Source organism: Aotus nancymaae, unplaced genomic scaffold (assembly GCF_030222135.1).
Source record: "Aotus nancymaae isolate 86718 unplaced genomic scaffold, 86718_ANA_hifiasm-v0.15.2.pri h1tg000018l, whole genome shotgun sequence".
In the NCBI taxonomy this organism is placed as follows: domain Eukaryota; kingdom Metazoa; phylum Chordata; class Mammalia; order Primates; family Aotidae; genus Aotus; species Aotus nancymaae.
The window spans coordinates 23,767,970-24,011,762 of NW_026988430.1; the positions used below are offsets into that span (position 1 = coordinate 23,767,970).

At 46.1% G+C, this 243,793-nt stretch overlaps 2 protein-coding genes and 1 long non-coding RNA gene across 6 annotated transcripts; 2 read left to right on the forward strand and 1 right to left on the reverse strand.

Moving 5' to 3' along the window:
* Window positions 1–79,793: 79,793 nt before the first annotated feature.
* LOC110569078 (uncharacterized) lies at window positions 79,794–108,056 on the reverse strand. Its single transcript, XR_010343349.1, has 4 exons — window positions 107,959–108,056; window positions 104,592–104,784; window positions 99,290–99,395; window positions 79,794–80,339 (listed from the first exon to the last, which is right to left on the reverse strand). It is a non-coding gene; the product is annotated as an uncharacterized LOC110569078 (long non-coding RNA).
* Window positions 108,057–108,736: 680 nt separating this feature from the next.
* Window positions 108,737–116,466, forward strand: LHX1 (LIM homeobox 1). Its single transcript, XM_012445576.2, has 5 exons — window positions 108,737–109,755; window positions 111,688–111,914; window positions 112,010–112,287; window positions 113,609–113,774; window positions 114,141–116,466. Exons 1-5 carry the CDS (start codon window positions 109,586–109,588, stop codon window positions 114,518–114,520), a joined length of 1,221 nt encoding a protein of 406 aa, XP_012300999.1. The 5' UTR covers window positions 108,737–109,585; the 3' UTR covers window positions 114,521–116,466.
* A 3,822-nt stretch (window positions 116,467–120,288) lies between these two features.
* AATF (apoptosis antagonizing transcription factor) lies at window positions 120,289–240,148 on the forward strand. 4 transcript variants are annotated; one of them, XM_064378443.1, is made up of 14 exons: window positions 120,330–120,551; window positions 121,549–121,740; window positions 124,311–124,733; window positions 125,203–125,340; window positions 161,824–161,938; window positions 163,744–163,945; window positions 164,460–164,624; window positions 165,933–166,016; window positions 194,106–194,173; window positions 196,048–196,128; window positions 205,732–205,803; window positions 232,113–232,213; window positions 233,834–233,929; window positions 240,005–240,148. In XM_064378443.1, the coding sequence occupies exons 1-14, from the start codon at window positions 120,461–120,463 to the stop codon at window positions 240,112–240,114; spliced, it is 1,938 nt and encodes a 645-aa protein (XP_064234513.1). In that variant the 5' UTR covers window positions 120,330–120,460; the 3' UTR covers window positions 240,115–240,148. The 4 variants fall into 4 exon arrangements, with proteins under 4 accessions (XP_012300897.2, XP_012300899.2, XP_064234513.1 ...); XM_064378444.1 differs by lacking the exon at window positions 205,732–205,803; XM_012445474.2 differs by lacking the exons at window positions 233,834–233,929; window positions 240,005–240,148 and having other exon boundaries at window positions 120,289–120,551; window positions 232,113–232,385.
* The last annotated feature ends 3,645 nt before the right edge of the window (window positions 240,149–243,793 follow it).

Genomic DNA, 243,793 nt, shown 5'->3' on the forward strand with positions numbered 1-243,793 from the left:
GCATGCAGCCCACTAATTTTCATACATTCATCTGATAGAATATAAGCAGCCATCAGCGAGACATCACAACGTGGGGACATGTCCGTGATGCCGTGTTAAGGGGAAAACCAAGGTGGAAACAGTATGAGCCCAGCTTGGAATATGTGTATGTGTATATATGTGTGTGTGTATATGTGTGCATATGTGTGCATATGTGTGTATATGTGTGTTTGTGTGTGTGTGTGTTTGTGTGTGTGTATGTGTGTGTATGTGTGTATGTGTGTATTGTGTGTATGTGTGTATGTCTACGTGTGTGTATGTGTATTATGTGTGTGTATGTGTGTATGTATGTGTGTATATGTATGTGTGTATATGTGTGTGTATGTGTGTATATGTATGTGTGTGTGTATGTGTGTATGTGTGTATATGCATGTGTGTGTGTGTATGTGTGTGTATATGTGTGTGTGTGTGTGAGGCCCTGTGCTGAGCAGTAGCCACACATAATCTCGTATACTCCTCTTGGTAATCCTGTGGGGTAATAGCATAACAATCCTCTTTTTATAAATGGCGAAACTGAGGCTCAGAGAGTTAGTTCCCTCACCCAGCACCGCTAATACCTGGTGAAGGCAGGATTCACCTGTGCTCTTAATCATTGCCTTCTAATGATCCCATATCATTGGCCAATCCTTTTCATCTTACAAAGGACGTTTGTGTTTATGATTTCATATAAAAATATTCACAGCCACTCTAAGAAGCATCTAATAATGAGCCCATTTTAGAGATTAAGAAACTGAGACTCAAAGAAGCTAAGAGAGTTGTCCAAAGCCGCAGAGCTAATCACCTGCGGCAGAAGAAGGACTCTGACTCAGGTCTGCGCAGATGCAAAGCCCTGCACTATTTCAAGGGAAAAACAGCAACAGAGATAAGAGAAACCAACATGGACAGACATGAAAACAGACGCGGCAGAGACAGAGTGGAGCACAGCCCTGAAAAAGGGAAGAAAAAGCATTTCCCTCCCTCTGCCTGTCTCTACTCAAATGTAGAAGGGGAATGGATCATTTTAAGCAGGTGCCTTGCAGCCTTGCGTTTAAGAAAAATGCATGGAATTAAGTTCCTACAAAGCTGGGAAAGCTGAACCAAACCATCATTGGGGCTTGAAATGAGATTTTATGTTTTCCCCATTCTGGGCACTGAGCCATCAATGGTGCCACGTGCCAGGCTGGTGAGGACCACTTGTTTGTTAGGGGTGCCAGGGGATGGTGGCTGTCTGCCCAGCCTGACCCAGCATGACCCTACCCTGGTGGGTGCCAGCTGCTTGCAGCCCCACGAGAGGGTTGGGCTCAGAGAACATCCATGCGGGTGTTCTACCTCCTTGCTGCCAAAAGTGTGGCCCACAGGCTGGCAGTTCAGCACCCCGGGGAGCCTGCTAGGGATGCAGATTTTCAGGCCCTGCCTTCTGAATCAGAATTTGTTTGAACAGGAGCTGGGAGTGATGTATCTACCCATCACAGTTTGAGAAACCCTGTTCCAGTCGAAATCTGAACAGAGGAAGGACGGGCCCAGGTCTCAAAGGCCCCTTTCTCCCCCTGCCTGGGGCCCCCAAATCTGAGCAGTGCACACAGCTTCTGGGAGAGCTGAGGCCTGACAGGTTGTAGCTGTGGGTACAGGGGAAGGCAGGAGGGAGGGGCCCTCCCCGACCTGAACTGCTTGAGGTGCCTGCCAGCCTCAGCCAGAGAGGGTGGGGGTGGGGAAGTTTGTCTCTGTCAGCAGATCTTTCTGGAAGGAGAGTCAAGGTGCCCCTAGTTCCCTCCCCTCCCACGTGAGTGTGAGAACACTGTGTGCAGGGACAGAGGGCAGGTGACCAAGGGCACTAGGTTCACCTTCCCCAGAGGCACCATGGCCTTGACTCCTGTCCCTGCCCCTGCTAGCCCCAAAGGGTCAGACCAAGGAGCTGCTTCTCTCCAGAATAGCGAGGACCTCAGTCCCTCTGCTCCCTGTCCCAGGCCTGGAAGTTTCCCTTTCTCCTTCCTCCCCCGACACCTACTAAAGCACCTTCTCCCCTCAGCCTCCTCCAGGCCACCTGGCCCGCAAGGCCGGTCCCTGTGACCCTCAGACCCCAGCAGGTGTGGCCCTCAGCTGGATCTCAGCACTTAACTCCTTAAAGAGACCCTGAGAACAGAGACTCAGAGGCCATGAGTAGCTGTGATGGCGAAGAGTTGTGCCCCAGTCTCAAGCCTGGGGAAGGGGCTGGACTGCCACTTTTAGCTCACAGAAGTAGACGTCATCTAGTTCTAGAGGTTCTCAGTTCTGGCTGCACACTTAACTCACTTGGAGAACTTTCAAAAAACGCAGAGGCACATGGCCCAGCCCAGGCCAATGAAATCAGAATTTCTCGGGATAGGTGGGAGTGGTGGGGGAAGAGGCATTAGTATTTTTTAAATACTCAAGTGCAGCCAGGGTCAAAAGCACCACCTAGCCAGTCTACCCGCCTAACTGCCAGCGAGGATGTGGTCCAGATGACAACGACACAGCTGCGTCCCATAGGAAGGGCTCACTCAGTGTCTCGTAGCACAGCCCAGACTAGCACCCGCCAGGCAGCACCACAGGCTCCAGGCAGTAACGGGTCTGCCAGCCTCAGCTGGAGGTGCAGCGGGAGCACAAGGCCCCCTTCGCAGCTGGGCTGGGACAGCCCTCCTCCCTCACCCTCCAGCTGGGAGTTGGTGGGGCAGGGGCAAACCCCGTGCAGAGAGCCCTGCCCCTCAGCCACCGTGTGACCTCAGGCAGGTTGTTCAACCTCCCGGACTCTCCATTTTCTCACATATTTAAAAATGCCTATGTCAGGTGCGGCGACTCACGCCTGTCATCCCATCGCTTTGGGAGGCTGAGGCAGATGGATTGCTTGAGCCTCAAGAGTTCAAGACAAGCCTGGCCACCGTGGTGAGACCCCATTTTAAAAAAGGTCAAAATTTTAAAAATTCCTAAATTGCAGACTTTTGGTAACGATGCCTAACACATGGAGGTTCAGTAAAATGCTGTTGCATGAATGAACGAATGAGGGAATGAATTTACACCTGGTGCTCCACTTAGAAAACTAAGATCTGGAAACCAAACCCAAGAGTCCTGGTCATCCAAGGTTCCTGAGCTTTTCAAACTTCTGCGAAGGCTGGAGGCAGGTGAGGCAGTGAAGGCTTTCCTTCAAGGGGCAGAGTTTATCCATGTGGTGGAGGCCCCAGGACTGCAGGGCGTGGGCAACTTGACAAGAATAAGTGCATCATTCATCTTCCAGCAGCCTCCTGCCCCGGCCTGTTCCACTGGAGCAGCTCTGGCTCCACTGTGGGAAGGGCTGGGCTACTTCCCTTCCCTTCACCCCTCTTCCCTGCCAGGGCCCAGCTAGGACACAGGGGCAGGGGGTGGGGCACGGAGATGCTGTGCTGAGCTGTGCTGAGATCACAGAGATGCTGGCGCAGTTGACCCCTGAGGTGGAGGAGCTGGCAGGACCCCCCATCCTCGGCCAGCAGGGGTGAGTCTAGCCAGCAGAAGGAGGTGGGACCCTCTCAGACTGGTGACAGGTAAGCGGCCTATTCTGACAGCTGGAGGAGGGAAGAGGGTGAGGGAGTCCCTCTCAGCCTCCCCACTGCCTGCAGGCCCCAGCAGCACCCGCGGCCACGCCCACACCACAGTCCCAGCCAATTTCCTGAACCTCAAACTTCTCCCGCGCCCGCTCTGCTTCACCGCCACTGCCACTGCCCTTTCCCTGAAAGCTGCCCCTTCTGGACTTCCTCCTCTCATTCCTCACCCCACCCCACGTCACCGTAACCTCCGGTGCCGGCTCCCCACCGCGGGGTGCCCCGGGCCACAGGTGAGACCAGGCAGGGCCCACTGCAATCAGCTCCTTTATCACTGCTTTGATGAGACACAAACCCTGCAGATGGAGAGATCAAACTAACCTTCCTGGGGCAGGAAGGCAGGGAAGGGAGTATTTCCCGGGATCTGAGCTGCCATCCTGGGGCAGGAGGGGGGCACTGGTTTGTTTTCCTTCCTTGAGCAGGTACAAAAGAAGCCACATTCACATAGCCCTGCCTTTGAAGCTTGCCTGTGAAACCTGGAGTCCTGGGTCTGTGCCAATCAGGCCCAGACGCCAGTGCCCCCACCCGCCCGGCCCACTCGGCCCTCCACTGATGCTGCTGTCGGGGCTTCGGAGCTGGGAGATCAAAGGGTCCTGGCCCCCTCCTCACCATGAAGTCTGGGACCCAGGGCTGGGGACAAGCATCAAGGCCAGGGCACAAACTCGGCTTCCAGAGGACTCCCTAACATGCATCGGCGTCTATTATCTGCCAGGTGTCCTCACACATAGGGATGGCCTCATTCTTCCTCACAGTCGTCACTGTGTCCTGGGTCCCCTTTTACAGACAAGGACACTGAGGCTTTGAGAAGTTCAATAACGTATCCCAGCAGTTAGGATTCGAAACCTTCTGATCCCATATCCAGGTCTATCTCCCCCTTGGAAAGTCCTACCACTCTAAAGAGAGAAGATAATTCCCAATTCTTGGCTGCCAATCCAGGGATATGCTTCAGTCTGCAAAGCCAGCATCTCATAAAAGGCTTCCCTTTTTTGTTTCCAAGTGCGCTAATTTCAGTGGGTCCCTTCCTTCCTGCCCTCCCCTTCACGGGTGGGATGGACAGGCAGCCAGGCATCTGCCAGGGAACCCAGTTTTTCTTCTCTTCTAGGTGCATCAACCCTCCCTTTGTCTTTGAATTTCTGGCAGCAAGGACTGGAGAACCCGTGGAGCAGGAGCAGGAATACCCCTGTCTCAACATTCAGCTCCTCCTTAGAATGAGGGAGGGGTGGCAGGGGCCAGTCCTCCTGCGCGGGGAGTCAGCTCCTTCCCAGGTGGAGAGAGACAGAACGGAAGACCTCCCCCGTTCCAGTGCCGGCCAGCCGATGCCTCTCTCACCTGACCCCTCACCTGGCCCTCTGCTTCCTCCCAGAACCCCATCTCCTGGCTGCTTACCTCGCTCCAGACAACCTGATCAAAGGCAAGAAGCTGGGAGCCATTAATGATCTCCTCCTCTCCTCCTCTCCTCCTCCTCCGCCTCTCTCCCCTCTCCACCCCTTCCTCTGCTCTTCCTGCCAGGACATAAATAAGCAATTCTCCCGGGCGGAACAGGTTGGGCAGAGGCGGAAGGGCCCTTCTACATCAGTTCCCTCATTTTATAGATGAGCAAGCTGAGGCCCAGAGAGATGGTGACTTTCTTATGGTCACGCCACACATTAGTGGCTGAGCTGGGACCAGGAAGATATTTAGACCTTTGGAAGCCTGAACAATGAAGAAATAGTATTTTCTCACCCCGGTATGAGTGTTTCAAAATAGAAACAATATGAAGCTGTGAGACAAAGCTAACAAATATCAGCTCTGTCCAACAGAACTTTCTGATTTGTTCCTCTGTGTGTGTGTGTGTGTGTGTGTAGACAGGGTTTCACCATGTTGCCCAGGCTGGTCTCAAACTCCTGGCCTCCTGAGTAGCTGGGACTACAGGCATGAGCCACTGTGCCTGGCCCAATAGAACGCTCTGCAGTGATGGAACTATTCTCTATTTGCACTGTCCAATATAATAGCCGCCAGTCACGTGTGGCTATGGAGCACTTGAATCGTGGCCAGTGTGACTCAGGAGATAAACTTTTAATCTCATTTCATTGTAATTGACATTTATGTAGCTGCATGTGGCTAGTAGCTGTCGTGTTGGACAGCTCCGAGTGATATGCTAAGCGGACATCAATTCTTGCTAGATTTTCTGCTTGTAAAATTCTGGTTAAGTTTATTAAAACTGAACTTTTTGGTTTGGGTTTTGTTTCTGTTTTAGGGGGACCCTAAACCACTAAGTCTGTCTATTTAGAAAACGTGTCCCGTCTAGAACCCAAATATGGGTCTGTAAAAAGTAACAAATACAAAGAAAAATCATGTGAGGTGATGTCAAAAGAGAGAGAGATGACACCAGGGTGAGCATGGGAGGGCCACCGAAGGGGGACTTCCCTGGAGAGGGTGTGGGGAAGTAGGCTTTGGAGGGTCCGTGCAGGGGAGGTGAGTGAGGAGTAGGGGCATCCAGGCAGTGGGAACAGCATAAGCAAAGGCACAGAGGCAGGAAATGCAGGGTATGCTCAGGGCCAGTGTGTAGTGCACAGGATATATGTAGGCTCAGCAGGACATAAAGATTTCCCAGTTTTCTTTCACCTGGTGCTGAGACCATTGTCCAGTTTTCCCAGGGCACCAATGGTGGCCATCTCTGCTGGAGGAAGAGGAGGCCCATCTGAAGCCATGGGAAGGGAGGGGAGCAAGCGAGGAAGGCAGGCAGTGTCTATGGGCCATGGTGATGGAGGGGCCCTGGGCCTTCCCATCTGCATTCTGAGACTGGCAGAGACACACAGAGAGTGTCATCTATAAAATGAGGGACAGATGCTGAGACCAGGTAGAATCAGAACCCGAAGGACCTCAGAGTCCCAAACTCCCCACCTAAGTGTGTGCCCCAAGTCCTCAGTAACAGCATCCTGTCCCAAGTGGTTGAGAGTCAGAAGACATCCCCTCCATGGTCACGTTAAACATGTATAAATTATGATCCAAAAAACACAAAACTATAAATTAATATGAGAAAGAAAAATGGTGACTGCAATATGGGCAAAAGATAAGAACAGGCAATTCAAAACAGAGGAAACCCAAATAAATGATCAACAAATAGAAACAGATGATCAACCCCATTAGTTCAGGACAGTGCAATGAAAACCACAGTGTGAGGCCAGGCACAGCGGCTCATGCTTGTAATCCCAGCACTTTGGGAGGTTGAGGCAGGAGGATCACTTGAATGCAGCGGTTTGAGACCAGCCTGGGCAACAAAGGGAGATTCCATCTCTACAAAAACTCAAATAATTAGCTGGGCATGGTGGCATGCACCTGTGGTCCCAGCTACACAGGAGGCTGAAGCAGAAGGTTGAGCCCAGAAGGTTGAGGCTGCAGTGAGTCATGGTGGCATCACTGTATTCCTTTCTGGGTGACAGAGTAAAATCCTGGCTCAAAAAAACCCCCCAAGAAACAGACAACAACACAAGAACAACAAACAACAGTGTGATATCATTTCAGATCCGTTAGACTGGCAAAAATGAAAGTCTGATAATGTCCATGCACTGGTGTGGATATAGAGCAACCTAACACTGCTGGGAGGAGATTATTCAAGAGTTGGGAGATTTGGCCAGGTGAGGTGGCTCACGCCTGTAATCCCAGCACTTTGGGAGGCCAACACGGGTGGATCACCTGAGGTCAGGAGTTCGAGACCTGCCTGGCCAACATGGTAAAACCCCGTTTCTACTAAAAAATTAGCCAGGCTTGGTGGCGAGTGCCTGTTAATTCCAGCTACTTGGAAGGCTGAGGCAGGAGAATTGCTTGAACCTGGGAAGTGGAGGTTGCAGTGAGCCAAGATTGTGCCATTGCACTCCAACCTGGGTGACAGGGCTATACTTCATCTCAAAAAAAAAAAAAAAAAAAGAGTTGGGAAATTATAAATAGATACTCACTCTTTGGAGAGCCAATTTGGCAATATCTCAGAAACTGCTAATGTCTGTACCTATTGTTGTATTGATGGTTGCCAGTGACTCACATCTTCCAGTATCCACATCCTCACACACTGACCTGCTTTGGTCAGTGGGTTATTGGCAAGAGCAAGGCAAGCAGAGGCTTAATAAGCATTTGCACAGGGCGGCTTGTTCTCTGGAACACTCCCTCTTAGAATCCTGAGGCCACTGTGCTCTGAGAAAGCCCAAGCTAGCCACATGGAGTGGCTACGGGAAAGAAAACTGAGAAACGCGTCTGACAGCTAGAAAAGGGCCCACGCGTGGGGTCCCAGCTGAGCTGTCCCAGACGTTTAAGTCACCCAGGATGCAACCCCAGACATTGTGGAAGGAGACAAGCTGTCCCCACTGTGCCCTGCCTGAATTCCTAACACACAGAATTGTGAGCAAATAAAAGGGATGTTGTTTTAAGCCACTAAGTTTGGGGGAGGTTTATGGTGCAGCAATAGATAACTGATAGACCTGTCACCCAGCAATTTCATTCCTAGTTATATGCCCCAGAGAAACTTGTATGTGTGCACAAGGAGAAATATACAAGGATGCTTATTATAGCCTATCAATAAACGAAGGACAAATTGAAGCATATTTCTTCATTCAATAAATATGGCACAGAGCTACATGTAGGAACAAGGATAAAACCCACAAACATACTGAACAAAACACCCAAAGTGCAGAAGTTTATATATGGGATGCCACTTATATAAAGTTTAGAAGTATGCGAACTCATACAATATAATGCTTATGTATTTATAATCTGTAGTTAAAATTTGCACTGAAAGAATAAATCCTAAATTCAGGAGGGTGATTACCTCTGGGAAGGGAGGGAGGACAATGAGTCTTGGGGGAAACATATGGGGGTTTCCATTATACTTATAATGTTTTATTTCTTTAAAAAGGTATCTATCTGAAGCAAATATAGCAAAATGCTAAGATTTAACAAAGCCGAGTAGAAGATACGTGAGTGATCATTACATTATTGTTTATAGTTTCCTTTGTGTGAGATATATTTCATAATAAAAAAGCTAATTTAGAAAATAAGAATGGGGTGAGAGGCTCTGAATGGTGACAGACAATTGAAGAAGATCTAGAGGCCGGCCGTGGTGGCTCATGCCTGTAATCCCAGTGCTTTAGGAGGTCAAGGCAGGAGGATCGCTTGAGGCCAGGAGTTTGAGAGCAGCCTGGGCAACATAGCAAGACCCCATCTTTACAAAAAATAATAAATATTTGCCGGATGCAGTGCTGTACACCTGTAGTCCCAGCTACTCAGGAGGCTGAGGCAGGAGGATCCCTTGAGCCTGGAAGGTCAAGGCTGCAGTGAGCTATGATTGCACCACTGCACTCCCGCCTGGGCAACAGAAATATTTCATAATAAAAAAGTTAATTTAGAGAACAGAGCCAGACCATGTCCCTGCTGCAAAAAAATAAAAAAAAAAGAGAGAGAGAGAGAGAAAGAGAGAGAAATGAAGAGAAGTTTCTAATTCCTCCTAGGCCTGGACCCAGGCACCTCCTCCCCATGCCAGCTGCATTCCTGCCCGTGGTTTATTAAGTCTTCTGTGTATCCTTTTCATAGGTACTCCCTTTTTATTAAAAAAAATTTTTTTTTAAATTTTTTAAGGCTGGGCTCAGGTGGCTCATGCCTGTAGTCCCAGCACTTTGAGAGGCAGAGACTGAAGGACCATTTGAACTCAGGAGTTCCAGACCAGTCTGGATGACATAGTAAGACCCCATCTTAACAAAAAAGAAAAGAAAAGAGAAGAGAAAAAAAGAAAGAAGAAAAGAAAAAATTGGCTGGGCGTGGTGGTGCACAGCTGTAGTCCGAGCTACTCGGGAGGCTGAGGTGAGAAGATTGCTTGAGTCAGGGAGTTCGAGGCTGCAGTGAGCTATGATCATGCCACTGCACTCCAGCCTGGGCAGCAAAGCGAGGCTCCATCTCTAAATAAATGATTTTTAAAAAGACTATACGTAGTCGAGTTGCTTCAGCCTGGTGGAGAGGGCGCAGAGAAGCCGAGTGGTACTAGAGCACGCAATCAGGACTTAGAAGACCTGAGCACGAGTCAACGCCTTCACAGCTCCCTGTAGGACCTTTTGCAAATTGCAGTCTCTCTCTGACCCTGTTTTCTCCTCTGAAATGTGAGGCTGGTGAATTAGATGAAGGAGAGTTGACAGACAGAGCTACGAAAGCCAACAAGCAGCCCCTCCACACCCAGCCAAGGTGACTTATCTCCATAAGGGAAGGGAGAGCAGGCATTTGAAGAAGCCCCTGGGGACTGTGCTCCTCACACCTGTCAGATGGTCTCTCAGGACTCTCCACTCCCAGGATTCTAGGACTCTATGATATGGCAGGGTCTACCTAAATTCTGTTAAGATTGTTAGAAAAATTAATGGAACACATATGAGGGGTCTGATGGACACACTCTCCTTGTGTCTTGGGCTAGCCAGTCCATCCATCCATCCATCCATCCATCCATCCATCCATCCACCCACCCACCTATTCATGCATCCATCCATGCATCTATCCATCCATCCATCCATCCATCCATCCATCCATGCATCCATCCATCCACCCATCCATCCATGCATCCATGCATCCATCCATCCATGCAGGAAACATTTATTGAGTGCCTACTCTAGGCAGGTACTGTGCAAAGTACTGGAAATTTACCAGTGAACAAAACAGACGTAATAATACTTTACACATTAATCTCAGGCTCACTTCTAAGCACTTTACTTATTTATTCTGAAAACAGTAAAGTAACCACTCTAAGCCTGGATGTGGTGGCTCATGCCTATAATCCCAGCACTTGGGGAGTCCAAGGGGGCAAATCGTCTAAGCTCAGGAGTCCAAGACCAGCCTGAGCAACATGGTGAAACCCTGTCTCTACCAAAATTACAAAAAATTAGCTGGGTGTGGTGGTGCACACCTGTAATACCAGCTACTCATGAGGCTGAGGAACGAGAATTGCTTGAACTCAGGAGAGGGAGGCTGCAGTGAGCCAAGATTGTGCCACTGCACTCCAGCCTGACTGACAGAGTAAGACCCGTCTCAAATAAATAAATAAATAAATAATAAAGTAGCCACTCTATAAGTAACCATCTGTGTTACAGATGGGGAAACTGAGGCACAGATTTGTTAAACATCTTGTTCAAGACCACCAGAGTAAGTGGCAGAGCCAGACTAGGAGCCCCAAGTCCCCACGCAGCTACGCCCTCTGCAGGCAGCTGTCTTTCCTTCGGGTCTCTCTTCCGGGGCCTTCTCCCCCACAGCTATGTGCGCAGATGTGGCCCTTTCTCTCATCTCCGACCTCCACCTCCCACCAAGCCAAGGCCTTTTCTTGTGGCGAGGAGGAGGAACTGTGAGCCACACAGGAGCCAGGTGGGCCTGCCACGTGCTGGAGGGGAAGAACATGCCATGTGCTGGAGGGGAAGAACGTGGTCCCTCGTGTTTGTGAAGTTAGAGAGGGCCACTCAGCTCCTGCACAGAGATGGGAAGGCCAGAGCCGTGATTTCCAATTGGCAGAGCCCAGTGGGAGGAGCAGGGAGAGGTGTCTTCCTGGACGGTGGGTAGGATGCGACCACATAAGACCTGGAAGTTATCAGTCGTAGTAACTACTGCTTATTGAGTGTTCAGCACTGATTCAAGGGCGTTCTTGACAAATATTTAATCTTCACAAAACTCCCTTAAGTAAGGGTAAACATTACTACTCCCATTTTATAGACTAGGAAACTGAGTTTAGAGAGGCTAGGTAACTTGACCATGTTGCTAAGCTGAAATGTGAACCCAAGTTTTTTAACTTATTTCATCACTCAACTAATATTAATACTTGCGGGAGCCAGGTGCTGTTGTAGGTGCTGAGACAGCAGTGAGCATGGGGTCCTGCCCTCATGCAGCTTCCATTCCAGCTGCAGGAGGCAGGGAGTAAACACGTAAACAAATGACAATCATCTTCTCAAGTATGACAAGTGTTACGAAGACAATAGCAGTGAGGCTTATGATTGAGAATGCCTGAGAGACCTCTATTCCTTAACAACACAATGAACCGGACACCCTGCAAACAACTTACCCAGCATTCCAACACCTAGAAATGCTGGGTAAAATATAACAAATGTCTTATCACAGGTACAGTTAAGGTGGCAAAAAAAACTGAGGGAAATCATCAGGAGTCAAAACCAAAGACTGTTCCTGTCTTCACCTGGACTCGAGTGAAAATGAAAAAGCCACTGGGCGTGGTGGCACGTGCCTGTAGTTCCAGATACTCAGGAGGCTGAGGCCGGAGGAGCTCTCTTTCTTTTTCTTTTTATTAAAAAAAAAAAAGTTGTAGAGATGAGATCTCACTATGTTTCTCAGGCTGGTCTCCAACTCCTACACTCAAGCAGTCCTCCTACCTTGGCCTCCCAAGGCGTTGAGATTACAAGCGTGAGCCAGTGCGCCTGGCAAGGAGGATCTTTGGATCCCAGGTCAAGGCTGCAGTGAGTTAAGATTGCCTCACTGCACTCCAGCCTGGATGACAAAGCAAGACCACATCCCTAAAATAAAAACTTTTTAAAGAAAATGTAAAAGCCTTCCCTGGGAATTCTATAACCATCGGTCTGTCTTCATATGGAGCGGGGCTCAGCTGTACACCACCCACGGAGAGCAGAAAACCCAAGACAATAAATGAACTAAAACAGATCTACGCTGGTAACAGCCTTAGGATTGAGATAAATACGTACACTCTCTGGAGAGACAAACCTTCAAGCCAGGCCTCTATGACTCTCCTAAGTAAAGCTCTTCAAGCCTGAGCCCGCATTCCCAAACCACGCCTCAGCCGAGGAAACACGCGACCATGAGTGAGTGTCTGCCAAAACAGTGCTCGCCCGATGGGGAGCCCTGTGGATTTCATACCGTGGAGTCACCAAACAGAGAACCCCAAAACTGTGTCTATCTCCCAGGTTTAAAAAGGAAGTGACATGAGATTGGTGGTGAGGGAAGAGGTTTTGAGGAAGAGTCTTGAGACAAGATTTGAATGAGGCGACGGAGGCAGCCACGCAGAGAGAAGAGGGGCATCCCAGGGGAGGCGGCCACGCAGGGAGAAGAGGGGCATCCCAGGGGAGGCGGCCACGCAGGGAGAAGAGGGGCATCCCAGGGGAGGCAGCCACGCAGAGAGAAGAGGAGCATCCCAGGCAGGGGACACGGCAGGTGCAGAGGCCCAAGGCTGGACTGAACTTGGCCTGTTGTTGAACAGAAGGAAAGCAGTGTTCCCAGCAGTGCAGGTGACTTTAAGGGAGTGCAATACAGGACGAGATGTGAGCAATAGGAAGGGGCCTGACCGTGGAGATGGACCCTGTAGGCCCCTTGAGAAGCTTTTATGGGAAGTGGCATGGGGGACTTTAATCAGGAACTTGACATGAGTTGATATGCATTTTTATTTATATATTTTAAAAATTATTTTGAGACAGAGTCTCTCTCTCTCTGTCGCCCAGGCTGGAATGCAGTGGTGCAATCTCTGCTCATTGCAACCTTCACTTCCTGGGTTCAAGTGATTCTTGTGCCTCAGCCTCCCAAGTAGCTGGGATTACAGGTGCCTGCCACCACACCCAACCTACTTTTGTATTTTCAGTTGAGATGGGGTTTCACTGCATTGGCCAGGCTGTTCTCAAACTCCTGCCTGCCTCAGCCTCCCAAAGTGCTGGGATTACAGGCATGAGCCACTGCACCCGGCCCTTGATCTGCATTTTTTAAAGGGTCCCATGTGGGGACAGATTGTAGAGAGGAAGCATGGTGGCAGGGTCCCTGTTAGGACCTAAGATTCCAACTCTTCCAGTCTTCTCTGGAAGAAGACCCTCTTCGCCCAGAGAGGGGTCCCTGGGAAGTGTGTGTATTGAGGTGGGGGTTGGGGGTAGATGGGAAGAAACTGTTGATCAGCAGACTCAGCCAGAGAGGAAGAAATAAGAAGCCGAGCCTGGATAGCCCATTCTGACCCAGACCCAGTGCCCAAATTAATGATTCACTGATTCATTCAGTAAAATGCTATTGAGGGTCTCCCAAGGTGCCGGGTTCTAGGGATGCACCAGGGCTTGGGGGTGACCGTGACTTGCGTGAAGGGATTTGCAGTCACAGACAATGACAACCCATGGAGAAAGTTCTGGGCCAGTGGGAGAGGAAAGGCCAGTGCCCGTTCTCAGGGAGGGAGCAGTGTCAGGAACAGCTTCTCAGACAGTGACAGGAACTGTTCCTCCCCCCGGATCTCAGGGACCCAGCCCATCTCCAGCTGAACCTCCTTGTGCCCCTTGCTGTAGAAGGGCAGCATGTGGGCGGTCACGTCCCTCACTCACAGCTCCCAGCTGGAAGAACTTCTCTGTGGTGCCCTGGGGAAGGAAGAGCAGAGACAGCAGCTGATTAAAGCAGCCACGAGCCTGACAGCCCACCCTCCCTTCACTTCCGTTCTCTCGTTTGATCATCATGGCAATCTGAGGATGTTAGTAGGGTGGGGACTACCACTCCATGTCACAGATGAAGACACTGAGGCTCAGTGAAGCTCAGGGCCTTACTCACAGCCTCACGGATAAGGTGTGGTTGGGCCCACACCAGAAATGTCCTCTGTTCCAGCGCTGTTGAGAGGAACATGCGTATGTGGCCTTCCTCCCGAGCCCATTGCCCTCAATCCCACTCCTGCGCAGGCCCAGCTGCCCTTGGCCATCAGGGCTCTGGCAGCCGAGGGAGTAACAGCCAAGACACGGCCAGAAGCAGAGAAGCTCAGGGCAGCCACGCCAGCTTCCCAGGCTGGGCTTCCCAACTTCTCCCGAAGTTTCCCGGGAAGAGTCCGCTGGAATGGGGCACCCGGAACGAACTTTATAAAATTCTCCACAACCAGCCAAGCAGAACCTATTTTCCCTCACAATGCAATTAACGGCACCAACATTTACAAAATATGATTACAAGCGCTTTGGTTAAGTAGAGGAAAGTATATTAGATAGCAGCGAGGGGTTGATCTTAATGTGCATTTTTTCGAGAGACTTGCATTTTCTTTGTGCAAATAAAGAGGCCCTAAATTCTCCGTAGGCACTAAAATCAATGCAGCGGAACCATGATAACAAACACAGGCTCCACTTTTTGCTACATCCCCCAATTAATTAAGCCTTTCACGGGCATGTAATTAGGAACATTAGCAAGTCATAAAATTGCCGTGAGTCTTTAAATTATGTGCTGGCCCTCAGCAATTTGTTTTTAATTCCTTCTGAAGACAATGGCACTGCGGGGCCCAATAGATCTTCATAGCGCCTACTGCGCTCTGTAACAGCCTTGCCCGGGCTCCCCTCCTGGCAGCTCCGGTGCCCGCATTTCAGCTCCCAGGGTCCAGGAAGCGCCTGGCGGCTCTGCTTCTCCCTTCTCTCTCTCTCCTGCTTCATTCCTCCTCTTTCTCTTTCCTTGTGCTTTTCTCTGTCTCCTTTCATCTTTATTTTGATTCTCCTTTCCCTCAGCCTCTTCCTCCTCCTTTAATTTGTCCTCCACTCTTTTTTTCCTTCCCTCCTTTTCTCATCCTCCTCCTCCCCACCACACTCTCCCCCCTCCCTTCTTTTCTTGACCCTCGACCTGCTCGTCTTTGTGTTTGCTTCCTCTTCTTTTTCTATCTTCCCTTTATTTATCCTTTTTCCTCCCCTATCTTTTTCCTTCTCCTCCACGGTTTTCTTTTCTTTGTTTGAGGCAGGGTCTCACTCTGTTGCCCAGGCTGGAGTGCAGTGGTGCAACCACGGCTCACTGCAGCCTCGAACTCCTAGGTCCTCCTGCCTCAGCCTCCTGATAGGACCACAGGTGTGCTCCACCACACCTGGCCAATTTTTAAAAATTATCTTGTAGGCCAGGCACAGTGGCTCACGCCTGTAATCCCGGCACTTTGGGAGGCTGAGGGGGGTGGATCATCTGAGGCCAGAAGTTGGAGACCAGCCTGACCAACATGGCGAAACCCTGTCTCTACTAAAACTACAAAAATTAGGCCAGGTGCAGTGGCTCATGCCTGTAATCCTAGCACTTTGGGAGACGGAGGTGGGTGGATCACGAGGTCTGGGGTTTGAGACCAGCCTGGCTAATACGGTGAAAAATAACAAAAATTAGCCAGGCATGGTGGCGTGTGCCTGTAATCGCAGCTACTTGGGAGGCTGAAGTGGGAGGATCGCTTGAACCTGGGAGGCAGAGGTTGCAGTGAGCAGAGATCGTGCCTCTGCCACTCCAGCCTGGGCAACAGAGCGAGACTCTGTCTCAAAGATAAACAGACTACAAAAATTAGCCAGGCGTGGTGGCAGGTGCCTATAGTTCCAGCTCATCAAGAGGCTAAGGCACGAGAATTGCTTGAACCTGAGAGATAGAAGTTGCATTGAGCCGAGATCACGTCACTACACTCCAGCCTGGGCAGCAGAACAAGAACTCTGTCCCAAAAAAAGTAAGTAAATATAAACATTATTTTGTAGAGATGGGGTCTCACTGTGTTGCGCAGCTGTGTTGCTTGAACTCCTGGCCTCCCAAAGCCCTGGGATGACAGGCATGAACCATGGCACCTGGCCTTCCTCCACGGCTTCCTTGTCTCTCTTCCTCCTCCATCCCCTCTTTCCCTGCTTCCCCCACCCCCACCCACCCCCCAGCACAAGACTCCTCCCTGCCCTCCCTGTGACCCCTCAGGAGTGAGCCGGGCACGGGGGCCACTCCCCTCCCTCACCCTCCCACTGGACCCCGCTCCTGGCTCCTCAATTCCCATCCACGTTGTAAAGCACGTCAGAGGCCACCTAGCCTGACCTGCCAGCCCATGATTTGTAGCATCAGTTATACCCCTAGGGAGCCAAACCCTGAAGCAATCTGGAGGTGTCTAAGGGGATGAGGGGCCCGGGTGATGACCCCTGTTCCCACCACCCTTCCTCCTCTGCAGGCCATGCGGAGGACTGTGGTGTTTGCCTTGCTGGCCAAAGGCTCTAGTAAGGATCTGTGTCTGCCTTGCACTCATCTGCCCGGGCCCCGGCACCCACTGCAATCTGTGGCCCTGCCAAGCCTATTGCCGCCAGCTTCAGGCCTCAGCAGAATTCAGTCTTTGGGCTCAGGCTTTCTAAACCCAGCCCTGCCCTTACATCTTTCACCCACACCTCCCTTTTCTATCATCCAGAGGTTTCTAGCATGAATCAAGATCTACTGGAAGATGTTGACCTGAGCCCAGAATAGCACCCCTGTCCCCCCCTTCCAGCCCCATTAACCAATCAAACCCTTTTCCAAGGTGTACAGAAATTTTGGTTAGAGAAGGACCCACTTCTGTCTGGGCCCCTGTCCCCTTCCTCTGTACCACCAGTATTCCACCCCACTCCTGGAGGTCACAAGACTTCTGTGAAATCTTAGAATCTCCAAGCTTTAGCACCGGGAGGAACATTACAGAAGAGCACAGTGGTGCAATCACAGCTCACTGCAGCCTCCAACTCCTGGGTCAGGCCATCCTCCTGCCTCAGCCTCCTGAATAGTTCCTGTGGAAGCTCTCCTCAGTCTCTTCTCAGCTTCTCCTTCCAGTGAAAACCATCTCTTTCTGTCCTTCCCAAGGGTGATAGGCATTACAAGCGCTGGATGGCATTTTTCATTCTACTTGCCTTCTGGGCACACAGCAAGATTGTCTTCTCCACCCCACTGAGGTTAGGCACGGCCTTTGTGTTTTGTGTGGACGAATGAAATGTGAGCAGAAGTAGTATGTGTCATTCTGGTAGAAGCACTGAAGAGCCCAGGCACAATTCTCCATGTCATTTCCTGGCCACCATGGAAGCACGTGTTGATATGAAGACGCCATGGTGGAAATGGCCTGGAACCTCTGTCATCACATGGTGGTGGCTTCCCTGGAGAGCTGCCCAGACTCACAGAAGATTTTTTGATAAGTAAAAAATAGATTTTTGTTGCATTAAGCCGCTGAGACTTTGGTGATGTTTGTTACCACAACGTAACCCGTCCTGTTCTGACGAATCCACCAAGAAAGAGCCTCTGATTGGTCCAGCTTATCTTTTTGCCCAGACTTATCATGTGAACTTGTTTGTTTATTTTCTCCTTGACCATTCACCCAGCCAGTGTGCGGCTTAGGCCTTTGGGTCAGAGGCTTGCGCTATCCCAATCAGGGAAAACAGTTCATTGTGTAAGCTTCCCATACTCACCAGAATAAATGTAACTTAACTTCTTCTTTATTTTTATTTATTTTTTTGAGACCAAGTCTTGCTCTGTCACCCAGGCTGGAGTGCAGTGGTGCAATCTCAGCTCACTGCAACCTCCGCCTCCTGGGTTCAAGCGATTCTCCTGCCTCAGCCTCCCGAGTAGCTGGGATTACAGGCACACGCAACCACATTCAGCTAATTTTTGTATTTTAGTAGAGATGGGGTTTCACCATATTGGCCAGGCTGGTCTCGAACTCCTGACCTCGTGATCTTCCCGCCTTGGCCTTCCAAAGTGCTGGGATTATAGGCGTGAGCCACCGCGCCTGGCCAACTGTTTCTTAAATGCAACATAGCTTCTTGTGTTGGCCTACAAGGCCCTCAGTGAGTTCACATTCTCTGTCTACCTCTCTCCAACCACGTTTTCTTCTTCTCCCAACCTTCTTTCACATCTCAGGCCCCAGAGACACTGAGCTTCTCTTCATTCCTTCATCACATCAGCTCTGTCACAAGCCATCTCTTTATACATACTGTTCCCTTTGTCTAAAATGCTGTTCCGCTCACATCTCCACCTGAAGAGATACTGATTTTAAAATGTTTTAAAATGTTATTGTGTATATTTAAGACTTACATCATGATGTTATAGGATACATTATTTGGCTGGGCATGGTGGCTCATGCCTGTAATCCCAGCACTTTGGGAGGCCGAGGCAGGTACATCACCTGAGGTTGGGAGTTCAAGACCAGCCTGGCCAACATGGTGAAACCCCATCTCTACTAATAATACAAAAATTAGCTGGGTGTGGTGGCGCATGCCTATAATCCCAGCTACTTGGGAGGCTGAGGCAGGAGGAGGTGGAGGTTGCAGTGAGCTGCATTCCAGCCTGGGTAACAAAGCCAGACTTTGTCTCAAAAAAAAAAAAAAAAAAAAAAGATACATTATCTATCTATCTAGATATAGTTATAGTAAAATGGTTACTACAGTAGACCACATATGTTGATATGTATCATCTTACATAGTTACCCATTCCTCCTCTCCCAGCAGTGGTAAGCCCAGCTATAATCTACTCATTAACAAAATTCCTGAATACACTATTATTAGTCCTCATGTTGTTCATTAGCGCTTTCAGCTCGTTCCTTCTACATATTTGCTACTTCCTCTCCTTTGACTTACATCTCCCATTTCCCTCCCCCATCCCGACCTGGTAACCCGTATTTTATTCTGTTTGTATGTATTTGACTTTTTTTTTATTTTTTTAGATTCCACATATAGATGAGATCATGCAATTGTCTTTCTGTGTCTGGCTTATTTCACTTACAGAATGTCCTCCGGGTCTATCCATGTTGAGACAAATGGCAGGATCTCTTCCTTTTTTAAGGCTGAATGAGGTTCCAATTGTGTGTGTGTGTGTGTATATACACATATATCTATATATATACACACAATTGGAACCTATATATACATATATATGTGTATATATATGTGTGTGTGTGTATATATATATATACACACACACAGTGGCTTAATGTGACAAAATCTACTTTTTGCTTTTGTATATATATATGTTCATATACATATGTACACACACACACATATATATACACACCATGGTTTCGTTCATCCATTTATTGAAGGACACTGGTTATTTCCAAATCTTGACTATTATGAATAGTGCCGCTGCAGTGAGCATGAGTGTGCAGATGCCTTTACAAGGTGGTGATCTCATTTCCTTTAAGTTATATGCTTGTCCTAGGTTTCATTTCTTTAGGAACTTCCATACTGTTTTCCGTAATGGCTGCACCCGTCTACTCTTCTGTTTTTAAAAAGCCCAGGTCAAAACACTGCCTGTTCTCACTTAGAAGGGACACATGGGGGTGAATAACACACACTGAGGCCTGTCAGGGAGGTGGGCGGAGGGAGGGCATCAGGGAGAACAGCTAAGGGGTGCTGGGTGATGGGTTGATCTGTGCAGCAAACCACCATGGCACAGGTTTACCTATGTCACATCCTGCACATGTGCCCCAGAACTTAAAATAAAAGTTGATTAAATTAAAAAAGTCCCAAGTCAAATATTACCTGCTCTTTCTAGCCGTCCTGGTCAACCCTGATCCACGCCCACAGTGCTCTGCACATACGCGAGTGTAGACTCACCACGTGCACTTGCGCTTCTTTGCTTATCTGTCTGCCCACCTGGTCTTTCGGAGACGGCAAGGATCTCACGAGGTGAGCAGCATCTCTGCCACCTTTCCACCTCTCCTCACTCCGACACGTTGCTAACAACAAGGACGAGAAGGCCAGCATTTACTGACTGCCCACCACTGCCCTGCACTGGGCGAAACGCCGCACAGAGCTGATCTCTGTGAACAATCACTGTTTCTGTCCTATTCCACAGCCTCCAGAACCTCTGCACTCGATTGCCTGCCTATGGTCCTGCAGACGGTCTTAGTAATACTCTGTCGAATGAATGAACGTTGCCTTCATGAAATTACTAAATGAATAAATGAATTCTGACTTATCCACAAAGAAGAGACCAGGAATTCATGAAACACATCCACAAAAAAGCTAAAGACGACCTCCTCCCTCGTTCACAGAGGCCTGCTTTGTAAACTGCCTAGGCAGCTGTGAGCCTGTCTTCAGGGAGTCTGGACGGTCAAGGTGTCCCCAGCGAAAAAAGCACACATTCCCCCTCTTGCTGGCACATGCAGGCATTCCCTGACCCTGGCCCACAGCCTCCTTCCAGCCCCAACCAGGACCCACTTTCATTCTCAGCCCCAAGGCAGGCGAGTGCCCCAGGAACCCAGCCTGAAGGCAGCCCCATTCCCTCAGGACAGAGAGCTGTGGTTAGAAGCCTGGCGAATGGAGTCTAACCTTGAGTAAGCGTTTTCTTGTTGTCATCCGCAGACCTAACGCAAAGCCTGCAGAGAATGCGCGCTGGAGACATACATTATACCCAGAGCTTTTTATCTCGCTCATGTGACCCTGCCCATCATGAGCTGTGCGTTTTATTTTTGCTGGTGGGACAAAAACCACCTCCCACTGCAGCATATATCAAGGGAAAGAATGTTGAACTTTCTTTGCATTAATATAAATAGCTGTTTAGGCCTCATTCCCCAGCCTGGGACCCTCCGTGCACCTGTCCTTCATCTACTCTATTTGGCATCTGGTTCAAGTTTGGTTTATTTAGAGCCCAGGTCGGCGGGCTTTTACATATTAAAGGGGCATTTTAAAAAAGCATTTTCTATTCTAATTTGGGGGAGCCAAGCTCTTTAGGGCTTTCGGGAGCGGTGTCCACCTGATTTACATTTTCCCCATTGGAGCCGAGCCACAGACGCACATTAGAATGTAAATAATAGTGATGGATACATGTATCTTTAAAGATCCATTTTCTCTCATTTTTTCTTTTTTTGAGGGGAGGGGACAGGCCAGGGAGGAACTGAAGTATTCAGGCTGTGAGGGCAGAGGAAAGAGGAGGGAGGATGTGCTGGGTTTTCTGGGAGGTCTGCAATTCAGAGGGCTGGGGTGCCAGGGTCTCTGCAGGATGCAAAGCCAGTGAAGCTGCGATTGAGCCGGTGTTCAAATATTGGCTCCAGGCAGGGTGCGGTGGCTCACGCCTGTACTCCTAGCACTTTGGGAGGGGAAGGCAGAGGCGGTTGGATCACTTGAGGTCAGGAGTTCGAAACTAGCCTGGCTAACATGGTGAAACCCGGTCTCTACTAAAAATATTTTTAAATTAGCCAGGCATGGTGGCAGGAGCCTATAATCCCAGCTACTCCAGAGGCCGAGACAGGAGAATCACTTGAACCCAGGAGGCGGAGTTTGCAGTGAGCCAAGACGCTGCCATTGCACTCCAGCCTAGGCAACAAGAGAAAAACTCCATCTCAAAAAAAAAAAAAATGGCTCCAGTGTGGCTTTGGGAAGTTCCCTTCACCTCTCTGAGCCCATCAGGCCATGGGGTCATAGAAATCATCCCACACAGGGTCGCCGTGAGGAATAAGTGAGGTGACACCTATGAAACTCTGGCACAGTGCTTGACGCACAGCCCGTGAGCAGCAGCTTTATTCATGTTGGCTTTTGTTTGTTACTGTCCTTGTAAATTTCTTGTCTTGTAGCCCAAGCTCTGGTGCCCCACACATGGCAGGCACTTGATTAGTGTGTATTAGCTGGACTCCGTTCATTCAATGGCAAGAAATTTACCTGAGCCTGGTGCAGTGGCACATGCCTATAATCCCAGCTATTTGGAGGCTGAGGTGCGAAGATTGCTTGAGCCCAGGAGTTTAAGGCTGCAGTGAGCTGTGATGATGCTGCTGCGCTCAGCCTGGATGTCAGAGGTAGACTATCTCTGAAAAAGGAAGAGAGAAAGACACTAACCTAGCTCCTGCTGTGGGCTGGAGGAAGACGATGATTGAGATGTGGTTCCTCACCCCTACCCACCTGCCACTCCTGCCAAAGGCTCCTGTCTTACCCGCCTCCTGGTGGCCTCCATCTAAGCCATGCCCTCTCATTCTTTCAGTGCCCTAAGCCCAGGACCGCCTCTCCTCTCTGCTTCACCTGAATAGATCCCATTCAGCCCCATTCCAGGAAGCCTCTCCGATCCTCCCAGCTGGGTCAGGTGTGACCCATTACTTCCTCCCACCATACTGCTTACCATCCTACATGGTAACTGGTATGTCTGTATCTCCTACTAGAGTCCAAGCCCCAGGAGAAGAGGAATTTTGTCTGCTTTGGTCACCTTTATATCCCCAGCCTGGCAGATATTAGGTGCTCAATACATGGTTGTTGAATGAATGAATCTCTGTATAACCAAACCAACACCTAGCACACACTAGGGCACTCAATACATGTTTGTTAAATTAAATGATGAAGTTGATGATTTCAAGAATTCACAATCTCATCAGGATCAACACACATGCTGCTATTTTGTACAAATGAAGCTCAGAAGGAGCAGCTGGGAGAGTCAGGAGGGCTTCCCAGAGGAAGCGGTAGGTCAGTAGGGTCTTGAAGAATGAGTAGGGGTTGTTCCAGAGGGAGAGGGAGAGATGTTGAACAGAGTGGAGATGATGATGGGAAGAGACCCTGAATGGAAATACCAAGAGACTTCATTCCTTCCTGGATCTTGGGCCGGGATGCTGTTGTTAGCAACTTGGGATGGGATTCATCTGGGATGTGTTTCCAAGTGCGGGCACAGGTATAGCTCATTGTGGGGAGCAGGAAGAGGCTGGAGCAGTGGCAGGGCGGGGGAAGTGTCTGTTCTCAGCTGTAGCTGGGAAGTGGGAGGGAGAGTAAGGAGAGAATGCCCACCCCTTATCCCTGAAAGGACACTCGGCTTAGGTGCACAAGACCAGGCAGGAAACAGGCCTGGTTCCCAGAGCCTCTGAGGGGCCAGGACAGTAAGGATGGAGGAGGAGATGAGAAGAAGGTGCCCTCCTGGCCTCGATTTCCCCAGTCGAGAAGCTTGGGCTGATATGATTGCTTCAGAAATCCAAGGGAGAAAGCCTAGAGCTGTCATTCAGGGAGCAGTGGTGGTGTCAGAAGCAATGACAGTGTCTTGGGGAAAACAGAGCGGGGAGAAGGAAAGAGAATCAGGGGTCAGAGGACCCCGTGACCCAGAGAAACACGAAGTTACAGTGAGGGGAGTGGGAAATGGGTGTTGGGACAGCAGGGGTATAAGGGGTGCAGAATGGTGGGGGGCAGGGGAGCACCTCCCAGGGAAGGAGGTTCAGAGGCTCGGCTGTAGTGGTGCTGGGAGGAGAGGAAGGTGGCGGGGACTGGAAGCGGAGAGCAGATGAAGACGTTCTTTCATCTTCTTCCTGGCAAGAAGGGGCCTGGCTGTGATAGGGAGAATGACGGAAAGTCTCATTGGAGCTGTTGGTTTGAAAGAATTTGTCTTTGGAACAAGCTTTTTATCAGTCAGCTTTAAAGATCAGCATTCCTTAGAGGCCGCTCCGTCTTCCTCTCTGTTTCTCTCTCGCATCCCCTCCTTCTCCTGGTCCCTTTGTCTCCCTTCACATCTCACGGTCCCTTTTTTGGCCCGGTATTTGTCTGGGTGGTTTTTCTGCTCCTGGGAATTCCTCGCCCTCTTCTTCTGCCTCACAGCTCTCTGACAACAGGCCAGGCCCTGCTCTGTCTCTCCAGGTGGCTGTGGGGATGGAGAGGAGAGAGGGCAGGGGCAAGACTGGCAGAGCCACCAGTCTGTGATCTGGGCTGGGCCCCAGGGAGGAAAAGGGGTGGGGAGAGCTGCAGGCCATGGGGTCCCTTGTCCCTGCCACAGCCCCCCTCTCCTAGCCAAAGTACTTTTGCTCATCACGGCCAACTGCCCAGGTATGGCTGTCATCTGTCCTGTGTCCACAGCAGAGGCAGATTCACGGAGCCAAGGGAGAGGGGCTGGTGTTTACAGGGTGTCAGACGCTCTTCCACGTTAGCCAGAGAGGAGTCTGGACCTCATTTTCCCCATGGGAAACTGAGGCATCTCACTCTCATGAGGCAAATGAGGGAAGTCCAGATGGAACTCATGGCAAGGAGGGGGCTGGCTCGAGGGTCAGAAGGAAGCCGAGTCAGAAAAAGTGGGGGGCTGGGCCACCCTCCTTTTCCAGTCCCTGTCCTTTCTCATTAGCATTTTATGTTCCCCACCATCAACCAAGATCGCCTGGGCCTTATCTGATCTCCTGCCCTGGCTGGGATGGCTGAGGACTCTCATTTCCCCCAGGTGTTCAAGCTGGGTGTTGAAGCTGAAAAGTTAATGATTTGTTTTTCTTGGAGGGGATAGGGCTTGGGGGTGGGCAAGGGGTCACAGGTTTCCTTGGAGTCACCAGGAGCTTCCTTCTTTCTTTTTAGTCCAGGAGGGGCTGCGAGCTGGGGAGGAGGGAAGGGAGTCAATTGGTGGCCTGGGTGTCAGGCCTGAGCTGCAGCTCCAAGAAACCCCAACTCAGGGCCAGCAACTCTAAGCCATTTCTGAGGTGCCTCATCAGCACCCAACCCTCCAGAGCTTGGGGGTGACCCTCTGGGGCACCAGGCGCCCTCGCCACATCCGGGTCCTGCTATCCCCATGTCTGGAATGGGAGGGGTCTGTGCTCCGTGAGAAGCAGGGAGCGAGCCAGGCCATGTGTACAGAGAGGCATCAATTTCACAGGGCTTGCTCCTGAGTGGGTTTCACATAAAAGGATTAAAGCGAGAGGAAGTGCAGAGGAAATGGGATGTTGGACACCTTGTTAAACGGGCTGTCAGGGCTCCCAGAGCGTGGGTGCTAACTCTATTCCCTGCCTCCACAGAGAGCAGGCCAGGCCATTACCTGAGCCATCAAAGATAGGGCGTGTGAGTCCGGAGAGTTTGACAGCTCCTGGAGGACCAAGAGCAGAGCCGGGCAGGAAGAGGAGGCCTGGACTAGCCCCACTGCCACCTCTCAGGCCTCATTCCTGCGGGAATTCCTGAGGACTCAGGGGAAATGGAGGCACAAAGCTTCTGCCTACCTGTGCCCAGGGAGCTCCTGGCCCTGGGATTAAATCACAGCACTATTTGGGCGTGGGGAGAGAGGTGGGAGGGCATTTGACCTAATGATGTGTAGATTACCATTTCCTTCCTTATCTTAACACCAAGGGACATTTTTTTTCCTGAGCCCGGAATTGGCTCAGTTTGTGAATGAGTCTGATGGGATCAGCACTTTTCCTGGAGAGATAAGGGGGTTATCACGGTGGAGGGAGGTCTTCCTCTGGGAGGACCAGCAGAGAGAAGAAGGACCTGGGGGTGGGGGCCATGCTGTGGGGAGGGGCTGAGTGGCCTATCAGCCATGTAGCTCACCCATCTATACGAGGACCCCTGGCCGTTCTCCCTGGCTATCCCTCTTCTGTCTGGACTGCTTCTTGGCCGCTTCACCCAGCCAGTTCTTGCTCATTCTATTTATTTATTTATTTGTTTGTTTTGAGACAGTCTTGCTCTGTCACCCAGGCTGGAGTGCAGTGGTGCAATCTCAGCTCATTGCAACCTCCACCTCCTGGGTTCAATTGATTCTCTTGCCTCAGCCTCCTGAGTAGCTGGGATTACAGGTGTGTGCCACCACGCCCTGCTAAATTTTGTATTTTTAGTAGACAGGTGGCCAGAGTGGTCTAGGACTTCTGACCTCAGGTGATCTGCCTGCCTCGGCTTCCCAAAGTGCTGGGATGACCAGTGTGAACCACCATGCCTGGCCAATTCCTGCTGACTTTTTAGATGGTTCACAGCCCTGGTTGAACCTTCGGATCCCCTGGGAAACTCTACACGCTTTCCCAAGCCAAGCCCCACTGCAGACCATGCAGCCAGAATCTCTGAGGCTCTGGGCAGGGTCTTCAAAGCCCTCTTGCAGGTGCCCTGGGAGGCTTTCCCTAATGCATCAGGCTGTTAGGGACCCGCCCCCTCTGTCGACTCAGCTCCTCAGGCAGATCTCCATGGGTCACACCTACCACAGGACAGGGCAGTTTTCTGTTTACCTTTCTGTCTAGACCTCCCACCCCAGACACTTAATCCTGTACTTGGTGGGCTGTGGGAGGCTTGCAATGAGAGCAGGTCTTAAGTCATCTTCCCATCTCCTCTGCCTGCAGCAGGAGCTGCGTAGAGCTGGTGCTGGTGTGCACACAGAATGTGTGATGATGGCAAGTCATTACCTCCTCTGAGGTGCAGGGGCGGGAGGAGAGTTAGCAGAGGTCCCCTCATCCTGCCTAGTCGGGGTGCAGATGGGGTTTCAGGACAACTCCTCTCCTGTCCCCACGCCACTGCCTTTGATTTTTTAATGTAAAAAATTTTTTAGAGACAGGGTCTCACTCTATCACCGAGACTGCAGTGGGGTGACACAATATAGCTCACTGCAGCCTCGGAACTCCGGGCTCAGCCTCCCAAAGCTCTGGAAATACAGGCGTGAGCCACCACATTCAGCCACGCACTGATTTTTTTTTTTTTTTTTTTGAGATGGTGTCTCGCTCTGTCACCCAGGCTGGAATGCAGTGGTGCAATCTTGGCTTACTGCAGCCTCCAACTCCCAGGTTCTCTTCTCGTGCCTCAGGCTCCCTAGTAGCTGGGATTACAAGTGAGCAACATCGCACCCAGTTAATTTTTGTATTTGTAATAGAGACAGGGTTTCACCATGTTGGCCAGGCAGGTCTCAAGTGATCCTCCCGCCTCGGCCTCCCAAAGTGCCGAGATTACAGACATGAGCCACTGCCCCCGGCCCACTCGGCCCACCCACTGATTTTTACATTTTCAACATAGGGAGATGAGAGTTTAGATCAGAGATCAGCAAACTTTTTCTGCAAAGAGCCAGGGTAGGCTGGGCACAGTGCTTCATGCCTGTAATCCCAGCACTTTGGGAGGCCAAGGCAGGAGGATTACCTGAGATCAGGAGTTCGAGACCAGCCTGGCCAACATGGTGAAACCCCATCTGTACAAAAAATACAAAAATTAACTGAGCATGATGGCTCACACCTATAATCCCAGCTACTCGGGGGGCTGAGACAGGAGAATCGCTTGAACCCGGGAGGCAGAGGTTGTGGTGAGCCAAGATCATGCCACTGCACTCCAGCCTGGTGACGAAGTGAGACTACGTCTCGAAAAAAGAGCCAGGGTAGTAAATATTTTAGGATTGATGGGCCATAGCTCTTTGTCTCAGCTACTCACCTCTGCTGTGGTTGTTCGAAAACAGCCAGAGACATACCATAAATGAGTGGGCGTGGCTGTGCTCCATAAACGCTTTATTTGTGGATGCTGAAATCTGGATTTCATATAAGTTTCACATGTCACAACATTTCTCCTGTTGATTTTTTTCAACCTTTAATAAACTCATCCCTCACTCCTGGCCATATACAAACAGGGGCAGGCCACCTGGAATAGGCCAATGGGCCATCATGTAGGGATTCCTGGTTTAGGTGAAATTGTTCACCGAAGTTCCCAATTCCAAGCTTGCAGCCCAGCTCCGCCCTCCTCCCTCCCGCCAACCCCCACTCACTCCTGAGGTTACCAGGGACCTGGGCCACACCAGCTGCCCCTCGATAAGATAGAGGTATGTGTGTGAAGGGACTGGAGCAGTGAGCGGAAACCCTGATCCCTCCAGGGAGGAGGGCGGGAGCGTGAAGGCTGAGAATCTGAGAGACGTGCTGATAAGTAATGTGGTTTCACTTCAGGTCATTTCCTGAAAGTCAGATCCACTTTGCACATGAGGACAAGAGTGGGAGCTTCCGAATTCACTCTTGGGGCCTCCAAATTAAAAGCCAAATAGGATGTAGCTTTTGCCTGGGCTGCGTCTTCATCTGTCAAGAGCAGTTATCTTCAGCCTGCCACCGGGGCCTGCTACTGTCTATCACTAACCCCCACTCACTGCCTGTATTGTTGCTGTGGGGGCATGCACACCCCAGCAGGCAGAGGTGTCCAGTAACGGGTCCAAGATGCCACTGGTTATTCCAATGAGCAGGGAGGCGAGATTAGGGGCCCCAGAGGGAAGACTGACCTGGCCAGGTCTTTAGAGGAACCTGCCACTGCTGGCCCAAACTTCTAGCCACGGTCTTGCCACTTAGGGCCTAGGCTAGACTCTTCCAGGTTCTCTCTAGAAAAGGGTTGGGAATGTTCTACAAAGGCCCAGTTATCTCGAGAGGAAGGAAAATAGCAAGAGTTTGATGCTCAGAAACTGCCGGCTTCAGGCCTTGCACGGTGGCTCACATCTGTAATCCCAGCACTCTGGGAGGCCGAGGCGGGAGGATTGCTTGAAGCCAGGAGTTTGAGACCTGCCTGGGCAATACAGTGAGACCGCATCTCTACAAAAAAACTTAAAAAATTAGCCGATGTGGTAGCGTATGCCTGTAGTCCCTGCTACTCAGGAGGCTAAAGAAGAAGCATCACTTGAGCCCAGGAAGTCAAGGCTGCAGGAAGCTTAGATTGCACCACTGCACTCCATCCCAGGCTAGAGAGAGACCCCATCTCTAAAGAAAATTTAAAAAGCAACAAAACTGCCACCCCCAGCCCCCGCAGGGAGAGATGGGAGGGCAGGCGGGAAGATGGATGGTGACTCAGAGACGACCCAGAAAGGAGGGGCCTCTGAGTCACATACTCAGATTCCTAATCCCAGCCCAACCTTGACTTGCTGTTGACCTTGGGCCAATTGCTTTGTCTCTCTGAATTTAAATGTCCTCAACATGGAGGGTCTTACCAGCTTGGCCCCATCTCAGGCCTCTACAGTTTAAGGCCCACAGGAAGCCCAAGAGAGCACCTTGTAGGCTCCAAAATGTCATTCCTGCGCAAGGCTGGAGTCAGCGTGTCTCGGAAGACAGCCTGGGCCAGTGGGCTCTGCAGCAGGACCGCCGACCTGACGGCACCCTGTTCTCTGCTTGCTCTCCCGCCAGCAGCTGTCTGGGGCCTAGAAGCTGAGTTGAGCTGCTGCTTTGTCCTCCGTACCCCCAAAAACTCCATAGAAAAAGACACGCTTTATAATCAGAAGACTTTGGTTAAGACTCAGCTCATCACCAGTCGCATGATCGCTGGCAAATGACTGCTCTGAACTTCTGGATTCTCATCTATAAAATGAGTATAACAGTATCTCATCAGGCTGTGGTGACGAGTTGTCTTAGGACTGTGAAAGTGCTTTGTAAACATAACACGCCACACCTGATACATACTTACATCTTTCCCTCTACCCCCAGCCAGTGACGGGGGTGGCCACTCATCATGCCCTACTGCCATCCCCAGCCATGCTGCAGAGATAGAACCAGAGGGGACAAGGACTCTGTTGACACCTCCCACCACATCCCCAACCCCTGATTTGTCAATGCTGGAGCCTGCAATGCTGGACTCCTAGACTTGATTTATTGGAGAATGGGGCTTTCATTCCCATTTGCTTCAACCAGCCCTGGGTGGGTCCCCACATGCTGGGTAGCTGAACCAGGCTGGGATGTGGCCTCCAAGCCCTGCTCTCTGGGCCCCATGGCCCTGGCCTGTCACCTCTGCTGCCACCCAAATAATCCAAGGCCTTGAACCTGGCCTTCCTGCCTTGCTGTCTGAGACCCAATAGTCCCACACCTCCCAAGATAAGTGAGAAGGGAACGCTTCCACCCCACCTTCTCACAGCCCTCCTGTGGATGGTTCTCTGTAAAAACGATCCAGTATTGTTTGAAAAATTACAAGAGCAAAGTATGCCCCTTAGAAAAACACTTAAATACAGGAATATACAGGAAAAAGAAAAGAAAGAAATGCGGTCTAATATCCAGAATCTACAAGGAAATTAAACAAGTTTACAAGAAAAATACAGCCCCATCAAAAAGTGGGCAAAGGATATGAACAGACGCTGCTCAAAAGAAGACATTTATGTGGCCAACAAACAGATGAAAAAAAAGTTCAACACTGATCATTAGAGAAATGCAAATCAGTACCACAGTGAGGTACCATCTCACACCAGTCAGAATGGCTATTATGAAGAAGTCAGGAAACAACAGATGCTGGCAAGGCTGTGGAGAACTAGGAATGCTTTTACACCATCGGTGGGAGTGTAAATTAGTCCAACCATTGTGGAAGAGAGTATGGGGATTCCTCAAGGATCTAGAACCAGAAATACCATTTGACTCAGCAATCCCATTACCGGATACATACCCAAAGGAATATAAATCATTCTACTATAAAGACACATGCAGGCTGGGCATGGTGGCTCACACCTGTAATCCCAGCACTTCAGGAGGCTGAGGCGGGCGGATCACAAAGTCAGGAGTTCGAGACCAGCCTGGCCAACATAGTGAAACCCTGTCTCTACTAAAAATATAAAAAATTAGCCAGGCATGGTGGCAAGCACCTGTTATCCCAGCTACTCAGGAGGCTGAGGCAGGAGAATCACTTGAACCCAGGAGGCGGAGGTTGCAGTGAGCCAAGATCATGCCATTGCACTCCAGCCCGGGTGATAGTTTGAGACTGCATCTCAAAAAAAAAAAAAAAGAAAAAGAAAAAAAGACATGCACACCTATGTTTACTGTAGCACTATTTACAATAGAAAAGACGTGGAACGAACCCAAATCCCCATCAATGATAGACTGAATAACGAAAATGTGGTGCATATATCCCATTCTCAAGCAATTCTCCCACCTCGGCTTCCCAAAGTTTTGGGATTGCAGGTGTGAGCCACCACACCCAGCTGCCAGTTCTACTTTCTAGCTGTGTAACTTTGGGCAGTCTGCTTAACCTCTCTGTGCCTCCCTTTCCTCATCTGTTAACAGGTGCTAATAATAGTTGTGGTTATCACTAATGCTCTTTGCCAAACACATTTGGCTATATCCCCTTCCAGGCACTGAAAGAAGAGCATTTTCTGACCCGCTGTGGGTGGGTGGGGTCACATTACTAGTCCAGGCCAATGAGTGGTGAACAGAAGTGTCATTTCCAGGCCTGGACATTTAATGGTCAGCGTGAGAGCCTCTGGAGCTCTCCTTTCTCTTTCTGGAACAGTGCAGTGCCCACCAATGTTTACGATGTGACCTCTCCATCAGTCCAAGTCCCTGAGTCTTTCCAGTGAGCAGAGTCCCTAACAATGCGCAACAGACTCATAGCTTTAATGAGACATGAAGTTGCTTGATTTCACTCACTGAGATCTGGGAATTGCTTGTTACCACAGCATAACTTAGCCCATGCTGACTGATACAATAGAACCTATCTCAGAGGTTGCCATGGGAATACCATGAGTTGATATAGTCATGCGCCACATAATGACATGTCAGTCAATGACAGGCCGCATATACAAATACAACAGTGGTCCCGTAAGATTAATATTGTACTTTTATTGTACCTTTTCTAGTGTAGCTATCTTTAGATACACAGATACTTACTATTGTATTACAACTGCCTACAGTATTCAGTACGGTAATGTGCTGTACGGTTTTGTAGCCTAGGCACATAGGCTATGCCTTACGGCCAAGGTGTGTCGTAGGTTCTGCCATATGGGTTCATGTAAACACACTTTATGAGGCTCACAGAGTGATGAAATCACCTAACAATCCATTTCGGAGAACATATTCTCATCGTTAATCAACACATGACTGTACATCATAAAGCGCCTAGAGCAGTTCCTGGCACATAGTGAGCGTTTGATCAATGTTAGCTGCGACCATTATTATTATCATCAGAGAGGTGGAGGGGAGTGGTCACAAAACAAGCTAGAAAGGGAGACGGAAGCCTGCTTAGGAAGGGCCTTGAACGCCGGGCTCAGAAGCTTGGGGTTGATACTGAAAGCAGCAGGGAAACGTGAAACATTTTTTAAATAGAAGAATGATAGGCTTTACAGACAGTTTACTCCAGGACCTGGCAAACAGCAGGCATTTAATAAATACCTCTCGAATGAATGAATGAATCGACACTGGAAGAGGTGAGGCCAATGAGGACGTCACTTCAGCGACCCAGGTATCTCATCATGAGGGCTGAACCCAGGGCAGCTGCCATGGAGTTTCAGGGGGACCCACAGCCAGGCACTGGGCTTCCCTGCCCACCCCCTGCCTAACCCGGACAGGCAGCTTCGTGGTCCCCGCTGCTCGTGTGCAGCGCGCAACGCCACCTCATAACTCACTGTGCTTATGATGAAGCGGAGCGGTTGTTTGGGAAGACAGCCACTCTGATACCCAGCAGCCCCCAGGGCCGTTCCTGATGTTTCTCTTCCACCACATGCCAACTCTCCCTCCCACACCCTGCTCCCCACGCCCCTCCAATGGCAACGATCTCTTCCTGTACACACACACCCCTCCGCCTGCCTCTCAGTGCCGCAGCCTGGAGGAAATTTATTGCAGCCCCAGACTGCTATGGGCAAATACTAATAAAATGCTGTTTTGCTGCAATTTGTTTAATTGGCCACAGAAGAGACGTCGTGAGCATGTGCAGCCTCTGCCCGCGCCTGCCTGCCTGCCCGCCTGCCCGGCTCACAGATGCTCTCTCCTCCCTCCGCCCTGTCTCCCTGGCTGTGACCTCCGAGAATGGGATGATGTGGAGAGTGGAGACAAGAGCGGAGGCCGAATGAGCCCATCTCCATCGATTCTCACAGCACTTTACCACGTGAAACTTTCACCCGTGAAGCTTGAGATCCTGTGAACAGCCAGACTGCCTGGGTTCAAATCCCACCATTTCTTTCCTCCTCTTACCCCTGTGACCTCAGACAAGTCATGCAACCCCTCTGTGCCCCAGTTTCCTCATCTGTAAAATGGGAACAATCGCAACACTGTTGTGAGGATTAAATGAGCGACTTCGTGGAAAACACGCAGGACAATGCTTCGTCCATAGGAAGCACAAAATCTATGTGAAGAACTTGGACTGCTTGGGTTCTAACCCCAGCTCTGCCACTTAGCAGCTGTGTGCATCAGGCAAGTTCGTTAAGCACATTGTAGCTCCGTTTTCCCATCTGTGAAATGGGGATAGTGATGACATCTATCTCAGAGTTGGGTGAAGATTAAAGGAGTCAATCGGCGGAAAGGGATGAGAACAGAGCCTGCCACGAAGTGAAGAGCTGCAGAAGCACGAACCTTGTTGCTACACAGACAGTGGCAGTGCCAGGAGCTAAGTGCTCCAGGTGGGGGGCGCTTGGGAAGACGTTGCACCCTGTGTTCCTTCACTGGTGTGAGTTGTGGGGCAAGTGTGAGTCCCCAGAGATGGAAATTCCCAATGGTAAACAGTTGGAGCTGGTTCCTTGTGTCTTGCGGCCAGCGGGCATGACTGGAAGGGTAGCGAAAGACCCTGGCAGTGTGTCCCTCGTGGGTTAGGAGGTGCAGTGACCCTGCTGCAGCTCCCCAGACAGAGCCTGGGGCTGTGCTGCTGCTCATGGGGTCAGCTCAGCCTCCCAGCTGCTCCCCTCTTGGCCCCTGGCACCCACTCCCCAGGGGTGGGCACCTTGCCACCCGCCAGATGGCACTAGCAGAGGCTGGGGCATGGGGGTGGATGGGGAGCATTAGGCCAGGCTGCAGGAGCTGGGCACAGGGGTCTTGGGACAGATGGGCTTGTGTCTGTCCCGAGAACAGCATGCCTGGGGCAGGGCGGGGGCTGCCCCACGAAGCTTTGGGAGCTGGCTATCTGAGGCCTATAAGACACAGTGCACATGAGCATCGTACGTGTCCACGCACCCGGGGACAAAAATGTGCGACGTGTTTCCGGCAACCTGGACTCAGCTGGCCAGGCACCTTTGTCCAAAGAAAACACCGCTCCTGAAGAAACCTTCCGCCGTGACCTCTAGGTCGTGAACACGACGGCCTGCTGCAGGTTCCGGGAAGCGCTCCCACCACTCCCACTCCGAGCTTTGCTTCCCTTATCCGCTCAGTGTAGAGACAGCTTCCCTGCCGCCTGGGGAGGAGGTCAGCGACGTAGGTCTGGGAAGAGCACCCTGGAGCCAGCTGGCCAAGTTTGGATTTCGGCTTTTCTCCTGGGGATTCAGCTGTGTGCCCTTGGGCAAGTAACTTCACCTCTCTGTGCCTCACTTTCCTTATCCATAAAATGAGGATGATGACAATAGCGCATACCTCTGAGGGGTGTCGTGAGGGTTAGAAAGGAGTTAATGCCATGAAAAGGGACGTGGAAACAGGGCCTGGCACCGCAGGCATGCCCTCTCCCTGGGCCTTTCATGACTGCTGCCCAGCAGCAGTTCCTGAGGCTGTGCCGGACTCTCTGATGGCCAAGGGTGGGGACATGCCTCTTCCCTGGCTCACAGTGGGCATTCGGCACATGCTTCTTGGCTTGTTGGCAGGATGGGTGGTCTGCGCAGGGGTCTTGGCCTGCTAGGGTGGGCAGGTTGCTGGGCAGCTCCCCCAGCCAACCCTCAGAGGCCCTCGGCCCTGCTGCTTCATCTCAATTGGTGCCGTCTGCAGCCACAGGCTGCCCCAGTAGCCCTGCCCTTGCGGGGAGGGATCCTCTGCCCTGGAGCCCTGGGCAGGTGCTCTGAGCCTCCCTCCCCTACACTCTCCCCACACACTGAAGCCTGCCCTGCCTCTGACTGCCCCTTCCCAATTCAGGTTCAATCTCCCCAAAGCAGGGCCCTGATCCCACCTCCCTTACCTGAAGCCTCTCCCACAACTCAGTGAAGTGCACACATCCTTGCTGTACTTTCTACGCTCTTCCCCGCAAGGTGAGGGCCTTCCCAAAGCAGCCTATCTTCCGCTGTACAGAAGAGAAAACCGAGGCCCCAGAAGGGTGGATGGTGCCGCCTCTCACAGTCCTTGGGGAGCAGCCAGGAGAGCCGGAGCTCGGGATGTCCAAAAGGGAGGGACCAGGTAAGCTGGGGCCTGGCACTGATCACCTGCGTCCTGTCCCCAGCCATGAATGGCCCCACATCCTTTAACGCTCTTCCAATCTTGGGCATTCAATGGAGCAGGTGGGTCGGGGGTCTGGTAGTGGGTTGGGGGTGGAGAAGTGAGGGAGCTGGGATGGTGGGGGGCAGAGTGTGCCCTTCCTGGCTCTGCTGAGGCCGATGCAGCCAGCTGTGGCGAGCAGCAGCTGGATACACACACCAGGACGCATGGTCCCACGCCCTCTGCCAGGGCCCAGCAGTCAGAGGAGAGGGAGGCCAGGGAAAGCAGTGAAGTGGCTGGTGAGGTTCCCAGGAGGAGGGTGGGAAGAAGGGGAGGCCTGGGAATGCTCAGCCAGTCCTGGGGTTCCAGGTTTCCCCCAGGAGGCCTCTGGGGCTCCTCACCCTGACTCCACCGGGAGGTGAAGTGACTTTAGGCTTTCTGTAGGGCAGACCCAAGCAGCAGCCTTGTCCCCAACTCCATCTCTGGGGAGTGGGTGACACTGTGGTCATAGAGGGCAGTAGGAGTGACCAAGGTAGCCACAGGCCCCAGGACTGGGAGGGGAAGATAATCAAGAACAACCCAGGAAACCCAAGGGCAGAGTGGTGGGCTCCATGCCCTCCGTTCCCCATCACCAAGGACTCTCTGCCTGCGTTCCTTTGAGGGGTTAAAGGAATCAGGAAAGAGAGGCAGGCGATGTCCAGCACTTGCTCCTTCCCACACACTAACTGAGAAGTAGCCTCAGCGAACAGGAGCTCAGCCCTCACCTGCATGAAACGGGGAGTTTAATGGAAGGGCCAGAGGACAAGTTCACAAGCACTTCTCCGTCCATGTTGTCAGGCCTATAATAGGTGTGCGCAAAAGCTGGCTTGGACAAGGGGGCGCCTAACTCAGTAGGGGATAGGGGAGGCTTCCTGGAGGAAGTGACACAAAGCGAGGCCTGGAAGAGGAGGAGGAGCTGGCCAGTGAAGGGAGCCTGGGCAGGGAGGACTGTAGAGAGGACTGCAGGGAGGACTGCAGAGAGGACTGCAGGGAGGACTATTCCTCCCTGCTGACAGAACAGAATGTGCCATGGAAGGCCCAGGGCAAGGTGTGGGGTTCATTTTGAAGAACCCAGAGCTCAGAGTGGCCAAGAGCACCAGCGATACGGCTGGAGAGGTGGGCCAGGACCAGGTCATAGGAGAGTTATGACCCAGGAGCTTTTTGTTTTGTTTTGTTTTTCCGAAACACTCTCACTCTGTCACCCAGGCTGGGGTGCAGTGATGTAATCTCAGCGAACTGCAACCTCTGCCTTCCAGGTTCAAGTGATTCTTGTGCCTCAGCCTCCAGGGTAACTGGGAATACATGCATGCACCACTACACCCAGCTAATTTTTTTTTTTTTTCTGTATTTTTAGTAGAGACAGGGTTTTGCCAAGTTACCCAGGCTGGAGCTCCTAGCCTCAAGTGATCCACCAACCTCGGCCTCACCCCACCGTACCTGGCCAACCCAGGAGTATTTACGTAGGGGAGGGGCAAACTGAAGTTTGCATTTTCAGATCACTCTTATTGCAACTGGAGAGCAGACTGGAGGCAGGGAGGCCAACCAGGAGGCTGGTGCAGTAGTCCAGGCTGTGTGCCTGGTGGCCTGACCAAAAACAAGTATTTCAGATGCAGAACGGATGGGAGCTGGAAATGACTGGTTGGTGAAGTGAGAGAGGAGGAGGGGCCAAGTGGCTGTGGTGCCAGTCACCAACATATAGGCTGCCAGGGTTGACTAGTGGGGCTGGGCCAGGTCTTGGGTTTAACCTTGGTGCTTTAGAGTGCGAGAAGCAGCTTCTCCCATGTCTCTGCCCCTGTGGCTCCTCCCTGGCCAGTGTGCCCAGCAGCGCCCCAGTGGGTGCATTCGCTTGCCCAACCCCTCAGATGGCAGCAGCGCAGGGAAAACACAGAGACCTCCAGACACCTGGTTCTCACCCTCTGGGCCATTCCAGTCAGTAGGGGAGGCGGGCTGCGTGCACAAATAGCAGCCTGCTTGGAGGCACCGAAGAGAATTCTGGTCAGGGCTTGGGGGTAGAGAGGGACAGGGCTGCATGCAGACTGGGAGCCGGGAGACTGGGTTCAAAGTCCCAGCTCTGCTCCAACCTGGGTGCCTGTGGCCAAGGACTGTATCTCTCCGGGCCTCTGTGTCCTCATCTGTAAAATTGGGAAAAAGATAAAGCTTAAACTCCCGAACTCCCTGTCTGGCGTGGGATCATAGAGTGAATTGACCCAGTCTCTGAGAACGTTATATGCCACTCCTTTGAAAGGGACAGGGGTCCACTCTGCCAAAGTCATCGGATTTGGTTCAGAAGGCCAGTGTTTTTGGAATTATGCAGACCAGAGTTCAAATCCTGGCTCTGCCATTTGCTGGCTGGGTGCCTTTGGCCAAGTAGCATGACCTGTCCTGGACTCGGTATCTGTAGAATGGGATGGCTACCCCCGCCCACTGGGTGAATGAGATTACTGACCCCCATTGCCATGGGCATGACATCGAATCTCTGGGGCAAGTTCACACCAGCCCCAAGTGCCCCAGGGTAAGGAAGCCTGGGCCTGAGGCCTATGGGAACCTTGGCCATTCTTCACCACAAATCTTCCCAGCTGCACAAGAGGGTCCTCATTGACCACCTCCCTCCCCATCCTAAAGCTTCCCACTAACTCTGCCCAAATCTCCAGCCGCTCCCCCTCTGGCCCAGATAACACGCACACCAGTGGGGACCCTGGCCTGCGGAAACTGCCCAGATAAACACCGCCTGCCCCAGATAACAGAGGCCGTATCAGCTCGGCATCTTGTTCTCCACACCACAGGCGCCGGAGATAAGGGGTTGTGTGGAGGCTGCATCTGCTGGGGCCCAGGTGGGAGCTTTTTGCAGGTTTTTTCATTTTTGTTTTTCTTCCTCTCACTATTATTAACAACAAATGTTTGGCCCCCTCAGGGACAAGCCAATCCTTTAGCAGCCAGGGTCTCCCAACTAGCCTCCCCCTCCCTCTCTCATCAAAGCCAGACGGCCATTTGTCCCCCCTGATGGATTTCCAGGGGCAGGAGAGGAAGGCATTGAAGATGGGATTAGAGGGTGGCAGACAGGCGAATTCTCTTCAGGGTTTTTGGTGATTATAAAAAGCTTGGGAGGGAGGGTTGCTCCTTCAGGGATGCCTGATACTAACCAACATTTATTGAGCACTTACTATGTATGAGGTGCAGCTTATTTGAGCACTAAGCGTCTCCTTCCTTTCCATTTTACAGGTAAGACAACCGAGGTTCAGAAGGTCACGATACAACTGGTAAGAAAGACTAGAATCAAACACCAGGTTTGAAGCAAACCCTCTGCTCTGGCCCTCTGCACCCTGTTCCCAGGGACTGCCCCTGCTTCTGGCCCTTTCTGGAGCATGGAAAGGAAACAGGTGGCTGCTCTCCTAGGCACAGAAAAGTCTGAGCCACACCTGCAAGCTGGCTTTGGGCCAGGGCTTGGATGCTGGGCAGGGAACCTGGGCCCGGAGGGGTCTTGCTGGGTCCCCGGCTATAGGATTGTCACATGCTGGGTGGCCATGAAGGTCATCTAGGGCAAAGCTGTCCTGGGACAGACAGGGAAACTGAGATGAAATAGATGTGTGATAGACCTGGGATCAGCCAGTGAGTGAGTGCTGCTTGAAGACCTTGGCTCCATGAGATCCCAGCTCATTGATTGTACAGATGAGGAAACTGAGGCTCAGAGCGGGGAAACAATTTGCCAAAAGGCTACATAGCTAATTAAAGTCAGTAGAGCTGGCACTCAGAAGGCTGAGCCCAGAGGTTCGAGGCCAGCATGGGAGGCTCTATTTGAAAAAATTAAAGTTGAGCTAGGAATCAAACCCAGGTGTCTTGACTTGCAGTGCAGGATGATTTTCACTTTCCCATATTGGACATGCACCACCAGATACAGACACACAAAACCACAGCCACAGACGCTTAGGCAGGAGGGGCCACCCGAGGGGCACAAGACGTGCACACTTCCAAGTGTACATGCTCACACCTGGCACTCCCACGACACTGTGTGGGACCCGCTGTCCACTCCCCCTCACCCAGGACCTGAAGGAGACCCAGCTGGACTTGCTCTCTCTCCCCTCCCCCTCACCCCCCACCTCTAGAACAGCACCAAGCCAGGGAGCTCCACGCTGTGCTTAAAAAGGGCACTTAATTTTTCATTCTTAAATGCTGGGATGCTCTTGTCTTCCAGCTTCACCCAAACCCCTTGGTGGAGATGGATGGAGGCGCGAAACACAGTTATCAGAAAGATTAAGCCAGGACTTGTCATTTTTTTATATCACAGAGCAGTCAGCCCGACGAGTGATGTCCTCCACTCCGCCAGGATGAGTCCAGAACCTTTAGTGCCAGTAGTAAAAAAGACTATAAAAAACACCATCGGAGAAAGGGTAATGATGAAATTTAACTGCTCCGGATCACACACCTGGGGTCTGCTCGCCATGGAACCGGGGTTCAGCCACATCATCCTTTACTGCTGCGTCCTTGTCTGTGTGCATTGAAGGTCCTTCCACTGAACCAGAACATGTGTCCATGGTGTGGAGCCTGGGGCTGTCTGCCCCACCCCGCCCTTCGAGGCGCAGAGCACACAGAGCAGGCGGGAGCAGGGCAGACTCGGTCCTAGGAGCCTTGAGGCCTGTTGGGTCTGGAAAAGGGGCCGCGGGGCTGAATACCCCAGGAGTCTAGCTGAGCTGCAGGGTTACAGAGGAGCTCCAGCCACAGGGCTACTGAAAACAGCGTGGGGCTAAACTGTAGTTGGCTAAAATTTTCCTTCCTTCCTTCCATCTTTTCTTCCTCCTTCCCTTCCATCTTTCCCTCATCCTTCCTTCCTCCCTCCTTCTCTCCTTCCTTCTTTCCTTCCCTCCCTCCATCTCACTTTATGTGCCAGGTACTGTGTTACCTACATGATTGTCACCTGAGTCTCCTCACTGCTCCTAGAATACAGCACTCTGCTTACCTAATCTCTAGCCATGTCTCCCCAACCCAGCCCCTCCTGTCCCATGACCCCATACCATTCTGCCCGCTCAACTCCCCCGATGCTCTGTTCCAGCTGTATTGAAACCTTCAAAATAATTTGCTCTCTCCAGCCTCTAGGCTTTCACACATGCTGTGCTCTCTGCCTGGAACCCTCATCTGGCGAACTCCTACTCATCAGCAGGCCACAGCCGCAGCGTCCTGCAGGAAGCCCTCTCGGACATTCTCCAATCTGCTCCCTTGCCAAGAGCTCCCTTCATCTCCCCTTTGATGTACATTTCATCACAGTATATTGTCACTGTTGGTTTAATTGTAAGGCATGTGAAGGCCCCTGTTAAGGACACTATTCTGGGTCTGGGGATTGAGCAATGAACAAAACAGACAAAATCCCTGGCCCTCATGAAGCTTATATTCCAGCGAAGGTGGCCAGACAAGGACCATCTGCCTTGTTCAACTTTTGTGGGCATGTCACTAAAGGTATGGCTGAGTTTAAACCTGAAAAGGGGCCAGGTGCAGTGGCTTATACCTGTAATCCCAGCACTGTAGGAAGCCAAGGCAGATGGATCACTTGAACCAGACCAGCCTGGGCAACATGGTGAAACCCCATCTCTCCAAAAATATACAAAAGAAAATTAGCTGGGCATGGTGGCATGAACCCACAGTCTCAGCTACTCAGGAGGCTGAGTGGGGAGGATCTCAAGCCTGGCAGGATTAAACTACAGTGAGCTGAGATAGTGCCACTGCCCTGCAGCACTGCAGCCTACACGACAGAGCAAGACCCTTTCAAAAAAAAGAAGCTAAGCACAATGTCTCACGCCTGTAATTCCAACACTTTGGGAGGCCAAGGCAGGTGATCACTTGAGCTCAGGAGTTCAAGGCCAGTCTGGGCAACATGGCAAAATCCCATCTCTAACAAAAACTAGCCAGGCATGGTGGTGCATGCCTGTGGGCCCCGGTACTCGGGAGGCTGAGGTGGGAGGGTGGCTGGAGCCTGGAAAGCGGAGCTTGCAGTGAGCCGTGATTGCGCCACTGTCACCCTGAGTGACAGAGGAAGACCCAGTCTCAAAAAAAGCCTGAAAAGGACTTTCGAAGTAGGTGGGATTATCCTCCCTGTACCTCAGAGAGCCCTCAGGTCACTGGTTAGGAAATAGCAGGACCCGGGTTCAAACCAAGGCCAGATGGGCCCCCGAGCTTGGACCTCCTCCTTGCTCAGCCTGCCCGGCCTCGCTGGCCCCTTTGCTGTTCCCAGCATGCCAGGCGTACTCTGTCATCCAAGCCTTTGAACATGCTGTTCCTTCTGCCTGGAATACTCTTCCTGCTGACAACCTTAGGCTCTCCTCAGTCTCCTTCAAGTCTTTGCTCAAATGTCATTTTCTTTTCTTTTTCTTTTTTTAAGACAGTCTCACTCTGTCACCCAGGCTAGAGAGCAGTGGCACAATCTCGGCTCACTGCAACCTCCACCTCCCGGCTTCAAGTGATTCTCCTGCCTCAGCCTCTCGAGTAGCTGGGACCACAGGTGTGCACCACCACACCCAGCTAATTTTTGTATTTTTAGTAGAGACGAGGTATCACCAAGTTGGCCAGGATGGACTCAATCTCTTGACCTCGTGCTGGGATTACAGCATGAGCCACTGTGCCTGGCTCAAGTCTTCCCTGACACAACTGCACACACACTCACTCCTATGCACCTGATATTCTATATGTTACCTATTTTATTTACCTACCTTTCCTAGAGCATGAGTGCCCTACAGGCAGGGCTTTCGTCTTTTCTGTTCATTGTCATATCTCCAGTCCCCATCATAGGTGCTCAGTAAATATTTGCTGGTGAACTGATGGACACAAGAGACAGAGCTGAATCCGGCCCGGTCCCTGCCTTGAAGGGCCTGAGTCCGGCCAAGGGAGACAGACATTGCCATCTGAGTGCAACTCATGTTCTAACACAGCAGACCCCCTCCAATTCTTATCCCCTTACCACCTCAGGACACAGCCCTCTCCCAAGACTCAGCCTTTCTGACATTCAGACTGTCTGTCTGTGGGCAGAGAGTGCCCCAACCAGTCCCAGGGAAGGTGAGCTGGGAAGGGCTGGGTGAGTGGGACCCACAGTGGCTGACCTGGCACAGCCAGCATGGTCTCAGTTCTGGAGAAGTTCTGGGGGCAGCTGGGGAGGGAGGGGCAAGCGGAGTGCAAGAAACGGAGCCCCAGCTCAAGCCCCAGCCTGCTGATGGCATCAGCTTCCGTCCCCACAGTGCCTGTAAAGAGCTATTCCTCAGGACCCAGGAGTCCCAAATACCAGTCCAAAACCCTACCCCTGACCCACCAAGGGACCTTGAGCAAATCACCTTCCCTCCCTGAGTCCCAATGTTTTCTCCCCTATAGATTAGAACTGTCTGGGCGCAGTCATTCACGCCTGTAATCCCAGCACTCCTGAGGTCAGGAGTTCAAGACCAGCCTGGCCAACATGGTGAAATCCCATCTCTACAAATACAAAAATTAGCCAGGCATGATGGCGGGTGCCTGTAATTCCAGCTCCTTGGGATGCTGAGGCAGGAGAATCACTTGAACCCAAGAGGTGAATGGAGGTTGCAGTGCGCCAAGATCATTCCAGCTTGGGCGACAGAGTGCAACAAACCTTTCCAAGCATGAGGACCCCTCTTTAAAATTTTTTTTTATTGAAGCATCATAAATATACATAACACACGCAGTGATTTTTCACAAAGTTCATCAGCATCCTGGCCAAGAAATGAAACATTACTGACTCCCCAGAAGACCCCTTATGGCCTTCCCAGTCCCTACCTCCCCAAAAGGTAAAGATTGTCCTGACTGTTAACACTAGATTGCTTCCCCTGTTTTCGGAACCTTGAGGCTCCTTTTGCAAACTCTACGAAATGCTCTTTTGATTTTAGTATCTGTGGGAGCCTGCCCCCAAGACGATCTCACCAGCTGGAGTTCACGCCCTTGTTAATTCCCTCCCGCATTGAATCGGGGTAATCTTTGTGACCAATAAAGTATGGCAGAGTTGACAGCGTGTGGCTTCCAAGGCTAAGTCATCAACAGCGGGTGGCTTCTGCTTGCTCTATTGGATCACGGCTCTTGGGGAGCTGGCCGCCCTGCTGTGAGCCGTCCTATGGAGCGCGCCAAGTTAAAAGGCCTCCCACCAGCGGCAGGCGGCACCATGGCAACCATGTGAGTGCGCCATCTTGGAAGCAGATCTCCAGCCCCAGTCAAGCCTTCAGATGGCTGCAATTTCCACCAACTTATGACTGTAATGTCACAGGAGACCCTGAGCCAGAGCCGCTGGCCAAGCTACTCCTGAATTCCTGACCTGTGGAAACTGAGAAATAATGAATATTTATTGTTGTTTTAAGCGACTATGTTTTGGGATAATTCGCCTCCCAGTAATAGTTAAGTAATACAGGATTCATTGATTGAGCAAACACTCAATGAGCCAAACCCCTAAGGCATTCTGTCAGCCTTTAAAGGAATTCATTTTTAAAATGATCTTCATGGTATCAACTCACACTTCCATTTTGGTCCTTTTGACAAAGACTGGGTTCAGCCTAAGGACTGGTGAGAACGTCAAGGTCCCTGCAGGATCTGAGGCCCCAAGTTTGGGCCAGAGTGTGGAACTGATGTTGACTCAGTTGACCTCTAAGGCTCTTTTCATACAAAAATCCCAGAATCAGAGACTTTCAGGAGCCTGCCTACCAGTCCCCGCCTCCTTCCATGTGGTTGGGCCATAGAATGTGATAGTGAGGAACCCAGGCTCCGGCATCAAGCAGGTCTGCATTCGAAGAGCAGCTCCTCCTCTTCCAAATCCGTGTGACCTCCCCAAACAAGCAGCTATACTTCTCTGAATCTCAGTTTCCTCATCAGAGAAACTGGAGAACGGACGCCTGGCTCCTGGGCTGTCATCTGAAGAGGAAATAACACATAGCTTGTGCTTGTGATGAGGCAGCTGTGATGATCATCAGACCACAGACTGGCTGGGTGCTCTCGGGGTGTCAGGGGACTGTTCCTCTCTCACCCAGCCTGCCCCGCGGGTGGCCGCACCCCTCCCCCGTGAGTTTGAAGGGCCAGGTGAGCATATGGCTACATGGCAAGACTTGGATGGAGTGGGGCCGTCTTCCTCTCCCTCGTTAGTGTCGCCCGGGGGCCTGCTCTCTCCTTAGCAAAGGCCTGGATGACGAAGGCCACAGCCTATTAATTGCGGTGACAGTGATAAAGGAAGAGGGGGAGGCTGCTATTTGTCTTGCCCGTAACCTCTCGCATCATTCCAAGATGAATGAAAACTCATTTTCTGCTTTGATTCAGTCTAATTTCTCTGGGCCCCCTGGGCCTCATGGGGGGAAGGGACTCACATCCCCTGCTGAGGAGGAATGGAGGGGAGGAGGAGAAGGGGTCAGAAGTCACAGAGGGAGGAAGATGGGCTCCACTAGGGAACCAAGATCTTGGTGGGGGGAGTGATTAGGGCGTTCATTCATTAAGCGGACGGTGGGCCGGGGCTTACACAGGTGCTGGCTGAGTGTATTCACAAACTCATCTGGTGAAGAGGGAATCTGCTATCCACTTCACAGATGAGACGATGGTGGCAGTTGGGAGAAAATGGCTGGCACAAGGTCACACAGTCAGTGAGGGCCAATGCCTGGCTTCAGCAGGGAGGGGAGTCTGGCCAGGGACCTTGCTGGCTCTTTCCCGGTCAGTCAGTCAGTCAGTCACTCACAGCATGGCGTCCCACCTGGATGAATGACTTTATCAGCACGGAAGTCCCATGGACGGGAAAGGACCGTCCAGGTAGGGAAGCTGCCAGCCTACCTGTCCTTTCTCCCTCAGGGGACGGGGGAAGGAGAGGGGCGAGGGGATGGGGAATGGACCATTGTGTCCGTCAAGGAAAAAGACTGGCCAAGAAGGGGCTTGTTGGAATCACCGTTTTCTCTGCTGCAAGATGGAGCCAGCAGTCCCTGCCCCCCAGGACCACAGGGTGGCTGCAGAGGGGGTGATGGGCATGTGTGTGAGGGTGTTTCACCCCCACTACTTCCTCTCTGTCAAAACGGAGAGGCAAAGCGGTCATCCCAGATATTTGACCTGCTTTGTCCTAGGTTAACCATTTCCAGGGGTCCATTCGCCCCTGAGTCTCTGCACCTGCGTCCTGATCTATCACCTGGGTCCCCTTTGATGGTCCAGAGGTCTCCTTACCACCTCAGGACACAGCCCTCTCCCAAGACTCAGCCTTTCTCTGACACCCGGGACATCAGTCTGTGGGCAGAGAGTGCCCCGATCTGCCCCAGGGAGGGCAAGATGAGCGGGACCCACAGTGGCTGACCTGGCACAGCCAGCGCAGTCTCAGTTCTGGAGCAGCCCCAGGGGAGCTGAGGAGAGGAGGAGCAACAGACTCAGAGAGTGGGAGGGGCCTGGGTCTGTGACTTTCCTGCGAAGGTGGCCTAGCAGCCCCAGGGGAGCTGCAGGGACTGTGAAGACAGTGGGGAGACCCCAGGCCAGCTGCCGGCTCATAGGAGAAACTCAGCTCACTGTGTCCAACAAGCGTCACACAACATCCTCCCAAGGCTTTAGGTCACGAGGTGGAGGCGCTGCAACTGGGAGTTATTTTCTGATGGTGCAATGCAGGAGGCAGCATGGGCTCTGAAGCCGGCAGCCTGATGTGAGCCACAGCTCTGCTGTGTGACCTTGGGTAAGTTGCTTTGCCTCTCTGGACTTCACTTTCTCTATCTGTAAAATAATCTTCCTCGTATGGTTATCAGTTCACTTACATAAAGCACGGAGAGCATGTGTCTAAGTGGGTTGGTACCGGCCTGAGCCTGGGTTGTGCTGAGGGGCTGCAGCCAGGCTTGGAAGGGCTGGTAGAGGCGTGCGTGAGAAGTGAGACAGCTGACTTGTGTCCCACTCACCCCCCACCAAACTATGCCATCCTCCCATCTGCCCCAGATCTGAATTGCAAATGACCTTCCTTTCCCCACCACTCCAGCTGGAGACAGCTGAGTCCAGAGAAGATGTGTCCCTCCCCCTGTAGGGCGCCCTAGCCTTGCTCTGTCTCAAAGGGTCTGCAGGCGGAGCCCTCAGACCACGGCCCCTTTCCAGGATCCTGAGAGAGGAAGCAAGGCCCAGTTAGAGCCACCTAGCCTGGCATTCGAGGCCTTCACAGCCTGGCCCCACCTTCTCTCTCTGCTCCTGCAGGAAACCTGCTCCATCTCCATCCCCATCCTCACCTCCCACCCTTCTCCATAGGCTCAGCCTAAGCCCTATGCTAATGAAGGGAAGGTAGAGGACCTTTGTTGAGTGCTTACAGGTACTGAAACAGCACTGACAGGTGCCAGGCTCTGGGGGCTGTATTATAAGCATCAGCTTGGATACATCTCCTACAACCCATGAGATATGCACTGTTGAGAATCCCATTCTACAGATAGAGGGACTGAGATTCAGAGAGGTTACATCCCTCTAGCAGGTGGCAGAGCAGGGACACAACCACGTCTTGCTCCCTCCAGAGCCCAGCTCTTAAACCATTCCTCTGTCCGGCCATGAAGCAGACCCTGCATAAAATAGATAGGAGAAATGAAGTCAGGGAGCCAGGACCTGTAATGAAGGAATAAAAGTGCTTCTAGAGGTAGTCACTCATTCACTGATTTGATATTTACCAAGCATCTACTAGATGCTGGGCACTCAGAGATCATTATAATAACGAGAATAACATCAATGGTAATAACATTAGTGATAGCGGTAACGCAAAAACTATTGCTGACATCTTCTGAGCTCCTGCGATGTGTTTGGCACTGTGCTAGGTCTTCTGTTTGCAGAACTCTAATCCTTACAGCAGCCCTGCAAGGCAGTTATTATTATTATTATCGCCACTCTATAGACGAGTTCACTGAGGCTCAGAGAGCCTGTGTCTAAAGTCACTTCAATTTCAAGCATCTGAGCGAGAATTTGAATCCCAGCCTGGCTTTGAATAACAACAACAACACTCATGAGACTGCCTAGCACTTATTGAGTACTTTCTCTGGGCCATACATTCTGCTAAGCACTCAAAATGATCACGTAAGCCAGGTGTCTTATCATCTCCATCTTAGTGATGAGGAAACTGTGGCTTGGAAGTCAAGTAAACTGCTCAAGGTAATGGACTGAGTGCACAGCACAGCCAGGATTTGGAGCCAGGTCCACCAACCCGTGTGCCTCTGTTTCCCCACAATACCCCTCAAGGAGAGGGCTGTCTAGAGGAAGCTAGTGGCTCTTGAATCAGCATGTGGAAGAAGTGACCCAATCTGGAGCACCCATATTGGACGGCTGTGTATGTGACAAAGACACTTTTTAGGAGAAGCCACTGAAATTTGGGGGTTTACTTATTACAGCAGCCAGGCTTACTTAAAGAACAATATATTCACTCCTGGTTCATACTTTTTTTTTTTTTTTTTGAGACAGAGTCTTGCTCTATTGCCCAGGATGAAATGCAGTGATGATCTTGGCTCACTACAACCTCCGTGTTCTGGGTTCAAGCAATTCTTATGCCTCAGCCTCCCGAGTTGCTGGGACTAACAGTCATGCATCATCACACCCAGCTAATTTTTTGTATTTTTGGTAGAGACAGGGTTTCGACATGTTGGCCAGGCTTGTCTCAAACTCCTGACCTCAGGTAATCTGCCCACCTCAGCCTCCCAAAGTGCTGGGACTACAGGCGTGAGACACTGCACCTGGCCCTGGTTCAAACTTCTCAGTGGTTTCCTCCATCTGAAGAATAAAGCCCGAACTCCTGGCCATGGGCTATAAGACCTTTCACAACCTGGGTTCCACCACCTTTCCGGTCCCACCTCCCACCCCGACCTTTAAAACTGTGTTCCATCACAGAGCTGCTCTATTCCCTGACAGCGTGGTCTTCATACTTGTGGGTGTTTACACATGCTGACCCTCTGTCTCAAACACTATCCTGCTCTTCTTTTTAGAAAATGTTTATTCACCTTTCAAGACCCATTTTCCATATGACCTCCTCACTGAAATCTTCCCTTTCTGTAGCAGAAGATGTTGCACCCACAGAAACCTCCACAGACATGATTATCAGAGTGCATTGTAATTATTTGTTCCTATATCTAATTCTCTGACCAGACTGTGGACTCCTCCAGGACTGGACTTGTGCCCCATCGGTTTTTTTTTTTTTTATCACCCGTGCGTTCCAAGATGCTTACAACATAGAAGGTGCTCAGCAAAGACATGGATGTATGGATAATCTGGTAAACAACCAGAAAGTCTAAAGTGTATGCGCCAAGTTCTGCAGGGCTTAGCCTCAGGCATAACTTCCTCCACGGAGATGAAACTAGAAAGTCTGTTTCCTGCCCTTCAAAGACAAAGTGAGTCCTGGCGCGGGGGCTCACGCCTGTAATCCCAACACTTTGGGAGGCCAAAATAGGTGGATCACTTGAGGCCAGGAGTTCAAGACCAGCCTGGCCAACATGGTGAAACTCTGTCTCTACTTTAAAAAAATATAAAAATTAGCCAGGCATGGTGGTGTGTGCCTGTAATCCCAGCTACTTGGGAGGCTTAGGCACAAGAATCTCTTGAACCGAGGAAGGGGAAGTTGCAGTGAGCCAAGATTGAGCCACTGCACTACAGCCTGGGTGACAGAGCAAGATTTTGTCTCAAAACAAAAACAAAGTAATACAAGCCCAGGGCCCCAGAGGGAGAAGGAATCCTGTGTCCTCTCTTGTCTAAAGTCCCTAAAAATTCCTCCCATGGCCTGAACCCAGATGACCTCTGAGGGCTCATTCTTGGGACAGGGGAAAGGACTGAGGAGAAATGACAGCTTCTAGACTTAAGCTGACTCATTCACCTGCTTCAAGTCCTACTGGGAGCAGAAGGCCTGGCCTCAGCCTCCTCCTGGATAATCGTGGGCTGTCTCCAGAGTAAAACAGGCTGGGGTTCAAATCCTGGTCCTGCCATTACTCAAGGGACTTGGATATGTTGATCATATCCCTGTTTGTAAAATAGGAAAATACCACTCACACGGTTTTTGTGGAGACCTACAACATTTCTTATTGGTTAGGTCTGACATTTTCTAACCTGAGGATGGGCGTCCCAGCCAGGACCTGGGAACCAGAGCATCACAGCCCCAGGACATCCTCTCCTCCTCCCTCCTACCGCCACTTCCACCCCTGCTGAGACCCTCCATCTTCCCAAGAATCTCAGCTGCTTCTGCAATGAATTTGTGCTGGCTTTTTTTTTCTTTCACCAAGTTGTGAGTGGGGACACAGCTGAGACCCTTGGGCTTTCAAGTAAAGAGAGAGTCTGAGACTTGGAGAGATAGGGAAGGGAGGGGATGACCAAGAAAGAAAGGAAACAGGTAAGACAGGTACATTTTAAAAACAGAGCTGGCCAGGCAGGGTGGCTCACGCCTGTAATCCAGGAACTTTGGCAGGACAAGGAGGGCAGACTGCTTGAGCCCAGGAGTTTGAGACCAGCCTGGGCAATATGGTGAAACCCCGTCTGGCCAAAAAGCACAGAAATTTAGCCGGATGTGGTGGCACACCCTGTAATTCCAGCTACTCCCAGCTGAGAGGGGAGGATTGCTTGAGCCCAGGAGGTTGAGGCTACAGTGAGTTATGATCATGTCACTGCACTCTAGCCTGGGCGACAGAGCAAGACCCTGTCTCAAGAAAACAACAACAACAAAAACCAGAACCAAAGACCAAGACACTCAGGAACACAACAGAGACTGAAAGACGAAGACAAAACGGAGAAAGAGCAAGAAGGAGAGAAGCAGAAGTGGAAAGGTGCAGCGCGGCGGAAGTGGGTGGGTCAGAGGGGAAGCGGAAGGGGCCGCTGACCAGCTGGGCGAGGACAGGGCCAAAGTGAACGCCCCGGGGCCCCCAGCTGAGCCCGGCTTTTGGCCTCAGAGGGTTCTGCTGCTGGGAAAGCAAACCTCTTCTCCCACATTCGAATGAATTTGATATTCAATCAATGAAGATTAACTCGCCCAAGGTAAGGGGGTTTTTACATCTGTAAGGAAGTCAAAGACGATTATGCAGATGAGAACATTACCCAGAGATGAGGAGCGTCTCATATATGATAATTATGTGAAGGGTAGACTCCCATGCTGATTAGCATATCTCCAAGACCAGACCCAGATGGAGGAGGCAGGGGGAACAGAGGTCACCAGGAATCCCCCTCGGAGCGGTGAGTTGGAGATGTCCCAGCCCCTGATGGTCCTCTCTGGAGAAGAGGACACATCGCCACGGTAAGTAAAGCCTAACTGGAGCCTTGATCCTGCAGTGTCCATCGAAGCTGCCTGGGCCAGAGCAGGGCCACTCAAGCTTTTATGAGTATGAAGCCCCTGGAGATCCTCCTCGGATGGACACAGGCTCTGATCTGGGGAGTCTGGGTGAGATTCTGCCCTTTTTTTTTCTTTTTTTTTTTTTTTTTTTCTGAGACAGAGTTTCTCTCTTGTTGCCCAGCTGAGTGCAATGGCATAATCTCAGCTCACTACAACCTCCGCCTCCTGGGTTCAAGTGATTCTTGTGCCTCAGCCTTTCAAATAGCTGGAATTACAGGCGCTCGCCACCATACTTGGCTAATTTTTGTATTTCTAGTAGAGACAGAGTTTCACTGTGTTGGACAGGCTAGTCTTGAACTCCTGACCTCAGATCATCCTCCCGCCTTGGCCTTCCAAAGTGTGGGGACTACAGGCATGAGCCACTGTGCCCAGCTTTTTTTTTTTTTTTTTTTTTTGAGATGCTCTCACTGTTGCCCAGGCTGGAGTGCAGTGGTGCGATCTCAGCTCACTGCAGCCCTGACCTCCTGGGCTCACGTGATCCCCCCATTCCATCCTCCCAAGTATTATAGCTGGGACCACAGGCACACACCACTGTGTCTGGCTGAATTTTTGTACCTTTTGGAAAGACAGGGTTTTGCCAGGCTGGTCTCGAACTCCTGGGCTCAACCTTGGCCTCCCAAAGTACTGGGATTACAGGTGAGAGCCACCGTGCCTGGCCAGGTTCTGCGTTTCTAAGAAGCTCCAGCTGATGTCAATGCTGCTAGTCCCCAGGCCACAGCAGCTCTGTGGTTCTCAGCCCTGGTTGCACCCTACTCAGCTGGGGAACATAAAACGTGGATTAATGCCTGGGACTCACCCCAGACCAACTCAGTTAGAACCTTTGCAAGAAGAGCGTGAACGCTGGAATTAAAAAAAAAAAACAAACTCAGTGATTCTGATGCACAGCCAGGATTGAGAACCAGGCCTGGAACCCTGAGAAGTCCATGAATCTATTCCAAGTCTCCAGGGACATCCAGGCCCCAAGACCCTCAGAAGCCAGAGGCCTGTGCTGGGACCAGGGCAGTGGCTATGGAAGAGACAGGGAAGAGCAGAAAATGGGTGAGTAACATAGCATGGGAATGGGCTGAAGATACCTCACTAGATGTGCTGGGGAGCCTTGAGCCACAAAAACCAGCTCTGGCGTATGAAATACCTGCTGTGGACTAAGCCCTACTCATGTGTTCTCTCTGACTCTTAAATGGAGTTATTTTTATCCCAATTTGTCAGATGAGGAAGTTAGGCTCAAAGAGGCAAAGTGATTTCCCCAAGGTTGTAGAGTTGGGATTTGAATCCAGCTGGGTCTGACCCCCTCCCCGCAAACTCAGGCCATTGCCTCCTACCCACTGGGGAGGAGCCCTGGGGTTAAGCTTCTCCAGAAAAATGAGTGGCTGGCCCTGGACCCTAAGGCCTGACTGAGCTAGGGGGTCCCTCCTGGCTGCTATGCCAGAGGAAGGCCAGCCTCAGGTGATGGAGGGGAGTGAGCAAGGACTTGGAAGTCAAATAGCCCTGGGTTCAAATCCTGGCTCTTCTGAGCTGTGTAACCTCAAACAAGTCATTACCCTCTCTGAGCATCTGACAGGCTCCTCCGTGGCCAATAGGGATGAGAGGACCAACCTCACAGGGTTGCTGAGAGAAGGGGATGAGGCCAGGTGTCTCATGTGTGTGCCATGGAGTGTGGGCAGGATTTTCCTCTTTTGAGGGAATGAAGGTTGGCCGCGCCAAGGCTCACAGGCTCTAGGACTCATTAGAGCCCATCTCTTCGGGGCTTTGGCAGGGCTGCCACGGGCTCCTTCTCTCCTCTGGTGCGACGCCAACAGTAACCTAGTGCTTTCCAAACGATGCACCGCGCCTGGCCCAAGCCTGTGTGAGTCTGGTCTTTGCTCATCACCACTATCCCGCCACACAGACAGCATCGGGTCTGTTCCCTCTGCCTGGGAGACCTTGGGGTGCAGGCCCCAGCCTTCTCCCATAGCAGATGCCCCATTATCTATTGGTGGGCAGGGGTGGGGAGCTCTACAAAGAGAGGCAGTGGGCTGGAACCTTCCAGCACTAGCCAGCCTTCCTGTCCTCTCCCAGGAATTCCCCTCCGAGAACCATCCTGTGTCCATGGCAGCTGAGTGTGCAGCTCTTGTCCACTCATCAAAGTGTGCACTCGGCCCAGAAGGAGCTTCTTTAGTTAATTGCTATGAAAGCACCCTGTGTGTTGTCAGGGAGGAACTTGCCTTCTGAGGGCCTCAGTCTCTAGCTCTGTAAAACGGGGACAGTAATGGGTGCTCAGTGAAGGTTCAAGCCCTTCCCCCTCTGAACACACAACACCCCACCACCACCAACCCCACCCCCAGCACCAGAAACCAGGGGCTGGGCTATACTGACTCAGAGGTCGGGGGTGCCCCAGTCCTCACCTGTGTTTCTATTTCCATATAGTTCCCCAGGATCTCTCCCTCCCAGCCAGGCAAGTGGAGGATGAGGATGAAGGGAGAAAGAAGGGAAAAGAAAAGGGGGCTTCAGGGGTGGAAGCTGGGAGCCGCACCCATGTCCCCAGGTCTCTGTGAATGCGTTCCTCTGTTTTATGGATCTGCGACTCTGCCTCATCACCCTGTCTCCCTGCCGTCCTCCCTCCCTCTCTCTCCGTCCATGGATGTGTTGATGTATTTGTTGGGCATCTGGGTCTGTGTAGAAGTGTATCCCTCTAACTTCGCGCCTGTGCATCTGTGCATGCTGTAGCTGTGTGTGTCTCCTGCTCTGCGTGAGTGTGGGTGTGTGCACCCTGTCTCTGCATGGATGTGTGTATAGGTCTGAATGTGTGTATGTGAAGCTGGGGATTGTGTCTGTGTACATGTGCATCTGGACTGGAGTCTGTCGAGGTGTGTATGTTTGAATGTGTGTATGTCAGCATCTATGGGTGTATCTGAGTGTGTCTGCATGGGTGCACATCCATGGTGTATGCAGATCTGAGTGTGTCTAGGTGAGTGTGTATTAGTGTGGAGGGGTGAGTGGGAAGGGATGAGTCAGCAATGTGTCTGTGTATCTGCATACACCTGTGTGGGTGTGCAACAGTGTGTGTGGGTGTCTAGGTGTATCAGCATCTGGAAGGGTGGGGTTAGCATGGAGGGTGAGTGTGTGCATATGACTGTGTGTATCTTCTCAGTACATGGGATGTAGGGTGTGTGTGTGGGTGTGTCTGGGAGGAGTGTACTGGCGCAGGGGGATGTGAGACTGGTGAGTGTATAGTAGTGTGCTAGGTATGAGTACGTGTGTGTATGGGGGTGTCAGTGTGTGGAGTGTGTGTGTTTCTGTGTGGGTCTGAATGGGCGTGTTTCAGCATGTGAGGAGTGTGCGTATCTGTGCGTGAATCACTGTGAGTGTGTCTATCAGTATCTTAAAGCAGGGCCGATGTGCGTCTGCAGGGTGTAGGGGAGTGTGTGGCTGTGTCTGTGTGTGTGTCTCTGTCTGTGTATCTGTGTAAGTCTGCACTTCTCCGGCTTGGCTGGGCCCCGGCACTGTAAATCCATCAACTCTGCATGATTTTGTCAATTCTGACAGCTAACTTCAACATGACGACAAATCTGGCCCCAGAGGATATTAAGCAAAGACACATGAGCCTATAATTTTCTGCTTCCACGTGTGAGATGCTATAATAATCAAAAGAAAATGAGTTTCTAACTACCCCAGCTCTTTGTGCTGTTGCCTTCATGCCGGCTGCACTAATTGAATCACCCGGCACCACTGTATCAATGGTAACTTGGGTATTGGGGAGTAATCAGGCGTGTGGGGGGGACCAGCTTGGAGAGGTGCGGGGGCTTTTGTGAAGGTCCCATCTGCCTCATGCACCAAAGCCACCAGCCGTCCGCCTGCATTTGGCTGGACAAGGGAGTGACTGAAGGGCAGCCCCTCACCCAGGGAAAGGCCTGGGAGGGGATGCCTGGGGGATGGGACACCTGTACCCAGATGCTGCAGCTCAGGCCCGGAAGGAGAATTGTACAAAATAATAAAGCTCCAGGCTTTGGAGATTGGCCTACCTGGGCTCAACCCTGGCTGACGGCCTGTATGTCATGTGATTTCTGGGGCTTGGTGTCCTCATGTAGAAAGTGGAGCATCTCATCTAACTCACAGGGGCATAAACACAGGTTAAGCGCCCTCAGTTGCCTTGCGGAGAGGAGGCACTTGGAAGTTGTCATTATTTTTACTGTTACTGAGTGTTGACAGTGCTTTCCCATGCTTTATCTGTTTGTCTCTTCATAGTGTGAGATAAGGCTCATTATCCCATTTTATTTCTGAAGAAACAGAGGCTCAGAGAAATAAGTAACTTGGCCACTTGGGAGAAACACATCTCTCTCTACACACAATTGCAGGGGCTCGATCAGGATATATATGTGTTTTCAAAGAAGGAGGAACAGTCCCTTATGACTTCTAGAAGTCCCCCCCGGCAGTCCTGTGACTCACTAAAAGTCATAATCACTCACCCTAAGATAGCAGTTGCCATGGGGGCACTTACTGTGTATTAACCCATGTAACCCACACGATGAGTTTATGAGGTAGAAACACAATTATCCCTGTTTTATAGATGAGAAGACTAAAGCACAGAGAGTCTAAGTAACTCTCCCAAGGTCACATGGTTCGTCGGTGGTAGAATTGGGCTTCAACCCTGGGAAGTCGGTCTCCACAGTCCTCATTTTGATCTATCATTTCTCTTTCCTCTTAAAAATCCAGTTGTGCCCCACACCCACTTTTGCCCCTCAAAGTCTTCTAAACCGAATCCTGCATTTATCTCTAAGAGCTGTCCTCTCTGTCCCTAAGGGATCATTCCTCCTGAAGTCAGGCTGCAGAGTGGAATGGAAATCCCTCCATCCCCAACCTCACTGTGCACCCCCACCCACGTCAAGGCAGGAAATTACCCCATGTGGCTCTCTAGCTAATGCCTTCCACTCTAGCTCACCACTTCCAACCAAATAGCAAGTATTCGCCAAGCAGCTGTTTATGTTCCTGGACCTGGGTGGAGAACTGAGGGCTTCAGAGAGGAAATTAGTATAATTCCATGCTTTTGTACAACAAAGCTTGAAGCAGTAGAAAGGGCACAGGCATTGGAGACAGGCAGATCAGGGCTCTGATTTTGGCACTGCCAACTGACTAGCTGGGGTCCCTTGGGCTTGTGGCTGAACATCTCTGTGGCTCAATTTTCTCAACTATAAAATGGAGACATTTTCCCCCCTAAGATCAAGAAAAAGGGCAAATGTGTCTGCTGTTATCACTCCTATTTCACACTGCCCTGGCGATCCTGGCCAGTGCAATAAGACAGGAAAAAGAAATAAAAGACATACAGATTGGAAAGAAAAAATAGAAACCATCTTTATTCACAGACAACATGATTGTCTTCATGGAAAACTCTAAGAATCAACCAAAAACTAGAACTATTAAGTTTAGCAAAATTTCATAATAGGTCAATATACAAGAATCAATTGTATCTCTACATGCCAACAATAAACAATTGGAAGTTGACATAAAAGAACATTAATCCTGCCTCATAAGATTCCTAGAAGGAGTCAAAGGAAGTAATATTTATCTAGAAGTATTTAGCTTGTGTGCTTCTTGATAAGTTTTCTTGAGAGGGGAAGAAAGAAAGGCTGAACGAGAATCACATCCAACACCATCCCCTCCTGTCTGCACCAAAACCACAAAGAGGGAGTATTTCTGAAGCATCCTTAGTGGTTGTGCCTATTACAAATCTTAGGGCTTTATCCACAATTTGGGAGAGGCGGGACCTGGGGAGATAACTCATCAAAATCCGGGGCTCCCGGGGAAACATGTTGTCATAAATGCATGAATGTCGTCCATCGTGGTGGTCTGCCCAGAGAGGGAACAGAGAGCCACAGCCTGTATGCACTCCTCCTCCTGTCCCTCCACCTGTTCTTTTGTCTCATCTTTATATTATTCTGCATACCTGCTGAGCTGGGCCCAAAATGTACAATGCAACCTGAACAAATCTTAGGCCAGTTGAAGCCTGGGTCACATCCCAAAGAAACTCTAATAGTCTCCAAAAGCACCGATTAGCAATGAAGGCTTTGCAAAATTCTTGAACAAGCGGCAAGGTGGGGAGAGAAACTCTGTCATACAACAGACAGCAAAACTCTCTCCAAAGCCTCTTGAGGCCTGTCTTTCCCCAAAGTGTCATAGGTCACACACTCCTCCACCCCTTTTTTCCTTTTTCCTTTGTCTCTCCTGAAACTCCAGCTCTGCTCTCTCTTGCCTTTACCTCTCGCTGACTGGATCAATTCTGTTCTGCTCCAGCTTTTGCTGCTAACTTTATGCTCTTTCTTCAGTGAAGCATCTTCCACTTTGTATCTGTATCTGTCACCTTGATCAGCTCAGATGTGGGAACATGGCAGAAGAAAGGCTGTAAATATTCACATCTTAATATTTTGGTTCCTGCCTCATCAGAAGCCTTCAAGTGCTTCACAGCCTTGTGGCGGTAGGACAAGTATATATGGCTACACCACATCACAGTGACATTCTCTTCGAGGCTGGTCTGAAGCACTACAGATGCAAAGTGGAGATTCAATTCCTTCAACAGGCAGGCGTCAGGAGGAGGTGACATTGAATTGGCACTTGAAGGATGAGTAGGCATTCCCCTGATGGGGGAAAAGGGAAGAGGAGGGAACAGCTAGACTTCACCTCCTCACTTTGCATCCAGTGTCTTCTTCCTCTTCTCCCTCTCCTCCTCCTCCTTCCTCCTTCCTCTTCTTTCTTCTTTCTTCCTCTTCCTCTTCTTCTCCTTCTTTCTCCTCCTCCTCCTCCTCCTCCTTCTCCTTCTCCTTCTTCTTCTTCTTCTTTTCTTCTTCATGGAGTTTTGCTCTTGTTGCCCAGGTTGGAGTGCAATGGTGCAATCTTGGCTCACCACAACCTCTGCTTCCCGGGTTCAAACAATTCTCCTGCCTCAGCCTCCCAAGTAGCTAGGATTATAGGCATGCATCACCACGCCTGGCTAATTTTGTATTTTTAGTAGAGATGGGGTTTCTCTATGTTGGCCAGGCTGGTCTTGAACTCCTGACCTCAGGCGATCCACCCGCCTCACCCTCCCAAAGTGCTAGGATTACAGACGTGAGCCACCTCACCCGGCCCAGTATCTTCTTTACTACCCACCCTCCCACCAATAGTCTTGTGAGGTGGATGTACATGAATATTCCCATTTTACTGAATTGGAGGCTGAGGTCCAAGAGGAAATGAACTTGTCATTTCCAGAGAATAGTTGGAGCTGGTAGGACTTGAATTCTGGACTCTGTGGCTTCAAAGCCCTTTTGGTGGGCAGGTGGAGGGAGAGGAGCGAGAACTAGCCCCTGTGGTGGGAGGGGTGGGGGTGGAGTGAGGAGGCTCTGGCCACCAGGACATATGGGTGAGACCAGTGAGGTGCAGTGTGTACAGCACATCACTATTTGTGGCAGAGGTGGGAAAGAGTATACATATTTGCTTATTTTTGGATAAAAGTTCTCTGGAAGGACACCCAAGAATCTGGGGACACTGGTTCCCCTTGGGATAGAAATTGGGAATTGAAAGGGAGAACCAGGACACTGGGGTAGATGTGGAAGGAGACATTCCGCCCTCTCTTTTGTGCTTTTTGAAATTTGTTGTTGTTGTTGTTGTTGTTTTGAGATGGGGTCTTGCTCTGTTGCCCAGGCCGGAGTGCCGTGGCTCCATCTCGGTTTGCTTCAACCTCCACCTCCCGGGTTCAAGCGATTCTCCTGCCTCAACCTCCTGAGAAGCTGGGATTACAGGTGCCTGCCACCACACCCAGCTAATTTTTGTATTTTTAGTAGAGATGGGGATTCACCGTGTTGGCCAAGCTGGTCTCGAACTCCTGACCTTAGGTGATCTGGCCCCCTCAGCCTCCCAAAGTGCTGGGATTACAGGCGTGAGCCACCGCACTCGGCCTGTTTGTTTGTTTGTTTGTTTGTTTTTGAGACTGAGTCTCACTCTATTGCCCAGGTTGGAGTGCAGTGGCACAATCTAGGCTCACCGCAACTTCTGCCTCCTGGGTTCAAGCAATTCTCCTGCCTCAGCCTCCCGAGTAGCCAGGATTACAGGGATGTGCCACTACGCCCGGCTAATTTTGCATTTTTAGTAGAGATCACTTGAACTCTGCCTCCGGAGTTCAAGCAATTCTCCTGCCTCAGCCTCCTGAATAGCTGAGATTGCAGGCATGTGCCACCATGCCCAACTAATTTTTTTGTATTTTTAGTAGAGGTGGAGTTTCACCATGTTGGCCAGGCTGGTCTTGAACTCTTGACCTCAAGTGATTCACCCGCCTCAGCCTCCCAAAGTTCTGGGATTACAGGTGTGAGCCACCTCGCCTGACCACTTTTTGAAATTTGAATCATGTGAATGTGCTACTTATTAAAAAAAAAAACTAAATTGTTCTTAAAGTACATTTAAAAGTAAACATTACACAGTCACATTAAAATCCAAACTCAAACAAACAATCCCCGGCCGCTGACCGTGCACTTGAGGGTCACCTGGGGTCTTGGCTGTAGCCCCCGTTGGGGCCTGGCTCCGCTGCAGAAGGGATGTGTGTGGGGTCTAAGTCAGTGGCACGGCCCTCGGCTGGCTGCCACCATGGCCGCTCCCCTCCAGTCTGATGGGTGAGGAGCTGTCAGACAGAGGAGGTGGGTACTGCAGGAGACACGTCCGAGATGGGACGGGACATTTGGGCAGTTGGGGCCGATTTGTTGCCATTTTCACGGGCAGACTTGTGAATTAAGTGGCATGAAATTGAGCACAGACCAGGTTCCCCCCGAGAGACAAGGCAGCCCCCGCCCAGGAGGGGAGAAGGCAAGGGGGCGGGAGTGGGAGGGGTGGCCCCGCTCCACGCTCAGCTGCTTCAGGGTGCAGATGGAGAGAGAATGGAAGGGGGCTGGGCTCAGCTCCTCCTCCCTGGCCCCTCCTCACCCTCAGCTCTCCTCCAACAAGCAGAGGGTCTGCCCGACCCCAGCGATGGGCTGAGCCTGGACTGGCTCCCTTGTGCCCGAGCACCCCTGGGAGTCGAGGCTGTGGTGGCAGCCCAACCAGACACCCATTCAGGGGACCCCTCTGCACATCTCTGCTTATCTCAGCGCATCTCTGCTGCCATTTTTGCTCAGTATGAGGATGAGGAATAAAGGGAGGCAGAGCCTGCTGCTGCTTCCCTGGGTGGATAGAGAAGCTTTTGTGCCAGGAAGAGTTGGTGGTGGCAAAGCATCCAGTGAGAGGGATGAGGCTCGTGGGTCCCGGCTTGGGTTCTAACTGGGTGGCTTTGAGTGAGTTCCTTATCCTTTCCTCAGCCTCCATCTCCTTATCTGTAACAATAATGATAGCAATCCTGGGCCTGGCGCTGTTCTAAGTGGCTGGTGTACTCTGCAGCAATTCATTCCATCGTGATAATACCTTATCGGGTAGCACTGTGTCAGTTACACCCCCATTTTACAGATGAGAAAACAGATCATCCGGCCAGTAAGTGGTGAAAATGGGATTTTTGTTTAACACGCTGTCACCTCGGGGAGTCGAGGGGAAGATTACATGAGATCATGAGTATGTGTAGTTTACCCACGGTGTGTGTGACGAATGTGGGCTACCATCATCACTGATCCACTTGCCTGTGGCAGGAGACAGGGAGCTCAAAGGCAAAATCTTTCCAGATTATCTCGTTTACATTTCATGGACTTGACAGATGGAAGACAAAGGCCAGGGAAGAGAAGTGACTCGCACAAGGTCACTTGAGCTGGGCTAGGACTGGATGGGTTAGTGACCTGAGTTCTTGCTCTCCAGGCCCCTGAGGACATCCTGGGGCTCTACCAGTGGGCGAGAGCCTACTTTACTTGCCCATGAGAAGAGGCATGGCCTGGAATTTCAATTCTCCTGGGCATGGCAGGTTCTAAGTTCTTCCTCCCAGGTGGGAGTGAGACCTAACCCCATCCGGGGTGGGGTTAGGGGAGAAGACTGCCTTGGCCTGCCAACCTGGGCACCTCCTGCTGGGCAGAGCTTTGCCCCACAATTAAGAAGGATGTGTTTGCTTCAGCACCAGTCCCCACAAGCCCGTGAAAGCCATGAGGAGCTCTGCAGGTGGCCGGGGGAGGACAGGCCCCATGGTGCTTAATAGGACCTAATCTCCACCAGTGTTGTCGGAAATGAAAATGAAAAACAGCCGCGATTTTGTGGTTTAAAAATTAGCATGTGTGCCTACATCGTAAGCCCCTGGCCTGCATTACCATACAGATTTATCCCCAGCCCAGCACGCGGCCAAAATATGTAATTACACACAGGCTCGGGGTAGAAAAGTTGCTCTCCTCGTTGCTATCTATATAATACGGATTTTTAAAAGTGAGAGCTAGGTCTGAAATTTTGTGAGCGACTTACTTCACGAGGTCTGCTGCCCATGGCACTGGAGGTGAGGGAGGTTCTCACCCCCTCAGCGGTATGTGGGAGAGGCGTGCATGGATATGCCAAATTCAGAACCATCTACCCAGACTGGGGGAAGAGAACAAGGAAGGGAAAGCCTTGCCATGACGTGCAGTGCTCTCTATGCCTGGGTCCCACTCAGTGTTCTCATTTACATCCTCGCCTCCAATCTGCACAGGAAACCTGAAAAGTAGGTATCCTTGTCTCCACTTGAAAACAGTTTAGGAGGCTGAAATGGGTAGATCACTTGAGGCTGTGAGTTTGAGACCAGGCTGGCCAACATGGCAAAACCCTGTCTCTGCTAAGAATACAGAAATTATCTTGGCATGGTGGTGCACACCTGTAATCCTAGCTACTCAGGAGGCTGACGCATGAGAATCGCTTGAACCCAGGAGGCAGAGATTGCAGAGAGCTGAGATCAAGCCAGTGCACTCCATCATAGGTGACAGAGTGAGACTCCATCTCAAAAAAAAAAAGAAAGATGAGGAAACTGAGGCTGACAAGTGGTAAATCCCAGAATTCAAACTCATGACTCCAAAGACTGTGCACTTTCCAATGTGGCTCCCAACATCAACTGATGAACAGAGACCTTAGTTGAAGTCATTGGGGGAGGTTGAAGAGGGCGATGGATGCAGGAGGCATGTATCAGTGTTCAAATATGAAGACTGAAGAGACTTGGGGTCTTCACATAGGGATTGATGGTAGTAAGGGAAAGAAAAACAGCGATCCCAACCGTTAGCACAAAACTGACGCATAGTAGCTATAACAAATGAATGATTGGTGGAATGAATGAACCGAAGCCCTAAAATAAAAATCAGCATCCTTGTTCCTGGTTGGGTGGGCGATAATGCCCAGATACTGAGAGAGAGGAATAAATCAATGTCATAATGTGGGATCAATGTCCCAATCCAGAGTTGGACAGGACAGGGAGTTCCAATGTAGAAATCAATACCCCAGTGAAGATTTGGTTGAGGTCATCAACGTTTCATGTTGGGGATCGATGTCCCAATAGAGAGTTGGTTGAGAGGAATTGATGTCCCACCGTATGGTTGGGTAAGAAAGTCAACATCCCAATGTAGAGATCAATGCCCCAATTCAGAGTTGGTTAAGGAAAATCGATGTCCTAATGTGGGGATCACTGTTCCAATATCGGGATCAATGGCAGTCAGTGATATACAAAAGTGGTGGTAACAATGTTCCATTGTGATATCAATGATAGCCAAAGTCTCACCAGAGAGATGGGTGGGAGTTCATGTCCCAGTGTAGACACTGGCTTGCCAATATGAAGATCAATGGGACACCTGTCTGTGACTTCTAGGCTTCCCTTGGAGCTTTTCTATTATTTGCTCTAAAGGGATGACGGTTCCCAGGGTCCCTACTCTGGCTAAGTCCTCCACGGCAGAGAATTTGGGATGGTATCAGCATCCACCCCCACATACCCCAGCCTGGTTATCCACAGTAGTTCCTCTTGGAGTCCCCGTTGGCCTTCTGTAGCCCATCTCCAGAGACAGCTTGCAAATGAGTCCTAAAGAGCCCAGCAGCCTGGAAGAGGCTACTTACTTTCTAGGGATTATTTCCTGCAAGGAGACCAGGCCTCTGCCTCCTCCAGACTCAACCCAAACAAGTAACAAGTGAGATACAGTCACAGCCAGTCGCGTTCTCACCCCTTGGCCTGATACGTGTTGAAAAACCACAGTTATCCATGTTATTTAACATTGCATCTGTCATTTGAGTGATTGCTTCCCCACATTTTACAGCTAAGAAAAGCAAGGCCCAGAAGAGTAACTAGGTGGCCGCAGAGAAGTGGCAGAGATGAAACTAGAAGCCTGATCCCCACCTGCCAGCTCAGCCCTTTTCCAGCTGATCAAGGTTGATGTAGCAGAACATCCCTGCCCCTACCCTAAGTGGGTCCCGCGAGTGCATCCCGCAGTTTAGGCAGACAGGTTCAAAGCATCTTTCCCCACAACCTCCACTTCCCTGCATCTTTCCCGTCACCTCTCAAAGTCCCCAAAGTTGGGAGACAGGACAAAGGTCCCTGTTGCTCTCCAGGGTTGGCGATGGAGTTGAGGGTGAGACGACTAAAGCCTCCCAGGCTCAGCTGCCCCAGGGGCTTAAGCGGAGGCTGTGATTTTTCTCTTGCTCAGACAAAGGCTGGGGCTATGGCATCTGTCGCTGACTCTTGTGTCTTGCAGCTGCTCTGACAGTCAGACCCAAGGCAGGTGCCAGTTTGGAGAGGGAGGGGCATGAGCGCCCTCACATTCACTGAAACTCCACTTCTTCCTCTCACCCTCATGAGTAAATGCAGTGTCTCCTGCTGCCCTGCCCCACCCCAACAAGCCCACCTTGTCCCTCCAAGACCTGGAGTTTGGGGGATAAGGCCCATATTTGCCCTGGCTCTACTGCCTCTTTCCCAAGCGCTTGTCCCGCCAACCTCTGCTGCCATCGCCCTTGGGCACCTTTGCCCAGTCAAGAAGAAACTAGGGGGAGGGGCTGTCTGGGGATAGGGGGATAGGGGACCCTTGTGCCTGATGGGAGGTCTCTTTCTCAAGCTTCCCTTCTAGGATGAGAGGGTTTTCTGCAGGCCTCCTGAGAGGCTGGAGGCTCCAGTTCTTCAGACTGGGAAGGGGAGAGGTGAGGTATACAAGCTCACAGAGATGAGCAGACACTGCTGGAAGGGGAGAGAGAGGCTGGGGCATTGTCAGATTAGGCGTGTGTGAGAGAGAGCATGAGAACACACCACACACACAGGCATATTCATGCATATTTTGGCAGACATACATGCATACATATGCACGCGTGCACGCACGCACACTCATGATGCCATGTGACATGTTGGAAAAGTGTTTCAAATCTAACAGCACTCTGTTCTCCATCTTTTCAAAAATATTTGTTTATTCACCTATTTATTTAAATCACATTACAATCCCATCCCCACTTTAAAGAAAAGGCAAAAAAATTTTTAATTAAAAAAATGTTTGTTTTGAATACTGAACAAAAAAAAATGTAAAATGTTTATTTTAAAAGAAAAAAAAGAAAATGTCTAAGGCAGCCGAGACTCCTCCATTTGGGCGCCTAGCTGTAAAATCTATGACCGCCCCCGTATTTTCCTGTTAATTCTCTGAGCAGGGAGAATATGGTAAGGGCAGCGGTGGAGCTAGCAGGAGGAAGATGGGGGCGGCGGTGAGAATGTCCCTATGAAGAAGATGATACAGGAGAAAAAGAATTTTCTGTGCAAGCTGCTTGGTGGGGAGAAATGTAAATTGTATACAAAGATGCTCCTGAGCCCCTCCCCGGTGCAAACCTCTAGACTTCTTGCTCCCGCTCCCAACCTCCCAGCCGCCTCCCTCTTCTCCTCCCTGCCTGTCCCAGGCCTCTCCTTCCCTCCCTCCCTTGCAGCCCCCACCCCTCCCCAGGGCCCCCTCCTCAGATGCAATCCCCCTGCTGTAATTTCTGGGGGAATTGCTTCATCTCGGGTGCAGATATATTTGTGTCAAGGTGCAGCTGCACAGATAGCCTTCCTCTATGCATAGTAAGAGGGTTTCAGAGAGAGAGGTTGTGCCCAGAGCAAGGCCTTATCAGAGCAAGCTGCCTGCCATTTATCTGATTCCCCATCAAATAGGAAAACGGGCCTCAGGCTGCTGCTTCCACTTTCCTTGGGAAAGCCATGGGGGGAATAATAATTTACTCCAATCTTTTTGTTTCCAGCGCTCACCTTCAGCCTGACACAGCCTCTCCGCCACTCCCCGCTTCCAGCAATGGCAGCCTGGGGGTGCAAGGTTGAGCCCCAGCCCCTAAGGGCCCACCCCAGGGACACCCCCAGAAATGCCCTTGCTGGTTGAGTGGACCTTCATAATGGATTGGCACGAGCTGGAGAAGATACCCTTTGGCATCAGGGAGTGTCGGCACAGGAGAAAGGGGGCAGAGACTCGGCGGGGAGCAGGGGAGGCTTGGCCTGGCTGCAGGGGGGCCTGGCTTCCTTCCCAGCCTCCACACATACACAGATCCCCCATGAGCACTCACCGTGTGTGTGTGTACGTGTGCGTGCTCAGGCGCCCAGATGCACATGCAGTCCTTCCATGAGGACCTGTCGGTACCTTTATCTGTGTGTCTGTCCATCTGTCTGTCTGTCTGTGTCTGGGAAGGAGATGAATGGGGGGCTGGGGGCAGTTGCTGTTCTATGTCACAGACTCTGACCTCTCATCTCAGTTCACAATCCCAGCAGCCAAGAACAAGCCCAAGACAAGATGACAGGGACTGTCTGAAAGGGAGTGAGCCGTGGGGGCGGGAGGGGTCCCAGCCGGGCCTGACGGTGGTCGTCTTGCCTCACCCTCCCTGGCGAAGGCAGCTCCAGGGAGCAGCAGGCAGCCCATCTGGTGCAGGAGATGCAGAGAGGTGGGCAGTGGGGAGGGGGCTGCTCCCCACAGGCCGGCCATAAATCACAGTTATGTGGCCAGGGGGCAGGGGCAGCCGTAGCAGCCCACGCAGGACGAGGCAGAGAGGCCAGGGTCAGGTGCAGCTGTAAATTGTCACCTAAATGCTTCCAAGTGAAGGCTAATCAGAGCACGGTGACAGAACAGCCCCGGCCCCACCCTGCCCTAGTGGGCACACTCATGTCTGTGCAAGCACATACACACTCACAGATACAAAAGCATGCCGGGATATGCTCTGCATACAAAGCGGTACACGCAAAGGTGTCACCTCCATACCTAGATGCACAGACACCCGTGCTTGCGGCTGCCATGTGTGCCTGTGTTCAGACACACACTCCCATGCAGCCCTGTACCCATCGTGCTCATTCAGACCCAAGGACACAAAGATTTACCCAACACTGCTGGGTGAGTGTGCCCAGGCACAGATGGACATGGAGAACGGAGAGTGGATACTGTCCGACACCCGGGACTAGCATGATCTGGAGGGCAAGCCCCCCACAGGGAAGACGTGGCAATGAAAAGAGGTAGATGCGCTGAGTGGAACTGGGCCACCCCAGCTCTGGAGCCCCGGTGACTATGTTCTCCTCCCAACCTGTCCCTGGCTGGACCTTCATCCCATTCAGCAGCCTTTCTCTAGAAGGTCATTCCTCGGATGTGAGGAGCTCACACTGCTGTTTGATCTCTGCCTACACCCATGCTGGAGTAAGGCTCTTTCATTCATTCACTGCCATCTCTTAGGCATTGTGCTAGGCTCTGGCAATAGAGTGCCCCACCCTCAAATGTAAAACCTAGCAGAGAAGAGACGAATGAGTAGGTGCTTACAGCACGTGGGGATCCTTGCTGCAAGCGAGGCTAGCCCAGGGCAGTCAAGGCATGGCAGAGAAGGGCAAGGGAGCCTTTCTGGAGGAAACTATGTCCCAGCTGAGGCCTAACACATGGGAGCCAGCCAGGTGGAGAAGTGGAGAGAAAGAGGGAAGTCCCAACCCTACCGTGGCAGCAGATAAGTAAGGGAGGTGACAGGATGGCCCTTGGCATGTGGTGAGACACCCCACAAGGCATCCACCTCTGAGCCTGGAAACCAGCAGTGAGACTGCTGCACTCCCTTACCTGGACCCCTCAGAGGACACCCAGCTTGCACCTCCCAGGGCTTCCCTGGTGACCTTCGTTGCCTGTTCTCCACACAAAGGCAACCTGACCGGAGGGAGAACTGATAGCTGGACCCAGCCTCCAGCAGATGCCATCGTCAATGGTAAATGCAACAAGGCTGAGGAGCCATGAGGGGCGCTGAGAACAAAAACACTGAGCCCCCTTTCCCAGCCCTCTTCTCTCAGGCCTCCTGGACGTCCCCAGAGATTCAGCCACGTCTTCTCCGATTCATTCTCCACGCAGAGGCTTTACAAAGTGTTCAGGGTAGCTCTTTGAGTTCCACAGAGGGCCTGCGATTGAGGGTGATGAAGATGGGTTGAAAAGGAGGACTCTGGGGCCCCCAGCCTCAGTTTAACCCTTGCCCCATTGGGCTCCATAACAGGACTGCATTTGAACAAAGAACTCCATGTGGGAAAAGCACCAACCCATAGGACAAAGTCCAAAGATAACCTGGCATTCAGCAACCCCCAGACTTCCCCTCCCTGCCCTTACTCCTGTGACTCAGCCCAGGGGTCTCTCCACAGCCCTCAACACTCCCCTGCTCCCTCATCCCACCAGCCCTCCCACCCCGCCCCACCCTGACCCTCTCCCCCAGCCAAACTCCAACTCCTCATTTTCATTTCCTAACATGCCTTGAGTACCTGCAACATACACGCACTATCTCTTGTAAATCTCCCCTAGAGAAGTCTGGGAGGTGTAGCTGCTTTTTACAAATGAGAAAACTGAGGTTCTGAGAGCTTAAATGATCTGCTCAAGGTTACTGTGACCTTAGGAAAGCTGCAGGGAAGCTCATTCTGGGCCTGACCTAAGCCTCCAGGCACAGAATTGTCCCCCTCCCCCTCTCTTCTCTCCCACCCAGAATGACCGTGGAGCAGGTGCTCTCCTCCCCTCATTCTTGCACCAAGGCTTAGAAGAAGGTGCGGGTTTCTGGGGGTCAATGGCCAGAGGTGAGAAAAAGGAAGAGGACCCAGGCATTCTCAGAAGCAGAGAGTAGGGGCGCAGAGCCCTGGCCATGGACCAGATGGCCCCAGGGGAAGCGGTGCCTGTGGGTCACATGTTCATAAAGGGAGGCCTGGCCTGGCCACGATGGCCATTGACATCTTCAGGTATGAGTGTCCTGTCTCTCCATTCTTTTTTTTTTTTTTTTTTTTTTTGAGACAGTCTCACTCTGTTGCCCAGGCTTGAGTGCAATGGTGCAATCTTGGCTCACTGCAACCTCCGACTCCCTGGTTCAAGCGATTCTCCTGCCTCAGCCTCCCAAGTAGCTGGGATTATAGGTATGCACCACCACACCCAGCTAATTTTTGTATTTTTAGTAGAGATGGGGTTTCACCATGTGGGCCAGCCTGGTCTCAAACTCCTGACCTCTGATGATCTGCCTGCCTCAGCCTCCCAAAGTGCCGGGATTACAGGCACGAGCCACCACATCCAGCCAAGAGTCCTATCTCTCTTAAGGAGGTGGCTCCCTGCGGTCAGGTAGAACAAGAGAGAAGAGAGTAGAGCTCAGGCTCTCAGGCATGCTTCCGAAACTCTTGAAGCCCCGGTTTTCTCATCTCCTCAATGGTACGAATGATGTTCATCTGGGAGGCGTAGTATCTGGCCAGGATTGTTGAGAGCATTCAGTGTGACTGTGCCAGGAGCCTGTGCAGTGCAGGCCCTCCACACTTGCCCATGGTTCCCTCCAGCCCTGAAGCATGAGGGTGGGCTACGTGCTTGGTAACTGATGGAAATGGCTGGGTCCAGGACATCACATCTGGAAGTAGCTGGAACTGCAAAGAGCCTCTGCCCTGCGCCTGGCTTGCAGGTAACATGGTGTGAGCAAGGAGTCCTTTTTTCTTCCTTTATCCACTGCGTGTCCTCTTTTGCCCTGGGGAAGGACCAGCCCTTTCAGAGTTTAAGTAGATAACACGGAGCAGCCCCTTCCCAGCTGGGTCAGGGTTTGTCTTCCTATGTAGGGCTGCCCCTCAACCCACACCCCAGCCTAGCCTCGCAGAGGCCTCTGATCCCCCTCACGGATCACTGCAAATGGGCCCAACGCTCTCCATCACCACTGCAGACAACAGCCTGATACAAATTGGCAGGCAAAGGAGGGAGCAGTCGATACAGATTAGAAACAGAGACCTCCCCTGGCCTGGAGCCTGGGGCCCCATTGATCAGCATCTTTGCCGAAGAAGCCAGCTTGGCCAGCGGCCAGTGGGCACCCAGGTGGGGGCCGTGGCCTCAGCCCACCACCTTACCCACCACAGAGCCCTGAAGAATGGGGGCTCCCGAGTGCACCGTGTAGAGGGAGGAACAGAAAAGCAAGGCGAGGCAGGGAGAAGCAAGCGGGCATCCCAGCCCCAGCCCCAGCCAGCTCCACACCTCCAGCAGATCCAGTTTTTCTTGGTGTTGAGAAAATGGTCAGCAGCTTGTCACACTCCAGTGAGTCTAAACAGCCCTCTGGAAATGTTGTTGAATTAAATCCAAATGCAGAGATATCCATATACATGCCTGCCACTCCTCCTGCCCCTTCCTGAAACACAGACAGGAAGGGCTGCATACCCACCATGCCATCCAATTCCATCCAAAAGCAGTTGTTGAGTACCCATGTGTGCTAGGCACTACAACTATAGACAGCTTCATGCCCTAAGGAATAGACATCTCAGAGAAAAGACAGACGTGGAAAGAGGTCATCACAGGGCTGGGGAAGGTGCACTTACAGAAGTACAAGCGATGTATAGAGGAAGGAGTGATGAACTCGGGCTGGGGATGGCACTTGTCATAGGAGTTGTCTCAGCAGGGTTTCTAAGGATGAATAGGAGTTTGCCAGGTAAACATGGTGACAAGTAGATTGTTATCATGTTGCCTCCCACCAACATCTGGCCACACATTGGGCTCTCCTCCCTTTTGCTGCCCGTGCACTTTCCATTGCAAGTTTCTTTCACTCACAACACCCTCTATGCTGTTCCACTTGCCTAAAATGTTCTTTCCCTTCATCCCTGATATTCTCTAGTCAACCGTCACAGCTCACCTTAAAGAACTCTCTCTCCTCAGAGAGAGCTACACCCCCACCCCCCTAACTAGAGACAGCCTCCATTTCCTAACTCTAACACACTTGTATTTGCTTGCTTGCTCCATGAGGGCAAGGACTATGTTGTACCTTACCACACCTGAGACAGTGCCTGACATATTTCAAGAGCTCGCTTGTTGGTTTGTTTGCTGGTTGGCTGGTCGGTTGGTTGGATGGTTGGTTGAGTGGATGGATGAATGGATGGATAGATGGGTGAATGAATAATTGGATGCATAGATGGATGCATGGATGGATGGATAGATGCATAGATGGATGAATAGATATATGGATGGATGGATGGGTGGATGGTTGGATGGATGGATGAATGGATGGATGGATGCATAGATAGATACATAGATGGATGAGTGGATGGATGTATGGATGAATGGATGAATAGATAGATGCATGAATGGATGGATGGATGAATGGATGGATAGATGGGTGGATGAATGGATGGATAGATGGGTGGATGAATGGATGGATGGATACATGGATCAATGGATGGATGGATAGATGCATAGATGGATAAATAGATGGATGAGTGGATGGATGTATGGATGAATGGATGAATAGATAGATGCATGAATGGATGGATGGATGAATGGATGGATAGATGGGTGGATGAATGGATGGATGGATACATGGATCAATGGATGGATGGATAGATGCATAGATGGATAAATAGATGAATGCATGGATGGACAGATGATGGATGGATGGATGCATAGATGGATGGATGGATAGATGCATAGATGGATGAATGGATGGATGGATGATGGATGGATGGATGCATCGATGGATGGATGGATGGATGCATAGATGGATGGATGGATGGATGCATAGATGGATGAATGGATGCATGGATGGATGGATAGATGCATCGATGGGTGAATAGATGGATGGATAGATGCATAGATGCATAGATAGGTGAGTGGATGGATGGATGGATGAATGGATGGATTCATAGATGCATAGATGGATGAATGGATGGATGGATGCACAGATGGATGAATGGATGGATGGATGCATAGATACATGCATAGATGAATGCATAGATGGATGCATGAATGGATGCATGAATGGATACATGGATGGATGGGTGGATAGTTTGTTCAAGAAGCTAAAGTAAAGAGAAATTAGAACTGCAGAGGTATGTGGAGTACAAGGGAGTGGGATAACTGTGGGAGCATCATGGGAGATAAAACCGAACAGTCTGCCAGGGGTGGGATTGTAGAAGGTCCTGTAGCCATGCCTAGTACACATTGACATACCAAGTGAATTCTAGAACCTTAGCTGTATGTTCTGGAGATAGTAGCATCTTTGAAGGGGTAGAAAAGATATGATACCTTTTCTCCCCATCATAAGGGTCACAGTCAACATTTCTATAACAAAAGCCAGGTTAATAAGAGAAAAGCATAAAATTTATTTAAGCAAAGTTTTATGTGACACAGGAGCCTTCAGAAATGAAAACCCAAAGACTCAGAGAAAACTGTCTATTTTTACATTTAGGTTCACTGAAGAATGGACAGCCATGTAGAAATGTGACAGAAAGAATATGATCTAACAGTCAAAGACTGAGTGGGGGAGCCTCGTAAGGCCTGTTTGTTCAGATTCTTCTTGGCCTCTCTGCGTTGCATTCCCTCCTCCCTGGTATAGGGCAGGACCCCTTCTGGAATGAGGATCTTATGACCTACTATCAGACAAAGTAAGTCAGAGAATTTCTTTATGGCCAACTCCTACACAGAAAGGTGGGGGAGGGTAGAGTAATATTTCTAGTTTCTATGACCCGCCTTGGAGAAGAGGAATTCTAGTTTCCATGGCCTGCCCTGGGGGAGAAAAGAGAGCAGGAGGAAAAAGGGCAGGAGAAGGTCAGAGAAAGACTTTGTTTCTGAGGTCCCACCAATGTCCTCCAGCTCAAAGTACTCAGCGTGCCAAAGCACCAAACTTTGGGGTGTCATTTTCTAAGCCCTAATACCTTCATTTGACGAAGGAGGAAGCTGAGGTCCAGAGAAGCAGGGCTCGCTACGAATCAGCCAGAGGGCAGAAGCAATGGCTCTGCTGAGATTATACCCCTGGGCTTGAGCTCTTGGTCTGGGCCCTTTCCATGGGCACATTTAGCCTCCTGTATCCCAGGAGGGATTAGATGTGATAAGATACACCCTTATTTTTCATGGGTCTCCTCAGTTGGGCCTTCCTCTCTGGGTATACTGCTAAAGGCCATGTGCTGTGCTCCCATGCACACAGAACCTGTATCCATCAGAGCAAGTGACTGAAGTCCAACTCAATCTGGTTTCATCCAAAAGGAGAGTATTGGCCTGTGTAACTGGGAAAGGCAGGTGCGGTTGACTTCAGGTGCAGCTAGATCCAGGCACTCAAGCAAAATCACCAAATCTTACAACTCTGTGTCTGTCTCTGTGTGGCTACATCCTGTCCTCCTGATGAGTTTCCTCCATCTGGGGCAAGGAGGATGAGTGGGGATGAATGGCATGACCTCATGGAACTAGTAAGATAGAAAGAAGGAAAACTTGCCTCTGTATATAAAATCCCAGCTAAATCTTCCAGTGGTTCCAGCTCAGGTTCAGTCCCTGTGCTTAGAAATTATGGGGCACTATGATTGGGCAATCCTAAATTTCTGGATCTCATGTCCATGCTAGAGGCCATGAGAAGGCATGGTACAGTGATTGACAGCTCATCCAGTAAAATGGGAAAGAGAGGACATTATTTCAAAGGGAAGGGGTGCTGTTCAGAGCAAGGGAGGGACGCTGAGCATCAAAGATGACAGATGGCCACAGCAGTCCTATCCCGACACTGGATAGCAGGGCAGCCCCTGGATGAGTCTTTGAATATAATAATAATAATAGGCTGGGCGCAGTGGCTCGCGCCTGCAACCCTAACATTTTGGGAGGCCAAGGTGGGCAGATCAGTTGAGGTCAGATGTTCAAGACCAACCTGGCCAACATGGTGAAACCCCATCTCTATAAAAATTAGCCGGGCTTGGTGGCGCATGCCTGTAATCCCAGTTACTCGGGAGGCTGAGGCAGGAAAATTGCTTGAACCCGGGAGGCAGAGGTGGCAGTGAGCTGAGATGGCGCCACTGCACTCCAGCCTGGGTGACAGAGCAAGACTTCATCTCAATAGTAATAATAATAATAGCTTTTAGAGTATTCTATGCAAGCACTCTGCATGCATTGCCTTATTTAAACTCATTTAAACTTGGAGAGAGCAGGTTTGAGTCCCAGCTCTGCTATTTATCATACCCTGGGCTTGTCACTGAAACCTTCTGAACTTGTTTCCCGTCTGTAAAATGGGAAGAATACAGCCCATCTTCCCGGAGCCGTAGGGAGGGTTCCCTGGAAGCCGTGAAGCAATACACAACGTTAAGGGTAGGAAAGACTCCCGGTAATGCTTGCTCACTGATCCTGGGGACAGACAAGGAACCAGGAGACGCTCTGAGCAAACCAAAAGGCGTTCAGGCCAAAGAAGCAGGGGGCTGACTTCCACCCGATGCCCTGGGAGCCCTGGGCTGAGTAGGGCCTGCCTGGCCAGGCCACTCTCCGCACAGGTGAGAGGGGTGGAAAGAGAAGTGAATGGGTCACAAGGCTGGGCAGGAAGAGAGGATTTTTCACTGTAAAATGTTCTGAAATAATTCATATTTGCTTTGCAGGATGGTGTTGTGCGCTGTCAGCTCTGTAATAACTTTTTGGCCTTTATTTACTGTTTGGCTTTAATGATTTCATGTTTCTCCAGTGTCCAGAATTCTCAGTGTCTTGTAACACATGATGGCACAGAAGACTTGGGCCATGGCAGGCATGGAGGGAGGGGGTCATGTTCCCCCACAGACCCTGCTGGTCTCCAGGAGATGGCAGAACCTAGAGCAGAAAGCAGAGACCGTCAACCTCTGTGCAGAGTTACCTGTGAGCGCCAATTCTCACAACACCCTAGGGAGCTGGTACTATTATCCCATTTTACAGAAGTGAAAACTGAGCCTTGGAACAATCACAAGACTCACCCCCTGTTCTTGTGTGACCAAGCCAGGATTTAAACACAGGCCTGTTGGTTGGTCTTCAACTTTAGTACACATAGAAATAACCTAGAGAGACTCTAAAATAGGACCCAACTGAGAAGATGGAATTCAGTAGGTCTAGGATGGGGCCTGAAGCTCTGCATTTAACAAGGAGCCCAGATGAGCAGAGGTGGCTGGGACCACACTAGTCACATAATCAGTAGGACCCAGTTCTTCAAGAATTATGGTCTCATGACTGGTCCATTTTCTCCCACAAATGTCCCATCAGCTACTCCTGTCCCTCTGTCATTCTCCATCCTGTATCCCTGAGGGCTTGAACTACCCCCGCCCCCAGACCTCTAGCCCCTTCTGTGAAGCCGGGAGAAGAAGGGGAGGGGAAGGAAGGGGAGGCTTTCTTGGTCGCCATGGTGATTCTCCACCTCCCAGTCTGTGGGGGGAGGTAGCTTCATTGTGAGCCTCCCGCCAAGGCCTGGAGGGCAGCAAGCTGTCCTGGGCTGGGAGGATGCAGAGGGGTGGGAAGAGGACTCTAGTCACTGGGGAGAGGGGAGCAGGGGAAGATGGTCTGGGGAACAAGGAGGAGGACCCAGGGCAGCCGGAGCAGAGAGCCAGCCCCTCCAGATGCTGGGGCTGCCAGCCTTCAGCCCAGGGGGCGGAGAGGGGTGTGTGCAGGAGCTGAGGCTGACAGGGCCTGATGCTCCCTGAGCCCAGAGCTGGCAGAAGACCCGGGGCAGGTGGTGGCAGAGATGCAGGGACGGGTGAGACAGCTAGCAAGGCTGGCACAGGACAGAGTCAGAGCCGTGAGGGCTGGGAAAGACCAGGGCTCAGAAAGCAAAGAAGAGATAAAGAAAAATAAAACAAAGCAAGAGAACCCCTCAAGGACCCCAGGCCGTGGCCCGCTCCCACCCGCAGCGGGGCCAGAGCTGGCACGGCCTGGGGTCCCAGCCTGCTGGGCTGGGCTGGGCTGGCAAACCGGATGGCACAGGCTGCGGCAGAGGCAGATGGAGCAAGGAGGGGCCTGACCTGCGGCCCGCTGGGGAATGGCTGGGATTGTCTGTTCTTTGGAGCCCTCCCACTGTCCCCCAAACCTCCTGCCTCTGGGAGCATGGCTGGGAAACAGGGAGGAAAAAAAAGAAGCAACATTTCGGAGCCAGTGTCTCCACCTCCTCCTGCTCCATGCTGGCTTTCCTTCCCTGCTAGTGGCACGTGCTGCCTGTTCCCAGCCTGGCTCTGGCAAAGACCAGGACGTTGTTGGGGAGCTGGGGAGTGATGGAGGGGAGAGGGAGGGAGAGGCGGGACAGACGCTAGGAGGCCACAACTCAGAAGGGAGGAAGAGGAAGGAGAGGAGAGGTCTGCAGAGGCCACTGCCCTCCAGCAGTGTTTTTGAAGCAAGCACTTGCTTGGCGCCAGGCCCCACTGAGTACTTCACGGGTATTCACTCATTGACTCATCCCAACAGTCTTACTTCGTAGGTGCTGTTGTTCTAATCCCCGTTTCATAGATGAGAAACCGAGGCAGAGAGGGATTGAGTGACCTGCCCAAGCGACAAGCTGGGAATCAGCAGGAAGAGGGTTTGAACCTAGGAGAGGTTCGCAGGTCACTGTCTCAGCCACCACACTCCCCTGTCCTTCACCCCCGTCACCCACACGTTGAGTGTTTCAGTAGTTTTTTCCTTCTTACCCATCTTTTCTCAGCATTTCTCCAACCAGCCTCTATTCCTTCTGGTGGCGTGTCTCAGTCTGCCTGGGCGTCCAAGCCAGCAACCAGGACATGAGTGGCCGGGAACAAACATATGACGCGTGTGGACACATGGGCACACAGACACACGTGCACGACTGCCGTGGAGTCCACCGACATGAATGTATGTACACACCCATACAGAACAAGTGTGCACATCCGTGTGTCTGTGTACATGCACACGGGTCCATTCGCACATGCAAGGCCACCATCCATACCACACCCTGGGTGGGTCTTCAGTGCTCACCCACAGAGCATTCACTGTGGCAAAATAATCCCAAACAATGGTTGAGCCAAAAGAAATCCGTTTGGCTTTGTACGAAAGCGCTGCTTGGCATATGGGGTTTTTGGCAATACGTTTACCTTTCTAGGTTTAGCTTGGGCTGATGTGGCTTCCTGCATGTCAGCCTCTGAAAACCTGCCAGATGCTAGGCCCTCAGCAAGGCACTACCCAGACAGTCTCTCCACACCTCACGGCAGCCATGAGGCAGGGCTTGCTGTCCCCATTTTACAGATAAGAACCCTGAGACTGAGCGAGTTGCCATTTGTGCAGACTCACAGGGAGAGTGAGGATTCGAACCCCAGGGCAGCTCAAGGGTCAGTAAAGCTTGAGTGCCTGCAGGTGGGTTGGTGAGTCAGACATGTGACCTCCCAGGCGTGCCTCATCCGTCTGGAATGTGGCTGCCTCACCGTCTGGTCACGTCTGGGCCCCCTCTTCTGCGGCCAGGATGGTGGGTGTGGAGGGGCTGCAGTGGCTCACGCTGAGCTGCCCTCCAGAAGGCCCCACACAGGGCCAGGTGCAGCGAGGTATGAAAAAGGCTTTTCCCCAGCGGTGATGAACACGACAGTGATGGCTCCGACTATACAAAGACCAGACAGACTCATCACCACCACCTAGATACAGGCATATCCATTCCTTCAACATTTCTCAAGCACCTACTATGTGCTTGGCATTCATTGGACTCTGAGGACAATGCAAACAGGAATCAAGCTTGAACCCTGCCTTTCTTCCAATGGCTTAGGAGAACTGTTATCAGGTCTTGAAATAGCTTTCATTTGAAAAATCCTGAATGCTGTAAGCGAAATGCAGGCGAAAAATGAGAGTCTACTTCCGACTGGGGACATCAAGGTAGCCCTCCTGGAGAAAGAGGCTCCTGATGGGTCTTGAAGAGTGGATATGATTTGATGCAGTGATGAAAGAGCACTGTTTTAAAGACATAGTTTCTAAAGAGCACAATTCAAGACGTAGGGTGGGATATTGGCAGGTGGACATAGGAAAAGCAAGTAGCTCCATTTGTCTGTGGCAAAACTGTGAAGGGCGTGGTGAGAGGTAGGTTAGGGTCAGAGGACAGAAGATCTTGACATGCAGGACAAAGAGTTTGGCCTTTATAGATAAGAGGGAGCCATCAAAGATTGTTGAACAGGGGAAGTCCTTGGGACCTGTTTTATTTAGTCAAATCTGTAGTTGTGAACAAAGTAATAGATTGGAAATATACATGCATGCACACATACATATACACATACATGTACATCCTTAGAAATGTGCAGACATGGAGGACACACTGGTCACACCTATAATCCCAGCACTTTTGGAGGCTGAGGTGAGGGGATGAAGCCCGGTTTGATACCAGCACTGGAGATAGAACAGTGAACAAAACAGGCAGAAGTCCCTGCCCTCGTGGAACGTGACTTCTAGTGTGCACGTGTGAGTACATCTTCAGGATACATTCCTAGAGGCGGAATAGCCTAAATCAAAGCATCCGTGCATTTTTAAAATTGAGTAGATAAAGCCAAATCCCCATCCCCCCAAGACAGATTCTACCAATTTACCCTTGCAATGTATGAGAATGCCTAATTTTCCCACACTTTTACCAACAAAATGTTATCAAATATTTTTATCTTTGCCAATGTGACAGGTGAAAAACAACTGTAATTTTAATTTGCATTTCTCTTATGATGAGTGAGGTTAAGCATATTCTCATATATTTGAGAGGAATTTCAAGGCTGGGCATAGTGGCTCACGCCTGTAATCTCTGGTGGAAGGATCGATGGAGCCCAGGAGTTTGAAACCAGCCTGGAAAACTTAGTGAGCCCCTATCTCTACAAAAAATACAAAAATTAGCCAGGCATGGTGGTGTGTGCCTGTAGTCACCTGTGGAGGCTGACACAGGAGAATCACCGACTGCAGTTAGCCATGATCATGCCACTGCACTCCAACCTGGGAGACAGAGCAAGACTCTGTCTCAAACAAACAAAGCAATTTCAGGCCCTTTCCTGTCAACTTTCTGGTATCTTGGCTCATATTTTTATTAGATTGTGGATATATTTCACACTGAGCTGTGGATTTTTTTTTTTCTTATTAAAGAAATTAGCTTGCCAGAAGCAGTGGCTCACTACTGTAACTCCAACACTTTGGGAGGCCAAGGCAGGCAGATCACAAGGTCAAGAGATCAAGACCATCCCAGTCGACATAGTGAAACCCCATCTCTACTAAAAATACAAAACAAAAAACTGAGCATGGTGGCGCATGCCTATAGTCCCAGCTACTTGGGAGGCAGAAGAATTGCTTGAATCTGCGAGGTGGAGGTTGCAGTGAGCCAAGATCATGTCACTACACTCTGACTCTGGTGACAGAGCAAGACTCCATCTAAAAAAAAAAAAAAAAAAAATTAGCTCTTTGCCTGTGGTATGAGTTGCAAATATTTTTCTCCAATTTGTCATTTGTTTTTGGACACTGCATATGATTTTTTTTTTTAATGCCGACTTGTTAAAATGTGAAATAAAATTTAAAAGGAATTCTGCTCATATATAACTTTGCCTTCCTATGGTGCAATGTTTGTTAGGATTGAAAGAGATATAGGCCAGTGCGATGGCTCACATCTGTAATCACACTGGGAGACCAAGGTGGGCAGATCACTTGAGGTCACAAGTTTGAGACCAGCCTGGCCAATAAGGCAAAACTCCTCTACTAAAAATATAAAAATTAGCCAGGCATGGTGGCACGGTCCTGTTATCCCAGCTACTTGGGAGACTAAGGCAGGAGAATCACTTGAGCCTGGGAGGTGGAGGTTGCAGTGAGCCCAGATCATGCCACTGCACTCCAGCCTGGGCAACAGAGCAAGACTCGGTATCAAAAAACAAAAACAAAAACAAAAAAAACCTTACATATAGATAGATAGATAGATGATTGATAGATAGATAGATAGATAGATAGATCCCAACAACGTAATCTTGGGTTCCATTAATAAGAGCCCATGGCACATGTTCTGGCCAGGTGCAGTGGCTCACACCTGTAATTCCAGCACTTTGGGAGGCTGAGGCAGGCGAATCATCTATCAGGAGTTTGAGACCATCCTGGCCAACATGGTGAAACCCTGTCTCTACTAAAAATATAAAATTAGCTGGGCATAGTGACACACCTGTAGTCCCAGCTACTAGGGAGGCTGAGGCAGGAGAACCGCTTGAACCCAGCAGGCAGAAGTTGTGGTGAGCCAAGGTTGTGCCATTGCACTCCAGCCTAGGTGACGAGAGTGAAACTCCATCTCAAAAAAAAAAAAAAGGCAAACATTCTAGAAAAGGAAAATGAGAGTCCTATCCTTTTCTGGAGCTCCATCTTAAGAGGTCTTTGGACAAAGGGGAGCAAGCTAGAGGAGGGTAACCAAGAGGGTGACTGGGTTTTCAATCAAGTCACATAAGGAATGGCAATAGAACTGGCACCTTTGAGCCTAGAGCAGATCGCTGTCTGTGAATATCATCTGAGGCAATGGGACTAGCCTCATGACACAAAGCTGGTCCCTATGGTGGAGATTCTGGGAAGCCGAGTCAGACAGTGGGCTCTTTTCAAGGCAGAGCTGTCTGAAGGTGGAATAACCTGTCTCGTGAGGAAGCAGTTCATCACTAGAGATGCACAAACCAGAACTGGTGACCACCTTTCAAAGATGCCAAGGTACCTTTCAAAACTCCTTCCAAGCCTGAGAGAGCTCCTCATTCTACAAGAATACAAGGAATATTAAAATTCCTCATTTTACAGATGAAGAAAAGGGGGAAACTGACATGCATTGAGCACCTACTTTGTCCTAGGCACTTTAGGCATATATGACTTGATTTTAAAGGATGAGGACCAGGGAGGTTGAGTGGTTCACCTAAGGCTGCACAGCAGTCTAGATATAGAACCCACTTCCCCAGACTCCAATTCTAGAGCTCTCTCCACTGAACCTCCTGTCCCTGTTGAATAATTAAACATATGTTCATTGCATGTTTATTGCATACCTATTCTGAATGGACACTAATGTGGTCCAGAAAAGCATATTTTTCTGGAAAATAGCATACAGGATATTTGTAAAGTCATGGGGTCTTTGCTCTGCAGAATTTCACTGCCTAGTGGGCAGGTACAGGTGCCATCTCTGCATTGCTTGATTTAATGTGAATTGTGTCCCAGAGTTGTGCAACGTGGTAGCCCCAAATAGACTGATAAGGAAATAGGAGGCAATTTGGCAAGTTTTTTTTCTCTTTCTTTCTTTTATATCAAGCTGATGTCTTTGGTTTTTCAGCAGGCAAGTTTTTAATGAAATCACATACAAAGTGCCATGGGAAGGCAGAAGGCATGATTAACTCTACCAGGGAAGTGAATCCAGGAAAAAGGAGGTGATGGCCGAGCAAAGCCTTGAAGGGTATGTAAAAAAACAAAGGGCAGAAGAGCATAATATGTATATTCATGCCACAGACATTTATTGAGCAGTTCCAGGTTTCCAGGGATAGGTGACTAATTCACTGTTGAGTAAGGGAGACAGACAAATCACCAATAAATTGCTGTAGCGTATAAGTGTAACCGTGAAAACGTACTCACCAGGCAAAAGTGGCAGTAGCTCCTTCTGGAATAAAGTGAGGGGTCTGGGAAAGCTCCTAGAGAAGTGATATCTGAGATTTTAGGAACAGAAATAAATATTTTCCAGGCTGATAATAAAAGGCAGTTGGGAGAGAGGGAAAAGCATTCTAAGCAGAGGGAAGGGCATGTGCTAAGTGTCTGACTCTTGAAAGATGATTCAGTCTGTCTTCAGGTGCCCGAAGCAGATCTGAAAGCCTTGAGATGAAAATGTTGGCATGGTAGGCAACCAAGTGGGAGGTAGAATTGACATACAGGCATTTGGCCAGGACCCACCAGGTTTCCAGATGAGTGGGGAAACAGCATTGGTGTGCATCGGGGTTGAGGAGGCTTAGCAACCTTCTCTTCAAAGCCATGCCCCAGATTGAGAGCTGGAAGAGAAAAGTGTGAGCCATAAATCCCTGGCTCCTCCTGCTGTGCCCAGCACTACAAAGCTAGGAGTCTCCACCAGCTCTCCAGTCCCACCGCTGCGACCCCTGCTAATCCAGCCTCCTGGCCCATCTGACACACGCTTCCACTTAACATTTTGTCAGCGACTCTATAAATGAGCTCTCCCTGACCTTCAATCCCTGGCTAATTGCTGGTTTCATGTACAAGACTAGCTTAATTTTATGTGATAATTACCTGAGAGTAGCAATACATATGGCATTGCATGTTCGAAATGTCAGGCCTGGAAATCCACCAAGTGGCCATAGGCAGGGGCAAGGGGAGGAGGCAGCCAGGGGCCACGAGGAGAGACAAAAAATGCAGACACCCAATGCAAACAGAACTCCAGGGAAGCAGGGCCTGGCCTCCAGCAGGGCTCAGAATCCTCGGCAGGCCAGTACACCCAGGGCACAGGCCAGAGGAGCAGCGCATGCCATAGCCACACGTGCACAGGTGCACCTCTTGGAGAAACACCAGCCAGGTCAGAGGCACGGTTCATACCCGCTTTCAGTCACCCTTTCCACACATGCTCACTGAGTCCCTACTGTGTGCCAGGCAGTGTACAGGCAATTGCACTCGTCTCAAACTCCCACCCCACCCAGGGAAGGTGGAAACATGGAGGATATGTGTGAGTTGTCACAGTTATTTGGGGGATGCTATAGGCACTGAAGAAGCAAGGCCCAGGAGTGCTAAATGGCCCACACAGTCCCGTTCAGTGAAGAATTGGCCTTCCTCTTGCTTGAGCCCAGGAATTCGAGACCAGCCTGGGCAACATGGTGAGACTCCATTTCTATGAAAAAAAAAATTTTTTTTTGAAAAACAATTATCTGGGCTTGGTGGTGTGCACCTGTAGTCTCAGCTACTCAGGAGGCTGAGGCAGGAGGATTCCCTTGAGCCCAGGAGGTCAAAGCCACAGTGAGCTGTGTTCTTGCCACTGCACTCCAGCCTGGGCTACAGAACAAGACTCTGTCTCAATTTAAAAAAAACCTCCCCAAATGCCTGTGGTGGCCCCACTGTGAAACACTCTGTTGAGAACCATCACATCTAAGCCAGGACCTCAGCCCAGAAGGAGCCAAGTGTCCTGTGGGACAAATGGGGAAGGAAGACAATGGCAAGGAACTGTGCTACCTGAGAGTAATCGAAGGGAACCCAGGAACACTTGGCAGCTGAACTGACAGAGTCCAGAATTCAGAGAAGTCCTCCCTTTAAAAGTGCCATTTCAGAACTAAGCTAATCTGGGCGCGGTGGCTCACGCCTGTAATCCCAGCAATTTTGGAGGCCGAGGCAGGCAGATCACCTGAAGTTGGGAGTTCGAGATCTGCCTCACCAACATGGAGAAACCAGTCTCTATTAAAAACACAAAAAAATTAGCTGGGCATGCTGGCACATGCCTGTAATCCCAGTCACTGGGGAGGCTGAGGCAGGAGAATCGCTTGAACCCAGGAGGCGGAGGTTGCAGTGAGCTGAGATCATGCCACTGTACTCCAGCCTGGGCAACAAGAGTGGAACTCTGTCTCAAAAAAAAGAAAAAAATGGAAGGACAGAAGGAAGGAAGGAAGGAAAGAAAGAAAGGGAGAGAAAGAAACAAGGAAAGAAGGAAAGAAAGAAAGGGAGAGAAGGAAGGAAGGAAGGAAGGGAGCGAGAACTAAGCTAGACACAAAAGGATTAACGTGGCAGGATTCCACTTCCATGAAGTACAAGAGGAGTGAAAGTCATGGAGAAAGAAGTAAAAGGCTAGCTGCCAGAAGCTGGGGGGCGGAGGGGAAGATGGGGAGTTTTGCTTAATGGATACAGGGTTTCAATTTGAGATGATGAGAAAGTTCTGGAGATGGACAGTGGTGACGGTTGTGTAACAACGTGAACGTACTTAATGCCACTGAACTGTACACTTCAAAATGGTGGAAAATGGTAAATTTTATGTATATTCTACCACAATTTAAAAAACACAATGTTTACAAATCTTAGTTGTGCACCGCCACCCCCCACCGCAAAAAGGTCACTTCAGCTGCATTCTGAGGAAGGGGCAGGACACAGCTCATCTATTCATTTGCTGCGCAATAGTTGAACAGCACCTGTAAGGCACAGGTGTGGAAGAATTTCTGTCTTCTGCATCTCAGGTTGGATAAATAAAGCAAGGTCTCTGCCTCACGGTGCTTCAGTCCAGCTGGCAAGAGAAGCACGTCTCTCCAGTACACAGGAGAATGAATCCAGAGGGAGGACCAATACGACTCAGTGGAAACACAGCGAGGAGAAAGGAAGTGCACCTGGGAGGACACGGGGAATGAACGCTCTTTGGAGAAGTGGCTATGACATGCTCTTGAGAGGTGAGTGGCACTTGTACAGGCTGACATGGAGGAGAAGCCAGCCCAGAAACTGCCTCTTTCCTGGACTGACTCTGTCCCCAAGGCCCATTTGCGGCAAGGGAGCTATTTACTATAGGAAGTGAAGACCCATTTTTCTCCCAGCACCTTTGGTGCCTGGAACAGCGCTTGGCACGAAAATAAGTAAATACAAAACGGTATCTGTGTGTGTCTGCACCACGTGCCACACACCTGGGTACACACATCCCCTACAGAGAGACAGCTCAGGTCCATTTTTCCTCATCACTCCAGGGAACAGGGCAAGGCAGGGAAGGTCTAGGGCCCTATGGTGGTGGGGCAGGGGAACATGGGCAAAGGAGAAAGGGTGCCCCTGGCCCCCTGGGAGGGACCTTCTGTGGGATGCCCAGGTGCACACACACTCGGAGGCACACAGGCCACAGGATCAGGTAAGAGGCACAGTCCCAGATGAAGGCAAGTTCTAAAAACCCTTTTAGCCTCCTCACCCATGGAACTGTGTACTCCTAAGCTGTGTTGGAGTAAATTACTTGCTTAATGAGATTTCAATTAACAAAAACAAATTAAAATCACTTTGGTAATTAAGCTGCTGTGAACCTCGCCAGCAGCTCTCCCTCAGACCTCAGATTTCCATGGGGAAGGAGCTGGGAACGGGGGTCCACTTGGACTCAGGCAGCAGTGCTGCTGGAATCTTGGCAGGGCAGGGGGCTCCCCACCTTGGGGCTTCCACCCCGGAAGTTGCAGCTTCCTGAAGCCAGAGTGGGTGAAAGGGAGGGGGCGGTACACAGCAGGCAACATGGGCTCTAAACTGACATTCACATCAAAGCCCTGCCACTTGGTGGTTGTGTGACCTAGGACACATTAATTAACCTGTCTGAGCCTCAGTTTCCTCATCTGCAAAATAGGGTAATACTAGTAACCGACATCACTGGGTTGTGGGAAGATTAAAGGAATGAATGCATGCAAAAATTTAGAGGCTGGGTGCAGTGGCTCACACCTGTAATCCTAGCACTTCAGGAGGCCGAGACAGGTGGATCACAAGGTCAGGAGTTCAAGACAAGCCTGGCCAAGATGGTGAACCCTCGTCTCTACTAAAAATTACCAAAAAATTAACCGGGTGCAGTGGCAGGCACCTGTAATCCCAGCTACTTGGGAGGCTGAGGCAGGAAAACGGCTTGAACCCGGGAGGCAGAGGTTGCAGTGAATTGAGATCACACCACTGCACTCCAGCCTGGAGACAGAGTGAGATTCTGTCTCAAAAAAAGAATTTAGAAGAGGGCCTGTCCCACAGCAAAGGCTCTTAACTCACTTTACCCTGCGTGGTGCTATGGGGGATTTCTTTAGCCTTATGATTTGCCTTGTCCTGAACCCCAACCCCTCCAGGGAAGCCCTTTTCCTCTGAGTTAGGTGAATGAAGATCTACCCACAGAGACTCCCTTGGAGGTAAGGTTTCTCCAAGTTCTGGCCCACCCAGGCCCCCATCTCTTTTCGTCAGAGCCAGCAGCTCAAATCTGGGAGCCATAACACTCGTGTCTCTTGAAGAACAAACACTCCTGTCTCTGGATCACAAAATCACCCCCACTCTCCCACATGGGAGGCCTGGAGGGGTGATACCATGCTGATATCACTGGCCCCATTCCGCAGATGAGAAAAAGGATTTAACGGCTTACCTAGTGGCTCAAAGAGAGCAGCAGTGCCCAGTGCTGGCCAGAATCCAAGGAGCCCGCATTCGAATCCCATGCTAACAAAACTGTGAACAAGCACAGCCTTTCTGGAGAGCACAGTGCTAAGTGTATAAGAAATTGAAATTGAAATGATTAAGGTTTTAGATTTTTTTTAATTCTTAAAAGTTTGTAGCATTTACACTTTTGAAGTTATTAGAGCAAAAACTATACTAAGCCTTTTGGGACAGCAGAGTGTGTGTGTGTGTGTGTGTGTGTGTTTTACATATAACATGTTTTATTTATGGATATTGATATGTATACACAAGTACATGTACACACACCCCAAATGCCAAATGTCATTTTTCTCTGTGGTGGTAGAAATTACAGATGGTTTTCGTTTTACATGTTCATTCATTCATTTGCACAACAAATATTTTTATTTTTATTGATTTTTAATTGTTTGAAGACAAGGTCTCACTGTTGCCCAGGCTGGAGTGCAGTAGCACGATCTCAGCTCACTGCAGCTTGACCTCCTGGGCTCAAGTGATCCTCCCACCTCAGCCTCCTGAGTAACTGGGACCACAAGTATGCACCACTGAGCCCAGCTAATTTTTTATTTTGCAAAGACAAGGTCACTCTGTGTTGCCCAGGTTGGTCTTGCGGTCCTGGACACAAGCAGTCCTCCTGCCCTGCCCTCCCAAAGTGCTAGGATTACAGGCATGAGCCACGGTGCCTAGCCAACAAGTATTTTTAGTGTGTGTAAAACAGCACAATGAACATGACAGACTTAATCCTGTCTTCGGGGAACTCACGGCCTGTTGATGAAGATGGACATTGGACACAAAACGACAAGGTGAATACTGTAGAAGAGGAAGGGTGGGGCCTCAGAAGCCCATTGCAGAAGGAGGCAGTGGAGGGCGTGAGGTCTGCCATCAACATTTAATTCTTTTGTAATTAGACTAAAATAAAACAATTCATACATTTTAAAAATGAACCCCAGGGGTCCCATAACTAGTTAGTAACAGAACTGAAAGTAGAAACTAAAAGCCTTCTGACTACCAGGCAAATCGGGGTTTTTTTGTTGTTTTTTTTAAATTTAACTGACACCCATAGCCCGGAAAGTTTGAACAGCATCCTAGTCTTCAGTAAAAACTATCTCAAAACTCTCAAAGGAGATGTCTGTCAGAAGTGGTTGTATCATCTATGTACCTCGTGTCAGATAGAGGAGATGTCCCCATTCATACATCCATGTCATCCAAGACGTTGGGTACACACACACACACACACACACACACACACCACCTCTGACTCCTCCTGGCATGCCCTCCTGCATTTGTGTGGCCTTTCTGGGTGATGAGAGATGTCACTGGGATCCAGAAAGGCTCACTCCAATTGGCCACGCACACACACCCCATGCCACATGGTACTGGGTCAATGGGCAGTGGGGATCTCACCTCCCCTCATCTCTGGAGGAGTCCCATACATTGCTTGGTCTCAGTGGCCCCAGTCTCCCCACTGGCTGACCTCCAGTCCTGTTTCAACCCACCCTGACTGGGTCTGCCATGCGGGCGCCAAGCAAAAGGGAGAACATCTCAGCACCCAGAACCTCCCACCATCTGCTCCTTCCGGCTCCCTGAGAAGTGCTAATCTCCCAGGGCCCTTCCCCAAAGGCCCCTTTGCCCAGGGAAAGGTGAGGGCAGTTGCCATCCTCTAAGTGCCCAGCTTGGGTGAGGGCTGCTGGAGCTGTGATGCCCTCCACCGGGAGATCCCACCCGATGCCATGCTCTGTCCCCTCCTCCCCGCAGACTTCATGTATCATATTTTGTGCTGACTTCAGACAATCAAGGGAGGAGGACACAGAGTTGTACTTTCCAAGTAGCTGGCAACCCTTAATCAATGTTAATTGGCTCTAATTAGCATATGTTAATTAATGATATTTACTACAAATTAAAGGTATGAGTGCTCCCAGAGGGTTTCCTGTTCATCCAATTAGTGCCAATTAGTTGCAATTAACACGTGTAAATGAGATTCCATTGAACCCAAAACAAACAGCACAGAATCTCTCAGATTCCCCCTTGCACCTTTTCAATCCGCCAGAGGAGGGGGGTGGAGCGTGGAAGGTGAGGGAGAGACAGGAGAGAGACCCTCTAGGCTGATCTCTTGTAGCAAGCTGACCCTCTCACACACCAGGAATGGGAGCTGGCAGAGCCACGCAGGGCAGAGCAAGCCCCTGAGCATGCCCTGCTGCCCCTGGCTGCCCCTAGGGAGGGCTCCCTGGAAAGGGCTCTGGTCTTGAGATGCTCTTTAGAGCCAGGGGCCATCCCTCTGAACCTGCCAGGGCTTAACCCAGTGCATGGCACATAGTAGGTGCTCAGTAAAAATAAAATTGGGGGCCAGGCACGGTGGCTCACGCCTATAATCCCAGCACTTTGGGAGGCCAAGGTGGGCGGATCAGCTGAGGTCAAGAGTTTGAGACCAGCCTGGCCAAGTTGGTGAAACCCCATCTGTACTAAATTTACAAAAATTAGCCTGGCGTGGTGGTAAGCACCTGTAATTCCAGCTACTCGAGGGGCTGAAGCAGGATAATCGCTTGAACCTGAGAGGTGGAGTTTGCAGTGAGCCGAGATCATGCCACTGTACTCCAACCTGGGCGATAGAGTGAGACTCTGTCTCTAAATAAATAAATAGGATGAATTAAAAGTTGGTTTCTTTGTATCAAGGTCCAATATCTTTAAATATATAAAATTAAAGGCCGTAGTGATTTTTTTTTTTTTTTGAGACAGAGTCTCGCTCTGTTGCCAGGCGCCAGGTTGGAGTGCAGTGGTGCGATCTCAGCTCACTGCAACCTCCGCCTCCTGGGTTCAAGCAATTCTCCTGCCTGAGCCTCCCGAGTAGCTGGGATTACAGGCGCATGCCACCACACCCAGTTAATTTTTGTATTTTTTTAGTAGAGACGGGGTTTCACCATGTTGGCCAGGATGGTCTCGATCTCTTGACCTCGTGATTCGCCCACCTCAGCCTCCCAAAGTGCTGGGATTACAGGTGTAAGCCACCGCGCCCGAGTGGTTTTTTTAAAGCATGCAGTGTTCTCTTCTCCATAAGGTCTTCCCAAGGGGCCTCCCAAGGAGCAAGGTAGTATTTGCCTCTCTGATGTAATTTTAATATAATCTATATATGTCCACAGAGATTTTACTTCACTGCTAATGCTATTTCTTTTTTACTCAACTACTCGCTGAAGGCCTAAACCTCTGTTATGGTTTGGGCCTCAGAGAAACAGCTTCCACGAACAGTCAACTACTACCCTCACGTCTGTCATCCCAGCCCCGTGGTTCACACCTGTAATCCCAGCACTTTGGGAGGCTGATTCAGGAGAATCACTTGAGGCCAGGAGTTTGAGACTAGCCTGGGCCACATAGCAAGACCCCATCTCTATCTTTTTTTTTAAAAAAAATGCCACCTCAAATTCTCCACCACACAGAACCCTCTGTGAAACGTGATCATTTCAGATTGCCTCAGCGTCGCCTTCCACAAAGCAAGGGAGTATGCTGAGATGGCCCTAAAGCCCTTTCGACCTGATGTTCTAGGATTTCGGAGGTCCTCTGCAGAACGCTGGCCCCACTTCTCTGCTGATAGGCAACCATAGGAAGCCTTGGTTTTCCTCCTTCGTAGGGGATCTGTCCCATCTGTGATGGCCTAACAGGTCCTGCTCACCCTCAGACCTTTGTCACTGATTCCATGTCATCTTCCGCCCCTACCCCGACCTTTTCTGGGATAGTGATGAACCACCAGACATGGTCCCCAAGAGATGAAGCCTCAGAAAAAGTTCTCCATCACCCTGATCAGACCAAAGTTGATTCAGAGGCCAGGGGGAGGACCGCAGCCAATGGCGCTTGGTAAAAAGAGCTCAACTGGATTAACTTCAGGGAGGGGCATGCAGCTGCAGGATGGATGTCTGTCCTGAGGACTCTTGGGGCTCACTCTTTCTTCCTTGCCACTGCACCCTACCCCAGGGCCAGTGGGACATGTGGGAGGGGGTCTGGAAGCAAGTGAAAAGGACCCTCTGCTGAGTGCTGTTCCTCCCAGCAAAAATAAAACTACCGCAGTTGGATGCCTCTCCGGGCCAGGCACAGTGCTAAGCCATTGACATGATTTCCATTTAAACGGGGTGCCATTTGCTCCATCTTTATCTCCACGTGCTGCGGGCATCTTGGGCTGCACCTGATCAGCTTTGGGACTGATGATCAGCCAATTCTGGCCATAGAACAGGAAGGTTGCAGTACATGGTGAGGAAAATGCTGCCCACTGTGTCTTCCCCATCAGCGCGCGTGTGCGCGCGCACACACACACACACACCCCTCTCATCTCTCTTGGCCAGGTGGATGCTCTCTTCTCTCTCAGCCAGGGCTGAGGCTAGATCCAGAGAGAGGAGGCTGCCACTAAGAAGTCCACAGGAAAAAAGCTAAAGGAATCAGGTACCTGAGTGGGGCAAATTCTCAGCTTTCTTTTCTTTTTTTTCTTTTTTTTTTTTTTTTTTGAGACAGTCTTACTCTGTTGCCCAGGCTGAAGTGTATGGCACAATCTCAGCTCATTGCAACCTCTGCCTCCCAAGTTCAAGCAATTCTCCTGCCTCAGCCTCCCAAGTAGCTGGGATTATAGCCATGTGCCGCTACGCCTGGCTAATTTTTTGTATTTTTAGTAGAGACGGGGTTTCAACATGTTGACCAGGCTGGTCTCGAACTCCTGACCTCAGGTGATCCATCCGCCTTGGCCCCCAAAGTGCTGGGATTATCGGCATGAGCCACCGCACCCAATCTAAATTCTCAGCTTTCAATGACAAGAACTTTGCCTCCAAACCAGCAATTCTGGGTGCCCATGAAACTCGAGGACAGAGGAAAGGGACACAGGTAAAGTGTCTGCTTTTTATCCCACTAATGCCTCTTGAGAAGTGATATCTCTGTAAAGCCAAAGTTCCTGAGATGAGGTTTAACATGGCCACTTTGGAAGGAAAAAAAACCTCTCAGTTCCAGGAATGTAACAACAGAAAATAATTAAGGTCTAATAAGGTCAGTGTTCCACCTTAACACCTTTTCAGTTCCACTTAAAACCTCTACTAATTCGCCAAGAAAAACCAGCCTCACTTGGGTCTTATTATTTGAATCACGTCCTGTCTCTTAATTTAAACGAAAGACTCACATAAGGAATTTTTTTTTATTTTAAATTACAATGCCGACTTTCTTCCAGTTGATTACGGTATATGACTCTCTGTTGGAAGGCCATTATTTTTTGCTATGATTTACAAAGCATTTAAAGCGAAATCAATGTAATAAATATCGAAGTATTGTAATAGATAATTCCATATATTTAACCGGAGACACAGTGCAGCCCTGGTTGAGGCAGTCAGGAGACGAGCAGGGTGAGGATGGGGTGGGGGAGACACCTGGTATCCTCTTCTTTTTTTCCTCCCCTTTTCTTTTCTCTGCATTCATTTAGCCAGGATTCACCCAGCCCTCCCTAAGACTCTGCACACTGGAATTGGGACTGTGGGGAGTCGTGGGTGTCCAAGATGCATCCCCCAGAGGCCACGGACTGTTAGGAGAAATTCCTCTGCCACAACCAGCTGGTGAATACTGGAGGCCACCATGGGGAGGAGGCCACACTAGCACCCTCTAAGGAGCTGTGATGGGAGGAGCTTTCTCATCACAGCAGAGGAGAGGTCTTGGTGTGGTGGAGGGTGGGGGCAGGTCGGGAAAGGCTTTCGCTAGCATCTCCTCCTCTCTTCTCCCTGCTCCTCCCTCCCCTTCTTAACTCCTCCTTTCCCTCTTCCCCCCCTCTGCCCTCCTCTCATTCCTGTCTCTTCCCTCCCTGGACGAAGCTATCTCTAGGCCTCTGGCAGCAGCCAGTACCCAATGGCCTTTGACGGAATGAGCTCAGCTCAGGACAATCAGCCCAGCATTTGCCGCTGTGAAAGCCCCTGACGAGGGGAAGAAGGTGAAGGCGGATAGGGTGCCCAGGCTTCATCCACCCTCTCAAGCGTGTGACCTTGTGCTCGCCCCCAGTGAGAGCCCATAGCAATGTCTGCAGGGCTGGTCACTTTGAGCCTGGCTGCCCCGGGCCAGGGAGCAAATTTCAAGCTGCCCTCCTTCCTGTGCACCCCCATCTCAAAAAGGACCCAGAAGCAGGTTCCTCTCCAGCTAGCCCCTGACCTGCCACCCCACAGGAGCACCCCCGATCCCGCCACTTCTTCCTGGCCTCAGAGCCATTGTGTGTGGGTCACATGTCTGCTCCCAGGTGGGCTCTGCCCCCAGGTTCCTGGCTGGATTTAGAAACTCATGCCCCCCAGTGAGGGGGGCACAGATGTGCCACCAGCTATGGGTGGGCCCAGATAACACCTCTCCTCCGCAGGTGCTGTGCTCCGCTGCAGAGCTGCTTGAGTGCCGGAGATCTTAGTAAGGGCTTTGTGGACTCCACGCTGCAGCTCATGATGCGGTATGGAGAGCCCACTTTGAGGAGATCCCAGAGAAAGAAGATGTATGGTCCCTAGCCGACCCACCCCAAGCCTGAACCCAAGCCCCAAGTCCCTAGCTCTGAACAGATTTCACCATAAATCCCAGGAGGGGACGTGCAGAGGGAAAGGGAGCAGAGAAAAGAGATTTACAGCGAACTTGCTTCCTGACACCTCTTTGGCCCATCCCATAAAATAACAATATCACCAGATAAATCACACAGTCTCAGGGAACCTCGCCCTTGTCTTTGTGGGGTCTTTGAGGGGAGATGGGGGAACATGGTCGGAGAGGTCCACCCAGCTGTGTTCTCCCTGGCAAATCAGTTCCAGCTGGCATGAGGAGGCTCAGATTTAATCCCTGGGCTATGCATGGGGTGGTGGGGTAGGAACGAAGTATGGAAGAAGAATGTTGGCTATGGACACCCAAGAGACAGCATGGCACAAGAGATTCAGCATGAGCTTTGAATTCCTAGGTGTGTGGCCTCAGACAAGTTGCTTAACCTCTCTGGGCCTTGGTTTATTTCTCTGCAAATGCAGGGCATTTGCATGGAATAATGTATGGTGCTTAAAATACGAGAACTATCATAGCCACAAATGTTTTCTCTCATCTAGGATACAAAATGCTGTGGCCATGTTCCCAGCAGAGGGAATCGAATGTTGAGCCCTCTGCAGAGACACCACACTCCCTTGTCCTCTCTGGCTATTTTCTCAGCCTTGGTCTTTGAGCTTAGAAAGGCAGGGCTCTCCATTAACTCACAATGTTTCTTCCTCTCCCCAGGCCTGTTTCCCATCTATAAAATGAGGAGGTGGAAAGTACTTGGTCTTTAAGGCCCAGTCCATTGTTAAGATAAAATCTCAAATCAGGAGCAATTTCTAACCGTAACTAAAGGGAGCAGGCGGGACCCAGACGCTGCGGGCAGTGAGGCCAGCCGAGACTGGCATGGGCATGCAGCCCAGGGTGGATGCTGTCACCGTCCTAGGAAGGGACTGTAGGGCTCCATCCAGCTGGTCCCACAACTCTGACCACCCCAAGTGAGAGATTCCTCTGCCTGCAGCCTGCAAGGCCATGGACACCGCCTGAGGTATCGCACTGAGGGACCTTCGCCCAGAGAAAGCGCCATGTTCCCGGAGCTGGGAGCTGGGTGGGTGAGGCTCCATCCAGGCTCATGCGTCATACCTGGAGCAACCTCGTGCTTCCCTTCCTACCTGTGCGGTCCCTCGTCCCAGCAGTCCTCCCCAACCCTGTGTCTTCCCCTCCCATCAGCGTCTCCAGCTATTAAGGATGATGGCTCGGGCCTGGGCTCCAACCTTCCAGCCTCCGCCCTCTCTCTCTCCGTCCTTCCTTCTTTCCTTCCTCCTCCTGCTTTTCCATCTTCTCCTTGTACTTGATTTCCTCCCCTCTCTCCTTCCTTCTCCAGTTCCTCCCTTTTCCTCCTGCACTGTTGGATTTCTGGCCTGTTTGATTTCTTCTTCCTCTTCGCCACTCATTTCTTTCTTTTCATCCTCCTCCCAGTCCTTCTTTCTGCTTTGTCACCTCCTTCATTTTCTTCTCTCTCTGGCTGACTCAGGAGAACAGAGGTGGCCCTATCTGGAGGGAGGGGTGAGTGTGTTAGGGGGTGAGGGTGGCAGGCTGAGGGGGGCAGTGGTCTGGCCTGAGCCCCTCTGGTATTGCTCCAGCCCTAGCTGCAGGAGGATCAGGAGTTCACCCGCAGGGCAGCTGTCAGCGGCTCAGTGGATGGATGAGTGAAAGTGTAGGGGGTAGGGAGGTGAAGTTACTGGGGAGGGGGCCCTCTTTAAATAAAAATGAAAGGAGCTTGGTGGATGAAGTAACAGGGACAGTTTCATAATAAGCCTTGCCCAAGGCACCTCTGCCAGGGGACCCAGCCCTCCTGTCCACCTGCCTCCAATCCTGTGCCCTGTCCCCATCCCCAAAGTTTCCTTCAGCACAGAGGCCTGTTTCTTTCTCTGATCCTTTGGGCAGGTCAGAGAGCAGGCAATCCCCCAACTCAACTCCCCAGAACCCCGCCCTAGCCTTCCCCATCTCCCACTGTGGGGTGGCTGGGATTGGAACCCTGGGCAACCTGCTCACAGAGTGATGTCTGGGCAGATTAGCACCCCAAAGCTGGCAGGGCTATTAGGAGGCATTTGTGGGGGAGGGGACGAGGGGAGGCGAAGGGGATTTTCCATTCTCTGAGCAACTGGATTACACAGTCAGGGGATCAGGGAAGAACTGCTACTTAAGCTGCCTGTGCCCTGGCTCTCTGCCTCTCATGGGCTCAGCAGGGATCTTAGCAAGCTCTGCCTTGCCTGCTTTTGAAGAATCTTTTTGTAACTTGAGTCAGGTTTAGGGGCAAAACCCAGTGTCATCTCCTGCCCAGCCCTGAGCTATTACACCAAGCAGGAGCTCAAGAGGGCTCCACTTGCTACCACCTCTGCTGAGCCTCACCTTCCACAGAGCCCCCAGGTCTGGAGGTAGATCTTGAAGGTGTGACTCAGAGCAGTGCAGTGACTTGCTCTGAGTCACGCCTCGAGTGAAAGGCAACCAGGATAGCTCCCTGACGGTGGACTGGATTTATGGGAGCATGTTCTCTGCAGTGAGCCAGGACTATGCCAGGGACTGGAAGGAGCCCAAGACTCTGCTGTTCCCCTTACAAGAAAGAAATTTGCAGGCTGGGCACGGTGGCTCACGCCTGTAATCCCAGCACTTTGGGAGGCCAAGGCAGGAGGATCAATCGAGCCCAGGAGTTCAAGACTAGCCTAGATAACATAGGGAGACATCTCTACAGAAAAATTTAAAATTAGCCAGACGTGGTGGCATGACCTGTGGTCCCAGCTACTTGAGAGGCTGAGGTGGGAGGATCAGTTGGGCCCATGAGTTGGAGGCTGCAGTGAGCCATGATCATGCCACTGCACTCTAGCCTGGGTGAAAGAGCAAGACCCTGTCTCAAAAAAAAAAAAAATGAAGGGGGTTTGTTCCTGAGTTTTTTGTCAGCCCAACATATGTGTTAAAGGGTGGGGAACTCCACTCCCATTTGTTCTTTCAGGCTGCAGAAGACCAGACCACAACGGATGGTGAAGAAGACAGGAGACGTAGAGATTAGGTTGAAAAAGTCCCAAGTCTTAAAGCCTGCTCCCAGCCTTATCACTAACTTGCTGTGTGACCCTGGACAAACCACCTCTCCTCTCTGAGCTTCAGTTTTCTTATCTGCAAAATGGAGGTAAAAACATCTCTTTCAAGCATTGTCTCGAAGGGTGAATAAGACAAGGTACTAGAAGAGCATCAAGCACAGCCCCCGGCACATGTAGCTGCACCCTCAATAACAGTGGAAGCAAAGTCTTTTCCCTAGAAGCTGGTGGAAGCAGAATCTTTCACACAGGAGCAGTGCCCACTCCCTAGGGTAGGAGGCCCTGCTGCACAGCCACGCAAGTGGTTCTTCCCACCAGGAGGGCAAATCAGTCAGATTCAGCAAGATTGGCCTCCCCGACCTGGTATAAGGTTACTGAGGGGTCATGACCCCATAGCTGGGGTCCACTTTCTAGAAACAGTCCTCACACAAGAGTCCCAAAGACCCCCACCCTAGCCCTGTGTGGCCCCTGAAGGCCTTTTGCTAACAAAGTGGTCATCTCTGACCTTCCTGATGGGCCTATGCTTCTTCCAGCCAGAAAATGTCTATGATCCCGCGACCCCTAGAAGCCCTGCCTTGCTAATGGTTTTATGATCTTCCCTACAGAATTCTCTCTTTGCCCTCCATATCCCCCAGTCCCTTTCAGTAGGTCTTAGTCAAAATAAACAACATTTATGACCAGAGCAGGATTCAAGGTCTGCATTGCAAACAAATGCAGAGCTCTTTGAAGGTGCCCGGGGAATCCATCACATCCTGGGGTGTGACGTTCCCCAGGCCCAAGGGGAGGTGGGCCCTGGGAAGGGACTCAAGCCTGGGAAGCTGGGCCCCATCAGAGTTTAGAATCTGAGGATCCTGTGCTGCCTCTTCCTCCTCAGCACCAAGCTCATCCTCCATGCAAGAGGAGAGGGGAGGGGAGAAGAGGGACTGGGCATGACATGAGAGGTCCAGTGTGCCCAGTGACTTCTCCTACACTATGTTCAAGGCCCCCTTGGTGGCCAGGACTTGACTCTGTATGTCATCGGGGAGAAGACAAAATGAAAGGGAACAGGGGACATAAAAAGATAAACAGAGAAACAGGCAGCAAACAGGAGTGAATGAGACGGTTAGAGACCAAACCCACGGCTCTCAGGCCCAGTCCTACTCTGGCACTCACCTGGACTGAAGAGCTGCCACCATGCCCACATTGGGACAATTTTCCTACAGAAAACTCATCCAAAACTCTCAGCAGGCCAGTGTCACTAAAGGGGGAGAGGGAGGGAGAAGCAGGCTCCCTTCTGAGGCCTGAGCAAGTGATGACACAGAGGGAGGAGAAGTGGAGGCCCTTCATGCAGAATGAAACCCCTCTCCTCCATCCCACCGCAGGTGAGAGGCAGAAGCCCTCCCCACAAGGTCCTAAACAGGCTCCAACAGAGAAGGGGCCCGAAGGTGGCAGCTCAGGCTGTCTCATCTCAGCTTTGCCTTCTGCACGTGCTGTGGATGACAGGCAGTCTTCTCTGGCAGGTGTGGCCACGGAGCAGGTTTGTTTTCAAGGGGGACTGGCCCTGCCTGGGGAACTGTTGGTGGAGAATATTAATGTGGGATTCCCAAAGGCCCAGGTCTGAGAGCAGCTTTCTAGGACACGCAGCTCAATGCGTTCTTCAGCACTATGCCATCCTCCAGAACTGGGACACGGGCCTGGGGGCTGGTGTTCTCTGACTCACAGCTGGGCTTAGGGGGCAGGGGGAGAAAACTTTCCTTCCTCCTGGAGCCTGTGCCTTATCATTTACCCTGCTAAAAATATTACGCCATCCAACAGGTTGGGTGAGGAGCTAGCCAGGAAACATGTGTGGGTAGCAAAGGTATCGATCACATTTAGCAGGTCCCCATGTATAGTATTTGCATGTGGCATATAATTAACGTTTGATGAGTGAGTCAGAGAGATAAATTGGAAAGGAAACAGACACAGAAAGAGAGCTGGAAATGCAAGTATGAGTGTTTCCAGGCTAAATATACTTTGTTTGAAATTATTCTTTGCCTAAACTGAAGGAAGAATACTTTTAATAGCTTTTAGTGACCTTGTACAAGTAAATGTAGGTGTTTCAGCAGGGTACCCTGGTACCCAGCACAGTGTTTTGTATAGAAAGTCCTGCAAGGCATAGAGCTTTTGGTCTAGAAGAGACTTGGAGACCATCTTGGTCAGTGGGTCTCAACCTCGGTTGAACACAGGATCACCTGGGGAGCTTTACAAAAAAAAATAGTAAGATGCTAGGGACTCACCTCCCAGAGATGCTGATCTAACTGGTCTGGGGTGGAGCCCAGGCATCTCTATTTTTTGAAAGCTCCCTGGATGATTCCACTGTGCATCCAAAGTTGAGAACTGCCCCCCCAGGCCCCTTCTTTTTTTTGTTTTTTAGACAGTTTTGCTCTTTTACCCAGGCTGGAGTGAAGTGGCCCGATCTCGGCTCACTGCAGTCTCTGGTCCCCAGGTTCAAGCAATTCTCCTGCCTCAGCTTTCCGAGTAGCTGGGACTACAGGTGCGCACCACCATACCTAGTTAATTTTTGTATTTTTAGTAGAGACGGGGTTTCACCATGTTGGCCAGGCTGGTCTCAAACTCCTGACCTCAGGTGATCCACCTGCCTTGGTCTTCCAAAGTGCTAGGATTACAGACGTGAGCTACCGCACCTGGCCCCAGGCCCATTCTTTACAGATGTGGAAACTGAGGCCTAGAGAGCAGGTTGCCTAGATCCACACAACTAAGTGGCAGCAGAATCAGGACCAGAGAAGCTGATCAGGCATCCTGACTCCTGTACACCTCTCTAACACGTCTGTCAAATGAGCATATAAAAGGTGGATCCTCCTTTGGAGGCATCTCTGTCTGGAGAGACCAGCTGCCCAACTCCCTCTCCCACTCTTACATTTTCATATTATTTTCATCAGAGGCTAGACAGGCTGGCATCTTGACCCTGATCCTCCAGGCTTCCCATCCTGAAGGCCTCAAGATTCATAGGACAAACACACAGTTACCAGTTCAAAAACTGTCACTGCTCCGTAGCCATATGGTGTGTGTCAGTGAATGTCAGTGTACTCCCCGGAGTGTGCATGTGTGTATGCAAATGTGCACATGCACACAGACGCACGTTTCAGTAGGAGACTGGGCAGAGCACTCTCCTGCATGTGGGCACACATCCTTCCGAGCACATCAGCGCTTGGCAGTGAGAGTACCAACATGTGTACACATAAATATCCACATGTGGGATGATAAGCACGTTGGTGTTAGCGTCCGTTTATGCAGCAGGGTAGGCAGGTGTGTGAGAAAATGTGTAAATGTACCAAAGACTTTGAAAAGCTGCCTGGGTGTGCTGCTACATGTATCTGGAATCGTGTACCAGCACAGAAATCTGAATCTCCATTTCTAAAATCTACATTTACATTTACCTGTGAAGGCACGTATATGAAAATATGTACATGGCTGGCTGGCCGTGTGACTAAGTGTGACTGGCAGTCTGTGTTTGCAGGGTGCAGGTTTATGTGAGAGCGAAAGGCTTCTGCTGTTTCTATCACACTTCCCCTAAGTAATCACTGGGAAATACACGTGTTGGAAAACGATCTTTCATGCTTAAATATATCTCAGCATATATAAATGAAACATGATATTGTGTGGACCGAGATGCTACACATTAACGTTGTTTATCATTGATAGAATTAAATAACCCATGCAAGGCCTCGGTAGCATTTCTTACAATTTTATTTAACACTGTTTTGGCCAAGCAGCACTTGGCAAACACACATATGCTCTGTGGCTTACTGCAACAAACGCACAATTTGCAGGACATAATACACACACAGGAGAAGTATGACAAAAGAGTGTCGTCTAAAAATTCCAAGTGGCCCCATCTTTCTTTGGGGCTCATCTTATTCCCCTTCCTTCCCCAAACCTGCCTAAAGCCCATCTCTTCACACTTCCCTAGGGGGTCTCTGCATTCATGCTAAGGAGAGATAAAGTGGAGGGTGAGGATTTGAGGTGGGGGAAGAGATAACACTCCACGACCTGGTCTCTGGAATGTGTCTACTCCTCCCCAGTCTGTCAGAGGCAGGCCCAAGCCCCAGCATGTGTTAAAACTGAGACACCAAAGAAAGCATTTTTTATAGATTCTGTAGGCTCTCACGTTGACTGTCATAGTTACTCATTCAGAAGGAGGAAAAGGAGCATTGTGCTTATTGTACTTATCAAATTGGTAAATCCTTCATTAAAAGATACATAGAAATGGTTGCTTCCTTCCTTCCTTCCCTTTTTTTTTTTTTTTTAGATGGGGTCTCACTCTGTCACCCAGGCTGGAATGCAATGGCGTGATTCTCAGCTCACTGCAACCTTTGCCTCCCAGACTCAAGTGACCTCCCACCTCAGCCTCTTGCCCACTTTTCTTTCTTACAGGGAAACTATATCCTTCCTGGAGCCCAAATGAGAACAACCTTGCACACAGTTACAGGCCTGCCAGCATACCTTTCAAAATGCGTGCTGGCCAATAGACTAGAATGTTGGCTAAATTATTAATGGCCTGAGGGAAAAGAAAAACTAAGAGCTGGAGAAGCTGGGGTCTTCATCTACAAGACCAAACTCGAACCTGAGCAAGATGGTAGGACCACCGATGACCATCTTACAAGCTGAAAATGTCAAATGCTTCCTTCCTTTCCAGCCCCTGGGCAGTAAAAAGAAATCACATTTTGTCCCCTGAATAGATGGCACTTGTAGGTCTTTTCAAACTTGCCAAGGACCTTCTTCATCTCCCAAGAGTCAGGCCAAGATCCCACAGGGAACCTCAAAGCTCTGTTCCCTAGGATCTGTTTTGTTTTTTAATTTTTTTTACTTTTTAATTTTTGGAGATGAGGGCTCACTATGTTGGCCAGGCTGGTCTCGAACACCTAGACTTAAGCAATCGTCCCATCTTGGCCTCCCAAAGTGCTGGGATTATAGGCCTGAGCCACAGCACCTGGCCCCTAGGATCTGTTTGTAATCATCCCTGAGCTTACAGCACTACCAAGATTGAGACAAGAAACTCTTCCCTATGCTTTCTTTTCTGTGTTCTAAGTTTCTCCTGCTACTTTTCCTCCTATGGAGACCCTTTAGGACTGTGAAATAAACAAGGCCAAGTCCAACTTAAACAGCAATTGGACTTACTCCACCCCCTGCCCCAAATCCTCCGCCACCAGCAACGAAGCAGTCATCAGAACTATCTTTTTAGACAGCCCCCGGCCCCTCTCCAAGGACCTGCAGGGCTATCAGCCAACCTGCTTGGGGGACAGCTGAATGTCAGCACCAGAAACTATTGTATCATCTTCACTCCGCTGAAGTCAGGAAGTGGGCTCTCCAGAGCCTGGTGCCATGGGCTGTCTCCTGAGTGAATACAGAAGAAAAAAAGTTTCCTAACATTTGGATTCAAAGTGAGAACGGTGAAAAGCACCCATCAGTGTGCATGCACCCCCCAACAAACACACACACGTACGCACATACATACACACCCTATCCATGCAGACAAAATCATGAATCATCTCCACGGCTGAACGTTTTAGCGTTCAGTAATATTCTCAGAGGCCCAAGGTTTTCAGCCAAATCCCAGGTCTGTGCACAAGGACACTGCATAAATCCCTCCCCTTATGAAAGGCCAGTCCAAGCAGATGGGACCACTCTTAAGTAAACTGTGGAGCCCTCCTTTCATCCGTCTCAGAAGGAGCAGCAGGGGGCTGGCTCTCCCAGCCCCGAGAGCAGAGAGCGGCAAAGGCTGCTAATTCTTGAGGCTAACGTTCACATCTCCAACTTATCTCTCTGAGGGGAAGTGTCCATTTGACCACACAATCCTCCCTCCCTCACCCTCCCCCAAGGGAAAATCAAATCTTGAAGTCAGACTGGAGGAGCTGCTGCGGAACGCGAGCACGGGAGAGCTAGGGGCGCGGGTAGGAGGCGGTAAGGGGCCGAAAGGCTCCTCAAACCCAGTTTCTCTCCATGCTAAGACCGGGGAAATAACCTCTTGGCAACTCCACTTTCTGATAACCAGCTCATTAATATTTATTAAACAAAAGGCTTTTTAAAAGTAGAAAGGGCCAGATAATTAAACACTCAGCGGAGGTAGATGGCATCAGTTGGGCTTCCTCCACCCTGTTCTTGGTGTGGCCCCCACCCGCAGCCGAAGTCGAATGTGTACCCCATACCATCGACCTCCCCAGTCCCTGCTCATCTCCCCAGGTATGTCAGGAAGAGACAAGGCAGGTGGATGGAGAAAGAGACAGACTCAGGCACCCCAGGTGCTCACCAGGAAATGCATGGACTGTGAAATTATACCGGGGCTGGACAACTTACCACCACACTGGAACCCTTGGGGTACTGAAATAATTAACTTGCTAATCAGCTATACCTTGTTCTTTCTTTCTTCCTGGAAAAAAACAATTGCAAATCGCCTTCCCATCAGGTTCCCATGTCAGTCACTTGGAGGCCAACAATGCTTTTGAAGAAATACACACTCTGCCACCATGTAGACCGAAATGGGTCATATCAAGTCAGGCTTCTCCTCCCCAACCCTTCCCACTAGGCCTCAGGGAGCACACAGAGACATAGTGTTTCTGGAGATGCAGGGTTTTTTTTTTTCCATCCACAGCACAGATCTTTTCCATCTCCGCTAAGCTTTCTCACTTTCAGCTCTCTTTAGCCTGCTTGCTGGCCCTAAACATCTGGGATCCATGTGGAGAAAAGAGGATTGATTAGAATCGTAATAACGATCGCTGGCATACGTCCGGTGTTAGCGTTCACAAAGTGTTTTCACACATTATCTCATTCGGTCAGAGGAGGTCAGAGCTGGAAGGGACCTCAGTAATCATTTAGCCGAACCCCTTCGTGTTACAGATGAGACAACTGAGGGCTGGAAAGGATAAATGCCCTTACCAAAGGCTGGGGACAGTGCAGCCAGGTCCCCATGCTCCTTGTCCAGGAATCCTGTGCTGCTTCTGACCCTCTAACAAGACAGAAAGAGCGTTGTCATGTTTTTGCTCCGCAGTAGATATTAAACAAGTAGATTTTTAATCCAAAAATGAAAAGAATAGGACATGAGAATGAATAAAAGTAACTCCTGTAAGAAATGGCTTGAGGGGTGGGGGCGGCTGGGAATGGGGAAGACAATCAGTCTGAGTCCTGAATGGAACATGTAAATTAACAAACTTCCCCCTCTTTTGTCCCCCTTCATCTCCCCACTTCTCTCCAGGTTTAAAAATATGAACATTATGCAGTTTGGAATCTAAGGCTTAATTTGGCTGCAGATCCCAGGAGGAGAGGGAGTCTTTTCTTGGCTTCAGATCTGGCACCTATGCTCCCAAGGGTTGGCAGCATGACGGGCTTGTGTGTGCCTATGTGTCCACTCAAGACATTGGATTTAGCAGTGAAAACCAGGCATCTTGATCCTTTCACAGATCAGATGATTTGCAAATTAATGGCTCTTTTCCCCCAAGGCTCTGAGGAGGTTAAAAAAGATTTCTGGTGAAGGGGGGTGGAAAAATATAAAACAGGGAAAGGAAAGAACACTGAGCCGGGATTGTGTCAGGAAAATACTTCCCTGTGAATGGCGCTTGTGTGCGTGGACAGGGGGCTCTGCATTTCCATGGGGCTGTAGTGCCCCTGTTGCCCGAGCCTGTTGGAAGGTAAGCGGTTCCTTTGTGTGTTCATTTATTACTAAGCCCAACTCTTTTCCCTCTAAAACTCCTTCTCTCCCTGTTGAGCTGACCATGCTTCTGGATTTATGAAGAGAGATGTTTTAGCAGAAATCCCCCAGAGTGTCCCATCAGCCCTAAATCCCAGGCCCGCTCACCCCCCCAAGACCCCATGACACACAGCATGCCAACACGGCTTCCTCTTGCCTATGCATTAGCCATCCATTGTGGCAACCTGACATCTCTCACACATAAAACCGTAAGAGAGAAATAAAATATCTGTCTCTTGGTGAAAATAAAGCTTTGCCTCCCTCCTGATGTATAGGATATAAAATAAAGCCTCGGCTCCAATAGTGGGTTTTCCTTATGCCGGAGTTGCCTTTGCACACACGGAGACAATGAAGACGGATGGTTGGGACGAGGCCCAGCCTCCTGGGGCCGCCTTCACCCTCTTCCATTATAGTCTCTCCCCGCTCCCCGCCTTTCTCTTTCTTCTTCACTTTCTTTCCTTTCTGGCTTGGATTTGCCTTTTATATGCCCTTCTCTTTCTTTCCTCTGGAACTTTATTTCTCTTGCTCACTTTCTTTCTAAAGCTTGACAGAGACAGTAGGAAAGGAGGCAAGTTTCTCACCTTCCCACCCATGACTGCCACCTGTCCTCACCTCCCCTTCTCCGGGTCCCCAGCTCTCTCTGGACCACCAGCCCCTATGACTCATGTTGCTGCTACTGCTTGGGGATTTGCTTTGGTCAAATGTACAAATGTTCCCAAGGGGCAATTAAAAATGTATTTAGTGGGTGGGGGGAGTGGATTTTTTTTCTAGGGAGCTGCCTTTCCTCCCTCCTTCCTCTCTCTGGGCTGGGTGGTTTATAAATTTCAGCATTTCTTTCTTTAGCCTCTGAGGAGGCCAGCAGAGCAAAGCTGCCACCTGGCAGGGGTGAGAGTTGACATTCACCTCCCAAACCCAAGCCTCAAAGCTGCATTACCAGACAGACTGTGGGCATTGGGCCCCTTCCAGCCAACTCAGCTACCCAGGGGACCATCACATCCCAGGCCGGTCCCCCGCCTCTTCTCCCCAGTCCTGAGAATTGAGGGTGCTGTGAGGGAACATAGGGGGCCTTCCCTGCACTCACACAGAGAGACCAGAAGTGTTGTCCTCACAGTCACAGAGACATGCCCACCTTCCTGCCTCTCACACACTTGGTGCTCCTTCCCACAGTGCATAGAGCCCACCTTTCCTGCCTTTGTCCCTGGAGGGCTCGCTCTTGCCAGGTCGCAACTGCGCCCCTCTGCGCTTCTGTGTCTCTCAACCCAAGTCTGAAAGAAGGGGGTGCAGGGTCTGGGCCCCTGTGGGGAACAACAGGGGAGGAGGAGATTTGGTATTGCAGGGGGGTGAGAAATGTCCCAGGGGCAGTCGTGCCTTTCAGCTTCTGAAACTGATCTCCCCAGGTGGAGGGCAGTAGAAGGGCTTCAGTGTGTGACCACAGCACCCTAACCTGAGGAGATCTTTATTAATGCCACCCAAAACCTGGAGGGGGAAGGAAGGCAGCAACATCTATGGCACTCTGCCCAAAAGCGGGGGTGGGGGCAGGGCTTAGAGCTGCCAAGTCCAGAAAAAACCCAGTCCCAAAGGTCGTTAGCTTTGGGGTTCGCTCTCTCTGTCTCCCCCCACTTGATCTCTCTCCAGATATCAGCAGTGACCACCGCCATTAGGTAAGGAGAGAGAGTCAATTAGTGAGAGGATTAATTACTGTGAGGCACGAGCCCCGTTCGTCTTCCTTACTGGGTGTGAGTGTGTTCAGAGGAACACGGGCACGCACCCAAATACACATTGTTGTCACGCTGTCTTAGACGTTTTATTTATTTGTTGGATTCCTGCCCAGAGCCGCTTTTCCACGGACGCAGTCTCCCACCAAACACGCTGCCTCCTTCTCTCCGCACGCGCGCCTGTCCCAAAGCCGCACACCCCCAGACCCGCGGGACGCCCCCTCCGTGCCTACAGGGCCCTCGGCTCCCCGTCCCAGCCGCCTTCTTCGTGGCTGGGTCTCTCTCTGGGTCTCTTTTCTGTTTTTTTCCTCCACTCCTCCCCGCATTTCTGTGACCAGATGTTTCCTTCCTTTATCCGCGCCTGCTTTTCCGCACTCCATCTCATCTTTTCCCTGGTTTTCTGCCTTTCTTTTCTTTTCCTGTCCCTCTCTCCTCACTTCTACGTCTGTCTCTCCCTTCTGTTCTTCAGCTCAGCCTCTCCCTCTCGAGATTATCCACGACCCGTCTTTGCTCCGTGGCGCGGAGCTGACTCGCATCTGGGATCTCCACGCTTGACCTCGCTCTTCCGCCCGCCCCCTGCCTCCCCGCCCTCCACTTCCCCCCACCACCACCCCACGCCCAGCGCTCGTGGGAAGCCCGAGTTGTTTACCCAGGCCAGGCACACACCGTGACGCCCTGGGCTGCCGGATGCTGCCCTTTCCCGGTCCGGCGGTCGCTGCTTCCCCTTAACCTGCCCAGGCCCCCCTTGCTTAGAAAACAGGGCCAGGCGCAAAGTGCACACTGGAGGAAGGTGCCAAGCCCCACTCCCACAACTTCTCACCTTAAATAGTGCGATGACCTAGGGATCTCGGGCAAGCCCCCTACCTTGGACTTCCTGGCCGGGAAAGTGGAGGTAGTACCCTTATCTTCCACGCCCCCGCCCCACCACCGTGCTATACAGCTCAGGGGAGACCGTGTTACAAACTGTAAAGTACTGCACAGGAGTAGATCATTTCCATGAGAGAGTGACAGGTGAAATTAAGGCCACTTAAGTCCAGAGAGAACTACAGGGGAAGGAGAGGAGGGAGACTTTGGTGCTCAGATCCGAGTGGCCCCATCCACGCGGTTCCCTGCGTTGCATTACCTCGTTCTCACTGAGTCTGGGCAAAGTTTGCGTGGCCTCTGGGACCGGCAGAGTCCCGGGGTGCTCCGGGCTGGCTCCTTCCTCCCTCCTCCGGGACCATGTAGCTGGGTGTGTACTCGGCATGGGGTAACCTCCTGGAGCCGGCTCCGCCCCAGGCACCTCCCTTCGCGGTCTCATCACTCTTTTCTGGGCCTTGGGCTGGGTCTGGAGCCGAAGGGAGAGGAGGGAAATGGCCAGGGGCGGCCACCACCCTCGGGATCTATAGCAGCCGAAGGTAACTGAGCAGGCTCGGTCCAGTGCCGAGTGTCAATCCGAAACCTTGCGGGGTGGGGGGCGGTGAAGGAAAGGAGGTGGAAGTTCGAGAGGGGCACCTTCAGGCTCCCCAAACTGCAGGGCAGCTGGGGAGGGCTGACAGAACCCTCTCCAACCCGGGTTCTGCCCAGGTTCCCTCTGGGGCTGATCGTCAAGGAGCTTCTCAAGAAGAGAAACCTGGACTGTGAAAGCCACCTCTTAGGCCCTCTGGGGCCGTATCCGGGGGTGCCTGGGAGGAAGGTGGAAAGGACTCTGCAATCACTGAGCTATCAGTGAAAATGACCCCTTCAACACCTGGTCCAGAATGTACCGGTCCCGGGCGGTGTAAGTGGCTGTGGGGCTGTGGGACTTGGAGGACGTTGGGTAGGAATGGGCTTGTGTAGTTGAGGATGCCGACAGTAAGTGTGGCCGCGAAGATGAGGGGGAAGGTTGGTGCTCTTCGCCGAAAGGACATCGGCTTAAATGCAGAGCTGAGCTGAGCGGCTTCGGAGATGGCGAATTGAGAAATCCTGGTCAGTTTTCTCTTCATGTCCCTGCGACCGATTACGTTTTAAAATAAAAGCTCAATGGAAACGAAAACAAAACAAAACCCACCATTAGTCTAATGTGCTGTCTCCGTGGAGGAGTTAAATCTGGACTCCAAACCTAGAATCAGGAGCCAAGAGGCGGACTTTGCGTAGCGCTCCCGGACCCCTTGTAGACGCCAGGGTTGGCTCCTGCGGACCTGTTTACTGAGCCATCTGGACAAGAGGACGAACAGAGCCTGGCGTCCTAGAGCGAGCGTCCTGTGCTAACCCTCAACTCCCCTGCCTCGCTGGTCTGCCTGTGGGGAGGGGCCTTCTTTCCCCAACACCTAGGTCCCAAGATTCTTGCACCCCCAAATGGATGGGGCAACCCCCTCCTGCCCACCGGAGGGAAGTGACAGGCCTTGGGTTGAGGAAGGGCCGGCAGCCGGGTCCAGCTGTCGTCTGGTAGGTCCCACTGACCGCCCCACACTCCACTGTGACCCCTCTGCTTTGCATGAGAAGGAGCCCAGCTGGGGCGGGGGGGTGGGGGGCGAACCACCCGGGACTGGGGCTACTATAGGTTCCAGAAAGGGGCGGTTGGGTCGAAGGCGCTCTCGGCGAGAACCAGGACAACTGCGGGGACCGGAGGAGGGTGAGGACAACCGGGCTGGATGGGCCCCCTCCCCGCAGGCCTCACGCAGCGCAGCAGGCTGGGAGGCGCCTGGGGGTCCGGGCGGAGGAAGTGAAGACCCCGTGCCACACCGCTTCTTTTGGCGTTTCCGGGGATGCCGAATCCTACCTACTACCGGTCGGCTTCCCCCGGGAAGTGCCGAGTCCGCAGGAGGAGCGCGAAGCGGAGTCCGAGCCCGCGGAGCCCGCCCGCTAGGTCGGAGAACCGCCTTCTCCGTCCTCTGCCCTGCCCTGCACCGGGACCTGGGAGAGACCCGTGGAGACGGGCGGCGCGCAGGAGCTGACTAGTCCCCTGTGTCCCTCCGGCCCGCAGCTGGGAGCCCACAAGTGTATGTGCAAGAAGGTGTGGAGAAGGCGTTCGGGTCCCGGCACCCAGGGGTCAGGGCAGAACGCCAACGAGTCGCACTGCGGGTCTCTGCGGCTTCGGTTTCCAGTGACCTGGTGACGCCGGCGGCAAGGCGGGGGCTGCCTGTGGGCCTCGGGGTTGCTGGGCGGTGCGGGCGGAGTCAGCAAAGGGGTGTTGGCAGAGCCCTAAAACCCCACAGTCCCACGGAGCGCAAGCCAGATTCGCTGTAGCAGCTTCCCCGTTCGTCCGAAGAGGGTATTCCATCTGCACAGCGAGACTTCCTGCCAGCCTGGGCTCACTGTGACTGCGCTTCCTCGAGCATTTCCCCCGTTTCAGCCTCCGTCTGGTCTGCGCACCGCGAGTGGGGTCCAAAGGCCGATTCCACAATACCAGCCAGCTCCGGAGGGACACTCACCCTCCTTGCCTTCCATGTTGGGGCCGAATGCGCCTTCTTAGCACCCCCTCCCCCGAAACACCAAAACGGGGAGCAAAAGTGGGACCGCCCAGCCCAACTACCTTCAGACTCCACTTCAGGAGAAATCCTGGTTAAGCCCACCCAGAACAGGTGTGGTCGAAACGGAATTTGGGGTTTGACTTGAGTGCTCCGAAGAACTAGAATAACTCTTCCAGGCGAAGGCACTCTAGACCAGGATCTGTCCGCCACCTCTGAGCAAATGCACCCCCAGGGGCGGCGGTCCGGAGTTCCCAGTCAGAGCGGGATTAGGGAGTTTCGGGTTCACCGAGGAGTGAAGTATGGAGGGTGTGGTCTGCTGTTCTCTGGGGAAGCCGGTGCTAACCCGAAGCCTGGACAGGGGAGGACTGGAAGCCGGGCACACGCTGCCCATGCACTGCACGCCCATCTACTGTGGCCTCTTCCTGGCGTCCCGGCACCCCCTTCCGCCTCCCCTCTTCCCACCGCCAGGACCACCACCCCCGGCCGCCGCTGGAGCCCCCGGTTTCCCGCAGAGTCGTTTGTTTTCGTTCGTTAGAGGTGTCTCCGGATCACAGTTTTCTCACAACTTTCTCGCCAAGATTGCAACTCCTCGCCCGAGGCGCTTCCCGGTCCACTCCTTCCCCCGCGCCAGCGCCGCGCCTCCGGTCTCCCCCGCCCCCACCAGGAAACCGCCCGAATCAACTTTGCGAGAGTGCTCTGCGGGAGAAAGACCTTCAGCTCGCCCAGGACTCGGACCCTGTGGACTTTGGATAGATTGGGGGAGGGGGCACAGAAAGAAGGACGGGAAGAGGGAGATTCCGCTGCTAATTGCCCCCTCCCCCTCCAAAGATGTGCGCTGTGTCTGGGACAAACTTCCAGGTCAAGAAAGTAAAGGGGCACAATGCCAACAGCCGCTGAATCGCAAAGCCCACCTGTGCAGCGGAGCCGCCTGGGATTCCGGACCCTGCTACACCCCAGCCTTCCACAAGCCTCGGTCTTGGACTATCCCCACTCTGCAGCAGAACTCTGGCCTCTGCCAGCGCATGATTGCCTCTCGCTCTCTGTCCCTCCCAACGAAACCGACGCCTTACCGGAGCGGGAGGGGTTCCAGGCACGGTGCTGCCTGCTGTCCGCGCCGCGCGGGGCCGCAGGTGCCACCGCCACTGATCCTCTAAACGCGGTCTCCGCGCACTCTCCCGGGCCGGGGGATGCAGAATGGTTTACAGAGGGACCGCGAGGCGCTGATTGGTCGCAGGCCGCAGTGACGTCGGCGGGCGCTGCATTAAGGCGAGGGGGCTTCCAGAGCTCAGCCAACAGCCAGGAGCACTGACCGAGCCGCCGGAGCTGGGGTGAGACGCGCCGGGGCGGCGACTGGGCCAGGAGACCAGGGACCGAGGGACGCGCGCCCGGGGAGGGCCAGCAACGAGCCGCGGCCCGGGCGGCGATAGAGGCGGTCCGCGCCGAGCCGTTCCAGCCGCCGGCCTACTGTAGCTGCTGCGCCAGGACATTTTTTAAAAAAGCTCTCCAAGCTGCCCCTCTCCTCCCCGACTCCTCCCGCTGCAAAAGAAAAACAAAAAAAAAGGAAGGAGGCTAGAAAGGAAACCCAGGTTTGCCACCACAACGAAAAAAAGAAGGGGAACAGGAAAAGGACAGAAAGTCGAGCGACTGTGGGGTTAGACGGAGGCAGCCGGAGCGTGGGCCGAGCGATGCGGGGCTGCGCGCCCAGGCGGCCGCGAGCTGTGACTGGAGCCACGATGCACGGCCAGGCGCGGTGAGAAGCCAGCCCGTAGTGCCTCCCGAAGGAGCCCGGGCGCAGGGAGGGTCGCCCTGAGCACACGGAGGCCTCCAGGCAGGCCGAGGGCCGAGGTGACTGGGCTGGGGCGGTAGGGAAGGAGCGAGTGCGCCTGGCTGCCTCCGCCCGGAGTCGTCCCTCTCTGTTTTCGATTGACACAAACACTTCTCCAATAGTGGAGAAACCTAAGCAACAACAGCAAGCAACACCAAGATCTTCCTCCTACCCTCCCCTCTCTCCCTCCCTTCCGCGGTCTGCCCTCGCCCCCTCCCCCAGGCCCAGCGCGGGCCCTCGGCGCGTCCGGACCCGCGGCGCGATGCCGGCAGTTTAGGATCCAAAGCTTCTCTGCTCCTTTTGTTCTTTTTTCTTTTTTAAAAAAGAGGGGGGAAATCTCAGTGGTGGGCAGCCTGGCACGCACACACTCGCCCTCACACCCCGACAAAAGCAGATGCACTTTGACTTCTGACAGCTCTACCTCAAGCCCGGGAGAACTCAGCGGCGCTTTCCTCGCAACCCGAGCTCACCGAGTCGTCTTCTTCTTCTTCGTCTCCGTTTTTATTTATTTATTTCCGTTCCCGCCGCCGTTCTCGGTGACCTTCACTCCTCCGCGGGCTCTGGGCAGAAGGGTCGGATTCTCGCCCGCCTGAGACTTCTTTTTCTCGCCCCGGGAGCTGAGGCGGCGCCGCTCCGCCCCGGGACCCCGGGACTCCCCGGCTGCACACTCCACCAAGGCGCCCCCGGCCCCCGATCAGCCTCATTTCCTTCCCCCTACTTTGATTTCCTGGTGCGGTTTTGGCTTGCACTGCCGAGTGTGTCTCCTCTTTTTGGAGAGGTTGGGGAGCTCGTGCCGGTTGTCTTCAGGAGTCATCCCCCGGGCTCTACTTTGCCCCTCTCTCTCTGGGCCTCATCAGACCAAACCAAAGACCATGGTTCACTGTGCCGGCTGCAAAAGGCCCATCCTGGACCGCTTTCTCTTGAACGTGCTGGACAGGGCCTGGCACGTCAAGTGCGTCCAGTGCTGTGAATGTAAATGCAACCTGACCGAGAAGTGCTTCTCCAGGGAAGGCAAACTCTACTGCAAGAACGACTTCTTCCGGTGAGTACTTCCCTCCCACGCCTCTGCTGCTGCCTCCCCGCGGGCCCTTCCCGGCCAGCTTCGGATCAGAGGTTAGCGTGGCCTCGCAGCCCAGTTAGGAGCTGCTTCTAGAGAGGGCAGCCAAGTCCCGCAGGCGCCCGCCTCTCCGCCAGCTGGCGCGCTGGGAGCCCGGGACGCGGCCCTGCTTGCATCCTGGAAACTATGGATCTGGGTTTGGCTGCACGTGCCTAGGAAGAAAGGGTCTGAGCCTGCCTCGGCCCAGAAGCCCCTTCAAGCTTGGAAGAGACAGGGCAGCCTCGGGCGTCGTAGCCCGGACTGCTGTCTTACCCCGAGCCAAGCTCTGCAGCAACTGCATTCTCCAGGCCTTCGGGGTTGTTTGCCCTCCAGGCTAAGCCCAGGTTCGCTCCCAGCCACTGTCTTTTCCGACCCTGAGCGGTCTTGGCGGGAAGCGCGGAACCTTTTGCGTGGAGTGTCTGCCCAGTCCGCGGCAGGAAAGAACTTGGCCTTAAGGCAGATCCTGCACGCCTGGGGGTCTTCCCCAACCCCGGACCTGCCTCCGAATGCAGACCTGGGCAAATTGCTGCACTATAGCCTGCGAAGCGTCCGGAGGTTTTTCCTGCTCCTCTGGCTGCCGAAGTTGGCCGGTGGTTCGGCTTCAGCCCCAGGCGACTCCGACTCCCGCGAGCTCCGCTCAGTAGCCCTCATAGGAACTGCCATCCACAGCCAGCACCCTCCTTGCTGAAACCTGGGGGAAAGCCGAGACCTCCAGCTTGCTGGTGGGGAGACTTCTCCCTACTCCCCTTATCCGTTTAGCATTTAAATTATATTATGTTACACTCATAATTTTGCCGCTCCATCCACACAAACACACAAGTCAGCAGAGAAGAACAGGCGCAAATGCAAATTGTAATTTCACCCAAAGGATGTGAAATCTCGCAGTTTATTCGGCTGACTTGGGGTTTCTGCTTTTCTGAGTTTGTGATCATAGTTCAAACTAGGGAGCAGGGAGGAAGAGGAATTCAAAGCCCCTCAGAGCGCCAAGGCACCCTGTCCCCAGTGCTGTTCCAGGACTCGTGGCTGGGGTTGGGTTGCGTGGACTGTGGAGCAAAGCTCCGTGCTCTCTGGTGTTTCTGGAGAACGCATGGGCTGACCCTCTGAGCCTCCGCGGGCTGCTCCGGGTTTCCTCTGCAATGACTGGATCATAGCAGGAGAGTGGCAAACCGTATTCGTAGTACCTGCTGCCAGTGGGTCCCTGAGGCCTGGCTTCCACAACCCGCTGCAGGGCGCCCAGAGCCAGCTCCCGTGACTCCCGCTTTCGCCAGCTTGCCCCGATTTAGGCAAGCGCGTGGCGGCGGGGGGGCTCTAAGGCCCCTACGGCCACCGCCACGGGGGCAGGGGGCTCTCCGCGGCTTTGTTTGTTTACCCACAGCGGACTAGACTTCACCAACCCCACGTACGCGGGTCCTTTTGCGATGAAAGAGAGAAAAGCGGTGCTTCGGGCACGTTTATATGGAGCTCTAATTAGAATTCGACTTTTCTGAATCTAATCCGAAAATAAGTGTCCCCTGTTCCCCTCCTCACAGGTCACTGCCTTGCCACCTTCTTTAGACGATGCTTCTTTCCTCTGGGATGAGGCTGGGAGTGAGGCTGGGGCTTGCGGGGCAGCTTGGGCCCCTGGCTCTAACCTCTTGTATCTCCTCCCTGACTTTTCCCTGGTGCCACGCTCTCTCTCCTGCTGCCTCCTCACCTGTTTAATCGGAATTCTGCCACTCTTTCTCTCTCTCTCTTCCCTTCTTTCCCCCGCTCCATTCCTCCTCTCCTACTTTCTCTACTTTGGACATCTTTCCCCTCTCTCGCTATCATCTTTCTCCCCGTCTGTCTCCCCTTGCTCCTGGCTGACACCCCTCCTGCCCTCGCCCCCCGCCCCCGCAGGTGTTTCGGTACCAAATGCGCGGGCTGCGCGCAGGGCATCTCCCCTAGCGACCTGGTGCGGAGAGCGCGGAGCAAAGTGTTTCACCTGAACTGCTTCACCTGCATGATGTGTAACAAGCAGCTCTCTACCGGCGAGGAGCTCTACATCATCGACGAGAATAAGTTCGTCTGCAAAGAGGATTACCTAAGTAACAGCAGTGTTGCCAAAGAGAACAGCCTCCACTCGGGTGAGGCTCCAATTCCCGACTGGCTAGGGCAGGCAGGTCCTGGGGGAGGAAGGCTCGCCAAGGCCCGGGCTCACCTGTCCCTTCCTTCTTCTCAGCCACCACCGGCAGTGACCCCAGTTTGTCTCCGGATTCCCAAGACCCGTCGCAGGACGACGCCAAGGACTCGGAGAGTGCCAACGTGTCGGACAAGGAAGGGGGTAGTAACGAGAATGACGACCAGAACCTGGGCGCCAAGAGGCGGGGACCGCGCACCACCATTAAAGCCAAGCAGTTGGAGACGCTGAAGGCCGCCTTCGCTGCTACACCCAAGCCAACCCGCCACATCCGGGAGCAGCTGGCGCAGGAGACCGGCCTCAACATGCGCGTCATTCAGGTCAGGCCCCAGCACGCCTCTCCATCCCACAGAGGCCCACAGTGCCACTCTGGGCACCCAGGCCGAGCCCAGGAGGGCCCAGAATCCAGAGAGAAGTGAGAGATGGAGTCTGGAGGTGGGGTGTCTAGACACATCCCGACCCTGCCGCACCTGTGAAATGCCTGATGCCTTCCAGCATCTAGAAAACCCTCTTCCCAACCCAACAGAGGTGATAGTGGCAATGGAGGGGAAGGGGTGGGAGCTCAGCCAGAGGCTGTTGAACACTCAGGAGAGAGCTGGGACCTCTCTTTCTGCACATACCCCACCCTAACCTCTGGTTCGGAAGGGTCAGAGAAGTCTCAGTGTCCACCAGAGTCAATCAGTTCCTCTGCCTTCTGCACAAAGTGAACTCCTTCTAACTCCAACTTTGTGATCACTTGCTCCAATTAGACAAGCCACAGATCAGGGACTTCCCCTCCAAAGAGAGGTGGTTCCACCGGGAATCAGTTCTGCTTCAAGCAGTTTGGAGTGAAATGGGGAGGAGAGGCCTCCTGGAGGCAGCTGGGCCTGTGGGTGGAAAGGAGGTGAGACTGCTGAAGCTCCAGGCCAGAGGGAGTCTCTGGCTCAATGCTAGGTGTCCGGTTCACCGGGCCTGGATGCCCTGCGTAGGTGTGGGTGGATGTGCCAGCCTGGGAGGCTAACTGTGCACATGCACATGTATGCAGGCAGAAGGGCCTGAGTCCTACAGGAGACTGAGAACCTGTGTGCATGAATGAGAAGTTGTGTGTCTGTGTCACTATTGGCAAGAGGCTGTGGATAAGTATGTTTGGCGCTGTGAGATGTGCATGGGTGTGACAAGGAGATTGTGGGTTTTGGTATCACGGGCTGTTTCTGTGTCTGACACGGTGGGGGGAGGGTTGCTGCAAGAGACTGTGAAATGGAAGCTCGGTGTGTGTCTGACATTATTTTGGAGAGGCGTAGTGTCTCTGTGTGTACAGCCCCGGAGAAGCTGTAACTGTGATAGTGTGACTGTTAGAAAAACCCCAGCTATACCACAACTGCCCCCCCCCCGCCCCCCCCCGCAGACAGGGCAGCCTTTCCTGGTCCTCCTGTGGGATTCCTGCTCACCATTGGCTCAGGGCCCGCCCTGAGTGGTCCTAGTCAGAGATCGAACTGTCACCACTACCCTATGCACTACACCGACACACACACACACACACACACACACACACACACACAGAATCGGTCAGCCGGGCGGTGGAGGGGTGCTGGCTAGGCCGGAAGCGCCCCGGGATTGGGGGATGGAGTCTCGGTGGCCTCACGCCGCCGCCGTGTGCTGTAGGTCTGGTTCCAGAACCGGCGCTCCAAGGAGCGGAGGATGAAGCAGCTGAGCGCGCTGGGCGCCCGGCGCCACGCCTTCTTCCGCAGTCCGCGCCGGATGCGGCCCCTGGTGGACCGCCTGGAGCCGGGCGAGCTCATCCCCAACGGCCCCTTCTCCTTCTATGGAGGTGGGTGTGCGCCGACTGGCGGGGCGCGGCCAGGTCGGGGCGGGCTTCGCTGGAAGCGGGTGGAGGCGCGGGGGGCCACTGGAGAGTCGGGGCGAGTAGGGCGAAGGCTGGGAGTAAATCAAGGGGAGGCGGCGGGACCGAGGACCCAATTCCCGGCCTTGAATGACGGGGTTGGCTAGTAAGGGGCAGCTCCGGAGCTTGCGCCCAGTCTCCTCCCTGCAACCAGGCTCGCGGGGGCGCTCCGCGGTCGGCGAGTTCCCCGAATGGCCTTCCCCAGCCCGCTTGAGGGCGCGCCTTCCCTCCCTTGCGCTCCCGCCCGCCCCCGGCCCAGCCCTGACATCCTGCTCCCTCCCCGCCGCTCCGCAGATTACCAGAGCGAGTACTACGGGCCCGGGGGCAACTACGACTTCTTCCCGCAAGGCCCCCCGTCCTCGCAGGCCCAAACGCCAGTGGACCTACCCTTCGTGCCGTCGTCTGGGCCGTCCGGGACGCCTCTGGGTGGCCTGGAGCACCCGCTGCCGGGCCACCACCCGTCGAGCGAGGCGCAGCGGTTCACCGATATCCTGGCGCACCCACCCGGGGACTCGCCCAGCCCCGAGCCCAGCCTGCCAGGGCCTCTGCACTCCATGTCGGCCGAGGTCTTTGGGCCCAGCCCGCCCTTCTCGTCGCTGTCGGTCAACGGTGGGGCGAGCTACGGGAACCACCTGTCCCATCCCCCCGAAATGAACGAGGCGGCAGTGTGGTAGCGGGGTCTCGTACGGTCCGTGGAGTTCGTGGTTGTACAGAAATGAACCTTTATTTAAGAAAAATAGAAAAAAGAAAAAAACATAAAAAGCAAGTCCCCACCCCCTTCCTCCAGCCTCGAGAAACTTTCTCCTTCTGGGGAGACCGGATGGAAAAGGGGGACACGAAATAGGATCCAAATCGGCCTCGAGGTGGGACTAGGATCCACGCACTGGCTGCCGAGGTGCAGAACTGGGGCTCCCCAAGGGAAACGCAGACCTCTCCCTAACTCCCACCTGGACCCGGATCCGTGGACAGACCCCGAGGGCGTGTGCGCCCGGAAGTCGGGCAGCGAAAAGACGCCCATGGCAGCGGTGGGCGCGCCCAGCCATTGGTGATGCCAGGAGCCGTGGGGAGGGAGGCCGTGAGCGCAGCCGGGTGAGGGACGTGAAGCGATCCAGGGCGCTCCCCGGCAAGCCAGGAGGGTTCTAGCTCTGGGACAGCCCTTATTAGTGTTGTCTCAGAGTTCAACAACAGTGACGACAAACTCTCATAGCTTCAGAAACGCCGACCTGCCGTGCATCAGGTGGGACTATATATATATATATTTTTTGTCTATCTGGATTTTTGGTTTTTGGTTTTGCCAAAATTGCAAAATTCTAAATGTAAAGCCCTCAGTATCAACTCTTCTACCTTCACAAAACTACACACACACACATACATGGACACACTAGATAGGATGGTCTCCAGCCAGACCGCTCAGTAAAATGACTTGAACATCAGCTATACAAGAAAAATATTCTACCTTCACACATAAAAAAAGAAATTAAAAAAAGACTATTGAACTAAAAACAGTCAACTGTTTACGTATAATGTTAAATTCAGGAGTTCAGTGTTTTACTAATATATCCTGTTTTGAAACCTCTTGTTCGAAAACAAAATGTTTTGAGCAATCAACCAAAATTGTTCCTTTTCTTTTCCTGTAGATGTTCTGACAGACTTGCAGGGCTTTCGGCTCACTGTGCTAGTGTGTAAAAAGGTGTTGTTTACACGAGGCAAAGAGAAAACATGCTATTCAGACAGTTGCCAAATAGAATAATTATAGCACAAATACTGTAAAGGTGCCTGGCACCAGCAACCTGAGAAAGTGTTTAAAAAAAAAAAAAGTGTTACAAGGTTTAAAAAAAAAACATCTTTGCTAATTTTTTGTCCTGTTGAACATTCATGGAATTGTTAATATGACTTATATAGACCCACACAGGTTTTATTTTTGTGTCTTTAAAATAAAAGTCCAAAATATTTAAATTTTATGGTCAAATATGCAGTCAACAGCTGCTACTTTTTTCTTTATATATTAAATTTCTCATATGTCTTTTATTGTTCTAATAAACCTAAGCTTGTGTGACCTCCAGTGCATATTAGACCATTCACTGTATGAAAGAAAACATGTTGAATAAATTTGTGAGTTTTTAATAAAAATAGAAAATCTGATGTTTAGATAATTGGTGTGTTATTTGATGTTTTCAAAGGGGAGCCCTGATAGGGAGCTGAAGAGGTCCTCAGAAGCCAGGTGGAAAAGAGAGGCAGGATTGGGGTGATATATCTGTTTTCACCTTGGCTGTGGCCGAATCCTTTTGCTAATGCCAGCCAAGCTTTTCTCTGTGGCTTCCTGCTGTTATTAGCTACAGATTTGCATTCTGTGGATTTAACTGACACCATTGAAGAGATTTTTGCTGATAAGTTAATATAGAATTTGAAATAGAAATCCAATCCATGGCTAAAAAATGAGTGGTCCAGGTCTGTGATTAGGCATGAGATCCAAGGCATTCCCTCTTTCACTCTCCCTGCACATGCAAAACTGGGCTTGTGAATATCAGATACTCGTAAATACATCGTTAGAGGTGGTCCTTTTCAGTTTCAATTCATTTCCCATAGATAATCCGGCTTTCTAATTTGGTGGTTTGAAAGATAATGTAAAGGCTTTCTAATTTGGTGGTTTGAAAGGTAATGTAAAATGAATGTATAGTACTGCTAGAAATGAAATACTTTAATCCTTTCACAGAACTGATATGAAATTGTTGTTTTATAGTATTTGTTACCTTTGAAGTTCCCCAGAAGGAAAACTATTTTGCCTGGCACAAGATACATATTAAGTTTCTCTGAAAGATGAACAAAAAAAAAGAATATAGAAATCAAATTTCAACTGGGAATTGCCATAGGTTCTAGAAGTAGCTCGATTCTTTACAGTTCTTCCCTAGACTTGGAAGAAATTTGAATATTTTATCTACTATGAAATATTCTTATGGATGTGTGTGTTTTAATATCAGATGCTATTAAGAGTTCCAGAATTTCTTTTCCATATCACCTAGATTTCACCCTGGATTATTTATTTTCTTATTTAAAAAGTCAAAGGTTTGACATTAAATGGTATATAATTCCCAGTGCTGTTTTCAGATTTTGTCACGACACAGCCAAGTTTATCTTTCCGGCAGAGAAGGCTTCAGAATAAGCAGCATTTCACTGCATCCATATGATGGCTTATCTAATGGGGGAGGAGGCTATCCGGGAGGAATCTGGCAATGTTCTTTCAAAAATAAAAATTTATGAAATACAGAGGAGACTCTGGAAACGCCTAGCCTCTGTATGCAGTACATTTCTTTATTTGCTTTATATGCAATCACTGGATCGGCTTGTTTTTACCTTTTTAGCATTTATATACATTAAATCATAGCTAACTTATTCATTATAGCCGCTACTCCCTAGCCCCCTTTAAAGACAATCATTTAACTGAACTGGGAGCATTGGGAAGCTGCATTTTCCTATCAAGGCTGCTGAATTATTTAGCAGCTTTATTGTGGAATCGGGGTATTTAATAAGCAGCGTTTCCGAGTTGAGCACGCGATGTGGATTCGATTCTTCTAACTCCGTGGCAGTGGCGCAGTCTCTCCCCTCGGCGCGGGACTCTGAATCCTGGCGAAAACCCGAACAGGTGGCAATGCTCAGCAGTCAAATTTGGAGCCGAAGGCTCTGAGGAGGAGGCCTGGAAATGTCAGGGCCTGTTCCCCTCCCCATCAGTGGTGTGCTGCCCCTCTGGCCCCAAGGTGCGGGGACAAGTGGCACCATCCCTAGGCGGAGCTCCTGCGGGAGGCGCAGCAGGAGGGAAGCGCCACTGCGGTCCCCTCTAGCCTGGAAGGGCAGCCTGGTTTCTCCCTGCGGCCATCTTAAAGCACCACCTCTGTGCCTCCCGCCACCTGCCTTCAGGGTTCCAGCGGCAGGGAGCCACCATCTGCTCTGGCAAGGGAGCTGAAGCTCACCCACCCAACTTCTCTGGGCTGGCTGCCGCTGGGTAGCTGCTCCGGGTGAGGCACTTGGGCAAGTACTACCCGTGGAGAGCCAGGATAGGCATTGCCGGGGGCTGGGACCTGAGGGTGGACAGCATCTGAGGAGGGACAAGTGGGAACTTGGTTTTCCTAAACTCTTGAAACTCCTGGTCAAGCGAGCAGACAGTTGTTTGGGACAATTGGAAGGTGTCGCTCCTGCCCATCATCTGCTGTGCCTAATCACCTGCCACTTTGCAGCCCTCAGAGAGCAGGCAGAGGGACTGTGGACTGGGTGTCGCAACGCCTTCTCCGGAGAAGGTTGTTCTGTTGGGGAACTGCTCACCCTTATTCTCTTCTCCCTGTTCCTCTTATCTCTAGAGCAGTCAGAGGTTGAAACTTCTTGCCACAGTCCACTCTCCATCTCCTACCCCATCAAGAAGCCCTTCCCCCACCATATCAAGACACTGGAATTCAGGTAGGGAGGGGCCCCCAGAGGGAGTATTTGAGAGTTTGCTTCCCTGTCCCACGCCTACACTACTCTCAGTTGCATCTTAATTCCTAGAATTATTTCCTCTTCCCTCCACTTCTGGAGTCCTCTTTCTACCTTCAGTATAAGCCCAGGCAAGCCTTTTGGGGGCCCTGGGACATGTGTGACAGTAGGACAGTCTTGATTCCTTGCTAAAATGGCTTCCGAAGTCAGTAGGGACCAGGACAGGGAAGGGAGAGTAAGTAAACAGGTCTATGGCATTTTCTGCAGAGTGTTTGTCCAGCACAGCCCCCAAACTGGCCAGCAGTATCCTGTTTGCATGACAGCTTAGAGGTGGTCTCTGCACTGCCTCACCTCCCTTTCTCTCTTCTTCCTTCTCTTTACCTTGAAGGCCAGGTTTCTATGCATTATAAGTGCCCAAAATAGCAAGGGAAGAAGAATGCAGGAGGTAGTTTCTTAAATATGGGGTTTGAAGCCCAAGGCAATGGCACGTCGCCCAGGCCCAAGGAGCACACTTTTGCTCAGGAGGCCCAGATGCAGGCACAAGACTGCAATTAGAGGAAAACAAGAAACTGTCCTCCTAGGCTGAGTTCTCTTATGAATGGTAAAAAGCAGTTTTCTTCTCCTGAGTCCCCTGCCTAGCCTGGCATTCTTTTCCTTCCATATCTGAGGGCGTTCACCCTCAGACAGGTTCTCCTTCCCCTCTGCAGCCCTGGCTGTCTTCATTCTTCAAGAGCCACTTTACAGGGACATGGAGCTGGCTCCACTAAAGTGGTGTCCTCTCATTGCTCTTGACCCTGAGGGCATATGATGATTGTGAAAGTCAGGAATCCTCTCTTCCCTTGGTTTCCATGGGAGACAGTGGGAAGCTGAGGGTTCCCCAGTTGTTCAACTGTGGGATCCAACTGGCCTGGGCTGTACCCAAGAAGGGGGACTGCCAGAGTGCACCACTAATGTCTCTTTTCTGGATCCTTTTGAGGCAGATTCTGTTTAGAGGGTTCTAAGTCTCTACAGGCAACATCCAACAGATACCCTAAGAATAGACCACTTTGTACTCACACTTATCCCTTATTGCTGCTTCTGTTTACATGTTTGTCTACCCTCCTAGGCTGATCAGGGTGGGGAGAGAATCCAACTTACTTATCTTGTATCTTATCTAGCAGTGCCTGCCACATAGTGGGCAGTCAGGGAATGCTTGATGAAGGAAAGAGGATGTGAAGGGATTGTGTCTTTCCGGGTGCAATTACATTTATACTATTAAGTCTATATTTTAAGTCTGCCCCTCTAACAGTAGACCTGAATTTTTCTGCATCTGTGCACCTGTTTAAGGTGTCTGAGTATGCCCTCATCTCTGAATAGCAAAGATAATCAATACCGAGAGGTGCGCAGTGGAGTAATCCACACCCCACCCCCTTTTCCTTGCTCAGGCAAGGATACTTGGAGAAGCTACAGAAACTATTTTTAGCCACAGGGATTCCTAAGTATTCCCATTAATAAAGACCCCAGCAGTCCGCCGCACACTTACACATGCATATCTCTGACACAGGATTCCCAAATCCTGGCCGCTGAAGGGCAGGAGGTGTGTGACCGGCCTCAGCTACTCTAAATTGCGAAATGCCAAACCTGTTTTGGGTCCCAGTCTCTGCGTGTCCGAGTGCGCACCCGCCGTTCGAGCAGCTTACGCTTTACTCCCTCCTCCTTCCCAAATCAGCCACCCTGAGCCACAGCTACGCTACGCTTTATTCCTAAGCGAATCTCGCACAAATCTCGAGGCATATTTTGTGCATAGGGATACCGGCCGCGCGCATCGCAATCCCGGCTCAGCGCCAGAAGCGGTCACGTGCCCTCGCGCGCTTCCGCACCGCCTCTTCACCCGCCCGCGCGCCCGCGCGCCCGCACCGCTCCAATCCCTTCAACCTTCTGCGCGCTTCCGCCTTCATCCTAGCAACGCCCGTGGTGACGCGCAGGCCCCGCCCCCTCCCGCGCGCCTCCCGGAAGTTGCCGGTCCAGAGCTGTGGGGTGGCCTCCGCGCGGTGTCTGGCGGTGTCGGGGAATCGGATCCGGGCGAGAGGAGCAGGCGGAGAGGGAGCTTCGGGGCCGGGGGTTGGGCCACACATTCAAGTGCGCAGAGCGGAGTGGACCGGGACCTGGTGACGATGGCGGGGCCGCAGCCCCTGGCGCTACAACTGGAGCAGTTGTTGAACCCGCGACCGAGCGAGGCGGACCCTGAGGCGGACCCCGAGGAGGGTGAGGCCCGACTGAGGCAGGCCACGTGCGGAGCGGTGGGCCGGGCCCTGTGGGGCCCGGAGGAGGCCTGGAAGGGGCGTGCGCGAGGCTGCCGGGCCTGTGCTCCTTCGCTTGGCTCAGGAACCTCGCCTCCCGCGGGAGTGGCCTCCGAGCGCGGGAGGAGGGCTTCGGCTTCTTTTCACATGTACTCGAAACTTGGTGCTCGGTCAGGGGGCGGAACAGACCGAGGGCTCAGGCCAGGAGGAGCTGGCCTTCGGGTTCACTTGCTCCAGGGCTGTTGGAGGGACCCAGAGAGTCTGCTAGCAGGTTGGAAGTTAGCTTTGAGGATGTCCTTATACTGGCATTGCATTAGAAAGGGGGAGAAGGAAGTCGCATGTTTTTAACTCTGGTTGCCCTTAAAAACCAAGTTGGAGACTGTTGGAAGGATTCTCTGGTGCTGTTTAAGCCTCTTGAGGTCTCAAGACACTTGCTTCGTGGCTGATGACTGAGACTGCTGTTCTGTAAGCTGATGTTGAGAGTCTAGCTGGGAGTAATCCTGCTTTAGACTTGAGTCGGAAGTGTGAGAAAGAGAGAATAAGGACGGATAAATGTGAGTGCTGAACCGTGTCTTAGGAAGATCAGTTGAAGGAACCCAGGGCTGTTTAGCCAGAATAAGCAAAGAAAACTCCCCGAAGAGTGGGATGGAGTGAGGGGAGAACGTGATGGCTGATTGAAGACATTGGAGTGGTTGTCGCACATGGAAGAGGAATTCAACTAGTTTGATAGGATCCAAGGTATAGAAATACATCCTCCTAATAGATGCGGGGAGTCAGCTTTCTGTTTAGAAACAGCAATAAGACAGTGATCTACTTTGGGAGAGAATGAATTTCCTATTCCTGGAAGTTGGTGGGGATTTTGCAGAGGATGTTCAAGTATGAGATGAATGGGTCGACCAGGGTTCCCCTGAAAGTTTCTGCTAACCTGGAGATTCTGATTACTTTTCCCTCTCCCCCAACAGCCACTGCTGCCAGAGTGATTGACAGGTTTGATGAAGGGGAAGATGGGGAAAGTGATTTCCTAGCAGTGGGTAGCATTAGAAAACGGGCATCAGCCTCCCTCTTGGACACAGACAAAAGGTATTGCGGCAAAACCACCTCTAGAAAAGCATGGAATGAAGACCATTGGGAGCAGACTCTGCCAGGATCATCTGGTGAGTAGACATTTTTGCATGGAACTCTTTCTTCCCTAATTTTTTTAGCATTAAAATCCTCCCACCACCCCCTATGATCTCAGCAAGACTACTCGGCGTCCCCCTACCTGTTATCTTAGGAGAAACCATTGATTTGGTATTAGAAAGGGTGTTAGAGGTTACTTCATTTCACTTCATAAGGAATGTAAAGCCTAGAGTGATTAAGTTGCTGTACTCCTTATGTTCTGACTAATGGCTTACCCTCAAATGGAGTGACAGAGGAGGCAGTGGATACTGGGTATTGGAGAGGGTTATGAGCTGAAAAAGCACTGCGTCTGATGAGCATGTTACCCTCTAATTGCGACCCCTGTCCTTTGGTTTTTCAGTTCTTGCATTGAAGCACTGTGTAATACTGGTTATTCGTGAAACTCATTTTTTGCCATTGTAAAAATCACATAATCCTTTTCCCTGCAAAAGAGTTAGGAGTCGGCCGGGCGCGGTGGCTCAAGCCTGTAATCCCAGCACTTTGGGAGGCCGAGGCAGGTGGATCACGAGGTCAAGAGATCGAGACCATCCTGGTCAACATGGTGAAAGCCCGTCTCTACTAATACAAAAAATTAGCTGGGCATGGTGGCGCGTGCCTGTAATCCCAGCTACTCAGGAGGCTGAGGCAGGAGAATTGCCTGAACGCGGGAGGCGGAGGTTGCGGTGAGCCGAGATCGCGCTATTGCACTCCAGCCTGGGTAACAAGAGCGAAATTCCGTCTCAAAAAAAAAAAAAAAAGAGTTAGGAGTCTGTGCGCTCATAGTTTTAAAGAATTGTAAGTTTCTCAGAGTGGAATAAAGGGCTAGATATGGTGATTATTGAGAGAATGCCATTTGTTTTCCTTTAGAAAGATCAGGGTGTCATGTTGAGAATCCACAGATAATATAAAATGAACTATCATTTAGGTTATAATATCTATGATTTAGTCCTTGATGTAGTTCTGGGAGCTCCTGATAAGCTCATTTCATATTCTTTGCCTAGAGACTGATAAAGGGACCAATCATGAGACAAATATAATATTTATTGAGTTCTCACCATGCATCAGGCACTGACTAACTCTACAATTTAAATTCTAAGAGCCTGGGACACAGTAAGTCCTCAAAAAACAATGTTATAACATTGCCTGGAATTAGACAGATTTTTATAAAAAATCATCACTACGTGTATCACCTAATTTAATCCTCCCAATCTCCCAGTAGGTTATTACTACTTAGTCCCATTTTACTGATAAGGAAATTGAGGGACAACTTGGTTAAGTAACTTTGCTCAAGGTGATATAGTTAGCGGAAGAACCAGGATTCAAATGAAGGCCATCTGACTCCAAGATATACAATTTAGTAAACACTGTATGGATGTTTCTTAATCTGAGAAATGGCATACATTCAAATAATTTAAATAACAATTTCTGTTTACTGTTTTGGCACTTAGTTTTTGTGTTTATATTTTTGACAGCTTTGTCTGTGTCTTAAGTTTATGTCTAACTCTTTAAAGAAGTGCTGAAGACCTATCACGTTTTCCTAAAATCCTTATTTTATTGAGGAGAGTTTTTGGAAACTGGTCCCTGGATCTAAGACTCATGGCTTGCAACACATGGGGCTTTTATTTGGATAAACTGTCAAAACCTCTAAGTATCAGATGATGCTCTAAGCATGAGTAAAACCAGGAGCCTTAACTTGCACTCTGTCTACTATAGGATCAAGATCAGAGTCCTCATGAAAAGACAAAGACCCTTCTTGATTTGGTCGCTGAGCAACTTTCTGGTCTCATCTCCCATCACTTCCTTTGCATTCTGTATTCTAGTGCAGTTTCCTGTTTTTTTTACCCCTTCTTTGTCTCTGAGCTGTTCCTTATGCTTCATAAGTAAAATTACAATGTCTCCTTCTCCACATGAAACCATCCCCCACCTTTCCAGGAGAGTCAGGTGGTTCCATCTCCATATACTGTGTACTAATGGCATTGTCATATAATTATTGACATGCATATCTACCACTCCTACCAGACCATGAACTCTTCCCTGCAGGTATTAAATTCTATTTGCCTTTCCTTAGCCTCTGGCTCATAATAAGTGCTTAATAAGTATTTAGTAAATAGGGCACATGGGTGTGATAGATTGTACATTTTTTCAGATCAGGTTTGGGAAAACTGGTAATTCTCTAACACCAGCTGAAATGTTACTGTTCTTCAAGGGCCATACCTAATGCTAGCTCTTCCTTATAACTTAGCTTAAATTCACTTGCCCCACCATTAAAATTTCTCACTCTCTGGGTTACTGAAATTTTGTCAAAGCACTTCTGATTCTTCCTTGAGTTGTAATTTTGTGATTCTGTCTTTCCCACTAGTTCCTTTTGTTCTATTTATCTTTGCTTCTCCCTTAGCATTTTAGAGATTGAAGATGTGTAATGAATGTATTTGTTGAATTGAATTGAGTACAATAAGATATTTTTTCTCCTGATGCCACAGTGCTTTAGTTGAAATGAATTATTTGGCTTGATATTTTTCTCCAGGTAACACCCATTTTTCTCTTTCTTCCCTCTCTTCTTTTTCAGATGAGGAAATATCTGATGAGGAAGGATCTGGAGATGGAGATTCAGAGGGACTGGGTCTGGAGGAATCTGATGAGGATGACTTGGGAGCTGCTGAGAAACAGGAGTCTGATGACCATAGGGAGAGCAAGAAAAGCAGAAGCCGCTCTGCAAAAACACCAGGCTTCAGTGTCCAGAGCATCAGTGACTTTGAGAAGTTTACCGAGGGAATGGATGACCTTGGGAGCAGTGAGGAGGAGGAAGACGAAGAGAGTGGCATGGAAGAAGGGGATGACGAGGAAGACTCCGAAGGTGAGAGTGAGGAAGAGAGTGAGGAAGACAGGGCCGGAGACAGAAACAGTGAGGACGATGGTGTGGTGATGACCTTCTCCACTGTCAAAGTTTCTGAGGAAGTGGAAAAAGGAAGAGCCGTGAAGAACCAGATAGGTTTGTACATGGTTTTGCTGATTGCCTGTTTTTCAAAGTATCTGCATTTGGTCTACTTTTCATTTGTTTGTTTTTGGCTATTCTCTCTCTCCTGTGTCCTTTCAATTAGTTTGTGACATGCCCCACTTACCTAGAGGCCTAAAGCCCTATTCCTGTGTGCTTAGCCAGCCATTTCTGCACTGAGCTGCTTAGCTGGTTCTGCTCTAGTACTTCCGGCAACTGGGGAAGATTGAAGAGTGTTTTCTCCTCTCCTTGGGTTTTAGCATTCCCACTCTGCTGTAGCAAATATTTGCTTCATAGATACTGAATTTATTTCCTGTAATAGAGAATATTTGTTTCCATGGCATAAAACTGCTAAAGCTGTGGTGCTTAGAGACTGGTGTGGTTTTCTGTTCTTCCCCGCCCCTGCTACCTCACCCCTAGAACATTTTATTATTGAGGAATGGGATTCTCTTTTCTTCTTTCTCAGCACTGTGGGACCAGCTCTTGGAAGGAAGGATCAAACTACAAAAAGCTCTGTTGACCACCAACCAACTTCCTCAACCAGATGTTTTCCCATTGTTCAAGGACAAAGGTGGCCCAGAATTTTCCAGCGCCCTAAAAAATAGTAAGAATACGTATGTCCTCTTGAGATGCTTAAAACCACTTTGTCAAATGATGACAGCTTTGATTGAAGTGGATTAGGAGCTTAAGCCATGTTTATTCTGCTTTCTTCTCGTCTGCTCTTGTTCTCCCCTCCCCATCCCCCTTGGCTTTCTCAGTCGCTTCTATTTTTTTTTTTGAGACAGAGTCTCGCTCTATTGCTCAGTCTCAAAGTACGGTGGTGCAATCACAGCTTACTATAGCCTTGGCCTTCTGGGCTCAAGCAATCCTCCCCACCTCTATGATCCTCCCACCTTAGCCTCCCGACTAGCAGGGACCACAAGCATTGCACCACCATGTCTGGCTAATTTTTAGATATATTGTAGAGACAGTGTCTCACTGTATTGTCCAGGCTGGTCTCATACTCCTGACCTCAAGCAGTCCTCCCACCTTTGCCTCCCAAAGTGCTGGAATTTGAGGTGTGACCTACTGAGCCTGGCCCTGAGTTAATTCTTTAAAGCTCAGGGGACACCGTTTGAAAACCCACTGGTGTACAAAAGGAGGGAAAGAATGTCTAACTCAGCTCATTAAACTTGGTTGTAGCATGTGCTTAAAAGATGCCTCCTATGTTTGAGAGGTTTTTAAAACAATATGCTAAGATGATCTTATTTATATCTTTGAGTGGCGTAGAGGACTGCAGAGGGAGGAACACATTTTAGAGGAGAGTTACTGAGCTATAAAGAATTCTAGAAGAGAAAAGGAATTGAGAGACTATTTGGTTCCCAATGTCTTCATTTTACACATGAGAGGATTGAGACCCAGAATGACTTGCCCAAAGTTGCAGAGCTTATTTGTGTATGGCAGAGATGAAGCTCTAGCTCTTCTACCCTACGATGTAGGAGTCTTCCCTCTGTACCACACTGCCTCCTGTGTGCTGCTTGCCTGTGTGCCCAGTGGCACCGAAGGACTTAGCAGAGGGAGGTTTAGGGTGAGTGCACTGTGTTTGGGATATATATATCTTTTTTTAAAGATAGACAGTCTTGCCACATTGCCTAGGCTGGTCTTGAACTCCTGGGCTCAAGCTGTCCACCTGCCTTGGCCTCCCAAAGTGTTGGGATTACAGGCGTGAGCCACTGCGCACAGCTGGGGTCAGTATGTCTTCTTTGCATGCTGAGACTTCGTGTTTTCATTTGTTCTTTAAACCTTGTTTTAATTTTTTATTTTTGGTGATGAAGTCTCACTCTATGGACTGGGCTAGAGCACAGTGGCACAATCTCGGCTCACTGCAACCTTCACCTTCTGTGTTCAAGTGATTCTCCTGCCTCAGCCTCCCGAGTAGCTGGGATTACAGATGCCTGCCACTATGCCCAGCTAATTTTTTGCATTTTTAGTAGGGACGGGGTTTTACCATGTTGGCCAGGCTGGTCTGGAACACCTGACCTCAGGTGATCTGCCCGCCTTGGCCTACCAAAGTGCTAGGATTATAGGCATGAGCCACCACTCCAGCCTGAAACTTACTTTGTTAGTATCATGGAGTAGAGTTGGAAAGGACTGAGAAGGATATCTAATTTGGCATTTGCCTGTAGGTAGAACCACCTTAAGCCATTCAAGATCAGTGTATAGGATTTCCAGGGTAGGGAGTTCAGTGAACGTTTCTTGTAGGTGAATACCTGATGTAATTAGGAGTGGCTTCCTAGAGTCCAGTTTTTTTGTTTTGTGTCTTGCCACACTTGAAATGTGCTTCTTCCCCTGTGGGAAGTCTGGGTAGTCCTTCCAGAAACCATGTGTAGCCTGTGAGGGTGAGGTGTGCTGTTTATATCCCCTCCCCTGTCTTTGCCTCCTTTCTCTCTCTCAAATAGATGACAGATTGATGGTTTTCAAGTCTTTTGAGATTTTTGGAGCACTTCTCTGCTATTTTTAGTGCCCTAGTACCCTACTTCCTGTTATGCCTTTGGAATGAGACCCAGACTGCTCTAGATTAAATGTTTTAAATGTTTCACAATAAGACCTTTTTCATTTTGATCCTCATTCTTCTTGCTTCAGCCTTTTTTATTTTTAAAAATACATTTTAAAATATAGATATTTTAGAAGTTAGTCAGTGTCCAATATAATGGACACATATTCTTGGATACCCTTTAATTAATTTTTTTTATGAGGCAGGGTCTTGCTCTGTTGCCCAGGCTGGGGCAGTAGCATGATTATAGCTCACTGCAGCCTCAAACTCCTGGGCTCAAGCGATCTTCCCGCCTCAGCCTCCTGAGTAGCTGGTACTACAGGCATGAGCCACCATGCCTGACTAATTTTTTCTTTTTTGTAGAAATAGAGTCTCACTATGTTGACCAGGCTGGTCTGAAAACTCCTGGTTTCAAGTGATCCTTCCATGTTAGCCTCCCCAGAATGCTGGGATTACAGGTGTGAGCCATCATACCCAGCCCATTTAATTTCTTTAATCATTGTAATGTTATTTAACTTGTATTTTGTTCTGATCTTTTTACTGTTTTTTGTACTTAACCAATTGCCTCTTTGCCTCATTGGTGAATCTCAATTAATCTGTCAATGTCTATTAATCTGACAGGGTGGGTTGTCGTAGAGGAGGGAGAAGAAAGTTTGTTTGGGATTACATATTCTAAGAAGGGAGGGTAGAGAGATTTCTAGTAACCAGAATTTCTGTGAATTTGAAGAGTAGCTAATTTTTGTCTGTTTCAGTCTTCTTGTGGCAATATGGCATAATATGTTGTATACTCCCCTGTCTTGGTAAACAGAGTTTAAGAAAAAATTATTGGCCAGTGCAGTGGCTCACACCTGTAATTCCAGCACTTTGGGAGGCTGATGTGGGCGGATCACCTGAAGTCAGGAGCTTGAGACCAGCTTAGCCAACATGATAAAATCCCATCTCTATCAAAAATACAAATATTAGCCAGCCATGGTGGTGCACACTTGTAGTCCCAGCTACTTGGGAGGTTGAGGCAGGAGAATCACTTGAACCTGGAAGGCAGAAGTTGCAGTGAGCCGAGATCATGCCATTGCACTTCAGCCTGAGCAACAGAAAAAAAGAGCGAGAGAGAGAGAAAATTCTTGACACATTACTTCGGATGACCAATTTATATGGTGCTATATATATAGCTGGTGAATTTGTACCAACCCCAGAACAAACCATGTGACTTACTGTCTTTAATTAAATCTCTTTTCAATTTGCTTGGTCTTACAGAGTAAAGTCAGACTGCCTTGGTTTAGATTTCATCTCAGCAATCAATTAGCCATGTGACCTTGGGCAAGTTACTTAACTTCACAGTAAAATGGGGATAATATGGTTGTGAGGATTAAAGGACATAATCAATAGAAAGCATTAGCACAGTGTCTGGCACACATCTCACCATAAATGTTAGGTACTAGCATTATCTTCTTCTGCTCAAAGGCATTTGGCAGTGTTCAACCATGTGAGCAATCACTCAATAGTTATCAGTATAACTGAGCATCACCAGTCTTCAGTATCTTTTACTTTTTTATTAGTATTTAGATTCTTTATATAATTTAAATTAACTAATTGTTCTGGAAAGTGTTATAGTTTACCAATACTTATAATGCAGTGTTGGCTCTTAAAGACACTATGGAAAGATGGCTACGAATTTCCTTATTGCCAGAGCCAGCTACTACCTCCTTGAAGTGTTTAACTTTGCCTTGAAATACTTTTCTTTGGCTTGGTGATGCTACCTACGCTGTTTGGATTCTACCTTTCTGATCTCTTCTCTGGCTCTTTTTGTATCCTCTCAATTTTCATTGCATTTAGAATCCTGTCTTCAGGTTGTGTTTTCTCAATATAGTCTCTCCTTGGCTGTCACTTAATCTGATAGCCCTACTGTGGCCTCTAAAATAACAGACTTGCAGCTGTATTCTAGCCCCAGTAAACTCTTGGGCATCATGCCTTTGTAGCTCCAGCACTCTGAACTCTACGTTTCAGAAACTAAATGGCTATCTCCTTCCTCTCCACACGCCACCCCAAACACATGAACTTAGTCCCCAGTCATTTTGCTGTTACATGTTGGTAATTTAAACTCTTGAACCATGGAAGTAATTTCAAAGACATCATCTGATGTTTTAGTGGCAGCATAAGTGGTAAGTCATGGAGTAATCCGAACAAAATTACGGGTTTTCTGTGCACAAAACTATTTGTCTAAAAAAGTTTGCTTTTCCTTTCTTTTAAAATTTTCTACAGTATTAGGAGGTATGTCTTTTATGTTGGTGGCCATGATATGTAAGGAAGAAGGTAAGTTAAGGAAATCTCAGCGTGAGTTGTTTAAAACTTTTCATTGTGGAATGTATTAAATTCATATAAAAGTAGAGAAACAGCACAATGAGCCCCCATATGCCTTTACCAGCTTAAGTGATAATCAACTCATGGCCAGTCTTATTTCATTTGTAGCTGTAACAACCCCGCTTACCTTCTGGATTATTTTGAAGCAAATAATGCACATCCCCTCATCAGTAAAATTATAATACCATAATCCCACATAAAAACGTTAACAGTAATTTAATAAACATAACTTGCCTGGCACAGTGGCTCATGCCTGTAATCCCAACACTTTGGGAGGCCAAGGCAGGTGGATCATCTGAGGTCAAGAGTTGGGGACCAATCTGACCAACATGGTGAAACCCCATCTCTACCAAAAATATAAAATAATTAGCTGGGTGTGGTGGCGGGTGCCTGTGATCCCAGCTACTAGGGAGGCTGAGGCAGGAAAATCGCTTGAACCCAGGAGGCGGAGGTTGCAGTGAGCAGAGATCACACCATTGCACTCCAGCCTGGGAGACAGAGTGAAAGTTCGTCTAAAAAAAAATAAACAAAAAACATAAGTGATTTGGATGGGTGGCAGATTGTGAGTGCATGTCTTTTTTTTCCTCTCTCTCTCTTTTCTGTAAGACAAAGAGTCCTAGAAAGAGTATTTCTATAACAGATACTCACTGTCTTCTTCAGAGTTTGCTCTATAGCTTTAAATGAAGTGATTAAAGGAAGGCTAAACTTCAGTCATAATAAGTTGACCTTTTAGTGAAATGCATGTTATTAATGTATTTAATGAGATGCATTACAGACTGCAGTGAGCACCATGTTTCATTACAGGTCTAAAATGCAGTATCGTTAAAAACCTTTAATAGAAACAATGGTTGACATTTTGATATTTCCCATAAGCAAAACATCCTAGAACACAGTATAATGTAATATAAATACAGAGGAAGTATTAAGATTTTTTACTTGCCTAAGAGTATGAAAACAAATTTCACTTATTAATAAATCGTATTTTATTTGTACCCTCTCATTTCCCACTTCATACTTACCCTCTCATATCCTTGTGGTCCTTCCCCAAGACCCCCAATTACTTTGACTTGACTAGACTAAAATTTTCATTTGATTTTATTAATTCGAGATGGAGTCTCACTGTGTCACCCAGGCTGGAGTGCAGTGGCACAGCCTCCGCTCGCTGCAACCTCTGCCTCCCGGGTTCAAGCGATTCTCCTTCCTCAGCCTCCTGAGTAGCTGGGACTACAGGTGCATGCCACCATGCCCGGCTAATTTTTTTATTTTTAGTAGAGATGGGGTTTCATCATGTTGCCAGGCTGGTCTTGAACTCCTGACCTCAGGTGATCCACCCTCCTTGGTCTCCCAAAGTGCTGGGATTACAGACAGGCCTGAGCCACTGCACCCAGCAACCAGACTAAAATTTTTAATGGTAATTTGTCCTCAGCAATAATAGATACCTTAAAAAATAATGTTTTAAATTTTGCATAAGCTATGGGCAATTATAGAGTCTTGATAGATAATATTTTGTTTTTAAAGTTTTGCTTATTTTTAAGTATACAGTACATTTACATGGTTCAAAATTCAAAAATACTAAAGACCATACAGTGATAATCCTGTACCCCTGCCGCCAGTACCCTATCCCATAAGCAACCAATTTTTATCAGCAGAATCCCGCTTTAACTTAGTTGCCTTACGTGACAAATCGTGAACACTTTTTTCAGAGTTCTCTCAATTAACGCTTTATGGGTTCATGGCAGAGTTCTCACAACCATCTGTAGAACATTGAAATATTTTTAATTGCTTGGGATGGGCTTAAGTATTGCTTGGGACAAAGGCACTTGCAACCTCCTCCAGAAGTGTAACATTGTATAGGCTTAAGGACCCTTATTGTTGCAGACTTCATCTAGCCAAGATAATGTGAATAAGATTGATCTTTTTGTTTCAGCCGATGGCTATCATTTTTTTAAAATAGCTTCAGTTTTCTAATTATAAAAGTATGTCATGCTTATTTCAAAGATCAGAAAATACATAGAAGCATAACAAAGAAAATAAGAATTAGCTGTAATCCTACTGCCCAGAGATAACCATAGTTGTCATTTTGATGAATATCTTTCCAGACCTTTTCACGTGCACACACACACATACCACACTTAAAAAAAAAATGGAATCATATAAATATGTACTATTTTCAAGCTTATTTTTTCTACCTAATTCATGTCAGTATATTTAGATGTACGTCAGCAGTTTTAGGAGCTACAGAGCATTCCTTTTTATAGATTTGTTTCAATTTAGTTAACCAGTCTGTATTGATGAGTCTTAAGTTTATTCTAGCTTTTTGCTTGTATAAAACATGCTTTGATAAACATCCTTGTACATACATATTTGTGCAGTTTGTCTAAAAGTAGCACTGTCCAGTAGGAATATACTACAAGCCACATGTAATTTAAAAATTTTTAATAACCACATTTTTTTTAAAAGAAATGGGTAAAATTAATTTTAGATTTATTTAACCCAATATATCAAAAACATTATTTTAATATGTGATCAATATAAAAATATTAATGAGTGCACAGATCTACGTTCCCTGGAAATGTAGTTGCTGGGACAAAGGACCCGTACTTTTTTTTTTTTTTGAGACAGAGTTTTCACTCTTGTTGCCTAGGCTGGAGTGCAATGGCACAATCCCAGCTCACTGCAACCTCTGCCTCCTGGATTCAAGTGATTCTCCTGCCTCACCTTCCTGAGTAGCTGGGATTATAGGCACCCGCCACCCCACCTGGCTAATTTTTGTTTTTTTGGTAGAGACTGGGTTTCACCTTGTTGGCCAGGCTGGTTTTGAACTCCTGACCTCAAGTGATCTGCCCCCCTCAGCCTCCCAAAGTGGTGGGATTACGGGCCTGAGCCATGGCGCCCGCCCTTGTACATTGTTTTTTTATTTTATTTATTTTTATTTTTATTTTTATTTTTATTTATTTATTTATTTTGAGATGGAGTTTTGCTCTTGTTAACCAGTCTGGAGTGCAATGGCGCTATCTCAGCTCACCGCAACCCCTGCCTCCTGGGTTCAAGCAATTCTCCTGCCTCAGCCTCCCGAGTAGCTGGGACTACAGGTGCCCGCCACCCTGCCCAGCTAATTTTTGTATTTTTAGTAGAGACGGGGTTTCAGCATGGTGACCAGGATGGTCTCGATCTCTTGACCTCGTGATCCACCCGCCTCGGCCTCCCAAAGTGCTGGGATTACAGGCGTAAGCCACCGCACCCGGCCAGCAATCATTTCTTGATAAGTTTCTGTTTTATATTTACATAATACCTGTTAGCACTGAAATAACATATGCTGTGTTCTATCTTTGTTTAGAGAGTAGTGAGTTCTGTGTAGGAAGACTTTCTGTCCCTTTTGAGATACAACTTGGTCCAACTTAGTTAATTAGGCATTTATATAATGTAGAGAGTAAAGCTGGATCACAGGTCAAGAGCTTTTCCAAAGTCACCAGGTGGTGGAACCAAGAAGGGAGTGTCAGATTCTTATGCACTAATTCTACCTACCCTGAGAAGACAGGTAACAGAGCCATGGGAGCTAAGGGCAGCTTAAAAACTACTGATAACAATCTAGCTAGAAAATTCATTTTACTGTTTTGGGGTTGGATTTCTTAGGAGTGAGAGTTGTCTTCAGCACCAGAAACAATTTTTTTTTTTTTTTTTACTGCCCCATAGACAGGGCAGGGCTATCCCATAGGCAGAGTGACCCAGAGTAGCTCAGAAAAATAATTTTTAATAGTAATGAGTTAGATAAGAAAGTTGCCCCAACTTGGAGTAGCTAGTAGTTCCATGGCAGGATCACTGTGTCACTATATTCGTGGTGAAATTGTACATATCATTGCACGATGGAGCCTCTTTATACCTGCATTTAATTAACTCAGACATAACTATATGTGCCTGGCCAAAAGAAAAAGAGGGAGAGGCCGGGCACAGTGGCTCATGCCTATAATCCCAGCACTTTGGGAGGCCAAGGCAGGCAAATCACTTGAGGTCAGGGGTTCAAAACCAGCCTGGCCAACATGGAGAAACCCCGTCTCTACTAAAAATACAAAAAAATTAGCCAGCTGTAGTGCCAGTTGCTTGTAATCCCAGCTACTTGGGAGGTTGAGGCAGGAGAATAGCCTGAACCCGGGAGTCGGAGGTTGCAGTGAGCCGAGATCGTACCATTGCACTCCAGCCTGGGTGACAACAGTGAAACTCTGTCTCAAAAAAAGGAAAGAGAAACTGTTTATATAGTGCCAATAATTCTGCCTGCCATTTTTTTTCATGGAGTATGCATGAAATGGCAGGTGGAATCTTTTATTGTCTTGGCTATTTTTTGTTCTTGGGTACCTCTTTAGTGAGCATCAATAAACAGAATATATAGTGCTTAAAGTTACAGCATGCAGTCTTTGTAGGACGGTTCTTAAATAGAATCATCTATGTTTAATTGACAAAGTGCTGTATGGGCTAATGTCCGACGGGGAAGACTGTGTTTAACTTACTGAAAGGCAGCACAATTCCGTATATTATGGCCAATATAAGGGATTTTCAAAGTGGTTTTGTTAAAACTTGATTTTTTTGTTTTATGCTCAGACTTTAGAACCTAATTGCTGCATAAGATGATACTCTATTATTTATGTCTTAAAACTTGTTCTTAAATTGTTTTATTAAAATCACACAGGAATCAGATAAATATACAGAAGCCTTCAGGAGGACAATACTCCTTTGACTGACGTTCAGTGTCATTTGTTTTACTTCTGTAATTTTAGATAATTTGTTTATATCTCTGTCTTGATTTATTTATTCTCCAATATGAAAGGTGAGACTGCTGCTAATGGAAGTAAGATGGGGATTGAGAATTGACTATCTAGCAACGTGGTGGGCATTCTTGATGAAGTTTGATGGAGTGGTAGGCTTACAGCCTTGACTGGGATGAGTTTAAGAGAGAATGGAGTGGCTGGCACAATGGCTCACACCTGTAACCCTAGCACTTTGGGAGGCCGAGATGGGGGGATCACTTGAGCTCAGGAGTTCAGGACCAGCCTAGGCAACACGGTGAGACGCTGTCTCAATTTTAAAAATAATTTTAAAAATATGAAACAAACAAAAAAGAGAGAATGGGAAAAATGAAATAGTAAGTTTAGGCAACTCTTTGAAGGGATACTGCTTTCAAGAAGAGCAGAGAAATGGGACATTAGATGGTGAAGGATGTGGTCAAGAGAGGAGTGTTTTGCTTGTTTGTTTTTAAGGTGAAATATCAGCATGTTTGTATGTTAATAGGAATGACCCAGCAGAGAGGGGGAAATTGATGATGCAGGAGAGAGGGGGACATCTGCTGTCACAGCGTCCTATAGTGGGTGACTGGAGATGGAGTGGAGATGGGCCAGTGCACAAGAGTGCTTTAGATAGATGGCAGTGTGGACTGTCTCAGTCTGGCAGGTGGGAAAAGAACATATAAAGAGACTCAGGTGGAGTCTGTGGAAATTCTCTTTGAGTTGTTCAATTTTCTTTGAAATAGAAACCAAGGTTATAAGTTGCGAATGAGGAATGGAGAAGAGGTGGTGGGAATTTTGAGGAGAAAGTATGAAATTGTCATTTCATCTTCTTTCCACTACAGTTTTACATTCTGCCCTGCAACTGCAACCAGGATTACAGTGCTTTATCTATTTGTTGACCCAGAGTGGAAACCCAGTAAACTAGGCTAGGTGTGGTGGCTTGCACCTGTAATCCCAACACTTTGGGAGGCCAAGGCTCATGGATCACCTGAAGTCAGGAGTTTGAGACCAGCCTGACCAACATAGTGAGACCCGTCTCTACTAAAAATACAAAAATTAGTTGGGCATGGTGGCAGGTGCCTGTAATTCCAGCTACTCAGGAGGCTGAGGTGGGAGACTCACTCGAACCCAAAAGGTGGTGGTTGCGATGAGCCAAGATCACGCCACCACACTCCAGCCTGGGTGAAAGAGCAAGGCTCTGTCTTAAAAAAAAAACAAACCAAAACAAAATAATAATAATAAACTGCATTTACAGTGTAATTACCATGTAAAGAAGGTAGACTACTAGGACAGGGAAGAATTGGAATATTATATTTTCTTCCCTGTTTTTTCAGTCATGGCTCCTAGCCTACTCAAAGGAGAAATATTCCTAGTTCAAGTTTTTAGTTGCTCTCCATTACTTGCTTAAAATCATGCTATTTTTAGTCTGCTTCCTATGAATTTACTGTTTTTTCCCTTAGTTTTCTAATTTTTTGCCCCCCCGCCCACCTTATGGCTCAGTTTTATCATCTCAATCCCTTTTTTCCTAAACTTTAAATCATGCCATCTCTTGTGTTAAATTTTCCATTTTGAGCTGGTTGTTCTCCGCAAGTAGTGCACAGCTGTACTCTCAGGCCTCTCTTTCATTGCTCTTCTGGAAAGAGCTACTGCTTTTGGGCTTTCAGGCTCTCTTCTGTTATCTCAGTTCACTCCATCAGTTTGCTGCCAAACATGTATCGAGAGTAAGTTATCTGAGTTCTTGTAGGTTTGAAAATACTCTGCCCTCATTCCTCATTGATATATTCTTGTTTGATTGGGTAGACCTTTCTAGATTGAAAATTACTTTCCCTCAGAATTAGAAAATATTGCCTGTTACTGGTTTCCTCTTGCTGCTGTAGCAAATTACCACAAGCTTGGTGACTTAACAGCACACATTGATTATCATATCGTTCTGGAGGTCACAAGTTCTGAAATCAAGGTGTCAGCAGGGCTTTGTTCCCGGAGGATCTAGGGGAGAAATTTGTTTGCCTCTTCCATCCTTTGTAGGCGGCCACATTCTTTACCCATGGTCCTCTTCCATCTCCAAAGCAATTCCATCTTTCCAATCTCTCCTTTCCTGACTCTGACCCTATTGCCTTCCTCTTATAACGACCCTTATGATCACATTGCACCCACCTGGCTTATCCAGGATAATCTCCCCATCTCAAGATCCTTAATTTTATCTACAGAGTCCTTTTTGACTTTTGGATATGTTACTGACAAAAGCCACTTTCACATGTTCTGGGGTTTAAGATGTAGATAGCTTTTGGGGAGCGTTATTCAGCCTACCATGTGCCTTACTGTCTTCTACCATACCGGTGTTTTCCAGTGACAAGGTATAAATCTCATTCCTTTGTAGATGACTTATTTTTGCTCTCTGGACGTGTTTGCGATTGTCTTTTGATTAGTTTTTTCTGTATTTGTATTTTTTATCGAGAGAGGGCCTTGGTCTGTTACCCAGGCTGGAGTGCGGTGGTACAGTTATGGCTCACTGCAGCCTTGAACTCCTGGGCTTGTGACCCTCCCACTTCAGCCTCCCAAGTAGCTGGGCCTCAGGTGCATACCACCATGTCCAGCTAATTTTTTTCTTTGTTTTTTATTTTTTGTAGAGATGTGGTCTTGCAGTGTTCCCTAGGCTGTCTTTATTCTTGATTTTTTGAAATTGCCTGAAGAGATGTCTAAGTGTGGGTCATTTTTTCTTTATTATGCAAAACATTTACCAATAAGTATGAAGACTCGGGTCCTTCAGTTTTGCGAAAATCTTTTCTAATATTTCTTTGATAATTTCCTTCCTTCTATTTTTTCTGTTCTCTTAGATTTTAAGCCTGGATTAGTGTTGTATCACTTACGTGTTATTTAACATTTTCCATCTTTTTGTGATTTTACCATATTTATGTTCTGAAAGGTTTTTGAAGCTGATTTCCAGATTCAAAAAGAAATTTTTTTAACTTTTATTTTAAGCTGCTAAGTTCATGTTTTATTTTGTTTTAAGATAGGGTCTTGCTGTGTTGCCTAGGCTGGAGTGTAGTGATGTGATCATAGCTCACTACAGCATCTAACTGCTGGGCTCAAGTGATGCTCCTGCCTCAGCCTCCCAAGTAGCTGGGACTGCAGGTGTGTGCCACAGTTCCTGGCTAATTTTTAAAAAATTTTTAGTAGATCTGAGGTTTCACCATGTTGCCCAAACTGGCCTCCCTCCTTAGCATCCCAAAATGCTGAATTACAGGTGTGAATCGCCATGCCCAGCCCAAAGTTTTCTTTTTAAATCATATTTTTAATCTTTAAGGGGTCTTTTGTTTCCTGAGTGTTCCTTTTCTGTATAGTTAATAAGAGTATATTATGTAAATTTAAAGTTTTTTTGTTTTTGTTGTAAAGTCATTTTAATTCCTGGAATTGTTCCTGTCTCTACCAGATTTTTTATTTATCTTGGACATTTTCCTTTTTGCCGGGGAAGGGAGGGAGGGGATAGAGATGGGGTTGCCCACCATGTTGCCAGGCTGATCTCAAATTCCTGGCCTTAAGTGATCCTCCTGCCCTGACCTCCCAAAGTGCTGGGATTACAGGCATGAGCCACTGTGCCCTCATTTTCCAATTTGTATCCAGGCCAAGCACGGTGGCTCAAGCCTGTAATCCCAGCACTTTGGGAGGCCGAGGCAGATGGATCACAAGGTCAGGAGATCGAGACCATCCTGGCTAACACAGTGAAACCCCGTCTCTACTAAAAATACAAAAATTAGCCAGGCATAGTGGCACATGCCTATAGTCCCAGCTACTTGGGAGGCTGAAGTGGGAGAATTGCTTGAACCTGAGAGGCGGAGGTTGCAATGAATTGAGATGGCACCACTGCATTCCAGCCTGTGTGACAGAGCAAGACTTAGTCTCAGGAAAAAAAAATTTGTTCCAAGTTATAAATGTATACAATTGAAAGAGTTGGATAATTCTAGGAAGCTTGTTATGAAAATCAGTAGTTGGCTGTTTGTGTGTATCACCTCTGTACCATAACCCTTTCCCCTGAAGCAACGATTATAAGTTATTTTGTTATACCTTTTTTTTTTTTTTAATTAATGGATTTCTGTAATTATCATGGTTTGTTTCTACTTGATTTTTCAGTTTTAGGCATTACCTGTTGACTCCCCTTTATAAAAATGAAGATTTAGCTCTTATTCCTACTACACTCATGCATACTTTCTGGTTATGTTGTTAATTTGTCTCTTCATGGTTATATTGTTGTCTGGTTAGATCAGTGTTCAGTATTTATTATGTCTGTAAATATATCTCACAGCTGAGCCACGTAATAAATATACTATGATTATTTTCCTTTCCCATACATTGTTTTATTTTCTAGAGTTAATTATTACATGTTTATTTGTTTAGTTTTCTATGTAGTAATTCAAGCCCAAACTTTTCTCCTGTTAGCTAAATCTCAAGTCTTAAGCTGCATCAAATATTGTGCCAGTTTATGTTCCTTAAGAAGTCTCTCCCAGAGGTTTTCGACCTGCTCTCATCTGGCCTGTTCACCTTCTCAGGTATCCAGCTGTCATGCTGGCATCTGCCTTCACCATCATCCTGGGGGTTACCTTAGCTTCTTGCTTCTGTGGATCTATTCCAGAGTCTTTCTTGTCTACTTCCAAGTTTTGTTGCATGTCCTCTCATAGCTTGTTGAGAAAGGGTGTGTGGGAGGTAAATGTTTTTAGACTTCAGTTGTCTGAAAATACCTTTATTCTATCATCATGATTGATCGTTTGTATATAGAATTTATAGGATGTTACATTGTATTTCAGCTTCTAAAGTTGCAGTTGGTAAGTCAGAGCTGTTCTGATTCCAGATCTTGCCTTTTTTTTTTTTTTTTTTTTCCTTTTTGGAAACTGCAGACTTTTCTTTGTCCACAGAATTCTGAAATTTCATAATGAAGCGTTGTAATGTAGATCTGTTCTTGTCTGTTGTTCAGAGCAGTTGGAGGGTCTTTTCAATCTAGAAATTCATATCTTTCAGTCCTGGAAAATTCTCTTGAAATTATTTGGTTTTGTATTTTCTCCCCTGTATTTCCTTTCTCTCTCTCCTCTCTCTTTCCGGGAGGCCTGTTATCTGACATCAGACTATTTCTGTGATTCTTTTTCTCTTCAATTTTTCATCCCTCCCTCTCTCTTCTAAGACATTTCCTCAGCTTTATTTTCAATCCTTTCTATTGAGTTTTAAAACTTTCTTCTATCTTTTTTTCTCTTTCTTTCTTTCTTTTTTGCTTTCTTTCTTTCTTTTTTTTTTTTTTGAGATAGGCTTTCACTTTGTCACTGAGGCTTGAATGCAGTGGCTCAATCTTGACTCACTGCAGCCTTGGCCTCCTGGGTTCAAGCAATCCTCCTGCCTCAGCCCCACAAGTAGCTGGGACTACAGGTGCACGCCACCATGCCTGGTTAATTTTTTATACTTTTTGTAGAGATGACGTTTTCCCATGTTGGCCAGGCTACTCTCGAATTCCTGAGCCCAGGTGATCTTACCTGCCTTGGCCTACCTAAGAGCTGGGATTATAGGCATGAGCCACAGTGCCTGGCCTCTTCTATGATATTTTAATTTTGTTTTATTTGTTGTTTGTTTTTTTTTTTTCTTTTTTCAAGACAAGGTTCCACTCTTTCACCTAGGCTGGAGTACAGCAGTGTGTGATCATAGCTTACTGCAGCCTCGAACTCCTGGGTTCATGTTATCCTCCTGCTTTAGCCTCCTGAGTAGCTAGGACTACAGGTGCATGCCATCCCACCTGGCTATTTTTTATTTTTTGTAGAGATGAGGTCTCGCCGTATGGCCCAAACTGGTCTTGAACTCCTGGCTTTAAGTGATCAAGTGATCCTTCCTCCTGAGCCTGCCAAAACGCTGATATTACAGGTGTGAGCCCCAGCGCCTGGCCTATGTGTGGTCTTCTGGCATAGTCTGTTTCCTCTAAGCTACCTTTTTTTTTCTTTTCCTTTAACTCCTGTATTACATGTTACATGTTTTTCTCGGATACTTGGTGATCCTTTGAGCTCTCTGTTGATTTTTAAGTGTAGCATACCAAAAAGTTGATTGGGAACTTTGTATGTTGGATAGGGCTTTTAGTGTGTGGTTTCCATTGTAAAGCAATCTATCTGGGCCATTTTGGGAAAATTCCCTGATGGCAGTATCTTTAGATGTTTGCTCTTTATGAGATCAAAATCTAGAGGACCTCCAGTTTCCTGCCTGGTAGCCAACATTCTAGGAGTGAGTAGGCTTAGGGATCTTGACATTCAATCTGCAAATTTCAGCTTAGTCCCCGTTTTCAATATTATACCTTTGCCCTTAACTTTGTCTGGAATCTCCCTGTCCAGAGACCCTCTCTAAACTCTCTTCAAGGATAAACCTCTAAATTTTGCCTAAGTAAGAAGATACAATATTTTAACCATTCCAATTGTTTTTAGGCCTGCTTTGATCTCCTTTTCTAGAGGTGCTGGGCACTGCCAATTCCTGAATCCTCCGCATTCTGTTTCTGGACTGCAAGTGGGGTTGCATCTGATTCTTCATTGCTAGCACCCCAGTCGTCTTGCTTGGGTTAGCTAAGTCAATTATTGTTTATTCATTTGCTTTTTCAAAAACTGGTTTATTTAGGTATAATTGACATAATAAATTGCCCATATGTCTAGTGTACAATTTGACATCTGTGTACACCAAAAAACCATCACCACAGTCAAGATAATGAACATATTCCTCATCTGCAGAAGTTTCCTCAGATTCTTTATAATCTTTCCCTCCCAGTCCTCCCTGTTTTTCCCTAGATAACCACTAAATCTGCTGTCATTGTAGATTAGTTTGCATTTTCTAGAATTCTATATAAATGAAATTATACAGTTTGTATCCTTTTTAGTCTGGCTTTTACTCAGCATAATTATTTTGAGTCCTTCATAGTTTTTCATGTGTCAGTAGTTCGTTGCCTTTTACTGCTGAGTAGTATCCCATTGTATGGATGTACCACAATTTGTTTCCAGTTTTTGGCTACTACAAATAAATATGCCACAAACATTTGTATACATATTTTTATATGGACATAGACTTTCATCTCTCTTGGGTAACTAAGAATAGAATGACTGAGTCACATGGTAAGTGCATGTTTAACTTTTACAGAAACTGCCAAGCTATTTTCCAAAGTGGTTATGTCATTTTACAGTCCCACCAGTAGTGTGTAAGCAACCAGCAGTTGCTCCACTTCCTTATAACATTTGGTATGTTCTTAATTTTTAACATTCTAATAATTATATAGGTAGGTTGCAGAACCGAGTTGCTATCCTGTCTCTCATTCTTTGCCTTTCTTTTGTGGGTTTATTCCTTTTAAAAGCTACTTTCTAAAAAAGTTACTTTAATCAGTGGAATAGAATAGAGAGTTCTGAAATAGATCCATACAAATAACGAGCAGTTGACTTTTAAAGGTGCAAAGTCAAGTCAGCGGAGAATGGATAGTTTCTTTCTTTTTTTTTTTTTTTAAGAGATGAGGTCTTCTTCTTTTGTGGAAGCTGATGTGCAGTGGCGCTATCATGGCTCACTGCAGCATTGAGCTCCTGGCTCACACTGTCTTCCCACCCTAGCCTCCTGAGTAGCTGGGACTACATGTGTATGCCATCATGGCCTGCTAAATTGTCTTTATTTTTCTTAGAGGTGAGGTCTTGCTATGTTGCCCAGGCTGCTCTTCAACTCCTGCCCTCCTGCCTCGGCCTCCCAAAATGCTGAGATTACAGGCATGAGCCACCATTCCTGGCCTGGGTAGTCTTTTCAACAAATGGTGGTGGGACAGTTGTGCACTCTTCTTCAACTTGTACCTCATACTTTATATAAAAATTTAACACAAGACAAGTCAGTTTATATTGACTTAAATATAAACCATAAACTATAAAGTGTTTTGAAAAACACATGGGAGAAAACTCTTCATGTCATTGGGTTAGGCAAAGAGATCTTAAATACAATATCAAAAACAGAATCCATAAAAGAACAGGTAGATAATTGGACTAGATCAGAATTAAAATCTTTTGCTCTGTGAAAGACATGTTAAAATAATGAAAAGATAAGCTACAGACCAAGAGGAAATGTTTGCAGATCACGTAATTAACAGTCAGCTATGTCCAGAGTGTATAAAGAACTTTCAAAACTCAGCAATAAAAAATACCCATTCAAAAAAAAATGGGGAGGAGATTTGGACACTTTATGAAACACAATATATGATGGCAAATAAGCACATGAAAAGATGTTTAACTTAATCATTAATGTTTAGCGAGATGCAAATTAAACCCACATGGAGATAACCTCTACACACCTATTAGGCCAAACGCAAATACACACCTGACAGCACCAAGTGCTGGCAAGAATGTAGAGCAACTGGCACTTTCATACATTGCTGATGGGAATGCAAACTAGCACAGCCACTTTGGAAAAACAGTTTGGCAGTTTTTAAATAAAGCTAAACATATATTCATCACATGAGCCTGATCCACTAGTCTCTCCTCTCAGGTATCTAGCGTAGAGAAGTGAAGACACATGTTCGCCCAAAGTCTTGTGCATGCATGTTCATAGCAGCATTATTTGCAGTCACCAAAACCTGGAAACAGCCCAGATGTCCTTCAGTGGGCAAGTGGAGAAACAAATTGTACGTTAGTCAGCAATAAAAAGGAATAAACTATTGATACATGCAAAAATGTGGATGAATCTCAAAGGTATTATACTAAGTGAAATATGCCTGCCTCAAAAGGTTATATACTTGGAAATTCCATTTATATGACATTCTGGAAAAGGTAAAATTATTGGGACAGATCAGTGGCTGCCATGGGTTAGAGATGGGGGAAAGGTCTGAGTACAAAGAGGCAGCCCCGCTTTCTTCTTTCTTTTCTATGAGTTTCTATTTTCCTCTCCACTAATCTTGTTTCCTTGGAGGATTTTCCACCTGTTTTCCACAGTGACTCACTGTTGAACCCTTCAGCTTGGCTTGATTGTTGTGTACGTTTTGCTTGGATTGAGGGAGGAGGTATATGTGTGCTTATTCCCAGATAACCCTGGGAATATTTCTTATGGTAATGGATACATGATACAGTACTTCTAGGGATAGAGGAATGGGCTACATCAACCTGTAGTGTCAGTTTTGCTTGAAATATATATCTTCGATACTAAAACCTTACCCAGAAGAGAATAATAGATTACACAGACTTCTAGATTTTGATGTGGGTTAGAACTGAAAAATGAGATGTCTTTAAACTCTTTTTCCTTCTCTCTTTGATAAGTGGTATAATGTGGTTTGGACACTCAGAGATTCCTGAGATTCCAGGTTCTGGTTGATGATTTACTGCAAAATTGCTTATAAATTGAAGTAGAAAATGTTTTGCAGACCTGGCAGCTTTCTGGCTTCACACCCATTTGTCACCCAGCATTTCCCTTTGTGTATAGAACAAGAATTAATTAGGCTGCACTGCAGGAAAAGTTTATGGCTATAATTTATATAGGATGAATTTTTTTTTAAGGAGACAGCATTGTTTTGTTACACCTATATACATATAAGTGCGTGTGTATATAAAGTGTTTTTTTCCCCTCTTAAAGCAGTGTCTGTAAGCTTCTGTGGTAAATTTTTTTTTTTTTTTTTTTGCTTCTGTGGTAAACATTCTTTTTTTTTTTTTTTTTTCCTGAATGCAAGATGGTAGGGTAATAGATGCATTTATCGTGATTGCTTTCAGATGAAACTGTTGGGTTTTTTTGTTTATTTGTTTCTTGTTTTTTAATTCATTGTCTACTTGTGAAAACACTCAGTTTCAGGTTTGCATTTTAGACATTGGTCAGACTTGTCTGGTTTCCAGAGCTTTGTATTCTTTCTGTCTCTTGGAAGACTTGGGATTCTGTCTTTCTTAGGGTCTTGCTCATTCAATTAATGTTTTCATAATCAATGCAAGTCAGAACTTGCAATTTGTTCCTGATTTGCACATTAAAGAGCTCCATTAATTAAGAATCCTGGTGTTTGGCATGTTCCCGCAGGATCTGTGCATTATTTACATGGTGAAAGTGCAAGATGCAAGTTTCTCAGTTGTAGGGGCAATTGCAGTTAATCCTGCTTTTTCTTTCTTTTTCTTCTTCCTTTCTTTTTTTTTTCTTTTTGCTTATGAGTAACAGTTATTTCACAACTCATTGAAACTCCTCAGGGATACATTGTACCAAAATAGGAACAAATGGTTCAAAAGAGGGGACCATGGTGAAAAAGTAGAAAGTAAATCCTTTGTTTAAAGGAAAATATTTTCCTAGAAGGTATATAACATTTATGGGGTGGCCCCTACTTGGCTAAATGTATTACAAAAGGTATAATAATGTTGAGTTGTAATTCTGTATATTCTGAATTTGTGGATTTTTCCCCTTTGATAATAGTAGTTGTACTGATAAATGAAGTTGCCTTTCATAACCCAAATAATCTCAGAAATGGAGACAAGCATAATCCTATGCTTATGTCAAACACCTGTTTTGTAATATTCCTGTTCAGTTGCTTTTGCATGAAATGACTTTTCAAGAGCATTCGGGTTGCTATCGTTTCTTTTGAAAGCCTTTGTCTAAGCCAGTGGTGGTCTTCATTTTGATGTGTAAGAGAGTGTAAAAAGCAGTTGGAAACATGAAATCAGATCAGTGGTTCAGCAGGTTCCTCCTTTCTAGTTTTAACCATCACTAATGCTTATCTATTCATAATATATTTCCTAATACTAGCTAGTCTGTCTCTATAAGTATCACTAGAAGCTGCAAAGCATTTTTGAAAATAATGGAGACTTTTTTTCCCCCTGGTATTTATGAAAGTTGCTAAGGGTTTTATGGTACTTAGTTTAATTGGTCCATATGTTCTTCTATTAATTATGTTAAAATGTGTATACCGCAGTACATCTTCACTGTGAAAAAAGTGTAAATAGTATAGATGTATATAAAGGAAAAAGTAAAAGCTCTCCTCGTTTTCCAAATTCCCACATCTACTTCTCAGAGGAAACATTACTAACAATATATATACATGTATATGTTTTCTACATGTCTAGAAATTGTTGTTAATATGTATGTATTTTCCTCCATTTATGTTTTCTTCTGTGAAATTTTAATGACAGTTTGACAAGGAGAGGAGGTTGGGGATGGTGGGGTGAGAAAAAAAAACATAACATAGGCTGTAATGTTACTTTTGAATTTTCTGGCAGACAGGGTGGCACACAAGCATCTGTAGTCCTAGCTACTTGGGAGGCTGAGGTGAGAGGATTACTTGAATCCAGGAATTTGAAGTTGGAGTGAGCAATAATGGTGCAGCTGTACTCCAGCCCAGGCAGCAGAGCAAGACCCTGCCTCTTAAAAAAAAGAACTGTCTTAGAGAAAGTCTGTATGTCACGATACCTTAAGACATAAAATTATCTCTTGATTATTATAATATTATAATTGTTATATTTGTAACCTGTCCCCAAATAAGTTTGCTCATATGACCTGCTTTGAAAGTTTGCTGTACGTGGACACACTTAACTTTAGCTTGTGTTCTTAGGTAATTTAAAATGCCTTTCATGTAATATTGATTGTTTTGCTTGATGTTTAATCTCAAATCTACCAGTTCCTATTTTTCTTGGGACAGTTGAGTAAATTTGCCTCTGAAAAAATCCAAAAGGCGACTATTTTAAGAAATTCATACCAGCTCTTCCCACAGTTTCATACAAGGAAAATGTTTACAAGCAGAGAAGCTGCTCAAACAATCTCTTAAGGATTACATCGTAAAGATGAGGAATAGTATATGCTACATAGATGTCAACAGTGGTGAGAGTTGAGGGTAAGGGCAGAGACATTCTAACTTGACAAGTTAAAAAGCATTTCTGGTGTCCCCAGTAAGATGCACAAAATAGAAGAACATGAGTAAAAAGAAATTAAAAATAAAAAGATGACATTTTGAGAATAGGGATTAATTTTCTTCTGTCTTGGTATTTTTATTGTGCAAATACAATGCTAGATGCCAGTATACACAAAAATAGCAAAAGAGTTCCCATTTGTTAATTGTGCACCACCTCCCGTGTACTGTACTGAGCCTATACAAACATCTCATTTAGTTCTCACAACAGCCTGTGCAGTAGACTCTAGTAACTGTGTTGTACAGATGAGGAAATCAAGGCTTAGAGAGATTAGATAACTTCTTTTGGTCACACGACTGGTGAGAGGCAAAGCCAGTGTAGAAACTGAGGTCAACTCTGTCTCCCAAACGTTGTGTTGGCCGCACTGCCCAGTCACTGTGCATCTGGTTTAACTTGACTCTTTTATCTGAGGGTTTTCTCTCCTTTTCAAAGAAAAGTATGAGTAACCATAGATACGGAATAAATGTCACAGCTTAAAGGAATGAAGGCAGGAGAAATATGGAGATGAATTTGTTGTAGGGCAGAGGTTTAGAGCACAAGAAGTAGACATGTCCTTCAGTTTTTCTAAAGACACTGTTTGCTGCATGCTGTTTTATTCAGTAAAAGGTAGACTTTCAGGAGATCAGCTGATCTAGTCCTTCTCTAGGTAGATAAGACCTTTTTTAGGTGATAAATAATGGATTTTTTCTTATGATAAATTATAAATGTGTAATATGTATTCATTGTATAAAATTTAGAAAATAGCCAAGCAGGCTGGGCATGGTGGCTCATGCCTGTAATCCCAGCGCTTTGGGAGGCCAAGGGAGGCCAAGGCGGGTAGATCACCAGAGGTAAGAGTTTGAGACCAGCCTGGCCAACATGGTGAAACCCTGTCTCTACTGAAAATACAGAAATTAGTCAGGTGGATGCACCTGTAATCCTAGCTACTCGGGAGGCTGAGGCAGGAGAATTGCTTGAGCAATTTAGCCCTTTAGCCTGGGCGACAGAGCAAGGCTCTGTCTCAAAAAAAGAAAATAGCCAAGCAAAATTAAGGAAATATTTCTTCCCTAATCCTAGCAGCTAAGAGTTTTTTTGTTTTTTCTCTTTTTTTAATATCTTGGTATATGGTAAATATCTTTTCCACCACTGGTTTTTTTTCTCGATGGGTATGTACTTAGAACAAAAATGGCACCCTATTCTGTAATTTGTTTAGCTATCTATTTTTTTCTATTTAACAGAGATCACGAATATTTTTCCCCATGCTCAAATATTATTCTATAGCATTCTTTTTAATGATAGCATAGAGTTTCCATTGTGTGGATAGTTCAACCAGTTCTTTATTGTTGGACATTTGAATTGTTTACAGGTTTTCACTTATGTAAATAATGTAATAAACATAATTATTACTAAATCTTTACTCATATGCATGCTTACTTTGTTACATAAAGTAAATTTCTAAATGTGGAATTAGTACATTTTCTAAGAATATGCAAAATTTTAAGACTTTTTATCTATACGACCAAATTGCCCTCCAGAAAGTTGTATTTGTAGATTTTCACCTTTTCATATGATTGTCAGTTTTTCTTATTCTCGTCAACATTGGATATAATAATTTTGTTTCATCTTGTCACTTTGACAACTGGTATCTGGGAAATGGTGTCTGTTATTTTAATTTACATTTCCCAATGTTTAATGAAGACAAACACCTTGCCCCCTTACATTTATTGGTCCTTGCTATTTCTTTTGTGAATCAAACAGGGAAAATTCTGAACTGGTTCTAGGGATGGATGATCTCCTTGTCAGTCAACCTTAATGCCACTGTAATTCTCCTATTTTTATTTTAATCTGTTTCTTCTTGTTTGGTTTTATGGAGTTACATCTACCTCAGAAGACCTTCTTGTAGTGTTGAAGATCTTCATTTAATCTTAATTGCCTTAAAAAAATAATAAAAGTAAAACTTGTTTGTTGTGAAATGTTATTTTTTTAGATAATACTGAGTCTACTTCTCCGCCCCAAACAATGCTTAATGAAATATATAACATAGATTGTGAAAGTATTCTTTTTCCTACTCATAAAAGTGTCCTCTAGAGACAACCATTTTAAACAATTTATCTATCTTCCAGATACTTATGTCAATATAAAAATTTTTTCAAAACATAAATGAAATCATGCTTTACATCTTCCCATGTCAATGCCTGTAGGCCTACTTTTTCTTTCTTTAAAAAACATATTTGTTGTATTTGTTTTTTTTTTCTTTTTGAAGCATTTTAAAGTAAATTACAATCATGCCATTTGCCTCTCAATATTTCTGTGTGTGGCTCTAAAAAAGGAGGATGTTTCTTTCTTTTTTTTTTTTTTTTTTTTTTTTCAGAATCATTGCCCACGTGTTGTGTGTTTTTGGTAAGTGGTATACTCAAAAGTAGTGTTCAAGCCCAACTTCTAGAATATAAGTTCTAAACTTCTAAAGTTGGTTATTTATGAAGTACCACAAATATTGGAAACTTTTTATGAATTATAAGATAATCCATTTAGTAAGATAGTTTTCATTTCTTATGTAATTATCATTTTCTAATATGCTTTGACAATTATCCTTTTATTTATTTATTTATTTTTATTTTTTTATTTATTTTATTTTTTTTTTTATTGCATTTTAGGTTTTGGGGTACATGTGAAAAACATGCAAGGTTGTTGCATAGGTGCATACGTGGCAGTGTGATTTGCTGCCTTCCTTCCCTTCACCTATATCTGGCATTTCTCCCCATGCTATCCCTCCCCAACTCCCCACCCCCCTGCTGTCCCCCCGACTCCCCCGCAACAGACCCCAGTGTATAGTGCTCCCCTCCCTGTGTCCATGTGTTCCCATTGTTCAATACCCGTCTATGAGTGAGAACATGCGATGTTTGATTTTGTGTTCTTGTGTCAGTTTGCTGAGAATGATGGTTTCCAGGTTCATCCATGTCCCTACAAAGGACGTGAACTCATCGTTTTTGATGGCTGCATAATATTCCATGGTGTATATGTGCCACATTTTTCCTGTCCAGTCTATCATCGATGGGCATTTGGGTTGGTTCCAGGTCTTTGCTATTGTAAACTGTGCTGCAATGAACATTCGTGTGCATGTGTCCTTATAGTAGAACGACTTATAATCCTTTGGATATATACCCAGTAATGGGATTGCTGGGTCAAATGGAATTTCTATTTCTAGGTCCTTGAGGAATCGCCACACTGTCTTCCACAATGGTTGAACTAATTTATACTCCCACCAACAGCGTAAAAGTGTTCCTATTTCTCCACATCCTCTCCAGCATCTGTTGTCTCCAGATTTTTTAATGATTGCCATTCTAACTGGCGTGAGATGGTATCTCAATGTAGTTTTGATTTGCATTTCCCTAATGACCAGTGATGATGAGCATTTTTTCATATGCTTGTTGGCCTCATGTATGTCTTCTTTTGTAAAGTATCTGTTCATATCCTTCGCCCATTTTTGAATGGGCTTGTTTGTTTTTTTCTTGTAAATCTGTTTTAGCTCATTGTAAATTCTGGATATCAGCCCTTTGTCAGACGGGTAGGCTGCAAAAATTTTTTCCCATTCTGTTGGTTGCCGATTCACTCTATTGACTGTTTCTTTCGCCGTGCAGAAGCTGTGGAGTTTGATTAGGTCCCATTTGTCTATTTTGGCTTTTGTTGCCAAGGAGGATGTTTCTTAGTAACACTATCATCTCACCTAACTAAATATTCCTAATACTATATGTGTACTTCATATTCAGATTACTTCATTTAGTCCAAAAAGTTTGTTTTTTCTTTCTCCAGTCTAAGGTTTAATTCAGGAATAAATAGCCCAAAAAGTTTTTTATGGTTTGGTTTATTTAAGCCAAGTTCCATTTTATCCTAGTCTTTTCAACAGCTGCACTAAAGGTTATCTGGCTAAACTAAAATTAATTTAAGCAATCCCCTATAAATAGACACTTAAGATGTTTGCAGAAACCATTCTAAACAATGCTGAAAATAACATTTTTGTACCTACCTCTTTGCTTTAAAATTACTTCCTTAGGGTTAGTTTCTAGAAGAATAGTAGGGTCAGGAGCTATGCATTGTAAAACTTGGATACATTTTGCCAGATTGCTTTCTGGCTATATCATGCTAACTAAACTCATCAGTGGTGTACACAGAGTGCCCCTTGCTCAAGTTCTTGCCAGCATCAAGCAATATTAGAAAAATGTCCCATTGTTTTAAGTTTTTATTTAAAAAATTATTTTTCTTAGTAAGGCTAAGCATCTTCTCTGATATGCGTGGGCATTTGAATTTTAGAGACTATTAATCCATTTGTTATCATTCTTCTTTCAAATTCAGCAAGTATTGCTTTATCTTGCCTTACTGGACCTGCTTTCTATCCACGTGATGTGGACTTCCTTTAGTTTCTCCACTGTTTTTTCAAGTGTGGGAATCAAATTTGGACATGACATTTTAACAGACTCTCACTAGTGTTTTTTATCATGTGATAGTATTGGGGAAGGAAGTTTTGTCATTTTTTTAGTAATTGAAAATTTCATTACACTCTGTTTCCCAGATAGTTTTGATACATAACCCTCAAGGGTACATTGATCTAGAAAGTGAAAACTGTGCAATTGTTTTTTAAGCTTATAGTAATGTTTCATTTTCTGTATCTGTAAAATGGTGATTCAATAATAGTATCTATTTCAAAGGATTGCCGTGAGGATTTAAATAAGTTAATATATTTTAAGTGCTTAGGTAAGTGTGTGATGCTTAGTAGGTCCTAACTAAGTATTAACTATTAATCTGAATAGTAATAGTACAATCTTTTAAGGGTATAGCTCTTGGGCCACAGTATTTGTTTTCCTCTCCTTGAAAGGATTATATGTATAAATACAGTACTATACATAACAGTTCTTTGAAGATGTGAAATCTATGTGTAAAAAATACATACCAAGAAAGATTAGGATTTTATTTTTCAGTTATTCATTCAGTAACATAGAATCTACCATTTGCCAACACCAGACATACCCAAGTGAGTAGTTAACAGTTTCTGCCCTCAAGGAGCTCACAGTAAGGTGTAGTTATAGAGAAGCTACTTTTAAAGCATATTTAAGTGTTTTTACATAAACACAACCTCTCAACGTGTTTCATTTTGGGTTGGAGAATAAACAACGCTTAGTCTTACTAATTTTAAAAGAAACACAAAACAATCTTTCATTTTCTGAGTCTCAGTTTTTCAATTTAAGTAATGGTAATTACTAAATTTTCAGGAGAATGCATAGTAATGTGCCTAGCAAAAGTTGTTCATTAGTTTTGTTTTTAAATTCCCGTCTGGCACAATGGTTTTGAGACACTTAGGAGTAGCCTGTATGTCTTATAGTTGGTATATTAAAATAAAATGTTGTTTGACCACTTGCTTAGCAAAAGGTCAATTTGTTGAAGATACGTAGTTGATATTAAAGTTAGGGAGTATGTAGTCTACATTTCATTTGCGTGTCAGCATTTAGATTTGGAAACGGTCGTGTAATCATATTCTGCCATACGACTTAGGCAGCATCTCTCTGAGATGAAGAAAACGTTTGTAGAATACCTTTTATGGCCCAGGTGATGTGTTGGATGCTGGGTGACAGGCTGAGGCTGCCCTGAAGCAGCTTTCAGACTCAGAGTACAAAATGGTAAGTCTTGTAACGATATGAAGGATCCTGAGAGACGAGTGATTAATTCTGCATTGGATCCCAATGCAGAATTAGAAAGGTATTTTCTGAATCTCCATTTTCATCAGTTTTTTCTAGATCCATACTATAGAGGGAATCTGGGCATTTGGTTAGAGACAATTTCACCACAGCAGAGGCTGTTTTTTTTAAAGACGTTGTGATATGAAAGAGTCAGACTTCTTAAAAATCAGAGGAGGTTACTTGGATTGTGGTTCTAATGTTATTTTTAATAAGTCTCCTTTCTTCACAGTTTTTTAAGTTTTAATAACATTTTAAATTATAAAAGTAATATATGCTTATAAAATATTCACACAGTTCAAAAGTATATCAAATAAAAATGAAAGTATCCTCACTCTCCCTGGGTAACTGCAGTAAGACAGTTTAAACAATTACAGTACTTGTAAATAAACTTGGTTTTTAAGTACCTCATATTCTGAACATTTACTCTTTTCTGTTTAAAGGGAGTAAATTTTCCTTTTTGGCAAAGTCCTCAGCAGTGATGGAGGTTGTCTAGGAACTGTGAAGTGGAAGGTAACTATAGTAGATTTCAGAAAGTACATTGATCAGCTAGATTGTTGTGTCCTATAGGGCTTTTTAAGGATTTATTGACACACTTCATCAAGGTATTTGAGAGAGTATTCAGGGAAACCTAAGAAATTCTGCAGTTCTTTTCCCTTCCTTATAAATTCATGCCTGGTCAGAAATTACAGCTTGAGTGGGTTGTCCCTCCACAGAACTCAAATGCACACTATCTATCATGTTACTTAGTGTGGCAGTAATGTAAAATGGTAAGAATTTTTTTCTTTTTTTCTTTTTGCTTCTTTCTGTGAGGAGGCTCACCCAACATATATTTTATCATATGTCTCTTCATCTCTCTCTTATTTCAACTTCTACTTACTCCCCCAATTCCCCACATCATTCTCTTAAGAGAAAAAAAGCAAGTTTTGTCCACGGAGTCCTCTTTCTTATTTGATTTACTGTATCTTGGGTTGAATGTTTCTCACAAAAACACTTTGCATTCAGAATTAGCCTATCAAGTTGTTTCCTCTGTAGACTCCTCCGCAGATCGCATGCCTTTACTGTGGTGCCCACTGAGATCTGAAAACCCACGTCTGCTTTTGACTTAACCATCTTGATTTTGTAGCATAAGTCTCTATGCTCTGCTTTGGAAAAGTTGCCTTCTGGTTATTTTGTACCAGTAAAAAAAATTCTACTTTTATTCCACAGAACTCACCAATATACTGGGGCAGAAGTCCTCACACTATTCCAGTTAAAACCATGGTCCTCATAGTAGCACACACTTTTATCTAAATCTGAATATATATACACACATAACTGTATATGTGTATACACACATGGATATGTAAAAATTCTACTTGGGCATATGTTGGAAATGATAGTAACTTATCCAAATGGTTGATGTTAAGGAATTTGTAACCTGCAGTCCTGTCTCTTACTGGTAACGCCATTCTGCTTGGGGAATATAGAACAAGTCCAAACAGTAATACTGACAGAATTCGGAATTATGATACAGTGGAGCCTTCACGTAATTCTTTGTTGAAGAAGTTAGGGCCTAAATGTTAAGGCTTATTGTTATTCTGAGTTGATAATCTCTGCCTTGCTTTAATAATTTTTCCTCATGCCTGGGTAGCCCGCGAGTTGCACAATAATCACTCACACAGCTTTGTAATCAATGCCCAAAGTAATAGGATTCCTCTGGCCACCGGCAATTAATAAATTTGTGTCTTTTTTAAAACACTAGCAAGTCGGGCCTGAAATACGACTGACTGGCTCTCCTCATTTGCATATTTATTGCAGTGGAAAAATTCTTACCAGATGATTGATGCTGAGCCTGCCTCTTGAATTCCAAGCAGCACATTATTATGAAATGAAAAATGCCGGCCATACAGTTGATTAAAGTTGAAGACAGTGGAATCGGTGTTTTTTAAGATTGTGGGAGAATTAAAGGCATATTTTAATAGATGTTGACAAGAAGTGAACTAACAAAAGCAAAGCAAAGGATTTGCTTGAAAAGATTTAATCAAACGTCTTTCTTGGGGGATTAATTGCTGGGGATGACTAGTGCAAGTGGCAGGCTTGTGTGGATTTGAATGAAAAGTATTGTTCTCAGACCAATATATCGTGTGTCATTTTGACCTATAGTTTAGCTCTAGTTCTAGAGTTACTTTTGAAGGAGAAAAAAAAATGCTCTTGTAATCTATAAATTCCAAATCAATGTATTTATATGGGGTAATATGAATGTGGGAGTTTGTGTGTACTTGTACATAAATAATTGTAATGTTTGCGTATTTATTTAAAAACAACTATATAGATATTTGAAAACTGGTAAGGTAAGCTTTATTTACTTAATACACTCACTCTTCCTGTTCCCACTTCACCCCATTGCTAGAAATTGTACTTATTGGTTTATAATCTAATTAATGAACTGTGTGTCCATGCTCAAACTTATTCCCTGCTTACAGTTTTCTTCATTTTGGACAGCCTAGATGAATCAGGGAAAAAAATAAAGCTGTTGGTGAAAACGGTTTTTAGATTGGTGACATTTTATATATAGAATGCTTGCATATGGGTAGCATATAAATGAATATCTAATATAGGAGTCTGTGAATACTGTCCAATCCTAGTACAAGCAGAGCTTAAGATTTTTACCATGTGAAAGATGATTTTTCATAGAAATACGTTTTACAGCATTTTTAAAAATTATAAAATACCTTAACATATAATAACACAGTTACTATTTTTACCTTATTTCTGTGAGATCAACAAGAATTGATCCACATTTTATAAAGGATTGTCCACATTTTATAAATGAGAAAATTGAGACTCAAAGAGATTAAATTGGTCCATTCAGCATAACATGACTAGTTAGTGGCAGTGTCGGTTAAAATACAGGGCTCCTAACCCCCAGTAAAGTACTATTTACATTTATTCTCTACTGAAAATTATTCCTAAAGCTGGAAGCCAGATGCTTAGGATGAATCTTGGTAATATGATGAGGCATATGTCCTTCTTAATCTCCTCTTAAGGGAAAGACCTTTGGAAATGGACCATGTAGGGTAAAATAAACATATATATTCTTGACAGTATCCATTTGTTTTGTGGCCATGTGCCAAGAGGAAGAGGGATGAAAGTATATGAATCTTTGCTGCTTTTCTTAACTTTTAACTCTTGTAATAATTGGGAGAAAAATTAGAGGTGAGTTAGAAACTGTTGATTCATTCTGTTTATTATTCACAGGGTTGAACAACTATAATTCAGCCCTGTATGAATAATAGAGAGGGTTTTTAGAAAAAAATGGGTTTGTTTGTTTGTTTTGGTTGAGAAGAATTCACTGTTGGATTTGAGTCTCCAGGAAAGAGTCTTTCCTCACTCTTGTCAGCTCTGGTTTGGAGGACGCCTACCACCTCCAGCAAAGGATTGTCCCATTGTCTCAGGTTTTACATGCCAACTAGAAGGCAATGCCACCCTAATATTGCAAAGAAATAAGAATCGTGTTCTGTCTTCTAAATCTCTCTATAGGAAGTTGTCTACATATTGGGCCGCTGGTGAAATTTACTTTGATAAACTTTTTTTTTTTTGGTGGTTAGAAGCGCAGAATTGCAGATTTCATCTCTGGTAGGTCTCTTGACACTTTGATGCATGGTAGTGCTATCCCTGAATGGAGCCTAAATACTTCAGGGCTACTTTCTGACTGGGTGAAGGGGTGTATAAAATGAGAACATATGAGAGAGTATTAACAGAAAGGCACACTTTGATTTACTGATACTGGCTCTCTGCTTTCTTGTTGGATTGATATGCTGCCTAATATATCTGCAATGGATTTTTTAAAAACTGACTTGAACAAAATAAAAAGACTCGTGTAGCTACTTGAAAGTGGCCCTTAAAAGTTGTAGTCTTTCATTGGTTGTTTTCATAATTCTTGGGTATGCTACATGTTAGAGTCAGATTCTGACTTGCATGTTCGGGACAAGCAGCTATAAATAATATAGACAGCTTTGCAGCTTATTCGCTGTGTAGTTCTTATTTTATTTTTTAGATCGTGGACACGTGGTACTTACAGGAATTAAGTGCCAGATACTTTGCTCTTCTTCTTCTTTTAATTTTTTTCTTTTCTTTTCTTTTTCTTTTTTTTTTTTTTTTGAGACAGGGTCTTGCTCTGTTGCCCAGACTTGAGTGCAGTGACGTGATCATGGGTCACTGCAGCCTCAAACTGCTGGGCTCAAGTGATCCTCCCACCTCAGCCTCTCAAGTACCTGGAACTACAGGCCTGTGCCACCACATCTGGCTGAGTTTTTTTTTTTTTTTTTTTTTTTTTTTTTTGTACAGCCCCAGTCTCACTTCTCAACTATGTTGTATAGGTGGATCTCAAACTCCTGGGCCCAAATGAACCTCCCCTTTGGCCTCCCAAAGTGTTGGGTTTACAGGTGTGAGCCATGGTAACTAGCCTAAATTTTTCACTGTGGTAAAAACATAACAAAATTTACTATCCTTACCATTTTTAAGTGTACAGTTTAGTAGTGTTAAATATATTCACATTGTTGTACAACCAATCTCCAGAACTTTTTCATCTTGCAAAACTGAAACTCAACCCATTAAACAACTCCCCATTTTCCCCTTTCTCCAACCCTGGTAACCACCATTCTGCTTTTCTCTGTGATTTTGACTACTGTAGGTACTTCATATATTGGAAATAGTATTTATCTTTTTTTTCTTTTTTTTTTTTTTTTTTTTTGAGATGAAGTTTTGCTCTTGTTGCCCAGGCTGGAGTGCTGTGGTATAATCTCGGCTCACCACAACCTCCACCTCCTGGATTCAAGCGATTCTCCTGCCTCAGCTTCCCAAGTAGCTGGGAGTACAGGCATGCGCCACCACGCCTGCTAATTTTGTATTTTTAGTAGAGTTGGGGTTTTCTCCATGTTGGTCAGGCTGGTCTCGAAATCCTGACCTCAGGTGATCTGCCCGCCTTGGCCTCCCAAAGTGCTGGGATTACAGGCATGAGCCACCGCACCTGGCCTGTATTTGTGTCTTTCTAGCTGGCTTATTGTACTTACCATAATGTCCCCAAGGTTTATCCATGTTGCAGCATGTCAGAATTTTCTTCCTTTTTAAGTCTGAATAATATTTCATTGTTTTTTTCCTGTTCTTTTTGAGTAGGCTCAGTTTGAAGGATTATAGATGACTCTTCTATACAAAGATGAACTGGGATGATGGGATTATTTATTATACTATGGTTTTGGGATTTTTTTAGATGCTTTTTTTTTTTTTTTTTCTTTAGATGGAGTCTCACTCTGTCACCCAGGCTAGAGTGCAGTGGCATGATCTCAGCTCATTGCAACCTCTGCCTCCTGGGTTCAAGTGATTCTCCTGCCTCAGCATCCCGAGTAGCTGGGACTACAGGTGTGCGCCACCACACCCAGCTAATTTTTGTATTTTTAGTAGAGATGGGGTTTCACTGTGTTAGCCAGGATGGTCTCGATCTCCTGACCTCGTGATCTGCCCTCAACCTCCCAGAGTGCTGAAATTACAGGTGTGAGCCACCACACCCAGCCCAGGAATTTTTTTTTATAATGGTGGTACAATAGACATGACATAAAGTTTATCATTTTAAATGGACAGTTCATTGTCATTAAGGACATTCACATTGTTGTGCAACCATCACCACCATCTACCTCCAGAACTTTTTCATGATCCCAAACTGAAACTCCGTATCCATTAAACAATAATTCCCCATTTCCCCTCTCCTAGCTGCTGGTAACTACTATTCAACTTTCTGTCTCTATAAGTTTAACTATTTTAGGTATCTCATGTAATTGGAATTATACAATGTTTTTCCTTTTGCAACTGGTTTATTTCACTTAGCCTAATAATTTCAAAGTTCCATCTGGGAATTTTTTTTAGTGTTTTTTTGTTATTTATTTATTTATTGACACAGATTTTTTTGCTCTTGTTGCCCAGGCTGGAGTGCAATGGTGCAATCTCGGTTCACCACAACCTCTGCCTCCCAGGCTCAAGTGATTCTCCTGCCTCAGCCTCCTGAGTAGCTGGGATCACAGGTGTGCGCCACCACACCAGGCTAATTTTTTGTATTTTTAGTAGAGACGGGGTTTCTCCGTGATGGTCAGGCTGGTCTCGAGCTCCCGACCTCAGGTGATCCGCCAGCCTTGGCCTACCAAAGTGCTGGGATTACAGGCGTGAGCCACCACGCCTGGCCTAGTGTTTGTTTGTTTGTTTTTCTAATTTTAAACAATTTTATTGTTAGAAACAGAGTCTTGTTCTATCACCCAAGCTGAAGTACAGTGTGACATGATCACAGCTTACTAAAACCTCGACCTCCCAGGATCGAGGGATCCTCCCACCTCAGCCTCCCAAATAGCTGGGACTACTGGTGTGTACTGCTATGCCTGGCTAATTTTTGTGTGTTTTTTTTTTTTGTAGAGACAGGGTCTCCCTACATTGTCTGGACTGGTCTTGAACTTCTGGTCTCATGCAGTTTGCCCACCTCAGCCTCCCAGAGTGCTATGATTACAGGTGTAAGCCACCACATCAGGCCTTAGATTTTTTTGGTTTTGTTTTTATGTTTTTTGAGATGGAGTCTCACTCTGTCATCCAGGCTAGAGTACAGTGGCATAACCTCGGCTCATCGCAACCTCCGCTTCCCGGTTCAAGTGATTCTTCTGCCTCAGCCTCCCAAGTAGCTGAGACTACAGGCATGTGCCACCACACCTGGCTGATTTTTTTTGCATTTTTAGTAGAGACAGAGTTTCACCATGTTGGCCAGGCTGGTCTTGAACTCCTGACCTCAAGTGATTTGCCCGCCTTGGCCTCCCAAGGTGCTGGGATTACAGGTGTGAGCCACTGAGCCCAGCCTGGTTTTTGCTTAAGATAGAGAGCAACTGGTTGAGGATCTTGGTTTGGAACAAAGGCATTTTGGGTTTTTTAGGTGATAGTTCTGTATTACAAATTCTCCCAAGTGGTATGATATGCATATTAAGCATATTATAAAGGATTACAGAATTTAGAAATGATGTGATCAAAGATCTTATTTTAAACAAGGAAGTTATATTTATATGGTTTTATATGCAGATTATTTGAAGGAATACAAAGTAGTTATTGGACCATTGAGTTCCTTCCTGACTAGTCTGAGATGGCTTTCTCAGGTAGGTTGGTTCTCAGGCCTCATGTTGAAATAGAATGCTGTAGTATGAAATACATGGAGAACTTGTCTAACTCATGTATTAGTGTCCTACTGATGTAAAAGGTTGGGATATAAACTAGTGAGAAGGCTGCTCATGCTGGACAGGGTAGAAGCAGAAGCAGGAAAGAAAGAATAAGACATAAAAATCATTTAACTTAAGTTTGTGTGGGCTACAGTTTGTGTGGAATGTAAAATAAAATCGAATGTCGGGATTGTTGAATGGGAGTAGGGATGCTTATGAGACTAAAGTTACGTAAGTGAAAGAGGGAAAGAGTGATAGAAGCATGGCCAGAGATAAATGGGCAATTATTAGTGACAGTAAGAATGGAAAACATAGAATTCAGCAACCAATTAAACATCTAGAATAAGAGCACCCAAATGTGAGTGATCCATGAAAACACATTAAACAATGCACAGAGGTTCAGACAGGGAGAGGTATTAGGTAGAAAAAGGTTCTGTGTCTGACATAGTATGCTGAAGGAGTGGTGGAAAAACCCGTGAGGGTTTTCCAGTAGTTGCTGGAATTGGGAGAGTTTGATTATAGGAGAGGTGTCTGAGTGCTTTCAAAATATAAATGGTGACTCTCAGTGTCTAGTTAGCCTCTTTAGTAGAGTTATTCTGATAGAGAAGGTAAGAATTCTATTGTCAGAGGATGAGTTTTGTTTTTTGGGGGGTTTTTTTGGAGACAGGGTCTCAGTCTGTTGTCCAAACTGGAGTGCAGTGGCGTGATCACAGTTCACTGTAACTTCTAACTCCTGAGCTCAAGCAATCCTCCCATCTCAGCCTCCCAAGTAGTTGGGACTACAGCACACACCACTATACCCAGCTAGTTTAAAAAAAAAAAATTGTAGAGCTGGGGTCTTACTGGGTTAACCAGGCTGGACTCAAACTTCTGTGCCCAAGCAATTATCCCATCCCGGCCTCCCAAAGTTTTTTTGTTTTTAAGACGGAGTCTCACTCTGCTGCCCAGGCTGTAGTGCAGTGGCATGATCTCAGCTCACTGCAACCTCCACCTCCCAGGTTCAAGTGATTCTTCTGCCTCAGCCTCCCGAGTAGCTGGGATTACAGGCGCACGCCACCATATCTGGCTAATTTTTATGCTTTTAATAGAGATGGGGTTTTGCCATGTTGGCCAGGCTGGTCTCGATCTCCTGAACTCAGGTGATCCCCACACCTCTGCCTCCCAGAGTGCTGGGATTACAGGCATGAGCCACTGCACCCAGCTTCCAAAGTTCTGAGATTACAGGCACGAGCCTTGCGCCTGGCTGAGGATGAGGTTTGTTCTGTATGTGTGGTGTTTTTTGGAGACAGGGTCTCGCCTTCACTCTTGCCCAGGCTGGAGTCCCATGACGTGATCACTGCTCACTGCAGCCTCAACCTCCTGGGCTCAAGCAATCCTCCCACCTCAGGATCCCTCCAATAAGTAGCTGGAACTACAGGTATGCGCCACCATGCCTGGCTAAATTTTTTAATTTTATTGTTGTTATTGTTAGAGCTGGGGTCTCACTATGTTGCCGAGGCTGGTGTTGAAACTCCTGGACTCAAGCAGTCCTCCTGGAAGACCAGTTTTTTGTTGTTGTTTGTTTGTTTTTCAGACAGAGTCTTGCTCTGACACTCAGGCCAGAGTGCAGTGGCGCGATCTCAGCTCACTGCAACCTTTACCTCCCAGGTTCAAGCAATTCTCCAGCCTCAGCCCCACTAGTAGCTGGAATTACAGTTACCCGCCACCACGCCCAGCTAAATCTTTTGTATTTTTTTTTTTTTTAGTGGAAATGAGGTTTCACCATGGTAGCTAGGCTGGCCTCAAACTCCTGACCTCGTGATCCACCCGCCTCGGCTTCCCAAAGTGTTGGGATTACAGGTGTGAGCCACTGCACCCAGCTGACCAGTTTTTATTCTAAAAGTTTTTACTCATAGACTATATACATAATCTTGACCAGCTATATTACAGATACATCTTATTGGCTACAAGGAGAACCAGGTGAGAATATATTCTCAATGCCCACATTTTTAATATACAATTCAGTACTGCAAATAGAAAGTCATTAGCTTGGGTTTTCATATGTGAACAGGAACTTTCCATAGGGATATGTGTTGAGAGATGGAGTGAAGGATGTCGCAGCTCAAACCAGAGGCAAATGAGATCTCCTGGGGGCAGGGTGGAAGGTGTTGGTGGCGGGGATTCCTAGACAAAGTCCCGCTCTTTAGGAGAAGAGAAGGAAGTGCCCAAGGAGTTGATTGGGAGAAGGAATAGTCCAGGAGGTCATACCTAAGAAACAACACCAGCAGAACAAATGAATGGTTATAATGACAGATGGAGGAGGAGTTTGTGAAACTTAACACATTTAAGAGCCGACAATGTATTGGACTCTTTTGCAGACACTTTTCTAAGCACCTTACACACATGATCTTGCTTGTTCCTCACAACAATCCTGTGAGGTAGGCATGTTGTTATTTCCATTTGGGAATCTATATTTCACAGAGTATTTAGTTCCTGTGTGTATCCTGTGCCTCCCCTTCACTCCCCACATCCAGAACTCTCAGGAGTCATGAGTTATAGGCATCACCTACTTTGGAGAATTGTAGGTAATTAATTGTCCTATTCTCTGTCCTTTATTTCCCAGGTCACAAGGCACTTAAAGCATTATTGAGGTCATTGGTAGATCTTCAGGAAGAGTTGCTTTTCCAGTACCCAGACACTAGTTATCTCGTAGATGGGACAAAGCCCAATGCGGGAAGGTAAGAGAACAGAACCATGGAGTTGCTTTTTTTCTTTTCGTTTGGGTTAGTTTCCCATCATTTATGAAAGAGAAATTCAAGTTCTTTTCAGGCAGATATTAATGTTAGTAATATAGAGTCTCTTATGTTTAACTGGTGGTCAGAATGGCACATAGTTGGTGATTAGATTTTAGATTTTTGTATTTAGTTGTATCTGATATGCTTTGTGGTCTTAGACAAAAGGCTTGCCTTCTCTTTAGATCTATTGGAATTAGAAGATAAAAGCACTTTCTTTTTTAGAGATGGGGTCTTACGCTGTCATCCAGGCTGGAGTGCAGTGATGTGATCACAGCTCACTGCAGCCTCAAACTCCTGGGCTCAAGCAGTCCTCCTGCCTCAGCCTCCTATGTAGCTGGGACTGCCGGCATTTGCCACCATGCCTGGCTGGTTTTCTTTTTGTAGAGACAGGTCTTTCTGTGTTTCCCCACCTTGTCTTAAACTGCTGGGCTTGAGCCATCCTCCTACCTCAGCCTCCCAAAGTGCTGAGATTATAAGCATGGGCCACTTCACCTGGCCAAAAGCACATTTTAAATATTAATGCTTAATTAATGTTTATTAAACCTTCTGTGCCCATATCATAGATTTGAATCACTGGTCACAGCCAGCCATCTCCTTTGAATAAAAGCCATTATTTTGAAAGATGGAAAAATGTCAGAAAACAACAGCAAAATAATCATTTTTCCCCCTGAAATTGTTACATTTAATGATTTTCCCCCCTTTGTTTACACCTGCTCTAGATACCTGCTTGCTTTTTTTTCCTTGGACTTGTCTTTTATTTTTTCTCTACTGAACTAGTTAGGAGGGCAAAAAGGAAGCTCACATTTATTGAGCACCTATTGTATGTTGGGGTTAGTAATCCAGTGAGTACAATTGGCAGATGGTTGGAGGTTGTATTACATTGTCATGGCAGTTGCATATATGGCATTGCAGGTTAGTTAGCACTAATTCTGTTGCCTACCACTTTGAGTTTTCTTCACATTCAGCTTCTCTTCTATTTGCTTCAACTAATATTATTTATCTTTCCTAAACAGTTGGTTACAGAGAGACACATTTCCCTTATTGATCTGGGGATTGAGGTCATAGAAATATGATTATATGCTTCATTTTTAAAGATTGTTCTATAATAGTACAGTCCTGGTTTATACACATTTCTAATAATTCTTTTAAAACCTCATATTTTGATTGTTTGCTTACCTTTTAAAAAATATTTTGAAACTAGTTCTTTTTATATTTATTTTAAAAGTTACATGAAGCTGGGCATGGTGGCTCATGCCTGTAATCCCAACACTTTGGGAGGCCCAGGCGGGTGGATCACTGGGGGCCAGGAGTTCAAGACCAGTTTGGCCACCATGGTGAAACCCCATCTTTACTAAAATACAAAAAAAAATTAGTTGGGCATGATTGCGCACAGATGTAATCCCAGCTGAGGCTGTAATCCCAGCTGTGCCTGTAATCCCAGCTACTCAGGAGGCTGAGGCACAAGAATTGCTTGAACCCAAGAGATGGAGGTTGCATGAGCCGAGATCGTGCCACTGCACTCCAGACTGGGCAACAGAGACTGTCTCAAAAAAAAAGTTACACTAGTTTTTGATTGATCTTATGAACATTCTTCTCAACAGCAAAAGCTATCCTCATATCTTTGGTGTCATTTTAAATGGAGACAGAACAGGAGGCCTAAATATTCTCTCTCCTTTATGTGAGCCCAGTTTTTTAAATTTAAGTAATGTTTGTTTACATTGGCCGTAGTATTCTTACTGGTTTTCTAGTGAGGAAATTTCTAGTGAAGATGATGAGCTGGTAGAAGAGAAGAAGCAGCATCGAAAAAGGGTCCCTGCAAAGAGGAAGCTGGAGATGGATGGCTATCCCAGCTTCATGGCAAAGCGCTTTGCTGACTTTACAGTCTTCAGGAACCGCACGCTTCAGAAATGGCACGATAAAACCAAGCTGGCTTCTGGAAAACTAGGGAAGGCAAGTGTGTGTATGCATGCATGTATGTGTAAGCTAGGTTGTGGCAACCTGAAGCAGTTTTAAAAAATTGGAACCACAGCTCATTTATATGGATGTTGTCATGTTGTAATGGTAATCATTCATTGCTATAGCAAAATCTGCTAAACTTCTGGCACTGGGGTTTATACGATTCAGACTTGGGATTTTAACTTTATTAGAAAGAATGTTTTATCCTTAAAATTGAGGCCTTATAAGTGTTCAAGTGCCAAAAATACAAAATACTTTAAAGGAGTGAATTTCAAAGCAATAATTATTAAAGTATCAGAAGTTAATCTCTGCACATAGTCTTATAACCTGCTTAAGACTAACTTTTTTTTTAAGAACAATTATAGCCACTCACAAACTCAGTCCTTTACAGAAAGTCTCTCCTGAAAAGATGATTGTCTCTCTGGTGACACAGAAAAATAGAGAAACCAATGTAGCTGCCTTCAGCACTGATTTCTGCATTATCTGACACTGCTTAATGTCGTTGCAGGGTTTTGGTGCCTTTGAACACTCAATCTTGACTCAGATCGATCATATTCTGATGGACAAAGAGAGATTACTTCGAAGGACACAGACCAAGCGCTCTGTCTATCGAGTGCTTGGCAAACTTGAACCAGCAGCTCAGCCTGTCCCAGAGAGTTTTCCAGGAGAACCGGTAATAACTCTGTGATGCAGAGTGATTCTGGGGAATAGTTTCTATGAGGCTAATTAGCTGACACACTTGTAGCTGTTACCTGTTTGTATAAGAGGTTAGTGAGAGAAAGGAAAGCAACACTACTTTGCTGGATTGTTGAGAGAAACTTGAGTGTATGTTAGAGGAGAAAGTTTTTAAAAATGGGGCTTCTGTTAACTCCTATGTGTCATTGTCTCTTAATTTTGAGTTTGATATAGGAGTCTGGTAGTGGAAGCAGTCATAATCCAATTTTCAAAATCCAATTTTAAAGCTACTTCTGTAGAAATGTCAGTATTGAAGCAAGTGTCTACTTTAGGCTCAATGTTTGCCATTTAGGTACTTTAGAACGGGTCCCGAAGTGGAATAGTCAAATTCTTTTGTTTAAAGGAAACATTTAAATGTTTTTAATTATAGAAGAAATATATACTTAATGCTTTTTTAGTTTATAACAACTTAAAATGAAAAGTAAAGTTCTCTACTCTGAAAATTTCACTCCTCAGGTTTTACCAGTACTGATAGTTGTAACAAGTTTTTGGTCTTTTTCTATTTGTATAACTATATAATAAATAAATATATATATATATATATGGTTGCCTTTTTTAACTAAATGAAATAGACATTTATGTGTGTATAAATATGTAAAATACTACAAGCATATTTAAAGTCTTGCAACTTTCAAAATCTAATGTATCCTAGATACTCTTTCCATTCGTTACCTAGGGATCGACCTCATTTTCCTAATGACTGCAGGGTATTCCATTTATGGATATGCACTATCATTTATTCAACAAGGGATATTATGTTGTCTCCAGTTTTAGAAACAGTGCTACAGGAAAGATTCCTGTACATTTATTATGTGTTCGTATAAACATGTAGGTAGATTTGTTGAAGTGGAAGTGTTAAAGAAAAGACACCGAATTCTGATAGATGTTGCCAAATTGCCTCCAAAAAGGCTGCATTAATTTCCAGTCCCTCCAGCTGTGTTCTTTAGTACTAAGTGTTGCCATTCTTAGAGGTGAAAAATGGTATCTTCTCATTCTAATTTACACATACTTAATTAGAATGAGGGTAAACATGTTTTCATGTGATTATTTATGGTTCTTTTTCTGTCAACTGCCTGTTAGTGTTTTCGCCTGTTTTTATATTGGACTGTTTCATTTTTTAATTTTAAGAACTTTTTATATCTTAAGGAAAACAGTGCTTTGACTATTCTACATATTATTTATAGTAGCTACATTAGTTAGATAGCCTTACTGGGATTCACTCTTTTCTTACTCCTTGTTAATGTAGGAGATCCTTCCTCAAGCCCCTGCCAATGCTCATCTGAAGGACGTGGATGAAGAAATCTTTGATGATGATGACTTTTACCACCAGGTGCGACTTATACACTCTCTCGTTACAAAAGGTTTTAGCATTTTAAAGCAGCTTGTAGAATTCTCTGAACAAAAACGTTGCTTATTTTGGAAGGATAGAGTCAGACAGTGATTAGAACGCCCACATTCAAAATTGACTTATGGTGTCATTGTGGATTTGATGCTTTTCTTCTATTTTATGTTTTCCCTTTGAAATGAAAATAGCTATAGTTACTTTGTTAGTTGTTGCTTCAGTGTAAATTGTCTGTAAAACAGTTTTAGGTTTTTCTTTGAGTCAAGTGGTTTCTTCTTTCTGAGCCATTTTTGAGGATGGAGGATTTGTTAGGTGTTTGGTTTCTTGTCTCATTACTATTAGAATGGGACGTGCACTGGAGGGCTGGGATCCCAGAGTTCTTGAATTGCACTACTGATTCTATTACTGTTAAATCTTGTTCTTAATGTCTTTTTGTGCCTGTTGAAGTCAGTTAAGTATGTACTGAGAATGTCTGCAACCGTTGATTATAATAAGAGTATAGCGCATTGAAGACAGAACTGGTAGAAGTTGAAATAGAGTCCAGTTCTCAATATGTTTTCACAGACTCCCTCACTTCTTTCCCTGACATTACTCTCTGCTGGCATGCTGTTCTTTTTAATGATGCCTGCCGGAGACTGTTAAGATAGACTAAACATTCGGGCTGTTCTAAAGAACTGAAATAACTTCCTGTATTCCTGAGTCTCTTGATAAGTTATACTTCTTTTTTTTTTTTTGAGACGGAGTTTCGCTCTTGTTACCCAGGCTGGAGTGCAATGTCACAGCCTCGGCTCACCACAACCTCCGCCTCCTGGGTTCAGGCAATTCTCCTGCCTCAGCCTCCTGAGTAGCTGGGATTACAGGCATGCACCACCATGCCCAGCTAATTTTTTGTATTTTTAATAGAGACGAGGTTTCACCATGTTGACCAGGATGGTCTCCATCTCTTGACCTCATGATCCACCCGCCTCGGCCTCCCAAAGTGCTGGGATTACAGGCGTGAGCCACCGTGCCCAGCTAAATTATACTTCTTAATAGAGAGTATGTTAAACTTGCTGTACCCTTTCTAGCTTAGTGGAGAATCAAGGACTCTGTTCAGCAGTGATATGCCAGTTAATTGTTCAGCCATTGTTTATCAAGATAATTTTTTTCTCTGTCAAATTTTTAATGTGCTAACTTTTGCCGAATAATTTGCGACTGCTTGTTGAGGGTTTAGCCATGACTGCTGTACTGTGTATATAGATATGAAGAAAGGGACTTCTTAGGAAAATTACATGTAAAGTCAATATAGAACAAGTAATTCTATATTGGGGATACCTCTGGTTTTGCCCTAAAAAGAGAAAGATTGACTTTCTATTAATTTTTTAACTCATTCTGTAATGTTTGATAAAATTATTGCCATAAGTAAGTCTTAAAAGTAATGATGAGAGGGTATAGGAAAAAGGATTGGTGTGGCTGCCGCTGTTCCCTGTCAGAAGTCCTGATTCTTTTTTCCTCTTCTCTCATTATATTCATTTGTCAGAAGAGTAAGGAACTCTATTTTGTTCTGGAGTGTCTAAGGAAGTACCTGATACGGGATATTAATGCTGTATAATTGTGTGAGATCACGGGAGACAATCAAAAATGTTCCAGTCTTCATTAATTGAAGTGTACATTGTTCGATGGAAAGTGCATCATAAATTAAATAGGCTTAATAAAATAAACTGAAATTACTGGGGAGAAGTTGCCTCTATTGGCAATCCATACTCTGAAAGATTTTTTTTTATTTGCCTGGAGGTCCGTTTAAAAAGTAGCATTACTTGATTGGCCCTTCATCCCAATTAATAATTTTAACTTCGATAAATTCTGATTTCAGAGTTATGACTAGTCACATCTTAGCTTTTCCCCTTGCCGGTTAATTGGGGTGCTGGGGTTAATCTAAATTAAAACTTAAACTAATAGAGGTCAGCAAGGCAGCTGAAACACCTGAGTGAAACAAATGGGGCTGCCAGGCACAACTTTATCTTGGCTGTTTCCCAAGAGGGAAGTGGCAGCAAATTGGAGTTGTTTCAGCCTTCTGTAAAGGTGAATGATGGGTGACACTTGTTAATGTACAGCATCTCCGGAAGTATTCCAGATTGCTTTGCTGCTACACCAACTGCTGCCATCCATGCAGAGTCAGTAGGAACTGGACCAGTTGCCAACATCTGGCAGCACAGCAAGGAATGGGTGCAAGTCTTGAAACCCTGCAGATTCTAAATATGGTGCTTAGAACTGTGCAGGCTTTAATCACTTACCACTCTTTGGCAGCAGGCTACGACAGCTTATCCTAGCCTCGTACATCACATTCTGACATCTGCTGAGCTGCAAGGCAGCTGCACATTCATTTTCTTTTCTTGCCTTTTCTCTTTGCTTCCCATTCCCCTTCTTCTTCCCACTCCCTCTACCCTTCAGTTTTCCTCCCCACTCCCCAATATGCTTCTTGGGGAGAGATGATCTATAAAGATTACTGCTTCATTGTGTGCAAGTAATTGTGGTGATGCCAGGCCCTTGACAGACACAAGGTAGCACCTGTTCTGCTGACCTGGTTAATTTCTTCTCTTGAGTGGGATTTGCCAGAGATTGGAGCTGAAGCCAATTCAATGATAAGGCTAAAGAAAATGGCTGTATGTTTTCTGTCACCTCCCAATTAAATTGGCTTCATAAAGTGCTTTCCTTTATTTGTTAGAGTAGTAAGCCTGAGCTAAGTGTTGCATTCAGAAATGGTTCAATATATTACAATGGGCCTGTGAGTTTTCATTTGTGTATGTGTGTGTGTGGTTTTTTTTTAAAGTGGTCATATGGAAGAGCCGGGTGGTGAATATAATACATTTCAGTTTTTTAAAAACCATACTTGAAGCCAGACTCTTTGGGTTCATGTTTTGTAAAGAAGAGATTATAGCCACATTGAATTTTAATGTTCCATTGTAAGGGTTTAAAGGCTTACTTGGTTAATTCAGGTGTCTTGAAGCTGGGTAAATGCCCTAACTACTGAGAATGATGTGTGGGGTCAGAACACTCCCCCTCTACACACACGTACTCATTCACAGTTTTATTCTTTGTTTCTTAATGGGCTTTAAGTTACTATAACTTTTAAAATATATTTGTATTATTTAACAGTGGTACATGTATATGTGTGTGTGTGTATGTGTATGCATATGAGTTTTCATTTGTGTGTTTTTTAACGTGGTCATAATGAGTTTCTCATATATGAAAACTTACATATGCATGCATATGTATGTATGTGGGCCATAGAAGATAGTATCTGATATCATAAATAATCTTATTTTTAGAGCTGAAAAGAACCTTAGAAGCAACTGAGACCCTGAGAAGTAACTTTCTGATATCATAGAGTAGAAGGCAACACTGGTAGTTAATCTCAGGATTTCTTAGACCAAGTCTTGTTCTTTCCATACCTTTATTTCTTAAATATTTCATTATTCAGCCATAAACAGATTTCACTGTAGTATTACGGTTTTCAGTTTGTGAATAAGTAAGCTTTATTTTCATAGAACCAGAAAAAGTATTTTGTGTTACAAAGTAATTTTTTTCCTTAGAAGGCAAGTGATTTATTGAACTTCTGTTACTTAACAATTCTAATGAAAAAATTAGCTTTATAGTTTTGTTACCAGTTTGGAAACTGGAATTGCTGAAAGTGTGAAGTATAGCCAGTGGTAAAGGTTTTATGAGAGGAACTGTTCCCCTGCTGCAGAAAAGCATTGCAGGATTTTACTTCCAAACGGAATTACTTTACATTTGGCCTATTTCTTGTCAAAGCTCGTTCCTAAAGGCAATTTCACAAAACATGAAGGTTGTAAATGACCATGAAGGATGAGCCATTCAGAAACGTTTTCAGTATCTGTTTGTTATTGTCGTGATCCTATCTGCTACTTTATAACATTAAGTTCTCTTCAGATATGTTGTCTGTGTCACCATTTAAGGCTTTTGTTTTGTTTTGTTTTGTTTTGTTTTGTTTTAAAACCAACAGATGATCTTTTTTAAAGAATCAGGGAAGGACCAGGATTTGCTAAGTACTAGTGGTGTGCCAGCCCCTGGACTAAGTAGATAGGTACTTGGCATGTGTCTTGATTTAATCCTCACAAGATCCTCATATTGTGATATACCTGCACTTAGCAATAAGCTATATAAAGTGACTGGTTTTATTCTTTTCATATCCCAGATCACAAATTAGTTTCTTGTCACTTCATGAGATATTTTGTTCTAAAAGGACTAATTGAGCCTAGATGTCGACAGATCAATACCTGGATTTCCAAGGGTTCATTAGGATTTTGTATGTTGCTTCTAGCTCTGTTTAGTTTTGATCTGGTTTGTCCTGTCACTTTGAATCTAGACAGGAGTGTCTAGAGAAAGGCATAATAGGTTTTGCTCTTTTGATGACCACTTTGATGGGTTAAATTTCTTCTTTCATTTGCCATCAGGACATGTCTATAACTGACATTGCCACATGCTGAACTTTTGTATCTAAGACATTGGATAATGCCATAAACAAGTAATTACTAATTCAGTGAACTATTAAAAGTCGATAATGTTGAGAAATAGAGAAGAGGCAGGCTTTCTGACAAGATGGTTTACTTTAATTTAATTGGTGAGTGATTAATATGGACAGGTGATGTGGTGGAATTGTATGCATTTAGATTTCAGTGTGAATAAGAGATGTCTCAAGCTATCCTTATGTTAATGGTGATAGATATTTTTTATATTGTTTTTGTTTTTATGTATTTATTTTGTTTGTTTTTTTTCGAGGCAGGATCTCACTCTGATGCCCAAGCTGGAGTGCAGTGGTGTGATTTCAGCTCACTGCAGCCTCAACCTCCTGGGCTCAAGCAGTCCTCCCACCTCAGCCTCCCAAGCAGCTCGAACTATACACAGGCACCACCACACCCAGCTAATTTTTTGTATTTTTTGTAGAGACGGGGTTTTACCATGTTGCCCAGGCTGATCTTGAACTCCTGGGCTCAAGCAAATCCCAAAGTGCTAGGATTACAGCTGTGAGCCACGGCGCCCAATCTGGCAGGATAATATTCTTACTATTGGCATGTATCTTTCCAGTGGTTCAACTGATGGTTAATAACATGTTTTAAAGTCTGATTTGAACCTGCCTCTATGAATGAGTTGTTGGATAATATATGCCTTCTGTTCAGGGCAGTATTTTGTTTTTAGTTTTATTTTAAAATATTGCTGTTATTTGAGATCTGGATAGTGTTTCTTAAAAGTTTGGTGAAGCTTATTACACATAGATTTATGATTATTTTAGAGAGGACATATGTATGAAGTACATAAATTTTAAAATTGGCCAGGCATGGTGGCTCACACCCATAATCCCAGCATTTTGGAAGGCCAAAGTGGGTGAATGACTTGAGCCCAGGAGTTTGAGACCAGCAGGGGCAACATGGCAAAACCTTGTCTCTACAAAAGCAAAAAAAAATTAGCTGGATGTGATGGTGCATGCCTGTAGTTTCAGCTACTTGAAGGCTGAGGTGGGAGAATTATCTGAGACCAGGAGGTTGAAGCTGCAGTGAGCTAAGATCATACCACTACACTCTAGCCTGGGCTACAGAGTGAGACCCTGTCTCATAAATACATACATACATAAATGAAAATTTAAAATTGAAATTATGGTTGAAGATATGGCATGGAATTAGGTTTTTGGGGGCATAGTAATGGTGTTTTTAAAAAACTCAAAGAAAATACCTACTGAGGGCCAATTAAATTCCAGTTTTAATAACTGCAAGATTATTTTATATACCATGTATAAGAATTTTATTGGAACTACATGGTAGTTTCTGCTTCTTTAAGACATTTTCCACCAACAGCGCTGCCATTGTATATCTGTCAGTGTTTGGACACAGGTATGGCATCACTATTAGCATTTGGTTGCTAGCTTGGGCTCACTATTGTGGAAGCTGCACGAACAGGAAGAAAAAACCACATTTTAAATGCAAAGTCTAGAAATTTCATCAAACAGGAAAGTCAAGGTAAGGTGCACACGACTGGCCCTCATTTCTTTCGGCTTTCTTGCTTTAAAAAACATCAGAGCATGACTTTAGTACTACTACTTTGTTTAAACAAAGGTAAAACCTCAGAACAAAGCCTAAAACAGTACATTTTACAGGGCTAGCAAGGAACGAGATAAGAATTGGCTTAGAAGTATTGAAGAAACTTTTTCAAACACAAGTGATACCTGGAGAGTTTGCTAGGCAAATATGTGGCCAAAATTACCCTTTTTGTACTAATAAGCCCAGTGTCAGCTGACTGAGTATAAATTAAACACAGGATCCCAGCAGTATTTTAGCAGCCTCAAGTACAGAATTTGGCACTTCTCAAGAAATGGAGACATTACCTCTTCACTAAAGTAGGCATGAGGTCTTGGTATTAATGTGTTACTCCTTTAAAAGTAATGTATAGGAAAAAAATGACTTAGCAAAGAAAGGGGAAGTTTACAGGCATCTTCAAAAATGTATATGTATTGTGAGAAAATCTTCACAATCTATCCATCTGACAAAAGACTGATAACCAGATTCTACAACAAACTCAAACAAATCAGTAAGAAAAGAAACAAACAATCCCATCAAAAAGTAGGCTAAGGACATGAATAGACAGTTCTCAAAAGATATACAAATGACCAACAAACATATGAAAAAATGCTCAACATCACTAATGATCAGGGAAATGCAAATGAAAACCACAGTGTAATACCACCTTACTCCTGCAAGAATGGCTGTAATCAGAAAATCAAAAAACAGTAGATGCTAGCATGGTTGCAGTGAACAGGGAACACTTCTACACTGCTGATGGGAATGTAAACTAGTACAGCTGCTGTGGAAAACAGTGTGGAGATTCCTTAAAGAACTAAAAGTATAATTACTGTTTGATCCAGCAATGTCACTACTGGATATCTACCCAGAGGAAAAAAAAGTCATGACTCGAAAAAGATACTTGCACACTCATGTTCATAGCAGCACAATTCATAATTGCAAAATTGTGGAGCCAACCAAATGCCTGTCAATCAACAAGTGGATAAAGAAACTGTGGTGTATGTATATGATGGAATACTATACAGCCATAAAAAGGAATGAACGAACAGCATTTGCAGTGCCCTGGATGAGCTTAGAGACTATTACTCTAACTGAAGCAACTCAGGAATGGAAAACCAAACATCATATGTTCCCACTGATATATGGGAGCTAAGCTATGAGGACACAAAGGCATAAGAATGATACAGTGGACTTTGGGGACTCACAGGGAAGAGTGGGAGAGGGGCAAGGGATAGAAGACTACAAATACGGTGCAGTGCATACTGCTTGGGTGATGAGTGCACCAAAATCTCACAAATCACCACTAAAGAACTTGGTCACGTAACTAAATACCACCTGTATCCCAGTAACTTATAATTTGGATAGCATCTTTGGAGACCATCGAGTCCAAACTCTCTTTTTGCAAGTGAGGAAAATGGAGCCTGAAGGAAGTGTGTGACTGTTGTAAGATTACCCACTTAGTGAATTAGGACACTGAAACCTGTGTTCTCGCTCCCAGTTTGATTTTCTTTCTGGCACATTATAGTCCCTTCTAATTGGACAAGTTTGAAAATTCTTTGAACATTTAATTTTCAAATCTCTATCTGTTTAGGAAATTTGAGATCTGCTGTATCTTTTAGCACTCTGACAGTTCACAAGTATCACTTTTACGCCATTGTAAGCTTTATTCAGTTAACATTTATTAGTCCAAGCATGGTGGCTCACATCTATAGTCCCAGCACTTTGGGAGGCTAAGGCAGGATAGCCTGCGTCCAGGAGTTCAAGACCAGCCTGGGCAATATAGTGAGACCCTGTCTCTAACAACAACAACAGCAACAAGAGAACACCTTTATTATGCCAGATGCTAGGTTTATAAAGGCTAGTAAGACCAAAATCCCTGTCCAAAGAATTCGTGTTACCTAACAAGAGTGAAGATCTCTCTAATTCTCTGTAGTCACAAAATTAAGAATGTGACTTCAGTAAAATTAAGGTGGAGAAAACAAATGTTGAAAAGAGCAATCAGGTATTTTATATAAAAATGCACATGTGGTTCTCTAGCTTTCTTACAAACATGCCTCAAACATTCATTAGCTTACTGGTTTACCCCTCAACATACGCATGATCTAATTCTACAGTAATTTCTCTACAACGTGTAAAAGGCCTTATGAGGCGCTATTTGACATAAACATTGGGTAATACAAATTCCATATTTTCCAAGAATGTAATCATTGTTGGAAGTCAGATTGAGATGTTGGTTTCCACTGATACTTATTTCAGGGTAGAAGAACCTTCAGATTGATGGTAGGTAGAAGAGGGTTCATTTTGCTATTGTCTGCCTTTATGGATGTTTGAAAATTTCTATAATAAAAAGTTAAAGATGAAAAAAGTCATATTTCTTTTTTCTTTCCATTCGTTCAACAATTATTTGAGTATCTCTGTGTATTTATTAGTAACTACTGTCCTAGGCTGTGCTGTCTAATGTAGTAACCACATGTGACTGTAGATTTAAATTTTGGTTAATTTAAAAAGAGTAAGATAAATGATTCAACTCCTCAGTCACACTAGTTATATTTCAAGTGCTAAGCAACCACATGTGCTAGTTGCTGTTTTATTGGACAGTGCAAATGTAGAACATTTCCATTACCACAGAAAGCTCTCTTGGAACTCTGTTACAGGCTGGAAGAAAACAAAGTTCCTGCCCTCGTGAGCATTCATTCTAGCTTAGTGGCAGGATAAAACAGGGAACTACATTGTGACAAATGCAGTAGAGAATGATGAAACGGGGTATGGTAAAAGCGAGCCCTAGGATAGGGAAGCGATGGTGACTGTTTTCACTTAGAGTGTTTAGGAGATAAAGATATTTGAGCAGAGACCTGAGGAAGTGACAAACAGAGCTATGCAGGTGTCTGGGGAAGAGCATTAGGGACAAAGGGGATGATGGCAAGTGCACAGACTCTGAGGCAAAACCGAGGCTAGCATGTTCCAGGAAAATCAGGGAGGCCAAAGTCACTGGGGAACGGTGTGGGAGAAGGCAAGAAAGAGGATGGTAGGAGAGAAAATCAGAGGTAATGGGAGGCCAGGTCCTATGAGACCTCGTAGGCCACTGGAGCACTTGGATGTGGCTGAGATGGGAAACTACCAAAGGATTTTGAATATAGAAGAATAGCGTGATTGGACTCATATTTTAAAAGGATCACTGATGGCTGTGTTAAGAGTAGACACAAGAGAATACGGGACAGGGTGGTAGACAGGGGACCAATTAAAAGATTCTAGTGATAATCCAGGCAAGAAATGGCAGTGGCTTAAACTAGAGTGGTTTTGGAAGAGAGAAGTTGTTGGATTCTGGATTTGTGTTGGAGGTTGAGCTGAGGATTTGCTGGTGGATTGTATGTGATATATGAAAGAGAGTAGTCAAGAATGACTATTAAGGTTTTGGTCTGAGCAGTTGGAGGTATTAAGTTGCTATTTGCAGAGATGGAAAAAAACGGTGAGAGAAGCTAGTTTGGAAGAGAAATCGGGAGCTCAGTTTTGGTTATATTGCTGCCTCCTCCCAACCCCTGTGGACCTATATTGGCTTTATTTTGGTTACAGATTAGTTATATTGTTTATGATACTTCTGCCACATTCATGTGGAGTTGTTGAGGGGAGACATATATATATATATATATATATTTGGGGTTTATGGGAAGGTCCAGGCTGAAGGTATAAATTTGTGAGCCATCAGCATATAGATTGTATATAGATTGTTATTAATACTGTGAGACTGAATGAGATTACCTAGAAAATGAAGGTAGAGAGAAAAAGAGAAGAAATTTAAAGCCCAAGTCCTGGGACGTTCAAACATTTATAGACTGGGGAGATGGGAAGGAGCAACAAAAGTGATCAAGAAGGAGCAACCAGTGAGGTAAGAGAGAATAAAGAAGAGTAATTTTCCAGGTTGCATGTAAAGAAAGTGTTTCAAGGAGGGGATCGCTTGAGCCCAGGAGTTTGAAGCTGCAGTGAACTATGATCACACTACTACACTCCAGCCTGAAAGAATGAAACTCTGTCTCTCACCAACCCCCTCCCCCACAAAAAAAGGTGAATTCAGTATCATCCTGATACCCAAACCAGACTAAAACATCACAAAGAAAATATAGGCCAGGCACAGTGGCTCATGCCTGTAATCCCAGTACTTTGAGAGGCCAAGGCAGGAGGATTGCTTGAGCCCAGGAGTTTGAGACCAGTCTAGGCAACGTAGGGAGACCCTGTCTCTATAAAAAGCAAAAAATCTAGCCGGGCATGGTAGTTCTTACCTGTAGTCCCAGCTATTTGGGAGACTGAGGTGGGAGGATCTGCTTGAGGTTGGGAGGTTGAGGCTGCAGTGAATTATAATAAAGAGAAAGAAAGAAAAAGAGAAAAGAAGGAAGGAAAGGGAGAGAGAAAGAAAGAGAAAAAGATAGAGGGAGAGAGAGAGGAAGGGATGTTGAGGATCTAGTGAATTGTGATTGTGCAAGGAAGGGAGGGAGAGGGGAGGAAGGGAGGGAAGAAGGAAAGAAGGGAAGGAAGGAAAGGAGGAAGAGAGGAGAGAAAAAGGGAAGGAAGGAGGGAGGGAGAGAAGGAAGTAAGAGAGGGAGAGAAGGAGGAAAACAGGAGAGAGAGATGGGGGTTGGGAGATTGAGACTGCAGTGAATTGTGATAGAAAAAGAAAGGAAGGAAGGGAAAGGAGAGAGAGAAAAAAGAGAGGGAGGGAGGGAGGAAGGGATGTTGAGGCTGTAGTGAATTGTGGTTGTGGAGGGAAGGGAGGGATGGAGGGAGGGAGGGAAGAAGGAAAGAAGGGAAGGAAGGAAAGGAGGAAGAGGAGAGAAAGGGAAGGAAGGAAGGAGGGAGGGAGGGATAGAAGGAAGTGAGGGAGGGAGGGAGGGAAGCAAGGGAAGGGAGAGAAGGGAGGGAGGAAAATAAATTACAAACCAATATGTAAAAGTCAGCAAAATACTAAGAGGGAGGGAGGGAGGGAGGGAAAGAAGGAAAGAATTGCTGACTCATATGTAAAAGTCAGCAAAATACTAGCAAACAACCCTGCACCAAGAATTATACACGCTGATAAAGAGCATCTGAGGGCCGGGCGCGGTGGCTCACACCTGTAATCCCAGCACTTTGGGAGGCCGAGGCGGGCGGATCATGAGGTCAAGAGATCGAGACAATCCTGACCAACATGGTGAAACCCCGTCTCTACTAAAAATACAAAAATTAGCTGGGCATGGTGGCACGTACCTGTAGTCCCAGCTACTTGGGAGGCTGAGGCAGGAGAATTGCTTGAACTCGGGAGGCGGAGGTTGCAGTGAGCTGAGATCGTGCCACTGCACTCCAGCCTGGCATCTGGCAACAAAGTGAGACTCTGTCTCAAAAAAAAAAAAGAGCATCTATGAAAACCACAAATTACACCATACCCAGTGACCAGAGACTGAATGCTTCTCCTAAGAATAGTGGCAAGGATATCTGCTCTTGCCACTTATTCAGCATTATACTAGAGGTTCTAGCCAGGGCAGTTAGATAAGAAAAAGAGATAAAAGACATCCAAATTGGAAAAGATGAAGTAAAACTATCTTTTATTTGCAGATGATATGATCCTGTGTATAGAAAGTACCGGCTGGGTGCAGTGGCTCACACCTATCTTATCATCCTAACACTTTGCGAGCTGAGGCGGGTGGATCAGCTTGAGGCCAGGAGTCGAGACCAGCCTGGCCAATATGGTGAAACCCCATCTTTACAAAAATAGAAAAATTAGCCAGGCGTGTTGGCGCACACCTGTGATCCCAGCTACTTGCGAGGCTGAGGCAGGAAAATTGCTTGAACCTGGGAGGTGGAGGTTGCAGTGAGCCAAGATAGCATCACTGCACACCAGCCTGGGCAACAGAGCGAGACTCCATCTCAAAAAAACAAAAAAAAGGTACTAAAGAAGCCACCAAAAAATTACTATAGCTAATTAATAAATGAATTCAGCAAAGTTGCAGGATACAAAGTGAATGCACAAAAATCAGTTGTGTTTCTATACACTTGAAATAAATGACCTGAAAAGGCAATTAGAAGAATAATTATTCTTACAGTAGCATCTAAAAGAATAAAATATCTAGGAATAAACTTAACCAAGAAGGTGAAAGATTTAACATATGGAAAATTATAAATATTGCTGAAAGAAATTAAAGACCTAAACAAATGGAAAGCTATCCCATGTCCATGGATTAGAAGACTTAGCATTGTTAAGATGACAGTACTCCTCACATTGATCTAAAGCTTCAAAACAATCCCTATCAAAATTCCTGTTGCCTTTTTTCTCTTTTTGCAGAAATTAACAAACTGATTCTAAAATTTGTATGGAAATGGAAGGACCTCAAATAGCCAAAACAGTCTTGGGCAGGGGGGAACAAAGTTGGAGGACTCACACTTTCCAGTTTCAAAACTTACCACAAACCTCCAGTAATCAAGACATTGTGGTACTGGCATAAGGCTAGGCATATAGATCAATGGAATACATTTATAGTTAATTGATTTTCACCAGGATTACCAAGACGATTCAGTGGGCAAAAGAACAGTTTTTTGTTTCATTTTGTTTTTTAATAAATGGTGTTGGAGCAACTGGATATCCACATGCAAAAGAATGAAGATGGAGCCTTCCCTCACACCTACACAGAAGTTACCTTATAGTGGATCATAGACCCAAAAATAAGAGCTAAAACTATTAAACATTTAGGAAAAAACAGGAGTAAATCTTTATGCTGCAGGTAGATCAAGTAAGACGAGGGCTGAGAGAAAGAATTGATCTTGCTTTTAGCCAGTAGAAGCCATTGGTGACCTTGACAAGAACTTTTTTTTTTTTTTTTTTTTGAGAGGAGTCTCACTCTGTCCCCAGGGCTGGAGTGCATTGGGGCTCACTGAAACCTGCGTCCCAGGCTTAAATGATCCTCCCACGTCAGCCTCCCCAGTAGCTGGAATTACAGGCATGTGCCACCACACCTGGCTGATTTTTGTATTTTTAGTAGAGATGGTGTTTTGCCGTGTTGCCCAGGCTGGTCTATAACTCCTGATCTCAAGTGATCTGACTGCCTCAGCCTCCCAAAGTGCTGGGATTACAGGTGTGAGACACTGCATCTAGCTGACAAGAACTCTTTTAGTAGAGTGGTGGAGAGGGTTCAAGAGAGAATAGGAGGAAGGCAGGCGTGGTGGCTCATGTCTGTAATCTCGGCACTCACTTGAGATCAGGAGTTGGAGACCACCCTGGCCAACATGACGAAACTCCGTTTCTACTAAAAATACAAAAAATTATCCAGGCGTGATGGCGCGCGCCTGTAGTCCCAGCTACTTGGGAGGCTGAAGCAGGAGAATCACTTGAACCCAGGAAGTAGAGGTTGCAGTGAGCTGAGATCGCACCACTGCACTCCAGCCTGGGTAACAAAAGCGAAACTTCATCTGAAAAACAAAAGAATGAGAGGAAATAAATTGGAGACAGTGAGTATAGACAACTTTGAGGAGGTTTGCTGTACAGAAATAGAGAAATGGGACAGCTGCTGGAAGGTTTGAGAGTTTTAGATAGGAGATGTATTTTGTACGTGGATGGAAATGATCCTGTAGAGAGGGAAAAATGGACATTGCAGGAAAAAGGTAAGAACTTCTGGTCAGTACCTAAGTAGAGAGGGGTTGGTGTGACAGATAGAGGGAAGGCAGGACATATGAACACAGTTGCAGGGAGGTAAGGGCCGAGAGCGTGTGCGGAGTCCTCATGTGAGTACCTCTGTGTTATTTTTGTTATTTTTTATGAATGAAGGAGCTGAGAGTGATAAGATGTAGGAGGAGATGGGGGTTTGAGAAAAGAGAGGGTAAGAAAAAGTTACCTCAGAGAGTGAATGGACTAAGAAGTCGTAGTTGCACTGTCAGATAGCCCAAAAAACCCACAGAAGGTTACTGGTGATACGAGAGTGAGGCCGGCTTGCAAGATCTCGTCTTTTCTCTCACCACATTCATCCATGTGGATGCAGGTACTGAGATTTAACATGGCTTGGGGTTTTGCCGAGGAAGTACAGGTAAATAAACCCTTCCCCACACTTCTGAGATTAAAAATCTGAAAACTCATAGCTTTTGTTTAAGTTTGGCAAACTATTATGGTAGCAGCACCTGATCTGAATGAACATGAAGCTATGTATAGGCTTTATTTATTCCCTTTATGTGGGAATATGTATTTTGCTACAGAAATTTTGTGTTTGACTTTGGGGTGCTGCCCCAGACTCTGCTGACACATTTCTGACATATGCAATGTGTTACCTTTCTAAAATACGAAACATTCTGAATTCCAAAATACACCTATCCTTAAGGGATTGTACAACAAAGGGACAGCTTGCAAGGAAGTTCAGGGAGTATATCAAGGGTGATTATCCCGATGGATTCTGGAATCTCATTCACCTGAGTAAGGAGGGAAGCGAGCCCAGGAGGAGAGGAAGAGGGATGCTGAAAAGATAGCAGGATTGATGGTTTATGGATTCTGGTGAGGCTGAAGAATTATTGGCATCTGAATGCTAGAGGGAGAATGCTGGAAATACAGGGAGAGATTAGTTTCAGCTGGGCTTTTGGTTCTTAAGGGACGTAATTACAGAATACAAGTTAGTACTGCCCTTTTGCTTTCTTGTGAATTCTTCTCTAGTTCAGAATGACTTCCTTTTTATTCTTTAAACACAAATGACATATCGTATAGTAAAAGAAACCTTGCTAAATAAGGATTGCTAAAAAATAGTAGCTGAGCTGATATCCAAGAGGATCTATAACCCTTCTTCCTACCTTTATTATAAATGGAGGGGGAGGTACCCACCCAAGACATCCATCTAGTGACCGATGGGCAGAATTTTTGAAGTGGAAACCCTTGGAAAATCTAAACAATAGCACCTTCCGTACGTTGTTACTTTTAGTATTGACTAGAAAGTATAACTTGCTGGGTATAGTGGCCCACTCCTGCAATTCCAACACTTTGGGAGGTCAAGGTGGGAAGATTGCTTGAAGCCAGGAGCTTGAGACCATCCCGAGCAACATAGTGAGACCCCGTCTATAACAAATAAACGGTAAAAAAATTAACCAGGCATGGTGGCTTTCGCCTGTGGTCCCAGCTACTCAGGAGGCTGAGGTGGGAACTTGAGCACAGTAGTTCAGGTCTGTACAGTAAACTATGATTGTGCTGCTGCACTCCAGCCTGAGTGACAGAGCAAGACCCTGTCTCTTAAAAAATATATAAAAATTTAAAAAAATTAAAAATAAAAAAAGGTTTCCTTAAATTTAAAAAAAAAAAAAAAGGGGGGGGGGCCAATGGCTGTTGCCTGTAATCCCAGCACTTTGGGAGGCCAAGGCAGGTGGATCAGCTGTTTGAGACCAGCCTGACCAACATGGTGAAACTGTGTCACTACTAAAAATACAAAATTAGCTGGCTGTAATGGTGCCTGCCTATAATCCCAGCTACTAAGGAGGCTGAGTCAGGAGAATCGCTTGAACCCAAGAGGCTGCGGTTGCAGTTGAGCTGAGATCATACCATTGCACTCCACACCATTGCACTCTAGCCTGGGCAAAACTTCATCTCAAAAAAAAAAAAAAGAACAGCATAAGTCAGTCACTTAGTCCTTGTAAAATTCCTTTTATTTGTTGGAAACAGAAAAGCAAATTGGCAAGCAGTTCTTTAGCATTCGAATTGCTTAATTCTTACTCTGTCTTCACTCATCAGGGCCTAATACTAAGAGTGATTTACTTACACTTCTAGTTAATAATTAGACATTGGGAGACATTATATATCATGCCTAATGGAATATATGGGGTCTGATGAGAAAGTTTTCTGTGTTGACTAATAAATTTTAACCCAAATGGCCAAGCTTAGTGAAATATTATGGCCTTTGAAGTATTTTAGGGCTTTTGCTGAGAAAACAGTACTGCTTTATTCAATGAATGAATGTATCATTCCTTCCAAATCACAGGCCTTAGCGCTAGCTCCCGAGTGGAGGCATGCTGCAACTTGGAATCAAAAAGTGGAAAAACTAATCAAATCCTTAAAGACCAAGGGCAATGAGGCAGAATTAGGCTGACTTCTTCAGTGGTAGCCTCTGGCTATACAGTCTCTTATTTGAGTAACCAAAAGTGAACTATTTGTAACTTTAGTATTAAGATGCTTCTTAGACTTTATTTGCACATCATAATTTCCTTTCATTCTTCCCTGTATTGTTCTTGTAAATATTGCACTTCCCCTTGCAAAAGGTGGCTGCTTTTCATGCTTGTTGACAAGATCTAGAAGACTGATCACTACTTGACTCTTTGATTTTAGGAATATTATTTTGAGATAGGATCTCGCTCTGTCACCCAGGCTGGACTGTAGTGGTGCAGTCATAGCTCACTGCAACCTCACATTCCTGTGTTCATGCTGTCTTTCCATCTCAGCCTCCTAAGTAGCTAGGACTACCTAGCCACCACACCTGGCTAATTAAAAAAAAAATTTTTTTTTTTTTTAGAGGCAGGGTCTCACTACATTGCCCAGGCTGGTCTCAAACTGCTGGCCTCAAGCAGTCCTCCTCCCTCAGCCTTCCAAAGTGTTGAGATTACAGGCATGAGCCAGTGTGCCCAGCCCTTAGAAATATTATTGAATAATCACTGTATGCAAAGGCAGTGTTGGAGTTCCAGGTATTAGGGGTGAGAGTTTGCCTTAGACATATCCCCTGCCTGCAAGAAGCTTATAGTCAAGCAAACCAGATGACGTTATAAGCATAATAACCAGAATGCTTGATTATTATCTTATCTGGTTGTAAATATCAGTAACATGTAAACCTATATCTTGTCTGGTTATAAGCATAAATAACCAGAATGCTTGGTGAGGGTGTATTGAAGAATTCAGAAGAGGGACAAAAATAATAGTTTCAGGGAATTAGAAAAGGCTCCAGGGAAGAGGACATGGTATTTGATCTGGGCTTTCAAAGAAGGATATCCAGCATTTTAGATATTCTGAGTTTGGGAGAACGCCTTCTACATAAAGGAATTGGGTGATCAGGGGATTTTGGGGGAGCTGAAGGTCAGGGAAAGGGAATCGCAGGTAGTTCAAATAGAATAAATGGTAAGGGAGAGGATGACTTTTGCTCCAATTTATCATGGCCTAGTTTGGAAAAGTTCTACAACCAATAGCATACTTTTTCAATGTATGACTTACCATTTTTGTGGATTTTCTATACTTGTTACATTTTTATCCTTTCATTCTTACTTGTTACACATCTTATTTGTTAACTACTTTTGAAAATTAGTAGAAAGGAAAATTGAATTAGTGTACTTGTTGATTGTTAGCAGCTGTGGTGATTTAGCTGCAGAAGACGATTTATTTTAACCTAAATGGGGTTTAGGGATTATCTATGAGCATGATCTGATGTTCACAATATTTCTGTTTATTGAATACTTATGTTTTGGTGAGTGCTTTACTTTTATCATCTTCTTAATTCCCAAAACAACTTTATGAGCTATAATTACCATTTTATAAGATGAGGAAACTGAATCTCAGGGAGTTCAAGAAACTTGTCTGAAACTACACAGGTAGTAAGGGGCAGAGCTGGAATTCAAGATAGGTAAGTCAGACTCTTTGGCAGATAGTTACACTTAAACTGTGCAGCACACACTTCACATAAGTGAAAACTGATACCTAGAAGCATTAGATCTTAGAGAGTGGGAGATGGAAACTTGTACCTGGTATTTGACAAGCCTATTTCATAAATAAAAGATATTTAAATAGAAAGCCCTGTAACTAGGCTGGGTATAGTGGCTCATGCCTATAATCCCAGCACTGTGGAAGGCTGATGCAGGAAGATCACTTGAGGCCAAGAGTTCAAGACCAGCCATGACAATATAGTGAGACTCCATCTCTACAAAACCTAGAAAAAATTAGCTGGGCATGCATGCATGCCTGTAGTCCTCGCTACCCAGAATGCTAAGGTGGGAGCTTGGGAGGTCGAGGGCACAGTGAGCTATGATCATGCCACTGCATTCCAGCTTGGGCGACAAAGCAAGGCCCCGTCTCTAAAACCATACACACTGTAACTGAAATTAATTCAGACCTTTATTAGACAGATGTGAAGACATACGTCTTGCAGTAAAAGGACCAATACGCACACCTGTAAACTCAGCATTTTGGGAGGCTGAGGCGGGTGGATCACAAGGTCAGGAGTTTGAGACCAGCCTGACTAACATGGTGAAACCCCGTCTCTACTAAAAATACAAAAATTAGCTGGGTGTGGTAGTACACACCTGTAATCCCAGCTACTCAGGTTGCTGAAGTAGGAGAATCAGTTGAACCCAGGAGGTGGAGGTTGCAGTGAGTTGAGATCGTGCTACTGCACAGAGCGAGACTCTATCTCAGGAAAAAAAAAAAAAAAGGCCCAACTTAAAGAGACTACAGAAAAGGTTAAGAGTTGTGGGGAGTGTAGAGGAAGCACCAAAGATGTAACTTGCCCTCTTTTCCTGTAAAGAACCAGCTCTTTCCTTTAAGAAATGAGATACAAGAGGGAGCATAGATCTATATCATTTTAATAGTCAAAGAATGAGTTTACATAGTTAAATGGTGTGTGTGTTTTTTTGTTTTTTTTTTTTTGAGACGGAGTTTTGCTCTTGTTGCCCAGGCTGGAGTGCAGTGGTACAATCTCAGCTCACTGCAGCCTCTGCCTTTGAGGTTCAAGTGATTCTCCTGCCTCAGCCTCCCACCTAGCTGAGGTTACAGGTATGTGCTATCACACCTGGCTAATTTTTTTTTTTTTTTTTTTTTTTGTATTTTTAGTAGAGACTGAGTTTCACCATGTTGGCCAGGCTGGTCTTGAACTCTTGTCCTCAGATGATACACCCACCTCGGCCTCCCAAAGTGTTAGGATTACAGGCGTGAGCCACCGTACCCAGCCCCAGTTAAATGGTTTTTTTGTTTTAAATTCAAGTACTCTCGGAATGGTTAAAAAGAGGCTAATTCTCATCTACGTAAAACCATCCAGGTTTGTTAAATAGGCCATTCTGTGTATTTGTTGTGTAGGCCATCTGGCCTATGTAAGACATGTGAGAAGGAGAATAGTGTAGTCATATCATTGAAAACGGCAATGACAAAGACAGTTCAAAAACAACTGCCAAAAACAGATAGGCTTCTCTATTCCTAGGTAGATAATGGTGCCCTGGATTAGAGCCAGGTTATTGTATATTAATTCCTTTCGTGTAAAAGCACTGAAAAGGTATGTACGTGTGGCCAGGGAAATGACAAAGCAAACACAAACTTGGCATTTTCTCTCAGCAATAATTGTTTTCCCCTCTGTGTATATATGGAGCTCCTTCAAGGGGCCCCTGCAGGGGCTAGAGTGGTGATTGTATTCAGATGTAGTCTCTGCTCTCACACAGCACACAGTCGGCAACGGAGGAAGGAGACGTTAATCAAGGAGTCCCTGAGTACCGTATACAGTAAGAACAACAAAGGTATGGGGCCTGCATGTGAGTGTAGCTGTGGTTAAGAAAGGTTTAGATTTAACAAATGAATGGAGGAGGAGGCGTGGGAGGTCAGTGGCTAGGGAGGCCTGTTCTGGCAGCGCATGTGCAAAAACAGCCTCTGGTGCAAGGGCCCTAGAGCATTTCACATACAGGATGAAGCCTGGTGGGACTGCAGCCCAGAGGCGGAGGTGGGTTAGGTTGGAGAGGTAGACAAGGGGCCTGGCGGTACCCTGTTAAATGTCCTGACACATTTGCTTTTTGAAAATACTACTCTGAGTACAATGAGGAGACAAAAATGGAGGAGGGACAAGAGTAAATCATTATACTGCCTCAGGTGAGACCATGTCTCCAGTATACTCAAAAAATATGTATGTGGGCCAGGTACAGTGACTCACGCCTGTAATCCCAGCACTTTAGGAGGCCGAGGCGAGCAGATCACCTGAGGTCAGGAGTTTGAGACCAGCCTGGCCAACGTGGAGAGACCCTGTCTCTACTAAAAATACAAAAATTAGTGGGGGCGTGGTGCTGCATGCCTATAATCGCAGCTACTCGGGAGGCTCAGGTGGGAGAATTACCGGAAACTGGGAAGCAGAGGTTGCAGTGAGCAGAGATCGCACCACTGCATTCCAGGCTGGGTGACAGAGCGAGACTCCACCTCAAACAAAAAATATATGTATGGGGTGAACAAAGATGATAGTATCTTATACTGGGTGGAGGCAGTGGAGATGGAGAAAAGTGGACAAATTTGTGAATATAAGACTTGAGATAGATGAGATATTGGGTATAAGGGAAGAGGAATTTCCAGGGATAACTCTTAGGTAATTGAAGCCTTGAGAAGAGAAGGATGTTCTTGGGGGAAAGCCTGTAGAGTGAGAAGAAAAGGAAGATTGGAACTGAGTCGTGAGGAGTGGTGGTATTTAATGGCTGGCTAGAGGGGCCGGCTGAATGCGGAGCAAAGCCAGGAGGTGCCTCACCGATGCCAAGAAAGGAGTGTTTCGGTGAGGGGAGAACATCCAGTGTCATTTGCTGCTTCAAGATGTCTAATAGGACGAGTAGTGCCAGGTGCCCACTAGACATGGAGATCTCCAGACCTTAGCACAGGTTGTTTCAGTAGAAAATGGAAGCAGAAACATTAGATAGTGGAGTTGTTGGTTTAGGAGTGAGTGGGCAACGTGGAAAGGGGACATATAGTTGGGGAGTGGGTAATTTTGTGCCAATTTGTACTATAGGCATGTATAGTAATTCCTTCCGAACTATTTGAAATTATAGTATATGCAGTTTATTTTTTGTATGCCTCAAATGTGGTATATAAAAGTTGCAAGTGACTTCTTTCTGGGATAGTTTTTTTTTTGGAGACAGAGTCTCACACTGTTGCCCAGACTGGAGTGCAATAGTGCAATCTCGGCTGACGGCAACCTCCATCTTCCAGGTTCAAGTGATTTCTCCTGCCTCAGCCTCCCTAGTAGCTGGGATTACAGTCATGCGCCACCACCCCCAGCTAATTTTTTTGTATTTTTAGTAGAGACGGAGTTTTGCCATTTTGGCCAGGCTGATCTCGAACTTCTGGTTTCAAGTGATCTGCCTACCTCGGCCTCCCAGAGTGCTGGGGTTACAGGTGTGAGCCACCAGACCCAGCCCTTTTGGGGATGATTTGAAAGACTAGGGAGCTGAGAACCAAAAAAGGTAGTAAGGCAGGAGACAGAGCAAAAGTAGTTATATTTTCACTAAAAATTCTTGTGGAAGAGAGAGGGAATTCACAGGAGGAGTAAACCCAATCCTTTGAGTCTGCTTTTGTATCTCCCAGTGAGGAAATTTGAGGAATCCTGTCTCAGCTAGCCCAAGTAAGTTCGATAGAGGGTTGCTCCAAGCTTTTTCCATCTCAAGCATCGGTGGCTATGAACTGTGGAAGCCTAAAAAGTAGGTATCAATAACTCTGGGTGACAAATTCAAAAAGCCAAGGAATATGTGGTTATAAAGCCAAAAGCTTTTAAAATTACTTGGTTTTTCAACAAGGGTGCCAAGACAACTCAGTGGGGAATAGTCTTTTCAACAAATGGTGTTATTGGATATCCACATGAAAAGAATGAAATTGGACCCCTACCTTACACTATATACAAAAATTAACTCAAATTGGATCATAGACCTAAATACAAGAGCTACACTGTTAATTATAAACCTCTTAGAAGAAAACATAGGAGTAAAGCTTCATGACCTTGGGTTAGACAATGGTTTCTTAGATTACAAATCAAAACACAAATGACAAAAGAAAAAATTGGACTGCATCAAAATTAAAAACTTTTCCGCTTCAAGTGATACTATCAAGAAAGTGAAAAGACATTACAGGAGGGAAGTGAATAAGGGACTGGTATCCAGAATATATAAAGAACTCTTACAACTCAATAACAAAAAGACAAATAACCTCATTTTAAAATGGGTAAAGGATCTGAATACAGAAATGGCCAGTAAGCACAGGAAGATGCTCTGCATCATTAGCCATAAGGGAAATGCAAATCAAAGCTTCAATGAGAATGTATCACACCTGCTAGAATAGTTATCAGTCAGTGTTTACATAATTATTACTAAGTTAATGTTGTTCTCAAGTGTCTTAGTCTGTTCTGCATTGCTATAAAGGAATACCTGAGAATGGGTAATTTTTTTAGGAAAAAAGGTCTCATTGGCTCACTCTTCTGCTACTGGGAAAATTGGGCTTCTGGTGGAAGCCTCAGGCTGCTTCTGTTCATGAAGGAAGGTGGAGGGGAGCTGGCATGTGCAGAGATCACGTGGCAAGAGAGGAGGCTAGAGGACTGAGACACGCCAGGCTCTTTTCAACAGCCAGCTCCTGGGCTCTAATAAGTGGGAACTCACTTCCCACAACCAAGGGAGGACGTTCATCTATGCACGGCCCAGACAACATTGAGAGCAAATTTCAACACGAGCTTTGCAGGGGACAAACATCCCAACTATAGGAACAAGTGCTATATTATGATTACGTTTTTCTTACAAATTTGTTTTTTCCTAGAGTTAATAATGCCTGCTTTTAAAAGATTTGCTTAGTTTTCTGTGTTGACTATTGCTGTTTTTCCCTATATACTCCACATGCCTTGAATATATAAAATAACCTATCCTTTTGCACCTCCTTCCTACTTTTTTTCCCCCTTGGAGACCTCAACCTAGAGCTCTCTGGACTCTTCTGGTATGGCTGCACAGCAGGCCTGCTGGCTGTATTCCTTGGACTTGCCTTTGCTTCTTTCCTAGTTAGATTTCTCTTTTCTAATATCTTATGTCTTGATTTTTGTATACTCATTTACTGAAGTACGTCTTCCTGTGAAAGAGTACCTAGAAAGTAAACTGTTGAGTCCTTACATGTTTGAAAAATGCATTTATGTAACTCTCATTATACTTGGTCAATAATTTGGCTGAGGAGGCGGAGGTTGCAATGAGCTGAGATTGCACCACTGTGCTCCAGCCTGGGTGACAGAGTAAGACTGTCTTAATAATAATAATAACAGTAACAAGGCTGTATATGGAATCTGAGTCTGGAAGTCATTTTCCATAGAATTTTGAAGGTACTTGCTGTCCTGTGCTATCTGCTCTTGCTGTTGACTTGTCTTTTCCCATTTAGATCTTCATTCTTTAATATGTAAGGTGACCGTATAATTTGTTATCAAAAATGGAACATGTAAGGTGCTAGCCTGACAGCATATTAGGAAAACAGGTACAAACCAGGACTTTCTTGGGTAAACTGGGACATATGGTCACCCTCTTTATATGTAACCTATTTTTTCTTTAACTGCTTAGGATCTCCTCTTTCCTCCTGGTAATCTGCATTTCATGACGATTTATCTTGACAAAGGCCCTTTTTTTATTTGTTGCACTAGGTCTTTGCAGGTGCATTCCTATTCTTTCTTTGATTTTGGAAGATTTTCGGTATTACTCCAAACATTTTCTCCCAGCCTTTGTTAGTTAGATATTTGACTTTCTGGATTATCCTCTAAATTTTTGTCTTGTCTTGCAAAAAAGCAAGAAGATATTATCTTGTTGCCTTTTGGTTTTCTTTTTGTTTTATCAGAGATTTTCATTCATTTAAGTTCTGTTGGATTTAAAAAAATTTTCTATTTAGTGTTTATTTTCCCATTTTAGTTGTTTTTCACAGTATCCTGCTCTTATCAGAGTATACCCTCTTCCACTCCTCTGGGGTATTCATTGTAAGTTTTGGGGCTTTTTTCCTCCTTTTTAAGCATTTATTTTGTTCTCTGCGTTGCTTCCTCGAGTCTCTTTTTCCATTTGCTTGGTCTGTGCATGAGGATTCCCTCAAATGCAGGTGATCCTTAACTGTCTGTTCATATTTAAGAATAAAGCATTAAAGTTTATTATTTGGAATCTCTGAAAGCTGGGGAGAGTTTTGGCTTCTTTAAATATAATTATGTGGTAAATTGACCTCTTTGTTAAAGTAGCCATGGATGTCAGAATTTGTATTTGTTTGCTTAGTTTTCTATATGTCTATTTGTTTGTGCTGCTATAGCAAAATATCACAGACTGGGTAATTTTAAAACAACAGAAATTTATTTCTCACAGTTCTGGAGGCTGTAAAGTCCAAGAACAAGGAGCTGGCAGTTTCTGCAGTTTCTATTGTCTGGTGAGGGCTGCTCTCTGCTTCCAAGATGGTGCCTTGGTGCTGAATTCTCCTAAGGGAATTCACATAGGAGAAGGTGGAAGGGCAAAAAGGACAGACTATCTCTATCAGGCCCTTTTAGAGGAATGCCTAATCCCATCCACGAGGGCAGAGCCTGCGTCACTCAGTCACCTTCCAACACTGTTGCATTGGGGATTAAGCTTTCAATGTATGGATTTTGGGGGACACATGCAGAAGACCATAGCAACTTCGAAATCTCATTTTGGGGGTGGGGGAGCAGCCACCATTCAGTTTCTTCTAGAAAAGACTCCTCTGCTTTCCTGCCTAGGAAATTATAGCATGGGCTGTTAGCTTTCTACAAATAAGATGGGTGAAAGGGAGGTGTTTTAGAGATTAACATAGAGCTTTTCCCTTGTACCTCATTCCGGGCTTCTTTGCCTGGTACCCTCTACTCTGGACCTTCTGTAGTTCAGTTTTTCCAAAGAATAAAATTTCTTTTCTCTCAGCAAGGGGAGGGAGGTGGTAGAGGTGGTTGTCACTTGGCTCTGTGGGATAATGGAGAAAGCCCAAGTGGTTCTGCTCCTTCTCTTTTTCCCACCTTGCATGGTAGCTGCCAGAGAGCTGATCCGCACAGGAATTCTGTGGCCTAATACAGTTGTCTTCATCTTCACCTTTATTCACTCTGGGCATTTGGGTGATAACTCCTCCATCTTCTTACTGTCTTGGAAAAATTTATGAAAATATGCACTCATTAGCTCTCCCTTTCTCTTTTTTCTTGTGGGTTAATATTTATTTTATTCTTCAGCTGTCTCTTAGAGGGGTTGAGAAGAGATAAACTAATGTGTTCAATCTGCCATTTTTAGCTGTTAGCTGTTTCTAGGGTGCATTTTTTCTAGTGTAAATATTATAAATGTTGATTGGATGCTGAATAGTACTATTAGTGCTTTTCCTCTTGTATATTGGTATGGGTTACATAGCTTTCTGTGGCCAACCTGAAAACCTATCTGTATCTATGATTTTCCCCTAGAACTAGAGGTATAATTAACCCTTTCTGAATTGATTATCCAGAGGAATTTTAACGGACTAGAGCAAAAACATTTTCTTTCTCTCTTCATTTTCCAAATCACATAGAAAATTATTACAAATACTAAATCATCATTGTTGAAATAAAAATCTCTAATAATTGTAACAGAAACTTGAATTTTAGTAGAAAAGTTTATTTGTAAAGTTAAAGCTATACAAATTAAAATCGGAAGTAAAATCAAATTCTTCAGCCAGTATCCCCAAAGCTTTTTTTTGTAAGTGAGTTTTTTGAAAACAATTTTCTAATTAAATTTAAACCCAGTGATAGTGGTAGCTGTGGGAAATAGTAATAGCCATGGGAATCATTTGTTTAACTGTATTTTTTGTTGTAGCTTTCTTTTTCTAACCGTGGACACAACAGAATCTTCTGAAATATTGTACTGAATAAACTTGACCTAGCCAGATAGACCAATAAAACAATCTTTCAAGTCATGAATGACTAGGAATAGTCATGCAAAGCACTTGTGTGTGAAAACGTAGCTCAGAATATGTATAGTACACGAAGTGCTTGAAAGTAAATGCTACACCAACTTGGTGTTTGAATTGCAGAGACCACTGCAAGTGTAATAGATCCACTTGTGAGCTCCAATTTCCAGCCTTCGGCAAGGGCCTATGAGGCTGTCTTCCCGAGAGTCAGCCCTGTGTTGCTGGGGCAGCCTTCCATGAGTGCTTGCTCCCCAGTGACCCTGACTGCCCAGTCTCAAGGGATCTGAGATGATTAGGAAAACCAGGAATGGTTGTTGTAATCTCTTGCATGGCTCGAACAAGGTAAGGTCAATGAAATGCACTTATTCCATTATTTTCCTTCCTTTTTATTTTTCTTTCTCTTCTTTTTCTTCTTCTTTATTATTATTAACCACTCCCCCTCACTCCCCCTACTCCTTGCTTTTGACAGAATATTGATTGACTAGGAACCAGAAGCCCATTTCTGCTTAGCCTTAAGGGCAGCTGTTTACACAGCAGCAGTGTTACATAGGTTTACTGTGTCATATGTCTGTGTAACACTGGATTTGGATCTTGTATTTAGCTGCCAGAAGTGACTGTGATGAAGTAGGAGAGATAAACTGATAGATTGGCTGCCAGAAAGATGTTGGGAATCAATCAGATAAACAGGGTAGAGAAATAGCTTGCTGTTTTCTAGTGATAATAAAACCAGCCGCTTCTGGTCCCTGCATTCTTAAACATAATTGCTGTGGTAATAATGTCCAAAATAAGCAAATGAAAAAACATCATGGGAGGTTTTCTAATTGCAGTTGAGATATCTTTTTCCCTTTTGCAATAGAGATTCATCTTTTGGAAATGAATATTTTTATAAATTTGTTTTACTTCTTCCAGTGCCTACTTACATAAACAAATGAAATTAGAAAGAGACCTGCCTTCAGAGGAATTTATTCCTCTTTCTTCATCTTCTCACAGGCTTCAGCTATTTGATTTGGTGAAATATCTCTATTGCCACCATACCTCACCGACAAAATAATTGCTAATTTTTATGAAGAAACAAGTTTTCGGATCAAGCCTGTATTATTGTCAGATGATTAGCAGAACTAGTTTATCTTAGTGTCTTCTCCGAAATTTCTCTCAGAAGGTTTTTGGAATTTTAATCTCTATTTCTCTTTCTCCCTAGATAGCACTTGTAGTTTTATTATAGTAATTTAGAATTCTTCTTCTTTAGTGTTTAACTTTAAAATCCATTGCTTCTCTTCACCCAGGACTTTAAGATCCAGTGCAGATTCTTAAGTCTGTATGAAAGGTACAGATGTAGATTTCAACTGGGTGCAGTGGAGTCAGGATTAAGATGACAGTAGGAGAGTCATTTAGAATCATTCCTATGGAGTTAATTACATGGGATGAGAGACTAGTCCTCTGTCATATATTTTCAGTATACACAAATCACTTTCTGTAGGTTCCCTCTTAAAATTGTTGTGTCTATGAATGTGTTGGTAACATATGTAGTAGCTAAATCACTTAATAGCAAGCTTGATAGAGTAGCAGCTATGGAAAACAAGAGGATGATGCCCACACTTTTAATTATATGCAATAAAGTTTTTTTGCCTGAGGAAGACCTTCTTGACTGCTGGAGGTTATAGTTCAGAAGTTAACCTTGCGCCATTATCCTATTGGTGAGAAGCTGGTGCATTTTTCCCTTTTCGCCACACAGCCTTCCCACCTGACCTTTTAAAGATTCTCCATTATTATCGATGGAGTAGACAAAGCTAATTATAAAAACAATGAAGGGGGCTGGGCGTGGAGGCTCATGCCTATAATCTCAGCACTTTGGGAGGCCGAGGTGGGCAGATCACGAGGTCAGGAGATCGAGACCATCCTGGCTAACACGGTGAAACACCATCTCTTCTAAAAATACAAAAGATTAGCCAGGCATAGTGGCACGTGCCTGTAGCCCCAGCTACTCGGGAGGCTGAGGCAGGAGAATTGCCTGAACCCAGGAGGCGGAGGTTGCAGTGAGCCGAGATTGCACCACTGCACTCCAGTCTGGGTGACAGAGTGAGAGTCCGTCTCAAAAAAAAAAAAAAAAAATGAAGGGAATGTTGCACACTTATCGATCTATTTGAATTGAACTGCAGTACAATAAGTCTTCCAAATGGGCTTCTGTTCTCGGCTACCGCTATAGCCACCTTTTTAAAGATATATAAATATGAAAGGGTTGATGGGAATTCAGTAATGCTCTTGCCATTGGGTTGTCCCTTATTGATTGTAGTTTTAGAGCTGTCACTATGCCATTCGGAATTCCTTCTGTCCCCTTTTAAAGTCAGTTGTACTGGAAGATGATAAATAAATCTGTTGCTTTCCTTTTTCCCCTAGCTCCTTCGAGAACTCATAGAACGAAAAACCAGCTCCTTGGATCCCAACGATCAGGTGGCCATGGGAAGGTAATCTAGATATGCTTTCTGTTCATGCAAACAGCCAATATAATAGTTTCTCCTCTTGAGTCCCTTTAATTGTACCTGCAAAGCAAGGATTGATCCTATAATTACTGAAGTTAAGCAAGATAATAAGAGCTAGAAAGACAATGTGACCAACTGTTTACCCTACATTGCCTTAAGTGCAATTTGAAAAGGAATTATAAAACACCTATGTGTTTGTTTGTAGAGTTTGTTTTCCAGAGTTTTTCTTACACTCTTTGCTCCCTGGTTTGCGTTGTGATTGTATCCATATCAATCTGTTGACCAGTGGATACAAAGCAGCCACCCAAATGTGTGCTCTCGGCTATCAGAACATGGCACTTTGCACAACAGGTTCCTTGCTCTCAGTCGAATCTGCTTTGTTAGAGTCTGCCCTAATTTAGACCTCCACCCCTTCAGTAAAAGCTTCAGCACAATTAGAAATGGAACGTGGCAGCATTACCCAGATGTCGGGTTAGAATGTAAAGTAGTGAAGGAAGGCTCTTGTGTGTATGCTTCATCCTGTGGTTGGAAAATAAAAAGTGCATTTAGAGTGCTACCTAATGAATAGTGTACATTTAAATAGCCATCAGCCATAATTTGCAAAAGCATGAAAGGAAACAAAAGCCGAAAGTGCCAGAATGGGATTCTAGGCAGAGCAGCCTTTCGAGAAAGCAATGAAAAATTTGTGTTGATGAAATAATTTTGAGTAAAATATTTGAGTTTTATGGTAGGATGTTGTTGATATTTCGTTTATCTCTGGAATGTTACGGAGAGCTGTTCACTATAAATTTAATGTGATAGAGCAAATTGCATTTAAGTGGTGATTATATTGTACATTTATCTGACTTTACAATAAAATAGATTATGGTAATTAAGATTAAATTAAGATTACAGTAATTGGATTTCCCTAGATTTTTTTTTTCTGATGTTGAGTTTTCGTTATATAAATCAGGTAAGATGACTAGCTGCTGCTGCTGTTTCTCCTTTTTCTTTTTTTCACTTTTGTTCATATGAGCAATTCACGAAGATTTTCTTAGCCTAGTATCCCTTATTGAAAAATTAATTCCTTCTTATCTAAAATGACTGTAGAATATGTGACTCTTTTTTGGATTCTGATCCAAACAAGCCAACTGTAAAATTGAGACATTCCAGGAAATGTGAGGACTGACTGGATATTTGATAATAAAGAATTATTGTTGACTTTTTTTTTTTTTAGATGTGGTAATGGTGTTGAGATTATATTGAGAGGAGAAGAGTCCTTATCTCTTCTCTTGTATAGCAACATGTACTGAAATATTTATAGATGAAATGAAAATTAACAGTTTAAAACAAGTAAAACAAATATAAACAATTTAAAACAATTAAAAACTAGTGTCAGTAGTGGATAATTATTTAAAAATTAGCAAAAATTTGGAAGGCACAAGAAAAAGCACTGGAGGATTACCAAAGGGAAAGTTAGATTTAAAAAATTCATGCACTCAAACCAACCAGCAGTTGCAACATTAGTAATAGAACATGCTGCATAGCTAAAACATTAAAAAGAAACCCAAGCAGCTATGCTCAGTTTGATGGGTCTGCCTGCAGACTGGTAGATTTAGTGCCTGTCACAGCAACTTCAAATACTGAGGAGCATTGTTAACCAAATTTGCTGTAGAATTTCCCAGCTGCCATTTGTTTTTTACCATTGCACAAACCCTGTTCAATTGATTAGTCAGTCTGGCCCCAAACTAGCTTGAGGAACTTGATGTAGGTTGATGATTTCTTTCTGCAGGGTTGTTAGTGAGAAAAATTCCAATTTGTCAATATGTATAACTATTTCTGTTAGTGATGGTGCATAACATTGTTTGTGAATTTTCCAGGCAGTGGCTTGCAATCCAGAAGTTGCGAAGCAAAATCCACAAAAAAGTAGATAGGAAAGCCAGCAAAGGCAGGAAACTTCGGTGAGTTACTTTTTGGAAAAATGTCAACATATATTGTATGTGTATCTCTTCTCTTGCATTCGGGCTGTTAGGCTATGTTTTCTTTTCTTCTGGTGATTCTGTTTTTAAGGATCAGGAAAATAACTAAACCAGTATTTGAAGGTTTATTACAACTCAGGTTTTCTTAGTCTAAAATGGAAATATAGTTCCATTGACTTTTGTGCTACTGTTGTGAATGGATGGGTGAAATAATGTATGTATTCCTTGAAAGAGAAAAAATAAGAAAACAAAAGTTAAATAGTTGAAATTATATTAATTTTAATAATTTATATAGAATGATACAAAAATGTTACGGCCAGGCACAGTGGCTCCTGTACTCGGGAAGCCGAGGCAGGAGAATCACTTGAACCCGGGCAGCGGAGGTAGCAGTGAGCCAAGATTGCGCCACTGTACTCCAGCCTGGGCAACAGAGCAAGACTCTATCTCAAAAAAATAGAAAATAAATATGTTATTGTCTTATTGGTCTATTTTCATGATGCCATATATGCACACAGTATGTTAAAAAGACATAAATGAAGGACTGCAGGAAATGTTAACAAAGTTATTAAATAAGATGGGAAATAAAATGTTTATGGGAAAATAGAGAAATTTATGACTTAGGAAAATCCTCCCCCGTGAGCTCTTTAAGGAGTTTTATAAGGGTACAGATGAGAAGGAGCAAGAGTAGAAACTAGCATCGCTATACTTTTAGACTTGGTAACTGTCATGTCTCTGTGTGTGTGTGTGTGTGTGTGTGTGTGTGTGTGACACAATATAATCACACACAGTCTCAGTATCAAAGAAACTACCTATAATTCAGGTGTACACTGAGAAAATCTTAAACTTGTGTTAGGACAGTTTTAGGCAGATAGTTAATCCCACATCCTTTTTAGAACCTACCTATCATTAAATTCCCTTTAGACAAATGTGAGTCCATCTGATTTTTTAAAGATCTTCAGAGAAGTAGATTTCTCAGTTACTTTAATTAATTTGTTTTAGTATTTAACAAAACTCATCAGGAAATGCTTATTTTTCTTTAACTTTGCAAAAGTACAAAGTATCATCAACTTTGGAAAGTATCATCCTTTGATTTAGTGTCTCTTTTTTTCAATCTCAGGTTAAATTGTTATAATTTGTTAATTTCCAAATCTTCATGGTTCTCTAGGTTCATTTTTAGAGGTTAAGAATATGGATTTAAGAGGCAGACTGCCTGAGTTTGAATCCCAGCTTTGACATTGATTAGTAGTTACTTTGGGCAAGACCCTTAAACTCTGCTAGTTTCTTCATCTGTAATGTGAATATGACAATATACAAGCCTTGAAGGGTTGCTGTGAGGATTAAATGAATAGTGTATGTATGGCTGTTAGAATAGCGCCAGGTACATAGTAAGCACTATATAAGTGTTTGTTGCCATTATGACTGTCATTACTATTGCTATCAGTATTCCAAGGTTGAATCAGTCTCTTTTCCTAGTGTGCATTTATTTGCTTACTGACATGTCTCTTCTATACCTGTCTCCCCTCACCCTCGCTCCAAGGATTTAAAGAAGAATGTTACTAATAGTACTTCATAGGTGACCAGGCTGGATGATTACCTTATTCCTTATTTCTGGGATCAAATTTTTCTCCAGTACTATACTTTTAAGATTATAATTTCATGAGGACATAAATGTTCTGTAGAAGGAGGAGCTCGAGATTTCAAATCACCAGACTTGGGTTCAAATCTTGGCTCTGTCTGGCAATATAATTTTGGTCGTTCTTTATTTTCTGGGCCTCACTTTTCTTATTTATTGAGTAGAGATAATAATCCCTGCTTTGGGGATTTGGTATGGGAATTAAATGAAATCATGTGTAAATATCTGGTACATAGTAAGCACTCAAAAATGTTTGATTTATCAGTTTGAAAGGAAAAAAAACAGGATTTTTTAAAATAGCAACTGCTTTTTATATTAATGAATTAAACTAATTTCATTAAACTGTTCATTACAGGTATGTGTCAGTGCAATTAGATACCTTTGCTTTTGCAACATTTTGTTAGCAGTGGAGATTCCCACGTGTTCCCATATATCCAGAGGTTGTAAAATCTTATTCTGGCAACAGACAAGCAAGAGGCATTGTTTTTAAACAGGGTTAAACATGAAAATATAATAAGTGGTTTTAGTGTCCTTCTCCTTCCAAGAAGATGGTCATTAGATGGTACGTAAGACCCAGTCTGCCCTCAGGGAACATTCACAGTCATCCGTGGTATCTGTGGAGGATTGGTTCCAGGATGTACAAACACTCCCACACCCCCACCCCTGCAGATACCAAAATCCACGATGCTCAAGTTCCTTATATAAAGTGACATAGTATTTGCATATAACCTACAGACATCCTCCCTGTACTTTAAATTATCTCTAGATTGCTTATAATACCTAGTCTAGTAGAAATGCCATATAAATAGTTGTTACACTATACTGTTTAGGAGATAATAACAAGAAAAAAAATTGGGACATGTTCAATACAGGCACAACCATTTATGTCTTAAGTATGTTTGATCCGTGGTTGATTGAATCTGTGGATGCTGAACCCACAGATACAGAGAGCCAACTAGTCTGGAGAGGGTGGCAGACCCTGGCCGACTGAGGTGCTGTGTGGGAGCTGCAACAGTAGAAATAATCCTGCTCCACCCTTGAGGGATGCAGACTGCTCTGGAAGACTTGCACAAGATATGACATCCTCACTGAGCCTTGAGAAATTAGTAGGCATTTGCCCAGTGAAAGCAAAGAGAATGTGTGCAAAAAGGTTTGTAAGCTTGAGAGCTTGTGGGGTCCATTTTGGAAACTGCAATTATTTTGTTTTGGCAGAGACTTTTGTAGCAAACTGAGATTTGAACTAATTGGTCTGATTCCAGAGCCTGTTCTTCTAACCTTCTTCAGTGAGTTGTTTCACTGGCAGGACCAACTGGCCTACATAGGCACCAAAAGTGAATATGAGAGACTAGCAGGAGTGAGGCTACATGCATGGGCGAGTGCTAGATCATGGTCATGTTAAGAATTTTGGACTTTATTTTGTAGACTGAGCCATTGGAAGATTTTAGACAGAGGAATATTGTGACATTCACATTTTAGAAAGATAATTGGCCAGGCACAGTGGCTCACGCCTGTAATCCCAGCACTTTGGGAAGCCAAGGCAGGCGGATCACTTGAGGTCAGGAGTTTGAGACCAGCCTGGCCAACATGGTAAAACCCCATCTCTACTAAAAATAAAAAATTAGCCGGGCTTGGTAGCGTGTGCCTGTAGTCCCAGCTACTCAGGAGGCTGAGGCAGGAGAATCGCTTAAACCCAGGAGGCAGAGGTTGCAGGGAGCAGAGATTGTGCCACTGCACTTCAGACTGGGTGACAGAGCAAAACTCCATCTTTAAAAAAAAAAAAAAGGATAATTCTAGGGGATTTTCTATAAAGGACTAAAAAGTTATGAGAGCAAGGCCTGGAAGGAATAGGAGATGACAGATTGAGAGACATTTATATAGGTGAGTAGTTACTACTTAGGAATGGCCCCCCATGAAGAGGTAAAAGAAAGTGAGAAGGTTGGAATGACTCCCAGGGTTTCAGGGAACTAGATAGGTCTTGGTAGTAATCACTGAGATGTGTAAGAGATAGGCTGCAAGAAGAAAATCTTTTTTTATTGTTTATTTGAGGGAGGGAGTAGATTCAGTTTCTGAATATGTTGAAGTTTGACACAACCTTGAGAAATCCAAGTTGAGATATTTTTCAGATGAGAGAAGGATGTAGGTATTTATTAGTTGATAGCTTGGCAACAGTTTAATTGCTGTTTCCCAAGAAGGTACAGTGTGACAAGAATGCAGAGTGACAAGAATAGAACCCTGAAGAATATCAACATATGTGAGATTAGACAGGGTAAAAGAAGCCCATGAAGAATGCTAAGGAACAGTGGCCATTGAGGGAGGAGGGCAGGGGGAAGTTAGTGACAGCAGTGAATACAGGGAAGTGTTTAGTAAGGGGTCAGGAGTGCCTGGTGCCTCAGAAATCACCAAGGGCAGCATCGTTTCATTTGTTATCACATTTCTTCACATGAAATGCCTTTGATTTCTGAAGAATTCCAGAAACTGCAAACTAAAACTGCATGCTTGAAAGACCTCTAGAATTTATTCGTAAACTTCTACTGCCTTGATTGGTTTGTTTTCATAAAAGCCTTTTGGAATCAAATTGATGTGCCATCAAAAGGTCCTGTACCGTTCCAGTTATTAAATGTAGAGGGGATGAGAGAAATAGAAAACCACCACTAGGGAAACCCCATAGTAATATTTTTTGCAGGCAAGGTCCACCAATAGATACTAAAATCAATGGGCAAAAGTTTGAGGAGAGACTGTATTTGTATGGTCTCAAAGTATCTCCCTCAAGATATTTGTCCATTACAAAGAGAAACATCGTGACTTTACAGTAATCTAACAGATGCCTCCTTAACCTAGTGTTCAAGATGAACAGCACCAGTAAAAAGACATATCTACACCCCTCTGTCTTCAGTAGAAAGATACAACATCATTTCTGTGGTATTCTTGCCAAAAATGCCTAACCTTAATCTCATCATAAAACCAGCATACAAATCCACATTGGGAGACACTATACCAAATAACTGACCAGTACTCCTCGAGTGTCAAGGTAATGAAAAAACAAGGACTGAGAAGCTGTCATAGATTGCAGGAGACTAGGGAGACATCACAACTAGGTGTAATGTGGGGGCTCAGGAGCCTAAACTTATTACAGAATAAGAAGGTTTTAATGTCATAGATAAGTTCATGTGTGTTGAATTGGTTTGGGTTTTGTCATCTTGTTCTCACCTGGCTCTTCTTGAGATCGTAAATGTGAGGATGTGGTCAGAATCAGAGAGTAGTCTTTACTCATAGCAATCGCATAACAACTAACATCTCCAGAACTCCCAGGTCAGGCACTGCTAAGCAATTTACATGCAGAGGCAGAAAGAGCACAAGCTCTGGAGCCAACTGCCTAAGTTTTAAAGCCGACTTTTCCATTTCCCAGCCTTGAGACTTTAGACAAATTACTTTACATCTCTGTGCTTCAATTTCCTCATCTGTGAAAGGAGTATAATCATAGAAGTGACATTTCATAGGGTTGTTATGCAGATTAAATGAGCTAATTCATGTGAGGTAACATCCCCAGCGTTACATAGTTACTAAGTAGCAAACTGGGATTTGAACTAATTGGTCTGATTGCAGAGTCGATTCTTCTAAAACCTCTGGATGTTGAGTTGTTTCACTGGCAGGACCAACCTTATGCAGGCACCACAATGACATCTTGGCTACCTTAGCATTCTTTCCTAAAGGGTTAAACCAGGGGGCCCCCCAGGCTAGATGAGAATATTATAAACAACTTTCTTGAGTTAGACTTCAAGAACAGACAGTGTATGCCAGCTGTCATCACTGATACTAGGTCCCACCATTGAGCAATTTTTTGCTCTTTTTTTGTGATAGGGTTGTATAATAAGACTTCCAGAAATGTTATAGCAAAGATTAACATTACCTTCTGGAAATGGTTTAAATAATAACACATCATTGGTTTAAATGATACAGCCTGGTCAGACTTGCTAATTGGATGCTAGAAAATAACCTTTAAAAAAATTTGGGTTTTTAGAAATACAGTAATTATAATTATTGATTATCAGTATTCTACTCAGCATTACATATAAGTGGATTTAGTTATGATTTAATCAGAAATCATAATGTAAATGGATCAAACTCCCAAGCCTTTAATAATATGATGTCTTACTTTGTTGGTCTGTTCTTGCACAACAAAATATATTTATCTTTTCTTAGTATGGTTGGTAAAAGGCGATTTAATATTAAAACATGCACCCATTTTCAGTGCACTGAGATTAGAGGAATCCATTGCACTAAGTATACTAAATAGTCTTTAATCTGATTTCTTCGTAAAGCCTGTATTTCATCATGTAGTTTTAATAGTTATTGATGATATTGTATTAAATGAAAAGATATTCTACAGAGCATTTCCATCTAATAAAAATATTAATGTGTATTATATATGCAATTTTAAATGTTCTAGTAGCCACATTAGAAAAGTAAAACAGTGAACTTAATAGCAAATTTCATTTAACCCAATATATAAATATATTATTTTAACAATTTACTATTTTAAGAATTATTAATGGCATATATTCTTTTTTTGTCCCAAGTCTTCAAACTCTGGTTTGTATCTTATACTTAATTACAGTACATCTCAATTCAGACTAGTCACATTTCAAATGCACAGTAGCTATGCATGGCTAGTAGCTACTGTATTGCGTAACACAACTGTAGGATATAGTTCACCGTCTTTGTCCACACAGCCAAGAATAGTAGTCATACTTTCAGATGGACTCTGAAGTTTAGTGAGGCCTAAGGACATTAAAATATATATGTAATTAACAATGTTTTTGCTTTATATTTAACTAAAAAGGTTGTTCATACATTCATACAACTTTTGGAAGGGCATTTTGACTCAGTCAAGTTTACATATACATACCTTTCAACTCAGCAATTTCACATCTAAGAGTAATGTTTTGGCTGGGCTCAGTGGCTCATGCTTGTAATTCCAGGGAGGCTGAAGTGGGAGGATTACTTGAGCCCAGGAGTTCAAGACCAGCTTAGGTAAAAGTGAGGTCCCATCTCTTAAAAAAAAAAAAAAAGTTATTTATTAGGTATTAGCCAGGCATTGTGGCATACACCTGTATTTTTAGCTACTTGGGAGGCTGAAGTGGTGGATCACTTGAGCTCAAGAGTTTTGGTCCAGCCTGAGCAACATAGCAAGACCCTTCCTTGTCTCTTTAAAAAAGTAAAATAAATATATATATATATATATAGATTAATTTTTTGGTGATTACTAGAGGCTGGAAAGGGTAGTGTGGAGAGCAGGGGAAGAAGAAAGGTTGGCTAATGAGTACAAAACTATAGTTAAACCAGAAGGAATAAGTTTTAGTGTTTGATAGCACGCTAGAGTGACTACAGTTATCAAGAATTTATAGTATATTTCAAAATAGCTAGAAGAGAAGATTTGGAATGTACCTAAAAAGAAATTATAAATGTTTGAGGTGATAGATATCACAGTGACCCTGATTTGCTCATTACACATTGTATGCATGTATCAGAATACTGCATTTACCCCATAAATATGTACAATCATTATGTAGTAATAAACTTTAAAAATTATATATTAATTTTATAATTAGAAGCTAACAAGCAGACTTCAAAAAAATTTATGTGACTGGACATGATTGCTCTTGCCTATAATCCCAGCACTTTGGAAGGCCGAAGTGGGAGGATCACTTGAGTTTAGGAATTTGAGACCAGCCTGGACAACATAGCAAGACCCTATCTCTACAAAAAAATTTTTTTTAAATTATCCAGGAATAGTGGCGCACACCTCTAGTCCCAGCTATTTGGTGGTGGTGGGAGCTGGGAGGCAGAGGTTGGGAGGATGGCTTGAGCGTCGGAAGTCAAGGCTATAGTGAGCCATGATCACACCACTGCACTCCAGCCTGAGTGACAAAGCAGGACCCCATCTCAAAAAACAAAACAAAATGTCACCAACAAAAAAACAAGGTGACATAGAGGCCTTTTTTCATTTTATTAAAATTTGAAGAATTCGACTGGGCATGGTGGCTCACGCCTGTAATCCCAGCACTTTTGGAGGCCAAGGCAGGTAGATAAGTCCAGGAGCACAAGACCAGCCTGGGCAACATGGTGAAACCCCATCTCTACTAAAACTACACATATTAGCTGGGCATAGTGGTATGTTTCTGTAGTCCCAGCTACTCTGGTCAGTTTTTTTTTTACTCTTTGTAGAGACAGGGTCTTGCTATGTTGCCCAGGCTGATCTTGAACCCCTGGGCTCAGGTGATCCTTCTGCCTCAGCCTCTCAAAGTGCTCAGGTTATAGGCATGAGCCACCGTGCTGCCAACTGCATGTGTTTTGTGTGTGCTTTGTGTTTTAAATTTTCTGTATTTTATGCCTTTTCTATTACTTTTTTCTGGTGTGGGGGGTACAGATAGGGGTCTTACTGTGTTTCTCAGGCTGGTTTTGAACTCCTAGCCTCAAGCATCCTTCTCCTCGGCCTCCCAAAGTGCTGGGATTACAGGCATGCGCCACCATACCCTGCCAATATTACCTGTATAATGGGGAAAATCTTATCAGTATTATTCTTGTAAAATTTATTTGCTGAGAAAGAGAATTACCTTTGGGAGGCTGAAACTGTGAGTGGTATAATAAATAATTAAATTATTTGATGTGTAAAAATGTTCCTAAAACTCTAAAACATTATGTATTAAATACATGAAAATATCACATTTTGTTTACAGATAGTGTTTTGTGCTAGTAGAGTTTTTTGGGTTAGAATTTTATTTTTTGTATATAGAGAAGGCACATTAAAATGAGTAGAAAAGGATACCCCTTTGAATTATCGTTGGTATGATTTGGTCTGTATAAGGTCACATATTTTCTAGAGAATCTCAAATATATCATACCAAAAAACTTTCTTTTTCCAGTTGGTGGGAAATGTAGGTGATATAACTTAAACTTCCGTAGTACCTAGATTGAAGATCTAGGAATCATACTTACTGTGAACTCAGTTGTGCTTCTCCATTTAAAGATGGGGGAGATGAAAGACCCCATGGATTTAGTGCATGGAGATGCTGTGGAATTGCAGATGCCTTTTCTGACTTGGGGAACCAGTGTCAGTGAGTGATGGTGTTGGTGAGGTGTTGCATTCAGATGCTATACCACTCACTACCTGTGCTGCTGCCAGTAGATGACTTTTATGACATCTATTAAAATGAAAAATGCTTAAGATATATGTAGAGGAGGAAAATGAGATAGTCAATTCCTCATTGTCTTTAGTCTGGAATAATATTTAAGGGTTGTATATTGTTCAGCAGCACAAGTGTACCCGTTCTTTTTTGGGGCTGTGATATAAATGAATCTGTGTTGAACTGTCATTTACAGTAATCTGTATCAGACTTTTCTCCTGTAATATTAAGGAAAAAGGGGGAAATGTACCAGTCACCCCTACATGTTCGCGAGTTCCACATCTGTGGATTCAACCAACCATGGATTGAAAATATTCAGGCATGGGGAAAGGATCATTGTGCTATACCTGTGAACAAGTGCAGACTTTTTTCTTGTCATTATTCCCTAAATAATACATTATAACAACTATTTACATAGCATCATATTGTATTAGGTATTTTAAGTAATCTAGAGATGAGTTAAGTATGTGGAAGCATGTGTGTAGATTACATGCAAATACTGTGCCATTTTACATACGGAAATTGAACATCCATGGATTTTTGTATCCATGGGGATTCCTAGAACCATTCCCCTACAGATGCCAAGGGATGACTGTAGTTGGTCATCCAACGACAGTGCTAAGTGCCTATGAATTTTTTTCCCTATCCCACTTTGTAGCCAAATGTTCCAGTGATCAGTTCTGGAGTTTGTTAACTCATGGAATGTGTTTCCTCTCCTAGGTTCATAGTTGCTAATGTTGCTGCCTGTTTGCTTCCTGCTTTATTTAGGTTTCATGTCCTTAGCAAGCTGCTGAGTTTCATGGCACCTATTGACCATACTACAATGAATGATGATGCCAGGTGAGTAATGGATTAATTATGTGTCTCAAATGGCTTCATGGCAGCCTGATATTGACCCGTTCTATAGCCTTCGCCCTCTCCATTTCTTCTTATCAGTTAACCATTTGTCATTCTCATCATAGTAAGGGTCACATCTCTTCACCCTCATAATTACTATAAAACCAAACCAGAAACTTGCATAAACCTCAGTACTGCCTTTGGTGGTTTGTTTGTTTTTCCTGTTTTGTTTTGAACTTTAGCCCACCTGCCTGGGACATCTGAGCTCTCTAGGACAGGGCGGGTGGCCCGTGTACTTGCCATTTCTACTTGCAGCTGTTGTGAATATTCTTTCCTTTTGAAAGTGGCTCTAGTGAGTGCTCTGGAGATGTGCATATGTTGTATTTGTTGGGGATTGTGAGTGTTTTTACAAAAGATGTATATACTGGCCGGGCATGGTGGCTCACACCTGTAATCCCAGCACTTTGGGAGGCCGAGGTGGGCAGACCACCTGAGGTCGGGAGTTCGAGACCAGCCCAACCAACATGGAAAAACCCCATCTCTACTAAAAATACACAATTAGCTGGGTGTGGTGGGGCATAATTGTAGTCCCAGCTACTTGGGCAGCTGAGGCAGGAGAATCGCTTGAACCCAGGAGGTGGAGGTTGTGGTGAGCCAAGATCATGCCATTGCACTCCACGTTCTGGGCAACAGGAACGAAACTCCGTCTTAAAAAAAAAAAAGATGTATATGCTTATTTTATAAAGCTGAAACAAGGCCAAGCATGGTGGCTCATGCCTGTAATCCCAGCACTTTGGGAGGCCGAGGTGAGCAGATCACCTGAGGTCAGGAGTTCGTAATTCCAGCTACTCAGGAGGCTGAGGCAGGAGAATCGCTTGAACCTGGGAGGTAGAGTTTGCAGTGAGCCGAGATCGCGCCGTTGCACTCCAGCCTGGGCAACAGAAGTGAAACTCCATCGCAAAAAAAAAAAAAGAAAAAGAAAAAAGTATGCTCATAATATTACTATTCAGAGATAACCTTTTTAAAATAACAGTTTCTTCTGTATGTATTAATTGGCATTCTATAATGAAGAGCTTCCTCTTCTCCCTCGTTTACCGTTTATTTATTCATTTATATCAATATGTACTCATGTTTTCCTGTTTTATTCAATGAGTTACATTTATTTTGATGATAAAATTGTCCCAGATAGTGTAAGTGCCTTCAAACTGGCTTGTGTCCTTCAAAGTTGTCTTCAGTCATTCTTTGAATACTTCCTTACTTTCTGGCACAACGAGATGTTTGAGGCTCATTTTAGACTTTCCATCTTCCAGCCCTGAAATCAGTCTTTCTTGAAGGAGCCCTGGTTCGGTTTAGTAGTTCTTTTTAATGGTATTTAGAAACCAAGATCTAGGTACCGGGGATGCTCCTCATTAGTGAGTATTGTTATTTCTAGGCCCTGTCAGCATACAGAGATAGAAAATGTATGTGTATACATTCACACATACACAGAAGACAGCCACTTTGAACATCTCACAGTATTTCATTCCAGTTTTTATAAGTTCCCTTTCAGTATGTTCCTGTTTTTCTTTTTTATATAATTGAAATTATATTTGCTTATTTCTTATTGCTTATTTCTTTTCCTCAAGTAAATAGTTTTGGTTTTCCTAAGTTACACATATATCATTCTTGGTGTGCTGGGGGCATAGAGAAACTTTTTTTTAATGATTTTAAGGTAGTAATTTATATACTGAGAGCATTTTCATGTCATTAATTTAAAAAGTTTTAATGACCAAATAATATTGTTACAATATTTATTTGGCCATTCACTGGTTGTTGGATGTTTAAATGGCTTTTAATTGTCATTGTTGTAAATAATGCTGTGAGGAACATTTTTAAACATATTTACCAAGTGATATTATTGGTCATAATAAAGGCACAGGTGGTTTTTGCTAGTTTATCCCTCAAACTACATATAACCTTTTTATTGAAGAGTATTTTGTTTGCTACCAAATGCCATCAGATTCCCCTCCTTGCCTGAAAAGTATGAGATCTGTGAATTTTGGCAAACACTATTATTATTTTTTATTTGGTTTATTCAGTGCTTTGAGCACAAAACAGTTTATGGATGGTTCTGAGTACATTTATATCCAGCTTTGTGACCCCCATCTGCTGTCCTGTGCTTTGCAAGTGCATGTCTAGATATGGCTGTGATTTTTTATTCATTTCTAGATCTAGCCTGTTTAAAAATTGCAGAGTAAAATGAGTGCCTCTTAGATTCCCTGTCAGGATGCCATGAAAAAATTGCATCAAGAAGAAAGCAAAACTAGTTTTGAAAATTAAACCAAACCCTTTAAGGTTACATTATTATCCCAGGCATAAAATGAAACCTGGTTTAGAAATTAGTGGCATCTTTTGAACACAGCACTATAAAATCATTCAGAAATCAACAGTATGCCATTCTTAGTTGGAATTTTACTTGAATCCCTTGAGGCGTAGTTTTTCCAGAATCTTATCTATATTCACTCAATTTTTGAAGGTCTACTATTTGCTAGGAATAAAAATTATTTGACTATGACTCTGTTAGGATTAATTTGGATATGGTCTATAAGAAATATATAACCTGACTACAGAGGCATAAGCAAATGGAAGTCCATCTTTCTGACAGGATAATTCTAGGGGTGAGAGGCAACTGTTGGCCATGGCTTTTGCTTCTCGGTGGTGTTCAGACCAACATCTCTTGGTCTTTCCCCTGTAGTCCCAAGATGGCTGTTGCAGCTTATGCCATCAAACATGCATTCAATGCAGGAAGAAGAGAAAAGAGCTGTGCCAGCCATACCTGTTTGTTTTTAATCAGAAAAGTAAAGCTTCCTCAGAATTCCCTTCAGCAAACTTTGTATTTCACTGGCCAGAACTGTGTTACGTTGCCACTCCAGGTAGAGCAGGCAAGGGAGAAGGGGTTGGGAATGTGTTTGCTGGGTGACAGTGACGTTTATAAGGAAAAAGGGCTATTCCTTGTGGACTGATTGCTAATTACCAGCATTGTTCTCCAGCTGGTTTAGGTACTTAAGGAATGTAATAATAGTCTTGTAGCTGGAGAACTGAACATTGTTTTTACCAAAGTGCACGCCATTCTCATTGTGTTTCCTAAGGATAGAGAGATGCGTCCATATCAACCGCTCGTGCTTTTGGTTTGAATAGGCCAGATTAACTATGGGTACAGCAACTAGGCATTAGCTCTCTCCTAGTATCAAAACTTTTAAAGCCAGTAGGTATTGTTAACTTTATCATAAGTAAAAAGGAAGCAGTAATAGCTTATCCTTCTTTGTTTTTCCTTAGGGGAAAAACGAAAGTGGAAATAATCTAGTACCATTCCATTCTGTGTCCCATTTGTACACCACAAATAGGAAGCTTTTATAATTGTTAGAGTATCAATATTACCACATGCTACTTTTCCTCAAGTAAATAGTTTTCGTTTTCCTAAGTTACACATATATCATTCTTGGTGTGCTGGGGGCGTAGAGAAACTTTTTTTAATGATTTTAAGGTAGTAAAGGACTTTATAAGCATGACTACAGGGCCAGAAACTGTAAGGAAAAATATTAATAGACCTGACTACATAAAAGTCACATTGAAAAAGACATCAAAAACAAAGCTAATAGGTAAATGATGAACTTGAACAAAAAAATCCAGCAGATGACATATTTTTCTACTATGTAAAGAGTTTTTACAAATCTCTAAGAATATCCCAATAAGAATAATAGACACAGCACGTCAACAAGCAGACTTCAAAATCAAAAAAGAGAGCCAGATGCAGTGGCTCACGCCTGTAATTCCAGCACTTTGGGAGGCCATGGCAGGTAGATCACAAGGTCAAGAGGTTGAGGCCATCCTGGCCAACCCTGTCTCTACTAAAAATATGAAAATTAGCTGGGCATGGTGGCATGCACTTGTAGTCCCAGATATTCAGGAGGCTGAGGCAGGAGAATCTCTTAAACCCGGGAGGCAGAGGTTGCAGTGAGCCAAAATCATGCCACTGCACTCCAGCCTGGGCAACAGAGCAAGATTCCATTCAAATAAAAAAAAAAAAAATCAAAAAAAAATTTCAAGGGCCAAAAATCAAAGAAATGCAAGTTAATATAATGAGATTTCTTTTTATTTTTTTTGAGACAGAGTTTTGCTCTGTTACCCAGGCTGGAGTGCAGTGGCACTATTTGGGCTCAAGTGATTTGGGTTCAAGTGATTCTCCTGCCTCAGCCTCCTGAGTAGCTGGGACTACAGGCATGTGCCACTGTATACACTGGCCCCGCTTTTTGTTGTCCTTATTCAGTTGGAAAATATGAAAAGGATTAGTAACACCCAGTGTTGATGATGTAAGGAAAAATGCACTTTTGCATACTGTTATTGGAAATGTAATTGGCAAAATCTTTTGGAAGGACTATTTGACATTGTGTTTCCAACTTTTTTTTTTTTTTGAGATGATATCTTGCTCTGTTACCCAGACAAGTGTGCAGTCGCGCAATCTCAGCTCCCTGCAACCTCCGCCTCTTAGGTTCAGGCGATTCACCTGCCTCAGCTTCCCGTTGGTCAGGCTGGTCTCGAACTTCTGACCTCAGGTGATTTACCTGCCTCAGCCTCCCAAAGTGCTGGGTTTACAGGCATGAGCCATCGTGCTTTAGCCTTGTTTCTGACTTTTAAATGTGTCTGTTAACACAGAAAAATCTACTTGTAGGAGTTAACTAAGGAAATAGTTATTAATAGTTACCAAATACATTTGTGTCAAGGATCTCTGTTGCTGTATTATTTGTAGACAAAAACAATCCAAATGACCCAAATTAAATAATCACAGTAAAATCATTCAATGAATTTATTACTTTTTTTTTTCTTAATAGAGACAGGTTCTCACTGTATTTTCCAGGCAGGAATGCAGTGGTGCAATCATAGCTCCCTACAACCTGCAATTCCTGGGCTCAAGTGATCCTCCCACCTTAGCCTCTTGAGTAGCTGGGACTAACAGGTGCACACCACCACACTCCACTAATTTTAATTGTGGTAAAATACATGTAACAGAATGTCCTGCCCTTTTGATTTCTTGTTCCCAGAGACACCTCTGCTTATGGTTCTTAGCTTACCCACATCCGGAAGTAGAAGCCCTTTCTTTTCCTTAGTTGCTCCTTGGTTCCAGTTTTTATCCTTCCACACATGTGCCTAAATTGGATTACTGCTCAGTGGTTTTGCTGGGGGCGGTGACATGTCCAGTTGTGCATCCTTGAATCCCCCCCATATCCCTTTTCTAGTTTGAACTCAGTAAATATGCCCTTTTTGGACTTAAATTGAAACTGGAACGTAGCTTATTAAGGGAGAGAGAGAGATCTTTAACACAGGGTATTATCATGGTGGAGAAAGAAATGCTATCTTTAAAAGGATAGTGGCATCTTCATTTTGTTTCTCCTGTTTTGTGTTGTGAATAGTATTGTCTGTTTAGTTAATTTCTGCTGATAAAAATTCTTTTCTCATGCTAGGAATTTTTCTCTTCGAGCGATCTATTTAAAAAAAAAAAAAAAAAAAAGACAACTTTTAAAATGCAAAGTAGCCAAGTTGTGTCCCTGTGTTGCCAAGTTTCCCTTTGGGGCATTTCCTTCTAGGTAGACGTTGGACATTGATTTAATGCTTTTGGATCTCCTTTGTTAGTGAGAATCTCATGCAAACCCTGATACTTTCTGTGTGCTGGTCTAGTAGATCTTTACTCTTCTCCATTATGAGGTTTACAGGTGGTTTGTATTGCATGCCTGATGAGCATTCCTAATATTGTAAGAAAACAAAAGAAAGCCCAATTTGTCTGTGCATTATGTGTTTGCCTGCAAGGGAATAGGTTACCATGAGCCTAAAAATGATCCCTGACTTTGCTAAACCCTTGATACTGTTGACATGGGGCAGCTCAGCTCCCAGGACAGCGTCATCTCCAAGAGGCAAAGGACCACTTGATTCTGTAGAGACAGAGCTATCAGTGGCCTAAGGAAAAGAAAAGGCTTGACATCTCATTGGTAGAGAATTGTCTAAGCATAGTATCACCAGCAAGAGCAGATTAGTACTTTACTTGCATGATTTGCAGGCTGTTGTTCACTTCTGTATTGTAGTTATTCTAAGCTCATCAAGAACCTTTTAGAAACAGTGCTTCTATTGCCTAGTGTGAAATCCCACCGCGCCCCATGCTGTTAGACCAGAGGGAGTATGATGTGAATATTAAACGTTCTATGCGGCCGAGTGCGGTGGCTCACACCTGTAATCCCAGCACTTTGGGAAGCTGAGGCAGGCAGATCACCTGAGGTCAAGAGTTTGAGACCAACCTGACCAACATGGAAAAACTCCGACTCTACTAAGAATACAAAATTAGCCAGACATGGTGGCGCATGCCTGTAATCCCAGCTATTCGGGAGGCTGAGGCAGGAGAATCGCTTGAATCCGGGAGGTGGAGGTTGCAGTGAGCCGAGACTGCACCATTGCACACCAGCCTGGACAACAAGAGCGAAACTCCATCTCAAAAAAAAAAATTCTATACATATATCAGAATATCACATGCACCCCATAAATATATACACATATTATCTATTAATAAGGAAAAAGAAAGGCCAGTATTGGATGCTAAAATGGTGTAAATCTGTGTCCCAGGCAAATGTCATGTTGAAATGTAATCCCCAGTGTTGGAGGTGGGGCCTGGTGGGAGGGGACTGGATCATGGGGGTGGATTTCTCACGAATGGTTTAGCACCATTCCCTCAGTGCTGTCCTCATGACAGTAAGTTCTTGAGCGATCTGGTTGTTTAGCAGTGTGTGACTCCTCCCTGTCCCCACTCTCTCTCTTGCTCCTGCTCTGGCCACGTGAGGCATCTGCACCTCCTTTGCCTTCCGCCATGATTGTAAGCTTCCAGAGGCCTCACCAGAAGCTGGACAGATGCCTGGCACCGTGCTTCCTATACAGCCTGCAGAACTGTGAGCCAATTAAACCTCCTGTCTTAATAAATTATCCAGTTTCAGGTATTTCTTTACTGCACCACAAGAATGGCCTAATACAGATGCAGTCCAAAAATAAAAATTAAATAAATGCAGATGATCTTTTACTATAGTTCTAACAAAGTGAAGAATTTGGGGTTATGGAAGTAAGCATCTGCTTTTTGCCTGTGTTTTTGACAGACCCTCTGAGGCAGACTTTTAAAGAAGTTACTTGTCATTTGTTGTGTGGATGTAAGTCAGTAAAATGCTAGTGTGAAAGAGAAATAAATACTGACTGAGACCCCTGAGACAGGAAGAGATATGTTCCTCAGAACTGACCACTGACTCAAATTTGGGAAGGGGCATCCATGTGAACCTGCTCTGTTGGCATGGGATTTGGTTGTCAGGATGGAAAGGGTCTGGTGACAGCAGTCAGCTTGATGCATGCCAAAGAAAATAGGTGTCTGCCTTGCATTAAGTGCTGCCTCAAGGAGACGTTACTAGATAGACTTAATCCTGGTACTGTCTGTTAAAAGTGTAGTTACTGAATTTTTTTAGTAGATTCCCCCCTTATTCCAAAAATGGTAGCAAGATTAGCGTTTTGTTGGTACTCAATTCCTTTGCAAATAACTTAAAGAAATCCTCAGTATGTGTAGCAAGAGTTTCAATTTTAGCTCCCTGTTCTGTCCCCAAAAATAAAAAACCACCTTTCCCACTCCTTTTATAAAGCTGCTGGCATTAAAAAAGAACAAGGAGAGGATCCTTTAATGATAAGTACTGAGCACCAAATACATTATTGTTTTACATCTGGAGTTTTAGAAAAGAAATGTACAAATGTAATCCAGCCTTGTAAAGTGCTTTGTCAACATCACTGCCACGTTGTTCTTGAGATGCCTTGGTATAATAGAATTTGTACAGGCAATTTATCTTCAGCTTGCCATTTTTGTGTGTGGGTCTGCACCCTAAATATGGGCATATTCTACCACTCTACTGATGATATTCTTTTCCCCCAGTTGGTAACACAGAGCTTAGTTAAACCATTTCTTGCTCCCCCTTACCTATATTTAATAGGAATATGCACTGAATCTTGGTGAGATAGTCTGGCGTAGCTTGCTCAGCATTTGAGAACACATCAGCTAATAACCCCTGAAATACCCTCCATAGAGCATTTTCTATTGGTTAAAAACTTGCAAGCAAGAATGGTTAGAGTACAGATGTTTTCTCTAAGGCTTCTTATCTCCTAAAAAGACACAGGTTATTCTGACAGGTGAAACAAGACCGGGCAAATATGCAACATTGATCTAATCAGCAGGAACAAGAGCAATGGCTTGACTGGGGCTACCTTTTACCAGCGTCATTAAAGGCTCCCATTACTCTTTTATTAGAGGTTCCCTCTCTTCCTTATCAGATTACAGAATGAACATAACTCATGGCAGTGATTTGATCTCCGTTAAAGAGGATTACAGCTTTGCATTACCTCGGATTGACACAGTTTATAATTCGCTTGTTGATTCTCAGGCGGGTAGCACCACACGTTTAACCCCCTAGCAGTGCTGAGGGGAAAGGACCCGCATATATCATCATTAAAGATGGCGGCCAGCACAGAGATAGGGGGCACAGGGCCTTCTTCCTCCAGTAATGTCAGAAAGGACAAAAGAAACACTCTCAAGTTCAAACCTAAGGCTTGGGCCAGCATTTTAAAACTGGGTTGGAAAGAAAACACTGCTGTTGTTTCTTCTCCTTTTCCTCATTTGCTGCTGTTCAGTCTCTTATTCTAGAGAATTTGCATTGTCAAAATGAAGCCTTGGCTCCAAGCAGGAGGTAGAGTGATAAAAGCACATCTTCTAGAAAGAGATTTGAGATGCTGAACAGATAAATCCTTCCTCAAAATGGGCCTTTTTGACTATAGTTCTCATTTCTACAGTTATATTCTCATCGCTTCTTCAAAGGATTATAAATCCTTTTTCCCCCCAAAGGGATATTTCACATTCTTTAAAATGTGTGTAAATGTTTCTCTTAAGGAGTTGTTTTAAAATTTTTATTATTATTCGCTTTCTAAATATATTGCAGTATCTTACAGATATTGTATTAATCACAACTAAGTAACTTACAAGTTACTTGTGAGTGGGTAGGCAATTGCTAAGGTTTTCGACTTGATTTAATTAGTCATAACTATGTTATTAATGTTTCCCACAGTGATCACTGAGCCAACATTAGATTGCTAAGATCCCATTTCTGTTTCTAAGTGCAGTTGTCCTTCACTCTGATTTATCCACTGTAAGTCTGTCCCCTGTGTCTGATGGGCAATGAACTGACATAGAATAATGACATCATATTTCACTTACTGAGCATTTACTATATGCCAGACATTGCACTAAGCCCTTCACGTACATTTTCATTTTTTTGAGACAGAGTCTTGTTCTGTCACTAGGCGCCAGGCTAGAGCGCAGTGGCATGATCTCGGCTCACTGCAACCTCCGCCTCCTGGGTTCAAACAATCCTCCTGCCTCACCCTCCCAAGTAGCTGGGACTACAGGCGCACACCACCACGCCCAGCTAATTTTTGTATTTTAGTAGAGACGAGGTTCACCATGGTGGCCAGGATGGTCTCTATCGCTTGACCTAGTGATCCACCTGCCTCGGCTTCCTAAAGTGCTGGGATTACAGGCATGAGCCACCGCGCCCAGCCCATTTTCATTTGTTCCTTATTAAAAACAAAAACAAAAACAAAAAAACAGTGATCGACGTGATCCACATTTTATAAGAATATTAAGACATAGAACAATTAAATAACTTGTCCAGTTGAACAAGTAAGTAGTACACCTGGTGTATGCATCTAAGAGTGTGGCCCCTAACCTCCACTCCTATTTCCAAGAAGTTAACAAGCTTTGAGAAATACTTGGGAATGATGTGCCAAAGGAAAGCCCCCACCCCACCCCTAGCCACTCTTTCAAAAACTTCTTTGGGGAGGAAAAAAAACGACTTTGGATTAAAATACTTTTCCCCTCCTTTCTTTTATAAGAGAGGTATTTCCTGTGCAGGAAGGTTTGGCCTGTCAGTAATTCATATTTGAGTATGAATCACTGGATTTCCAAACCTGGTTTATGTTCTATCATTCTGGTTACAAAGATTTTAGACCTCATAATTAGCTTTGAATCCTGATCCGGTATATTTAGTCAGTTTATGCTTATAATTCTGTTCTCTGCCATAGTCAGGCATCTGTCACCTACTTTTCTTAGAGACAATATCTTTTTCCCTTATAATAAAAATAGTACATGCTTATGGAAGAAAATTGGAAAAACAGAAAGGATAAAGAAAAATGTGTCATCCTCCTATTAAGAATAGAACATTATTGAAATGCAAATCAAAACTACATTGAGATACCGCCTCACACCAGTTAGAATGGCGATCATTAAAAAATCTGGAGACAACAGATGCTGGATAGGATGTGGAGAAATAGGAACACTTTTACACTGTTGGTGGGAGTGTAAATTAGTTCAACCATTGTGGAAGACAGTGTGACGATACCTCAAGGACCTAGAAATAGAAATTCCATTTGACCCAGCAATCCCATTACTGGGTATATATCCAAAGGATTATAAATCGTTCTACTATAATGACACATGCACACAAATGTTCATTGCTGCACTGTTTGCAATAGCAAAGACCTGGAACCAACTCAAATGCCCATCGATGATAGACTGGACAGGGAAAATGTGGCACATATACACCATGGAATACTATGCAGCCATAAAAGACAATGAGTTCGTGTCCTTTGTAGAGACATGGATAAACCTGGAAACCATCATTCTCAGCAAACTGACACAAGAACACAAAATCAAACACCGCATGTTCTCACTCATAGACGGATGTTGAACAATGAGAACACACGGACACAGGGAGGGGAGCATCACACACTGGGGTCTGTAGGGGGGAAATAGGGGAGGGACAACGGGGGGTGGGGAGTTGGGGAGAGATATCATGGGGAAATGCCAGATATAGGTGATGGGGAGGAAGGCAGCACATCACACTGCCGAGTGTGTTCCTATGCAACAATCTTGCATGTTCTTCACATGTACCCCAAAACCTAAATTGCAATAAAAAAAAGAACATTATTAATACTTTTACATGTTTTCTTACAGAAATTTTTGTGTATGTATTTTATACAGATATATACATATGTGTTTGAATCTTTTTCAGATTAACTTTATAGTGTAAGCATTTTAATAATATAATTTATTATAGAATATTATTGTTGGACATTTAGGTTGCTTGCAGTTGCTTTCCTTTATTTTCAGGTAGTGCTGCAGTGAGCATATATATACAGAAATCTACGTTCTAGGTTTTGCTGTGTCTTTAGAATAGATTTCTCAAAACAAATTTCTCAAAGAAAAACATTTTTCTTTATCCTTTCTATATTTTTCAAATTTTCTTCCATAAGCATTTACCATTTTTATTATAAGGGAAAAGGATATTGTCTCTAGGAAAAGTAGGTGACAGATGCCTGACTATGGCAGAGAACAGAATTATAAGCATAAACTGACTAAATGTACCGGATCAGGATTCAAAGCTAATTATGAGGTCTAAAGTCTTTGTAACCAGAATGATAGAACATAAAACCAGATTTGGAAATCCAGTGATTCACACTCAAATATGTAAACTTCCTAATGATTCTTGATGGGTTATTCTAAGTTACATGACTCCTTTCTTTTCAGCTGAGGCTTACGTCATTTTATCTTTGCTAAGAGGGAAAGCTATCTTTTTCCTTTTTCTTTTTTCCTTTTTTTGCTCTGTTGTCCAGGCTAGAGTGCAGTGGTGCAATCTTGGCTCACTGCAACCTCCACCTCCCGGGTTCAAGTGATTCTCCTACCTAAGCCTCCCAAGTAGCTGGGACTACAGGTGTGCGCTATTATGCCCGACTAATTTTGTATGTTTAGTAAAGATGGGGTTTCACCATGTTGGCCAGGCTGAGCTTGAACTCCTGACCTCAGGTGATCCGCCCCGCCTTAGCCTCCCAGAGCACTGGGATTACAAGGGTGAGCTACCGTGCCTGGCCGGGAGAGCTATCTTTTAAAAAATATTTTCTATTTAGTAATGATAAAAGTTATTGTTTTTAAGTTCATAACAAATGACACCTTATTGAGGACCTATAATGTAGTAGGCAGTGGGCTATAATCTAATGTTTATTTTCTCATGTAATAGTAAATTTGAAGAATATTAACCATTTATTTGTATCATTTGCAGTTGTTTTTATCCTTTGCCCATTTTCTTTTTGAGTTTTAGCTTTCCTTTATGAATTTTCTTCCTGTATGAATTCTCTATATTATGGTTATATAACATTTCCTGGTTTTTGTAGATTTTTGCATTTTGCTTACCTGTCAATATTAATGATTTTTATTGGTCACATGGAAGTTTTACTTTTTAACCTAATTAAATACATAAGAACTTTTTTGGGGAATGTTTTTCACTGTTTTGTGATTAGGCAATCTCTCCTGTATCCCAGATCAATTACTATTCACCTATATTTTATTTAATTTCATCTGATTTTTTTTCCTTTCTTTTAATCTATTTGGAACTTCATTTTAATATATCACTCAGTGATCTTCACTTTTTATTTCTACTGCCTCTTTTTTTTCCCTGTAGAGATGGGGTCTTGCTATATTGCCCCAGCTAGTCTTGAACTCCTGGACTCAAGTAATCTTCTTACCCTGGCCTCCCAAACTGCTAGAATTACAGACACGAGCCACCGCCCCTGACCTTTTTAATTTTCTTTTTTAATTCCCAAATAGACTATTACACTAACAGCCTGTTAACCAGTAGTCTCTATTCTTATCCGTTCTGTGTTTCATGGCCAGATTCACCTTCCTCAGATTTCCCTTAGAGCGTGCTACTCTTTTCCTCTAGAATAAACCCATACTCTCAAGCCTGCCAGTCAAGGCCATCGATGACTTGTTGCCTTGCTACCTTTCTCTCCTTATCGCCTATTTCACTCCATGTTCTGTCCGGAGCAGACACCTGCAATCCCTGGGGCACACTGTCTACTCCGCATGTCCGTTCATTCTGCTCACTTAGCCTGCAGCGTCTCCCACCCTCATCTCACTGTTGTTTCTTGTTGAAATACTCAGTCACAAGGGCATCAGCCTTTCTAGGGAGACTTCAGATTCTCCACCCCCACTGAACAGGTGACTTTTTCTTCTTTGTACTCATTCTATTTGTTCCTCCCTAACAGTACTTATTACAGTTCACAAATACACTTATTAGGGTTTTTTTTTCTTGCTAAGAATGTTAATTTATAAGTCAAAGAAGTATGCCTGTGTTTACTGTCATCTTGTATTTAGTATTATCAGGATTTTATGTTCATGTATTTAGAATAATATATTTTAATTTCAATTATAGCTTGTCTTACATAGCATTTTGTAGCATTTTAGTATTTGCAAAACACTTCTTTAAGGTCTTTTTCCAGTTGTCAGCTTTGTCTAAGCTCAGCAACTGCCTTAGTATTCCTGAGCGCGTCATGCCCTCACTCCTATGCACTGCCTCCCTGGGAAGGCTTCTTTACGTGCCGTGGTTTCTTTTACATAGTGAAAATAGTCCTCTTGTTCACTAGATTCTTGAGAATAAAATGTTCCTTTTAATTTTTTAATTTCTGAGGACAATTTTAAATGTAATTCCTAACAGATAATTATTTAAATAAACAAAATTTGTGTTTTCACATCTGTGTATTACACCACTATCCCTCAGCATGAATATAGACATACTTATTTCTGTGCAAACTTAAAAAAAAGTTGGGTAGAGGCTTCCTGTCTGAGGTGCTTTTAAAGGCCTCTGCATACGTTTATTTACAGTTTGCTGTTTATAAGATTATTTTTGCAGCTGTCCTATAAGATGAAGATGAGTTTCTTGACTCTTTTGCTGAAATCTCTCCAAATCATCTCACTTCTTTAATATACTTTCCTCTGCTTCCATGTCACTTTGTCTAGGTCCTTATTATATATAGCGTCTACCACCAGGTTGCTTCCTGATTATTCATAGGTTAGGTCTCCATGTGAAAGCATCGCACTGCTTGAGGGCCAACGCCTTATTTTGTTCTTAGCTCATGGCCATGTTGGAAAAGCCCCAGAATGAAAGGTTCTACTCTGGGACTTCTCATTCCCAACCCTTTACTTAGAGGGTTTTTTTTTTTTTTTTTGAAACGGAGTCTCTCTCCTTCACCTAGGCTGGAGTGCAGTGGTGTGATCCTGGCTCACTGCAACCTCCACCTCCCGCATTCAAGTGATTCTTCTGCCTCAGCCTCCCGAGTAGCTGGGACTACAGGCGTGCACCACCACGCCTGGCTAATTTTTTGTATTTTTAGTAGAGACGAGGTTTCACCATATTGGCCAGGCTGGTCTCAAACTCCTGACCTTGTGATCTGCCCGCCTCAGCCTCCCAAAGTGCTGGGATTACAGACATGAGCCACTTCACACAGCCTTTAAGGTCATTTACTTAAGATTGAACCTTGGGAAAAGATCTCTCAAGATCACTCTTAACATTTCCATCACATTCAAGAGTGTAGACCCTAAACTTTGTACATGCTGTAGATTTTCTCCTGCTGTATACCATATACTATAGGTTTCTCCTGATATATACTATAGGTTTCTGTGCTGTTTAAACCAGGTTTGGTTCTAGTGGCCTTCCTATAAATTATTACAGGTCGAGGATCACCTATGGGAAATTCTTGGGTCCAGAGGAATTTTGTATTTCAGATTTTCTTGGATTTGGAAATACTTACATTATCCCAGTTCAGCATGTCTAATCTGAAATCTGAAGTGCTCCAGTGAGCATTTTCTTAGAGCATAGTTTGCATCAATGCTTAAAAAGTTTCAGATTTTGGAGCATTTTAGATTTCAGATACTTGGATTAGGGATACTCACCGTGCAGTTACTATGGAACATGAAGAACACTAGCGGAGCTCTGCAGTGATTTATAGCTTCCGGTCAGTTTTCTGGACTGTTTTCAGGATTTGTTTTCTTTAAGAAGAAAACAGTTTTGGAATGGATTCTGTAAGTGCATTAACAAAGCATAAAGGCCTGGCTACCTTTTGTTATTTTCAGTGTTGGTATTAAGTGTCAGCCAAGAAAGGATACTTAGATCGAGGACCTTGCCTGTTATACTTGGAGTTCAAGTTGCTGGCAGCACCTGGCAATGGGAAGCTCTCACCAGCCACCCTCGGACGTGAGGTCTTGAAAGAGCCAAAACCACGCCCCATGCCCTACCATCGTCTCCCTAGGGAGCAGAACACTTCATAAACATTAATTATTTGACCCCCGCTGGGCGCTTCCCGTACAAGGTAAATAAGACTGAAGGCCTTTCTTCTACAATATAGATGAGGAAACATCAGCCCAGAGAGGGAAATTACTTGATTAGAGAGGGGCGAGCAGGCGTGGGCCCCAGGGTGTTTGGAGTCTCAGCAGCTGACCTGCAGCAGCAGTGGTGGCTGCTGACACCCAAGAGACACAGTCCTATTCTGTTCCCTTTCTGCTTCTCAGAGAGTGGTGGGGGTTGGGCCTTTTGTCTCTTGTGTGGAATGTGAAATGCTGCAAAGACGAGCAATTGTTCTTCAATGCTTTGTGCTCCCCCATAAGAAAGAAGAAATCAATACACATTTTCTCATACACACACTTGGCAGCACTCTGCCTCCTCTTCCACAGCTCAGTCCTACAGGGGAAAGCACAGCTATGCAGCCAGACAGACTCTCCAGCATTCAGGGGAAGAAATGCAAACTGCTCACTTTGCACTTAGCAGTCAGGATTTTTAGAGCCAAACATATAACTGGCTGAGGTAATCAAACTGCTGGCTTCAGGGACTAGTTGGTGAAACTGGCATGGGAGAGACCCTGTTACAGACCCTCTGTTGCAGGCCTGCTCAGTGCTGCTGCTGAAAGTTCACTGGCAGGTGTCTAGGACAAATGCTCCTTTTGCTAAATTTCTCTCTATATTGCAGAGCCAGGGAGGAAGTTCTTTGAAGGGTACTATTAAAAACCAAAAAGTATGGACGGATTGAGAGCAGCCTTTAGAAAAAAAAAAATCAGTTAATAGGCATACAGTCCAAACAAGAGCCCCATCTCAGACTGGATTTTATTTTTTCATCAGAAAATATATCTATATCTGTAATTTTGTCTTACAGCTTACTGTCATTAAACAGTTGTGTGGTATGTGAATAAAAAAGAATTGGCTACCATTATTAGGAGAAATGGCAGCTTGAGTGTCAGAAGAGCCTTGCAAGACAGGAGATGAGTTCAGGGCTCGGGAGTGGGGGAGAGGACTGTGGGGTCCTTTGCATGGAGGAGACCATTAGACCTTTAGAATGTGTCGGGGGTCACCAGGGGAGCATGTCGAGAGGAGAGAAGAAGCCGAGAGCAGAACCTGGGAGAAGGAAGGCAGAGGAGAGCCAGGAGAACACGTGCTCCTTGACCGCTGGGGAAGAGGGTCTGGGTGGGGCAAGCTGGCCAGCAGCTGGAAGGGCGTGCTCCTGAGGCCCCAGCCATCCTCTGTGTCCCGACTCGCATTGCAGAGCTAGCACTTTGCGTTTGCTCACTCAGTAGTTGCTCTTGTGCACGTAGATTGGTACCGGATTTCTAAGCAAAAGAAATCCTCCCAACTTTACCAGAAGTAATAGCAGAGTGCCTTGCTGAAACTCTGTGGGTTGACACTGAATACCTTCACTAATTCCTGCGTGTTTTGCCCCCAGAAAAGTTGAAGTTAAGCTAGAGGTGAGTGATGCATCCTGTGCTCCCCCAACACACACACACACACACACACACACACACACACACCCCAAGCCCTGGGTTGTTGGGCAGCATCCTGATACGGATACAAATGTAACTGAAGTGTCAGTCTCACCTTCCGTGTGGTTGGAGGAAGTGATTCACGTCTAAGCAGTGAAGCATCCCCTGGCTTTTAACAGGAGCTGTTAGAGGGGCTGCTGTTTGAACAAGGAGCTTCATCTTCCTGAAGCCAGCAGTCACAAAACTGTAAACACAACACTGGCCAACTCTATTGCGGGGACCGTGGTGGCTTGACGTTAATATTAAACATCTCCAGCAAGGCAGAGAGCTCTGCAGCCCAGCTCCGGAATAAAAATAAATAAAAATAAAGAGAAACCCTGCTAAAAGCAGTGTGATGATTTGTCGTCTTTCCTTTGTGAGGCCATTTGTCTTCTCTCACATCAAATCTGTTATAAAACAGTCAAACTGTGAAAGTGGAAATCATCCCGGGAATATGGAATATTAATGCGCAGGAGGGAGCGGTGCCCCTTTTGTCTGAAGAGTGGCTCCTCCCCCACACCCCCTTTTTTTTTTGCAAGTCCACTAAGGTAAATTATTTTTCTTTAAAATAATATGGAAGATTTGAGGCTAGTAGTAGGGATGGTGGAAGTTTGGAGTGTTTTTCTTCCTTTGTTACAGGGCAGGGGATTTGTAACCAGCTTGAGTAAGGACAAAGCACAAGTGAGAAGAAAACCTGTGCTCATGCAGTCCCTTTTTCGCCCCCGTCCCTCTTCCCTCTCCTCCCTGTTCCCCGGCCTCTCAGCTCCTTTGTTTGGGGCCTCAACCTGCTTCTTGGAACATTTATAAATCTTGAGTCTGTCTGATCTTTAGGAGACAGGCCACAGGCCGCGTGTCACCACGTGTAATTTAGAGCTGTAGGGCTAAAAGCTTTTGCAGAGGTTTGAAGGACCTAGTTCTGACCTGACCAAAAGAACGAATTGGAACAGACCTTCTAGAGTCTCCTTCAAGCACTGGGGAGGATGGTGATGAGAGCAGACACACCAGGTAATTTATGGGCTCCCCAACTGGTCATTGGGTCCACTTAGAAATGAGTCATATACTGCCACCTTGTGGCAGATTCGGGTGGCTGCGATTTGGTTGTTTTGGAACCTTGTGACGAGTTCAGCTAGTGTCCGATGGGACATGATTTGCCTTGTATCTAGATTTAGGTAATTACTGATAGATGAGGGGTGTCTCTGAGTTACTCTTATATCGCTAATTCGATCCTGTTTAGAAATAGGTCTTAAGTGGAAGAAGGCTGCTCTCTTTCCCCTCTACCTCCTTTCTTTGGTTTGTGATTTTTTTTGTGGGGGTTTTGTTGTCCAGGTTTGGTTTGTTTTTTGGTTTGGAATTGTGATGAGATTTCAGGAAAGAAGCCTGTGATGCTCCTTTGCTTGTTGGGGGATAAGAGGAGAGTGAGGGAGACATAGTACCGACCTTTTGGCCTTACTCAGAAGTCCAAGTTTTTCTTCTATAGTGATTTTTGTGTTATTCTGACTAAATACTAACTCCTTATAAGTACTGTCATTTTACTTGGATTACCTTCCCAGCAATCCAGCCTTCTTGGGGAGCCAAGTTCTTTTTTTCTTTTTGTTTGTTTTGAGATGGAGTCTCACTCTTTGGCCCAGGCTGGAGTGCAATGGCACAATCTTGGCTCACTGCAACCTCTGCCTCCCAGGTTCAAGCAATTCTCCTGGCTCAGCCTCCCAAGGAGCTGGGATTACAGGCATGCACCACCACGCCCAGCTATTTTTTGTATTTTTAGTAGAGACAAGGTTTCTCCATGTTGGCCAGGCTGGTCTTGAACCCCTGACCTCAGGTGATCCACCCACCTTGGCCTCCCAAAATGCTGGGATTATAGGCATGAGCCACCGTACCCACCCTGCCTTGAGGAGCTAAGTTCTAATGTGTGTTGCCTGTGTGTGAGCCCGTTCCCATGACGTACACAGGGCTGCCCCTACCACACAGCCCCAGGGAGCACAGGGCAATTGCCTGCCATTTGGATCAGTATGCTTCTCCTTGTAGGTCAAAGAGACACTTCTCAACTATCTTTCTCTCACTTGTAAAGTCACTGATAGAGAGTAGGATGGATTTGGGTGGGGGAAGCCAAACGAGTGATGAAAGGAGGGTGCCATTTCATCCCTAGGGAGCAGCCATAATGCATTCGCACGGGTCCTCAGCATGTTGCTGTCTCACTCCGTTTCTCATGATCGTAGATGACGATGCCATATACGCAATGGGGACTTTGCTTAGCACTCTAAAAACAGTATGTTTTTACCAGCAGTATATTGTCACCAACTTACCGATGAGGAAGCCAAGATTCAGGGGGGCTAAGTAATTTACCTAAAGTCCTAAGACCCAATAAGGAGCCAAGCCAGAGTCAGAACCAGCTCCGACAGCAGCTTCCAGCCCCTCCGCATTTATGATGCCATGCTGCAGGCCGTGGAACAGCATTCGCCTTGTTCTGTTTAACTATTCAAGATGTGTATTAAGCTGGCTTCTCTGTTTAAATATAGAAGAAAAGAAAGCTGCTGTCCTGTGATCTGTAGACATTTTTAAGAGGAAATTGGAGGAGTGAGTAGCCTTTGCCCTTTGACATGTTGGTCTGCTTTGGTTTCTGACAATTAGAATGAAGGCACATGTTTTATTAGAGAAGGATCCCTTTGTTTGGTGCCATTAGCATGAGCTAAGTGACAGTTGGCAAGCCATCTTTTTCCGCAGACTTTTGGGAGGCCCTGGGCGTACTGGCAGATAGAACAGAAGAGAGTGGAGGAGAAGTACGAGTTCAGAGTGCAGGAGAGATGGAGTCCTGCTCCCCTGGCTTCGGCTCGCAAGGGCTACACCAGAAATGTTGGGATTGGCTTGAAGGTTCTGAGGACCTTGCTTCTGGAGCTTTGGCAAAACAGAGGGCTCAGAGGAGTGAGTCAGGATGGCAAACAGGCTTGATCACAGGAGGAATGGAGGGAACCGAGGCCGCTGAACCTGGAAAGGAGCAGACTTAGTTAGAGGAAGACATCAGATAGTTGACATGCTGCCACAGGGAATAGTGGTCAATCTTACTTCCCTCCTGGCTTTAGTGGGACAGGAGCCCATGGCTGTGAGTCCAAGAATGGCAGAATTGGCTTCAGCAGGAGGAAGAGTATGTTTGTGTCTCCCTAGATGGAGTGGTTTGTCAGAGACACACTTAATGCATGTATTCACCTTCTTGATCTAGCTTCTGCTATGCCTTTCATGTCTTTGTAAACCTCCGCAAAATCTAACAGAGTTCAAATAAGCATTCAAATAGTTTTAATTAATTGATTATACCTGTAGTCTGTTAGATTTTGAGGCCAGGAATCTTCTACATCTAGTACATGTTTAAGCTTCCACCACACTAAGCAAATTGTTTTCAAACACAAATGTGAAAAAAGACAGCATCAGTACATCACCAATAATTTTAAAAGCACACATCTGTCATCAGCAACCACACCGGTCAGTGCAGAGCAGGCGTGCACGTGAATCTCTGCACTGACCACCTCTGGGCAGATTCTACTCACAGGGTTTCATATCGGATCCAGACCCTGCTAGCCGTGAGCGCTGCTGTGATTGGAACCCTTTTCCGACTTGCCTGTCATGTGCTTTCTTCATTTCTCTTGAATCTTCGATGTATATATGGGGTTGAGTTAAGGCAGAAGCAAATGCTACAGCACTTTTGTGTGCAGTGTGGGAGAGGTAGAGGACTAGAAAGGAAAGAAGGGCCCGGACATTCTGGGATGTGCCTTATATATTTAGAGAGAACCTCACTCCTAAGAAGCAACAAATGAACAATTTTTAATTAGTCAAAGGCAAATATGTGCACCACTTTATTTATTTATTTATTTTTAATAGAGACAGGTTCTCGCTCTGTTGCCCAGGCTGGTCTCAAACTCCTGGGCTCGAGTGATCCTCCCACCTCAACGTCCCAAAGTGCTGGGATTACAGGCATGAGCCACCACACCTGGCCTGTGTGTCAGGTTTAATCTGGAAAGCAGCAATATTGTGTCCGCTGGCTCCTTTGGAAGACTGGCGTGTAATACTTGCTCGGAGACCATGCTGTGCTTTGGGAGGCTGCCCAGGCTTCTTCAGGGAGCAGTGGGATGGCCACAGTCTTCCCACTGTCCACCTGTCTTTGGCCACAGGAGTGGGTAGGTACAGCTCAGGGAAGCCTTGGAGGCTTGAGGGTTTCAGGGCCAGTGTAGGAGGAGTGCAGTCTCCTGTAGAGTGGATGGTACAGTTCCTTCAGAATGCCCAGTGCTGCAAGCTACTGACCTAGCAAATTGAAAGGCCCACACAGATCGTTTACAGGTTTAATATGCTCCTTTGTACTGTTTGCCCAAATGACATCATGAAAGACAGTGATCTGTGTTGCAGTCGGGTGAGGAGTGCACGTGGAACTGAAGGGAACATATTTGGGTCCACGTCCGCGAGGGGCTGCATTCTTACACACATACACCCCCCATTTCACTCAGAGCTATTAAAACTTACCTGCCACTCAAGCGATTGCAGGTCACAGCTAGCTACCATGTGCATATTTTAAGTCTCTTCAGAAGAATCACATAATAAATAAGCCAAATCCTAAGACAGACACACACATGCATGTGTGCATGCACACACACACGCACATTCTGTCTTTATAGAAAATGGCTGCTAATCCATGATCATTTTTTTTCTAGAAACAGGTTTTATGATAATACAGTAAAAATATTAAATTAGAAAATGCCTCACTAAGGGTTATAAAACCTTACTACACTAGAGATAGGTAATTATCCCCTCTACAGCCTAAATGACAGTTTAAAAGAAATAAAAATGTTAGTGCTCATTACTTGCTTTTGTAGGTTGCAATAAAGGGTAAGTTAAATTTTAATTCAAGGAAGAGCCCCTGCTATCGACCTTCTACCTCAGGTCCAAGTCCTGTTAATTACTCCGGAGGCTGCTCCCCTGCACAAAACCAGCGTAACACATTGTCTGCAGCGCACCCTCCCACTGCCCACGAGCGTGTGTGTTGGGGGTGGGGGGATTACAGATCAGTGAGTCACATCTTGGTTCTTAATGTGATAGGGAGCAGGAATTATGTATGTTAGAAAAAAAAGTTCATTACGCACATAGCCTTAAGGGGACCTTGGGTATGAAAGTATACCCTTACCCTGGAGAATTCGATGGAGACAAGGCCCACCTGGAGGATGGGTAGTTTAGCTTCTCCACGTGGCTAGATCCCGGTTGGGAAGATGCAGCCAGGGGACAGGTTCCAGCAGGCGAAGGCGGTGGCCCTCGGTCCCATGGCACCTTTTTGTAGCCTTGTCTTTAGTTGGAGTTTTGTTTTTCTTGCGAAGGGGTGAGGGCTATGGATGTGTTTTGCTTCTTTTCAGGATGTCTTTGCTTTTCCCTAAGCACCGAGGCACCTGCCTAGGTTTGCGGGAAGAATTGCTCAGTCCACCCTGCAGCTGTCTTCAGACTGGGGTATGCAGAGACTTTCCAAGGGGAAGGTGGACACAGATAGTCAGGAGTCAGTCTCCAGGCGTACACTTTGCTAAAGCTGTCTGCCCAGAGCAGGCCTGCGCTGGAGGGCAGTCTCCTTTTACCCTTGTCCTCCTCCAACCTTGAAAAGCCTCCCTCCAGCCCATCCTTAAAGTGACAGGGACCTCTAGCTACCACAGGAAAACCTCCAGGGCCCCAAACACAAAGACAGCTGGAAATAAGGGTACAGAGATTAAGAAAGGAAATGCCTGAGGACTAGATGACAAGCCCTGTGCGGGCCGGGTGTTTCCGTGTCTTCATTTGCAGCACAGTCGCAGGAGGACATGAGTCGAATTGAATTGTCAGTTGGTTGATCATTTGGTGACGAGTCACTGTGCGATTTGTGTGTGTGTGCCACATAATTCAGAAAGAACAAAAAGAATCAAGTGGCATTGCTATGACAAACTCTATCATTCCTATCTGCTTGTTTATATGACAACATTTCTCAGTGCTTACGTCTACAAAAAAAACAAAAAATAGGAATGCTGAACCTTCCTTCATTCTAACAATAAATAATATTTCTCCTTGAATCCATGAACAAATGGAGGGAAAAGCCTCATCCATATCATTAAGGGGTACATTTCCAGTAACATTTTACACACGTATGGATATTAAATTTTCACTAAAATTAGAATATATTGTATCATGTTATTATATATTGATTGTATCCTAATAATAACTCAATCCAGAGGAAAATTTTAACTACTTAGAGCCTTATAATGTCAAACAATTAAAATATTTTTATCTCAATTTTGTTGTATTTTGAAAATTTCAAAAGTGTTTTTATTTACAGACTAATGTGGCCAAGAAGTATGATAAAGGTGATGGATAAAAGACACTCAAGCATAAAACCATTACACTAGGACAAAACTCTGTAGGGAAAAGGCAGACGGAAATAAAATTCAAAAAGAAAAAGATGCTATAAAATGTCCAAGTTAAAGAGTTTACGTGTCAGGCCGGGCACGGTGGCTCACACCTGTAATCCCAGCACTTTGGGAGGGATTACCTGAAGTGGATCACCTGAGGTCGGGAGTTGGAGACCAGCCTGACCAACATGGAGAAACCCCATCTCTACAAAAAAAAAAAAAAAAAAAAAAAAAAATCAGCGGGGCATGGTGGCACATGCCTATAATCCCAGCTAATCAGGAGGCTGAGGCAGGAGAATGGCTTGAACCAGGGAGGTGGAGGTTGCGGTGAGCTGAGATCACCACTGCACTCCAGCCTGAGCAACAAGAGCGAACCTCTGTCTCAAAAAAAAAAGAGTTTATGTGTCACTGTGTTACTTAAATGAATAAATGTTGAGTATCAAATCACTATGGCACATAGATTCCGTTGCAGGCATTACAAAAGTTCATATTCTCACAACATTCTGGTAATTATATATTTTGTAACTATTTAAACTTACTGTGAAAAAATTATAAAAATATGCAGCCTTCCCTTCTCCAACCTAGCAAAGAGGCAGGCCAGCTGCTCAGGGCAGGAGCCAAAGCCAGGATATAGGGGAAGGGCTGAGGCCAAGCTGAACCGCTGGAATCTGCAGCAGGGGTAGGGTGGGGTAGGGTGGGGGGATCTTCATCCCAGTGGTGCTCCTGGGCCCCAGGGAGGGTCTGCTTTGTCTGTCTCAGAGAAGGGAATGGAAGAGTCAGCCAAGAGGCTGTGGCCATGTTTTTCATGAGAGATGGTGAGATCTGAGCTAGTGGAAGGAAGCCTGTAGGAGCTGTGAAGTTTGAGACGCTTTGAAGGTAAAAACGGTCACTAGCTTGTGGTAGTGGGTGAGGAAGACATAAAAGTAGAAATTGCTTGGGGACTTTTAGATTGAAGTAATCCCCTATTCATATTCTCTCTCTGTGAAAATATTTTAAGAACCCAAACCACTCAGCTTCCCAAGTTGCCTTGCCATGAACAGCTGCATATGTTTGTCAGCTTTGCCCACCTGAGTGTGAAATGATGTTCTATGAAAACATGGGTTTCAGCATTTCACTCTCTGCTCCTGACACGCGAACCCTGCTGCGGACAGTAACTGCTGCCTTCGGCCCCGGCGTTGCACTGATATTGTGCGCAGAGTGGAAGCATTTGCTCAGTGGTAATGATGGGGTCTGGTGCAGGCAAGCACGGCGAGACTGGAAAGGGTATGATTGCGAAGCGCTAAATAGCATCGAGCTTCTGCATTTCCCTCTCATCAGACGTTGTCGTCTTAAAGTCACACTGTCCTTTTGTCATGGCGACTCTCCCTTTCACACCATTTAATTTTTTGTGTGGAAATGGCTAGAGAGACGTGTCTTTATTGGCAAATAGGCAGGCCATAGTGTGATGAAGTGCAGCCTGCACCGGGCATCGGGGTGTCAGTGTCGCGGAGCTGGTGATTTGGAAGCCGTGGGTTTGCATTTGGTCTGGGGCTGCCTTCCACCTTGGCAGGGCTCATCTGGGCTGACTGAAGGCGAGTCACATGGATGTGTGTAACAGAGGAGCAAAAGAGACAGGTGGAGCTCGGGGGGCACCTGTGTCCTTTGTCTGTGGCCTAGGGGCCTGCTGGGTAGTTCAGGGTGAAGGCACCAGCACACTCTTGGGACAAAAATTCTGTAATAAAATTGGAGGCCTGTTGTTTTCTGGCCTGTGCTTTCACTGCCTGTCTGTCCCATGCTCCCCAGCATGATAAAGCTAGCTTACATTTGCGGCTTCTGGAGTTTCTTCCTTAAGATGTTTTTCTTTTTACTTTTTTAAAGCTTTGATACTCTATTACTTTTGCTGGTTTTCTCATTATAGTGCTTCTGTTCCTATCCACAACTATAGTAGGGTGACTTCAAAAAAAGACCAATAGGTTTTTGGTGTTGAAGCCTTGCTGTTTGAAAGGTGGGGTTTTTTGGTTTTGTTTTCAAAGTCAGATGTGCCGATGCTGACCCTCAGATAATGACAGCACTTTTAAAAGCTTGTTTTCCTAACAAGATGGCAGGCTATAATTTGAGTTCGATCTTGAGAATATCCGAGCAGGTGTAGATTTCTTCTGGGGCTGCTGACTCCTGGCCCATGACCTCAGCCCTGTGTGCGCCTGCCCTGTCTCCGTGAGGTCTACTGGCTGGGCCTTCTGCAGAGTGTGAACATGGATGACTGCCTCTGTGGCCATGTGCTGCACACCCACCTCCCTGGTGGCAGGGATGTCCTCACGCAGGTCTTACCTGCCTGGAACCTCATGGCTCCCTCATACCTCTGCAGGGAGGATCTGCTCTGAATCCACAGGGGAAAGGGTTCTGGAGCTTCTGTCTCAACGATAGGAAAGATCCCTGCCCCATCCCAACCCCTTTCAGGATTTCCAGGCCTTGGCAGATGGCTTTGGCCAGATGTTTGTGTGTATGTTGCCTTTCAAAGCAGGAATAGCGATTGAAAGTGGTCATTTACTTTTCTTTTTAGGGACCAAGACACGGGCATGTTATGATTGTTTTAATGTTAAAACCCAACTTTAGAAATAAATTAACCCATCATATGATTTATTAGACTGAGAATAGAGACAGGGCATCTGGGGAGTGGGGAAGAAGCTTGGTTCTCCTCCCGAACAACCACACAGATGATAGTAATTGGAATCTTGTTGCTGGGTTATTTTCATTGTTTTTCAAGTACTGCCAATTCCAAGAAAATGTATGAAAACTAAATTATATCCCCCTACATCCCATGTCTGATTGAATCCTCCTCATCGGTGGTGGTCTCCTACATCCTATTAAAATATTCAATCTTGTTTTCTTACTTGAAGAGCCTGTCTGCAAAGGGCAGACTTACAGAACACTTGTTCCCTGGAGACAGGGTGTCTGGCCACACTGGACTATTTACATACTTTACCGTTTGATTGGGTTTCTCCCTTCTGTTGTATTTGTGAATAAGAGCTGCGGGATGCATTTTTAATTCCATGGTTGTGTTTTCAACAGAAGAAACAGGTTGGGGTATTTCCCAGCTTCTGCGTTCCTTTTTAACCTTGAACAGTGAACCAGTGTGTTAACCAGTTTGCGGTATTTGTCTTCTAGGACAGAGCTGTATCGCTCTCTTTTTGGCCAGCTCCACCCTCCTGATGAAGGCCACGAGGATAGACATCACCCACCTCCGACACCCAGCGGCACCATGGCTGGTACGGCTGCTCCTCCAGATGGAGGAAACCCGTGACTTTATGGGGATGCGCTAGAAGGGAAGTCCCTGGGAAGGTGCTGCGTTCAGAACATGTGCCTGATACGTGCAAGGGCGCCGCCCTGTGCCCCAACCCCACCTTTAAACATCACAAATAAAGAGCATTGTTACTGCTACCACCACTTGTGATTTCTTAAGAGGCTGAGAGTCAGTCTGATTTGGTGCTTTAGCGGATCACACATTTATTGGGTTTTGTTTTTTTCTAATCCAGTGGCCTCCTCATACAATATCAGACTTTACGTTTTCTTTATCCATTCACCCCGATGGACATGCAGATTGTTTGCATAGCTTGGCTGTTCTGAGTAGAGGGAGTGTGTGAGTGCAGATGTCCCTTCAACATAGGAATGTCCATTCATTCATTCATTCATTCATTCATTCTGAGGCAGAGTCTCGCTCTATCGTTGGGGCTGGAGTGCAATGGCACACTCTCAGCTCACTGCAACCTCTGCCTCCCAGGTTCAAGCGATTCTCCTGCTTCAGCCTCCTGAGTAGTGGGATTACAGGCATCCACCACCATGCCCAGCTAATTTTTGTATTTTTAGTAGAGATGGGGTTTCACCATCTTAGCCAGGATGGTCTCGATCTCTTGACCTCATGATCCACCCGCTCAGCCTCCCAAAGTGCTGGGATTACAGGCATGAGCCACTGTACCCCGCAGGAATGTCAATTTATTTGTATATATACCCAGAAATGGGATTACTGGATCATAGGGTGGTTGAATTTTTAGTTTTTTAGTAACTCTGTACAGTTTTCCCTAACAGCTGTGCCAGTCCACGTTCCCACTTGCAGCGTACCAGCACTCTCTTTACCAACATTGTTATCTTCCATCTTTTTTTAAACATGTTTTTATTGCTATGTAATAGTTGTACACATTTTAGGGTTCACCTTTTTGTAGTAGACAGTGTAACAGGTGTGAGGCAATGTCTTGTGGTTTTTCTATGCATTTCTCTAATGATTAATGATGCTGAGGATTTTTTAATAAACCTGTTGGCCATTTGTATGTCTTCTTTTGAGAAATGTCTGTTCAGATTCTTTGCCCATTTTTGAAGTGGGTTATTTGTTTTCTTGTTATTGAGTTGAGTTTCTTATATATAAAGAAAATAGGGCATAGGTGCACAGTGTAATATTATTCGGCCTTAAAAAAGAAGGAAATTCTGACACCTGCGACAACGTGGTTGAACCTGGAAGACATTCTGCTAAGTGAAATGACGCAAGCACAGAATGGCAGAGTCCACCTAATCGCAATTATACGTGGAATGTACAAAAGGCCGACTGAGAACTGAAGAGCAGAATGATGGTTAACAGAAACTGAGGGGGTTGGGGGAGCAGGGAATATGGGGACATGTTGGTCCAAGGGTACAAAGTTTTAGATCAAAGGAAGTTTTTCTTTTTTAAGATGGAGTCTTGCTCTGTCACCCAGGCCGGAGTGCAGTGGCGCAATCTTGGCTCACCACAACCTCTGCCTTCCAGGTTCAAGCAATACTCCTGCCTCAGCCTCCTGAGTAGCTGGGAATACAGGTGCCCGCCACCACACCCAGTTCATTTTTGTTTGTTTTGTTTTTAGTAGAGACAAGGTTTCATCGTGTTGCCCAGGCTGGCCTCGAACGCCTGATCTCAAGTGAACCACCCACCTCAGCCTCCCAAAGTGCTGTGATTACAGGTGAGCCACTGTGCTGGCCAGAGGAGGAGTTTTGAGATCTGTTGTACAGCAGGGTATAGTAACTAATGTATTTTTCAGAGTAACTCAGTAAATTTCAAATGTTTCACCAGCTACTCTGGGCATACTGCCTGTGGGGTAGCCCTACTCTGCAAGGAGGAGTTTTAAAATAATACAAATTTAAAAGGTTTGAATTTCTTTTTTCTGGTGAGACAGAGTCTTACTCTGTCTCCCAGGCTCGAGTGCAGTGGTGTGTTGTGATCACAGCTCACTGCAGCCTCTACCCCTCAGGCTCAAGCAAATCCCCTCCCACCTCAGCCTCTCAGGTGGCTGGGACTACAGGTGTGTGCCACCACGCCAGGCCAGGATGCTGCTGAGTGGCTGATGTTTAGTGGCTTATATGGCTCTGAAGAGCAGAGGCGCCCCCAGAAGCCTAGGAGCTTTGTAATTTGGAGCCATGTGCCTACTGTCACAAATACGTGGTTGTTTGACTTCTTTTTATGTCTCCTCTTTTCACCTATAAAGATTCTTCCAGAGTCCTTTTCCACTCTCACCATTCCTAAATCACTTTATTGAGATTAGCTCTGGTATAAATCTAGCAGGAGGAGATGATTCACTTGTTTTTCATCCAAAGGTCAAAAGCTGGAAATTAAATCCCCATAAGGGCAATTTATTGGCTTGCTGTGGTCAATATGAGTGAAGATGATCCTGAATAAGTAATGTGCGCATATGAATGGCCAGCATGCTGGACTGAACATCTCCTGGGTCCTTTGCCCAGCTCGCTATTTAGAGCTATGGGATTAGAGAAGCAATGTTGGTTCCAGGCAACTGAGTTGAGTTGCAGTTACTACTTGGGCTCTTTGTTGTCTTTTGAGACAGAGTTTCTCTGTCACCCAGGCTGGAGTGCAATGGTGCCATCCTGGCTCACTGCAACCTCCATCTCCCAGGTTCAAGCGATTCACTCTGCCTCAGTCTCCCAAGTAGCTGGGATTATAGGCTCATGCCACCACGCCCGGCTAATTTTTGTAGTTTTAGTAGAGATGGGGGTTTCACCATGTTGGTGAGGCTAGTCTAGAACTCGGGACCTCAAATGATCCGCTCGCCTCAGCCTCCCAAAGTGCTGGGATTACAGGCGTGAGCCACTGCACCCGGCCCTAACTACTTGCTTTCAAAGTTGAGTTTTGATATTGCTTGGAAATGTCAAAACCAAGGGAGAGATTTTTATGCCCAGGAATCCTCCATATCATTGCCTTGGTGTCGGGGACTGCCACACAGTGCCTTTGGGCTGGACCGCAGAAGCGAGGCCCCACGTCACACGTCATCTGCATCACAGTTGAGTTTTAACATAAATGTTTGGGAGGCCGAGGAGGGTGGGTCACACAATCAGGAGTTCAAGACTAGCCTAGTTAAGATGGTGAAACCCTGTCTCTACTAAAAATACAAAAATTAGCCGGCCATGGTGACAGGCACCTATAATCCCAGCCACTCGGGAGGCTGAGGCAGGAGAATTGCTTGAACCCAGGCAGCGAAAGTTGCAATGAGATGAGATTGCGCCAGTATACTCCAGCCTGGGCGACAGAGTGAGACTGTCTCAAAAAAACAAAACAAAAACAAAAACATAAATGTATCTGCTGAGCTCAGGATGGGGCGGATAGGAAGGAGGAGGGTTTTTCCATCTATATTAATTCTACCTTGGTATGTGGTGACTTCTCCTGTCTCTACAATCACCTCTTCGGCTCGACAGTCAGGGAAATGTTTAATTTTCAATGTGTCTCCAGTTACCCAAAAGATCAACAGAAATAGGAGAATCCCCCCACATTTACTGCTTTCAAAATGATCATCTTTTAAAATACACGACATCCAACATTGTCCATCTAGCCTTGAGGGTTCCAGATAATCCTTGGTAGGACAGCAAGGAAATGACCTCTTAGCTATGAGCCCGATGCCAACCCGAGTTTCCTAAACAGATAGAACCTTTGTCCTCGTTACTGTGATAAGAAAAGGATTTAAACAGGTACTTCAAAATACTTGGAGTCCAGCAAGTTTAATTAAAATGAGTTAAAAATGAGAGATGAGAAAGAAGGAACTGACAGAATTTTCACTAAAGGGAGGCTTGCATTTTAAAATTCAGAAGACCACCCTCCTTCCAGCCACGAGTAAATTGGAAACTATTTTAATTGACACGGATACTGCAATTCAACTGTTACTAGAAAGACAGATTAGTTGATTGATTTGCATTTTAATAAAACTAATACTTTACATTTTGGTAGCTAATGCTGATTTTTAAATGAGTTGAGAACAGTTATCAAGAGTTTCAATCCAGAGCCCTTTTTCGGTGTTGACTGAAGCATTCCTCTCTTTTGTGTGGAGTTTGCGTTTATTTTATTTTTGCCCAGCTGACTGCTTCACACGCGACACTCATAAACCATAGACCTTCAATATCTCGCCAATACGGCAAGGCGGTGAGCTGGTCACACTGAAACGCGGCCACAGCCCCAGCCCCACCTGCCCGGGTGTGCTCCAGAGATGGGAGCTGGGAAGGAGTGCAGTGGGCCTCCCTTCAGGGGAGAGGAAATGCTGAGGCTGGTTTTTTGTCTTGTTTCATTTTGTTTTACTGTTTTATTTTTGAGACAGGGTCTTGCTCTGTCACCCAGGCTGGAGTGTAGTGGTGCAATCTTAGCTCATTGCAGCTTTGATCTTCTGGGCTAAGGTGATCCTCCCACCTTAGCCTCCTCAGTAGCTGGGGCCACAGGCACGCACCACCATGCTGGCTAATTTTTGTGTTTTTTGTATGGATGTGGTTTTGCCATGCTGCCCAGGCTGGTCTCAAACTCCTGACCTCAGGTGATCTGCCCACCTCGGCCTCCCAAAGTGCTGGGATTACAGGCATGAGCCACCGCGCCCGGCCCCACTTGTCATCTTTTGTACTTTGTGGTCCTCTTCTGTGTCTAGAGCCAATCATACAGAATAGCCCCTGTGGTTCTCAACTGGGGAGGAGCCAGGGAGCCGTTTACAGGGGAGACTTGGTTTTTACTTCTAGACTGTTTGAAATGTTTTACTTATCCTTAAAAACAAAATCCTCACGGCCGGGCGCGGTGGCTCACGCCTGTAATCCCAGCACTTTGGGAGGCCGAGGCGGGTGGATCACGAGGTCAAGAGATCGAGACCATCCTGGTCAACATGGTGAAACCCCGTCTCTACTAAAGATACAAAAAATTAGCTGGGCATGGTGGTGCGTGCCTGTAATCCCAGCTACTCAGGAGGCTGAGGCAGGAGAATTGCCTGAACCCAGGAGGCGGAGGTTGCAGTGAGCCGAGATCGCGCCATTGCACTCCAGCCTGGGTAACGAGCGAAACTCCGTCTCAAAAAAGAAAAAAAAAAAAATCCTCATACAGCCACGTCTGCCACCCTGCGCGCATGTATACCAGCTGAGAAGCAGTGGCACACAGTATTCTGCATTTTTTTTTTTTTTGAGAGAGTCTCTCTTACCCAGGCTGGAGTACAGTGGCACAATCTCAACTCACTGCAACCTCCGCCTCCTGGGTTCAAGTGATTCTCCTGCCTCAGCCTCCCAAATAGCTGGGATTACAGGCACCCACCACCATGCCCTGCTAATTTTTGTATTTTTGGTAGAGACAGAGTTTCACCATGTTGGCCAGGCTGGTCTCGAACTCCTGATCTCAAGCGATCCACCTGTCTCGGCCTCCCAAAGTGCTGGGATTACCTGTGTGAGCCACCGTGCCTGGCCTTCTACATTTTATTAATAGTACCATCAGATTATTTCCGTGTTTCTACAGATGTCATACTTTCATTACTAACTAGTCATTCCGTTTGCAGCCTGTGTCAATATTTCACCAAATCCCCTGTTTGGGGACATTCACATTGTTCCTAGGTTCCTGCTCTTAACATACAGGATAATAGTACAGGAGAATATCTGTGCATAAAGCTTGTTTATTGTGGTTTTGGAAACTTGTTTTTCTTGGCATCTATCTTTAGGAGTAAAATGAATCAAGTGAAAGAGTCTGCCTGTTTTTAGGGCTCTTGGGACATCATGGTGGCGTCAGGGCCGCCTGTAACACAGAGCGTCGGGGATCCGGGACGACACTGGCCCTGGAGTTTGATCCTGGGTTTATGTCTTGCTCCCCAGGGACCCCTTCAAATCAGCACGCTCCTCTGGGAGGATTAAAGAGCTGCTGCCTGTAATGTGCTTTGAAATGATACTCCAGTGAAAGATGGTGGATAAATAGAAAGTGACACCATCATCTCCCTCCCAGGCCCCCAGATTTTGTCCTGGCTGCTGGATCGCATATCATTTGCTCTCCACGTGCCCCTGCTGTTTTCACGCTCTTGCTGTTTTCAGAGCTTTCATCCTGGGGTCTTCCGGATTGGTTTTTCTTGTCCTCTAGACTTTGGTTTTGGTGTGCAGCCATTTCTCTCCAGGAACACTGGCCAGGCCTCCCTATTGAGCGTCATTGGGAACCCCTGGGCGTGTGAGAAGACGCAGGAAAGCCAGCCCCCATGCGCCCCGGCAGCTGACCCTGCATCGCCAGCTTTTCAGAGGTCAGCTTCCCGCTCTCCACATGCGTTGCTAAAGCCAGAAAGAATGCCTTTCCTGGTTCCACCATTTAATCCAAAGAGAGCGAGTTTGAGGCTCAGAATTAATCCAAATATGATGTTGGTTATAAAGCTGGGTACCAGTCCCCAGAAAGAGAGCAGTCACTCTGTACATGGAATGTGTTAATGCCAAGATCCGTGTCTCCCCGGAGCCAGGCACACAAATGAGGTAGGCGCGTGCCTCAGCAAAACCTCGCAGACGTAGAGGTGAAGGGTGTCAGGAAGGGCCCGAGGCTGGGTGCAAAGTGCGGGTGTTTTATGCCTGGGCCACGGCCTGCCCCTCTGGCGACACCAGAACAGTGGCACTCTCTATAAGTGCTGTTCTATTGCCTGTGTTTAATAAACACAGATGCCCCAAACAGTGAGCCTGGCCCAAAGCGAATGAACTTTGTTTTCTGTATCTCAGTTTGTGTTTTTGCTTTTTTGTTGTTGTTGTTTTGAGTCAGAGTCTCACTCTGTTGCCCAGGCTGGAATGGTGTGATCTCGGCTCACTGCAGCCTCCACTTTACAGGTTCAAGTGATTCTCCTGCCTCAGCCTCCCGAGTAGCTGGGATTACAGACATGTGCCACCACGCCTGGCTGATTTTGTATTTTTAGTAGAGACGGGGTTTTGCCATGTTGGCTGGGCTGGTCTTGAACTCCTGACCTCAGGTGATCTGCCTGCCTCGGCCTCCTGTGTTTTAAATTTTTATGTATGTAGCTGGGCACAGTGGCTCACACCTGTAATCTCAACACTTTGGGAGGCCAAGGTGGGAGGATTACTTGAGCCCAGGAGTTTGACCTCGAGATCAGCCTGGGCAACAAAGTAAGACACCGCTCCCCGCCGTACAAAAAATAGAAAAAAAATTAGCCAGGTTTAGTGGTAGGCACCTACAGTCCCAGCTATTCAGGAGGCTGAGGTGGGAGGATCACTTGAGCCCAGGAGGTCAGGGCTGCAGTGAACTATGATCAAGCCACTGCACTCCAGCCTGGGCAACAGAGCGAGACCATGTCTCACAAAATAATAATACAATGTATGTATGTGCACGTGTGTCCGGGCATTGTGCTAGAAATTAAAGCTTTCCTTCATGAAGAAAACCATTTTCTTTTTAAGTTTACCGCATTTTATTTCTTTTCTTTCTCTTTCTTCATAACATTTAAAAAATAATTGCCAGCAATTTGGTAAGTTCATTAACTAATTCTCTCTTAAGTCCGGGCTGCACATCACCTGCTGACGCGTGTGGATTCAATTTGTCCAGCAGTTCTATCGATGGAGCCCTCATTACCCGCTCCTCGGGTGTGGAGGAGAGCGGGGTTGGAATGCAGCCCGATTGCGCCTTATCTAACTTTTGTTTTTCTTGTAGATCTCTAGATTTCCTTTACTGCGCTTTCTTGCCCATCGTGTGGGGTCTGCCAACAGGATCATTGCCCCAGCTGCATTTATATTCCTGAGAAGTTTACTCGCTTTATTTCCCCTTGTTCCAGGTTCTCGGAATTCATTTGTTGAGGTCAAGGACGCCATATTCTCAGGAAAGGAAAATTTTAAAGAATGTGAAAAAAGAAAGAAAGAAAAAGCAACAGTTGCGCATCACTGATAGGATAGAAAAAATATATAAGTATAAGGATCCCAACAGACAACCTGGCGGTAACACATGAAGGGTCCTGCCCGCCCCTCCCGCCCTATCTGCCTCTTTATGACTGGATTGGAAATGAGCTCCACGTGTGCAGGTTCCTGGCACCGGCGCATGGCCGCCCCTCTTTTCTGTGATCTGCCGGTCCCTTACTACCAGGTTCTAAGAGGGACTTAGGAACACATCACTAGTGCTGGCGTGGGCTGGTGTGATGTTTTGAGTAGAGGACACGTGTGGATGAAGGCTGGAGTCACGGAGAGAATCCTGGACTAGAAATCAAATCTGCTGGGGTCTGACCTTGAGGAAATCGCTTCCCTGGAGGTCCTGATTAGTGATCTGAGGGTCAGCTCGTGGCTGCTCAGGACTTTCCCATTCTGAAGCTGCTGTTTCTAAGTAAAAGCAGCGTCGCAGACTTGGGTTTAGTGCGGTGTGAGAATGTTGTTCAACTCCGTGCCTTCAGGTATTTCTTGGCCTCCGGCTGCGTGACAGGCACTAGTTGAGGCTCAGCAAGGGGCTCTCTCGGCAGGTGACCCCGGCTCTCGGTGGTTTCTGCTGCCCTCCTCTTCTGTAGGGTCTGTGGACTTGGGTCTCATCAAAACCCACTGCCCCCACTGCAGTTGCCTCTTAATCTTGGCTGGAACTCCTGGAAGCTCGGGCTCTGGAGCCATTTTCACGCTTAGCATCACTTTCCCAAGGTTCTGGGAAAAAGCAGCCCGGTGGGAGGGCAGGAGCCCCGGTGCTCAAGGGCCCTTACATCCTGGGGCTTCAAAGTCTGGCTCTGAGAGGCACCTCCAGGAACACCAGGTGCATTAGGATGCAGGTGTGCTAATACCCAGCGCAACGCAATTAGCCTGCTGCTCTGCGGTTTCTGCCTTTCCCTGCGAGTGTGGCTCCAAGTTTGTGTCCCTTTGCTCACGTGGCCAGCACCTTCCTCTCTCCCCTGGCCTGGGGCCTCCAGGGGGTGCTGTTCTAACTCTAGGAGTGGCCTGGAGCATCTAGACCAGAGCTGTCCAATAGAACTTTCTAGGATGATGGGAAGGTAATCCGGCCGTGCTGTGCTATCCCACGTGTTAGCCCCCAGCCACATGTGCATTCGCAGCGTGGCTAGCAACTAATGTATGGGACAGTTCAGCTCTGTATGAGTATTTTCCAACTTTTTGCAAGGCACAGCAATTGCCAAAATTAAAGATGAGGTAAATGGTCAGCAGGTGGGGTGGCAGGAGCTCCAGCTGTCCCAGGGCTGAGGGGCTCGGTGTCTTCACACACCTGTGCCTGCCCCAGCAGGCCCGGTAGAAGGTCCTGATCTAGACCTGAGCGCGGGCTGGTGGTGTACTCTGTCTCCACTGATTTCTTGGCCCTGAGACCTGAGGTAAGTGAAGGGCGTAGGGAAGAGGTGGTCTTCTGCCTCGGTGTCGAGGGTGGTCCTGGGAGCCTGGGAGGCTGACTCAGTCTCCTCTCCTCCTGAGGGACTGGGCTGGGAGCTGACTCCCTGACGCCATAAAATTATTTTCCAGTTTGACTCTTGTGTCCTTTAAAGTTGTAGCACACTGCACTTGGTTTTAAGAGCTAACTGTAAGGCGAATACGGAGCACTTTAAATGTGATAACTCCGAGTTCATATTGTTTGAGGAGATAAGCAGAGAGGAGCAGGTGCTTTGAATTCACTTATCAGCGTTTCCGCAGGCTTCTGTCCCTCCGCACCCCCAGCCGCGGGTGCTGTGATGTTCCACGAGGATCTTGGAATTGGAGGCTTCCCCAGGCTGCGGGGCCACCGTTTCATCCACTCACCTTGCTGGTAAGTTCGGGGCTTTGTGCCCAGGAGTGCTCGGGCCCCAGGTGTGTGTGTCCAGGAGGCTCCTGCCAGGTAGGGCAGGGAGAGGGGCCTGGCCTGGGAAGTAACCCCTGTGATGGGCTCCTCAGGCCTCTGGAGCCCTGGGGAGAGTTTGCATTTTAAGGTCATACCTCCATCCTCCAGGAGAAGGATGAGGGGGGCCGGCCTGAAGTCCTAGTTCTCAGGTATAAAATTAAACAGAGATTTTCCTTCCTGAAGGCACTAAAAGAGGCCAAGGACAGCCTAATTGAAACCTCCAGATTGCTTTCTCCAAGAGTGGCCTGAGCAAGTGGGCCGAGGTAGATTTGCAGCTCTGGCTGGTGGGGTGGCCTGAACCAGCAGGGCCCAGGTCCGGCTGCTGACGCGGTCCACAGGAGGGATGGGTCTGCTGGCTGGGGGAGCCTCTGCCTTGCTTCTTTTTAGGGTGAGCCTTTGGTTTTCCTGGCCCAAATGGTGCGGGGAGGGCACGTGGGAGCTGGCAACACACACTGGCCACCACTGACCGCTCCTGCTGTGCTGGCCCTCCGCTGCCTCCCAAAACAGCAGCCATAGTGACTGGTCTCAAGTGCCAACAGAAATGTGCACTGCTTTATCTACGAGCCTGTCCGCCAGGCTGGCTTTTCCAAAGTCGTTCATTACCAGATAAGTGATGGTAAAATAGTGATGCTTTATGAATTGCGGATATGGCTGCTAATTCGGTCCCAGGCATGGGTTTTTATACCTGCTTATACACACTTGCTCCCGAGCGGAAGGACTTTCTCATCTCTCCTTGCCTCTCCCCCACCCCCAGAAGAGAATTTCAACTTTAAGACAAACAACTTCATTTACAAGTGTGTCTCTAATTAGCTGCAGAATTAGGAAAGCTGAGCTTTCCCCCATAGATCCGCTCAACCCTCGAGGGAGACTGGTGGAATAGAGAGAATCGCATTTCCAATTATTTTGTTGAATTGCTAATTTAGTTATTGTGCCTGGTGTAATTGTGATGGGTATTGGGTGTGCAATTCAATTTGTTTTAAATATTTGTGGGAAGGCTGATCAGTAATGGAGCTGACCTATTTTGTGGCCCAAATTGAGAAAAAAAAAAAAGACTAAAACACAACAGCCACAAAGATAGAGTTTGTTTCCATTTTTATTTTGATCTCTCTCATCCCTCTTAAGACCATTGATGCAACAAAAGGATTGAATTAAAAGATGACAGCACTTTGATCTTCTCCCTTTGAAAGCTTCACTGTCCTTGGTAGTTTCATATGCAGATATCTGAGGGTAGAGTTTAGACGCATTGCAGGAGTTGAGTAGTTTCTGCCTCCTAAAATTGCATTTCTGCGTGTTCCTGAAAGTGATTTTGGGCATTTAACTTTCAAATAGTGTGTAAAGTAGTGGACGTGTATCTGCAACAAATGATGCAAAGCCATGAGAGCCACAATGGCGCCACTCCTGCTGGGCAGAGTCTGGAACCTTCCTCCAGGCAGCGCCACATACAGGGGTTGGTGGCCAGGAACCCCAACCCACCCCAGGCATTTGCACAAAGCTCACGCCTCGGGAGCCCTGCTCCTGGTTGGTTTGAGCCTGTGCAGGTGAGAGGAGGGCTGAGTGACAAGTTCCCTCACAGCTGGCAGTGGCTCTGTGCAGCTCCTTGAGGGCCAAGCTCCAGGTTCCTCTTCAGCCAGTGTCTGGACCGGGAGGGGGCGGATATCTGTGATGTAATCTTGTTTACGTGTCTATTGGATGCTGAGTCATAAACCCAGCCTGGGCCTGGGCCAGGGCTGTGGCTTGAATCAGAGCTCTGCTGGGACCTGAGGTCACAGAAATAGCT

Coding starts and splice junctions, on each gene's coding strand:
- LHX1 (XM_012445576.2), top strand. CDS start 109,586: ATGGTTCACTGTGCCGGCTGCAAAAGGCCCATCCTGGACCGCTTTCTC. Junction 111,915..112,009: donor AGAGAACAGCCTCCACTCGG/GTGAGGCTCCAA, acceptor CCTTCTTCTCAG/CCACCACCGGCAGTGACCCC. Junction 113,775..114,140: donor CCCCTTCTCCTTCTATGGAG/GTGGGTGTGCGC, acceptor GCCGCTCCGCAG/ATTACCAGAGCGAGTACTAC.
- AATF (XM_064378443.1), top strand. CDS start 120,461: ATGGCGGGGCCGCAGCCCCTGGCGCTACAACTGGAGCAGTTGTTGAAC. Junction 124,734..125,202: donor AGCCGTGAAGAACCAGATAG/GTTTGTACATGG, acceptor CTTCTTTCTCAG/CACTGTGGGACCAGCTCTTG. Junction 163,946..164,459: donor CTTCTGGAAAACTAGGGAAG/GCAAGTGTGTGT, acceptor ATGTCGTTGCAG/GGTTTTGGTGCCTTTGAACA.